The following is a 260,556-nucleotide window of genomic DNA, read 5'->3' as shown; positions in this document are numbered from 1 at the left end:
CCTACCTACATGAGTTATTTACAAGCATCATGGCCATACGCTGTGTAGAGAAATGCAGACTCCATTGTGTAATGCAATTTCATGGAGGATGATGTGGAAAGAATCAGATGACCTATAATGTCTCGTGCCTAACGAGATTTTGTTGTTGAATATTTTTGGATTATAGCCCCCATTTGAGCGTTTTCAAAATCGACAATGATGTGCGTCAGCCTACATGCGAGATACATGAGAGATCTTCTATTTTCTCAAGGTATTTTCCATCTCTCTTTTATTCTACTTTCCGTTGCGTTTATTCTGACCAGTGAAGGGTTTTAAGGATGTTTGTGTGAAAATATTTGTGTCCTCTCAACTCGTTCATTAAGTTCTTCAGTGAATTAAAGGTTGGAGAAACATCTCAGCAGGTCTAGCTGTAAAAACATATTCAAAACGTCACTTGTTTTTGTAAAATTTCTGAAAACAGCACTTTCTGTGATAAATATGAGCGAGTTCAAACTGTAAAACTGCAGTTCTGTTTTGTCAGTAATCTTAATTTCTTCACATCATACCAGATTTTATTTTGAGCGAGTGAGTTTGAAACTATGGCGTTCAGCCAAATGATCTCCCGTGCAAAAATCGATGCAACAGCTTTATGGATATTTTGGAAACTGTAACTGAAATTTTATGAGGCTTCACAATACACCCAAATGTTTATTTTTATGTGTGAAAATGATTACAATTTGTACCCTATTAGAATACTAGTATATAAGTGGAACAAAATCACAGCTGCTGTTGCATGTGTCCTATTTGATTTTTTTTTCTTTTTAGGGATGTCTTCTGAAATCTGGGAATCTCATTTAGAATATGATCAACAGTTTCTTCTTCTTCCTCGACTGGAATCATCGGTCGGCCTTGGTCCAGTTTTCCCAAAGTGAGGACCGGGACCACCAGGGGTCCTTGAGAGGGTTTGATGGGGTCCCCAGCAAAATGAGGAATATTTTATTTTTACTGTTTCATTCACTATAAGTTAGAATGATAAGACAATGTTGTAAGTGCACACCTACAATAGAAACAGTTATGCAACTCTAAATTAAATTAAATCTAACAGCATTTTGTCAGACTGGGGTCACAGGGACAAAATCTCATAAAATGGGGTCTAGGCGCATGTAGCCTACTGTATTTTGGGAAAAAAGTTAGGGAACCCCTGCGTTTTAGTTCAGCACTAAAGCCTGGTGAACACGTGAAGCTGCCTGTAACTGAGTAAAATTAGAGTAGGCCTATATTGCTGTGAATTTTGGGCTAGATAGGTCTTATGAGAGCGCGGATTTAGGGCGTGTATGAATTCTGCCCCATGGCAAATGGACCCATGTAATTAAGCACTATTTTATTTCACAGTATCATTGTGATAGATACCAATCTGGGAGTTTTAATCCCTTGTTAAACTCTCGGTAACCCCTCTCTTCTCTTCTCCCCTCTCTTCTCCCCGTCTCTCCCCCATCTTCCCCCAGGCAGCTGTCATTTTCTCCGCCGCTCTGCCCACTTTACAGAGGAATCCTCTGTTTCCATCTAATGTTATGATTCCCTTTAGTCTCTTGACAGTTTTATTTATTTCAAAACACTCGCCCTATTGTCCCGCAGCCCCACTGATGTAATGGCAGGCCTATTTAGATGACGGTGGAAGATGAAGAACGAAGGACTTCAATTGCAAACTAACGAGATAAGGATTGGAGCTGCATTGACCATTGATGTGATGTGTTTTCAGGGCGCATTTGAGCTCCCTTTTCTCTAGCCTATGTAAATTGGTCGTGAAACTGAATAAAGCAGCATAAAATGATTCATTTATCCTCGCAGATCTATCGCCATACTAAGCAACGTGAATTGTTTGAAAGTTGTCTTTTTTGCCCCTCTGCCAAACAGACCCATTTCCCTCAGAAGAAGTCCATATGGCTGGATAAACCTACTTTCTACCAGACAGGCGACGATGAGGCCGAAAAAAGGCGACACGGTGCCATGAATGACTGTCATTAGAGGTGCTATGTTTGCTTTACAGGCTCGTGAGAACAACATTAACAATGTTAAAACTCAGGGGGATCCTGACACCCTGGTGCGACCTCACGCCCGTATTTCACGGAGCAGTCTGCCCGCCTGGATGAGGTGCTGAAAGTAAAATTAACTCTCTGGCAATTTAGGAATTACGCAATTCCCAGAAGTCTCAAGGACTTTTTCATTCATGCATCAAAAATTAGTCAAGCGTAGTACACACATCCTCTCTACACATTAACTTCATCTAGGCCGACATCCAAATCACTTTAACTCATCCACCTTTTTAGGCTGAGAATGTGACAATAACAGTGGTTGACTATGTCATACCTTTTTATTTAGGTCCAGGCCTACCCCCAACATCTTTACCTACATGCTGTGGGCGTCAGAAGATTTTTTTTTTGTTTATTTCACAGAGCCAAACAGAGGAAGAAAGGTTAACTCAGAAAGCCATATTGTGCCTGCCTGCACTCGAAATTAAATACATTTCCACGTTGAATATCGAGAGGAGAGCTATAAATTTGAGCATAGACATTAAATATCCCCACACTGCGGAAGTGACCCGTCGAAAAGGTCATTATGATCAGCCTATTATTATTATTATTATAGGCCATTAGATGCCAAATCGGAATATCAATATCAGAACACCAAGCGGCCTCTCTGGTTCACCAGCAGCTCTGTGGAGAAGGATGGATGGGAAACAGAGTCTGTCTTGACTCACCAAACGCTGTAATTTAAGACAGTTCAATACATTCATGATTCAAAAGGTTTTCATGCACTTTATGATGTGAGAGGAGAGAGAGACAATCTTATTATTGCAAATGAGAGATGATGATGTGCAAATAGGGGGGGGGGGGGGGGGGGGGGGGGGGTAGAAAGTATTCAGCTGTATATGCTTAGACGACGGATGGGGACACAGGCCCAGGCTGTGGAACAATCTAACGGCTGGGAAATTATGGGATATTGGAAAATAGGCAGGACCGCTTGGACTGTGCAGGACAATGGGGTCCAACAATGACTCTGGTCAAAGTGGCTTTACTCGTAAGTGAGGAATTAGTGAAAAGTAGTGAGGGCTACTGGTGGAGGAATAGCCTACCTATAGGCCATTAGCCTATAAGATTATACCTCCAGCTTCAGTGGCGGGACAGGACACACTGCTGTAAGGAGCTTAGCTGGGAAATTCACGTAACTCTGTCTGAGCTTCACTGCAGCAACAACAATCATTTGGAGATAAGAAATATTGAAGTGGAGAATATTCACCATGGATCACTATCACCTGAATGTCAGATATCAAAGCATAGTTATTATAAGCTTTTTTTTTTAGCTAGGCTATTAAGTAGGCTAGCCTACTGCAAATATGTCACAATAGCCTATTTTATAAGCTATAGGCCTATTGGCTATTAACGAGCCACTAAAACAAAAATGTATCAGTTTAACAAACTAGGCTGGCCAAGCCTGAAACATTTGGCCTATTTTGAACCTTTGGTTGTCTACTTTTTTTTCCTTCTCGTTCTACTTGCGCAAAAATATTTCTCGCCAGTTTACAAAGTGATTTCAATAAAAGTTGTGAAATGCGGGTCAGTAGGCTAATTCACCTTCCAGTTCAAATTGTGGGTCTGTCCCTCAATAAGGTAGGCAACACCTGTCAGGGAGAAACTGTGACGGATCGCAACAAATCAAGCACTAAATTGCGTGTGAAAACGGCGCGCTCCAAATGAACCGACCGTCGGCCCGTCGGAAACGGTGTCACAACTTGTACGCAATCTAATCAAAGTGGAGCTGTCGCTGGAGGTGAATGGAAACAAGCCATCTCCTTGACAAGTGTTTCCATACAGTCGATGGGTGCAATGCCATCAAAACACAGGATCAGTCATCCATGTGGTTTTTTGGGGGGAAGATGGGTGACACCCTCTTTTGCAGGAAGCCACACCTCGCCCTTCATTTCCCTGCGTCCTCCTCCGGCTGCTCGGCCAATGGCTGCAGCGCACGGCCCGCTCCGCAGCCTCAGTTGGATAAAACCTGGCTCGGTATTGGCAGCGGGTACTATACATCTCCTCCTGCCTGTGCCGAAACAACACCAGCCCAGCCTCATCACACACAGCCTGGACACAGACGACATTATCCCCAGTAGTGCTCATTCCCTTTGGATAATATCAGAATATATCAGCCTGGGACATTTTCTTCATCATTAAAAGGTAGGCCCGATTCATTCCGCTCATGTTTGTAAAATAGCCGCCCCGATTTGAACGGGGAAGCGTGAAGCCTGGCTGCTGGCAAATACGAGCGACTGTTCCGAAATCTGAAATTGAATCTACTCATGGGATAGCATTTAGCGAAACTGGCAAATATCTCGAGCATTACTGATCCGCAATCCTTTCATCATAGCGAACTGCAAAATGTGAGAGCAGAGGGTGGTCCCAAATGATCGACAGCCACTCTGCAAGGGCCACGAGACAGTATAGACTTAATACAACTTGTTGTTTTGCTTTGGTAATCTACTGAAAGGTGGGATTGAATAAGACTAGTTAATTGTAATAACCAGGATGGTAAGGCGCAGATTTCATTTCCAGATGAAGGGAAAGTTTTTTGAAGAACAAGAGTAATCATCCAGAATCTCCTTCTTGACTATAAAATGCTGCACGTCATATAGTCTGAACTAACATTGATTATTAAGTTATGTTGAATTTGCATGAGTGAATCGGAGGGTACAGATAAATAATAAGGATGGACTATTTTAATTTCCATAGCTTACTATAGCTTTCCATGCAGTGCAACACAAGAAAGAAAATGAACGCGAGGTGCTTGGGCCCGCGGTTTCATGGAGAAGTTTGTAGGCCACAGTCTTTCTGTTAAATGTTTCTAAACATCTTTACCAATCTTCTATCTCTGCCTTTCTGTGATTACATTCTGTGAAATAACATTGATTAGAGACAAACCGATATAGCCTACAAAGATATAAAGATAATCCAGAACTGATTTACAGACAGACGAGTCTCACCAAAAGGTTATCATCATGTCTAAACCTTTTCTCATCCCTTTTGCATAGACACTGTGCGAGTGTCCAGTAGCCTATAACTGTATCAATACATTATCAATATTATAGAACAGGATTTAATAGCCTACATGCACATTTAGAATAAAACAGAACTAAGACGAAACAGAATAGCTATAGTTAATAATAATATAATAATAGTTAAAGCAACCTGAGCAGGAACTTGAAATTACAAAAGCCACCTACAAAAAGAAAATGTAAGACTGTAAATGTGAAAGTTGCTTGTTTATACAAAGTTAACGAGTGAAATCCTCATTAAAGAATCTCAGTCTGTAGACAGGAACGGTGCTGTGTGTCTGCAGCTATCCTGAGGCTCACTGCTGACCAAGAACTGTAAAGGTCTAAATCCTGCATTAATAAATAAAATAAAAAATCCTGGTAATCAAAGATATTTTCATGTTAACCCGTAAAGAAGGTACAATTAATAAGCATTAATAACAGGTACAATTAATAATAGTTATAATACTACTACAGTAAAACCTCTCCCTTCTTCGGAGGTGAGACACACACACTAAACATTATCATATAAAAATAGCCTACAGACTAAAATGTTGTAGTTATGTTTGAAGTAAGTCTCCTAAAATCAGACGACAAAGGAATTTCCAACATTAGGCCTAGTGATTTGTTCCAAATTAGTTGGAAATCTATAATATTTTAGATTATAGGCCTATGCTACACATTTTGGGGGTTGCAACCAGGGTCATTCTATCTCACACCTAAAGATAAAGCATTTTACATTTTTTTTGCGTACTATGGCTGTTTTCATTTATGTAGGTTATATTATCAATGATTTAGAAGTCTCTTAAAACTTTCAACATTTAGGCGTTAGCAGAACTGAGAACTTAAACACAATTTGCAATTGCAAACTGACCGTCATGATATAAAAAAGAGTTCAAATCATATCTGAGGTTACAACTTTAAATAACTTCCCACCTTTTCAAATGTACTCGTGAGTGCCAGTTAAGTGAATTCATGTTAATTTACAAAAGTAAATTTAAAGTTAATAAAGTTGGCAGTGCACAGGGTGCTTTATTATTTATTTTTCCTCACTCTCTGAATTATTTGGCAACACAGAATCTGAACAGTTTAATTCTCATTAGCTGTATCTGAACCAGACTTAAGTCTGTGAAAGGTGAGCTGGGGTCAACCCACCAAAACTGCACCTTATCTTGTTAAAGCATCTTGTCTGCAGTCATCTAATGCTGCGACAGGACAGGATTAAACACTTTTTAAAGTAAAGTCCACTAATTATTTGGTTACGTCTAAAGTGCCATCTAGCAGTGAATTTAGTCACATCGACAAGTTCAACAGCGAAACCTGACATGTTTTAGAAAAGACAGTTTGCAGTTTAACAAAACAGTTCCAGAAAGAAAAGTAGCTAAAGTAGCGATAATAACCTTAACGTGCGTGTTTTCCACCTTGGGGCCTGTCAGTCAGACTTCAGTAATTACTCTGATGCTGGCACTATATAGAAAAGTAGCCTATATGTTTTTCTATATTATTTCTCTTTATTTCTCTTATTTTCTTTATTCTGGACTGAAAAGCTCTTGTTGGTAGTGTGGGCCTCATGAAGCTGACAGCAGAGAAACATTTCATCCCAGAGAGTAAAGAGGTGTGCAGGGCAGAGCAGCTGGAGCCTGTCAACAAGGCACATACATATGGGCAATACCAACTGGCAATTACCACATTTACTGTCACTTGGCGTGTTTTATTTAAGAGTTAACATCCTAATTATTTGTCATATGTCTAAAGTCCATCACAGTTTTTCTAATGTGTAATCTATTCAACAAATTAAATATATTGCTGGCAGTGACTTGATATCTTTATTCTGACAATGAAGGTTTCTTTAAAAATAGATCCTCTATTCCTCTCCGTAGTGCCTTGAACTGACGTTGGTTGTTCTCATGAAGGATATTTGATATCTAGCCTACATTTAGCTTGTACAATTAAAGGTCCATCTTATCTTAACTGCACTACAGGTGAATCAATCAGTAATAATTAACAGTGAACAGTAAGCTCCAACTTCAGGCACTCTTCATCATTTACACCAAAACTACTTCACATCATAGGACAACATTCTCCTCCATTTCGCTGTTCAATAGCCAAAATAAATTAGACCGGTTGAAAACTGGAAGATGATTAATGAGACCAGTCAGTCCTAATTAGCTACCTCTGGACGGGTTTAAAATTTGCGTGGATGGAGGGGAGTTTCATTGGAGAGCAAGATCATTCACACTCTGCCCTACAGGCAAAAAGTAGGCCTGGACATGTCCAATAGGCTGAATAACGTTAATTATTAAATTGTAGTACGCTATTTTTACTCCAGCAAATCACATAGGGGCAGTATTTGCATGTAGTTGCCCATGCAGTTTCACAGAGATGCATGCAGGACCCAGTTTTACTGTTAATGTCCCAGAACATCTTCATCAGTCTGTCCCGCCGCGGCCTCCCGGTGACTGCTGCCTGTCATATGGCAGCGGCTATAAGGGCAAAACGACACTCGGAGACAAATCAATGCCATCACGAGGTTATCATCCTCATCATATATCTCAGATTCATCACTGCATCTCTCAGTGGAGCGGCATGGAGACGCGGAGGATGCAGACTCTCTCTCTCTCTCTCTCTCTCTCTCTCTCTCTCTCTCTCTCTCTCTCTCTCTCTCTCTCTCTCTCTCTTTCTCTCTCTCTCTCCATGCCGCACAGCTCAGACGCTCCACATGCAGTATGACAGCCCACCGCTCTCATATCAACATTGTAATCATAATGTTAAACTCTTGCAGCGTTTAACCGGCGGTGCACTCAGGAACACACTCATGCCAGACGAGGCAGGACGTGGAGTAAAAACACTTTAACTGGGGACAGCGTGGAGGACCCGCGTACATTTGGCCGGCAGACCCAGGACCAAAACCTCAGGGAAATGTCCAACAGTACGGGAAGAGGTAAATAAACGGGACTGTTGCTTGTCCTTTATAGACTGGAGAGAGAGAGAAACGTGTGTTGACTAAACAATTCATCTGTCACTGACCTTAAAATATTCAGCATTTGCCTTTGCTCAACAACAGGATGAGAAAATAAGTTAGTAGACTATATTATAGACTAGGCCTACAGGTGTTTTTTGAGATCTCTGCACGTTTCTCGCCCCTACTCAAACTTAGACGAGCCAGGCTTGTGATCTGCCTTCATACTAAACGCTAAAACACAACTGTGAAACAAATAAGTGCAATGCATGTGAGGCGCGTCTCGTCTGCTCGTTGTAATTTCTGAAGGAGGAGTTGTTTTTTCCCCTCTTGTGCAGGATATCGGGGAAGTTAATTGGACGGCACTTCAGGCTGTCAGATATAAATTTGGAGCGATCCTTGGTCACTGCCGCTTCAATCGGGTCAATGATGGAGCGGCAGGGGGCTGAGTGGTTTGGCTTGTTTATGTTTCAGATGGTCATGAATTATGACTTCCTCACTTCGCCTCTGCTCCGTCATTTGTTTTTGTTTTTTTTGTTTTTTGTTTTTTTGTATGTTGGCTGCTCACTGGACGCCTTAGTTAAAACTGGCTTTTAGATAGATAGCCTCTCACTTTACAAGAAACTAGCCTACGTGGTGGCCTTTGGCCTAGGCTGCATATTATTCGAGTTCAAATTCACTTCTAGACACATTTAGAATAGTTAAATAATGGTTACTTAAGTAATAGTTTCTTAAATAATGCCAAAAGATGCGAATTATTGACAGACTGATAGCCTAATTTCATATGGATTACCTATAATTTTCTCAATGCCTATTCTATAGACAAAAAACAAAGGAGATTGATCTTCTTTTTGAACTTGACTCTGTTGAGACACGATGTTCTTTAATGTAGTAAGTGCTTTGGTCTGTTGAATTGGTCATGCTGCCAAAGTAAAATGGACTATTTTACTATGAAATCTTTTTTTAATATAGAAAATAGAATCTCACAGATGAATAGAAATTTTGGGCCTTCTCTGATATAAATAGCCTATATCTATCTATCTATATATCTATCTATATATCTATGCTGTGTGTGTGTGTGTGTGTGTGTGTGTGTGTGTGTGTGTGTGTGTTTGTCGCGTAGTGCATTAAAGCGTTGCTTTTCTGTGTGCGCGCGCGTGTGTGTGCGTGTGCGTGTTCATCCCCCTGGGGTTGCTCCGCTTTAATATCCTGCAGGTTGATGAAGCTTGGCGGGGAGATTTTTTTACACACTCCGCTGGCAGCGTTAATAGCGGCTCCCCTCCCCGGCCCCGTCCGGCCGCCGTTTGATGTGGAAATGAAAGCTGGGAAAAGGGCTGAGAAAAGAGACTCAATGGGTTAAATTAAAAGCAGTAGTATTCTTGCAGAGTCACTGGTGCAGCCCGGAGAAAAGACAGCGGAGCCTCCTGACAAAATGCAGTGACCCCCCTCCCAGTTGGAGGCTATGTCCAAAATGTTTACCGGGAAAAGTCGGTTTTTGATTGTGTTAGTAATTAAAGGCCTATTGCAGGAACCGACTGTGAGAGATCTGACAGGACTTGATGTAGGTTAATGTCTAAATACTTCCCCGCTTCCAATGTGCAAAAAACTAGAAGTAGGCCTACTACAGTGTATAGGCCTATAATTAAAAAAAAAAAACAGCCTCTGTTGAGAGAGCGAAACAGACCCATTTGCCAAATGACATGTTCACTATAGGCCTACTTTCTGAAAAGAAGATCATGTTAGTCACACCTTCAGTTTCACTGCAGCCCACTGTGTCACATTTATAACTGTGCAAACTTTCTTTTAGAGCGAGAATAAGTCTGTGGGGATACCACAATAATTAGCCTCTGTCCTTTATAAGCCAACAAAAACATAATTTATCAAATCACTAATTTTTTGGTGTTTAAGTAAAGCCATATAGTCGCATGTTAAACCGATAGCAGGCCCTTTCTACCGACCACTCAAATGCCGAATATTTGTGAAATCCGAATCATTTCTATAATATTCGAATGCATTGAAAAGTTCAGGCCCAAATAAAAAAAAAGTATGAAAGTTTTAACTCTATGCGAGGAATGACTGCCTTCTGTGTCCCATAGGAAACCAGGAAGGAGTGATGTACTAAATGTGGAAGACTTGCGCTGAGCTGTCTAGACCAGACGCTGTCAAAACTCTAGCTAGATCCAACTTAATTGGTCAGTTCCCCTTTATCTCTCTTTAAAAATATATATACAGTATCTACACTGAAATATGCATGTGACAGTCAGTCGTTTCTGTTTCCTATACAACCTGCCAGCCTGGTCATTGCAGTCAAGGCCTATTTCTCAACGTGTTGCAATTATCCTTCTGCTGTGTCTTGAGGTTTTTCTTAAATATTATAGAGGTCAGGAAAAATACACAACATAACCTTCAGGCAATTACAGTATTAGAGATAAATGTTGCAGATATTCAGGCAGCCTACATACCTTTAGGGAAAATAAAACAGATAGCCTCAATACACTCACATTGATCCAGTAATGTTTTTTCTTTTTGTTTGCAAGGAGGAAAAATGTTTAGGCTACTATATGTAACACTCTGTATCATTTTCCAAAGTTATTTGCTAGTTCCCCTTTTATTATCAATTATAGTGTTAAATTATTTTGTCATATGTCAGTTAGCAACTAAGATATATGTTTTACATGGACAAAAATGATGTGTTTGTGAGTGTGTGTCCACACACCTACGAATGCGTTGTGTGTGTGTATCTGTGTATAATCTGTGTGTGCATGCTTACCCACTGCCAATGTGTGCATGTGTGTATGTGTGTGTATGTGTGTGTAGCCTGTGTGTGTGTGTGTGTGTGTACTGTATATTGGTGGTGCGGTGAGGCTGGTATGGCATGGGGCTCCGGTTCCATGACATTTATGTGTGTTCATCCCCCCTCCTCCCCCAGGTCATGGGGGTCTTAACCAACTAGGTGGAATGTTTGTTAATGGCCGTCCACTCCCGGAGGTGATCCGGCAGCGCATCGTGGACATGGCCCACCAGGGGGTCCGGCCCTGTGACATCTCCCGGCAGCTCCGCGTCAGCCACGGCTGTGTCAGCAAGATCCTGGGACGGTAAGCGCACCCACAAGCTCCTTTCACAACTTCCTCTTACTATTAATGAACTTCCAGTACTTTATTTGAACTCTGAAGGCCTGTTTACTTATCAGGAACTCTTTGATGACGCAGTGTAGGCCTTTGTCTGATGGCCAGAGTAGAAACCCTCATTGGATATTAGGATACTTGATCTTAGTCTGAGACACCAAACCCACTTGGCTAGTTCCCTCAAATCAACAACACACAATCATACTTTCTCTTATCACAATAAAAAAAATCAGGCGACTCCTCCCTCGTTCGGCGATCACGTCACACCTTCCCTCCTCTCTTCTGTCCCCAGCTACTACGAGACGGGCAGCATCAAGCCTGGTGTGATCGGGGGCTCCAAGCCCAAGGTGGCCACCCCGAAGGTGGTGGAGAAGATAGCAGAGTACAAGAGGCAGAACCCCACCATGTTCGCCTGGGAAATCAGGGACCGGCTGCTGGCAGAGGGAGTCTGTGACAGCGACACCGTCCCCAGTGTCAGCTCCATCAACAGGTAACAAAAAGTGGCTGTCGCTTTGGAGTTTGTGTGGGGTTTTTTTAATACAGAATAAAGGGATGTAGTTGGTGATAGGTTGAATTTCAGCATCATTAATAACAAGCATATTATATTTATATAACTAAATCTCCAAGATGGTGAAGAATCATGAGTATAAGTATACATATGCCACTGTGGTTCAGCAGTCTCAAATATTGAGTTTAATTTTCACAATGAACAAACCATTCTTTATGTAAGTTATATAAGACTTTTTGCTTATCAGTTATCCAATTTACCAACACATAGATCTGATGTAATGATTCCTTGTGCTGTTTAGGGTGAGCGCCTATGTAGATAACTGGCTTTTTGGATGTTAGAGGAAAGGGGGAAGAATGAAGGAGGGTATGTCAGCGTGGTTATCAAAGCTGCACATTCCCATCAAAAGTGTTTAATTGAATTTGGCCCACAACACCCCCAGAGGGCTCAACACTAACTTCTAGTATCCCAGAACCCCCCTCTCCACACCTTCTCTCAACACTGATAGGCTCTGCTCATCTATGCTGATATTGCAGCAACACTTGGGCTTTCACTCATCCCACAGCAGCTCACCTAATGATATCTGGCTTTGTTATCATTGTCAGCAGCAATAATTACATTTAAAATAATCAAACTAGGTGCTTAATTATTATTCACACAGCCTTGTTCTCCTGGTTTCAGAATAATTCGAACCAAGGTCCAGCAGCCATTCAATCTGCCTCTGGATGGAAAAGGCCTGAGTCCAGGACACACTCTCAGTAAGTCTCTACCATTCATACACACACACACACACACACACACACACCCACCCCCCATATCACCCAGCATTATCATCTGATGATGAAGGATTAAGGTTACAGACTACGCTCAATGTCTCATAAGATTAAGCATGTGGCTTTATGGTAACATGGTAACAATAATACTGGGATGTAATGGTAACATTTCCACTCTCCACTTCTCTCTCTCTCTCTCTCTCTCTCTCTCAGTCCCCAGTTCGGCAGTCACCCCTCCTGAGTCGCCCCAGTCGGACTCTCTGGGCTCCACCTACTCCATCAGTGGCTTGCTGGGGATCCCCCAGCCCAGCGCCGAGGGCAAGAGGAGCCACGATGACAGTAAGAATTAGATCAACTGAATGAGCCACGGCAGATACACACAACTTTGTTTTTTTATTGTGGCACAGGGAGCCAAGCCCCTCTGATATATATCTATGTTAAAGAGGAACAGTGGATATTACACTGTTCCCCTTGATCAACAGAGGCAACCGCTTAATTAAAATGATAATAATACATTTTATTTGTATAGTGCTTTTCAAGATACTCAAAGACACTTTACATGAAATATGAGTATAAATAAAACCAGTGTACAGATACATAGTGAATAAAAAACTATTCTAAAACCAACTACGTAAAACCAACTGTATGTAAACAAACAAAAACAAGCGATAAGTAAAAAAACATTAAAAGGCCTCCCTCCTCCTCTCCGTCTCTTAGGTGACCAGGAGAGTTGTCGGCACAGCGTGGACTCCCAGGGCAGCGGGGGCGTCCCGAGGAAGCAGATGAGAGTGGATCACTTCCCCGCAGGCGCCCAGCACTTGGACTGTGGTTTTGACCGTCACCACTACCCCCCCGACTCCTTCAGCTCAGCCTCCAGCAGCAAGACTGAGCAGGTAGGAGCTCACGCAGCCCAGTGACAAGGGAAAAACATAATCCCTGCAAGGTGGTACAGGCTCCCTACATTGGTTTGTGTGAGGAAAAAGAAGTATCTATCGTTTAATGCACAGTTTTTCCACTCAAGAAGTCTCCATACGGCATAAATACTTAAAAACTGCTCTAATGAGGACATAATTATCTCCGGATCTTCATTACTTGGTCTTGTTTTCTTGTTCTCTTGTAATTTCAGAAACACATAATAAGAAAACTAACATTCTCCCTTTGTTTGTTGAACTGTGTTACGCACACACACACACACACACACACACACACATTCAAATCTTTTATTTAGTTCCACGTGGAAACAGTAGCTTTCCAGAGATGTAATAATTATAATAAGGACACGGAACAACGCCTGGACCTCAGCGTGGAAAACCTAGCAACATCACACAACAAGAAAACAAACGGTGTTAAGGGTACAAAAAACAGCGACTTCTCCATAAACGCTGACTGCCAGTAATTGCTGACAGAGAACAAAACCTCGCCAACTGCTTTGCCCTGCTGGACCCCCTGTACCGAATATGAACACTAATAGCTGACAACTGTACCCAAGCTGTGAGACCGAGGCCGCAAGAGGCTGGTACTCTAAACTGTAGTCAAAAGTACAACCAACCTCCAAAACACACATTTCTTTCTTCTCTTCATTAACAACATGAACATCCGGTGTATTAGTTATGTGGGGAAATATGTCAGAATCACCACTGCATAGATCAAACATAGATTTTATCACAGAAGATGGTAAATAGATTGAGACACACACACACACACACACATTTGCTCCTTCTCTCACACACGCCCTCTTTACAGACAAATCCGCAAATAGCTAATCCCTGTGCATCGTCCCACAGACTTTGTACCCGCTGTCGCTCATCAATGGCAGCCTAGAGGAGGCCAAGACCAGCCTCTCAACATCCAGCTCAGCCATTGGACGGAATCTGACGGCGCACCAGGGCTACACCATGGTGGCTGGTAAGTCTCTTAATGTTAAATTGGTGCCCTCTGACCCCCCACCAGAGCCCAAAGTTGAAGTGGACAGCAGCTCAGCAACATGCTGACTCTTTTCCATCAGCATCTTCTGGACTGTTGCATAACTGTGAACCGCGTCCTGAAGCCGGTCTACTGCCCATTCACTCTTCATTTTGTTGACATTCAATCAGCTTTGAGTCTTTTTTTTGTCATGTGTTTCATCAGTTAAATCCCATTTCTTTTCATTTCCTCACCTGCCCGCTCCTTCCTATTGGCTAGAGCCCCTACCGCTCTGTCTAAAACAGGAAATGTCCCCAGAAGTGACCAGCACAAGCCCCTCCCCAAACATGGCCGCGTCCAACTTTGCCTTTGTGGAGCTGCAGGCGCTGCAGAGACCCGTTTCTGTCAGTAGTAGCTGCAACAGCTCCAACCATTTCCCCAATGCCTTCAACTCATTCTCCCATCATGCACCAGTGTATGGCCAGTTCAGCAGTCAGTCTCTCATCTCAGGTAATGGAGGCATCCATCTCACTCATTCACTAACATGCCCACATGTGGGATTCAAGGGTTTCTGACATATATTGCAAATCACTCCACCATTCACATTTATAGCACATTCAAACTACTGTATTTGCTTCAGATGCACAGAATCACTCAGATTTGTGTTTGATTTAAGGAGAATTGAGTTTCAGAGTTTCATCTTAGTTCCATCTTTCAGCATGAGTCATTCTCTTGCCTCTTGCCAATGTCTTTTCCCTCCTGCACAATTAAACCTGAAATCAGAAAATTTTATAGCTCTGACAATGTAGAATAGAAAGTTAACCTTCCATTCTGCTGGCATTGAAAATGTGTATGTGTGTGTGTGTTTTAGGGCGTGACATGGTGAGCTCCACTCTGCCAGGCTACCCGCCTCACATCCCCTCCACTGGCCAGACCAACTACTCCTCCTCTGCCATCACTGGCATGGTAGCAGGTAAAAAGACACTTTTCAGTTTATTTTCACCCAAATATGACCCCACAGTACATCGTGTTGAATGGAGAATGATGGATAAAATCAGGCAACAACAGAGCCCAAAAAGGAATGAGTAAGACCAGAAGAGGGAGAGATGAAGGGAGTGACAGAGGGAGAGAGAGGGAGAGAGAGAGAGAGAGAGAGAGAGGGAGAGAGCGAGAGAGGGAGAGAGGGAGAGAGAGAAAGAGAGAGAGAAGGAGAGAGGGAGAGAGGGCTGGGATGGAGGTTTGTAGATTAACAGGGAGACAGGCTGAGTTAATGAGTAGCCTTGCTAGGGTGGTGAACTGTGTGTGTGTGTGTGTGTGTGTGTGTGTGTGCGCGCATGTGTGCATGTGCACATGGGCCCAGGGGGTACAGGGAACAGGCTGGGGGTTCCGCCCTGCTGCCCACACCCCCACGCAGACACCTCTGACCACACATTGCCATGGGAACCGGGAGGCCCACGGGAGAGATGAGGGGGGGCACGAGGGGTAGAGGGATGGGGGGGGGGGGGGGGGGGGGGGGGTTAAGGCCTGGGTATGAAGGGAGGAGAGGAGGTCTTTGTGGTGAGTGTGTGTATGTGTGTGTATGTGCATGCACACTGTGCACACCTGTGTGGGTCTCAGTGTGTGCCTCCTGCTTGGGTGTCTATGTCAGCATGCCTGCATACTGTCGGAGTGTGTGTGTGTGTGTGTGTGTGTGTGTGTGTGTGTGTGTGTGTGTGCGTGTGTGTGTATGTGTGTGTGTGGTGTGATGCGCCTTTTTTATTTGAAGTCTGCCCTTCGAAGCGCGAAATGAGAGGGTCTGATTTATTATTTTTCTGGTGGGCTCGCTGTGAGGAAGCGTTGATACACAATTACTCAGTGAAAGGGGGGTTAGGACAGGGGGAGCCCAGGGATTCATTCCAGCCAACATAATTACCAATTAGATATTGGAATGTTTAAAAAAAAAAAAGGAAAAAGAAGAAAGAAGAGTGCCAGAAAGGCTAAAGCAGGAAGTGCGGGATGGAGGAGAGGAGAGGAGAGGAGAGGAGAGAGAAACTGAAAAATCCAAGGGGCTGAAGAGAGGAGAGGAGAGGGGAGGAGAGGAGAGGAGAGGAGAGGAGAGAGAAACTGAAAGATCCGAGGGGCCGAAGAGAGGATGAAGAGGCCGGCCACAGGCACGCACCGCTGGGCCGGGGGATTTCACCCTCAGCCATCCACCTGCACTGCAGATTAATGGTTTACAGGCTGCACTAACTGTTGGTGAATTATGAGCTAAGACGGAGCAACAAACAACCAAACTCTGAAGACTTCCTGGACAACGGCTATGTCTTTAAAACAAACGCTGTCTTTGTTGTATCGCTGTGTTTCATCTAGATGTGCGACTCGGTGTTGGCTTGATGTGTGATGAAATGTTTTGTTTGTGGTGCAGGTGCAGACTACTCCGGTCAGTCCTACACTCATTCCCCCTACACCTCCTACAGTGAAGCCTGGAGGTTCACCAACTCCAGCATACTGGGTGAGTAAGGCAGGCTGACACAGTGGCAGCAGAGGCGTGTGGTAGGTGTTTGTTCACTGCTTACACCTTATGAAGTCGACACCATGCCTCTCTATTCATTGAGCTTTTATTATTGTAGTGTGACCTGCACAATAAAAGACAAATGGCTTAGACTGACATACCAAAATGAAGATTTTTGGGAGTATCTGCATGAACTTGAGAATTTAGAATAGTCTTTTCTACCGACCTTTCTACAAAAAGTATTGTTGTTGTGACAAGAATTTAAATGAAAGAATAAGAATAGATCAGATGGACAAGGGCACAAGTTAGTCAGAAGTGTGTCAGCTTCAGGGAGTTGATTTTTTTTTTTTTTTAACTAAAATTAAAAATGTGTAAACTATGAGCTCCAGTTGTTGATCTCCATAATTCAAACAGCCATCAGTATTTAAACAAAAAGGCTAGGCTTTTTGAAAAACTCTTATATTTAGACAAAGTGGTATAACTCTTTGTTCTTATCTACATTAGAATTATGTATATTAGCCTAAAAGGCAGCTAAGCTCCATTTCCCAAATAAAAAGGTGAGTGAACTGAGTTTAGGTTTACCCTCCACTACATCCCTTAATGTGGTCAGAATAGTAAAGTCCTGTATTACTATTATTATTATTTCTTCCACATGTAGAAGTCATGTTAGGGGGTTTAAGAGTATCAGTCCATTCACAGGACAAACAATCTAAGCTGTTCAGATTTCCAGCTCCGCCATCTGCTGTCACATGGTGTAAGATGGATGAAGCGGGTCTCATCCACCATCAACACCTTCGAACCCCCCAGTGACGAAGGCTCTCCTCTGTGTCTCCCCCTGCAGGTTCGCCCTATTACTACGGCTCCGCCTCCCGCACGGCTCCCCCCTCCGCTGCTGCCTACGACCACCTCTAGTCCCGGCTGCGGGGACACGCTGCTCCGACCCGGGCCAAGAGACGAAGCAGGGACTCCAGAACAATGCACCAGTTGTCGCTTCCGACTATGGACCAAGGCGTGACAGTCGAAATTGGATGTAGCCTATACTTGAGACTCTGGCGATGAACCAGCAACACGTTTGCATCTCCTCATGGACCCCCACACCTCCTTAACTAACATGTTATTTATTTGTCATTACCGATGCCATTGCCCAGGGAAACTCTGACTCATGCACGTTTACACATTGCTAACAGTGAACTCATCCCAGGGGCTGTTTCCAGAGACAACGCCTGAGGTCTCACACAGTGCATATTGTCAGTGTAGCTGTTATGCTGTTCTGCCAAAGACTTTTCTTTCTGGCACATCTGCAACCTGACACTACTGGTCCAATGTGAACTGACTGGTGATATGCAACTTCTTTATATTGAACTATGCCTGCTTTTGTTTACAATGCTCTTTTTTATTTTAAATATTATTATTATTAATTCTGTCCCTCCATCACAAAAACCCCTTCTTAATCTATGTCTGCTTGCAAATTAATTTTTGTGTCTTGTTTTCACTGTATAAATTCAGATGACAGTTTAAAAGCTTTTACTGTAGTGAGCATAGAAAATCCACTGACTGACAACTGTAGTTAAGTGTGACACATCAAATCACAATTACAACAAAATGGCCACATACACCCCTCAAAGACAATTAATGTATCTATCTAGCAATATGTATATATTGTAAATGATGAATTACTCATGGGGAAGTGATGCAATTTTATTCTCAGAATGACTGAGGGAGGGGGAAGGTGATTTGGCTCCTGAAAACAACAACAAGGCTTGAAAGACATTTGTTCTGCTTCAAATAAATTTAGAGTTTGTTGTCATGCTGATGTTCTGATGTTTGGTAAGAACTGTGACTATTTTTTCTTATACTGTTATTAATATTATTGCAGATGTAAATAATGAATTTCTAAAGAATTATTTTAATTAAAGCATGACAAATTTATTGTTTTCATTGTTGTCTTTTTTTAAGGATGTCTCCGAATTGAAAGGGTTTCATAAACTGAGCCATAAACTAGCCTAATAATAAACGAATAGTGTAAATTGTAATTAATTCCTATATCAATAGATGTGTAATAGGCAACATATATTTTGACATGTTAATATGAGCAGAAAAGCACGATTGATAATATGAAACATCTCACGCAAGTCAGTTGAAGTGGCTTGCTAATCTGAAATTTTGAGTATCCCTTCTTCTCTCAAATTCTCCCTAATTGTCTGAAATTTATATTCATTTCTGCAGTTTCTGTCTCAACAAATTTCCCACATGCGTGACAGATAGGCCTACATCTTTCAAATGGCCCGGTTGGCCAGACTAAAGTGAATGTAGGCCTATGTTATTATTATTGTTATTATTATCATCATTATTATTATTATTATTATTAGACTATATTCTTGGAGTCAGCTGCGTAAACATGTAATGTTGCATATTTTGTGCAACTCAGCAATTTAAGAGGACGAAAGCAATGATCCTGAAAACACGCGCATCTGTTTAATTTCTTTTTTTATTTTCTGCATCATGTAGTTTTATTTGCAATTATTTCGCCCCTCTTTGCGGCCTCATTATTATACCGCGTTAACGAGGCCACGGTTCGGCGGTGCCACGGCCCACCTGGTCCCACCGAGCAGGGGAGCCGTGATGGATAGGCCGGGCGCTCGTGACCGACTCAGCGCCTCGGAAACCTGCAGCATGAAACCGGCTGTAGCACTGAGGCTTTACACATCAGCTGGGCTACTCACTGCATGATCACTGTAGGCCTACTTATGGCTATGAATTAATATAGCAGTAGGCCTAATGGTCGCAGTAATATAGTGTGTGTATTAGGCTATTATATATTTACATTATTATATAGCATCTACCTTTATTGTTGTATTTATTATATCATATATACACTCACCGGGCACTTTATTAGGAACACGATGTTCCTAATAACGTGCTCTAATACTGGATAGGTATCAGCTAACAAAGTGACATCCGCCTCCAGGTTGGACGTGTTGCATTCTGAGATGCTTTTCTGCTCACCACAGTTGTAAAGAGGTTATCTGAGTTACTGTTGCCTTTCTGTCAGCTAGAACCAGTCTGGCCATTCTCCTCTGACCTCTGTCATCAACAAGGCGTTTCCGTCCGCAGAACCACCGCTCACTGGATGTTTTTTGTTTTTCGCACCATTCTGTGTAAACTCTAGAGACTGTTGTGCTTGAAAATCCCAGGAGATCAGCAGTTTCAGAAATACTCAAACCTGCCCGTATGACACCAACAGCCACGCCACGGTCAAAGTCACTGAGATCACATTTTCTCCCCATTCTGATGTTTGATGTGAACATTACCTGAAGCTGCTGACCTGTATCTGCATGATCTTATGCATTGCACTGCTGCCATATGATTGGCTGACTGGATAATTGCATGAGTAAGCAGGTGTACAGGTGTTCCTAATAAAGTGCTCGGTGAGTGTAGTTTTATATGACTAAATAAATATAGCTTCACATTGTAGGCTTAGATATAGCTATATAGTTATATAGGCAAATAGCCTATAGCCTATTGAATATTCAAGAAAGGTACCAAGGCAACTTTTGTTTGTGATGATAAAAAAAAAGCTTTTTTTCACTGGCCAGTCCATTTCGAAATTGTTAAAAATCCAACATGTTTCTTTTTTGTATAAGATTTTTTATTTTATGTATGTTTATGTACTTTTTTTTTTTTTTTTTGTTACATTTTTTGAAATGTACCCACATTTACCAATGTAGACATGAAAAGAGAAAAACTTTTGAGTCCAACATCACTGTGTGTGCACTTGAATTTTTGGTGAGTTTCATTCTCCATGTGGAGATTGGTTTTCGTCTCATTAGACCACTGTAACCGCCGTAGTAATTTTCAGTTAGCAAAGTTCTGTGTGGTTCATGGCCTAATTCATTACTAAAGAAAACTTCAAACCTAATCACATAATTCCTGAATCAAATGACACGAAGGCTATTGTCTGACTTCTGAGAAAATCACTTAAAGTCCTCTATATCAGTGATAGGATGCAATCAGAGCTGATGAAGATTAGTCGTGACATCTCTCTGTTTACAGTAGCACTCTCTTTCTTTCTCTCCGTCCCTCCAAGCCTTCACCCCCTCACATTTCACTGTCTCACCTCTTCCCACCCCTCTTTTTCACAAACACCTTTGTATCCAGTGCCCTCTCTCGCAGCCACACTACTGTATGCATTGTGTAGTTTAGCCCCGTAAACTTTAAACAATAGCTGCACTTTGCTCCATTGTAGTTCAAGTGGATTGGCCCGCTCCAGACAGCCCATCAACTGACTGGACACTCATTTTTTTCCACTTCCCTGCTCAGGCATGCAGAAACACACATCCATATACATTCATATAAACGCATCCACAGAGGAGCTTTTAAGTTGACACGCCCTGTGTTGTGCTTTTTTAACAGAGGCAAGATGTGGCAGTCCTTTCTACGCATCAAATTCACATTCCTCAGCCAGCTGATGGCCAGCCAGAGGCAGAGTAATGGCAGCAACTAACAGTCCCACTGCCAAAAGAATAAAAAACAACAACATTATACTGCTACAAACAGCCACAACAGGAATAATTCCTTCTCTCTCTCTCTCTCTCTCTCTCTCTCTCTCTCTCTCTCTCTCTCCCTCTCTCCCTCTCCCTCTCCCTCTCCCTCTCCCTCTCTCTCTCGCCTCGCTCTGGGCAACTGTGGGCCTATTAGCGAGGAGGTTTTGGGCCACAGCGCTCCTAGTAATGAGCCCGACAGCACAATACAGGCACCCGGCTGGAACAGCTGAGGGGAGACAAAGCCAGCAGGATGGGGAGAGGCGCAAAGAGGACTTGGAGTTACTACATTTAACACATACACATACTAACACTGCGCCTGTGAGTGTGTGTGTGTGTGTGTGTGTGTGTGTGTGCGCACGCGCATGGACATATATACAGGTGTGTCTGGTATGTTTTCGACCTGTGTGTAACATGTGTAAGTAAAAGATGTGTGTGTATTGTTGTGTGTTTGTTAGTGTGTGTGTGTGTGGATGAGAAAAGAGTGAAAGAGAAAGGAAGTCGGTCTGTCTGTCTGTCTGTCTGTCTGTCTGTCTGTGTGTGTGTGTGTGTGTATGTGTGTGTGTGTGTGTGTGTGTGTGTGTGTGTGTGTGTGTGTGCCTTTGGACGAGGGGCATGTGTCCCATTACCATTATGGGGACAAACTCAAAGACAGAATGGGGGCCCCTGGAGAAATTGCTGCCAAAAAGGCAGCAGAGGAGTGTGTGGCAATCAGTGGAATGACGGGTCGGGGTTGTCCTACGCCAGTCATCTGGAAAGTTCTCCACTTATCTCTGGGCCCGAGACATCGGCCAACCAATTCAGCCCGGCAAATAAGTATTGTGCGGGCTGACAGAATTTGTCTGTCCAAATGAGCCTCAGAATGCTGTTGTTTTAAATTGTGAATGGCAGCGCTGCGAGGTTGCACCGAGGCTCCCATGTCTGCCCTGGCACTTAAGCAAGTTCAGGCTTTTGTGGCCCGGGAGAAAAGCACTCAACCCAGATTGTGTGAGTGAACACAGCACCTTGTTCATTAATTGTTTTGGAAGAAGCATGGGTGATTATTTTGAACCCTGTTTGGTCTTTTTACATAAAGCCGTCCCCTTTCTTTCGGATCCCCCACTAAATGTGAACAAGCATTTCGGAGCGAGATCCTTTTTCTGCCACAACATTTTCACAGCGATCCTGTACAATGGAGTCCATGTCGTTACGAGTTTCTCGTTCTCCTTTGGCCTCATGAGCTTTGAGTCTGATTAAATGTTCTTATGTGAGACGCTACAGTCGCAAACGCCTGGGAACACTTGAGTGGACTCCAAAATGACAACACCTTCCTCAAATTTCAAGAAGCAATCTAATCTCCCCACCTTTAACCATAATGGACCTGAAACAAATGTGCCAGTCAAACAGAGCAAAGTGGTCAAACAGAGAGTGTTTCTGTGTAGAAACAGGGGGGAACACAGGTGCCTGTGTCGGCCGGCCTATTAAACAACACACAGGCCCTGGAGGCAGGAAGCCACTATTGACTGGGAGACATCAAGAAAAACGCACCTTTCAAAGCACACAACTTCCGGACACACACACACACACACACACACCACTATATACACCAACATGGATAAAATCTGCCTGGTATCAGGTACTGCCCTGAGGGAGAGGGTTGACCTCTAGAGGCCGGTGACAGAAGGAGTCAAACACACAGCTGACAAACAGGTCATTCACCATCAAATAAACTGTTTCTATAATACTGTTTTTATCCCTGAGTTACATACTGTAGACTGAAGATTACCGATTAGAGAAAGAATACATACAGTTAGATTAACAACTGGACATTTGGATTCAAACATTGGAGTTAAAACTCTGATTCCAATGGCAGTTCAAAGCGCGGTTTAAGATTAAAAAGATAAGATGAAAGAGATTACTTCACAAACATTCTTGCTCTGCTTGGCCTAAAAGACCATTGCATTGCATTAACCCATGGCGCACTGCCTTTAAGGTCTGGTCCAGTATCATTATGTTTGTCTATAAGTCCTGCATCTTAAAAGCCACAGCGTCCCTGCCTGGGGAGTGTTGTCGGAGCTGGGAGTATGTGGAAGCTAGGGGAGAGGGCAAAGATAGGTCATGCGTTGAAATGCCCTTAAGCAAGGCACTTGCCTTAACTCTTCCGACGAGAGGCTCCTTTGGTACAAAAGCTGACATTTGTAAAGGGTATTAAGGGACGGCTATGAAATCTAAAGAGTTATTCATGTTTGGACTGGGTCTGCTTGGCAAGTAAAATGAACATGTCTGGGTTTGAAGTCTGGCCATGAGAAAAGCAACACTAATGAGTGCAATCTAAAGGGAGGGAAGGATATGCACATCTCAATTTCATTGTTTTTCTTCTTGTTTGTTTCGTACTGAGTTAGATCAGAGCAAGAATATCTCGTCCCTAGATTGAAAAGCAATCCAAATATGTTGACTGTCTTTGGTTCCTTGCTGTTACAGTGTTAGTTTTGCAGTTGAAGGGTAAGAAAGTATGCTGGAGACTCTCTCTCTCTGGCACAAGTGGACACAGAGAAAGAGAGGGAGAGAGTAAGAGAGAGTGGACACAAAGAGGGGAACAGAGTGCGAGTGGAAAAGAAAACTCCTGAAAGGATTGCCGAGAGATTTCAAGGGCTCTGGACAGAGAAAGCCACATCACAACACCAGCAGTCAAGAGCAAAGCCACTGACAGAGGACAGAGAAAGAGAAAAAAAAAAGAGGAGGGGGAGTAAACCAGAGGGAGAGGAGGAAAAAAAAAAGGTTATTGAATGGAGAGAGAGGGAGAAATCAAGTGTTAGTGCAGATAAGAGATAAAAAGTAACAAGTAGAGCGTGCGAGGCGTCAGCAGCAGATGGAGAATGTGTGTCAGGAGGGACATTGAGGGCAGAGGCAGACAGACAGGAAAAAGAAACCGCAGGGGCAAATGTGCACGCGTGTCTACAGTAGAGTTTATGTTTATTAGCAGTTGTTTGCATGTGTTTGTGGCTTATGTGTACAGATCTTTATTAGAACCGCTGTGAGTGTTGAGCAGTGTTCAAAACAACGTAATGCTTGTGTGCGAGTATCACAGTGTGAAGGGAGGAGAAAGGAGAAAAAAGAAGAGAGCTGGGCAGCGGTGACCTTATGTGTCGGGGTCTTGTTTGGAGGCCGGCTGCCAGGGTGAAGGCAAAGCTAAAAAAAAAAAAAAAAAAAAAAAAAAAAAGCACGCTGGACAAGCCCCTAATGATCACAACTCGAGCTCTTGCCTTTTTAATTACCCAACCAGGCCTGACTGAGTTGCACAAAGCTCTCCAGCCCCCAGAATGGAGTGGCGCGGCTGGAACAAAAACAGGCCAATTCCTTGGGAAGGATGCCCTCTGAACCTGGTAGCTAATGCAGCCCCTGCTGCTACAGCCGGTCATTGTGTTGGAGTGGAGGAGAGGGATGGCACTCCAAAACAAGGCCACCACCACTGATGTCATGGTCCACAGGCCATGTGAGAAGAGCTTTGGTCAAGAGCTCTCCTGTGACGCCAGCACCAGACCAGCATCAACGGCCATTTGTGCCTTTAACACGTAGATGAGAAGAAAACAAAGCGGCCCAGTAAGAGACGATGTATTATTAAAACATTTAATCTCCATCTGAAAAACAAGAGGCGCCGATGTCTCTTACTGTACCGTTTAGTCACAGACCCGAGAACATTTAGGTTAGCCGAGATGGCGTCACCCTCCGACATGTCAGGCTGCCCCACCCAAGGTGCTGTAACGCCCCGAGGCGCCTGTCACTCATGTGGCCCATCAGTCAGCCCCATCTACAGGATCTGACTTTATCTTAATGAGCTGCTGTTTTTCCGCCGAATGAATGGAGACTGCTTCCATTCAAAGTACAAGAAAATAAGCATCATCACATCCCATCAGCCCGGGAGTTTTTCCCGATGTGGACCCAAGTCTTAGAGAATCTATAAGCCAGAGAGGGAACTGCAGGTCTTAAGAAATCTCCTCTTGTCCACTGCCTTGATCCCACGCAGACACACAGCCACCCAGACGGGATGGTGTGACCCCGTCTGTATTGTCTGTGCCCTTCATTGCGTTTCCTATTGTCACATCAGATTCCTGCGTGTAATGCCGGACAGGGACATTAAGGAGGAATGTGTGTGTTTCTGAGGGTGTGTGTGTGTGTGTGTGCGCGCATGCGTGTGTGTGTTTGGGGGGGGGGGTCGCTTAATTCCACACATCCTGCTCTTATTGTCAACCACCCCATGCCGACCGCTGCTCAACATGTCAGGCTGAAAGAGAACAAAATGGGGCCCGTGCCACTGGGAGAGATCACACACACACACACGCACACACACACACACACACACACACACACACACACACACACACACAGTCCTCCTGGTCTGGTCCACCTAAAGCACTGAGGCTTATCATTTTACAGCCGCCGTAACATACGTAATGAAGATTCAACATTATTCGGTTTTGTAATTGAAGTGGCAGTTTATCTATAATATATGAAGAGATTCATTCTAAAATTCAGACATGCAGTATTTGGAAAAAGCACCAACAAACTGATACTTTTTAAAGGAGAGTAGCGTGTGGTTAACAAAATGATGAAACACTGTTACAGACTGGATCTTCTAGGGGAGATGGGATGTTGGACGACGGTGTTGTGATCAGTATTGTACACTCACTTTCTTCTTGAGCTCACAGGAGGCGTTTCATGGCTCTGTGTGCAACACTGAGGATTTCACAGCAAAGAAAATGATTTTGGGAGGAGAAACTAAAATATCTGATAACGTTTAGATTTTGATTAACACTTACAGTAAATTCCTGTGGGTTTAAATTCCTTCAAACTTAAACATGCTAAAACAGTTAGCTATGTAATGGCTGCTAGGGATGATGATAGTAGTAACACTTTCCTCAGAGTGTGTTCAACACAGTCAACTATTATTCTCACACACACACACACACACACACACACACACACACACAAACAGTGTTTTACTATGTTGAGATGTTAACAGAAGAGATTTTAGATTTGTGCTGAAAATGTAAGTTTAGGTTTAAGTTAGAAAATGTGATATTTAGGCCTATGTTTATAAAACTGATTTAGAGCAGAAATATAACAAATATTACACAAGGTCCATTTTAAGTTTAAAGTTCAAGAAAAAAAACAACTAGCACTTTCATTTATTTTCTTGAAAATTGCAGTTTATTTAAACATTCTTCCATTAAAATTCTTGTACAAATTTCACAGCTTGGGCAAATTTTCTTTACATCCACTGCCGGTTACTGTGACACATCTCACCCCAGGAACGGCGTAGGCTGTAACAGTTTAACTCTTTATATTTGACATATTTGTCACTTCAAAAAGTCTAAAGGACTATTATTTGACAAATAGGGGTAGCTTGCATCAAGGTTTGAGAGATCTAGTATAAACAACCGCTGAGTTATAGATGCTGAAACAAAAAGTGTTACAACCATCCCCAGTCTTCCTATATTGAATAATGAACCTAGACAATATATTTTTTCCAAAACAGATATATAGCATTTTGAAAATGAACCCTTCATATGTAAAATATAGCTGTAACAGTGACATCAACATCACAGATGCTCACATAAATCAAATCATTTTATACACTATTCATAAAAGAACAAAAGTGCAATTAAGATTATTTAAAATACACCAGTTTAACAGCAAATGTCTGATAGTGCATCTTGTACCATACGTTCACTCAGAGTTGTCCTGTACTACAGCACCCTCTTGTGGTTGAAATTTGACAAGGCGTATTTTTGCCCAAAGGCCAACACAAGCAAATAAAAGCAAAACTATTCCTAGTACTACTGCAGAGCCAAGTTATCAAAACAAAGCAAGACAATTTAGGTCCAGATATTTTGAGTCACTCAACACAGAATATGAATCAGTTTCTGACTTATCCTGAGAGAGTTAAGGTTCGGGATTCCTTGAGGTTCTTTTTTGTAAAAGTGCAAATGACGAAAATGCAGAAAAGCTGTCTCTAAAAGAAATAACAACAGCAAACTTGCCGAGGCAGATTTAAAATGTGAAGTTGGTGTTTCTCCCTCCCCTCAATGAATACCCTAATTATTTCAGTTCGTATTCATCAAAGCTGTAAAAACTAAAACGACTGAAGACTGCAGTTCCCACAGTGCACAGCAGAAACGTGCCGACCTCTATTTCCCGCAAACTGGTCATATTATCACTAAATCACCTTTCAGATTTCTTTATTCCATCGAGGGATGATGGTCCTGCGATAAGTCCGTCTTTCTGAGATGTTGCGTTTGACTTTGATCACAGTTGGAGGAGCCATCTCCAGCTCCAGAGAAGGGCTGGAGTGGGACTTCTGCAGCCCCCCTCCCTCCTCTTCCATCTCGTCCACAGAGTCTGTATGCATGGCTTTGTCAAACAGATTCAGTTCAGCGGCGCCCAACACGGTGTCATCTGTCTTGTTTAAACTCTTCCAGGCCTCCAGCACCCGGATGTAGACCTCATAGCGACATGTCTGTGGGGTTTGGACAGGAGAAACACAACTTATGAACAACTTAGACTAGTTAGATCGCCCCTTCAACACCTCTCTCTCGCCTACACACACACACACACACACACACATACACTCTAAGCCATGACACCTCGCTACCTCGTGCTGCAGGTACTCTGCTCTGACCCGGTGCTCCTCCAGCTCCTTGGCCTTGGCCCGTCGGCCCTCTGGCAGACTCTCATGCAGGTAGGCCAGGTCCGCCTGGAAGGACTCCAGCATGCCTGCATGGGACTGCAGCTGACGCTCCTGGACAGAGAGAAGCATATACGGACACATAGGACTCAATGGATGTATTGATGATAAATATTTTTGTTTACAGTACAGACAAGTATCCTGACAAATGTGTCTTAGCTGCTATTAAGTATCAGCACTTTACTTTAAGATTTGTTTTCAGGTTTTGTACGCAAAAGGGGAAACAGGAGAGAGGGGGGATGTCAAAAAGGCATGAGCTACATTCAAACTTATAACACTGCTACATGGCATGAACAGAGGTTCATGCCATGTACCAACAAGTGACCAGAATGCCAATAATATTTCATCTTTGGAACAGAAAATGTAGCAATAAAATAGTAGCTATATATAAATGAAATAAGTCCAACAGAAAGTTTGTGGTGTACTGTATGACTTGGTTTGATAAAATCCCCTGGGAATGGATGTGGTTCCAGCTAGTGAAATTTTCAACTGATGGTAATGTATTGAAGCACTGGGCCAAAACATCCAAAATATGAAAAATACATTCACTCATAGTCTAAACTGGCTTACACTATCAAATCATCAGGTTTGTAATGAGCTAGACAAATTCTAAATATGACTAAATAAAGAAAAATTGTAATTGCAATCAGTGCAACCGAGAAAGAAGTATAGGAGTGTGTACCAGTGTGTGTGCAGACTGCGAGGCGGGGAGAATGGGTCTGAAGAACCTCCTCTGGGAGCCGACAGCAGCCGGGAAGGGAGGCGAGGAGTGAAGAGCCGAAACCAGGTTGATACGGTCGATCCATGAACACATCTCTAGTTTGGACCTGAGGGGAGAGCAAACAGAGCTCTGAACAACTTGTATATATCTTGTATATATCTTTTTTTTTTACTTGTTGGGACTCCACAGCACACACACATTCCAGCTGAGGTGAGACTTACGATGCCTGAAAGAGGAAGACTCTCCAGTCGGCAGTCTGCAAACGGAAGACATGTGGTTTTTTGGTGTAGTCGGCCGCCTCCTCAGCCAGGGAGTGGTGCACGCTCACCACCTCCTCTGTGCTCTGACACTCCTTCCTATAGTCATCCTGACACACACACACACACACAGAAGAGGGAGAAGTGTTGAAATGTATCTATTTGGAAGGCATACAAATAGGTATTTATATAAAAGGGAGAAAGATTAAGAAAAATGATGTTGAATAATGTTGAGAATACTAAAAAAAAAAGTTACTGACCTTCTGTAAGTAGAGCACCATTCCCCGCAGTACTCCATAGAAAGTCTTCCAGCTCCTCTTCCCCCAAGGAGCTGCCGCACAGGTACATTAAGCAGGTATATGAAGGTTAGAGAATAACAGCAGTGACATGAAAGTCCTCCAAGATAAAGGCTACTTAGTCCTGATACAACCAAAAATCATTACTATTCAAGCAATATATGATTAAAATGCCGGATCCACTCATTGTTGTATTCAATGGGAGGTGAAGCTGCCTCCTCTATTGACAATATATCCATAAAGAATCTCAATCATTTATTGAAGTTGAAAAGTTTATGCAATTTCCATTTCATCACTATTATCTAATTAACTGATAGGGACAGGATAACTAGTGCAATAATAATATAAAAAAGTGTATAGTTCTTATGAGAGTGAATATTATCAACCATGTTACCTAACAAACACTTTACAGGAGAATGTGTGCTCATATTCAATATAACAGCTAACAGTCTCGGTCCAAAATCTCTATCAACTACAGTAAACGTATGCTTGTGTCAACCCTCTCTGAAACCCTGTCATCCCTTTCCTTTACACAAAACAATATATTCAAACCATTAAATGGTGGAATATCTCGATACCTGATTACCTGCCCCACCTGTCTTGTATTCTTATTTTGCCAAACTGTGGTCAACTGGGGAGTCAATATTGGACATGACAGCAGGGATTCTCTGTAAATGGCCAAATGTTTATGAAATATCTTCCACAAGAAAATTAAGTTAATGACTTTTCCCTTTTAAGATGAATCTTTGGGTAAAATCACAATGTTGTTGAGGCTATAGGATATAATGAAGATATAATTCTCTCCTCTAGCCATTACTAACTGCCTACTGCTAAAATGAATATCTTGCATGATAGGAAATGTAATAAAGGTAAACATCAGACATCAGGAAAACCCAATCCACCAATAGCTTCAAAAGCAAGTAAAAAACAAAACCGGACAGGTCATCCATCCATCTCATTTATTTAATATAATACACTCTCATGATCTATGAAGAAAACAAACATCACACAGTATGTGTCTCACTCACTGCGTTTGCCGTCAATGTCAGCATGGACCTTGCGCTGGAGGAACCCCTGCTTGACAACGACAGCCTTCCTGTCGTGGGGAACGTCCTGGAAGGGGTTGCTCTTGGAGCGCAGAGATGCATCCTCTTTACCATTTTCCTCCGGCATCATCAGCTCCTTCTCGTCACTTCAAGCATGCAAAGGCAAATAAAGAGGACGGCGTATGTGAGAGATATGATCAAGGAAGTATTCTTGAGGCAGAACAGATGACAAATAAAGTGTCATTTCAAGGGACTACCCCAATAGGGAAAGTGAGTTTACTGGCAGTTAGATCGGTCAACTTACACAGCCCACTCCAGCGGCTCAGTCTTAATGGAGGTGTAGAAACTCTGAAAGGCAGACAGAGAGGGAAAGGTTAAATGATTTACACCAACATAGGTTCGACTTTGCTCAAACTACCAAAGGTTTTTTTCTGGAATGATAATCAATAAAAACATTACTTTCAAGAGATCCTTGCTGAAGTTCTCTCCTTCATTCATCCCATCCAGGTTGGACACAAAGTTGGAGGTCGACATGGCTTTTCCCACATTCTGTGAACCCACACAGTATATTTGATTGACATAATGTTACACGGAGCTCACAGCACTACTTCAAATTTCCACAACACAGCTTAAATGCCAAACTTTTTGCCCTTTGTAAGTGATAAATGTTTCAACGCCCACCTGTCCATGCAAATCCGTGTTGAGAAGCATCAAAGCGCATGTAAGAGTCAGCACTGCCCCTGAGGATATATACACAAAGTGGGAAAATGACACACATGCAGCTGTCACCTTTGACTGCTCACCGCTACATCTCTGAACAGGAGTCAGTATCAAGTTAACACTACGAATGCGGCTGAGCGACCAAGGCTCACCTGCGGAGGAGAAGGAGTCGGGGTTGCACTGATGGAAGCGGCAGGAGAATTGCTGCAGCACCCGCTCTCTCTCCTGCGTCTCTCCTATCAGTACCACCACTTTCAGGAAAGACCTGAATTCGGGCAAAAACAGAAGGAAACAAAAAGATGAACAGAAGTTTCATCACACAAGAGATGACGATGCACACAATCAATCGGTCACTCCGCCTCCACAATCCTCACCTCACAGCCTGATCCAGAGTCTGTCCAGTGAAGTCAAAGAACTTGAGGTATTCCTCTCCCACTGCACGACTGAAGTCATTACTATATAGATAAAAAAAATCCATTCGTTATCAATATTATCATGACTATCTTTCTCAGTAATTACATCTAAGAGTTTAAGGAACTGCACACTGAATGGTATAGTATACATTTGTACATACTGTACATTTTTTAACTGTACACATGCTGTTTTTCAGCAGTGCCATGCCTCACATTCACACAGTTACACACAATCGCACCTGGGAGCTGCCAACAGTAGAAGACAGTGATTGTCTTCTACTGAGCAGCTGCACTGGAGCAGTTTTGGGGTCTGGTGCCCACCATCACCGTCCAAATATAAAGATGAAGGAAGATAAAAAAAGATGTGGCTCATGTAAAATATGTCCTTACTCTTTGTCTATGTGTTTGACCACATCTATGGGTTGGATCCCATCCAACTTATGGAGCCTTTCAGCCAAGCGACAGGCCATCTCTCTGTCCACCCCACCTCCGTTCATATGAATCTCCGTTGTCTCAGCGGGCTGTTCTCCATTGGCCACCACAGTCTGTAAAGATCCATCCTCTGCACGCTCTACCTGTTCGGTCTGATGTGAGCTGTCGGCCTGCTTCTCCACCTGAGTTACCCCAGCCTCTGCTGTCGGCTGTAGGACGTCGGTCCCAGGAGACAGCTGCTCTGTTATCTCTGACTGATCTGTCTGACCGGGTTCCACAGGCTGACAAGAGCACGGTGATGGTGTTGGAGACAGGCTGGTCATTTGCAATGAATGCTCATTCTGCTCTGCTGGCTCCATCTGCTGCGGCTGCTCTGCCACTCCAGTTTGTTCTGCCTCAACACATACTATTTGCTCCGACTGCGTACACTGCGCTGGCCGCTCTGCCTTTTCTGGCTGTGTTGACCGTTCTGTCAGCTCAATGTGTGGTGATTGGTCCAGATGTTGTGGCTGTCCTGACCGGTCGGGATCCTCAAAGTGTTCCATCTCTTCCTGGAGTGAATGTTGGGTCTGCTCTGATTTTTCAGTCTCGTCTAGCTGCTTTGACTCAGACTGTTGCAGCTGCATTGACGGTTGTTTTGTCTGCTCTTGTTTGTTTTCAGAGTTTTCTGTCCCCTCTGCATTCTCTTCTTCCTGTATCAGAGGCTCTTCGTTGTCTTCTGGCTGTTTAGGGACCTCTGACTGTTCAGGCTGCGCCGTCTCATCGGCATCTTCACATATTGTTGGCTCTTCAGTCTGACTTGTTGGCTCTGTGGGGAGCTGTTCTAGTAATTCTGAGTGACACCTTTCCTGCATCTGCTCTGACTGCTGTAAATTAATCAGCTGATCTGGCTTTACTGTTGGTCCAGTGGGGTCGATTTGAAGTGGCTCGCCAACAAGCTCCCTAAAAAGTACAGATGAAATACGCAATGTAGTTCATATGACAAAATACACATGAATAACATGGCATAATTAACATGATGCAATAATTTATAGTTACAGCAGTGCTTACTTCCTTCTAGCTGTAAGTCAATTGTTCCCATTTTTTGAGTGACATCCATAATACTCACATATCACTTGGACAACTGATTTCAATGGTTTTTGCCTCTTCGCACTCTTCATTACAGGACACATCTGTCCCAGTCGGCTCCTCATCTGCCTCGCCTCCTTCCTCATCCTCCTCTTCCATCTCAACACCATTCATTGACAGAGAGCTAGGCTCGTTCTCCGAGTCTGTCTGTCCAGTCAGCAGAACGCCTGGCTCCTCCTGTTCCTCTTCCAATCTTAAGTCTACAGCGCTCTCCCCGTCCGCCCCATCTTCTTGAATCTCCTCAGGACAACAGAGTGACTCCACGGCTTCAACTGCATCTTCCGTCACTGCCTGTCCCTTCTCTTCCTCTGAATCTTCCCCCAGTGGGATTTCTGCAAGATAGTTTGGAAACAAGTGAACCTTATAGTCTTGAACTTTAACTCGCTCAAATTAAGGAAATGTGAGTCAATAAGATGTTGGAGCTAAGCAACCATAAGTATACATCTTGCGACAGTCCACTAGAGTTAAACCGCCTACAGAATGTGGATGAATGTGCAGAAATAAACTAAGCTGCAGTGGGCGGCTGATGGACAAACACTTGTCCTTTGCACACCTAATTCTGAAGTATTTGTCTATGGTTTCTATGTGTAACACTCACCGTTACTGCCTTCTAACGCCGCTTGTGCTGGATCATCCTTTTCCTGTGCTGTCTGTTCTTCCACATCTGCAGAGTCACATGGCTGGAGATTGCAACACAGGCCACCAGTCAGGAACATATGTTGTGTGAGCAAACTTGTGATTGCCAGTGGGTTCATCAGTTCACAGCCGCACTCTTAAGTCTCATATGACCATTATTATGTCTGCTATGTCCCTCCCACCTCTGCAATCTACTACAAAAACCTAAACACATGCAGCTATAGAGATAAACATAGAGGCGGCGAGGCCAAATTTAAGGCTATACTCACCGGAGAAAGGGTTAGTAATACAGGATCTCACACACAGTCACATCCTGGCTAGACAGCGTTGAGAACATCATACCTTCGTTCTGTGTCTCTTCACATACGTACCTCAGAGACGTTTCCCCTCCACTCTACATTCGGGATCGGAGGCATCTGTGAATCAAGCCCATCTTGTTTCTCCGTGTCCTCCTGTAAGAAAAGCTCAGCGTCTATGTGACTGGCGTCTAGACTAGTCACTCCACCAGAGTCCAGCTCATTGGCCAAGCTGCTGTCAGTCATGGGCGAAGGCGTCTCTGAGGAGGGATCAGGCACGTCCCACTGCACTGTGGCACAGGAAAGGGGAGCAGCAGTGCAGGTCACCGGCCATACTATTTGCTCCCACAGGTTTTCTGCCTCCTCCGCAGTCAGTAGTCCTTTTGGGGGAGGACTGAGCTGTTCTGTCCTGTGTGTCTCGTTCCTCTGCGCCTCTGTCTCCTCCCACGCAATGTCCTCCTGCTGTCCATTGAGATGCTGGTGGTCTGCAGAGGACCATGAGTCTCGCTGAGGTTGCTGATGATCTCTAATATCTGGTAGAGAGAAGCACAAGCTTTCCTCCGCCATTAGCTTCTCCTTCAGTCCGTCCTGTGGTCAGGATGCTAGGGGGTTCGGTGGAAGGCGCTGTAGCTGTAAATGTTGTGTAACTATGAAGTGTCCTCTACTGTACGAACGCTAACCATCTTGTAATGAGGTCACACAACTGCTGTCATGGGGCAGCCCTGAAGTGTGTCACGACCTCCGGTGCGGCCCAACCTATAAACAAAGGTCTGTGAGGAGAGAAAACATTCATTTTAAAAAAAAGAATTAAAAAAAGAAAGAGTAACAGTGCTATTTATATAGCAATAAAATTATTTCACCATGCCTCCACCCTAAAGCAACCAGAAAAATTCTTCCCTCCACTTCCAGGGTCTGACACATGTGTTTGTAAAGGATTAGGCTAATGCCAAGTAAAACTAAACAAACAATATTGTTTTACTGGACTGGTTCTTCGTGAACAGCTTCCAAAGTTACATCAATGCCTCATATAAAAAGAAACATATTTGAGGAACCTAATGGAGGGGCATCCGATTAGCATGATACCATGATACACAAAAAACTCTAACTATATAATATCTAATAACTCTACTATATTTGGTAGAAGAGTAAAAATTTTGATTCAGATTTGGACTATCAACACAATAGCTATGTATTTATGATCTGTGACAAAGAGTAAATTCAAAAACCACTGAGGAGAACATCAAACAGTCAAGTAACACATACCTATCCAAGCTAAAACTGAGATAAATACAGTCTTAACTGTCCTGGCATAAGAAATATCCTACGCACACTCACCGCTTGTATATCAACATAATCCGACTAAGATTCTTTGGGAGGAATACCTGTCTTTTTTTTTTTAGCTCCAACTCACTTGTCAAATCTTTTGGCGTGGCATTGCGGATGTGCAGTGCAATGACTTATACCAAAATGTTTCAAAAGCACATTTGTACTTCCTGACCACAGAAACAGAAAATCAGCCGAGCAAGTGAGCATGAGAGAGTGAGAGAGAGAGAGAGAGAGAGAGAGAGAGAGTGAGAGAGCGACAGTGTGTGTGTGTGTGTGTGTGTGAGAGAGAGAGAGAGTGAGAGAGAGAAAGAGACAGGGAGGAGGTGTACGGTAAAGATTAAGAGAACAGAGAGGCAGAGGGTGGGGTTTGGGGGTGTTTTCGGTGACCAGTTTAACTGTCTGTGTTTATCATAACATCATACTGTACTGCAAGTTATTATGGGTAATGCATTGGACAAAAATGGCATTTATTTAAGTCGTCAACCAAAACATCAAAAGCGTCTCTCAGCAATACAAAGGCAACATCAACCAAACTGTCATCCATATTTGATTCCTTGACTTGGCTCTCAAAGCTCTACACTGTGTATTGTTAAACACAGTTTAAATGATTTCACACTTTCCACATTTCTCTCTTATTCTCTTCCGTTTTCTGCCTACTTTAAGATCTCGCCCTAGTCTATCCATCTCTTTCTCTCTCTCTTTTTCTCTCTCTTCTATCGCTGTCTCTATCTTCATTATTCTGTTCACGTCATGTAACCAACATCCGGGACAGGTCTTGACCACATTTCCTGTGTGGGTGCTCACTTCTCAGTTCCTGTCAGGGTGCAACAAGAGCTACATGTAAGGCCAATGAAGAGACTCATAGATCAACAAAGGGCATCGCCTGCAAACTAATCCTACTGCAAACTAATCCTGCTGCCGAGCCGCGCTTACAAAGTGGAGTGATTGAGATTGAGAACACAGAACTAAATCGATGCATTAACTTTAAAAATAGTGTAGCCTCAATTGAATGTTTCTGAATGATAAACTGTCAGTTTAATAATAAACTGAACTTTCTGTTTCAGTAAGGAACTGGGTGTAATTTTGTCCATTCCAAGTTTATATTTTCAGTTTCAACGGTATTGATAGGAATCTCTCAATGCTCTTTGAAAGTGAGGAATTCACTGTTTGACATAATAACACCGACGATCTTCTGTGTTTGATGTGATCTTTGGCAGTGTTGTTGATGATAAAAACTTTAGAAAAGATGTTCAGATATGACTGCAGATATTTATACAACTTTTAACAGCACTTTTTCAACGTCATCAAAGAGAGAATGAGAATAAATGAAGTCAGCTGATACATGGGTGTGAGACAATTATAATACCTACAATTTAAACGCCTTGTGAAAATATGCCGCAGACTACCCTCTCAGTGGAGAATGGCTCTAGAAGTCACATGTGGGGCATGGGAACATCACACAGCACATCACAGGCCTGGAGAGACGGGTGACAAAATATTACACAGATCCCTCAGTGTCAGGCCAGGCAGCAGGATGACACAAACAAACACAAAACAACGAGAGAATACGAAATAAAGAGACAGCCTGACAATACGAGGGATGATGAAAGATGAAATACGCATGACTAACTTATGAGTGTATTTGTTTTTATAAGTTATGAAATTTGCCTGAAAAGAGAAGATAAACACTGCCTAGTATCATTACCATGGGTAGAGAACTAAACATTACTACTATCAAACCTCAAACAACAGTGTAATATTCATAAGGAGTAAATCTTTAGACTTTGAAGCAAGACTTACCCCCTCTAGGCTCTTAAAGGCAACATCATATGATCAGTCGGCTTGTGAGGCTTTAAGTCAAGCCTTGTGGGAGGGAAAAGCACAACAGTCTGCTATGCAAGGGTTGTAGCGCTGTCAATGAGCGTAGCCCTCACAGAGACGTTCACACGCGCACACACACACACACACATGCACAAACACACACACACACACACACACACACACAGACACACTGTTATCCCTCAGCTGATTGTCTCTGTGGCTGCTGCACTCACAATAAACACGTCTCACAGCCACGCTCTTTGAGTCAGTAAGCCTTTTAGCCTGTGGTGTCACACAAGTTGCATGCAAGTCACAAGTCACAAGCGCTAGTCGGGACCCGGCCCTCCTCCTTTGTGCCCCCTGTCCATTTTGGATAGATCACGCTCAGACTTCCGCCTCCTCCTTCTGTTCTGCTCCCCCTCTAAACGGATATGCCTGGAGAAGCCAGAGGAAACTTAAGAGGAGGGATAGAAGGAGAAAGCTGCAAGTGGCAACAAAGAGGAAGAAAAGGCACATTGTGATTGGCAGACGACTCCCGAGCTCAGAGACACCTGAGAGGCCCCAGGCCACGCCCCCTGGCCTGAAGGCATGCAGGCACACACACACATACAGGTCAGGCCAGGGGAGTGGCCCAACTTCATTCCTGCAACTGACACCAGGAATGATGTGGTAGAACCAGAAGGCATCCTAATTAAATTTCTACTAGGGCCAGGCCAAGGGCCCATGGGGTGTTTCTCTTTCTGTTAGCCTACTGGCTAGGTCTCTGACATCATGCAGGAAGGCCTGGTTAATACAAATCTGTGTTGCACACAAACATGAAACTGATGTTATTTCAAGGCTTGTTTAAAAGTAATAGGTTACATTCTTATGTTTGTAAACTTGCTTTTATGCAATGTCTTTTATCCTGTTATCTTTCGATTGTGCTGTTGTTACCCTCTTCTTATTTTTTATCTTATGATTTAATTGTTTTGGATTATTTCATGAGTAAGATATTTCCCTGTACTTGATTGTTAAAGCACTTTTAAATTATGTTTTAAAAAAGTGATAGAAATTATTATTATTAGCATTATTATTATTAGCATTATTGCTGTTGTTGCATGTGTGCTTGTTACTGTTATTAGTAATAGTAGTACTAGTAGTAAAGGTAGTAGTAGTAGCAGCAGTAGAAGTAGTAGTAGTAGAAGTAGCTAGCAGCAGTAGTAGTAGGCTAGTAGTAGTAGTAGTAGTAGTAGTAGTAGTAGTAGTAGTAGTAGTAACAGTAGTAGTAGTAGTAGTAGCAGCAGTGGTAGCAATAGCACTGCAGTAGTAATATTAGCAGTAGTAGTAGTAACGTTAGCAGCGGTCAGGTAGCGGTAGTAGCAGTAGTAGTAACGTTAGTAGTAATAGCAGTAGTACTATGCTAGTAGCAGTAATAGTAGCAGTAGTTGTACCAGTAGTAGCAGTAGAAGTAGGAGTAGTAGTAGCTAGTAGCATTAGTAGTAGTAGTTGTAGTAGTACTAGAAGCTGTAGTAATAGTAGTAGTAGCAGAAGTAATCTAATTGTAGTTGTACCAGTAGTAGCAGTAGAAGTAGCAATAGTAGTAGGCTAGCATTAGTAGTATTAGTAGTAGTGGTAGTAGCCTACTACAGTGCTGTTTTCCTTGTTGTCTTCCTTATTTTCACCAGCATCATTATCACTGTTATTATTTATGTGTGGTGTGTCCGTTAACATGGATTACCTCGACTGTTACCCGTCTGGTGCAGCTATCTACTCCAAACCGGTAGGGGCGGTAGAGATGCTGCCCCGGTCTCGAGGCAGCAAAACAAAACCAGCTTCCCGTCGTCACTTTACTGCGACTGGCTCCGCTTTGTTTGTTCCGCACACGGCAGCAGTACCGCACACACCCACTTTACGAGATAGTTTTATTTGTGTATAAACTGCCCCGTAAGTTATTTCCAGCGACTACCGGTTGGTCAAACATGGCCAAGTCGAAGGATCTGAAAATCTTCTTGGAGTCATCACTGAATGAGATTTTCAAAGCGACCGTGAACGACATACTGGATTCTGTGGACCGGACCTTGTCTGAGTATCAGGGCAAAATACAGAGGATTGAGTCTGAAAACGAAGACCTTAGACGGATACTGTATGCACAGAAGAGCACGGAGTCTGATGTTAGAGGTATGGTGGCCGACAGACGGATTGTTATGCAGGAATACTGTGTTTATTAACCCTGGCTGGGCAGCGTAGCTTCATACTGTCACTGACCTTTTGTTCATGCGCTGTCAGAAAACAGTTATGTTATGAAGCTCTTCCTGCAGTGTGTGTGTGTGTGTGTGTGTGTGTGTGTGTGTGTGTGTGTTAGTCATTCAATTTAATATTTTTACACCCAGGTTATTTTTGGTTTTGAAACACCTTCTAGCTCCCAACCCCAGTGGTGGTTTTCGACCTTTTAATACTGTAGGATCTAGGGTTAGCTTAGACAACAAAAGTTTACTCAGATGGGTTTTCCCTGGGACAAAAGCTGGTGGGTCTCTGGTTTTAAGTGCAAAGCTCTTGGCATCTTTGACATGAAAACGTTTGCAACCCCTTAGTTAGGCTAATGTCTTAAAGGTGCATTAAGTAAGATTTTTACTGTCCCACAGAGCAAAGTGACCACAATTTATCTGCGGTGGGGGTTTGATAGGATTGTTGATCAATACTAATGCTGAGATATTCTAGTTTTCAAAAACTCACTTTCAGCCTCCTTATTCTCAGTCAAAATCAAAATGTCAACAAATGACAAAGCAGCACTATCTTGCATTGTAGCACATCACCTCTTCACTAGATGTTTCTAAGACCTGATCGTGTTATTGAAATGTCTTGGTTGCTGATAGGTCAATAAAAGTCATAGATTATTAATAATTATAATTACTTAATGCCCCTTCAAGCATCCCCAGGTTAAATCTTCACAAGCCTAATGGCCATCTAGGTCACTGAGTCTGTCCAAACTGTTTTATTGCTGTCACAAGATCAATCTATTGTTTCTTCAATTAAGTCTTTCACAGATAATTAAGTATTTTAGCTGAGTTATTATAGTGTAGGATATATATATCAATAAATCACAGTCTGAACTATTTTGTTTATAATTTTGTCATTGCATTTTCACAGACAAAAGTGAACAAGATGCTGCTCAAAAGAAATCGCCTTCAGAATGGACTCCTCCTCCCGTCACCTCGACCCAGAGCTCGTTCAAAATGTCCATCCGCAGCAGTGACAAGAAGAGCTCCAGGAGGAAGCATAAAGACAAGATGAGGGAGAGCAGAGGATCCGCTTCCTTTTTGCTGCAAGCCAGTCACATGGTAGAAGAACCATGTATGAACACATCAGAGGCTAGTGTGTCCAACCAAACCTTGTTATCCATTAAGACAGAACCCGGCCTGGATGACGGCTGTGCTATTGACCTCTCCAAGCCTTCGTCCCTTCTCAACCTAACAGTCAGGCCAATAAAGTCTGAGAGCACAGAGGTCAGTTATGACAGTCATGATGCGTATACAGCTCTGCAGCCGTCTCCCGGCCCGGAGCAGGACTCCAGAGGCAGCGACAGCGAAGTTAGAGTCACCATTGTTTCTGACAGCTACATGGAGGCCAGTGAGGACGAGGACAGGCAGTTCGTCAAACCGGAGGACGAGGAGCCGAATGGGAGGCTGCAGTATGGTGATGAGGACGGCTTCTCTAAGGTGGGGTTCTCCTCTGAGGAGCATTTGCTGAGCTATTACCCCGAGTCAGAGATGGATCCTGCCGGAATGAGCGGAGAGGTTTTCATGCCAGAAGAAGTAAAGCGTGGGGAAAATAATTCAGCTGCTGATCCAGCAGATTTTTTGGAGACCCGTGACAACTTTTTGCGCTGTCCCATGTGTCCCAAGACATTTAGCCGAGCAACCTCACTCAATATCCACATCAAGACCCACAGCGGCGAGAAGGCCCACAGCTGCAGCTACTGTGGCAAGCGCTTCGGACGGGCCGACCTCCTGAAGTCTCACAAGCGGACCCACACAGGGGAAAGGCCCTACAGCTGCAATATCTGCAGCAAGACTTACGCCCATCCCAGTCAGCTCAGGATACACAAACGTGTCCACACTGGAGAGAGGCCCTACTCCTGCCCTTACTGCGGGAAGCGCTTCAATGAGCACAACCAGCTCAAAGTCCACTTACGAACTCACACAGGAGAGAGGCCTTATAGTTGCAAAGAGTGTGGCAAAACTTTCAGCAACGCAGGCAACCTGCGCATACATGAGAGGATCCACACTGGTGAGAAGCCATACTGCTGCGCTCAGTGCGGGAAAAGGTTCAACGGTCTGGGCGACCTCAAAACACATTATAGGATTCACACTGGGGAGAGGCCCTACAGCTGCGAGCTGTGTAAGAAGACCTTCAGCCAGGCCGGACACCTCACCATACACATGCGGATGCACACAGGAGAAAGGCCATACAGCTGTAATGAGTGTGGGAAGAAATTCACAGTGGCCAGCAGCCTAAAGCTTCACCTGAGGACTCACACAGGGGAGAAGGAATACATCTGCTCCTACTGCAGCAAGAGCTTCAGCAGGTCAGGCCACCTGAAGAGACACGAGCTTGTCCACACCAAAGAGAAGGTCTTCCTTTGCAGCCAGTGTGGCAAGACCTACACTGACCAGTCCTCTCTTAAAAAGCACCTAAAGATGCATGCTGCCAAGGAGCAGAAGGCTCATAGTGAGGGAAACGCCAGCGAGGCTCAAGTGCAGGCCAACGCAGCCGAGCCGCTTGATTCTGAGCCGCCTTCTGCCACTGATAAACACGAGAACCAAATTCTAGATGACTAATCTAAAAGCTGAGAATTAATAGTGCTGTATATGATATTTGTGGTACAGTGCAATACACTGTTGTCTAATCTTTGCTGTGATTTAGTAGGTATATAATATTCAGCAATACTGTATGACGAATGATTCTCTTTGATTGGTAAATGGTTATTATTCTCCTTGTAGTCTGCATTCAAACTTCATTCCCTTACTTTGTACAATTCTCAAAATAATGTTACAAGCAAAAGCTGTGATGTTATTGTCAAATTGGAGTTGCATATATTACCAAAGTGTCTGTTTTATGTTTTGGAAGTGCTGTATGGGAAAAAAAAATGCTTGAATGAATTGTTAGTGAGACCGTTTGGCAGGTTGGCTAGTGTTTAGAGAGAATGTCCTGAAACTGGAGGACGCAGGTTCGAGCCCCTGTGTCAACAAGCATCCGCCCTGCTGAAGTGTCCTTGAGCAAGACACTCAGTCCCTGCTAGCTCCAGAGGTGCTGTTCCCTGACCTCTGACCTCCCTGTGAAGGAGGGCAAGAGAAAAGAGATCAAGGAGCTCAATTAAGATTAACATTATTAGTGAAATGAAGGTGCTTCTGTTCACATTTATACACTTTGTAGCCACTGGTTAAAAAATGTGAGCTACGTCATTGATTCTAGATGCAAATCATTAATATTATGCTGTACATAGCTTTAACTATACAGTCAGCAGATCTATTGAACTGACAAGAATGTATTTGTATAGTAATGCTAGAGTGTGGTACAGCGATGTTGGATACAGATTGAACTGCTTTCAATAATAAATCAATAATTGTTTTGCAAGCCATACTGATCTTAAAGAATGTTGAGCTTCTAGAGCCTTTGTCTTAGACTGTGCGTTGTACTACCAGGAAACGTCTTCTACTATGAATTATGTATAACTGACACAAGTAGGAGTATGTTTATGACGATAGGGCTACTGTTTGTCGTGGCAACTGATTAATATACCTACCTAGCAATGTATTTTAAACTGACTATTTGCTACTAGGAATATATCGTGGAGTTTTACTTTTGTGTGCTTCATGTCTAAATTAAAAAGATCAGCAGAAGTTGTTTTTTTAAACGTCTTATTTACTCATCATATTTGCCATTTATACCTGAAAACGGAAGGAAATACTCAACAAAAATTCTTAGTAGTTTATATTTTCACTGAATACACACACAGAGTACATATTGTTTTAAATGTTACACAGTCATGGCTCCCAGAAGAGCTGATACCACACAGTATGCAAATACTGTAAGTGCATGTGCATATTGTATCTTTCTAATAATCAACATCTGTCAACTTCTGATCTAGCAAGAACATAACTCGTTCTTTATTTCACATCAGCAATGCAAATTGATACATTTTACAACACATGAATAATATATGATCACACTTCAGACAGCAAACAAAGAAGCCAACATTTCGCCCTGCTCCATCTGAGTCGTGCCACTCTTGGTCAGCCTAGCGGCAGAGGCCGAAACTCTGCGGTAGCTTCTCCTTGGACAGGTAAAGCACAGGCTGAATGCTGCTGCTGAAGTCCATCAAGCCAAACGCAAGATAGTGAATATAGCAACGAAACACATCATCAGAGAAGTAGTGCTGGAAGGGGAACAGTGCTACAGGTGGGAAGTAGTTGAAGACTATGATGGCCAAGATGATGAGGACCATCTTGAAGGCTCTCTTCTTGACCGGGTGCATCTCGTCTCTGCCCGGGCCGGACTGCCTGAGCGCCCAGAGGATCGCGATGTTGCAGAACAACATGAAGGTGAATGCGGCGAGGATCATGACCGTGAAGGCCAGCTCGAACTTGACAATGTTGCCCACGCACTTGGCGGCGGCATAGGCCAGCGTGACCAGCCACACCACGGTGGCGAGGACGGCCCGGTGGCGGCGGTCCTTGAGCTCGGTGAAGGTGATGGGGTGGAGCACGGCCATGTAGCGGTCCAGGCAGATGCAGGAGAGGAAGAGCGGCGAGGAGTCCTTGATGCCGTAGAAGAAGCGCAGGACGTACCAGGTGCTGCTGGTGGTCAGGTAGACGATGTTGGCCAGCTCCAGCGGAGGGATGAGGCAGAAAAAGACATCTAGTACCGCCAGGTGCAGGATGAAGATATCTGAGGTGGAAGAGTCGCCCTTGTTCTTATGGATGAGCCACAGCACCATGATGTTGGCCGGGATGCCCAGGAACATGTTGATGAACTGCAGGCACAGGTAGCAGATGATGATAGCAGGCATGTCTTTGCAGCCCTCATACACCGTCAGGTCTCCCTGGCTGTTATTGATGGGTCTTTGAGAGATGAGGAGTACGGAGGAGTTGATGTAGGAAACTTCCATGAAGGCGGGAAAGGGGAGGACACCAGCCAGCTGAACGACAGGGATCTGCCGGATAGAGTACATGACATATTCAGCTATTAGAGACACACTGTAGGTAGATAAAACACCAAACTGCTCACATGGAAAGATGCTAGTTGAAGGAAGCAGAATTGTCAGACATCACTGATTTTGTGAAATTTGGTCAACTAAAATTCTCTATGAATCATAAATATCCTCTCAGCTGTTGCAAAACACTGTCCAAAGAGAGGGGGGGAAAAAAAGTCTAAGGCACTCTCTTGGAAAATTTTGGCTAATTCATAGCATAAGAAAAAGATAGAAGATAGAAAGATAGAAAATAGGCAGGCAGGAGTGAGAGTGAGTTGCTATGGTTACAGGGACGCTCTGTGTCTGTCGCTCTTAAACTTTCTCACGATTCCCAATAATACGTTTTTTAGGTTAGTATGCCTATGCAAAATCGTGAATGTAAGCACCTCAATGCTGAAATCTAGTAATATAACATAATTTTACATTTAACATTATACAGGGTTGCTGTTTCTTGACTTAAGCCAAGAGGTTAGATGGTGTAGAAATGCAGGAAATTTGTTTTAAATTACTATTTTTTTCTTTAATGTTTGTCTAATGTGTTTTACTCTACTTGATGCTGCGGTTAACTGATGCTGTGGTCATTCCTAAGCAAGTGTTAACTACATTCAGAGTGACCCAGACAAATGGGCTCAGCAAGACGATTTTGAAGTATTCCAAAAGTAATCCAAAGTATTTAGAATACGTTACTTAACTTTAGTAATCTAATGGAATACGTTACAAATTACATTTTAGGGCATGTATTCAGTAATCTGTAGTAGAATATGTTTTAAAAGTAACCCTCCCAACACTGTGCATATGTAGAATGGCAAATTATTTACTCTAAGTGAAATATCTTACCTTTTATCGGTATTTGGTTTTCTAATGCACCTCTGTCAGACTGGCATTGTAGACACCTATCCCATTTTATTGCCAGGCGCACGTACATAGTGTGAGCCACACAAGGATGTGCCTGTATGCTGAGCGTCACACTACAATAGGGCTCTGAGAATGGTTTGCAAATGTGCCTGTAATATATTTCCACCATGTAAACAAGCTGCACATCCCACTATCTCTGTATCCAAGGGTGATATGTATATGTGCAACCAGAGTCTTGTAGTAGAGATCTGCAATATCTAATAAAGTCAGTGGTACTGGAACATTGCCATTCTGTTTCCCCCGCCCACAATGAAATACAACTCATTGTGCAGAGTAGATATCTGAATATTTATCGAACAACTGTTTCCATTTGAATGGAGAAGTCAGAAGTTACCCTTTTATGCAAAATGACTCGTACCTGTTCAATAGGATAATGCAGCGCCTTCTGTTTCAGTGACTGGTGTCCCTGCTCCCCGCGTAATCCTTGTGACTCCTGTGTACTTCTGTCCCAGTGTGAGCAAATACTGAGCCCTCACCTCAAAATGAGGGATGGAAAACAGCCCTTCAAGATGACCCAACACTTCAGGGATCCCGCTCCATCCAATCACAATGTCGAGACAAGGGTGTGGAACCTGGAAGATCTCCCCCTGGATGCCACGATGCCTTGCTTGGCCCCACTTATAACACAGTACATTCATCGCAGATTTAAACAAAAATAATAATATAATTGCAAAACTGTGAGTGGTTTGGCAAACGGAGGTGTAAAAGTGGAGTTGGAAAAGGCGTTTAACTGTGAAGACAGAGTGGGGAGAGTGAGGAGTCTAATGGGTTTGTCTGGAGGACATGTTGTGGCAAGCCGTTATCCATTCACACCGATTGGCAATGATGCAATAAACCATTGGTGCCTGACGGAAAATCGGTAGTAAACAACTGATGCAACAGTCCAGAAAATCACTTCTGAAATTCAGTGTAACAGTGTGTAATCTGTTACATGAGGCTGACACATTTCGACGTGTCATGCCTGCCGGTGGTGCGTACGTTAACGTGTGCAGAGCAAAGACTACAATCTCTATTGCTCAAACACTATGGGTCACTTAATGCCGTGATTCACAGTTATGCACTTTATAGTATTTCCTGGCTGTCTTTATGCTCAGGTGGATAGGAAGTGTGTGTGTGTGTGTACACTGTGCTGTTTTTTCAAGGGCCACAGCCATGTTTTATTACACAATTAAGAGACTCAGAGAAAAGGCCACTGTGCAGATCAGACCGTTCTACAGATTGTGAGTTAAGACTCTATTCTACATACTGTATTTAATATTATATATACTTATAACAGTAAAGGCCTATTGGGTTTTTACCGTAGTGACACAAGCTATCACAACACAGATTGCATTCCCAAGGGATGTTTTCATCGCTCCTCATTTATTCACTGGTATACTATAAGCGGCAAAGTTTAAATACTAATTGTGGTATTATAGTGGGCTGTTTCGTGTCTGTTTCACTCTATTTGAACAGCTTGGCAGCCATCTGTTGAAACTCGACCAGGGTTTGTTTACCTTTGTGTGACTGTCTCTGAAGCTGTTTATACTGGTGTCAGATTCACAGAAGTCGTGTCTCGCTCATAGAAGGGAAGGTTCTCAGACGTCTGCCAGATTCTGCATCAGGGGCACCAACACACACCACAACTGACACAACACACCGCTGCTTTTGTCATGCAGCTTAATAGGCCTTTTGTTCAGGGACGATTCAAGCTTCTTGAAATGTTAACATTTTTATTGATCTATAATGATGTCTTCCTTAATGGCATACTGCTTTTCCTGCCAGTAAAGAGCTGGAAAGGCACAGTGACAAGAAATGTGATAAAATTGTGTTTTTTAGTAATTTTGTTTTGTTGAATCAGATACTGTACAGATCAGCACTGCACTGCACTATAAGTATAGTGTGGCAATTACAACAGATACAAGGTTGAGATGTGCTTTACTCTTTACTCATGCTTACAGCTCCAATAGTGATGGGTACAAAGGAAATGAAGTGAAGGTTGTTGAAAAGCTGTGCTGAACCTTGCTCCCATCCTCAGCGTCCCATGGCTCAATAAAAAACACTGAAACCGGTTCCAGTACAAGCACATTACTGACCCTCTGAACACTGTCTATCAATGCCGCTGGGGGGGGGGGGGTTAAATCTTGTTCAGCTAGTTTGTTTATATTGATAATTCATGTAACTCTACCATGTTGTAGACTAGGCAGTAAACCTTTATATTGATACTGCTGTTCCTGTGTAGATTTACTGTGTTTGGATGAGCAGCTGGATGCAAAATGCAGTCTGCCTCAACATCATTTGCATCCTCTGCAGACTTTACTGATTAGGGGGAATTGAGCCTTGAAGAGAAGACTGCTGAAGCTGAAGATATAGAATTGCAAATCTCACGCTAAATAATATGATGAAAAACTTGTTACCAGCATGCCACACAGTAAATAATATACAGATACTATACAACTGATGATTTAGGCTAATTTGTAGAATGAAAGTTCATATTCTTAAGTATGACATCTCTGCCTCTCGAGTTTTCAGCTGCACACATTCGTGATTCACTGCACCAATTCTCCAGGCGGGTTTCTATGAGCGCTGCAGGCCAAGTAAGATTATAGTCCTTGTTAAAATATACCAGACCTAATCACATCTGAGGGGGACGAGTAAATCTGCTGGCTGCATTACATCATACCATTCGGTCTATCAGGGGACATTTCCTTAACTTGTGACAGGGAGTCACAGCTGAACTGAGCATGAAGCAGCATTCTGGAAATTCACTGATCTGCTGTGTGGATTCGTTGGTGTTTTTTCTACGGCCCTTTAACAGAAACACATAGGGACAAAAAACAAATGGCAAACACTTGCACACAACCAGTCACCTTGCTCGGTGCTGCCATGCCCAGAATGTGTTTTATCAGTGAAGTTGTACTATTAATAAGCAGGAAAAGAAAACAACTGTGAATGTGCCAGTCGGTCATCTTGTCTTGTTCGACTATAAGTCTTCTTTTGCTTAAACCTGACGTATCATACATCTGCACCACAATTATTCACCTATAAAACATGCCTTTTTTATTGTGTGTGTGTGTGTTTAAATCTTTTTATTGTTATTGTTTTTATTTTTTCTCAAATCATTCATGTTTTTGACAAAACAAGGATGAAGGATTAAATAGTTTATCCACTTTTTAATAGGAAGCTGTCGGTACCACATGGAAGGATGAGGAAAAATTGAGTAAATCATGGAATGTACAAATTGAGAAATGCAGAAAAAATATGTAATGTCAATTTGATTAATACTTTACGCATTGATTTGGCTTTAAACAATTTAAACAGCCTACTTACCCTGATACGATGCAATACATGGTAAAGGTCACAAGATAAAAACACACAGCAACGGAGCAATACAGATGGAGTCTCATACGACCACTTTAGCACCATTTGGTCATATTTTTTTTATTTTACAGTTCACTGGAAGCTGGAATACTCTTGATAGAAAGCAGAGGGGAAAGGGTTGCACTCACAAATAATGTAGTTTGAGCAGCAAGAGACATACAATCAAACAAGCGGGAAACAGACATCAACAGTATATACTGTAGCTACGTTATGTGCAGACATCCCAGCAGTACCATACAGTTCCATTACAAAACTACATATTTCTTTTCTACTGCCACTCACTAACTAAATATTCCTCTTGTAAACTTGTGGATGTCTAAGTGTTTTTTACAATACGGTACAGAAACCATCCACTTCCAGCCTGTTGCTGCTTTAGAGAGACACTTGTGAGGACCAAAGGGCACCAACTTCTGTGGTAACGTTTAATCTTCAGGTTTCAAACAGAAATCTCTTCAGAATAGCGATTATTTAGAACTGAAAAATATGAACCATGCTATGACGAAGGCTTCATGAGTAAAAAAAAAAAAAAAAAAAAAAAAGCATCCACTGTAAAGACGGGATGTGGCACTAGATAGCCAGTCTAGTGTTTTGTTTTTTGTTTTTTTGTGACGTGACATGACATCAGAGGTCTGTCAACCGAAGATCCCACTCTGCAGCACTTCAGTCTGAGCCTTCCCAGTCCGGTCCGGTCCAGTGGTGCCGTGACCCTGAGCTGGGGATCAACTGGGCTCCAACACATTCACCATGTGCACCATCCTCCTCAAGTCTCTTCCACGTGCAAACTTCTCTCATCCATCTCCTCCACTACATCTCATCGGCTTCTAGGCTGCTCTCCCATCAGTTTTTTTTTTCAGTGTTTGAAACAATTGTCTCAAAGTTCAGGCAAAGGTTATGACATCAAACATGCTGCTATACTAATAAAAACACTGTTCTACTCACTTGTACAGGTGACATCCTATAGCTAGATCCTCTGTCTCACAGTGTTTGAAATAAAACACTCTACAAACCGCCAAGTGTCCCACTGTCAGGAAAACAGATATTATTAATATCAATCAGTTACATTACTTCTAAAACACGCAAGTGGGGAAATATTGAAAGACATGGGCTGAATGTAGGCGATTGGGGTCAAAGCACCTGAAATAAAGACTAATAAAAACATGATTGATAGGTCACAGCAAGCAGGTGCAGTTGGTGATTTACTTTCTTATTCAACAATACGAATGTGCCATATAATTCCAATGGAAATCACTCCACCCACCGTCTTTGTACAATAGTTTTTGGGAGACAAAGGTCTAGGTCAAAGTCCATGTTTTCCTGTTGCCTACACAGTGCAGGGTCGGGAGTGAAAATACTCTTCTGGGAGTGTTAAAGTCTGGTTTCATTCTTGAGATCCAGCAGATGCCGTTATCCTTCAAGTAATGAAGCGAGGAGATCTCAGCAGCTTCTCAGCAGCTTCTCGGTAGTGTTAGTGGTAGTTCCAGGCTTTCAGCTTGGTGGGAGTGTAGGCGGCATCGGTAGGAAAGGGGGGAGGCAACAACTAACAGGATCTTGGATCCCAGGGCAGCTGGACCCGGACTTGGAGTGTTCACTTCTAGGCGGTGCATGTTTTGTTTTGGGGTGGAGTGGTTACATATTGCAGTCTGGGGTCTTACGATGGAGCGGCTAAAGGTGCTAAAGTGGTCAGTCGGGTAAACAAGGGTCCTGCCGCGCTGAGCTTGTCAGACAGGATCGCTTCAGTCTTATTAAAAGTTTGCTCCAGATGAGACTGGAGACCAGCGCAGGTACTATATAAATCGACATCAAATCGCGATGTAATGTTTGTATCACATTTTGTTGGTGATGGTTGTAACGCGGTTGAATAGCGGCCATTTCACAGCTGAAACATGGTGATATTATGGTGTCGTGTCTAGCAGAACTAGATGAAGGTGGAGTCCATGGTGCTGGCGTCTTGCGTGCTGCGGGCCCGAGCCTCAAACAGCTGTTTTATCAAGGCCGACTTCTCTTGCTCCAGCTGCGTGATCCGCTCGCTCTTCTCTGTCACCTCCTTGATGAAAAAGAAGACGAGAGGAGAGATGGAGTGGGTTAAATGCACACTGCCAAAGGTGGAGTTCACTGGAAGCAAAAGTACTTTGATGCAACTTCAAAAAAAAATGTCAGTAATGAAGTGTAAGCTATTAGTGACTTATATATATATACTGTATAGACTGTATTGCATGTGATTTACCTGTGTGAGGAGACGGTTCTGGTCCTTCAGTCTCTGGATGGCTTGTGGCGGAGCTGGAGGCTGGGAGCTGGAGGAGACAGCTGTCGTCTGAGCACCAGAGGAAGGGAACGACTGCTGAGAGAGAAGAGGAACCACTGTTCAAGGAAAAGTCCACCTTCAGATACTCTTACACTGTTAGATATCATCAATCTGTGATGTTCAGTACATTCAAGGAGTTACTTTGTGATGAAGTGTTGTCATTTACTCTTTTGCTGGACCCACTTTCCCTCAACGTGCCTCGTCTACTTCTACTTCAGCTAGTTATTTCCTGCATTTCCCAGAATGCCTTTCAACCGCCCCCAGAGAACATGCCTGGACTTGTTGCGTTCAGCTGTGGGTTCTGAGGGACTGACACCAAAACCTGACGATTACAGTTGATGTTTTAAATGGCTAAACTTTTTTCTCCTATCACACTCCATTGTAGCTGCGTTGGAAATGACGTCATGTTGTCTAGGTTGGACAGTTATCCAGTAATAAGAAAAACAGAAATGGGCCCAGAAATGCAAAGTACATCACCAACAGCTGTATTCTAACAGTGTTAAAGTGTTTTGTTTTTTTATTTTAAAACTGCTCGTTATGGATTTCACTCTTAAAGGAAACTGTTTCTTAAATTCCTGGAATCCAAATTTTCCTGTAAATTCCTCTTCTTATCATTGGACAGCGAGGAACGCTTGACAAAGTTTGATCACCTCGACCATTACGTGTTATTAGACCCATCACGGGTAAAACTACCCTATGTGGAGCCTACAGTCTGTAACACTCACCATCCCAGTGCAGGAAATGAGGTCATTAAGGCAGCGGTTGACTTCCTGCAGTTTGGGAATTAGAACATTCATGCGACTCTGGTTGGCTTCTGTGAAGAAATCCTGGCAGGCGAGAAAGATACAAAGACATATGAAATTCAAGAAAGTTGTTCAAGACCTGAAAAGTATTATGAGAAGGAGGTGAGGGGTGATGAAGGTTTGGTGAAAAAGGGGTACATTTAAATGCTGTTTCGTTGGGAAGTGTTTTTAAATTGATAAATATTCATATTCAGTCAATTCATAGATCACTGAGAATGTTCAGATTTCAGTTATTAGCAATTAAGGAAGTATTTGTCTGTTCAAAACCAGTGCAGAAGAAAAAGTCAATGAAAATCTCCAGTGAATATCCACTTTCAAGAATTAGTGGTTTCAATAAATCCCATGATAAATCCCACTTCCACTAGTTTCACCCGGGTCCAGTCTACAGTGTACTGACCGTGCAGTGGGTGCTCTGGCCGACCTGCCGCTGTCTCTCTGTGACATTGTGGATTTGGCCCTGGTACCAGTCCCTGGCCCGCTCCACCACCTCCAGGCCCGCCAGCAGGGAGTCCTTCTCCTGCTCCAGCTCCTTCATTTGCTTCAACTGGGTGAGTTGAGAAGGAGGGAATTGAGTCAGGAGAATATGTGGGAGGAGAGTGAAAAGGGGGATAGGAAAAGGGAGAAAGAGGAAGAGGAAAGAGGAAAGAAGAAAAGAAAGAAAAACTTGATTAACAACTACAACGGACCGGCCTGAAGTCCATTCCTGTATGATCACTTTACATACCAGACATCATAAAAACAAACTTGATTTATGTATTTTCCATGCCATCACTAACAAAGCCTGCTGATCTCTGCCAAGATCAAATGAAACCATGTATTCTGGTTCTGCCAGTACTTTGCATGGTAGACAAACTCCAATCTTTTCACATGGGCATCTGCGGCAACCTCTTTTGTGCTGGTGGAGACAATGGCGCCATACCAATTGTGCCTGACTCTCACCCCATCCTGAACAGAGACAATGTTTAGAGGAGCAATCAGTCCAGTGTCATGGCAACCGCGCAGCAACCTAAGAATGGGGTAAACAAGCGGACCCACTTCAGTCATGGCCACCCTAGTGTGTGTGTGTTTATGTGTGTGTGTGTGTGTGTGAAAGAGAGAGAGAGAGAGAGAGAAGAGAGAGAGAAATGTATGACAGAAAGTGTGTGTGTGTTTCTGTGTGTGTGTGAAAGAGAGAGAGAGAGAGAGAGAGAGAGAGAGAGAGAGAGAGAGAGAGAGAGAGAGAGAGAGAGAGAGAAACCAGAGAGAGAGATGTGTGACAGAAAGTGTGTGTGTGTGTGTGTGTGTGTGTGTGTGTGTGTGTGTGTGTGTGTGTGTGTGTGTGTGCATCCCAGCCAGCCTGCATTGAGTTGTGCTGACCAGGCTGTCCGTGCGGCACCCTGCCACAGCCCAGGCCCCACCGCTGGCATTCAGCCACCTGGTGTGTCATCTTTCTCTCCACCCATCCCTCCATCCTCCCGTTCCCCCTGCCTCTAAATACATTCCACAGCTCGCCAAAACACAGTCATACACAGCGATACATGTCCCAACAGCATTACATGACACGGGGCAGTGTGTTACCGAAGTATACCGATCCCGGACAAGGGGTCGCAGGAACCAAACTCAAACCTGTTAATGCATATTTAACAGATTTACGGCCCTTTCACACACAGAATGAAGAGGGGATGAGAGAGAAAGAGAGAGAGAGAGCACACACAGGAAGCGAGGGAGGGGGTGGAGGGGGGGTCCGTGCCTAGAATGAAGCATGACCCAGTGTCAGGCTGGAGGATTGTGTGGTGGGCCGCAGCAAAGGCAAATCGGCTATTTTAAAGGGGAGCAGAGGGGGAAAATCCACACAAGGGAGAACAAGGGAGGGAACGGAACAGTAAATGATAAATTTATGGAAAGTAAAGTTATGGAAATGTGTGCGTGTGCGGTGTCCTTGTCCCAGCTGGCTGAATGAACCCACACCATGAATACACACACACAAAACAGAACAATAACATGACACCGCTTAGCTAAAAACACAAAGACCAATATAATGGCCTTTCAACCTTAATCTACAAAGCAACACCAAACGGCACGCTCCGCACCTTGAAGTCCTCCAATAACACAAGCAGTTACCAACAAGTTAGAGCCAATAAACAAGGAGCTACGTCCCTAAAACCAGCACAGATACAGAGTGGATAGTGTCCTATCCAACATGAACTTGATGACATGTGTTTATCTCACCTTTTTCTCTTCAATCTCAAAGTTATATACTGAAACAACCTGATGCACATCTGCTCAAACACACTCCAACACAAACCGTCTCAGAGAGCAAATTTAACTAACTGCCAGTAATCTCATGTCCATGCCATCCTCTCCCACCTCTTCCCTCTCTCGCTCTCTCTCTCTCTCTCTCTCCCCCTCTCCCTCCCTCCCTCCTCCCCCTTCTATCGCTCTCTTCTGTTTTGCTATCCTACTCACCCAGAGGAAAAACTGCAGGGCCTTGCTGCTGTAGAGGCTGCTGCTGAGGGGGATGAAGACAGTAGTGTAGGCGGCCCAGACAGCTGTCCAGGCCGGGCCGGGCCGGCCGAGCGAGTCCCCTGCTTCCACCAGGCCCCTGGGCCCAACCCGGCTCACTACCATCAGGGCAGCAGCAGGCCAAGTCGGCCAGGGGGTGGGAGGGACAGAGGGGGAGGGGGGGAGGAGAGGGGCAGGGAGGGAGGGAGGGAGGGAGGGAGGGTGAAGGAGGGGAGTCAGTCAGGCAGCCTCTCCAAGAAACAGAAAGAGGAGAGAAAGAAAGAGGTCAAGGAAGAAAGACAGAGACGGCAACAGAAATAGGGACAGAAAGACAGAGAAAAGGCAAAGCCAGAGAGAATGGGAAATGGTGAGGCAGGGGGAGAGACAGAGAGTGAGGGAGAGGGCGAGAAGGGAGGCATGAGCACAGGACTGGAGAGTAGGAGGGGCAGAGAGAGGGAGGGGGCAGGGAGCGGAGGGGTGGGAGGGGAATGTGGGGGCCAATAGAAAGTGAAACAGAGGGCAGCCTGCACTAGGCAGACCATCGTTCTGGTATTTTCACGTTTCCATTATTTACTTTTCTACATAAATAAAATGTTTATTGATAGGAAAAGGCACAAGCCCTGAAATATCCAACCAGACTAAAGATCGTCAGAGTCTTAGTCTTAAAAAAAACTCTGTCTGTCTGAAGGTCTGCAATAGTGATCCTCTGCTCTCTCACCCAACTCAAGAAGCAACAACTAAAAAAAAAAAAAAGGTACTAATTGAAAAATCACGCTAAAGTTTAATGACATAACCTCGGGTCTCATATAAAGGCAGTAAACACAAACTTGTGGGAGTTATCAGAATTAATTAATTAACACTGACTATGTTTAAGGTCTTATTCGGGTTTAGTTGTTTACATGGACCTTTGATTCCTTGTGATTAAATCTCCCTGTTGCCATAACTAAACAAATTAACAGAATATTCCTGTCCACCTGCAGTGTCCCATCCACAGATGGGACGGTCTGCCAGCAAAAAAGTGTAAAAAGGTGCGACTGCCAGCTACACTCTTTGACTCAGCAGTAGGTTACTTCCAACACAGGGGAAGGAAATGATGATCACAATAGTTAGAGTCATAGTAATAGTAAGTTCTGCTTGTCAGCAGGTTTTTGTTGACATCAAAATGCCCATAATGTTGTGGGAGTGAATTTGCGAAGACAGCGTAAACGAAAAGTGAAAGGAGTAAGATGTTTCCATGCCACAGTAACCTGTTTAGTATGGGAGTAAGCCAGGCATCTTAACTAGGTTTCTCTCATAATCAGAGTATGAGCTGGACCCGGTTGTTCTAACACAGTTATGATGTTTACATGTCGACCCCGGTTAGTTGAACAACCGGGTTAAGAACAGAATTCTCCGTCTATGTAAACGTTGTGATTGACATATAGCCATGTTTCTCACAAAGGCAGGAATGAGGCTAAAGCACAGGCACGAAACACACTGTGCATAGACTCTCTTTTCGTTAGTGTGTGCGTGGTGTGTGTGTGTGTGTGCACATGTGTACCAACCATTCCGTAGTCCACGCCATTGGATATGGTGTGCCGCCTCTGCTCATCCCGACTCCGCCCGTGCCGCCTGGAGCCGCCAGTAAATCCTGTAGCTGATTCACTCTGAGATCTTGGTAAACCTGATTCCACAACACCTAGACAAAGGAGAGAGCAGAGACATTTCAAATCAGTTTCAGCACAACAGTGGAGTCAGGAATGCAGCCGGTAATTACTGGTTTTACGCATCCCAAGTTTAAATGGGAACCTGCTGAGAATAATGTATGTTAACATTGTAGGAAAATATGTACATTGTGCAATCCTTTTTTGAATACATCATATAGTCTGACTCACTCTATTCAGTTTGTTTAAAAGATACTCAAATGTTGTTAATGAAAAACATTGAACAACTGGTAAGCAGTAGGATAAAAACAGGTCATGGAGAGTGAAAAAAATAAATAAAAATATGTATATGTTCTTTTGAACAGCACAGATGACACTCAAACCTTCCTGTATATGGCAAAAAGAGGAGCTTGATTGCTCTGACAACTTTATTTGCCCTTAGGGGACAAATAAAGTTGAAACCTGAACTTGAACAATTAGTGATGTTGATGTGATGAAGGCATGGGTCACATAAACACCGTCATCTAATTATGTGGCCTCACTTAAAGCTATATTTTGAATATTATTGTTATGATTAAGACATGTGGATGCAACATTAGTTGCATTACTGGAGGTGTTGTTTGGACATGTAAACACCATACTCCAGGTATGTCCATCTGTTTTTCACAAGCTCAGACACTTGATGTGTTTTTTGTTAGATAGTTTTCATTTACATCCAGCCTTTATGCCTGAAGTCTCAACACCGGATTGGGTTACATAATAGCAACAGATATACCTGCTGCAATATAACTGAAAGGTAAAACAGGAGGGAAATGATTGATGCTTGTCTCCTATAGAAGATAAAGAAAAATGAGGGAGAAATGCAAAGTGTAGGAGCAGGTGGTGAGGAAGAGAACTTAAGAGGAATATGAAAAGAAGAAGTTCTAAGAAGCACAGCTGGTGAACTAGGAAACTGTTAGAACAAAAAACATTTCCTCATGTGCAAGCCCAGGACACAAACCCAGGAGGCCAAATGCAACGTCCAGGCTAAAACCATAGCGGTCCAAGCCGAGACCCAAGCCACTAGATCACTAGACTGGCAGTATATACAAATACTCAAGACTACCGATTCTCTCCCCACTTCTGCCTCCTCTGCCTGTGTTTGTTGTGTCCAGGACATTTCTGGGCAGTAACCTTCGTCTGGTTAATAGAACAGAGAGCAGAAAGAGAGAGAGTACCCAGAGGAAGGAGAGTGAAGGGATTCAGACAGTGAAGAGATGAAACTCTTAAGAAGACAATGATAAAATACGTCTAAAATAAAAAAAAATAACCTAACCTCACCTGACCTAAAACACATAAAACCCAACCTAACTTAACCCATACCTCACCTTACATAACATAAAACAAACAACATACTGTAAAACATAACCTAACCACATAACATAACATAAATAATTACAGCAATGACACACAGAACCACATCAGTCAGGTCTTCCAGGCTCCTCTTCCACACAACTGTCCTCCAGACCCCAACTCGACCCCCTTGACTCTCTCGGACCACACCATGCTTTTATCCTCCAGACCCCAATTCAAGCTCCAGGCCTCACATCATGCTGCCTGCCTCCCTTTCTCCATTTCAAGACGCCTCCCTGCACCCACACCAGGCTGCCATCAGACTATCCTCCAGCTCTACTTTAAGCTGTGTCTCTGGGTCAACACCAAGCTGCCATCCAGACTGTCCTCCAGCTCTGCTTCCAGCTGCCTCTTTGAACAAACACTGGGATTCCTTCCAGGCTCCACTGCAGCCAGCCTCTGTGGGATCGTACCTAACTGTCTTCAAAACCCCACCACCGGATGTCTACATCCAGTTGTCCTCTAGGCCCAAAGTAAGCTGCCCACTGGGTAAATTTATGTTGATCAGCCTACTATGCAGGATATTACTGCTTAAAACATTTTTAAATGACCACACTTTATTACCACTTCACTAGACTGGCAATATATACAAATACTCATGACTACCGATTCTCTCTCCCCTTCTGCATCCTCTGCCTGTGTTTGTTGTGCTCAGGACATTTCGGGGCGGTAACCTTCGTCTGTGTTGGCAGGTGTGGTACGTTCAAGACAACTGGGAAACTTCCCACTTGGAATTTCCTTCTTCCCTCCTCAGAGCGTTAAAGTGGTTGAGGTAGGAACAATATGGACGCCTGAAAGAACGTTTCGTTTGTTTGGCTGCTTTCAGAGCAGCAAAAGCAATGGAATAGCTGTTGTACATCGCTCACAAAAAGCACATGAAGAGGAGGTGGGACGGTGCGTGGAGGCAGCCACAATTTGACTGTACACACACAGGCAAAACAGCATGTAGCGTGGGGGGGAGGCCTGCATAGTGTGCCTTTAAAAGATGTCTACATGGTCATAGACGTCTAGGCTAAAATGAGGCTACATATGGTTTAAAAGTGAAAGTTTATTAGACATCTACATCTTAGACTACATCTTTTGGGCTACAAAAATAAAGCATCATTTTGTACATATTCTCTTCTGGTGCATATTTTTGATAATTACAGCTGTTTACGCATTGTTTAAATATGTAATAATGTATTTTCTACTTGGTCTAAAACTGGGTTTTACATTGCCAAAAAGATCCTGAGCTATATGAGAGCTAAAGCATAGATGTGTATTACTCTGCCTCTTACAGCCAACATCAGGCTGCCTTCCAGCCCCGTGTCAGGCTGTTTCCCTGGATGCCTTCAGGACTGTCCTCAGGGCCCCAGTACAAAATGAAAAATGAAAAAAGTGAAAAGAAAAATGTCTTGTGTTTGCATGGGTTATTGGAAAAATAAATGTACCAAAGAAACGTGAACTCCTCCTGATTTTTACACCCTAACAAAGTTTGATCAAGTGCTTCTAAATCAGCGCCTGAACTAGCAAATGTAAATGTAATTTTATTTGGGTAAATGTTTAAATGTCTGTAAACATACACTGAAAAAGAACACCAGTGAGAGACAGAAATGAGAGACAATGTATTACTTTGACCTGATAATGCATACATTTGGTTTGCCGATGTATACCACAGGAGGGAGCCGTATTCAGCAAATATTTCTGGTATCAGCAAAGCAAGATTGCATTGCATGGTGCACACTGAAAACATGAGGACAAATGATGTAAAAACAGTAATATTTTAAAAATACAGAGGAGACCAAAAAAAAAAAATTTTAATCATCTAGTAAATAATTTCTGTCAGTGCTTTCATCAAAACTTCCTTGTTAATGTGCAACCAAATATGGTTCCTGGAGGCGTGGGAGGGTTCGTGCTGCAGGACAACTCCCTCAGAGAAAAGAAAGATGAGAGAAAAGAAGAAAAGAAAGATGGCTGTGGAGCAAATCCATCAGCAGGAGGAAGTAGCAAGCTGTGCCAAGGCCGTCTCTCAGGCAAAACAGGGTCAGGGGAAGAACTGGGAAGGTGTGAAGAAGAAGAAACTTGGCTGGAGTGGGGTGTGGATTCATTACAGGTGGAACCTACTGTATGATGTGAGGATCTTTTTCCCCAAAATCTCAGTCAATGGGTGGATGAATACCCTGCCTGTCCCTTATGTTCAGACATAGCTATTCGTAGTCCATACTATGTCAGGATGTAAAAATCTGTGCTTTTGTGCATCATTCTTTTTAACAACTGTACTGATGCTCGCCCTGGATTACGGCACAAAGATTTGTTACATCACATTCTGTGTTTTGGTGAATGCTAAATCTCTTTTTTGCCAGTATTGAGAAAATATTCCTCACAGTTCTGACTGCCATTTTCAGGGTTCCCACACCTTTTCACGGATGAAATTATAACACTTTACAAATATCCATGACCAATTTTTAATGAGACTGAATTAAAAAGTAACCAACAATTACACGAACTTTAAGCATTACTTTGTTTTTCACTGTTTTTGTGACATGTGACAGTATTCAAGAAAACAGTAAATAAATAAATAACTTCACAAATAAAATTTCATGACTTTTCCAAAACATTTCTCCCTTTTATCACTTTTCATAACTTCTCCAGGCCTGGAAAAAACTACTTTAGACTGGCTACTTTTTTACAGCTATGTGCATTGCTCCATGTGCAGGTGATCTCATGTAGCTGATCATTACAGACTGATAAGGAATGGGTTCCTCCTATTCAATCCTTGTGAGCATCATGTAACAGAATGATAAGAGAGAGAGCATGACTCGCTGCATGCACTTTAATAAGTAGTACTGGTATCAAAGTCCAACACCTTTCCCAAAAACCAAGAGAGAAATTGAAAGCGAGCAAGAGAGGCCGTGCTTGGTGATGATGTCCAGAGGGGTGAGGAGGATTTCACCGCTGTCGTGCCTCAGTGAGCCCGGGCCTGTCTGCTGTAATCTGGCCTAATCCAGCAGGGTTTGGCTGCATGTGAGAGATTACAGCGTGGACACTGCTCGCCTATCTATCTATCTATCTATCTATCCCAACGAACGCCAGCTCTGTCCTGAGTGCAAGTGATGTAAGTAGTCAAGGCCCCCGGGGGCTGAGAGAGAGAGAGAGAGAGATGGGGAGAGACAGAGAGACAGAGAGACAGCGAGAGAGAGAAAGAGAGAGAGAGGGAGTGAGAGAGAGAGACGGAGAGATGTGTCACACTTATAGCTCCAGACAGGCCTGGCTATAGAGATCAGGCAAACTCTGACAGACTCTTACAGTTGTGTGTGTGTGTGTGTGTGTGTGTGTGTGTGTGTGTGTGTGTGTGTGTGTGTGTGTGCGTGCGTGTGTGACAGAGAGCGAGAGAGAGAGAGAGAGAGAAAAATGAAATGTATGTGTATGCTTGTTTGCGTGAGAGGAAGAAAGAACGAGAGCGAGCCTGTTTGACAGCCTGTACATACTGTATGAACGAGATAATGAGCAGCAACACGGGCATTTCACCCACCTATAGGTGCACCAGGGCGACTCTAACTGAACACCTGGGTGCTCGTAAAACTGTCCGTCATCCCTTCCCCAGCCACAGAGCCACAGCAGGGAAGGCCAGGCTCCTCATCCCTCCACAGACCAGAACCCTCAAGAAAAAACTCTCCAGGAATTTCAGACATGATCTCTGACCTGATCGACAGATAACAACGGCAATTATTCAGTTAGGCGCCCCTCATTTGAGCAGAGGCATTCAAACGGCCTGTTTAAGCTGTGACATAATGCTGATACCCGAGTAGCGTGTTAGCAAAACCCCCAAATGACTCTTCTTGACCCCCGCTGGGATTCTGGCCAGGACTCTCCTTTAAAGTTAACGTTTTTACCTTCCCAAGACAGCAAACACTCGCACGCTTTTACGCCTGTCAGATGACAAATGCTGACACACACTCAGCAGACTGCGTGTGTGTGTGTGTGTGTATGTGTGTGTGTGTGTGAGCAAGCAAGCAAGCACGTGTGTGTACTGCATGGGTTGACGCATGCAGTGTATTTTTAAAATGCACTGCTAATCACAAGATTGCAGGGGATATATCAACACAAATATGCATGTAATTTGTTGATTTTCTTCTGGGAATACAGTCTTGAGTATATTCTGTTTTGTGATCTGACAGGACTGCAGGAGTTAATCAGCCTTTCATGACAAGACTCCTAAATGCTAAGTGGCCCCACTTCTGACTCATAATCTTACACACTGTTTGAGTGTCGAGTCAGGAGTTTCTCTTTATTTCAAGTCAGGTTCTCTTGTAATCCTTTAAGCCTTTTGACAACAACAGGAGCAAATCAACAAAGAGTCACAAACAAATAGAGCAGTTTGAGAGGACTGTGGTAAGTGGGATGGAAGCAGCTGTTTCATTAGGACTGACAGGGGTGTGCACGAGAGAGAGAGAGAGAGAGAGAGAGAGTCTGTTTGCAGTAGCTCAGGTGAGAGATGGTAACATTGGTATCAGGGCTCTGACAGTTTTAACCGTTTTAATGGGGACAGATAGTGACATATGAGTATTCCCTGAACTCACTGAACTGCATCTGCGCGCGCGCGCGCACACACACACACACACCAAAATCTATCTACAAGTGGCTCTGCGCCTATGAACAGCAAGGTCCTGAAATCCTATGCTAAATATCTTTGATTTTATTTATTTATGAGTATTATTTTTTAATGTTTTGGACAAACTTACTCGGTCTTTGGAGCTGCGGAGACTCCAGCGCGAGAGACTCAATGGTCCTCACCCGGCTCTGCTGTGGCACGGCTTGTTTGGCCACATGGACCGGGTCTGTCCGGTAACACCCGCCCTCCGGGACGCCGGGGACCCTCTCCAAACTCCGTCCGGACCTCTCGAAGCCCGCATTGTATCGCGATGGTCCGCACGCGGGGTACCCGCTCCCCTCCTCGGGCCTGGCCCGGCTCTGCAGGGAGGACGCCCGGTGCTGGGCGGTGTTGGTCACGTTGCTCGGCCCCAGCGGGCGGACTTTGTTTTCGACCCGCGTCCCGACGCTGCAGGTGGAGAGCGGGGCGGGTTTCTGCGGCGGGAGGTGCTGCTTCGCGTGCGGCTGTGCCTGCTGCGGGTGCACGGCAGCCTGGGCCTTGAAGTGATGGCTGTTCTCCGGGTTGAGCATCGAGTACCGCAGCCCCGCGACAAACCGCTCAAAGGTGAGGCAGCCATGCGGCGGGGCGACCCGCCTCAGGCAGCCCAGCACCCCGCCGGGCAGGTCCCGGGTGTCTGCGCCCTGCCAGCGGCTCTCGATCTCCGAGATGTGGACGAAGCCCCGTCCGCCGTCATCCAAAATGTCAAAGAGGGTCCTCAGACTGTGCAGAAACGCTTTGGGCAGGCCATCTGTTGAATACTCCGTCTCTTTGGGCTGCATTTTGACAGTTTTGCCCTGGAAGACTTCTTTTCTTGCGCCAATTCTACCATAAATTGCCGGTGGCCCGTTCAGTTTGCAGCCCTGGTCAGTCGCTATCAAAGCCATGAAGTTATCAATAATTTCCACTGAATGGCGATAAACTAAATCACACCAATACAACTTGGCTACCGCGTTCACATAAACCTACCTAGAATATCCAGAATAACCGAAACGAATACTTGCTTTTTGAATGGAAAAAACACGTATCCTTATGAAGATTTTGAAGATTTCCCCCCAAATCTTTCGTAGATTGTATCGTTTTCAGTGTCTACTTTCTCGCCGAAACTCTCTAACCCAGTTCTGCAGCTCTGCAATCCATGTACTTTCTTTTTTTTTTTTTTTTTTTTGTCAGGACCGCCCTTCAAATATCTGCGTGTGTGAGTCCTGGGACCCTGCCATTGGCCGCGGCGAGCAGCAGCTCAGCGCCCATTGGTGCAGGCCCGAGGAAGGCACCAGTTTGAGTTGTGCTTTTGTTATTACTAATGCCGAGACGTTATTCACCCTGAGATCCATACAGCCTGATATTAGACCCTCCACACAGCCAGGGTGTAGTGGTAAAGAAAGGTGTGGAAAAATACAAGCAACCCATTACCAATACAAACAAAAAGCAATTATATTTTCAGAAAAGCATTACTTTATGATTTTGTTTCCTTTAAAGACCCCTATCTTTATGAATCTGTTTGATATGAAGGGTTTAATTCCAGAACACTATAGCCTATCAATTTTGGTGGGGAAAAAAATGTTACATGAAATTGGCAGGCAATATTTGAAAAATGTCCTCAAAAAATGAAATATTTTATAAGCAATTGTCTTAACTCCTATGATGACTCCTAACTTCAATAGTAAAGACTGTGTTTAACTTTCATTCCAGCAGTCAATATGGGAGAGTAGGTGTCATGTTTTTTTTAAACTCATCATATTACTTGCTACAGTGAATACCAAGAATTTCTCCTAAAGACACGCCAGGCTGAAAGGTTCAGGTGGCTTCACCCTCCACTCCGCCCCTGCACACAAGTCGCAACTTGAATCTTAACTTCCACAGAGTCAAAATATCACAACAATTTCTGGCACTTCAGGGACACTTCTTTTCTTTTCTTTTCTGCTTCCCTTTCCTTTGCGGTGAGTCACGTCCAGAGAGAGAAACATTCAGCTCCTCGGCCCAGTTTGTCTCAAACGCTCTCTAATGTGCCCAGACTCGAATACTCGTCCCATTGCCATCCACAGAAACCTTATCAGTGATTAATGGTGAAGTTATTTAGTGTCACTGTCACAAAGATCTTTCTGTGATTCATTGCCTGCCTAACCGGTATTATTCAGTCATTTCTCCTGTCAGAATGGCTATTATATCACATGTTCTCACTTTAAATTCATCAAATGCTCTATATATATATATTTTTTTTACATTATTACAAAAGAGGCAGAAAGATGACACACACAATCAATTAATCCCCTCACAGGAAAAACATACATAGGGTTTCTCATCTCTCCCCCTTCCAATAACAATCAATCACATACCAGCTGTTATTGATAACACATTAATTTAATTGACTTACAGTGGGCCAGAGGGCATAATTCAATGGATTTGTTGCAGTGAAACACCCGATAACATGGAGTCAGAATATAGATTTAACCCAGGAGTTGCTTTGTTTTTTCCAATGGGGCTGGATTATCTATGTTGGAAACTGTATGTGTTTTTTGATTTCATGCATTGTGAGCCACTGTGGTTATATCACTGAGACAAAGTGGTGGAAAAGAGAAGGAAAGAAGAGCAAGGAGAAAGAAAGACAGAAATAAAGAAGGGGAGAGAGAGATAAAGATAGAGATGAAGAGCGAGAGAGAGAGAGAGGCTGTCCAGTAGGAGCTCAGCTCAGTCTGATCAGTAGACTCACAGGGTCAGACAACTGAGCGCTCAATCCCCCTCTTCTTCTCCTCTCTCGCTCTCTGTCTCTTGCTGTCACGCACATACACTGCTGCTGCACAAACCGACACACACACACACACACACACTCTGCACGAAGATGCTGTGCAGGGTTTTAAACCGTGTGTGCAAAGACCGGTCTGCACTGTTTGTTTTAGAAATATACCGAGCCTCAACTATACTGGCTGGGCAATCCTCTTGTTTAACACACACACACACACACACACACACATAAACACACAGTCCTTTGCCTCTTTATTTGCTCTCTGTTTCTCAGTCTGTCATTTTAGCAATATCACTGTGCATGTGACGGAGGATTTGAGAGCTGATTCAATACATTAGGGGTTTTTCTTTTTCTTTTTTGGAGGGGGGGGGGGGCTTCAAACCCTTCAAATCTTGGAGGTGTTAAATCAGATCTGAGTTACAGTGGGAGGACGAGAGCAAGCGAGAGTGGGGGTGGATTCAGACTGCATAGAGATGTAGAGAGAGAAAAAGAGAGAGAGAAAAAAAACATTAAATCAAAGCCAAAGTCCTCCCTTATTCAGAATGGCTTTACTATGAGCATCTCCCATCTCAAACGTTTTCTGTTTTTTTCCTCAAGCATTGCACGCTCATTTTCCCCCTGCTGCCGGTGCTCCCAGCTCCCATTATTACTGGATTTTCTTTGGGTCGTTCGCCGTGAATCTACAGCCTGGACTTTGGTCGTTTTGTGCACTCAAGGTGTTACACCATGCTTGAAAGAGTCTATTGTTTCAACTGCCTGCACTGGAGCAGAATGTTAATAACACATTATTATACAGTAGTGAAAGAGAAACTAGTTCAGCTATGCAAATTGCAGTCACAGTGTAGCTTAGAAAAAGCACAATATAATCATAATCTCATTTTGCCTTTTTGAACATGGGTTTTACCACCAGAGAAATAAGATTGTCAGTGACTGCTGCACTTTATTGTTCAAACGACTGCAGCCTTGTTTCGCTATATTTTTTATAGTGCGGGTTAGGGATTTATTTTAGTTCCACATCTACCCTCTCTTGGTCCTATAGTCTCAGCTGTACTGCAGAAGACAGCTCCAACAGGCTACAGGGTTTATTATTTGGATGCTTTACTATGATGAAGCCACCACTTCAAAACAGGAGCTCTATACATGGTTGTGTTTTGGAAGGAAATTAAGTTAAAAGTTGATTAAAACTTTGCATTTCCTGTAGCAGTGGTGGCTGTGCTCTTGCTCTAGTGGCCCACTGCTGCTGAATGAATGTAGGGGGAACAGTGAGTAGTGTACAGTGTTATCAAATGGAGATTGACATCTTTCTTTAGGATATCTATGGAGTCAATCATGTAGTTGATAATTTATCTCAACTACTGGGCAGTGTTCTTGGAGTATTTTGTTGTTGTTTTTTTTATAAATGCCAAGCTTCATAGTAAATGATAACGCACTATGCCAGTTGTGACAAATTTAAAGCATAAATGTCAGCGTTAATTCTACGATGCCTCAAGCAACTTTACCTTTACTGGTATACTGTATATGCACATAGTGATTGTCCCTGGTGTCTGACTCTTGTTCTGGGTCAGCAGATGGATTGTCATTTTTAGTTTTCTTGGAAGATGAGCATTAAAGCTCTTTTGTAAAAGACAGAACAGAGCTGTGTATTTGAGATCTGTGCGGATTAATAATCTTTTATATATAGACATAAGAGGCGCAGCGGACAGAGCCAAGAGGGAGTCTCAGACTGGAAGTCCACCAGGCAGCAACGGACCTTGGCACCCAGTGGATTATCACTTTACGTTGCCACACCATCCTACTCAAGTGTGAAAGACACTGCCAACACACAGCGGACATATGACAGTCTGCTCCCAAGTAATCCTGCGAGCTGTTTGCATCCCGGCCCGTTTTTAATCTGAGCAGACCAAGTGCCTGTTTAGGAACCTCCAGACCTTCAACATAAACCTAACATCCACTTGTTTCATTTAGTTGGAAGATTATGAGTGGTACACAAACAGTACCATCCAGTCTTTTCAGAATGGCGAAGAAAAGCTTTTCCCAGACAAATTGTCACATCTACTCTCTTTGAGCCAAGTACAAATCGTTTTTCTATGTAGAGACAGGATTATGAGTCATATAGTATAACCCCTAAACAAGTTATTCTGGTATACAAAGTTTTATGAGTCAAAAATCTACCTCTGCTTCCCACCAGATGGACAGAATTCACAGCAGTAGTGTGTAGTGGGTGGAGGTAGGCTTTTACTTAGCTACAGTGCCTGAATGTGTCAACTAAAACATCTTCCTGTCCTCTGACATTAGTGAGCATTCAGATTTGTTTGAGGTTGACTGACGAATACATTTGAAGCTTGAATGTCATCCAAGTTAATCAAAAATAACAACATTCATACAAATATGACGTGCAATCTCTGTTTAGTCAAATTGGCCAGATCCGGACCAAGCGGATGGATTTGGACTGGTTTAGTTACACCTACGGGCAGAGTAGGGTCGCATTTGTTTTTAGATCTTAACAAAGCAAAACAATTAATTGAAGTATTGCAGGATGGAGGTAGATCTAAGGTCACCCTTTGGGCGAGGCCTTTAGAATTAGAGAAACACTTTGGTCTCATCCCTCTCTGTCATTCTCTCCCCTCTCAATTATTGCCTTATTCCCCCTCATTTCAATAATAACTTCTTCAGGAGCAATTGTAGACAAATATCCAATTAGCATTTGCTTCTATTTTTCCCCTCCCATCTTTCATCTTTACAGCTTTTGTTCAATTTGTCAACACTTCTAAATTAGCATTAGCATCTAATCCCATGCAATTCATTGTGCTTTGCAAAGCACTCACAGATGCAAAAGTGATATAAACCCAGACAGGATTAATGTTTGTTAATCTTTAGATAACACAGGGATCAGTGGAGCATTACAGAACTGGATAAGACAGAGTGAATAAACACTCAGTGGCTGAAGGCAAAAAGTTAAATAATTTCAAGAGGATGACACTGCTGCGCTCAGCATTTTATTAAATGGCTAAGAATGTTAATTAAAGAGGATGTTCTCTGCAAAAGAATTGGATTTCTGGAGCAGAGGGCATAACACAACTAAATATATGTCTAATTGAAGTCACAATTCTGAAACCAAAACACAAAGTGTTTGTGCGATGCACTGATACATAATGTAATGGTCCTTTATTGGCTTGTTCTACCCATGAGGGTACAAGAACATGAACAGCTCTGCAGATCCCATGAGGTATGGAGCGGCCACTAGTGGCGAACCTTCACATTACAGAATAAATTCTGCAGCATGTCCTGCCAACAAACACATCAAAATAATGCTGGATCACAGGCTTAACATCTGACTCCCCCTGAACACCAAAACAAATTCCTGACCTCCAATTGAGAAAATGTGTCAGTTTATCCACACTTAAATGCTGTTATGAAATCCAAAAGAACCACAGATTCATAAATACTAACACTTCCTTCATGTGGCATACTGAAAAAATAAAATTAGGCCCTATGTGTAAGATTTTTACTTTCTGTAGTAGCAATCCTTTAGAACTGGGATGCAATTAATTATGTACCATCTCAACTCCAGCTCTCTCTCCATGCATAGCACCATCGTTCATCAAGTAAGTCAATGTGAAAAAGATCCACTGTCGGTCCAAACACATTGGATAAAAGCTTATCTCATCTCCTGCATGGCAAAGCATCCAGTGAGACATGATGAAAATAAAACTATGCTGCTCTACAAAGCTAAACAGCAGCAACTGCTTTTTGTGTTTGTGTGTGTGTGTTTTTGAAAGGTCAAGATTTAGATTTCATTTTAACAAAAATGTAAAACAATATAATTTATGTAGTTCTGAATCTGTACCAAGAATACTTTTGTCAGGACAGGATATGATGAAGATGAAGATAATGAAGCCATTTCTCTCACTTTCACTTTGTCTTGCTCTCCTGCAGTTGCTGCTCTTTAGCTTTGCAGGGCAATATGCTTTCCAACAAGATACATATTATGAAAAGGTGTAGTTGTATAAATAAATGACCGTATTTACAGAACTGTAATTGTGTGTGTGTGTGTGTGTGTGTCTTTAATGTCTCAAAGCACTGTCATTCCATCACATCGCCATATGTCGTCTTCTTAGGTCCTACTGGTTCCTCCGGCTTGGGCACTGAAAGACAGACAGAGAGAAAGATAACAAAAATACCAGAGTTCGCAAATCGTCTTCATTTCATTCCCTGTGACTAAAGAACCAGCGCCAGTTCAGATAAATCTGGTGAGAATCACACGACACAGACGGCCCAGGACTGAAACTGTGCAGCCCTGTCGCTTCACTTTCCTAAACATGATCTGAAAAAATAATACTGCCATTACAATTTCCATATTTCCAAATTTTCAAGCTTGAGAGGAAAGGTCACTGCCATCTACTCACCCTGTGGTGGCGATCTGTCTGGGACTTTGCCCGTTTCTATCAGCAGCCACAAGTCTGAGCACTTCTGTGATTCCCAGCGTGTCACTGCATAACTCCCCACTGACGAGGCCACTGAGAGGAGAGGAGAGGAGAGGAGAGGAGGAGGAGAGGAGAGGAGAAAGGAGAGAAGCGATGGGAGAAAAAGGCAAGTCAAGTGAACTTTATTTATGAAGCACTTTAAACACAAAACAAGTTTTTACAAAGTTCTTTATCTAACATACAAGAGAACAGACAGGGCACAAATTACACGTATAGACAGACAGACCAGAAAACTAAAAAGAAATCAAACCCAAAGAGTAAAAGTAGGTTTTTAATGGAGTCTTAAAGATCTCAGTGGATTCAGCTGTCCTGACATTATATGGAAGACTATTCCACAATTTAGGCAAAAGCAAAAGCTACAGCAAAAGCTTGGTCGTTATAGGACAGATAAGAGATCATCAGTGGACCTAAGGGATCTAGATGTACAATATGGGCACTGAATTTCAGAGATATATAGCGGGACAAGACCATTTAAGGTTTTGTAAACAAATAGTATGTTTTTAAATTTAATTCTGTAACTGACAGGGAGCCAGAGCAGCGATGCTAATACAGGTGTAATATGGTCCTCTTTGATCTAGGTAAGAGCCTGGCTGCAGCACTCTGCACCAGTTGGAGACGACACAGAGAAGCTTGACTAACACCAAAATACAGAAAGTTGCAGGAATCAAGACAGGATGAGGTGAAAGCATGAACGACTCTTTCTAGATCATCTGAATATGACAGAAAGGACCTGAGCTTGGATATGATGTTGAGTTGGAAAAGGATGGATTTCTCTGACTAACACTGAGATTTTAAGATGAGACCTGGGTTGTGGTTAATAATGATTTAATATTAATAATAATAATTAGTGATGGTGGTGCCACATAAAAGAATCTCTGTTTAATTCTCATTTAGCTGAAGCAAGTTGAGTGACATCCAGCATTTAATATCTTTAATGCATTGTAGGAGATTAGTTACAAAAAGGCAAGGAAAGACAAAACAGTGACATCTCCGTTATATCTTATACAGCAAATAATTGCCACTGGTTTATTAGTTACCATTTAAAGCCTATATTTCTCACCGATTGAAATGAGCAGGTTCCACTGAAGGGGATAAGGCAACTTCCTCTGGAGAGCCTTTTGAAAGGCAAACAATCCAGCAGCACCTAGAGGTGACATGGGATACATGGGGCACATCAGGAAGGCAACAATATACTGAAAGATTCATAACAGCAATGTGATATGACAATGTATTATTATAACTAGCATAAAGGTAACAATAATCACTGTGGGGACGGTTAAGTTTTCATGAAATTGTATTTTCCAATGTGTGTGTCTGGCAGTGAGCAACATACATATCACTTACCAAATATAAAGCTCCCAGTCCCTTTCATGAAGGCATGAGACTGACAGGCAGCATATCTCTCCAAACCCTGAGAGAGAAAAACAGAACAGCCATCATGACATGATAGATTCTGCTAAATACTTTGGATGCCACTTTCAGTTGCAGTCCAAAGCTGGCAGTGTTTGCAGCACTTAATCATTAGTTCATATGTCAGTCACTGTCCTCCAGTCGAGGGGATCCAGACAGAGCCAGGTGTGAGAAGGTGAAAGTCAAAACTCACCGGGTGTTTCGCTGCCAGCGCATCGTCCACTTTAGTGAGCCCGATATTGACCATGTTGTCGGCTGCGGTGAAGCTGGAGGATAACCTCTTGAAGTATCAGCTACGGGACGACGTTACATCTCATGCGGTCGTTGTATTTTGTATGGATAACTGTTGTTATGCAACTTCCGTGTTACACGCCGACAAATGCACGAAGAGAACTTGACAGAAAACACGACAGTAGTTTGTGAAAACACCGGCGACGCCGCGTGGAGTGGAGGTGGCGTCGCAGCTTCCCAACCTGGCAGAGTCTGCTGGGCTAATGCTGCAGGTGTGAAATCAGTGCGCCACCCTCAATGTAAACACATTTTTCTCACTGTGAAATGTTTATTGTCTTGACTTTTGTTATAAAGCCAGAAAGGAAGCGCCAGACGTGCGTGTTTTCAAACGCACCATTCTTTTTGTAAGGCCAAATGCGCACTCAAGACATCCAGTGGAAAAACATTAAGGTGAAATCATCTGTTCAACTTGTGTACTCAGTGACTTGGGTATGACTGTGTAACATGCAACTCAGATAAATAAATGTGTTGCTGTCAGAAAAGGACAAGGTTGCCTGGACAAAAGTAATTAGTCCAGTAAACAAATGAACAAGTGAAAACTCTGTACATAAAGTCATCATAGTAACCTGTCTCTGTCTCCGTTACATTCCATGTTTTGTCTGCCAGACAGATGGACTTCAGGCTGACAGGAGGGTTCACCCCGGTGGCCTGGTGACCCTCCTGCTGACCTCTGACCTCAGAGGGAGGGGGGGAGCTGCTGAGGAGGCTGAGGACTGACAGACAGACTCTGACCTACAAGTAACAACATAATGTCTAGAATTACCAACCAAACCCCGTAGAGTTAAACATACTAAGAGAATCGGTTGTTCCCTCAGTACTGTGAACATCTGCACAATTTTACACAAGTGATTAATGTACACCGTAACGTTCACATAATTCATGTCCACAACACATAGTCTGCAGTCAGATTAAAATGACTAAATTTCATGAGATCAGATTGCCCCACTGCAGACACTGACAGCCGGTACAGAGTCTCTGGGACAGACCACCCATGATGTTCCTCAGGACGGGACTGTACAAGGGGAGCTGCTGCCACCAAATGGCAACATAAACACACCACCAGATGAGGAAAAATGGAAACATTCAGCTGACTTTTCCAAGAGAATGTCCTCACCCCATATCTGTGGGAGTAACCAGCCACCTCCCTTCTCTGGACTGCGGGTGCGCTTTGGGCTTCTCCTGACGGTGCAGCCCATTCAAGTTGTTCAATCACATGCAGCTTCTGGAGGACCAGACCTTGTTTCTCCCCTTCTGATTCTCTCATCAGTAGGATAGAATAGTTAGTTGCTGGGACTGGTGTCCCCATTGGAGGAAGAATGGACTGAGTGACAACTGCTGTCCAGAGTTCAGGACAGAGGATGACAAAGCCATGTTGCACTGCGGTCCAGAAGACTAGAAAGAGTAGAAATTAATGTTTAAGTGACTCAGATGGATAGAGAACAGGCCATTGCAAAGGCCCTCAAGCCGCTGATGCAAACGTGTTCTCAGTCATTACAAAGTCAGTAATTGTGTTCCTGTACAGATGTAAAATAAGCATTTTTTTTTATGTTATTACAGCAGCATTATTGCACACTCAGATTGTGTTATTGCAGCTATATTTGACCTGCACTGGAGTTCCAGATCATTCTCAGATGTGTACTTCTCCCATGAAACCATGCAGTCTGATTGTCGACGAGCGACTCATCGTTCCTAGCCAATCATGGGAGAGCAGGAGAGAGCGTGGAATAAAAAGGAAAATTGAGGAAAAAAAACAAGTCAGTCCTAATGTTCTTATGAATGCAATTTGTTCAGTGAAATACCACGAGAAACTTGAATTGCCTTTCCAGGAATTTGCGCTCTCTCACTTGTAGCACTCCAGCAGGTCAGCTGATAAAAAAAATACTTTCACTGCCTTGTAACTGGGTGAGAAGAAACATCCAGGACTGAGGCAGAAGCATTATCAAAGTTTCATATTTCTGCTGATCCCCAATGAAACAGTATATTTATCAGAATATAAAGCAGATAAAGAGATGCTATGTTTACAGGACACTGAAAGTTTATGAGCCCGCTGCATCATGCAAAGCCACATTCCTCACCTTAGTTCATTGCAAAAGGAAAATAGTGACATCAGAGCCTGTGTTATTGGTAAATGTCTCAACAGTAACACCATAATGAATGGACTGGCGGTTCAAAATCATCAAGCAGATTCTAGCAGATATCTGTGGGCTGTTTTCGCTCGGTACAGCCAGGCTCACATCTATAGAGGGAATCGTTAGAAAGTTATTTAGACATCTTGGGAACAAAATGCGAGCTGTGTGCGTCTCGCCAGCTGGTAAGTCTCGGCGACTGGCAGAGTGAGGGCCCTTCACTCCCACACAGACAGCCGACTGCAAACAGCGCCTTCAGGAGAGGGTCTATATCCACAACATGAAAAAGACCAATTACGGCGTGCCACAGCATGTTTTGACACTTAACTCTTCTGCGCTGTCTGGTATTCTCTAAAGAAACAACACCTGTTCTCTTTGATACATGAGCTAACAAAGTAATGCCACTGATACCTCTGTCTCCCTGCTGTGAAAAGTGTGTGTGTGTGTGTGTGTGTGTGAGTGTGTGTGTGTCCAAGGTTTTGTCACTCAGGCTTTGCTCTATGCTCTGACCTACACAGTTGTGTTCCTGGCATTGCACCAGCTTGGTCGGGACGGTGAGGGCAGACAGGTGGCACAGCGGACCTTGGCAAGCCTCCTCACACCGGGACAGCTGTGCCCAAAATCAGGGCGGCTAACTTGGCCGGCTCCCCCGGTCCCCTGTCCCCTGTCCCCTGTCCCATGTCAGCTGACCGCAACCTGGCTGAATGCAGTGCGGCTTCAAGGGAGGCACCTGAGCCATCCGGGGTACTGACCTAGGAGACAGGGGGGTGGGACAAGTAACACGGTGGTTTCAGTCTGAAAAGACAGCCAATAGCAAATTTTAGAAGTTAAAAGACATTTGATTATGAGTTAAGGTCAAATGCTTGATTTTAGTTCTGCTTCTTATGTACTGTTGTATCCATACATATGTATTTCATTCACACGTTTGTATATTTGGGCTTGTCCTTCATCTTTTGATATGTAAGGATCATTGTTTACTGTACGAATGTGATTTCTCTTATTAATATTTCTGCTTGCCTTTCATGCTGTGGCCCATGACAAAGTGGTCCTAATTTTTGTTTTGATTGGATCCTGGTTTTAAACTAACTTTGTGCATATGTTTTGGATGTATATTGTGTTTTAGTGGAACCCCGGGAAGAATAGCTGACACCCTTGTGTGCAGCTATTGGGGTTCCTAATCAATAAACAAATAGCCACACATAGCATTATACACACACAGACATGCATGCACACACACACACCTACAGACCCCCAAATCCAATCCTCATCCGTCTCATCATCACACCTGCCAACAATGTTTTTCCTGGGCTTTGCCTTTATTTTAACCCCTGGCTCCCACTGTGCTCGGTTCTTGTCATTTGTTTGACAATCTTTCATATTTCATAATATTTTGATTGTTGTTGTCAAGTGTTGCAGCAGTCGTTCGGAGCGGTGAGTTATGCGTCACATCATGGTCCTTTTCTGCATTAAAAGGCGGGAGCGATATGGGCTATCAAAGTAGATACAAGAAGTAGGAAACATTGCCAGATGAATTATATACCTCTGTAAATTTAGGCTGAAGACAAGCTCTTAAAAGCATCATAACATCAACAGCATCTGAAAGAAGCAATTTGTTTGATTTATTGCCTGAAAATGAGACAATCGTCTACCTCTATTTTCTGTTATTCACCTTTTATTTTTTTGTGCTTCTTTGTTGATCATTTTATTGAGGTGGGATTTTTTTTTACCTGTCATACAATGCAAACTAAGTGCACCTGTATTATAAACTATGAACCAGGGAACCACATATAAAACACAATTAGGGAGGATTTCCAGTGTAGAAACTGACATTCAGTATCCAAACACAAAAGTAATATGTTGCCTTCAAGTGTGCCTCGTAAGTTCCAACTTTCCTCTGAATATAAATAATTTATTGATTTCTCCCTTAAAAGACCCATTTGTCACATAACTATATAACTCAGTTTGATCCTCCTCTATATGTTGAGCATTATAACTTCTTCATAAAGACAAATTTACATCTGTCTAAAACGCTGGGTAAGATAGTCTTTCATCCCAAAACACTGATCAGACCTACACACGTGGTCTTCAACCATGTGCCATGGAGTGCCGACAGTCTGCAGGATTTCACTCCAACCAAACAACAAACCAGCTGATTTCTCTAATTAGCATGCCTTCAACCAGAGAGGAGGGAACTAATCAGTGAAATCAGCTGGTGTAGTGTTTAGGTAGAATGAAAACCTGCAGACTCCACCTTCGATAGCCCAAAACTGGACTCCACTAACCTACTCTACCCCGAACGTCCTAGATACACTTCGGGGCGCTCGCTACACTGGCATTCATCCTATTTGACTGAAGCCCAAACTCAACAGCCTGCAAGAGGCCTTCCCTCCGAAACTGAAACATTATTTACAGGCCTAGATACATGAACTGAGATACATGATCATTATTTTCATGCGAGTCTTTGAGATTGGGCATGGGAGGCTGCAGTCCTAAAACACATGCTTAATAATCCTCTAGGATGGAAAACCATTGGTTCAACATTATTTCTGAATCAAGTCAATATGCAGTTGATGAAATACGCAGATTCCATCATGCTCTATTCACAGGTGTAACATTAGCATCCCAACTCCCACAGATGAAGTTTGTTTTATTTATTTTATCATTTTACATTGAAAAGAAACGGTCAGTTATCCCCAACTGTACTTCCATTCACATACTGTAGCTCTTTATTTCTAGGTGATTAATGCTTATATTCTTACAAAACAAAAAAATTTCAGACACAATCTGTACACTCCCTCCAAATCACACCCTCTCCCTTCATCCCCTCTATGACAAAGATGCTAACATGGGAGCCAAATTTTAGTGCACAGTGTTGAAAACCTGTTCACATACATACAAAATAAACAATCAACAAGTCGCATGTACGTCTGTGAGTTACATGCTTATATGTGAGTGTCTGGACTCATCACCTAAGACACAAGAGGACACATTGAGCAGGTGTGCATTGTAGGTAATACAGAGAAGGCAGGCGATTGGGGATAAAGTTGACACAGAACAGTTTTACTTGACGGACCATCGTGTAGTAGAAAACAAAAACAGGAATTGGTACCAAGCCATTCATTAAAAACAGTCTCCTAAATAAAATTAACCAAGGTGTGTTATGGGGGGGGATTTCAAGTTTTTTACTCCAGGACGTCCCTTACACGGGAGCATTTAGTGATGTTGTGCTGTGTTGTTCTGGAAAATCTGGAAGGGCAAGTCATCTCACTGAGATGAACAGAGAGGGGGACTCATTCATTCAAAGATCAGGAGATTTCACCACAGGAAAAGGAACAGCGCCTTAAGTGACCGGGCTGAAATCCACAACACCTGCCCCGCTCCAGCCCAAAAAAGTGATATCAAGGTCCCATATTATTCACTTTTCATAAGTTTGTCTTTAAAAAAAAAAAAATCACTGTGTTGAAGGACAAAAATGTGTTTCACAATCAAATAATGTGTTTTAAATAAATATAGCTCCATTCATAGAATTTCTTCAAAAATAACCCATAGAGCAAATTCTCACACAAGAAACAGAGCACTACACCCCGGACCCCCCCCACGCACAAACTACAAATGCCAGAAGCCTGTTGGAGAGATGGGTGTCGATTCAAATCCAGCAAACTGTGACTGACTGGAGGGATTTAAACCAGTGTTGGGAGAAGTGCCAAACACCACCATGACCAGTTAGTTTTTATATATTAATTGGACATGTATTTGAAACAGCATGGAAAACAGGGTCCCTTGGGCTAATTCAAAATTTTACCATGTTTTTCTTTAACAGTCAAAACCAGCCTGATCAGATCGATTTCAAAACCATGGGTCAAGGAAACTCTTCTAGAAGAAAAAAAAAAAAGCTTAAAGCCTTTATTTGGCAGCTATTTTATTATAGAACAAGTGAAAATCTTTTTTCTCTCCCCACTGATTCCCAATTTAAATATTTATTAATTTGTGAAATTTAAAATTCATATAATATGGCCCCTTTAAAAGAGAAAAGACACACCCATAACCCACTTTGACCATTTCAATGTCCTTCAGTCCTTATTGGCAGCACATACACAAACGTACACAAGCATACACACGTGCACACATTCACTCACACACACACACACACACACACACTCAATACTGGTAGTGTGATTCAATCAGTGAAATCTATCTGATGCATGTTGTGGTTGGTTGCAGGGGAGCATGACGGACAGGGAGGTGGCGAAGGTGTAGATGACCATGACGATGGCAGCCATGTGCACCAGAGAGGTCAGAAAGGGAGCGATACAGTGAAAAGGTCCATGTCCCATTGTACCAGCTGAACGACGGGTACTGTAGCCCCTGGGTCCCCGTTTGCACAGACGTCATCATACCCAGCTGCTGGGTGGAGGAAAAAGTGGATGACGACAACTGTCCGTTTTCGACTGTGGTCCAAAGAAGCTTGTCCGGTTTATCGGCGGGACAACTTTTCCCCCTCACATACAAAACCATAGCAGCAGGTGGAGCTCGAGGGTCTTCCTCCTCGAGAAAAATAAAAACAAACAAACAAAAAATAATAATAATTACCCCACCCCCCACCCCCCCACCCCATCATCCAAATCCACATGGAAAGCAAGCTATGGAGAATTACCAGTTCTGGGAAGTGGTAGTTGTCTTTTTGCTTTATTCTCCTTCCCCTCCTCCATCTCCTCACCCCTAGCACTCATCAACCAATCAAGCAACCAACATTGTCCTCTATCGTTAGTCTCTTGTCAGCAATTATTTTTCCATTTTGCACTTTGTCCCCGCTCCCCTCCCCCGAGTCTAACCCTGCCCCCCTTCTCCCTCCTCCTCTCCCCATTGAGGATGAGGGGCAGATCATCGTTCGGGCTCCGACTCCAGGGCCAGCACCCGCTTGCGCTCGCGACACTGCTTCTTGTGGGCCGGCCAGTCCCTCTGCTGGCACTGGGAGCCGCAGTAGCGCGCCACCTGGCAGCGCCCGCAGATGTTGAACTCTCGCAGCTGTGGACAGACAAGGAACAAGATCATCTTTGGCTCTGAGCACCTACATGTCAAAAGTAGGAGCATGCACGTAAAAATGAGAAGTAGCCAAGATCATTTTCATCCTCTCATAGCTCTATACCATAGCTTTTCATCTCCCACTTTAAAATTCAAATAAATGAACAAACACATCTCCACTTAGACAGGGGCGGAGTCAGTTTAATCATACAAATTTAAATGATAGGAATGCCAGTTGTAGTACATACCCTCCTCTCAATGAGTGAACAAGGAGGGTAGTGACACTCGTAGTAGGTGCAGGAGCACTCCTCCTCCTCCACCAGCTCCCCGTTAGCATTGTAGTAGCGCGTGCGGCTCAGCTCCAGATACTGCTCCTCCACCGGGTCAGCTGGCACCTGCTGGATGGCCAGCCAGTATAGAGACTGCTCTCTGGAAGAAGTGCAATATGGGAGGAAATATTGGGTGTGTGAAAACACATCTCAACAGTCCTGTGCAGATGCAAGAAATGTCAGGTTTGAGCTTTTATTTTGAGCTTTGTGTTCATTATGTATAAGCAGTGAGAAAAAACAGTGTACATTGGACTTAACATGACAAGTCACAGGATGACTTGAAGATCCAAGTTTCCTCTTCCCTTAACCCACACCATCCTCCCTCCCTCCAATCCTTCTTTCCTCTGCTGAGGATTTCCAACTAGTTAAGGCAAAGCACATGTATTTATATAGGATTTACAATACATTGTTGCCAAATAAATCATTAAATCCCCACAGAACATTTAAACTTTCCATGTTTGCATTTCAAGTTGTACCTAATTTTCTTGTTTGGAACACAAAAGGCTAATTCTTAACTTTACCTTGTTACTCACAATATGCTTAACTCCAAACACATCACACAACTGTACACTGTGTGTGTATGTGTGTGTGTGTGACTGACGTGACGCAGTGACGCCAGGGAGAAGAGTGTGTTCTGCACAGATCTCTGCAGAACAGGAGGAGTTGCATTGTAGCTGAGGCTCATAGCAGTATAATGATACAGAGGACAAACTAGACTCTTTATCAAAAGTGTAGCTACACTTTTTGTCTCTTCTTTCTCACTATGTTGCCATGCGCTTCAGCTACAAGGAAACTGCTGCCGTGCCATAAAGAAAACAGAACAGACTGATTTTCCCAAGTTTACTACACCTCACAGTAATTCACACACAGCAGACTAGGGAGGAATGGAGAACAAAACAATTAAATCGTTCACCAAAAAATGTTATTTGTTATATACTTTTAACAAGAGCAAGGAAAAAACTGTAAATCGATAACACACATATTGGTACTGGAAACACTGGTTCCTCAATGGAAGCTGGTGTTGGTTCCCAGCCTTAATGACAACTTGTGTAAAACCGCCAAGTATTTTTAGTACATTACTCCAGAATTAATAAAAACATGTACTGGACCAGAACATCTGAATGCAAGGTCCAACATTTTACAATCAGAACAGTCACTAAATCCAAGCTGGCAACAGATTTTGTTTTTAGCCAAGCAAGTGGCACATTCGGTGTCGCCAGATGGTAGTATAACAGCCAATTAATGTTGCAGTAGCATGTTATCTAATGCTAACCTCATTATCTTATAATAGAGTGAGGGACTTTAGCCACTTGAGATACTGAGCCCCCACCCACTAAAGTAATCTGCCAACCTGTGGGAAACACTGCCATCTATTTGACCACAGTTCTCTGATGCAGAGACATGTCTTTCAGAGCGGCATGGTCTGATAACATCCTGGCCAGTCGCAAGACGTCACCAAATGTAATCTGGATGATGGGACAAATAAATCTACTCTGTATTAGGGATGCATGATTATGGCAAAAATTATAATCCCAATTATTTTACTAAATATTGTGATTTCACATATTTCAGCAGCAGCTAATACACATTGTTTCCACTCTTACTGTCTTGCTCTTATTGTGGTCCTTATTTACAAAATTCAAACAATTCATAATTACCACTTTATGATTTAGGTGCGCAGCTACAACCCAAAGGTAAACTTTGCACAGAATTTGTACTTGTTTGTGGTCATCTGGTTTAAGACCAAAGTATCTTCAAAACGACAGACGATGATCCACTTACAGGAAGGAAAAGATTAAGTTCCTAAAAGTGGATTCAGACTCAGTAGAAGTCTGAAGTCTTTTTTAACAAGTAAGAAATAACATCTTGAAAAAACAGGGTGTCATCAGTGTTTGGTCTATGCTATCACTAATGTGCTGAACAACAGTCCAAGGCTGAGTCTATCTACTAGACTGTCTTTAGCAACAGTGGCTCCATGGAAAGGAATCTACTTGCTAAACAGCACCTCTAAAACATGATAATAAAAAGATAAGAATGTCTACAGAGGCTAGCTATCCAAATTGACCAAACAGGAGGACTTTCAGCAATCTTGTCTCATGTGTCACTAGTCAAGCAGCCAGCAGAAAAAGGAAGAGTCGTCCAATTCAGACGATGTCTACAGATATTATAGTAGCTCAAGTATAGCTGCGGTCGTACCTCTGCTTGCTGGAAATCTCCTCCGGCTTGGGGCTCCAGCCTACTGGCACCAGTCGCAGGTTGTCTAGCCGGTTGTCCACTGTCACAGAGTTTATGTGGATGACTTGAAAACTGGGGGCAATGCCTCCTCTGTGCTTCTCCCTATAAAAAGACACATGTTTTCAAATTACCTGCATGTCAGCCACACTGCCACAATCACTAATTTCACAAATAAAACAACATAGGAAAACAGGAAACAAACAAAGGAGAGAGCCATGTTCAAATCCAGGCACATGGACAGGCTCCAAGCACACTGCCGGGTTTCCTATATAATGTTAATATTTAGTAAATTAGCAGCCACCCATGTACATTTTTGTTTTAGATTTATTTTGGGTGTTGTGGTGCGCAAAGCTGGAATTCAAAACTGGTGTGCAAAGCTGGTATTCAGACTTGGCCTTTCATGTCAATGTTGTTAAAAAATAAATAATGTTTTCTAGCATTGAAAGTTTGTTAATGAACAACACTGACCATAATTCATTGCACCTATCTGGGTTTCCGTTATCTGGTAATTACCGGTTTTTTACCAGGAAAATCTGTTGAAGTCCGACATTTCAGCGAAATCTACCCCGAGTGGGCCAAACTGGCCAAGGTAGCCTGCTTGATCCCCGTCTCCAGTGTGCCAGCAGAGAGAGGGTTCTCTCTGCAAACCGGATCAAAACAGCGCAGCGAAGTCGCCTTGAGGAGGACAAGGTCACAAGGCTTATGCGCATTGCAAGTTGTGGAGAGACACTTGGCACCTTTGATTTTAAGTCGGCATCTGCACGCTTCACTGCTGCGAAAAAATGTAAGTAAAATTATATGAGCCAGCAATAGGTTATGGTTTTTTGTTTATTTTCAAAGAGTTTTTATTTATCTTAGAAAAGGCCTATAGCGAACGGAAATTATTTGATTTCAAGTCGGCAGCAGCACGGCGCAATTAAAATGTTATGAGCCAGATAGGCCTAGGCCTACATGTAATTTTTTGTTTGCAAATAGTTTTTATTCTGTTTTATTTTATCTGAGAATATGTAGGCCTAAAGCTGAAGGAAGTTCTTTGTATTTACGTGTTGCCCCAACAAACATAGGCTAGCGTAATATTTATTTATTTATTTTTAAAATAGCGTTATGCACGTGAGTCTATTGACGGGACTTATTACCTCCGCCAAGGAGGTTATGTTTTCGGTGCCGTTTGTTTGTTTGTTTGTCTGTTAGCAGGATTACAGAAAAACTGCTGGCCCGATTTTCATGAAACTTCGTGGAAGGGTGTAACATGGGCCAAGGAAGAACCCATTAAATGTTGGAGCGGATCCGGATCCGACTCACGAACAAGCAATAATAGCACGAACCTTGGCGGAGGTCTGCGCTCTCCGAGTGCCCTTCTAGTTTTATTTGGAATATAATGTATAAGCAAAAGTAGTAGTAATTTTCAATAAAAAAATATTATAAATCTACATGCCTTGATGATGTCGTTCTTTATATAGACTGCCTATCAATTGTTTTTAAGCTCAATAAATACAGATAATATTTGACCGGAATTTCTCCCATTTGTCCGGGACATTGAAATCTTCCAGGAAACCTGGACAGGCACCAATTTTATGGCTGTCTGAATGGAGAGACAAAGTTTGAAATGTAGGAAACACGATATGTTGAGGGACCGCTTTGTAATTAGCTGTATGATGCACTTGCTTCTTTAAACCAGCGATAATCAGACAGGAGTATAATAATCAGCTAATGTTGCAGTATCAAGTTAGCTAATGCTAGCCACAATAGCTTAATCAAGAGTTGGAGAATTTAGCGTCTGAAAAAAATTAGATACTGGGCTCTCAAAATGCCAAGTAAACTGCCAACTGCACTGGTCTACTGAACTCTCCCCATGATACTACACCAATATGATGCTTTATTGATCACTATAGGGAAATGCTCTCTTCCACATGGAGGTCAGAGGTCAGGCTCAGCGACAGCGCAGCACCTCTGGCACTGGTAGGGATTCAGTGTGTCACTCAAGGACTAGCGATGCACTGATCAGGTTTTCTGGAGCCGAATCTTGCTCATTTTTAACAGTGTGATTGGTTGATCACTGATTGAAGTGATGTATTTTACCCAGACTTTCTATCAACAATGGCACATCATGTAAACCTGCACAGCAAGCATACATAGCATACATACAGCTCTGTGTTTAACAGATTGTTCTTATGACTGCATGACACAGCTGGCCTATCCCTGTGTAAATAAATCATAGGCTTTATCCAAACATAGTAATTACATGCCTAGGTCAGACTGCAAGACTGCTCAAGTCTTGCCCAACTAGGGCAGTTCAGACTAAACGCTGCTCGGAAGCTGTTCACACAACATAATGGGACAAAGATGGGCGTCACACATGAAGACGAGGGATCACACACTACACAATTCTGTCTTTCAAATACGTTTTGGCTAACCTTTCATCCAGAACAGTTCACTGTAAATAAAATCACAAAACAGCTGTTCTATTGTTTCCTGCTCCACGGTACAGAAGCTACAATTTACATTTATATTACAAATGTATTTTGAAGTGACATTATTACAAGGATAATGCTGATGAGGAATTTTGGACAAGACTTCTTTCACTTAATTTGTAATTACATACTTATATGGACTGATCCACTTTATATAACGTTTATTCCTTCAACTTATCTAGAGTGGAGCAAGTGGAGTTTGGAATCTTGCTGATATGAAGTATGTACGCGAGTGGGTTGTTGTTGATTTCTCTTCCGGTTCACTCTCTTTTTATTCCCCCTGTATCTTAACTCCCATTGGCTGTTGCCAGTGTCACTCTCATATTTCAGTTTTGGTAAGTCTTGTACAGCTACAAATCAAACGTTTGAAACAATCGTGTCAGGCCAAACGTCCAGAGTCGGCAGTCTTCAGTCCTTTCACACTAGGGACGTAACAGTTTGAGATTTTGATGGTACGATTATAGTGGGAGGAAAAATCACGGTTCCACGATTATAATACGGCAATATATTTTTACAGCACTAAGGACGAGGAAAAATAAAGTATTTTATAACTAAAGTTTTTAATATACTTTGCACAAGAATTGTTTTGGTCCTGCAAATCATACACTATGTTGAAAACACTTTAAATATGGTGGGAAAAGTATTCTACCTTTTAGAACAGACAGTAACTGCCTTTTGAAAACAAAAAAATAATGGTTTAGTCTTAGTGTAAAGGTTAGTGTTTTTCATCTAGCCTATACTTGGAAACCATTTTATCAATACGGATGAGAATGAGCAAACAGGGAGAAAATGACCAAACGACTTCTTCCAACTCAGTCCCATAACGACTAGAAGAAACGCTGGAATATTTCAACTTCGCTTGGACTAGATTACAGCCGTTTGAGAGCTTTTCAAAACGCAAAGTAATTGATGGATGCTCCAATACTCCTGTTCCAACTTTGTTGATGTTGACTTGTGTATTTGAAAGCCCAGCTCTTAACAGCTTTCACACTACTTTGTTGATTATAAGTGACAATTTTATATTTTATCCCCTTTAGAAAAAGAAAAAGAAGCCCACACACTGTCTCAACACATATTTTATCCCCTACCAGCTTTACGTTTCATTAAGCATCTTGTCACCAAGCTTAACACGTTTCAACTTTCTTTTATTAACTTGACTTAATTATTCAAGGTTGGACGCTGAACAGGAAGATGCTGTAGTGTTTGACCCTTTGGCTGCCACTTTTTGTCAGCATGTTTTCAAATTAGATATCAACTCCCTGGTAATTTTTGAGGTATCCAAAATACTCCCACACTGTTTTTTCGTGGATATAAGGCTGGGATGTTGTCTCCTCTCTGTTAGCTAATGTAACAACGTGATTCACTCTGGTGAGAAGTTTTGACAGGCGCAGTCTCATGCGAACATGAGGCTGCATTCAAAAGCACAGAACTGTTTAGACAGATACCGCAGCTTCCAAAATGCTTACGGTTAGAAAGCCGTGGCGTTTTTAAGCACAGTTAATCGTGACAACGGTTGATCGCAGCATCCCCAGTTCACATTACTGTCAGGCTTGATTCAAATCGGGCTTAGAATCAGCATTAAAATAGTCTAGTCTGACCTAGGCTTTAGTGTGTGCTTGATGACTGAGGTGCTTACTAACCTACAGCCATTGGTAGTGCATGAAATGTTTTCCATTGCAGCAGCACAAGCGCTGCCTTCTGTCCAATATATTGAACTGGTTCTATTCTATGATCCTAGGCTGTGAAATTCAAAATAAAGTCAGAAATTAACTGTCAGTGTCAGATGGACGACATGCCTACGCTACTGACGATCTGCTGACTGGCGCAAATTGGTTACAGCATGTTCAACCGCTTTCCTGATCCAGCAACTGAACCTGTTTTTTTTTTGCTGTTGTTGTTTTTTTGAAACGGTGATCGGTTGATCACCAATGACCTATTCAGAACGTTTATCGGCTGATTATGATCAGTTGCCGATCAACTGGTGCCTCCCTGTCAAGGACACTTCAGCAGTGCAGACGCTTGCCAAAACGGGGGCTTGAACCCAGGTCCCTCCAACAGAAGGGCGATCTCCTTCTTCACCATGCCACCCTTACACCCAATATACAGAGCAAATGACTCACCAGAGCAGCTCATGCAGCGGCCTTCCTGCCCAGCGGCCTTTGCCAATGTCGAAAGCGTAGGCAAAGATCTTGGCCCCATTGCCGTCTGCATCTACCTCCATGCGCGCCTGGAAATGGAATAGTGAAATTGTTTAATGTAAGCTCTCATCACTGTACTGTAAATCAGAAAAGTGATCACAGTCAAGCTTGTAATCAACAGGATAAACATGTTTCTCATGTCAGTAAGTACTAAATCTGTGCTCTTCTCAACACAAACATACTAAGGACATATTTTTCAGGTGAATCATAGTGGTTTACCTCAAAGGCATAGTTTTCCACCAGCGGTATGTCCTGTTCATCGATCAGTGTGTATTTTGTCTGAAACAAAACAACGCACAGGTTTAATGTCATGATTTCAATACCTAAAACTGTAACAACCACAACTACTAGAACAGCTACCTTTTCACGTATTGCTTTGCTATATCAACATGAGGAGACCCATATCATTGAAGTTTATAAGTCAAGAGGAAAGAAAAACAGAACAATTCCTGTTTGGTATGTGTGGAACAACAACAAAAGTTATCAAAACCTTACAATCTAGCTTGATTCTCAGCCCAAACAGCTTCAAGATGTCACTGTGATCCCTTTGTATTTACTTAATCTTTAATCCCAACATGGACGATATAAAGCATTCGCCGGAGTCAATATAAAGCTTTAGCATTAAATCCTCACAACATACCAAGTGGCAAAATGCAGCTGCTCAAAACAGTTTCTAAAATGATGCCAGCCTCCTTCGAGATATAAAACAACGTGAAGAAAAGTCACCCAAAGCCTTGTTTTCGTCTTCAAAATCAAGTCCCAACCATAGAATACTACATTTTTAGTCCACCATTGACCCTGCTGGAAAAGTGTGGCTGCAAATGAACCTGTGGCACAAGCCTGCTTTACCATGGGAACGTGCACAACTCAGACATTTCTGGTTCGAACAGACTCAAGCAGTTGAACAAAACTGGTTATCCCAACAGTGGCATGTTCAGATGAGCGATAAACGTGTATGTTCAAACATCACTCTTATTTTGCGGTCTGCTAGAGGCAACATAGGTGCAAACTTTTGAGTGGATAGTTAACATTTTCATGTCACCAATGAGAAGGAAATCACTTCAGAACAAGAAGTTTTTGACCAGCAAGACCAGCCGTGTCAAGATTTCATCTCCGGTTTTACACTGTCCACATTCAGACTTGAGTTGCAAGTTAATATGAATGCATAACAGTGGCATCTTATGGACTGCCTGGGTTCCCTCTCAGTAGGTAGGAATTAAAGATGCATATGAGGAGACACCAAGACAGTGGCCGTCTGAGGACATGAACCACCCTGGCATGATACAACGCAGCATGGGCGGTGCTGTGCTCATACCAACAAGCAATGTGACACTGAATTTCGTATTGACAGCAACACAAATGTTTGCATATGGGAACAGTGTGAGATGGTATACATGTGTTACATGTCTGTTGTGTATTGCCCAGGAGCAGTGTCACTCAGCAGGTGGGCAGCTGATTCACCACGGCTCGGTCTTCACGTCGCTGTGACATGAGCAGGAGCGTTTTTTACAACATTCAACAATACTGTAACGCCGGGCCTGTATGTGGGGTCAATTACGTAACTTTAGCCAAAATCACGTTTGAGAAGACGGAACAAATGTTCAGCCATAGCTGTCAAGCAGTCCTGTCATGCCAGTGCTTTGTCGCGTTGCACAAAAGACTCTGGATGGAGCATGGCAATGGCTTCCTCATTAGCCGATACTTCACACATAGCAAGCCGTCTAGTACCTTCACAACACAGCTAGCGTGGCACTGCTAACTTTACACCAAGTGCCCAAATGTTAAGTTACCAACCGTCGTAAAAAAAACAACAAAAAAAACAAATCAAAGCAACGGCGCACTATTTCGTCTTCTCTACTTCTACACTGTCCGACACGGGTAACGATAATATAAAGACGCTGTTTGCGTTACGTTAAGTTACTACTTCAACGCTTAACGTTAGCCGCTAATGTAACCTGCTACTAGCTAGCGTTAGCTTCACGGCGTATGTGACTGTGTGTGTGGTGGAGGTGCAGAAAACCAGTCCGACTCAGCACGGCGAGCCACTCTCTCGGGTCGCGTAGCCTCTTAAAAACACAGCTAGAAATGTGTAACGTTAAACAATCACCGCACCAACGGCGACTATTAACCATTAACCCCCCCCGCTGCCACCGACTACCTCCGTGAACCGTTTTTAAGCGCTTTTGTGATCCCCGCGGGCCCTCCCCTTGTCGCACATGGCAGCCCTCGGATCCAGCTCACCTTCCCGGCCACACGGCCAAGTCGAACAATCCCGAGCTTGAAATCCGACATTGGGAGGGCGGGTGGTTACAGAGCGAGACGTACGATCCACCTAAGCGATATTCAAGTTTAAAACTCGTCGGGGCGGCCCCTCAGCCCCGGTGTAATGCCAGTTTGGGTTAATAGGTTCAGTATTTGCCCGATTCTGGTTCTCTCCAGTAGCAATCAAACCTCCGTGACACACCGCTGGCGTAGGAAAGCCGACCAAGATTTAGGGGGCGGGACAAACGAGCTAAATATTGTCAACCAATAGCAACGAAGCTCCTAAAATGTGTTGTCCAACCGCAAATAGTTTTACATGTATGCGTTCTAATACGGGGCGTCCGATCATATTGTCCAATCGAAAACGACTATTTCGGTTAAGGGCCGCCTGTTTTAGTCATTACGCCATCACATCCTCGTGACTGCTTCCTGTATAGCGCAGTAATCGTCCAAGTCATTTTCGCGCGAAATGTTTGATGGCTGGGCGGGATTATCACTGTACACAGACCAGACGTAATCCACTGACTCTGGTGCCAATCACTCCAATTCAGTGGGCTTTACAGTTTTTCACAACTGTTTACACACTAAAATTGGAACTTCGGACACAATTACTGAAACCTGAAACTCATGTATCAAATCCCTAAACCAAGTCTGCAAAACTACAAGCACATTTTCTGCTTTTCACTCAGTTTGCAATTCTCTATCACACTTTTTGCAAAACACTACACACAATAATGTGTAGTTTTCTCTCATTATCTACATTAGGCACAACATTAAAAAACTAAAATCACATGCCATCCCAAATGCTTAAATTCATTTACCAATTGGCAACATCCACTCATCACACATATAAACGCTAATATCTGAATTGTTCACTCAGAAATCAGAGCTTTAGCATTATAAAAAAAAAAGGCCATAGGTGAGCTCTCTTGTTTTTGAGAACAATGTTGCAGTGAGAGCTAGAGGAAGTGACAGTAAGAGGAGGAAGAGGAGGTTAGGGACAAAGAGGACAAGGAGAACAGTTATCTCAGATGAGATCCGGGTCACTTTGGTTCACCATGTGGTCCACATGGGTTGAGCATGAGGGAAGCTGGGCAGAGAGTCCAGACCAACCTGAGCTTCACTGCTGCTTCCATCATCTAGATATTCAGAAATTAAAACAGGCAAGTAGCCTAATCTCTACACCATGCTACTGTTCTTTATACTGTAGTATACTGTAGTAGTAGTAGTAGTAGTAGTAGTCCTACACATCAGTAGGCCTGTGCTACTCAGTGATGGTTGGCCAATGTTACAGTAATGTGTCATTTCATATTGAAAAATAGAAATATTCTTGTACCATGACCAATCACATCATGTTTTTAGATCTTCTGCAGAACTGAGAGACGACCAGTCTGTGTGAACGACTTTTTTTTTTTTATCCTACTGCATTGTGTTTTGTATGTAGAACACTTCACATGTCCAACACATTCAAGTGTTGAAAGAAAGTATATTTGTGATTGAAATAAAGTATTTTATATTACTCTATAAGCCTACAAAAAAAATATTGTGTTACCCACGTTTAGGTCTCAGCTGTTTGGTTTCTCTCAACTGACCATTTTACTGTAATAGCCCTTGAAGTAAAACATGAATCCCTCCACCCTCACCTTATACATCAAGTATTCATATTGTGTGACTATAGTATACTATATACAGTATATTGTGTTTGAAGGGCTTTATATTGCTTTAAAGTACTTACTGTAATTTGTCCCCAGGTAAAACAAACCAAAATAAAGAAATATTTAGGTTAACACATCAGAACACCAGCAAGTAACACATAGCAGCTAGTCAATAATGGAAAAAAAATAAAAATAAAAACACCAATAAAAAGTAAATTAGTCACCAAAATAATCTGTCAAAGAGTTGTGACAGGACCTCATTGGCAGAAAATCTTCACCTAGCGGTCATTTTTAAATCTTCAGGTGAGACAGAGAAATGGTATACACACACACACACACACACACACACACACGCACTCCAGCTCCACTATCAGAGATCTCACAGGAACTGTCTGACACGACTACTAAATAATATAATACAGTAATATACTGTAATATTTCCATGACTACTACAGGTTTACTTCCCAGTGTGTGTGTGTGTGTGTGCATCTTATGTTAAGGCCTTAAAGCAAGGGAATGTTTTTTAAAATGGAAAAATTGGATGGGAAAGTTCCTTCAGTCAAAACAAAGAGAAAGAAAATATCTGTAAAACTTTTATATTTTCTCAGGTTTAATTGTGTTTCAGGTCATTTTGACACCAAACAACACTGTTGTATACAAAGCGTGTACAGGGCCTTGAAAACATATCATCATGTCACATTTTATTTTTACCAGTTTTCTCTATGAAATTGGGAAATGCCACTAAGTATCAAGCTGAACAAATAATGCTAAATGTTGAATGGGGTCAAACTGACCTCAAAACGTAATAATAACAAAAAAATTCTAAGAAAAATGAGTTACAGAAACTGTTCAAAATGAGTGCATTCACTTCTCAATATGGTTTCGTTATGACGCAATAAACAGGGTTTTAAAAGGGGTGATGGTTTTGGTTTGAGTCATGAAGTATATTTTGGTATGCCTCTCTTATATCCTCTGATGCATGTTTCTATTCAATTCAATTCAATACAATTCAATACAAAACTTAAATGTAAGGAAAACTGGATTTGCAGGAGTATACAAAAACACACACAATAAAACACACAGAAAACAACAAAAAAATAACAAAGATATAACATAGAAATCACCACAACAAGTCATATGGACAAACATCTGTTTACAAGACCAAGGAGTCAAGAGCTCAAAAGAATAAACTTTGATTAAAAGTTGCTCATCAGTGCAAAAGTTCTAGTAAAGGCATAAGGTACTGCATCATTACATGTGCAAATGAACCAATGTAACTGTAGTGTACCATGATTATTTCACGCATGCTCTTCTCTGGGCAATGGAGAAAGGGGCGGCTGCTTCTCTGATTGGCTCATTGCAGGCTTGCATGACGTATTGCTACATTTGGAGATTTTACCTTTTTGAAGATTGACTCTGGCGTCTAACTGACACTGTCACTATAATTTGTTTGCTTCTTTAGGTTACTCTTAAAATTGGTACTTAAAACAGTCAAAATATGATTCTGATTTAAGTGTCCAAGGGTCAAGGAGTGTAGTTTCCTCAATATGTCAGATGTAGGCCATCTCACTCCTTTGTTTGTCTGTTAGCTATAAAGCAGCTAGCTTCTGTCACCCTTTTTTTTGTTTTGTTTTGGGGTTTTTTTACAGTCAAGTATTGTCAGTTTTGCTGATGTCCTCCAGTCCAGGAAGATTTTTCCATTCCAGTTGTTTTGTCTCATAGAAATTTGAACCGCATTTCATTCCTCTCCATTCAAGGCAATGCACCACAGGTGAAAATGGCAATTATGGCTTTATTGGTCTATATGTTGCTTCTATTACTGTATAGCTTCATAAAATATAGGCTACAGAGCAATCATAGTTCATTTCTATTCTATTCTATTTCTATTCTAATTTCTATTACTTGTATGGCCACCAAATATCACATAATGCTTCCTAACAGAAATAGCTGGCAATTGAGAGAGGCTTTGTAATATTTTGTTATTTCTATTTTATGGGATATTTTACATTAAAAAATTAGCAAAAAAATAGCAAAATTATTACACAATTACACATGAATGAATGAATGCATCTTTATTTGTCCATTAGGACATTTGTTCTGTACAATCATCGGTGGCAAACATAGTATTTTGTAAATATTTAATTGAAAAAAAAGCAAAATTTTCCCTTCCTTCCTCTGTAAATTACTATTTAATTATTCATCAGAATGAAATTAATTAGCATTAAATAGCATGCAGAGAAAAAAATCGAAATAAGAGTCAGACTAAAAACATGATGTGATTGGTCATGGTACAAGAATATTTCTATTTTTCAATATGAAATGACACATTACTGTAACATTGGCCAACCAATATAATAATAATATTATTAACAATAATAATAATACAAAAAATAATAACAATAATACATTTTATTTCTATGCAGATTTTCAGAAACAGAGCTTTCAAAGCATTTTACAGAGCAAAAAAAAGACAAATCAGTCAATAATAAATTAGTCAATAATAGAACAAAGAATTAAGAAACAAACAGTTTTTACAAAAAGCAATTTTATAAAATGGGTTTTAAGAAAAGATTTAAATGAGTGAACAGAGTTAGCTAGTAAGGCTAGGCTCCCTGGGCAGGTTGTTCACAGTATAGAAGCTCTAATGCAAAACTCTCAGTCCTCAGTCCTTCGGTCTAAGATGTGGAGCAGACAGGAGGGCTGACCGAGCACCTCAGGGTGCTGTCTGACTTGTTGGGAGTTAAAAGTTATGTAATGCAGTGAGGGGCAAAATCATGCTGTGTTTTAAAAGTAATCTGTAAAATCTTAAAATTGATTGTAAAACTAACAGGCAAACAGTGCAGGGAGGCTATAATTGAGGTGATATGATGTCAGTGCTTTGTCACACTCACTCTGAGAAGAGCGACGTCTCTGACGCTCCTTTCCCCCTCACCTGAATGTGACCTCAATTTCTTTTTACTGCTGCTTTGAACAGCAGTGTTGGTCAATTCCTGCTCCAAATCCCCCTGCAACAAACTGCCCTTCTCCAGTCCTATGCCCCTTTTGCACAGCAGTCTTGATACCTCAGACCCCTCCAATAGACAACACTCCCTGCCCCACCTGTCTAACAGTCTTCAGAGACCACTACATGCGACCCTGCACCTGTTATCATCACCAGTGAGGAAGTACAGCAGCAAAACTTCATGAAAGCTGCAGGGCCTGATAAAGTCTCATCTGGAGCCTCAGACACTGTACTGACCTGCTGCTCCAGGGTTCACCAGCATCTTCAGTCACTCCCTATCCACATGCAAAGTCCTCACCTGAACACAGTCAAAAGTGTGGAGAACAGGATGGCTTCTGATGGAACGGGACGGCTCATCACCCTCTGGAGATCAGTGGCTCAACTGTCTTCTCAGCTGAGTTGTTCAAGTTCCTAAGATGCACTGTCACCAACCAACACCTCAAATGACCTGAGAACATATTTTGATTACTGTAATTCGGATAAGCCCTAAAAAGAATGACTGAGGAAAACCAATGTTTATAACAGTTTTGAACAGGGTCTATTCTGACTCCATGTCCCCAACCGCCCTGATATAGGAGAAGCTCATTTGGAGGCGAGTGTTGAAATCATTCTCCACCAGGCGTTCCCAGCAGATCTTTGCTGTGTGTTTGGGCTTACTAGGCCTGTCTGTCAGCCTCCCCCTCCATCTGATCCAACTCACCACTAGATGGTGATCAGTTGACAGCTCAACCCCTCTCTTCACGAGTGTCCAGAATATACTGTATGACCTAAGGTCTGAAGAAGGCTCCCAACAACATTGTTCTCAGGGTCACTGAGGTTCACAAACCCCTCCACCATGACAAAGTTGCAAATCCTATTCTATGTCAATAATGACAGAGGATCGTCAAATTATGAATATGACATTATGCACTGGGTATGCATAACAGCTTTGATTGTTATGAGGCCTATTGCGGGCTTGGACTACATTAGTGGGCCACTTCATCAATAGCAAGCTACTTCATTGAGGAAGAGGAAGAATGGACGGAAGTCAGATAAAGAATGGTAGTCATAAACTATCAGGTGATAAATAAGCAGTTATGGGTGAAGTAGATATTTGGTTTCAGTACTGATGTATCTAAGTCTGACATTATTGTTATTATTATAAAACACAAAGAGGGGATCACACGTCAATAACAGTGCTTCTTTGGTGGTATGGCATTTCAAGTAAAAGAATATGAGAGGTTTTAAGTGTGGAAGAATTGGGCATGTATCTATGGCATGCCGTGGCCAGCACAGACGTGCCCAGTGTGGGGGTGATCATGGGGTCACAGACTGTCTGTTCCTAAGTGCTGCAATTATGGTGGGGAACATACGGCGTCTTTCCAGGGATGTGAATTCCATATTCGAGCATGACAGGTGCAAAAACTTCAGGAATGTATCTGATATTGAAGCTTTGAAGCAGGTAGAGGGGGGTAGTGGCCAGAGAAGCTTGACAGGTGTGAATAGGCGCTGTGATCCCATCTGGCTTGCTCATGAATAAGAACGAATCCTTTCACAAAAAAGGGACCATGCCTGTAAAAGCTGTACAGAGAGATATTGTAACAGTTTCTGCATCAGAATGTCCCTAAAAACATTATAGGACCCAAGGAATTTCTTGACCATTCACTCTTTACTGGGTATGATGGTGTCTGGAATACTTGGGATGATTTTTTACTACAAACACAGAACAACACACCAACGAATTACACAGCAATTCACAGAGTAATCAAATAAACCCAGGTAAAAAAAAAAAAATAGGTTTCCACTTAGAAAAATGAATGCATCCCACTTCTCAAGTGTTACGTTTACACAATCATCATTGAGCAACCACTGATGATTGCCATTTTCTTTATTTCAGTAATTTAAAAGTCAGTGTCAGAAACAAGTCCTTGTGTGATTGTACCCTGGTGGAATATGTGATGTAAGTGTTTGGAAATAGCAATAAAGCATATAGAAAGTTAAGAAAATTGATCTTGTGAATGTATATTTCCCTTTGAATGAATTAAGGGATAAGGGAAGCTGCACCTGGGAGACATGGTCTATATTATGAGGTATTTAAACATCTGAATAATATTGTGTTGGAAGAGATTTTTTAATGCAATATGGGAGGAGGGTAAGTTGCCTTAACCCTCGGTGTGGTGTTCGGGTCAAAATGACCCATTTAAAATTTTTACTAAAAGAACAATTATACAAGTAATTATTTTTTACCCGGAAACTCGATGGCCTTGGCTTATTTTCTGTGCACAGCATGTGAACTCATTTTCATTGAGTATACCTGCACATTTATGTCCTTGATCTGATGTTCGGGTCAATTTGACCTGAGAGTAAAGAAAGGGTGGAAATTGTGGCCAAGAAAGGGTAAATATAAAACAAACAAGGTGACTTCACTTCTTGTCACACTACCTTCATCTAAAATATGTTGTTGTTCTTTCTACTTATTTAGTTGACACAATTCAACCAATTGCAAGTACAGTATTGAACAGAATTGTTAGGGTTCTGTTCCACAACCTTTTACCAAAAAAGATGACTGCCACAAAGTCAAAGAACAATCCTAATGTTTTCTTCAGGTCAAGATGCAGACCAGGTAACTGATGTCTTGACATGCCAACACTTTCTTTCTTCCTTGACAGTTTTCTAAGAAGTATAGAAAGGAGATGTCTCTTGTCCAACTCAATACAAATTTCTACTTTGAAATTCACTGTAACTCCAAACTCTAATGTGCAATCTAAACATCATTGTCTTCCAAGGATGACTGCAGTGGGAAGGAGCAACAGAATAAACAGAGGAACTTGGCTGAAATCTTGTCATCTCCAATCCAGCTTTCTGTAAACCGTGAGACCTTCTTTTTTATTGTCTGCTTTACCTTTTGTCAACATTAGCTCACAATATAAGTCTTTACTTTGTAATTTGTCTGTGAACTTTGTGTTTTTGAGAATTTACCAAACAATGTTGATGATAATTGGGGTTTTTTTTTAGACTAACAGAAGGTCTTTTCCATTAATCCTTCTCCTGAAACATGCCTTGTGTTTTGATAATGGATTCCCTTCCCAGACCTAACACTGTGAAAACTTTGCAGGAGTAAGATGTGATTTAGCACCTTTATTTCTGTCAAATAAAATGCTCATTATAGGATTAGTTTATGGGGATTGTGAAATTTTCCTGTTTCAATAAAGAACTCTTCCTCAAGTGCGTTTTTTGGTTTGTTTGTTTTTTTTACACATATTCGCATGTTCTCATTGGAGCTAATCCTGTGCAGGCATCCTCACAGACGCACACACAGGTGCTGCAAGCACTGACAAACATTATAATAATAATGATACTAGTAATTACGTATGGCTATTTGATAAGGTTTATGACTATATATAAATAGTCACTACGACATGTTATGAAAGTATGGTGCAGAATATGATTATTTTGTTATCTAGAAGCCATGTGGACTCAGTTCTGTAAATTTATATCTGAAACGTATTCATCTGGTTATAGTCTTGAAACTCAGAATGAGGTTGGGTCAAAAAACTTGGAAGAGATACCAGAGACAACAATATAACGGCAACACATGTAGTACAACTTTGCAATGTCTTGACCCACAAATGACTTTTTTTTATTTTTTTATTTTTTGCACCAGAGTTATGATACTTCCTCGGCAGGAAAACTTCCATGACTTAACAGGAGGACTGTGGAAAGCTTCTGCGGTAAGGTTACTTTACTCCTTGGACAAGAATACAATTTAACAAATGGTCTTTGATTTCACTTCAAGCTGAAAAGTGATGGGGATAGAAAAGGATACAACACATGTATATTACTAATAGTAGCAAATATACCTGATATTTAAATGTTGTTTTTTGGGTTTTTTTGTTGTTGTTGTTGTTGTTGTTTTACCAGAGATCACACCCATTTACTCCATTCTTTTGAATTTCTCCCAGTTATCCTCTTAAAGATCCTCCTCAGAGTTTCCAGGAACCTATTAACCTAAAAGATTTGTTTCCAGTGGACAAAATGAAGTGCAACAAGGTAGAAAGAAGGACATCATTCATACTGAACCTCAAAAACCAACAGGAAATGGAGAAGTACTTGAGTTGGAGCAGATTATTGCATGATACTGACTCTGTTTGATTTTGTAGCTGTTGCTATGTTTACGACTTTGGGGGGAAAAACAAGTTTGAATTTTTCAGGTAATTTGTAGTGTTTCACATTTGATATCAACTTGCATGAATTGCAACTTGCAATTCATTCACATTGGCGTTTTGCTCAGGCTTTACAGATAATATTTGCCAAATAAAATCCACCTTTTCAGATTTATAGCTCAAGTCTTTTGTTATTAGGATTTTGTTATCTAACCAGATGAAATGGGCAGGAATAGAAGCTATTTTCCTATAAAGCAGAAGGGCAACAGAACATAAAATTAATTTTCTTTATTAATAATTTTTGTCCAATTTCTCCCACAACACATGCTAGATTCTGTGCCCTGGTGTGCCACTGAAGTTTCCTCTTCCTATAGTTGTTTTGTGTAACAGCAGTCAAACAATTCTGATAATTTAACATTATTGTCGGGTTATTTAGTAATTTTACTAATTTATTGTGTTTGTTTCTGATATCATTTTATAACAAGAACATGATCTTTGGGATGGTATTACACCTAAATCCAAATTTTGATGCTATGCTAATGCTATCTGGGTAAGAGATTCCCCAGTCCTGTAGCTTTCCTCACAATGTGGTACAGTCTATTTGCACTGGTTTTCAAATCCTACAGAGCTTTTCCTTTCAGATCTTCTACACTTATTTAGACTTTATGTCACAGTGTAACTTTAAAAGGATTCTCCAGTCCCTATGGAATTACTATGGACTATGGCTTATTTTCAGCCATATCACCTTCTGTAATGTATATTTGATCAGTCGAGAGGTGATTCCTTCTGGAGGCAAGAGCTTTTCTGTCCAGACCCGTCAGACTGTTGCTAAACTGAGCTGTCTGTGGGGTGTGGCTCCACCTCAGATCCCCTCGCATATTAATATGGTGAAATGGAATATTTCTCAGACTCACCCAGACTGGAACATTTAATTATGCTCTTTCACAATTTTCTCATAATCCCAGGGAACAAAACAACCACAAGAAACAATAAATGAATAAACTTTATTTCACATTCTTCAATTGCAAAATTACAAAGCACCTCAGTTAGGAAAGTAAAAAATAAAACATAAAGGTGAGTAAAACTAGTAAAAAAAAAAAGGTCTATGAATGTGAAATGGCAATAAGAACTACAACAACATATAATTGGAAATAATTACAAAATGCAGCAATTAAACACAATTAACTGAAAGAAAGTCTCCAAAGGTTTGTTCTAAGAAGTGATTTAAAAGACTCTGATTTAAGCCTGGTTTCCATGGGCTAGTCATTCCAAACAAATGCTTTGATTTTTAAACTAGATTTTGGAATGGCTCGTAGAAACGTGCCTACTAGATCCAGCTAAAAGTAATCAATGAAATCTTAAAATGACTTCTCAAAAGACAGTTGCCATAAAAAGGCTCAAACTGGGGTGATGTAATGTATCTTGGTTGAGGTTAAAAGCCTTCCTGTTGCAAGACAACAGACTGCTTTGTGACTCATATGAGCACAAGAAATTGCCAATTGACAAGATGAGGGGAAAACATGTAGATAGGTCTTTGCAGGATGAAAGCCAAACAAGAGAAATTCAGCTTTATTGTCACTGAGCTAGATAACATTCAGAAGAATTTATCTTCTGTTTCATATCACTGTGAAGCAAACTGTGGTTTCACTCATACTTTGCATGGTAAGAGAGCTTCAGTATTCCAACCACAGGATATTATGTACAACTCCTTTCTTTCTTTCTTTAGGTCTCTCCTATATATTGTAAGCTGATTAAAGTTAACCTGGTGATGCTCGTCCTGCTCACCAGTTGATGAGTTAACTCTTAACATTTCACTCAGTACCTAAAATGCATTGATCTCTGTGAGGGTACAGTCTGTGCAGCTGTTTCTAGAATCAGACTCAGACTTCATCTTTACTTCAAATAAGCTGGAGAAGACGCTTAACTGCTGCACTCTATACAGCCTGATTCAAAAGTAGCTATATATATTTCTACACTGTATATATTATTATTAATACTCACTATATTTTTAAATATTTCTCTTATTTCCAGGTAGGCCTACACTTTAGGCCATGGCTAGAAATTTGATGATTGAGTGGGTAAATAAAAATGACAAATTGCTGTATACAGTTTTGTTTTATTATTATTATTGTTATTATTGTGCCTTTTATTAAAATTGTATACTGGAATGAATGAATGAATGAATGAATACAACTGAAAACTGGGCCTTAGGCTATATGTTATGGTGTCATTTTTATAACCCCTATTATTGGTAATTCAATATATCAGTGAGTGAGTGAATGTAATTGGAAACTAGTATTTAAAAGCACCCATTGTCCGGATGGCACTACATTTTTTTTTTTTTTTTTTTTTGAGGTGGGGGTTTCTTCTTGTTTAATTTGCACTTTTTCCCCCCATCCATTTTTCTTTTTTGTTTGTTTGTGTGTTGTTGGCTTGTTGTTGTTGTTGTTGTTTGTCTCTGTCTGTTTTGTAATCATGGTTGTATTGTGGCTATATTGGTTGTGTGTTGTATTTTGTATACTTGTGTACAAAGCAAGACAACTTTGATCATAAAAAATAATTTGAATAGCCTACCTACAGTTGAAACTGAGCGCAGATGACGACATGACTTCAAAGCACACGGCAGTTATGGCTGACGCCCATATCAAACAATGGAAAGCCAGTGGACCAAAAACTTTGTCACTGCAGGTTACAGCTGCTGATCTTGCTTTTCAGCCCTGACCTCTAGTGTCCGTGTCACTTCCGCGTTCAGCTCACCTGTTACCAGTTACACCTGTGTTACAGCGCGGTAGGTGCGACTCCGGCTCTCTCGATACACCTGTTGCGTTTTTATCACTGCGCTCTAACTTTACTGTGACTTTGCGCCATGACCGAAGAACTACAGACGTGTGATTTAACATGTAGCAGGTCAGACGACCCGGACACCGGAGAGGAGACCACCAACACTCTGAAAAACAGGGATATGGACTGCGATCAACCCATTTTCTCCGTGTTGAACGGCAGTTTGCAGCAGAGCGCAGCCCAGCCGGGAGACACCTCGGCGGGGTCTGGCGCGGCTGTCGGGGCCACATCACCGGCCGCCACCTCCGACACCGAGTCGGGGATATTTTCCGGTGAATCTGAACTGTGTGTGGAGCATGAGTCTGAGCTGGACTGGTTCTGCACGTCCGAGCAGAAACTCATCTGCTCCCACTGCGCCATCGTGGGCTCCTGCCACGGACACGCCGTGACTCCGCTGGCCGCTAGAGTCACCGCAGTCCGGGTGAGTTAGCTGCGTTACACTCAAATTATTTAGTTTATATCGCCATAATAAAGGCATCAACTGCCTCGTGGTTTTTACTGTCTTGACTGAGCTGTGCCATAATACTGGTAGTTTTAAAGTTTGGGGGATTTACTTGGGCAGGTGCAAGGTAAACAATGCTTCCCCTTCACTCAAGAGTACCTGGGGGGTTGGAAATAGCCTAGGGAATAGTTAATAGTTAATAGGCAATAGTTAGGTAGGTTACTTCCACTCAAGTAGAATCCTACCTGAGAACTTTTTTATTTTTTTTATTTTAATTTATTGTATTTTATGAGTAGCCTATCAATGTTTTAGGGAAGTATTTTATGAGTATCAATGTTTTAGGGAAGTTTATCATCATTTTACCTCATCCACTGCATCTCATAGCAGCTTTCACTTTCTATTTATAACACATGCAGTTAGTAGTTTCTGTTAAGAGAGATTTTGCATGCAAACATTTAAAAGAAATTGTGCATTTTATTATTTTGAGACTGTCATTGTATTGAGCAAGGTAGCAATTATAAATCGACAACCACAGGATTTGCCTGGAAAATGTGTGGAAATTGTATTCCAGTGTGTGAACGGCTTATTTGTTTAGGTGTGTGCTTCATATATCTAATACTTTCTTGGGTGTGCCACATTTTGCAAGTACCACAGAGGTTTTCCATGATAATTCCTCACCTTGGCATTTGGGAAGACAGGATTTTCAAGTTGCATTTCAAGCTGGTGGTGCTGTGATGTCATGATGTGTCAGGAATCACAGTGTGTGTCCTCTCAACAGAATCAGCTGGTGGATGTGTGTGAGAAAATGCAGCTGCAGGCCCTGAGGATCGAACGCTTTATCAACCAGACTCTGACAGCCAAAGAGCGAATGCTGCAGGTGAGAAGTTTCCCCCGACTCCCACTCAGCCGCAGTGTGAATTCAAAACACATGTGCTGTTTGGACACGTTGGTTTTCATATGTGAACTTAGGAAATTTCCCAACAGCCATGTGAAAATGACATTGCCACCAGTGAATTGTCTCTTTGCATGTGAAAATGTGAAACAGATAATGCCATATGTCATGGCCGGTGAGAACATGAAATAAAATGTTCACATGTGGAAAAAAACACCTTTCAACTATGAATTTAAGTTTCCACATCTGAAGTAAAAACTGTCATGTGATACAACATGAAAAAAATGCAATCCATCCACACAAATCAACATACCTACTGTACATGCTGCCTGTATCTAATTTCATAGGTGAATGTTGAAGGGCTGGTTTCACAAAACTTGGTAAACCGGTGTAATTCACCTGTCTTTTGCACAATTCTCTTGCACCATACTGATTACAGTAACTGATGACTGATGGATGATCTTTTTACCTGAAGCTACAAAATCCTTAAAATTAGGCACTTTCCAATTGTAAAGGCATGAGCAAGAGAAACAAAGAACTAGTATTAGAGTATTTGAGACTGCTATGCTTCAGTGTCCTCAGTAGTGAAGTATTCATTAATCCACTTGTTTTTTTTTGACAAAAGCAATGTTGCATGAAAAGCACCGCATCTGCAACTTGTCTGACAAAAATGGTGTCTGTTGGGGAAGACTCAGAGATTTAAAAAGTTGCCTGTTTAACAAAGGTGTATCTTTTTATTTACTTTCTTGGAATATATACATCAGGATAAGAAATTCTTTTTTTTTTCCACAGGGCATTTTTTGCCCCCTTGATCTGATTTTTAGGGGCATGTTGGTCCTTTTCAGGGTCAATTTTATTGAGCTGTGAAATAAAACATTTACATTGCATATTAGCAAGTGGACACCCAATTTGTACCACTAAGATTTGTTTTATTTTAAATCATAACATCACATGAACAGAATAACAATCAGACATGTTCTACTGCTTCAGGGTGGTATTCTATTAAGACTTGCATGACTCACCTATGGTGGCCCACAGGGGACAGTAGTCTCATTCACGTGTGAATAAATGAAAACTCAATGACACTAATGTTAACAAGGAGAAATGCTTTTGCATTTGCCCTCCTAATTATTGGGGGCATTTTTGCCCCCTAATTTTTCACTTTATGAGCATTTTATGAACTTACAAGGGCATTTTTGTTAATTTCTGACCCTGATATAAATTTATATATGGCAATGTAAATTTTTTTATGCCAGATTTGAAAGCATGTCTGATCATATATTTTCAGTCTCAATGTGGTTTACATCTAGAAAACTTTATCTTTAACTGTCATGTTGTTGCCCATAATAATGATGATGTAGTAATAATGATATAATATTTATCCATTATCCCATTGAATTCAGTACCAATCAGTTTTCCTGTGGACATCTGCTCCTACACCACATGTCCTGTAGTGTTTCTTGACCTCGCTCCTCTCTGTGTCTGTGCAGGCGGCGGCGAGCGGCGCCAGGGAGCAGGTGCTCGCCCAGGTCAGCGCAGTGCGGGAAGCCCTGGAGGAGGAGGAGCAGCGCCTCCTGGAGGAGGTGCAGACGGAGGAGGAGAGGGTGGAGCAGTGTCTCCTCACCCAGAGAGCCCACTGGAGCCAGGCCTTGACAAGTCTCACGCAGACACGCTCCCGCCTGGTTCACACCCTCACGCATACAGTGGACGCACAGCTGGCGGTGAGAAAGGGAGAAACGGGGATGTTTGGCACCGAGGGGGGCGGAGTCAAGAGATGAATGGGGATCATTGTGGGAAGATAATTGGAGAATAGTGGGGACTGTGCTCAAATAGCGGTATTTGGATAATGGTCATGATGATAAACTGCAGTAATGCCCAAGGTAGTAATCATTTGCTTCCTGTCCCGACTTTCAGACTGCTGTCCAGGAAATCGCTGAGAGGTAATCTTTCATCATATGACATGCTTCTGACTATCATAAACTTATTTGCTTAGTCTCGTGGTCAGGACGTCCCAGAGAAGTAATCTGTCTTCCCTTCTCTCTCCCTCTCTCTCCCTCACTCTCTCTGTGTGTGTGTGTGTGTGTGTGTGTGTGTGTGTCAGGGTGGAGGATGCGGAGGGGGTGGGTGAGCCCTGTGACACAGACCAGCTGAACCTGAACCCAGGCTGCAGTGACAGCAAACTGCTAAGAGGCCTGTGGGCCAGCGCCGTCCTGCTGGGGCCAAACGGTTCGTTTTTTCAAAATTATTTTAAGTCATCCTGGTACTTGCTGCAGTCAGTGTATTTCCTACACACATGCAGTGAGAGGAAAAGTATTCAAATCCTTTACTTAAGTAAAAGCAGTACTATAATGGAAAAATACTTCATTAAAAGTAAAAGTTCTGCATTCTAAAGTTTACTTAAGTAAAATATATCAGTATTAGCAGTAAAAGTACTCATTCTGAAGAATGGTCCCTTTCAGAGTGTTAAATTGTTGATGCATTAATCTTTAAGAAGTATTTTAATGTTGTATGTCTAATTACTTCATATACTGTTGGCTAGGTTAAACAATGCAACATATTTTTTGAGCTTATTGTATATTTTGCATGTAAAACCATATTCTGCAAAGTAACTAGTAACTACAGCCTTCAGATAAATGCAGTGGAGTAAAAAGGACAATATTTCCCTCTGAAATGTAGTGGAGTAAAAGTATAAAAATGGAAATACTCAAGTGCCAGTACCTCAAAATTGTACCCAGGTACAGTAGTTGAGTATATGTACTTAGTTAGTACTTAGTTAGTTAGTTTCTACCACTGCACACATGAAATACTTTAACAGAAAACATACAATGTTGTTACGTACATTGATGATAATTAGGGCAGCAGGATACCGCATACACACTGTCAGTTTTTGGGAGTCACTACTGTATTTATGAATGAGAGTGAGTGTCATTATGTATTAGGTACACATTAGAGCAGAGTGACTAGACTGTGTATGTACGGGCAAAAAAAAGAGGGAGTCTCTTCACTCCCTCGATCTTGCGATGGCTGTAAATAATATCTGTAACCATAGTAACATTTATGCTTCAAACTAATATGGCTGCTGCCGTTGTTTAGACATTTCCAGGCATCAATTTTATCTGTCAAGTTTTGATAAACCACCACCAACAGTGACGTTGTATTTTCTTTCTGACTGAAAACAAACTGAAGCCTTTAAGCGACATACTGTCGGCAACATTTGGTACTATTTTTTCTATCCTCTTCTGCCTAAATACTTAAATATTAGTACTTTTTTCTCTTGCTGCGGCCACAACAGCCCTCTACTATCCGCCATTTTTTCAAATGAACAATGATATGTCACTTAACCAGTTGTCCATTGCAGTTCCGGTACACACTACTTGAACTAACCAAATCCACACTCAAATTCAGGAGTCAATACCTGAATCTTTCTGGTAGTGAGTGTGGTTGTAGAATGCGGCTTTGTTTTTTTGGGGCTTTTCTGCTTTATGAGACTTAGTAGAGATACAGACCGGCAGAGAGAGGGAATGGCATGCAGCAAAGGGAGCGGGCCGGGATTCAAACCTGTGCCACTGTGATCAGAACTTAGTTTTAATGGTACACACCCTGCCTGTTGAGCCACCGGGGCGCACCCCCAACAACGTATTTAGCTGCAGTGTGTATTTGGCTTAACGGTCTTTGAGCTTACCAGCTCAGCGGCAGTATGCTGTAGCTGACCTCTGACCTCCCTGTACGGGCGGGGGGTCTGTAACGTTACATCAGACAACGGACTGCATTACACTAAAGAATTCTCAAGATGCTGTAAAACATGCAACGTCTGCCTATGGTAATTTGCAACATTTGTTTGATTTGTAACATCCAGTCCATCCTCTTCCCTCTTCCCTCAGCATACGGTTCAGCCAATTTGAAGTTTGACGAGCGCACAGCGAGCCCTCTCCTCTCCCTCTCCGAGGACCTTTGCACTCTGACCTTCCTCCCCAAGAAAGCCCGCCAGTCCCAGTCCCCGCTCTACGACCCGGCACGCTTCGACTGCTGGCCCAACGCACTGGGTTTGCTGCGTCTGTCCTCCGGCACCCACAGCTGGGTGATGGACGTGGGCCAGAGCGGGGCCTTCAAGGTAGGGGTTTGCTACGCGACCGTGGAGCGCAAAGGCTCCGGGAACGAGGCGCGGCTGGGCTACAACAGCCAGTCCTGGGTGCTGTCTCACTACGACGGAGACTTCTGCTTCTGCCACGCAGGGAAGACCACGCCCCTCCGGGTGGTGAGGAGGCCCAAGAGCATCGGCCTGCTGCTGGACTGGCCCAGCCGGACGCTGGTGTTCTACGAGCCGGACTCCAGTGCCGTGCTGCACTCTGTCACGCATCCCTTCAACGCCCCGCTGCTGCCGGCGTACGCCGTGGCCGACCGCAGCATCACCATACTGCACTGATGTGCCGCTGTTTATCTGACTGACTGAAACCCTGAGTGACAAGAGGTCACAAGTCACAAGAGGTTTTGGGAAACACAAACAATTTATCTAAATGTAAATATGATCAGCAGCTCAAAGACTTAATTCCTCCATCTGTGCAATAATGAAAACTCCAGTTTTGGCAAGGAAACCATTTTTATTTATTCTGTATACTTGATCCTGAGGACTAGATTTTTTGTTACTGTGTTTTTAATGATTTAATAGATTCCTTTATGTTGATCAAATTATACAGTGGTTATGTTATAACTAATTACATTTACTGACATTGATTTGTTTCTATGAAGTTTGCTATTTGTTTTTAATACAATGAATGAATGTTTTTTGTTATCAGTTTGATCAATGTAATGAAGATTTCCAGAGTGTTACTGTCTAAAAAAGATATTAATTATACTGGTTGAGCCAGTGCTGCTTCAATTATAATGTGGCAAAGAGACGTGCTACTTACATTTTCTGAGAGATAACTTTGTATGAATGTTATATATTCAGTAAACCTGTGAAAACATGTGAACTTCTTATTAACTGACTCTGCAGTAGAACTTTCCATGACTATACAAAGTGTTTGTTTCCTTTATCCTGACTAACATTTACTCAGCTCAGGGGCTTTGAATTTGCCCTCTTTCACTGCAGCAAGGTATTTTTTATTTTTTTGTACCCATGACAGCTTGTATACATTCCTTGTTGAAATTCCAGTTGGTCAGTAGGGACAAAGCATGTTGACAAAGCCAGTGTAACTGTAAAATAATAGATAATGGTCTTTCTTATAGTTGGGCATGTTCAGAACAATATTGTGTTCAACTTTGTAAGAAGCTTGCCTCCTTTTGCAGATTTTCCACTATGAAATGTCCTTGTGTGGTATATAGGGAATGAGAGTCAGCCTTAAAAAAACACCTTTGGATTTGACAAAGTAGGTCAGGTTTGTGACGTGAAGGTCATGATATTAACTGTAAACAACAATGCTTCCAATTTAGTAGACTGCAGCAGACTTATGACTGAAAAGGAGAAGCCAACGTCACTGATACCTATCAGCAGTTTAGGCAGAAAACCATTGGAGGGCAGCAATGTCAAACTAAGACTTCACAACCAAGATCATAAGCATGATGTCACACGCAGGCTATCGTTCAATGTTTTATCAACATGATACACTTGATTTGATGATATACAATCACAGCAAGTTTATACCTTTTGTTTATAAACTCTATAGATTCCATGATAGGTCGAACGCAATAGCAGAACGTCTATTAAACTGATATAAAACTGTCATCCCAGGACCATGGACAGCTACAGTTCATGGCTGCAATAGCACAACGTGACAATCCACCCTAAAACTGAATTGATGTATGATAGGCTGTTAAACCGATGCTTGTGAGCGTGAATAACTCCCACTCACTTATAGTTATAAGCCAAAGGACACAGGCTTCAAGCTGCAACATCAGTAAGAGACAGAACCTGTTGATAGTCTAAAATACTTTTAGGCACGCAGCTGACACACTTCACCCAGAGCAACTAACAATGAGTGCAGATCACCAAATTTGCAAGCAACTAACAGAAAGGAGTGCCGAGGAGCCACAGCACCCGGAAACATAATCCTGTGACCATGGGACGATCATTTAAGAGAGAGGTGCAAGGAAGATAAATAAATTAGGAGTTTCTCCATGGATAATGAATAGTGACTTCACTGATTCATGATAGTTTGGGCTTTTACATCTAAACAAGCTTAATATCATTTCAGCACTAATGGCTATGAACCATAAAATACACTGTATCTGTGGAATCACCCAGGATGCTCCAGTCTGTCTCCTGTTTGTTGTAGATTTGACTCATGTTAATAGCTTTAGGAGTGACACGTTTACAAATCATGACCTAACTGTCGAAGGTCACGGGGATTGTATGAATTCTGTGATTTTTCCCTTTAAGGAAGCAGTTGACATCCTTTGTGAAATGCATTTCCTTGTATTTGTCAAGGCAAATTGTTTGAGGTGTTGCAAACAGGATATGTCCTGCATGCAAGAACAACCTGCCGGTTACATTACAGTTTAGGCATTTTGATGACATCATATCCACAGCAGATAACACTAAGTACACTAACAGAATAACTGGAATTCCTGAATCCCATAACCACAAGAAGGAAATGAACAACTCTGAGGGACAATATGCTTTAAAAAAAAAAAAGCTTTTTATTCCTTTCTTTTGGAGTAAAACACATCAGCACCTAGGGAATGTTCAGCAGAATTGAACAGATATTGTTTTGAATATAATCAATATATATATTGAATATAAATCTGGCATTTACAGCACAGGGAACTCGCTTACCTCACTCAATGTCTCCCTGGCTAGCAAATACTGACACATTTTAAATGAGCGTATTTGATCTTGGTTTTATAATTCTGTTGCTTTAAACTGGGAATACATGTCTATATCCCTATGATTTTTCACATATAATTGTCACATTCATAATACAATATAAGTACAATGATGAAAGTTATCTTGAAATATTGTATCAAAAGCCAATAGTGATTATAGTGAGCATTTTACAAAAACTTTCCTCTAAATGTGTTACGTGACAGTTCTGTGTTTGAATGGCTGTAGCAATAAAAGGAAAGGCTTAACAACCTTATTTTTCACCCGTAAAATAAATAAGACACAGAAAAAGATCTAGGTCAGATTTTTTGAAAAAACACAACTGTTGGCCTGTTCATACTTCTTGAGAAAGGCTTCTCCATGGTAGCGGTACCCTTGCAACTATTTAGAAGTAGGAAAGCACTCAGAAATCTCTATTTTTTAAGTTTAATAAATGATGACGAACAAAACATTTTCGACCCTGTGGCCTTCATCAGTGTCTCATACATTTTTATGAATGAAACATTACAGTTAGTTGAGATAAAATCAAAGGATGTTGGCACTGATCTTGATGTGAAATTGCTCATCTCATAAACCTGAGATGTAATCAGCATATCAAAAGTAGAGTTTGACTGTATTGTGAGTCACAGGATGTAATAAAAGGTTACACATTCATTGCCTCGACCAGATAACAGACAAGACTCTATTATTTTTTTTATCCGTGATACTGATTACAATGTCTCCACAACAGACGGTGACTAAACTTTACCTGACTTTACCAGACTTTACCAGACTTTGTGCTGTCTGGTGGTATAAAAACTCCCTAACATTTCTATGGTTGAAATGACTCACATCAAAACAATTCAAAGCAGTCAAAGCAGACTTTGTACAAGAAGGGAGATGGATTTTGGGGGGTCAGCAGGGATCAATCAGGGACAAACCAAGTACCGGTCTCTCTCTCTCTTTTGAAATCCCCCCTCATTCTGCTTCCTCAGCAGTGAACACAATCCTTCTCTCCTCCTTCGTGGAGTAAGCTTGACACATCAAACATCTCTGGTTTCTCGGCTATTCCAAGTCCTTTGTCAAGTCGTTCCTGAGTCATGAATCTTATTTGGGCTCTTCCTCAGGTGTTCCTTTGGTTAGTGGCACTGAGAACAATGGGAGGCGGCTCGATGTTCAGCTCTTGTCTCAGGTCCTCCAGGTTCTGCTCCCATCGCCTCTCGTAGAAGACGTTGAGGACGCAGCGGGCCTGGCGACCGGTCTGCAGAGCCCAGGGACCCAGGGATGTCAATAGCGACTGCAGACGACTGGGAAAAAGGTGATATGGGATAGGAAACTGTCAGCAGGACACAACTATGAAGAGGAAACTGTCAGCAGGACACAACTATGAAGAGGAAACTGTCAGCAGGACATGACCAGTCTTTTATTGTTTCAAATCAGCGGGCCAAAACCCAGTTCCCCAAAAAAACAGTCAAGTTGATTTATGAAGAATTAATGATTTACAGACAGAAAAAAAACACAGTTCTCAAAAAACAGTTCCTGGCATTGACATGCATACACTGAGGGAAAATACGTCTGAGGATGTATTTCTTCACATCTGGGGAATACACAAAGTTTTTTCAACCAACAGAATCTAAACAGAAACCAGGTCATACGCCTGTGTTATTCATTATGCAGGTTGTGGACTGACTTCTACTCAAGCCCACATGCAGTTAAGAGTTCAACTGACAAGTCATGAGTTGTTAATGGGTCTGGTTATCAAGTGTTTAAAGATTAACTTTAACTACACAAATCAATGGCAAGGTTTTCCTTTCCGTTCCTTATTTGCCTGCTAATTTGAATTTTCTATTGAGACCTGATCAGAAGACCGGATACAACCCTAATTTGTGTGGTGTACTTTTGCTCTTAGAGGTTTCAGTGACAAGGACAAAATTCTTAGTAATTCATAATTGAATTTGTCTGGTAAGGTGGCAGTGGTTGCTTTCAAGATGGTTCAAATAAAGCAACTTCTTGCCACAGGAGACCAGTTCTATCACAAGACCTAACATCACCAACACTATCAGGTTCATCATGCGTAACCTGTGCACAGTGCTGTCTAACCAAAGGGAATTTTCACTACTAAAAAGGCAGATGATCAACAGCTGGGCCCAATTGTTCAGAAGTAATCTGATCGGATTGGATCAAATCTTCAAAATGGGTTGTTCAAAAGAAAAAAAGGATTCTGAAATCGGATTAGATCACGTAATCCAGTCTTGGTTTTGATCTGGATCAAACCTTCAGTATGTGTTGTTCAAAACTTTTTAGTAGGATTGGGATACCTTTGATCCAAAAAATCAGGATTATACTGATCCCAGCAGAAGGGTGGATTCAGGGTGGATTTCAGGGAAAAAAAATGTAATAAAACTTTAAAATTGGTCAAATAATACAACATTTGTATCATGTAGTATATATACATTTATTTATATTTTGCACTTGATTTGTTTAACTGTTACAGTGATAAAGTAGATAAAGTAGACATTAGGCTACCTATTAAGCCTTTCAGTACAGTAAAATTTTGTCCCCATAAAATAATCCCCCAAACAGCTGTCAATATCAAACAAAAATAATATATTTAATTTTAACTGTAACTTATCACTGTATATTAATTACAATGACACAATCATCAGAGATGAACCAGTCAAAAGTAGTTTCTAACAATTGCATCCCCTCAAAAAGTTGGTCTCTCCACAAATGAAGAAGAACTCTGAACGTTGATTATTTTGTTAAGTATTGGACATTTAGCCTTTTTATGATTTAAAACACGTGTTCAAAATATTCATAATGTATTTGTGAATAATATATATTTGTTTGTTTATATTTATTTGTTGTGGGTCAGATGAGGGGTCTGACTGTTTAAAAGAAATTGAAAATGGAAGGGGATGTTTGTATTGTTTTATTGTGCTGTTTTCTGTCTCTTCAAATAAAAACACTTAAAGTGACCCCACACTGGCTATTCTACCTGTTGTTCTTTATATAGCTAGTAGCCTACATTGTGATACGTAGTCTCATTTAGAGCACTGGTAATCCGGATTTGGTAATCTTGAAAAGTTTGTATCTGGATCAGGGTGATCCAATCCAATGTTGCTTTGAAAAACCAGCACAAAAGTAAGATGGATTACCTGATCCTGGATAGCAAAACATGGGATTTCCAAATCCGGATCATTCTGATCCAGATTAAACATTTTGAACAACTGGGCCCTGGGCCCTGGAGATCCATGAAATGTGACGGTTGTGAGGCCTGACTCTGAGGCAACAAGAACAATGACTGATAATATAATGTCAAGAAAAAAACAAAAAAAATTAAAGATACACCATAGAGAATAAAGAGGTATTTCAACTTGTTCTAAGGCCAACATTTCCAGACGTGGTATAAATCTTTCGAGATATAGTCATTACTGTATAACACTATTTTAGCAAAATGTTACTTGTTATAGTGATTTCCCCAATAACAGCCATGCAAATATAGATTCAAGATGTAATCAGATGCTCAAAAAGTTTTGGTACATGGACAGACTGAGTTAAAAACAAATTTGGTAGGTAGTCACATTCAAGTAGACAATCTGGTAACATAAAAAGGTTTGAAATATGAGCAGAGAATGCAAATGTGACAAATAACCTTTATTCTGGTTGATTTATGACTAGCCAAATAAAAAAAAAATAACTTGTGTAAAATATTCATGAGCAATTGTGAAACATTAGAAATTGAGAATGAAGAAACGGAAAGCTTAGTTCCTTTATGCTAACCAGGGCTTTTTTATGGTTTTCCAAAAACCTGAAATCCTTATTACAACAACGAAACTGTAAAAATAAAGTATTATGTTTTATCAACTTAAAACTGGAAACTGAATTTGCTGACTACACAAGTACTAACTCTAAGTAAGTGATCAATAATGGCTGTCCTAAGCGAAAGTGTCATCGTGAGAAAAAAGACGTGAGAAGAGGTGACGCATCAAGAAATGTACTGCACCTTGTATTAAGGCGAAGCGGCCCCAAGGCGGCTCCGAGAACGCACATGGGCAGTCCGGTTTGAGCGGCTTCGAACCACTTCACTGCCACCTCACCTGACAGCAAGAGAAACAGACACAGATCACTCAGAACGAAAGAACAAGAACATACAAGAAGACAGATATCTGTAAAGTCTGTCTAAACATAACTTCAAGGTGAAACCCTTAAGCAATATGTGCCGTTTCTGTCCGTTGTTACGTCAAAGTTTCATGATTAGTCAATTCAGTGTGAGAGAGAGAACCAGTTCAGCTACTGCAATGTTGTCAGTGTATTGCAGAAAGCTCACATCTACAAATTTCAGACAGGTGGAAAGCAGAGAGGGAGAAAAAGCAGAGGAGACACAGCGGAGTGAGTAAGTTCAGGAGGGATTCAACATCTGGCTCCACAGGTGGCAGACTTAACCACTCAGCTATCTCTGGGCATCACTTCTGCCTTTTTTTTTTTACTCAAGTTAACAGATGTCATTTTGTCTGCCATGCTTATTTCTTGTTTCATTACACTTAGCCAAGCACTGTAAAATAACAGAAAATTCAACTTTTTGTAGATGGCAGGTTTCTGCAGGACACTGATGGTCTGAAATGGCAAATATCACATTCTGTGAAGCCGGACTCACCGAGCATGTTAGTGGGCATGCCAAGTAAGGTGTGCAACAAGTCGTGGACCTCTCTGTATCTCTGCATGACGTATGCCAGCTCCTCATTGTCCACAAACTTCACATCTGCCCTCGAGTCAGGGGTCACTTGCTGAGAGAAAAATAATGAAGAAACAGAAAGTGAACACTAAAGTGAAAATGAAAGAAAAAGATAAATAGGTATAAATAGGTAAAAAGAAGGACAGTTGCATAGAGTTTGTTTTTCCTAATGAAACTGGTGCCAACAAATGAAAAACAATGACCAAAACATTTTCTTTGTATGGAGTTGTGCGAACCCCACCCCCAACTCACATTGTCCTCCAGAAAGCGGAGGTACTCTCTCCCAAAAGAGCCATCCGGCAGTGAAGCCATCCTGTTCAGATCTAGAGTAGATAACCGGATCCTGGGCCTTTCTCTGTGATAACCAGTAAATAACAAATAGGCAAAATCAAATCACCGGACCTCCATTCACAAACGAGGCATGAAAATAATAATTTAAAAGTACATACACCAGATTTTGCGCGACAGTGGTAAAGTGACTAACGTTAGGATTGTGTAGCCCTCGGGGTCGTTTCTCATCCTGTCCCTCAGATTTAGCAAGGCTAGGTGTCCTGTCGTCTCTCCAAGCACAGCAACCATGTCTGTACAGAGAACACACATTCACAAGGAATTAAATGGTGTTAAAAGTATAATAAAGAGTTTTGCCAAGGTGTGGCCTCTAGTCGCTGCTTAATCTACAAGCCGGTAAAAATTTCTTACCTCATAAAAAATTGCAAATTCCATTTTCAACATTGTCAAAATTGTCACACTGTTTATACACTGTTTATTTCATGACTTGTCAAAGTTGTACAGTCCTTCTCAGAATATAGCTTGTGAAATTCCTAAAACGAACTTGGTTGGTTTGCAGGCCAAGTATTGGACAATCAATGAAAAGCTTTAGGATACTGAAACCTTCAGTACAACCCGCCTGATACTGTGCTGCATGTGCTGGAAAAACTTTTTACTCTCTGTATCAGTGACCTGTTTTTCCCTACTGTCCTTTTTCCCCAACCCGACTTTTTTCCCCTTTTAAAATTAGTGGCTGAAAATGTCATGGTATATCTTTAAGACAGCTGCTGACTCCAGTCGTAAAAACTAAATAACAGATCCACCCCCTGAAAGTTGCAGGGTAGCAGGCATACTAAGCAGTTTTTCAAGCCTTTAATAACGCCAGCTTGAGAATGACTAAGCTTGTCTAATGAAAGAGTACGCGAGAAACGATAATCTACCCCGCTTGGTATCAATTTACTGAGAAATGAAACGTAAAACTATTCAGAAACTTTCCAGTTCCTGAAAACTGAATCATGGATACCAACAGCTACAGACTTGTTGATAACAAGCCTTGCAGGTTTCAACAGTATTGGTTATAGACTGCCTGAATTTTAGTTTTAATCAGAATAATGGCTATAGGTCTACAAGACAGCTGAATGCCATAAAACAGAAATATGCCAAAAAATGTTGCACCTTGCAACATTGTTGCATGATCTTTTTATTCATACACATCCTACAACATTTTGGGCTTAATTCTTAAAACATAAAGTCGGCGATGAAAGTTTTGGTATTATATAATGAACATTAAAAGGAGGAGGAGCCCCGGGAATAACTGGAGAATGACCATGTCAGCCATGTGCCGATGTGTCTCACCGTGTCTGTAGGGGTTCTGCAGCGCGGCCACACCTGACCCGACAGCCAGCAAGGCTTTCTGTACGGGGTTGGTGCGGATGTGTCCGGGGTACAGCCTGTCATAGTGGCTGTCTGGAGACTCGCTGCTGCTGTGCTGCTGGCGGACACACACTGCTGAGGGAGAGGAGGAACAGCATGAGAAACATTTACACTGCTGAACCGAAGCCATCGGAGCTGCACCCCACCTATCTGGGTGTCTCTCAGTAAATGATAAAAAATTGTGCAACAGATGTCCATAGATTAGGCCTGGTCTGGAATAACCCAATTAAGTGACAAACTCACTCACATTACATACGATATGCCGACCCCGGACTGTCCAGACTGTCCAGACTGCAGACTCATTCACTGCTCTGTGCAACAACCCAGATTAGAGCAACAGCCTCTGTTTAACCATTACAACGCCAACTGACAGAAAACTGAAAATCAAACACACCAACCATCCGCTGCTCTGTGGGTTAGGCCTTATTTCTTAGAATGTGACAAGTGATGGGGGTGGGGGTAGTAGGGAGTTGAGGAGCCTGACTGCCTGGGGGAAAAAAGTCTTGTGGATCTGGCCCGGATGCTGCAGAACCTTTTTCCCCTGCGGCAGCGGGGTGAACAGTCCGTGGGAGAGGTGGGAGGGGTCTGTCATTATTATGCAGGTGGCCCTACTTGTGCAGCGATTGTGGTAGATGTCTTGGATGGAAGGGAGAGGGCGCCCGATGATTTTTTTCTGCAGTTCTCACTATCCTCTGCAGGATCTTGTGGTCAGAGGCGTTGCAATTTCCAAAACAGACAGTAATAAGACAGGCAGACAGACATGTTTCAGTTCTAATCACCTCACAGCTGGTGAGGACGCTCTCGATGGTGCCTCTGTAGAACATAGTGAGGATTTTTGCTTTCCTCAAGTGTTGCAGGCAGTGGAGAAGCTGCTGTGCTGTCTCGGCTGTAGAGGTGGTGTTGAGTGAGCAGTGTGACCAGAGTGTTATTGACTGTCTCCACAGCAGAGCCATTGATGAGCAGCGGGGAGCGGTCAGCGCGGGCTCTCCCGAAGTCGGCGATTATCTCCTTGGTTTTGTCCACGTTGAGGGACAGGTTGTTGTTCACACACCAGGTCGCCAGCTGCTCCACCTCCTCTCTGTATGCAGACTGTTGGAAAATGCAGCCCACAACCACCGTGTCATCAGCAAACTTGAAAATGTGGTTTGAGTTGTGCTTGGCTGAACAGTCGTGTGTCATCAGCATTCTCACATAGGTGTTTTTGTGTTCCAGGGGGGACGGGGCAATGTGACGAGCAGAAGATACGGCGTCGTGTGGACCTGTTAGGACGATATGCAAACTGGTAGGGGTCCATTGAGCTGGAAAGTCCGGATTTCAACTGGCTCATGACTAGCCACCGGTCATTCACACTGTAGACTTCTTCGGCACTGGGATGATGGTGGTGGTCTTGAAGCAGGCTGGAACGACCGCGTGGCTCGGGGAGATGTTGAAGATATCTGTGAGGACGTCCGTTAGCTGGTCAGCGCATTCTCTGAGCACGCGGCCGGGTACGTTGTCAGGCCCAGCGGCTTTACGTGGATTAATGCTGGAAAGTATTCTTCTCTTTCTTGACGTCGGCAGTGGGCAGGCAGAGTGTTTGTTCACCGGGGAGAGGGGTGGACTTCATCGCAGGCACGTTGTTCTGTGCATCAAACCCGTGCGTAGAAGTCATTCAGCATATTCGGGAGATTGGCATCACCGTCACAGGCACGTCGAGCAGGCGGTGATAGACTGGACGCCCTGCCATATGCGCCGGGTGTATTTGGTGTCCAGAAAGCGTTCTTTTTTCTGTGTATGTGCGTGCTTTGCATCCCTGATGGCACGGGGCAGGTTGGCCCTCGCTGTTCTAAACGCTGCTTTATCGCCGGATTTGAAGGCAGCATTTCGGCATTTCAGCAGCGCAAGGACCTCAGTAGTCATCCATAGTTTCTGGTTAGCATGGTCAGTGATGTCATCTATGCACTTGCTGGTGCATCCAGTCACAGATGCAGCGTATTCTTCCAGGTTGGTGTGCTGGTCATAGGTGGCAGCCTCATTAAACATGATCCAGTCTGTGCAGTCTTGCAGTGTTGAGGTAGCTCCCTCCGGCCGGACTTTGGTCTGCTTCAGTGCCCGTTTGGTACGTTTTTGTAGAAGACTGTATGCTGGCATTAGCATAACAGAGATGTGGTCAGAGTCTCCCGGATCGCGGATGTTTGTGTAGACTAGGTCCAGTATGTTTTCTCCTCTGGTTGCAAAATTCACATGTTGGTAGAATTTAGAGAGAACAGACTTGAGATTTGCATGATTAAAGTCCCCAGCGATAATAACAAAGGCATCAGGGTGATCAGTTTGTAGTCCACTATGGCTTCGAAGAGTTCATGCAGAGCCTCCTTGGCAGATTGCAGGGTTAATAGAAAACACTCCATTCAATGTGCCATCTAGGTACCCAGATTAAAACACAAATTGCAGTCTAGGTTGCTTTGATATTTGTTATATAGATCTGATACAGGGCGATACATATTCAATAAACTTTGATTATTCACATCATATATGCATGACAAGCCAACAACCTTTAGCTGTTCGATCAGATGTTTGTAATTTCAATTTGTGAATCAGCATTTCTGAATGGATGAGGTCAGGTGAATGGGTGAATCCAATGTGACAACAAAAAGTACACCTGATACTTGCTATATAAACCTGAGATTACAATAAAAACTCAATAGCTTATTGATTATGATTGTCTTCTCTGTACATTAAGTCAACAATCTTTTGACTTGATAAACAAAAGCCAATAAAAATCAATAAATTATTGATGTGGGTTGTCATATATTGCACCCTGGGACCAAGACTGGGACAGATTGTATGTATGTATGAGAGAGGAAGAGGTCAGAGTGAAACTTCACACACTATTTAATTTGTGTTAAGTGTTTCTGGTATTTATGAGAATTTTTGATATTTTTCTGGCCAAAAACAACTTAAATTTGAAACGCGCTAATTCTCTTCAGTTATTGCTTACACATGAAGTTATTAGAAGGATTGACCGACCGGGAGCCTAATTCCTAAGAGGCCTGCTCCTGAATGTGTCAAAATATCTCAGATTTGGATGATCAGATAAATCTGGGCAATCTGGGTTGGATTATTGTTATTAATAAATTTGTCACTGAATGGGATTATTACTACAATTTCAGCAACATGGGGTTGGTAAACCCAACCAAGACCATATCAATGGCCATCTTTCGCACATTTTCTATCATTTAATGAGATACACCAGATAGATGTGGTGGCTGCACTGTGTGTGTTGTGTAGTGCTGGTCTGGTTACTGTGCCACACTGTAACAATTTTAGGAGGGACGATGTGAACCTTGCTATATATAGCAAAACAAGGCAAGATGCCACCTCCCCCTTTCATGTTTTGGAACCCAGGCTCAGGGCAAGATACTGGTAATCTCTAGGGGAAGTCTAGGGGAAGTTACCTCAAAACAGTCATTTAACGTTAAGTGATTAGTTAGCCCATAATACAGCATTACTGTAAAATGGGCTAAATATATATTTCAAGAGAAAGGGACATTTAAACCATTAATAATTTACCAGTATTACATGATATATAACTCTTCATGATGGTAAGTCGTGGTTGATTACACTTTACAAAGAATATTTTCATGTGTAGGCGATAATGTGCACTAGCATTTCTATGGTTAGAAAACTGTGCATTAAATCGAGAGGTAGAAAGGGGATAGATTCCTTGTTTGAAGTGTCTTCCCAAGATTTGTTCTCGTAAGACGAGAGTATTTGGTTAGTAATTAATACAAATGGATGATGTGAAAATATGTGATTCTTCATACATGCCACCTCTGACTTTGGTAACGTTACGTAGCTTAACGTAGCATGCCGTCAACATGCAGTCATTGCTATTGTTGCTAGGAACCTCTCCGACCAAAGAAACTGTTAAAATAACTATCTGTGGTTATGGAGTAGTAGTGTCGTTTCCCTCTTAGGTACTGCAGTACACTCATATCTAAATGCATACCTTTCGAGGTCAACACGCTGTGTCGGGAGCCCCACTTCAGAGAGCGTACGCTGCATCGCCGAAACATAATGAAGTATGAGCATGATCTGCGCATGCGCTGCGGATTCAGGGCTTAGTTGCGGTTAGGTCTTCTCTCCGGAGCAGTCCGAGGGAGCGGGGTTTGATCCGTTTCACAGGGCACACTTTGAGACTCCGCTCTCCCATCATACTTTGTCTTTAAAACTTATGTGCACGTAGTAAAAAAAAAAATGTAAACATTGCTCGAGGTTGAGTTGTCCTTGTCCCAGCGTTACCAGGCAAACGGCTACCTTTTATGTGTTTTCGTACATTTTGTCTCCGGTTGCAACCAAGAGTTCAAGGTTAGTTGAGCTGGTTTTATTTTTTTTACTCACCAGATGATCAAGTCGTTAGTACCACAAAACCTCAAGCGCTGGCTAGCGTTAGCTGGCTAAAGTAACCGTGACAGTTGTATTTTGAGCGCGTTTAGCTACACACCGTGGAAGGGAAGTTTGAGTCTAATGTGTGTGACTCCACGGCTGCTCACCCTGTCTTTATATCGCTGCTGACGTGGGTGTGTCACGTCTCCGGGTGGGGCAGCTAAAATACTGGGTGGTGGTGTTGAGTTTAAGTAACGTTAGTGAGCAAAAACTTCATTTGGAAACTGGGTGAGTAACGTTAGTGTTCAGGTTTGTGGTGTTCAGAAACTGGGAACCTAGACTTGAAGAGTATTGAGCAATATGGCGAACCTAAGGGCGGGCGGGCACGCAGGGGAGAACAGGCTACACAGACAGGCAGACAGCCACTTTTCACAGCTGCTACAGACTTAACTCTTTAAACAGCAGCAGATATGTGACCAACGTTGTGATAGTTATATATTTATTTATTTATTTTTAGAAAAACAATGGTTGTGTTGACAGTATAGACAGGTCTAAACTTTTTTTAAAAGCCTTGCTTTGAGTGAAAAGGCTACTAGTTGATGGCTCTAGTTGTATATTTTACAAAGACGGTTTTAAACTCTGGTCACACTGCTCAAAGCTTTGAAACGGTTTTTTTTATACTGCTGAACTGCAGTGCTCACTAGTTATGATGTTGGGGTTTTATTTTTTGGCAGTTTTCATGTTATTTCGTGATCTTTCATCCAATGTAGCATACATTGCTTTTTGCTGTTTTCAGTCACAGTTACCATGATCCAAGTCTGATTCTGTTGGATATCTGTATATTATTTTGCCTCACTTTAATAGCACTGACAGGATGGTGAAGTATGGCAAAGAGAGGCCATTCATTCACTCAGCATATGGTTTCTAGAATATTACAGCTTATTTGATGTTTGTTTTCTCTGTGTTTTTAATTGCTACCCTCAAGACTTCCATGGTTACACAACAGCAAGAGTAATACGTGTTACATGAGTGTAGTAACACACTTGTTAAGGCTTGTCTCTCCATTCACACTTTATTCTTTGTCTAGATATTGCCTTCTAGTCTTGTACAACTTGTGATTTATCATGTGGTCTTTTCTAGTTCCATTTTATGGATTGGATCTGGTTCCATGTTTAAATGGCATGTGGTCTAGTTTGGCCAACTGAATTTTGCTGAATTGCTATTTTTCTGCAATAGGTTTCCTGTGTCTTTGACCTCACAGCAAAGCACTTTTGGTCATCTGTGAGCTTACTTTTGTGTTCATAGTTTGTTGATGGACAGGTAGGCCTATTTGCTGTTCAGAGAGATAGGCCTACTAAAGGTTTATATAAAGGAGGGACATTGGAGTTTCTAAAAGGTTTATGGTATGCACAGCACTTGACTGAATTAACAAGTCATGCCTTGTGGCTTCTGTTATCAGAAATAAGATTGAAATGAAAAGAAAGTGAGAAATGACTGAACAAGATAGCTCTTGATACTGAAAGTGTCACCATAACTGCATCATTACAAACACACATTTTTGTCATACCATTTATTTATTTATCTGCCAAATGATTTCATTGAATTGTAATGACATGAAAGGAAAGACAGCTCTGAATAACACTTGTGAGTAGACTAATTTATTAAGCCTCATATTGAATAATAACAAAATAATATATAATCATTATTCTAGACTATTCAATGTTGGGATACATCAATAACACTTTTCACTGTTTATGTAATTCCTAGTAGAATTAAACTCAAAGATTTGGAAAAGCAATACATAAATCATGCATAAACCAATGTAGTCTACGTCACAAATGATAATACGTCAATAATAAGAGAGTAAGAGTTTGCCTAAATAGACTGAATCAAAAACACATTTCTTTGCAATGGAAGTCTCTGTTTTATCATCACATTTGAGATAATTTAATACCAGTAACACCATCTCTTTTTACAGTGGAGAAAAAGAACATAATTTATTCAATTAAAATATAGAAATGATTGTCATAGATTGTCATGACTTTCTTTTTAAAGTTTGATTGGCTTTTGTATGGTGACTACTACTAATGGTTATTAATGCATCACTGGCCATGTGTTTGCCTGGAATAAGCTGCAAGTCATGATAAGCATGAGAGATTTTATAAGTGCTCTTCCTGTAAGTCTTCTGGTCATGAGATTTTCATTAGAATTTATTTTGTGAAAGCCAGACTGATAGTGGGAGTTGGGGATGTGCTCCTGTTTGGTGTTTCAGTGTTCATGCTTCTGCTGTAATGAATTTGTGGTTCAGGGCAGCCTAACCTTTTGACTGGTCCTGTTTCATTACCATTCAAGTTTTGACCCATCAGCCACTGATAGTCTCACTTCCCTCTATAGAAGTACTAGGAGAATCCTCTCTGAGAGTAGGCCTAAATGGTTTAAAGGAATAGTTCACCCCAAGATGAAAATTCAGTCATTATCTGCTCACCTTCATGTCAACTGAAATTCCATTCAAGTTGGTAGGACCACCAAACACACAGCGACTTAGTGCCCATAGTTTCATCTCAACCTTCTCCCAAACAATTGAAGTTAATGACTATTTTTTTTACAGCTCCAAGAAAAAGCATAACATGTCCATCAGATTTGTACAAACAGCTTGTGCAGCATAATCCAAGTGTTTTGTAGCCAAAAGGTTGCACTGTAGGTCTAAAAGTCAAATATTTAATATTTGTCATTATCTCATATACCGTACATGGAGGCGAGTAGATAATGACTAAATTTTCATTTTGGGGGTGAACTGTTCCTTTAAGATATGATTGTAATTGGTCTTCTTTGTCAGTCTCTTTTATTTTACCAGTTGAGCAAATGAATAGCTGGAGACAGCACTGCTCAAAGCAATTTGCATTGTGGAACATTGTACAACATGTTCTCCTAGATAAACGAGTTCCCTTTGTGAGCCGGTGCTTGGCCTTCGCATGGCTGCATTGTAATTCCAGTAAATTTGTTTGGATTCTTTGCATGGTTTCCCAACTCACTCTCTTAAACTATGTTAACACATATGCATGCACACATAGCCTACACTGTTTTCTGTTGACATGCATGAAACTATAGCCAATATGGCTGTATGATCAGCAGTCAACAGCTGCTTGCACACATAGCCTACATGCACTACTGCAGAATGATTTGTTATAGAAGTGCAGAGGCTATGTCAGGTACACTATGGAATCAAGTTAGTTCAACTGATGCTGTTGTCTGGATGTACTGAAAACAATAATACAGAGAAAAATGACAGATAACCGTTATTTTTTAGATTGCATGAAAAAAGGCAAGCATTTGGTTACATCTTCTGTCGCACAAAATTGAGCTTTTAAAAACTGTCTGCAACCGGTCCATTCTCTGGTTGCCCGATTCTATTGTTGACCTACAAACATCATCAAACTGCAATGATTAGCCACAATACTAGTGTAATTATTGGCTGAAAGGGTTCATGAATAATAAATAGCTGGCTCCCGTGTCCGCGTGACTCATTTACTGCACTTGCTGGTAGCAACCTTGTCAACTGCCCCTTCACCCCGTGCATTTTAATACAACTAGCTACAGTTAAAATATAATTATGGTTATTTTCAACCTGGGCCTTATTTTCCTAGTTTTTGCCATCACGACGTTTGATTGTGTTCAAGATTTAATTGCTTACTTCACTGTAGTGCTTTATGTAGCTTCAGTTCGCCGGGAGTGCTGCCCTCAATACACACACAGTGCAAAAAAAAAGAGATTAAAACACATCCTTTCAACACAATAACACTCACACTGCAGCTACACATATCTTTAAATAGTTGTGATTGAACAATACGGTCCATGTTAAAAATAACTGTAATTATCCTTTAATTAATAAAATAAAACCAGGATTAAAAAAAAATCATGGCTCACAGAGTCTTTGATACTTCCATACTCAGTAAATCACCACGTCGTAAAAAGGTTTTGTTGCGACTTGAAATCACATCAGTGATTGATGTCATAAGACGTACAGAAATTATTCATGAGATACTGGACAAAAACTTGCTTCCTATCAAAAACAAAACTTATTATCAAGTTTGCATCGACAGGAAATACTACCTGGGGCGTATTATACATGTCAGTAAATTCAATCTGCCAGTGGAGGTTTCTGTCATTCACAAGACACTTTTTGCAAATTCTCCATAGAACCCATTTTTTAGGCTTGCTTTTAATGATGTTATGGGTTGAATTCTTTGCCTTTTTGTTGTATTGTTTCTTTTATACACATTTTGTTGTTTAAACCATGTTTAAATAAGTGCTATAAAATACAATTAAATGAATTCCGTCTGGTCTCTCTGCGAGAGATGATGGTAATACCATGTTTGACCACTAGGGGGCAAAGATGCATTTACATTTAATGCAATTACTGCATTTATCACATGCTTATATTTTTTATTTACTGATATAATTCAGTATTGTACTGACGCCCTGAAAGGCAAGAGAAAAACATTTGGGTGGATCCAAAGAAGTACGTTTCATCTAATTGTTCTTTTTCTCCTGTGTATTTAACAGGATTATTTATCAGGTTTCTTTGTCTAAGTTCTACCAATTTTTTGTCTCCTACTGTTATCTCAATATATTGACTTAATGAGCGAGCTAACAGATTCGGGTTTTTTGTCCTGATGCCGTTTGAGCCATTAATGTTTTCAGCCACAAGAGGGCTGGCACACACCACTGTTGAGTGTTCGAAACAAGCCCAGACGCATTTTGTTTCACCGTTAGTTTATGAATTTTACACCTTGCACTCATCCAGCCTTGTTTCGTGTCTGACCTTCGCAGCCTCTTTACGCAAGGGAGATGCTGATCCATACACTATGTTTCATAATTTCAGTGTTGACCTACTACTCCACAATACTACAATATATTAATGTAGCAAGAGGAGAAAAAAATTTGGTGAAATGTAGTTATTTTGATTCACCGAGAGAATCACATTTTTGCATTTCAGGGCTTTGGCCGATGTACTGTTGTGCTGTCTGTTTCTGTTGCACAAGGGTCTTAGAAGTTTGTGTTTTTGTTCATGTATTGGTTTTTCATATGGCTATTAACACATTTTATGTGTGGTATGTGTTCACAGGGTGCAGCACCAGAGTTTGATGGAGAGGAATGGCCCGCATCTCGTTGGACTGCGCAGACTCCCTACCAGGGATCCCCCTCAGCGTGCTGTCGGTGCCCATGGAGAATAAATACAAATGTCAGCAGTGTCTCCAGGTCCTGAGGAAGCCTGTCCAGGCACAGTGTGGCCACCGCTTCTGTGTACACTGCTTCAAACAGCTCACCAGGTAGACTGGAGGTCCTCAAACCATCTAAAGCAGTGTGCACTGCATACCTGACTCCTTCCCCTAATGCTTCCCCTCTTACTGGGCATGCTCAGACCTACCCAGCTCTCATTAAATGGCAGCATCTTCCAGCATCCTCCTGTGCCCAGTCTGTGGTGGTGTTGTTTGCTTGCTTGGCTCCCATCAGCACACCCTGTGCACTTACCTCTGCTGATCTCTGATGGTTGCTGCAGCCCAGATATCGATCACCTAATGCAGCATCAGCCTTCACATGACTGGATCCTATTCCTGAACTCGGTGAATCACCAGGATCTGTCCATGCTGATTCATTCTAAAGATGTCCATAGTTTTGTTTCAGCTTCTTTTCCCATCTCACATTCAGCCTCTTTTATTGTAATGACTGATGCATTGGTTGTTTGTTAATACATAAATGCATTTGGGAATTTATTATTAACACACTGGTGTATCGGTTAATACTGCCATTTAAACCACCTGGGATTTCTTCACCAATTGGGACTTTCCTCTAAATGTTTCTCTTTTTTTGTCGTTTTTGGACTATACAGAAAAGTTAATACATGGAAAATAGCCTAATATTATAATTATTGGTTTTGTTTTGTTTTTATTATTTTTATACTTTGCCCAGATGAAAATAAGTACATGTCAGATTTATTTTCTATTAACGCATGAAGAAGAATGAGAGTGAAATGCTGAAAGAGAAACATTTCAACATTTCAAACGTTTCTGATGGATGGATGCTACTGTCTTTTCTTAAAAGGGAGTTAGATACAGTGAAAGATACAGAGAGAGATTAGAGATGGATACAATTAAGAGAAAAAGCACAGTGCAGAAAAAGCATGAACTCGAAACCATAGCCGGTCTCAAAAACAGTACATGGTTCCTTCATTAGCAGACTGGTTCTCCAAAACTCTTCTAGGCTTCAGTTTTTAGAAGAAAATTGAATGGATGCCTAACATTACAAACTTCTAAAAATAACAGTGTTATGGTTATAGGATTTCCTTGTCATATGTGGAACTAACTCAGGTTTAAAAAAGAAATAGTCAAGACAGTCAAGATTTATTTATAGTACAGGGTTCTTATGCAAGGCTGGAAAGTCTGGAAATGCATGGGAAGTGAAGTTAACACTTTCCAGGGCTTGAAAAGTCTGGAAATTACATAAAAAGTCTTGAAAAATGTCATTGTTGTGAAAAAAAACCTTCAGCAGTAGAGGGATATGGCCTAGTTGACAGTCACACAGCCCAGCCACAGTCAGCACAGATCATACTGAACACCAACCAAAATCTTCAAGTCCATTTAAGAAAATAAGGTCTGGAAAAGGTCTGGAGTTTTTAAATGGAGAATGTGTAGGGCATGTGTATAGAGAGGTGATTCAACAAGGCACATTTCTTCGCAAGCTAAAATTGTGCAACAGGCTTCTAATCTGTTAAGTGTTTGAAATGCGTAGTAAAGGCCACACCTTTTTGAATTGCATTGCACAGGGTATTGCTCAAGCTACACTCATAATTCAGTTGAACTGCAGTTTGTTTGTGGTTGCTTACTTGGCATGATGCTTATCAACACAACAGCACCCAACTGTTGACAGAAAACTGTCGATCTTTATAGGGGTAGAGGCCACAAGTGGAAGCCGTCATTTGGCGGAATTTTGTATGCCATAGATCAGCATCTCCACCATTTTGTATGTAGTCCAAAATCTCTATGTAAAATATGAATGGGCTTTTTGGAAAATTACATCACCTTTGTGAATTTGTTCTTTTAGTTACTTTTAATATAGCTTTTTGCTAACAAAATGATAATCATAGGGGAAAGCGGACTACAATAGCAGTGATGATCAACTTCCTCTACCTCTCATCACATTTTTCGTTGCCAGACCTTGATCTCCTGACTGTGTTGTTCATTCAAATTATTACAATTTTCATAGCGTTCCACTGAACAGTTATTTGTACGATTAATTATGATTAATTAATAGTAAATACAACAATTGTATTGTATTTAACTTATCATGTCAAACCACCAGATAGCTAGCCTACTGTTGTAGTCCTTTTCCCCAAACGATTAATATTTTGCTAGCAGCAATCAATATAAAAAGTAATTGAAGTACACAAATTCACAAAGCTGATGTTACTTGATGTATTTTATTTCATGGAACAAAACCTAGTATAGCTAGTGAGCCTCTGTGTAGCACATAGTTTATTTTTGGCGTTACTTGCAAATCCCATTCACATTTTCTATAGCAATTTTGGACTACACACTGAATGGCGGAAATGCTTTACAGCCTAAAAAATTACGTCAGACTTCAATTCTCTATTGATCAAGGCATTTATCTTTATTGGCATTTATATTAATTTAACCCTTTCTTTAACCAGTCATTAATTTGTCTTTAACCTTGCATAACCTGAAACATTTAATCACCACTGTAATTCCCTATACCTTATTGAAAGCAGCAGTGTTTGTATGGCACTACAAACTTCTCTTGTTCTTGTGCTGCCTAGCAATTAGAGTGCCATTACATTGATTCATGACATCTGTGTACCTCAGCTCTGATCCATGGTGGTTAGCAGATGCTCCAGTAATGGATCAGGTGAGGATAACTGTGGACTGACTGCTGACTAGCTGGCCTCCAGTATGTTTTTTGTACTGTAAAATTACAAGCTTGTCTTGTTTTGTCAGTTCTGGCCCAAAGCCTTGTGACGCCTGCCACCAGGAGGAGATATATGAGGAGCCAATATCCATTCTAAATAGCAATGAGGTAAGTTGTGAAATATTCAATGATCAGCCAACAGTGTTATTCTATGACTCATCCTCTTCCAACTGATGAACACCCGCCACACATGCCCTTAACACACGCACAGCTGCTTCCCCGGGTAAAACTTATGTCAACAATAGTGAAGCTATTATTTCCGTTATTTCCTTGGCTGGGAAAAGGCAGTGTTGTATTCAATCAAGGAAATTCACAAAACAACAACTCAGGCCCCCCCCCCGCCTCCTTCCTTAGGAGAAAAGACATACCCAACTGGAGTTTCCTCACCACAGCCACACAATCCCACCCACTGTGTCTGCTTGCCTTTTATAATAATTAGTGGCTTCATGATCTGACTGTACTCTTTGTGCTTCCCCCTCTGTCAGGCGTTTCCAGACAATGCTGCAGGACGGGAAATAGCCAGTCTGCCCGCCAGGTGTCTGAACCAGGGCTGCAGCTGGACAGGCTCAATCAAAGAGTATGAGGTATAGTATAAAGTTCAACTTTTTTGTTGTTGTGGCAGTGTTATTGTAATATAATCCCTCGTCCCACATAAAAACTTGTACAGGTGCCAAGTTACTAGTTTACTCCACTCCAGTAATGTCTCATATTTCTTATTCTTTCTAAAACCTCAGTGCCCACTTACCCCAACCACTGCATTTTCTGCATTTTTAGATGTTTGTTCATGTTGGCTGAATTTCCCTTCAGCCTTCAGCATGTGAGTTTGCACTGCATTGCATTTGTACAATGCGCTAGTGTTTGTTGCGTGACCTGAGCCAATAGCAACGAAGTTACGTGTACAGGAAGTGAAACTTGACACACAGCCTGGAAAGTCCCAACCATACCCAGCCCCGAGGCCCACATCTCGTTTATCAACCGAGTGGGAAAGTACCACGAGGTGAACAGTCATGCAGATTAACTAGATTACTGGGGGAAGGGTAGGAAGCAGTCAGAGTAATGATAAAAAGGTTAGCTGGTTTCAAACTAAAACTGGAACAGGCAGTTTTGTAGGAGGAACTTTGTCCCTCATTTAATTACAAAAGTGTGCTTTGTACAGAGAAAAAATAAAAAAGTCCAGTCAAAAACATTTACAAATATCCCAGCTCTCTTTTCTAGCATGTTGGTGGTCTAATGAATGTCAGATATATTGTTTGATTTCCACTATCAGTGTCTCAGAGTGGGGAAATGAAGCCTAGTAATAGTTGATGAGGAGGGATGACTGGCCGGTGCTAATTCTGTGAAAAGGGTGTTTGTTGCACTCTGAGTTTGTGGTGTGTATGAAGCCTAATAGCAACCTTCGCTAAAACAAGGGTGTTAACAGGAACCGAGTTAAAGGCAATGACACTAGGCTGATGCTTTGAATATTTTTTACATGTTTGCAAATGTGGTGCTGACTAGATTAGTCTGCGGTTTTAAACCTGCTGTCTTTAAAGAAAGGCAGTTGTGACAGGTTTTTGTGACCATGGTATTGGTAAAAGAAGTGTGGTAGAGGTTTATATACGTTTGCGATTTTGAAGACAGTAAGTGTTTGTGTCTGTATGATTCAGCCATGTTATCTGTGAACTATCATGTGTAGGCTGCTATGTTAGTCATTGTTGACTGGAAAGATTTGGGATATTTCTTGCTACTCATACACGCCCCTGTGTTTTCCAAAACAGGAAAAATAGACTCAACACAATGTCGATGAGTGTTTTGGTTAGGGCGGGGGTTTGTCTTCTCGATCTCGGAAATCGTTTATAGTTAATTTAGTTCGAGAATTGCCGGTTTAACTTTACTTGTCTGTAAAGTGAGCAACAGTCAAACAAAAAACATGCTAACCTACCTGTGATTCTTGCTCTGTGGCTCCACTTCAGGCTGTTGAGAATTAATGAAATGAAAGTGTCTTCCTCTTCCTGGTCAGTGAACCCCAGCCCACTGAACCCATTCACCCGCCTGCATCATTCTTCATAACTTCCTATTCAAAATGATTACCTTTTATGGCTATGCACCATCAATACACATTTTTACAAGAATATCCAACACTCTCATAGAGTGCTCTTGATTTCAATGTATTTTCTTACTTTTCATTTATTTACTTTGTGTGTCTATACCGTATTTCTCCTTGTTGAGTTTTCTTGCCATTTAGTTGCTGTTATTCAAATACTTTCCAAATAGCTTGGTGTGATTTGTTTGTTTGTTTTGAGGTCAGATGTTTTTATAAGCCCTATAGCTTCTTTTTTTGCTCAATCTCTCTGTGTTTTGACATTTTTATATGTGCAAATGAATAAGCTGTAAATTCTCAGAATATTTGTTTCCTCATTCTCCTGAATGGGTTACAGGACATTTCATCGGAATTACACATCATAGATTGTAATCGCAGCTGTAACTTAATCTCAATCTTCTTTTTTTTCACATACATTTTTTTTTTTTTTTGTCTTTTTTTCATGTTTTAACCTACTCACAACCCCCATCACATCACAGGTGTACATATAGTGCAGAGTGGTGAACAGTTCAACCATTTTCATTCAGGCTGAAAACTATTCAGTTTTTCACAAGAAAAAAAACAAAATTTCAGAAAGATCAGAAAGAAAAAAAATAGACATGATAGTGAATTTGTATAGTAGACATGTTCTACAGTATAGACTGGCTTGAATGCTAAATATTGATCAGTTACGCTTAGTGGAAAGAACATTTGGGTATACAACCTTGTTTTCATTGATCAAATGAGGTTGGTGTGTTGTTAGCTGTCATTTGGAAGTTTGTGCACACTGGAGAGAAATTAAATGTCCATTATCAAGTGACAGTTTGCTTTTCCCACACTGCAGCAGCCAACACATTCTGTGCCACACCTCTAAAACTCAAACAGGCGTATGGGTGTATGTGCAAGACATTAAAACCGCTTTAACCGTGGTAAACAAGGGTGTATCAGCTACACATAATGAGTGACAAAGGGTCAGGTTGTATATCATTTACCAATCAGCCCTATTGCCTTTTTAGTAACATGGTTTTTCATCTAACCTCCATATTCAAAGCTAGCACAGCTTTGATGCTTTGCACTTAAAAAGGCTGTAATAACAAAAACACTCCCTTGACATTCTCTTTGACAGTGACAATGAATACCAGAGATACCTGCTGTATTGCATGAGAAGGACAGACACAGTAAGAAGGCGGGAGAAATGATCTATCTGTCTGTCATTCTTTTATTTTTTTAGGCTCAGCATGAAGGTCGCTGTGAATATGAACGGGTACAGTGTGAAGCCTGCAACAACTTTGTCCTTCGTACAGAGAAGGACAGGCATACTGAAAGAGAGTGTGAAGCAAGAACGTTGAACTGCAAATACTGCAAATCTACCTTCAACTACAAAGACATCAAGGTGAGCAATAGGGTTTATCTAGAGCAGTGGGGTCCAACTGTGTGCCAAGGAGGGCCAAGAGTCTGCAGGTTTTCACTCCAACCAAAGAATATATCTGGTGATTTCACCGATTAGCACCTTCAGGCAGACTGGACACCACTGATCCAGAGTAAAACAGGTGTCTGTTGTGTTATACTGCATATAATGGACACAAAATAAGGTTCTCATACTCCCACTTGGTGTATTTTAGGCCCATGATGAGATCTGCCAGAAGTTTCCCTTGCAATGTAAGGACTGTGGAAAGAAGAAGATCCCAAGAGAAAAGGTTTGTGCTCTTACTGAAACAAAGAAATAATTAAGAATTAAATTATGTGGACTGAAGTTGCTCTATATATATATATCTAGTTGGACTGGTAATGCAAGCAGTTTCTTCTCCTAACAAGGGCTCATTGTTTCTTTGTTACACTCTCAAGGGCATGAGGTAATGGCTAGACTAGGGACAAATTTCATGGTCATTTATGGTCTATTTGATAGTTTCTTTCTGACTAAGAAGCCTGCAATGTACTTTCACTTTCACGTTTGGAGTGATACACAACACCCTCAGGGGCTGGCCCACATCCTGACCTTTCCTTTTCCATTCTACCTTCAGTTCAGTGACCACAGCAGGTCCTGTGCAAAGTCAAAGAGTGCATGTCCTTTCAGTGAAGTGGGCTGTAAAGCTGTGGTAAGTACAATAGTCTAATCACTTCATCATGTGCAATCTTCTTACAATCTGATATAAGTCTTGCACACACGTCTTATACATTCCCAAGTAATATTTCATTTTGGTATAAACCATCAATATTAGCTGTCCTGCTAATTAACATGTCATGTAATTTGCCAGATTTAGTTTTCTTCTGGGTGTTCAAAACTGTATTTCTAAAACACACCTCAATAAGCTATTATTTCTTTGTTGTGGGATGCATTTTCCAAGATATTATTTTACCATTTTGCAAATAAAGTAACTCGGTAAAGAGTCGAACAAAAAACAAATGCTTTTTTGCTGAGGTAAACAGATGGACACACCTTTGCTGTCCTCAAAAGGATCACCACCTAGCATTAGAGCAGGGCAAATGTTCATCATTGAACAAATCATTAAACATGTTATTAGTAGTGAAATTCAATAATTTATTGACAAGCTCCATTGTAATTCTTCCATGCCCTCTCAGATAGAGAATGGGAAGCATAGCGACCATGAGCAGAGTAGCACTATGGAGCACTTGCGCCTGCTGCTGCCCATGGTGCTGTCTATGGCTCGGATGCGTACAGAGGCGGCGGGCCCTGGGGAGTGGCAGGAGGACTCTGGTCTGGGCCTCTACAGGGCTCCTGAGGAGGGAGTAACCATGGGAGCCGGAGCTGCAGCCTCCCCGCAATCCCTCGACTTGGACAAAAAGGTGGGTCTCAGTGGATCGGATGCACTTTGTTGGACATGATAGTAGTTTGTTTATTGATGATGTCGTGCTGACAGAACTGGCTACCTCCGTGTTGATAGTGCTAGTAAATCAGATTTTTAACCACTGGTGTATAGGGCTTTTGAATGAAACAAAACTCAACACAAAGGAAGGACCTAAATGCAGTACGTGTTTGGTGCCATTTCATGACAGGTGAACGCATTGGAGAACATTGTGTGCGTCCTGAACCGGGAGGTGGAGCGGAGTTCGGTCACATTGGAGGCTTTCTCACATCAACATCGTCTAGACCAGGACAAGATTGAGAACCTCAGTAATAAGGTGCGGCAACTAGAGAGGACTGTGACAATGAGAGACTTGCAGCTGGCTGAGACCGAACAGCTACTGCGAGAGCTCCAGTTCTGTACCTACGATGGCATATTTGTCTGGAAAATCGCAGACTTCTCACGCCGCAGACAGGACGCCGTGGCTGGTCGAACGCCCGCCATGTTCTCACCAGGTGAGATCAACGATGGATTGCAGGGGGGGGGTCATATAATCACCATCCATTGTCCATTTGAAAGGACTATACTTGGCATATCAAGCTCAGTTGAAAGGCTGTTTTTGAATTTGAATGAGCGACGATCATGTAGCATGTAGTTTGCTAGATTTAATCTCTTTCCATTCTCTTTATAGTCTGGTATATAGCCGAGGGAATTTCCACAGACTCATGTTGTCCTTGAGGGAGTTAACGTTCACTCCTATTCTCATGTGACTCCATTTTTAGACTCTGTTTACAGTCAGGGTTTGTTTATCTGGTTTTCCCCTCTTTTCCTTCACAGCGTTCTACTCCAGCAAGTATGGCTACAAAATGTGCCTACGGCTGTATTTGAATGGGGATGGGACGGGTCGAGGAACACACCTTTCACTCTTCTTCGTGGTGATGAGGGGCAAGTGCGATGCTCTGCTCAAGTGGCCGTTCAGTCAGAAGGTAGGTGTTATGAATGATCACACTTCTTCCTTACATCCCTCTCACTCCATCCATTTTTATCCACAACCACCTCAGTAATGGAACAAAGCAAGCCAGTCTTTTCCTCTCTGTAAGCGCTCCTCTGCTGCGTCTCTCCAGGTGACTCTGATGCTCCTGGATCAGAACAACAGGGAGCACATCATTGATGCCTTCCGTCCTGATGTCAGCTCCACCTCCTTTCAGCGGCCAATCAGTGAGATGAACATTGCCAGCGGCTGCCCGCTCTTCTGTCCACTGGCAAAACTGGCCGGCAAAAGCTCCTATCTGAGAGATGATACAATCTTCATTAAGGCCATCGTAGACCTTACGGGCTTATAGTGTGTAGGCTGTGGAAGAATCTACACCAAAATGCTCAAAAAACATAAGTGATTAATAATAATAAAGTTATCAATTATATATCTACATATAATGGATATATATATATATATATATATATATAGAATTAAATACAAGTAATTTATGTATAAGACTATGTGATATTATATCTATACTATATGCAGTGAATGTCATTAAGATGTTTTTGAAAGAACAACGAGAAAGTCAAGGGGTGAACAAAATAACAAACGCCAAATTAAAGGATTTTGAAGGCGAATATTGAATGCCAATTAAAAGTATGTCAGCTTTAAAATAGTTCTGACAATCACTTTTATATGTGCATTTGTTCCAAGGAGGCCCAATAATTGGTGCCAGAATTACATATGCATCATTTACAAAAACTGCTAAAATATTTAATCTGGTAAGGCCAAGCCTGGTAATGCCAGACGCCGACAAACTGCATCGTCAAAGAGGAACAGTGGTTGCAAGTCTCAACAAAAACTGTACATAATAAGCTTCATAAAGCTGGCATTATGGCAGGGCTGCCATTTGGAAAGTGCTTACAGCCAAGACTAAGGCCCAAAGAGGCATAACCTTGTATAAGGAGCACAAAGCCCGAGCAATGGAAAAAAAAGTAATATGACCTGATGGTCTTCACCTCTTTCCTTGAATGGATTTATATTTGCGGAAAGCCAAAGGATGCCTTCAACCCGTCATGTCTGTTGCCAACTGTTAAAACATGGTGGTGGATAACAGCCAAGGAATATGAGGCCGTTTTACAGGACCAGGTGCAGCCTGTGGTGCAAACACTGTTATCTCATGATTTTCCCATATTCCAAGATGGCAATGCCTCCATAAACACTACTAAACAAACTCCACAGTGGATTGATGAACACCAGGATCAAGTCAAATACTTTCTATGGCCAACCCCAACCTACCGGATCTAAACATCATTGCACTTTTGTGGGAAGTCCTGATTTCCACCTCATACGTCAAAGAGCTGGAGGCTTATTCTTCTTGGAGAATGGTCCAGTATCCCACTGCACAATTAATACAGTGCTTGTATGACAGCTTTCCAAGGAGGATTGGAGCTTGAAGCTGTGCTGGAGGTAAAGAGTAGCCCTGCTCCTTATTAGGTACTTCAGATTCATATATTTTTAGGTGTTTCTGTTATTTTGTCCATCCCCTATATTTAAGACTTGCTTTTTGGCAATACCTGGTTCACAGGATGTTGTCAGAACATGACTTAAAGCACTCCAAAAGAGCCTGATGACAAGAGCATCCTCTGGGTTTATGAACATTATGAGCAAATGTCATATATGACTTTGATTATTAGTGGATAATGGAATAATCTGTAAACCTGATGTGACACTCAACATTCTTGGCATATTATAAGGACATCTGAATAGTACTAATTATTTGACATTTATTTATTATTTATTATTAATATTATACTTAAATATACTTAATATTATACAAATTATATACCTTGTTATATGTAGATCATTCATTAGCAGTATTTTGGTTGATGCATAACACGCTTCTTTACACATCTTTAAACGCATCTTTACTGTGCTTGATTAGCAGTAATTTTTGTGGAGTGGGAAGCTAATGAATTTTTGTTTTTACAGGAGGGCATAGTATGGGGGCTATGGTGTGCCAGCATCTCAAATAGGATAATCCAGCATCAAATATAGATATTTAAATGCACTTAAATTCTTGAGGAAAAATATTGAAATGAGCACAAATAAATTTTGTTCACAAATCACATCTGTAATCCATTTGTTTTATTTATTTTTTAATATTTTGTTATTTTTATGCTTTGAATTGAAATATTTAACTGTTTATATGATGTTTTTTTATTTTATTCAATATTAACACATATATTCATATATCTATTTTCCAATGCTCCTATTTAGTATTTTTCTGCTGCAGTGTGTGATAAGGAGGTATGTCAATCAAACAGCATTCGGTTCACAGACAAAGTAATCCAGCAGCATAGATCAGAAAGGCGATCTGGGTTCAGTGGGTGTGCCTGCTGTTGCACAGTGCAGCGGGTTTTTCCGAGCGACCGCCAGATAACTGCAACATATAGAGGCAGCAAGATCCATATCAGGTATGCTGCAGGAGGCTGCCGACCTGTTCAACAACACCTGGCAAATCTCCTCTGAAATCTCTGATCCTGTGCAAAATATTGATGAGAAGAATATGCCATTCCCCCATTCCATCCCCCGAAGAGCGAGATTCTTGCACAATGTGACCAAATGACTCACAGGCTACGTTGAAATCAATAGGTGTCAACCCTGTACCACACACATGGCAACATTTTTGAGAAAAACGTGCCCAGGCAGAAGATCCACTATGAACAGAGATGTCTGGGTTATGAATCCTGTATGACTCTGCAGAGCTTTTTTATCTGTTGCCTAAGTTCTGGCAGCTAGGTGAAAGTTTGTTTTTTTGCTTGTGCAGTGGTAGTAGCAGTAGGTAAATAGATTAATGAATAAATATGTGCATGATTTAATAAAATAGCCTAAACAGACACATAAATATTTCAAGGATAAAAATAAGAAAATATTCTTAACAAATTACAAATTAAAATAAAACAATAAATGGATTAAAGCTGGGATTTGAGAGCAAAATAATAAATAAAAAATGAATTCTTTACGTACAGAGAATAATGTGTATATATAATTTATTCGTGTCCATTTAATTATGTCTTCACACAAATATAAGTGTATTTATTTAAATATCTATATTTGATGCTGGATTATCCTATTTGAGATGCTGGCACACCAAGGCTCCATAACTACAGAGATACACAGACAAAAGGACTAAATCAGGGCTTTTGTGTAGTTTAGCAGCTCTACAGCAGTGAAGACGCTGACCAAGTTGTTTTCATCCTCATTGTTGGTAATCGGTCTGTCACCACTGCAAGATGGAGCTGCCCATACACATAATCAGTTTAGGTCAATATATAGGTGTATACTAATCTTGGGTTATCTATATAAGATTATTTTAACTGTGAATTATAACTAGACTCAACTGTATTTATTCCTGTTTATAGATGGGATTATATGGGATGGGATCATGTTTATTTTTCAATATTCATAAAGTGGTTAATATTTCTTATATTACATATATTCGGCTACTATTATCACATTACATTAGTGCTACAGACGCAATATATTCTTGGATAATAGACACCATTTATTTTGGATAATATCCTGCTGTATGTTGAAATGACATTTAAATCACCTTTGGGTTCATAGGATAGTCACAAAGTACAGTATTTTCTATTTATTTTATTTTATTTTCTCTTAATCATAAATAACGTTTTTTACTGTCTTCATAATGTGAATATAGTCCAAAACAATTTTTCTGAAGTGCTATTTGGTAAATAATAAATACATTTTCTTTGCTGTCTAAACGTTCCTTTGATTGTACATAACTGCAGTTCTTTCAGATGGTCATGAATATTTTTTTCCACAGGGTAAAATCCTTAATTTAATCTGAGCTTCCAAAATTCTAATTTCAATGGATATCAAAAGAAATCAAAGTGACCCTTACACAGTTAACTCAAAGCTGGCAGAATGTAGTGCAGAGGCTAGTGTTGAATAAAAATAAACAGACCAGACATTTTAGAACAACTTGCTTTTACAACTCCACTCTGAACACAAAATGACGATGCATGAGGAGAACCGCTTTGCAGTAAATCATGTAAGAGCAGAACTGTGTTAAAAGATGGGGATTACAGATTAGGACAAAATGCAGTATAAAAACAATTGTGTTTGAGCCCATTTTGGCTGTTTTTTTTTGTTTTTTTGTAAATAATAGACATTGCATCATTTACAGACCTAAAGGATTTGTGCTGTTAAAGAGTAACTAAACCCCAAACCCAAATCTGTGGTGAAGCCTGACATCTAATAGTGAAAAGTAGGGTACTGAACTGGCCTTCTGCTATTTGCTCACCACCTGTTGTACTCTATAGAAGGTGACGTCACCTGGCACAAAGACCAGCCAATAGCAGAAGGCCAGTTCAGTACCCTACTTTTTACCATTAGGTGTCAGGCTTCACCAAAGATTTGGGTGGGGTTTAATTACTCGTTAATTACAGAAACTCATCCCAATGCTGCATACAAAGGGAGGTAGGGCCATATAAACACCCAAGTTTCTCTAATGCAATGTGCCAGGTTAGTTCCACTGAGTCATTATGACAAGTCGACTTGCCAGGCCAGGTATGAGTTGCATATATCTGGTAAAATCTGTACTACCCCATTTTGCTCATCTCAGATCACTGCTATTACATGGTATGATAAGGAAATGCTCATGACGCAATTCAAACCACAGGTTAACTAAGAGATGGGGCAAAATGAAATTGAGTGATTTGATGAATCAACGCAAGGGGCCCACACCTTAGGGAGACCATATAATCTGTAGTTCCCCTATATCTCCTGACAGCTCATGATGAATTATCTGAAATGGAGAAATATGGTTTGCCTCCATGTTACATGCTGCCATCCCTGCAACTCACTACACAAAACACCCATGTAATAGGTTATCCAAATATTTAAACAAGAAGGAAAACATTGTGAAAGCATTTATACAAACATAGGTGTACCTGTACACGCAGATGGAAAATAGTGTGACTAATTGACCATATGTCACCAGCTCTTCCTTCAGTAATAAAATCACTTGGTGTCCGAAAAGTCTCTTCATAACCCTGATCAAACTGTGAGAGTAGCGAACTGAGAAAAATGACTACAAATTTATATCTGTCCCGCTAAAATTATAGTATGTATATTAGGGATAAATTATTGTTTAATGAAATTTACTGGAATAATTGTGTCTATATGAAATCTAAACCCTTATCATGACCGTTACAACAAACAAAATATAGTTACTGTATAATTGGGTGATTCTCTGAAATGGGTGCCTTTTTTTTTTTTAAATGAAATAATAAAAAACACCTAAATTCTTTTAAACCCATTAAAATATGGATGCAAGGGTCTTCTAGGTGAGGTTTCATTACAATACAATGATTTTTGCATATTCACATTGATTATCAATACATTTTCATTGAGAATTTAGTATATGATTTTTGTGTGGAAGTACATTAGTTAAGTTGCTATGCCTCAGTTTGTGTTCATCCTGTTCATGCCATTGCATTTTTCCTCTATAAAAACAGTTGACTAATACAAGGGACATCATTATTGGGGAAATCATATAAAAGTCTCTTGCTGCAAACATGCTGCAAACAGAAGCAGTAATCTTGCACATCCATATATCAGTTTTTGATCAGGTTGGGTTTGTTGTAATAAAAGGATGGTAAAAGTAAACAACAGTTTTGCTAAATTTTAAAAATGTCTTATTCAACAGATGCCATGTGGTGAAATGTCTATTGCTAGGTAGGCACTTACACTCAACGAGCACTTTATTAGGAACACCTGTACACCTGCTTATTCATGCAATTATCCATTTAGCCAATCATGTGGCAGCAGTGCAATGCATAAGATCATGCAGATACAGGTCAGCAGCTTCAGGTAATGTTCACATCAAACATCAGAATGGGGAAAAAATTTGATCTCAGTGACTTTGACCGTGGCAGATGGGCAGGTTTGAGTATTTCTGAAACTGCTGATCTCCTGGGATTTTCACACCCAACAGTCTCTAGAGTTTACACAGAATGGTGCAAAAAACAAAAAAACATCCAGTGAGCGGCAGTTCTGCGGACGGAAACGCCTTGTTGATGACAGAGGTCAGAGGAGAATGACCAGACTGGTTTTAGCTGACAGAAAGGCTTCAGTAACTCAGATAACCTCTTTACAACACATCCAACCTGGAGGCGGATGTCACTAGCCGGTTGACATTGAGCTGAAAGCTGATACCTACCCAGTATTAGTAAGGTGTTCCTAATAAAGTGCTCGGTGAGTGTATGTCCATTATGAAGGATACATACTGTAAGCATATGTTCTGAAACAATGTTCATATGATATCTTATAAAAACGGATGCACCCTTGAATCGTTACTACCATTTGATTTGTACTATACCTACACATGGCCAGCTGCATAACCTGTGGTAAAACAACTAGTTAAGGTTAGGTTTAGGGTTAAGATCATTGTTAAGGTTAGACAACTAAAACTAAAGTTTTGGTCATGGTTAAAAAAGAAAAACTTGGGGCGTCCTGTGTTTGTGACATTCATGGACAGGGTATCAAGGCACACCCGAGGTCTGGAGATTGTCTGGTTCAGCAACATTAGGGTGGCCCCTCTGCTGTTTGCAGATGATGTCATCCTTCTGTTGTGCGCTTTAATATACTTCACTGTACGTAGGGTTAGAGTTAGTAGTAGCAGGTACTTTGTTCCAGGAGAAGGGACTGATTATGCTATTGGTTTCTTCCAAGCATGAGCAGACTGTTTTCATTTCAGGCATTGTGAGATATATAGTACATATCTTAAGGGGAAACAACAAAAAAGGAAACCTCTCCTAATGTTCTCCATTCATTAGTTCAAAATCTCTCTCTCTTTCAAATATTTTTTATTGAGCCAAAGAATCTTATACATACAGTATATTATTGTAATTAGTTCAAATTCAGTTGTTTTTAACTTAAGTAATCAAAATGTTATGCACATAACTTTTTGTGTCATAAGTCAAGATTTATCCTCTATGGAATGAGCCAAGTTTGCTGCCAAGTCTATAGCATTAGTTTGTGACTTAAAGAACTGTACAGAAGTTTATCGGGGTTTACTTCTCAGAGGAATATCTGAGACTATAACTATCAGACAAGAAAGTTATAAATCAGATTCTTGGCTCTCAGAATAATGGTTACAACCCAAAACATAAGCAAATATTTTCCATCTTGGTAATGCTTCTGTTTATCTAAAATATTGTTCTTTTTCATTTTTGATTTTCTTCCTTTGAGCTGGTTCCTTGCTTCTGCTTTATGATACACTTTGTTTTGTTTGTCCTTTAGGGCACGATACTTTGTATGAGCACTGTCCTTTTTGTTGCATGCTAAAGAAAGTTTGTCTTGTTCCATGGTTCAAGTTTAAGTATTCAATTACTTAACTGTTGATATCATGTACAAATAACCATATTTGACAGGATAAATGTACAAAATAGACACACCTACCCATATCAATCATGTATTTACATTTCTGCTTGTCTATTTAGAGGCCATGTGCTTAATCTCAAGCTTTTGGCTAAAAGGCAACTAAAATGGAACCAGTGCAACACAAAACACAAACGGACGTTTCACGCATGTTGCATATGTGCTGCTGGTGCGACATGACCGGTATACGCTTTATGTGGTAAGTATGAGTGACACTAGGGAGCCAATAAGGAGAGGCTAAGACCGAGACAGCATGTTCATATCTTTTTACTTGACTTGTGTTGCCGAGTTTAAAAGAAGGTTACATTTCTAAATGTGGACTTGGGGCAGCCAGAGAGTAATGCATTGCAGTAGTCGATTCTGGAGGAGATAGGGTTAAGGTTAGTGTAAAGAGTATAGAGTATAGAGGAGGAAATGATTCATCCTTCAGATATTTTGGTGGTGGGTGTGAGCCGCAAAGAATGAGCAAGTGAATTCCGATTATTACAGTTTGAGTATCTGCCAATACAGAGTACAGAGCCGATATTTTTGTAATTAACTGAAGTGATTATTTTTCAGCACCACACGTTGTAAAGTAAAGCTCAAATCAAATTAATTAAATACATTTATAAATGGCTGGGAAATTGACTGAACAACCTGTAGCCGATATGATACCTCAAATTCAACCAGATGGGCTGATTCTGATACTCGATATCGGATTGGTACAGCCCTAATTAGTCCTGTAGGTCTTTCATCATTATGCTAGCAGTTGTCCACTGACATGTAAACACAATGTTTCATGAAGGGAGTGAGCTAAAAGACAAGAGTCCAGAGTTGTCCAAAGTATAACGATTTAAGCTTTTACAAAATGTTTTTGTAAAGAAACTGACAAAGGGCGTCACATTGAGATAAAAAGTAATGAGAAAATGGTCAGACAGAGCTGGACACTCACAAGAGATGTTTATGTGTTTACTATCAACAACCTTTGATAAAAACATGCACTTGCAAGCTGCACAAAAAAAAGTTTTTTTTAGCTGAAAAGATCATCATCTAAATCTTATTTAGACCTTTGATCTTCCAAGGGCATGCTTTTTATTTATGGGGAGTATAAAAAAATAGCAGAGGACAGGAAAGGTGATCAAAAAAAGGGAGCTACAGTTAAGAAGGTTGTCAAGGGCCCCCAGGGGCAAACTCAGGGGCACATGAGTTATTCAACACACTCCAAAACAAGTCTGGAAGCCATTTGTTCAATATCAGGCAAAAGAATATCTAGTCAAGAGCTGAAAAAAAAATTCAGCTGACGAGTAACTAATTCATAGTTTTCTCTGAAAACTTGATATGCAAATACACTTCTGAAATCCAGGCAGTTCACTTTGGCCAGTTGATGAGATGACCCACAATCCATACAGTGTTTTTCATCCAGGATTTAACCAAGAGCCAACCTGCTTCAAAAGAAATCTGTCTACACTGGAGTACTGAACCCTGTGCTGGATTACTGGCAAGCAAAAACCAGGAAGTCTCCGAGTGCACTTCTGAAGTGATGACCCCAGTACAGAGGGAATGTTTTCCTGTTTTGCACAGAGCTGGAGAACAGGCTTCAAGGTGATGACATGAATTATTTTTTTTATTTTTTTTGAGGCCAGCCCTTGAGCAGTGGCACTGAACAGCTTTGGACATCACAGTTGCACACAAACTTTTCAAGGCCCTCTTAGAATCAATCAACAGGTTGTTCTTTGTTGACAATGAAACAGTGGAGATGATGATTTGTACTCTCATATTCAGAAAGAAATGTTGACCAGGCTTCTGGATGGACAGAGGTAGTAGAAATAAAATTTCATTTGATTTTATAAAACTCAAACAATATGCCACATACTATATAAGAGAAACTTTTACTGCTTTCCATGACAGGCTCCTTCCATTTATTATTTTGATAAAATTATCATCTCAAGGAAATTCAAAATTTAAACTGAAGTTTGTTGAACTTTTTCTCTTTATCTCACTTTTTCAGTTTTCAGGTGGACCTTGTTATGACTTGGATCATTTTGGTTACCATTCTGTATGAGCTTCTCAGTGTAGAGTGCAGAGTGCTGGTTATTCTTATAAATTAATACAATTCAGAGATGTCCTGTTTCTCATATTATGATATCAAAAGGTTGGGTGGCATTTTTGTAACTCAAAACCTTAACCAAAGTTGAAATTTTGTCTGTTGATGTTTTTCCTTGTTTGCTCAAAATAAATGTTTAAGACAATCGTTTACCATCTGTTCCTTGAACAGTACTACAGCTTTAATAAAACCATGAATTTATTGAATTTATTTATTGAATGTTATAGCATTAACTTTAAAATGTTGTTAGTGAATTTAAGAGTAAATATGTCCATGCAATATTGTGGGAAAAACAAATCCTCTTGAAAACTAAACATGCCTTCTATCAGATGTAGAGAGAAAAACAAAAACTTAAAAAAAATGGCAAAGCCCAGAAGGCATCCATTTCTCAGAATCACCCAGATATCCCAGTGTGCCTTTCCATAAATTAAATTACTACCTTCTGATACAACAGTGAACAGCAGCTACTAATGAATGAACCAATGAATAGTTTCAATTTGTATCTAATTTGCAGATGGAGAGTATGTACTCTTTGCAATCGTAACAGTAAATACATTTTTTTTTTTTAGCTTAAACAATGTAGGCCCAGTAACAATAGAGTATCAATTAGCTAGCTAACCTGGATAACAAGCCCCCCCACCCCCACCCCACCCCAAGTTGATTGTTGATCAATAGCTTATGGTTAAGAAATCAAACCATTCAGTGTCAGTCCACCTAAAATTGAAAGTGTTAACAATTATTATTCTTCCATTTTCAGTTCAGTAGTTACTCTTCAGCTTAACTGTTCCTCAATGACTATTCAACATGAAATTACTCAATAATTGATCTATTATTTCTGGGGCACCTAAACAATGGGACATCTTGGAAAACCAAGGCGATGACAGTAAATGCAGCTAAATGTTTTCCTCCCTTCCTATGGTCATTATAATTCTGATGCTCTGAAAATCTGGTTTTTAGATGAGATAGTGTCATGTTTATACACAAGATAGACAACTTGCAATATATATTCAATATTTAGAAAAAAAACTTGACTGCACGTTGCCTTTGTTGGGCAGGATATGACAACCATGATCATGAGGTGCCATCCCTCCAACACATTTACATTACACCTAAAGTCCAGAGGGTCTGTGTTCATAATCCTGTCTGACCTTCATCTTGGGGGAAACGCTCCTTGTCCGGGCCCCGTTTAGGCGCAACATTACAAAATAAATACAGATAGAACCTTCTTGTGGAGAACAAGTCTGGATGTCTGTACATTTAGGTGTCGGTTGTATCTTCTATCTGGGTTGAGAACATTTCATATCACCCAAGCTTAATAGTAACAGAGAGTCTATGGTGATTTCTGTTAATTGTTGTTGCAATAGCGCTCCCTTGTGTCTAACCCTGAGTCACATCACATCCAGCGTCCTGTTAGCTGAAGACACCAAGCACTGCTGTGGGTCATAACAATGTGAGCTCGAGCCAAACCACATACTGTAGCACACTGTACATATACTTGGAGTGTATATTCACACCAAAGAGGTCAAATTGTCCCCTTCCTTCTCCCTCCCTCTAAGTATTTTCCAACCTGACTCAAGGTTTTCCATTGACACTGTTGGCTGACGTGGCGTTCCTGTTGCGGCCCAGCCAGGAGGACAGGAGGTTGCGGGGCCTCGGTGGCCGGGCGGGGGTCTGTGCCAAGCGGACCATGCGTGGTGAACGCCACACCTTGATGGTGGAATCGTCGCTGGCAGAGAGCAGCAGCTCCTGGTCAGCGGGGCTGAAGGCCACCGAGTTGACCACGTCGTCGTGTGCCAGACGTGCTAGGCAGATGTTGTAGTGGCGGTCCCAGATGTAGCCATGCTTGTCCTCCGCTCCACTAAAGCAGGAAATAAGTTAGTTAGTTATTCACTTTGACATCATTTCAAACTTATCAAAGCATTCTCCGTCTTCAGTCTTTGTTATTCGCTGTCTTTCTGAGGTCCAAATCTGATCTTTGCTTTGTGTTGTGCCTTACAGTGCCTCTCAGCTGTTCTGCTTTCATAAAACAGTGTTAACACACCATTGTAACAAATTGTAACACAAATATTCAATAAATATTGTATTTTTTATCAATGGATAATTAAATATTATTCTTCCACAAAGCAATATTCAACAAATACAGTTCTTGAACGGTAGCTAAACAAAATGGTTGCTAAGCTTCACTAAAGTACTGGTGTGAGTAGTGATTTTCCAGTGAGCACATTAATATTTAAATGAAGTATTATGCAGTCACAGGTCTGTATTTATGCAGTATTTTGCAATGGCTTCAAACCTGACTCAGAAACCTGATAACTATTGCATCTCACATTGTCTTATTTGGTATTTATGTATAGTGAAGTGGAATATACACACTTCTTTTTTTTAAGGTTAAAAAGGGATAATTCCTACATCCTAACAAGCAAGTTCAGTTGTTTTGAGTCATTTGGAATGCACTGTATTTATCCTTTTCGTTGAGCCTCTCTGCTCTGTCAATAAGCAGCCTTGGAAACTCCCTACCACTCTCAAACAATACTATCAGGCTGGGTAATCAATGCAAGCTACAAGGAAAGTACTCTAAATTTTGGCTTTTGACTAATCTGCCAGCCTCTTCTGCGGATAACTGATGGCTCATTTTTATTCTAAAATTATTTTTGACTGGTAAAATTGGGTTGGTTCATTTTGGAATGTATCAGCTAATGTGGCCAGTGGATGAAAAAGTTAGCTTTCTGCTCTGAATACATTTACATGTTGTAGTTTCTTCATGACCATGTCCACCATACATAGGAGACATCATGTCAGTGTCTCACATTAATTTTTTGTTTCTAGTTTTGTCTTTTTTTTGGTGAAACTAACAACTAACAATTGGTCCCAGGTGTAGAAAATGTTTCACAACCCCTGAATGAAACCTCACCTTTAATAATGCAAATGTAAAATACTTCATGTCTATGAGAAAAATACAATAGTTTCGGAAAAGTGACTTAGTGCAGGACACTGACGATCAGTAACCCACCTGGCAACAAAGTCTCTGCTGACGTCTAGGAAGATAAAGAAGCACTCGTCGTTGGGTGTGAAGGCTCGATGGGCGCGCAGGCTCCTTCTCTCTTCCCTCAGGCTCTTCAGGTCGATGACATGCAGGTCGATCTCCTCAGCAATGGGGGGCGGGGACATGGGGTCAGAGATCACGCATCCTGCTGGCCAAGCCCGGCTGTTCACATAAAGGTACCTGATGAATGAATGGCAAGGAGTAAAGTTAGAGTCATACAGGTGTACAGAAATCTGAAAAACTGATAAATGGTGTTGCATTAGCACCTAGCACTGCAAGTGGATATCCTACATTTTTTACTGAGCCAGTATCAAGGTCTAATTTTTAGATGTTCTTTTTTTGGCTGGACCGCAACAGCGGGGCCAGCCCTATAAACGTGAATGTCTGTCACTCACTGACTGACTGACTGAGTGATGAAGTTACACCATTGGTCGGCCGTGGCACGTGGCACACCCATACACGGTCCAGCCATATACTAGGTTTTGACCTAGTCTTGTTTGTTATGCTGTTGTTTGCTACATTAAAAGATACTGTATTCATTATCATCTGCCTCCTCAGCCACTCACCTATGGTCTGGAGAAAGGCCCATACCGATGATGTGACCGTGGATGTCAATCACATGGTCCAACGAATCAAAGAACTCCTCTGAACTCCGCTCCTCCCCGAGGACAGGCCCACATGTGGTCATCTGGTCAGGCATGATCCGCTTAATACCTGGAGAGCAGAAAGAGAGGATACCGCATGAGAGGAGATGTCTGACATCCTTGAGTGGAATTCTTCTGGTACAAAATTTCAGAAATGAATGGATTCATTGCTTTGGCTGTATTGCAGCAGTGTGGAAGCCACTGTACCTATCTGGTGAGGGGAGTAAGTAAGGCTGCCAGTGGTGAAGAGCAGGTAAGTCTTGTCCTCTCCCTCCCCGGGGGCAGAGGAGCCGATGAGGCTGGGGTCGGGGGCCTTCGTGTGGGCTCTGCCCATCATCCGGGCTACCTTGGCCTCAATCTCCAGCTCCTGGGCCCCGACACTCTGACGACCCTGGCGGCAGAGGGAAGCAGAGACAGGGTGAGGAAGTACAAGATCAAGTGTTCAGGAGAAAAATGGAATAAAATGCCTGAGGAGTTATACCTTCAGTTCATGATTGCAATCCACTTCAGTCTATTTCATATACTGCATGGACATAGGGGCGGCTTTATCAGCAGTTGAATTATGTCAAGCTTTATTGCTCACCTGTATAACATGCTCCAGACCTGAGACGGTGGGCTGGGGGAGGCGAGAAGTGGAGAGGCCATGTAGCCTCATTTCCTTCTGACGCTCCTCATCCTGCTCTTCCTCCTCTTCTTCCTCACTGTCAGTGGTACCCAGGTCAAAGAGAAGGGGCTGGTGCTGCTGTCCCCCCTGGCTTTGGGCCTGGGCCTGGGCCCGGGCCTGCGACTGAGCCTCATAGTCCAGCAGCAAGTCTGGGTTGTCATGACGCCTACAGTGGGCCACCATCACTGTGCGGATGGTACTGGCATTGATGTTCTGGATCTTGAAAAGGCGCTTGACAACATTTACATTCTCTGATTCAATATCCTAGAGGAGAAACGAAGAAGAGGAGAAAGGATATGCTGGTGAATGTGGAAATTAATGTGACTGAATAATGTTTTTGAATTTTATTTTAACCATTATTCATTCAAGGAAAGCAACACCCTGCTTCACATTCACACACTCACACCTGGGAGCTGCGCAAACATTGAATCACATATACATTTTTGTAAAGAAATTTAACATATAAATAATTGTAGACTGAAAAGTGTGGTCTTCCTTTGAATGTGCTATCTAGCCAATTCCCATCAGATCAAAAAGGCTGACTTACAAGAGCCTTTTAAGTCAGTAATTGAGAAATCTAACAAACCTAATTGTGTTGCCTGAGTTAATTATTTCAATTCGAAAGTCAATGCAGAAGTTCTATATAGAAACATTTCAGATTTTAAGTTGACATTGGCAAAACTGTAAGCTAAAAATGCCAAGATACAAACTCTGCAAGCAGCAACTGTCTTACAAACAAACATCTTTAAGACTTATATGCAAGTAAAATAAGTTAGTACGTAAAACTCTATTTATATATTATAGCATCTTTCTCAACTGTGTTTACAAAGTCCTTCACAATGTGATAATAGAAAAATTTAAAACAGTAAAATACGTAAGCATGGATAGCTAGACACGTACACACAGTATAATAGTAAAACAAGGACAAGAATAAAGTACAAGAAATACAACATCAGGCACAGCCCCAGGCAAGAGAATAAAATCAGTCTTAAGGTGCTTATGTGCTTGAGGAAAGTAAACAGTAAACAAAGCATTGCAATAGTCCAGGTGTGATGACACAAGAGCATAATTTTCTCTGTGTCTTGAAAAGATAGAGCAGGCCCCATTTTTTTCCAAAATAGACCCAAATCCTTAGATGTAGACTTAACATTGAATGCCAATGGACCAAGAAATTTCTGCATTTTCCGAGAAATATTTTTATGGGCAAGGACTTCAGTTTTGTCAGAGTTCAGTTGGAAGACACTGAGAATCTGCTGAAATCATTACTGTACGTTTAACAGAATGATAAAGTTGAGTGTCACCAGCATAACAATGAAAATAAATATTAAACTGATGTATTGTTCCCTAAACGGTTGCATAGTGAGAACAATATAGGTCCAAGAATGGATCCCTGAGGCACCCCATACGTAATCAAGGAAAATGATGAACACAGGTAAGAAGAAAATTAGTCAAGAGCAGTCCCAGGTATAACAACCCAATGCCTAAGCCTGTTTATCAAAACACCATGATCAGCTGTGTCAAAGGCAGCACTAAGATCCAGCAGCACCATAATGGAGTATACACCAGAATCAGCATGCAATAAAATGTCAGTTGTAACTCTTACAAGAGCAGTTTCTGTACTATGTTACTGTTTGCTGCCTGCCTGTAAGAGTTCCTTCCTTGCTTTTTCAAGAATTTTGGAAACAAAGGGCAGTTTGGAAATTGGGTCTGTAGTTAATGTAGAGCGATGACTCAAGGTTAGGTTTTTTAAGAAGAGGCTGGACACTAGCCAGCTTGAAATAGGGTCCATACATGAGAGGGGGGCATAATCTTAGATTGATGTGGGAGAACTGAGGCATGCTCTTCAGATCTCTAAAAACAGAAGAGAACTTTGCAGCAGATTTATCATTAAAGATACAAGAGCAAATGGTGCACTTTCGGTTAACAACAGATGTTTGGAAAACAGTATAAAAAATGACACGTGTGATATGACACATTAATATCCTCCCAACAGAGAGAGTTTAGACTTAAACCCATAGTAAAAATTAAATCAAGGGTGTGGCCATGGTTATGGGTGGGGCCAGAGAGAGAGAGGGTAGGCTAGGCTATTTAGGTTAGGTAGGACTGTTATGTCTTTTTCGTCTTTCCAACATGCTATTTTGTGTCTTGTGCTTTGTTTTTGCTTTTTTGTGTTTTATTTTGCTGCATGCTGTGTTACAGCTGTGCTGGATTGTTGATTCATTAGATCTAGTTAGGCTCATTCTCTGTAAATTACTTTGAGACATGCTTGTGATCAAAGGTTATAAATGAACTTGAACTTAGAGGCATTTTGAGGAGTAGAGGCATTTTGAGGACAAGCACAACATAAGGTAAAAATTCTTTCAATTCTGTTAAAAAAACAACCATTTGGTCTTAGAGGGTAATAAACTATAGAAATTATCAACAGTGACAGCACAACAGTTGAGGTGATTCTTAAAAACCACCGCATGGCCCCCACATCAACCACTAAGCCTTGGGATATTTAACAAATTTATTTAATGAACACAGGTTCAGGGAGCAAGCTGCAGTCCCCAGGCCTTGATGATTATAGACAGCGGCGGCACATACATTTTGTATAAAGCAAAACACAAACAGCAGGAAAAAAATAATAATAGCATTTAAATATGATATTGTTTTTCTATTGAAACTGGGGAATGAGGAAAGCAATGGTGGCATGTGATAGAAAGAATTGAAAGACCCCATGAAGAAAACAAGCATGAAATTCGTGATGAGCCGAGACCAGCTTGGCATTTGGGGAAACCAGTATGCATGAAAAAAAAGGTAGTGCTTAATTAATTCACTCTGGATCTCTGGTGTGGTGAACCTATGCTTTACCAACCGAGCTAAAATCAAAGTGATGCAGCAACCAGGCTCATAGTGTCCCACAATGGCACATAAGCAGTAAAGTTTTTTGAAAATGTTGGGACCGACCAACCAGACACAGTGACTTAAAGGAGCACTTCACCATTTTTTAACCTTATCTCCATATATTGGTCCTCACTAACACATGCTATGAGACGGCACCATGGCTGTCTACTCCCTCTGTGTCTCGGAGACGGGCTGTAAAATTCCGATGATGTCATCGGCGGAGATTTCCAAATCGTAGAAACTACAACCGCTCTCTTCCTGGTCACAGTCGGACTGCCTGCCGCCTGAGGCGGAGACGAGAATCCAGGAAGAGAGCGGCTGTAGTTTCTACAAATTGGAAAGTGATTTTTGGGACTTCCCACAGCCCGTCTCCGAGACACAGAGCGAGTAGACAGACATAGTGCCGTCTCATAGCATGTATTAGTGAGGACCAATATATGGAGATATGGTTAAAAAATGGCGAAGTGTTCCTTTAAACTAGCTGCTGGTCACCGCTAAAAATGTCACATTTAAGTTGTTCTGAGATGTTCCTAACCATAATGTACTCCAATGAAATGATGTAGGCCAAAAGAAATTCCTCCTGTAAGTGCTCAATCTGCATTTGAGAACGTAACACTTGATTGAAGTTTGCGGTGCTGCATTGGGTCTCACCTGGAAGGCTTTATTGAGCCAGAGCACAGAGCAGGACGTCATGTTGCCTATCCAATGCAGGTTCCCAGAGATCAAGTGGGTCTCATTCAGCCAGCAGCCAAACACGTCATAGGGCTTGTTCCTTACCCGCGACAAGAGCGTGTAATTGTCTGTAGTGTGGCATGGTACAGGGAGGGTGGGAGAGATGGAAACACACACATAGAGATGAAACACAAATACACACACAAACAAACACTTTGTTGAACATTTACAGTAGGTTTAAATAATTATTTTTACACCTGTTCAAGAATGCTACACTGACATCACACAGGTGGATACTAGCATGGCTGACTCAACCTCAGTCTGTGCTGGTGACCAAAACTTACACCGCACTATTAAGTACTCCTTTTGTGGAATTCTTGATGTCACACTTAGTGCAGCATGTGTTGTGAAATGTGCTTTTATAAATGAGAAGTAAGAACAACAAAGCAAAGCAGTGATATAACTGTTATTACGATGGTCTAATGTGGGTGTCTCTGAGCCACATGTACATGATGTTTTTCCATGTATCTCATTCTCATGCATATCACCTTATTCATCAGTCTCCACACACAACTGTATCACACATCACTTACTTTGTATTCAACAAATCATATGATAATGTGCCAAACTGGAATATTCAAGAATATGAAATGCTTAGTTGTTCTTCGCTGTATTATCATGTTGATAAAGCTGATCAAATAAAACATATTAATGGTATTGTTGTGGGAATAAACTTGAATCCCTTAAATATTAATAATGATAGAGCGAGATTCTAAGATAAGATTTCTGCGAATGTAAGGCAATGTAAGGCATCCCACACTGCATGAAAAAGAATTTCAATAGAAAACAAACAATGATTTTGTGATTGTATATTAAAGCTAGATGGATGCACCATTTTTAATAAGCCTGCTTGTATTTCCTTCTTGTGGTGTTTTATTTTGTTGGTTTTGTTACAGTTTAATTCATAGAGGCACACATACCATCATGTTCATCAAATCTTAACATTTAACACTTGACTGAAAAAAATACAACCACTGATAATGTAACAATTTGGAAAAATATTTCCTATTTAATCTAATACCACGTGAGTCAAAATCCAGATAACTCACCGATTTAATCACATTATGAGGGAAATACAGTCAGGGAGACAGAAAAGGGAAGAGAGCGTACAGAGAAGTTAAACCTGTATGTATGAGTGTGTGAGCAAGCGTGTACATGCGGTGTTTCCGGTGTTACAACTCCCCAACTGTCCACATATCATGATATAAATCTTCAACTGAGAGCCATTCTTAAACTGCAACACCTACTGGAACCTTGGATTGGCCCAGGACGCGAACCTGCATCTCAGATCCAAGTCAAGTTTATTTGTCTAGCCCTTAATCACTGTTAAAGTCTCAAAGGGCTTCACAACGCCCACATTATGAAAACAATTAATGAAAACGACACCGCCCAACCTTAACCACTCAACTGATAACAAGGAAAAACTCCCATGAAAACCAAAAACTCCCGTGAAAACCGGAATAACATCATCTTAAAACAATCTATCTAAAAAACATTTTTTAAATTACAGGTAACATGAGAGCTCTTGTGTGCTTATGTGGTTCCTACCCAGGCTGATGACGGCGATTTCCCCAGAGCAGGAGTGGTGCGGGCCCAGGTAGACACCGGACACTAGCAGCAGGCTGTCGTCTGCATTGAACTGAGAGAACTGGGTGTAGCCCCAGTTGAACTGCCGCATGCTGGAGCTGTGCACCAAGGAGATAGTACCATCCGGCCGCTCCGTGTCCCACAGCTGATCGCCACAGGCCAGCAGACAGAGGGGTGGAGAGGAGTGAGTGATAAGGGGGATGATAGTTGTTTGTGACTGAGCATACATGGATTCAGACGAAACAATGATTTGAAAACTACCTGACAACCAACAAATAAATAATAAATAAGTTTGGCTCAGTGGAATCTGTCAAAATACACCATGAAGGGTCAGAGGATTTTATTACAACACTACAGTGGCTGACTTCCCTAATTAGGCTAGTTCCCTCTCCTCTGACTGAAGGTGTGCTAATTAGTGTGGCTGTAATGAAAACCTGCAGATTCTTGGTCCTCCACAGCACATGGTTGAAAACCACTTCCCTGGGCGAGTTAATCCCTACCTTGACAGTGCAGTCTTTGGAGCAGGAGGAGAAACGGTGACCCCTGTGGGAGAAAGCCAGGTGGAGGACTTGGTCATGGTGCTCTCTCAAGGTCTGAACCTCCACACAGGGGATACAGTCAAACAGACGCTTGAACTCCCTACACCATGACACGGCCGCTGCACAAAGACAGATTGGGAGTCATTATTGCATCAATGTTGAACTTGGCCTAGACATCTATAGACAAAGCAGTTAAGCAGTGTGACAATGTGGTTTTCTTGCAATAAATAATTGTATAACATATTACTGAATTTCTGATTTGAAATGGCTATGAATTCCTCAGTGAAATAAATGACTGAGATGTGCACCTGGGTGGCGGGGTACGGAGCGGGGGATGCGGTAGTAGCTGTAGAACAGCTCCCTCCACAGGAACTCATCTCTGGACACAGCCAGCCACTGTCTGCAGGTCAGACCAGCTCTCAACACCGCATCATGGGGTAGACGCAGGAAGATCTCCAACACCAGGCTGTCCGGCAGAGCTCGGCAACACTCCATTCTAACATCCTGGTCAGCATGCACACCAACAGTTAGGTGGATATAGTGCTATGTCAAAGCCAATTTAAAGTAACTGCAGCACTGTAGGAAAGATACTTCAAATGAGATAAGAGCTAGAGCAACACCACATTCCTTGCCACAGATGTTGGTCATTAAATGTTACATTTAAGATATTGCATACAGAGAAAACACACTCCAGCTCAAGAAACATTGTATGACATAGAAGAAAATCTATGACTAAGATCCTGACGTGCATGAATTATGTCAGTATCTAATATCTTTCTGGCCCTGTGCATCCATAAATAACCTGACACCCCACTCCTAATGGGTCTAATTTGAGACTGACAGCTGAGAGTTTCAGGACTGGTGTGTTACAGTGAATGGCTGCACCACTGCAGTCATGTACAGCCTGGTCACTCTGGGCTCCCCGTCCTGCTGGCAGCTTAGAAAGATATGCATCCTGATGTCATTGTGCATGCCACTGCATCCACAACTACACATTAGCCGAATAACGCTATATAAAGTAGATACACGCGCTTAATTCTATCTGGCTGGAGAACATCTCAATAGCAGTGTAAAGGCGTTAGCTGACTAACCAGCCGCTGTGGGAAACGTCTTGTGAAAACTTCTCTTTCTGTTGAAGGCAGTAGGCTACAGTCACTGACAAAGCCACATTGGCATGGCATTTTCTGACTTTCAAACTAACACACAGCAACAACAACCATATCGAGCTGTTACGTTAACTGTCATTTTAAAAGGTTCTACTCTAGCCAAATGTATACACTGATTGCTTGTTGAGTCTAACGTCGTGTAAACATGACAAAATATGACAATTTCGTCGTTGTGCGTTAAACTCCCATTGTGTTTAACTACACTACCAGCACAACCTCTGACCCGCCTACTGACCTATCTGGCAAAAACATAAGTAACGACAACTGGCTGTTAGCTAACGATAAGCTAGTTAATTAGCTAGTCGCTGCAAGCTAGGTGACAGCTTGGCTAGCTAGTGATGTCTAGCAAGCTAAGCTAACTTGTTAGTAAGCTAGCTAACTGACATTCGTCTCCAACTTTGACATTTGACGACACTTCATCCTGACAACTACTTTTCTTAATGCTTTTAATTGCTTTAGTTAATCAGCTTTGCTAGGCAGAAACCTGTTAACATAAAATGTGACCAACCTGCTAGATCAAAGTATGTTGGAGAGAAAATCAGACGGCTAGCTAGCGTTATGGGCTAGCCACCGAAAAATGACAACAATCCTCCCCCAACAGTGAAGCGACCAGACCCTACAAGCAGATGCCAGGAACATCGCTCAAGGCCAACTCAATCAATGTGATATGCTCTCATAACCCTGCTCATAAGTTTTGCAGATAGTATTTTTTTTTTCTCATTATGACAAGATCTTTTCTTGTTATTATAAGAAAGGGATCTTGAAATATCAATATATTTTCTAATTATTATGAGACCTTTTCTCCTGATTATGATTAAATGATCACAAGGTTGAAGTTACTTATTTGTAGCTTTTTATTCCTGAGTTAGAGGGGAAACCTCAATCCGTTTAACCCCCATAACTACTTAAGAGCAGTAGTCGATTTGAGGAGGGATGCCAGGGGATGCCATCGTCCTTGAAATAAAAATTGTCAAAAACCATCCCCCTTGTAACACTGCCATCCCCCTTTCATCCTTCTTTATGGCACAAAGATATCATTTAATCAAGAAATGTGTACGCCACTTATTATTGATATTTAAACATTTTAGAGAATATAGCACATCTGGAGTTTTCAGCAAATCCGAGGGCGGGGGGTCACACGCACCTGCATTGATACGGATGCATTTTTTTTTGGTTGATGGCACAACAAAACCTGCAACGTGGCTATGACACCTTGAGGATATTATTTTGGCTATTATAAATGGGCTGATGGGCAGGTAGGTCTGCGGGACTTCTTCAAAAAGAAGAAAACTACAGGTGTGAGAAACGTCAGGAGTCATACTGATTATTTTCTATAATTTAGCCTATACTTTTTGAAGCGGGGACAGATTAGATAGCTAGATGATATATTAACACCAAAATTGTATTAATGACCACAAAAAAACCCATTAGGCCATACATTAGGCTACATTTCATCCTCAACTGGATGTTTCCAGGCAACAAAATGAACGGGAAGTCAAGATTAACCTAGTTTGAATTTTGTTGTTCAAGTGGCAGGTAGTCACCGTCAAAGGGAGGAAGCCCTTTGTGTGGTTCTCAGGAAAGCCAAAATCAAATTTGACTAAGGATCATGGGACTTAGAGCACAAAGGCGTGTACTCTAGTATGTGCTGAATTTTGTGCAGTGGCTCATAATATGATTTCTGCTTTGGGTGGTAATCTATGCTGGTAAAGGAAACTTTACTAACTTTACTCATAGTAAGGAGAAAAGATCTCATAATAACTGGGAAAAAAAATCTCAATATTATGAGATCTTTTTCTCATGATAAGGAGAAAATAACTCATTATTTTGAAAGAAAGACCTTGTTGGTGCTGGTTACACTGATTGATTTGATTGCAAAGTGATTTTGGTGAAAAAACACAAAGTTCAAAAATGCTAGCCTAGCATCTCTAATTGAATGCTCAATTATTTAAAAAAAAATCTCCAATGCATTATCTCCTTACTTACAATCTCATTTCAACTCTCATCTTAACATTGAAATGAAAGACATTATACAGCCTATCTGTGTGTGAAAAGTTTAATGCTGAGAATTAATTATTATTTTGTTAATCAATTTGTTCTTCAAGTAAATAAAAAAATGACAAATATATACATCATAGTCTTCCACACTGATTGATCATTTCATTTTTTTTTCATCTATTACTGAATTTATATAAATAATATGTTAAGGACCCTTGCTTAGGCAATACCTCACTGTGTTTTAATGCTTATAGTTGCATTAAAATGAATTGAAGATGCAAAAGAAAAGAACAGTTTAAAGAATCACTAATAGTAACAGTAATACTAGGCTATATTTCCTGGACCGACATGGTGAGTCTCAGCTCATCCACTGATATCTGGAGGCGGGTCTCCCTGTCGCTGGCTTGTGTCAGTGCATCTTTACATCGTTACATCATAACACTGACTACATGGAAACAGCTGGACTAACCCCTAAAAAAAACCTTTAAGTGGAACTATGCTGTGACTGATATTCTCTGGTAAGTAGCCTAACAGTATTAAAACATTTTTTGCATACAAGTTTGTATAGCAAGTTTTTAAACAGGTTATGTAAACAAATGGTTAGCTTAACCCATATAAACTCTATTTTTTTCTGTAGACAGCTATATTTAGAAGAGCTTTGTCCCCTCTGCTATTGAGGCACTGAACAAACTGCAACGCTGAATGTTATGTGTATTATATGTATATGTGTATTTATGTATCTATGTATTTATGTGAGGCAAGGCTGTGGAAACAAATTTTCCTTTGAGGGACAATAAAGTATTGTATTGTATTGTATTTGTTTTTTCACTGTGTTGAAAAACAAATACTATAATGATCATAAGGTTTTCATGAAATACGGATTCAAAACTTATTGTAGGATGATGCTGAAAACGGAACGCTTTAAACCTGATAGGGGTGGAATCATGTTACCTGTCACAACAGCTTGGCAGAAAAGACTAGAGGGCAGCATGGCTTCTACTACATACAGATAAAAGAGGATCTCCTGTCTGTTTCAAACTCTCTTCCCTCAGGACTGTTCACTGTAGCCGACTGGATAGTCGCTTGTTGTGGCCCCTCAAAGAAGGAGCGGTCAGCAACAGGATGACTAAACCAGCACAAAGGTACGCCGCATTATTCCAAATGGTTCAGGTTTTAAAATGCTGATCTACAGAGTTATGCTGTTGCTTGAACTTTCTTGTTTTCCCCCATTGTGCAGGTGAAAAAGTATGGACAGTCTCTAGTGAAGAAACACCATCCAGTCAAAATGTTTCCAAGCTTTTCTAATTCCACCCCGGCAGAGTGGACAGAGGAGCTGCCCGACCCTCTCCACCTTACCTCCATGAATACATGAGGATGTTGTTTACTTGCAGCATCTTGATCTCTGTTTTGCCTCTATAATGTGATGCTCTTTTGTACTTGTGATAATGATGACCTGTCTGAAAACTTCTTCTGGGAATGTGGATAATGTCTGACAACCGACAAGTGCAGCAGATGAATTGCAATGAATTGATAATAGCTCTTATAATTCGGCTTAGATCTGTGTACCATTTATTGATTACAGAAACATTCATATGGTGAAAATTCAATGAGGCTTCAATTACAGCTGAAGCATGTTAATCATATTAATCATATAAATGGCTTTTAAGATCATGTAATTATTGAGTCATAAATGTGTCCTTTCACTGTTTCTCTGTGTTTGCCTCTCAACACTGAATCAGTCCTGATGGCTCTGAAATACAGGCAAAAAGTGCATTGTTATACATTGTTATACATAATCAATATTAATCATGCAACAACTACATAAATATAGGCATGCATGGGGGGGCGTATATTGCATTTTCTCCCTTGAAACAGTATGTACCTGCCACCTTAAAAAATACTCACCAGAAATTAGTTTTTTAAAAGCAGATTCCCAAACATTTCTTCCCATGGTGCATCATGCCCCTGCACCCTGCTAGCATTTCTGGGGAGATTTGGACCCTTTCAAAGAGTTTTTTTTTACTGCATTTCTGCTTTATTAGACAGTTCACAGTGAAAAGAAACAGAAAAGAGGGGAGAGAGGGGGAGATGACAAGCAGCAACGGATGCAGGCCAGATTCACACCAAAGACGTTGCATTAATATGGCAGCAGGCACCTCAACCAACTGACCAGAACTGCCCAAAAATTGTCCTAATAGAGAACTTCACCCCTGACCCGTTCACAGTCTGAGCAGTCCACTAGTTAAAACAATCCAACACATAATTACTTGGCCTAAATGTAATTATTTCAAATACAAATCTTTACATTATGTCAAATAATGAAAAAAATGTGGGTGTTCTGGTGGCTTAGCGTTCGAATCTGATCCATGACCTTTTTCACATGCCATTCCTCTCTCTCTCTCTCTCTCTCTCTCTCTCTCTCTCCCAATATGTCCTGTCTCTATCTACTTTGAAATGTCAAAGGTGAAAATGCCCCCCCAAAAAATAATCTTATTAAAAAAAATATTACATTAATACTGAAAATCAATCAACTTTAAATAACACTTGTTGAGTGTGATCACATACTGTACATAGCACACATCTCCGAATTTGTCGCCACTACCACACAACTCCTTGCCGCTGAGATTTCATGGGAGCGCAAACTATCAGCAGTGACAGCAACTAATTCTTCTCTCAAGTTACAAGTAGTCACATGGTGTCCAGCCCCCATGAATCGCAGTCTTTAGCACGTTTTGAATTTGCATGGCGATTGTTTAACTGAAACTCGGGAGGAAGACATCCATACACTGCAATCCTCAGCCACCCACTGATACCAGCCGCAGCTGCCCGCGATAATTGCTCACTCACCTGATCCCTATCCCTCTGACCACCTGTCCAGCAGTATATAAGCTCCAACAAACCGACATGCCCCCAGGCCACGACTCCAGGACATTCAAGTGATGTCCTGCCTCATGAATGGGATCCCGCGAGGAGTGTGAATTACCATGAATGTTCTATTAGAATTATAAGAGCTGAGGCAGTCTAGTGCTGTGTCTGAAATGCCAACCCAATGTTTAGAGGCAGTCAAGTAGAATTTCCTTTTCCACTGAGATCTAAAAGAACGAAAATTACACTGTCTCTAACATCACTTGTCAAAACACGGTCATTTGTGACCTTCAGGAGAGCAGTCTAACGCCAGTGTGGAATTTCTCAAATATGTTATTAAAATACAAATAAATACATCAGTTTGGAGAAAATGGGTTTCTCGAGAACTTCAGATGAAAAGGTAAATTTGGAAATAGGTGTGTAATTATTTAAAATTGTGGGATTCAAATTGGGTTTCCTGAGTAAGGACTGAACCACCACATGCTTAGTTTGATTGGAGCAATATCAAGCGGGCAGGTGGAAGGCTTCATGTCTACACCAGGAGTACAAGAGAGATGGGCTCAAAACAGCTCCATGCCGCAGAATTATTTGGGGTAATAGACAGGTCCTGGACAAGGGGTGAAATGTGACCCTATATATTCCACCTATTATGGTGAAAATCACACTGCACTAGAAAGGCCTTCTTGAGGGTAACTAGGGGAGGAGGCAGCAACGGAAAGAATAACTTTGAAAAGGACCTGGTAGTTCTTCTGGTAGTTCTTAGAGATCATGTCGGAAACAGGTCACTCTTGCATCTTTAACTGCCTATTGATAAAACTGTATAAAGTCTTGTTACTTGTTAGCTTTCCATTTATGCTTAGACTTAAGGTATTGCCTCTTTAGTAGTATACACATGTAGACCTGGGGTTTAGATTATTTGACCGCGTGTTGCTGAAAAGATGAACTAATCCCCTTGTACTTTGTAGGAGAACATCAGAGGCAGTAATAATCCAGGGTGATGCCAGAAAAGAAAACTTCCTTGTAGAGCGAGAGTGAGCCACAATACATTGATTAGAGGTTAGTAAGAGGGAGCAGTTGAACAGTAAAGTATTAACGGGCCTTATGGTCAGATACACAAAAGTCCAACATTGTACAAGATAAACCCATGGGAGAACACCAAGTCAAGGATGTGCCTTAAAATATTCTGTAAGATTCATAATCTCAGAAGCAAGTAAGTTATTTTTATCATAATAATAACTATCAGAAAGGCTTCTCATTAGAAATATAACATCAAATCACTAAGCCAAAGTGAAGCTTTAGGAGGTATACTGGACTTCCACTCCAATAGCATTCTTACATCAGGGACGGGCAACCATATGTTACAGAGGGCTGAGAGTCTGCAGATTTTCATTCCAACCAAACACTACAGCAGGGGATTTCACTGATTAGTTCCCCCTCTCTGGTTGAAGGTGTGCCGATCAGTGAATTCAGCTGCTGAAGTGTTTGGTTGGAATGAAAACCTGAATAATCTCGCACATCCATGGCGCATGGTTGTCCCTACCTGTTCTGCATGCTAATAGTGAGGCAAAGACAGTGAGATTTGTTTGTGAGTTTCTTTCCTAACCCAATGGCTGAAGACTGTTTGGTACACCAGGACTCAGGCATGATGGCTTTTCTTGACAAACCACAAACTACAGACATTAGTCAGGTTCATGAAGCATGTGGAAGGGGAAGGGAGATATGGAGGTCTGGTGCATCAGGGAGAGGGAGAGCGCGGGGACCAAACTTCTGTCAGCCACCAGGATGGTTGCAGATGACCCTCAGCTGCACTCAGTGACACACAGACTCGGGCCTTTATGTGACTCTGCTCCCCTTCCCCTGGCAGCCTAGTGTGGTGGTCACTGGCCTTGGTCCTGAATCCGCATGGGTGGAGGGGGCAGCCTCCGCCACTGTCCCAGGTGCTGCTCCGCTGCCGATGCAGTTCCCTGGGGAGAGCTGTGGGTCCTATATGTCCCACTGTCCTAGTGGTGAGGAGTCATAATCCTGCCATCACTGTCTATATCAACAGCTTCAGAGATTGTTTTGAAGATGCAGTAGCAGACCAGTAATCACTTAATAGGGGACAGGACCAGGACTTCTGAGTTCTGCTGGGGCACTGGGCCACCTGCCATGGCTTTTCCACACTGGGTCATATTGTGGACAGCCTGACTTTAGATAAGTAAATGCAATGCAACACTTTGAATTGATTAACACTAAGCCATGCGGAAGGAGTGATCCCACTGACTCACACACCCAGGTTTTCTCTGATATTTCCCCCTGATCTTGGTGCTTTGTATGAGAAGGTTTGACAAGAGCCCAAACAAAGTGACGTGGCTTAAAGTAATGGAATAAACTAGAACAGGGCAGGTCGTATTTTTAAGAAGGTCACTGAAGTTTGCAGAATTTCCATCAATATAAAGGTAGTTGTATTTAGTAAGGACCAAACTCTGCCATGGAGAAAAAGTACAGTATATTCTTGCCAGGTTAAAGAGTTGTTTATTATAAATGGGGCCTTGGCTTGAAAAAGTTGTAGTTATGACCATGAATGAATGCAATGTAACGTAGTGTAGGGTTGGACAGTAGGCGATGATGTCACCTCATCTTCTTTGTACACCATGTCTCTCAAAAAATGAAAGCGTAATCCAGCAAAAGATCACAGTTTATTAAGTCATTATATGGTTGTATTGATATGTGGTGTATTTATTCTTTAGGAAATGATTACCTCAGTTAGTTGGTGAGTTTTGCTATAAATCCAGTATTGGACAATTTAAAATCTGTCTTGTTTCTGCTCATGTCATGTAATCAATTTCTGTTTGTCCTCTATTTGCCTCGCTTCAGCTCCTAATATCGGCAAATGTCAAAGAAGGTAATCTTCCAGGGAGAATGTTGTGACATTCACTTTTTTGCCGGCCTGGATAAACATCTGCACCAGAAACGTGTTATGTTGCTAATTGTGCCATTTCTTCCTGAGTATTTTTTTTTTTCTAATACAGGTATTGCTGTCAATAATGAACATATCTAATGTTCTGATGCTTTGATTTTTTTAAATGTTTTTTTTTTTGCATGATATGCTACATCATTCAATAGAATTGTTTTTATTTTGTATGCTACAGGGGATTATGAGATTTTGAGAGTTTTGTACATTGAGACTATTAAAAAATAGGCAAAGCAATCATAAAATACTGTAATATATCTGGCCTTGCTGTTTACTCCAATAAATGAAGGAGGAATAAAATGATGGAAGCTAGGTTTTCTAATCACATATGGGGAAAATAAAAGCAGAAGGGGGTATTCCCACTGGTGCAAATATACTCTCTCTCTCTCTCTCTCTCTTTCTCTCTCTCACACACACACACACAAACACACACTGCATGTGTGTGTATGATTGTGTGCCTTTGTGTAGGTCTGTGTATAGGCACATGAGTATGTCTTGTGTAATCATATTGCTAACATTAAAATAATTTGAAAAGAGAACAAAAACTGTAAAAAAAAAAAAAAAAAAAAAAAAAAAAGAATAGCTATGGGAAAATTACAATAGGCAACCCTTGATATATTGTGTCTATTTGATGAACACCAGTGGAAATCTCCTTATTAAAAAAAAAATCACTATAATATTCCTACAGGTGTGGCGCTCAATAATAAATAGCCTATGCCTATAGGTTCTTATATATTTATCTAAAAATTAGATTAAGGTGGTTCTTTTTTCATAAGGGTGAGAGACAGAGTAGCCTGTTGTTATAGCATGCATTGGAGTGTTACTCTGTTAAAAATCTCTTGAGTTTTCCAAATGTACTCAATTACGCATTTTTCCACTGATACGCGTGTATGCTTTATGTTTATATGCGTATGTGGGTCAACAAGGCTCTAATGAAGTTGTGTTAAACTCGTAACATGCTGTTAGGAAATGTATCACCGCCTGATGTCAGCATCGAGCCATCCTGTTTTCAATTTAACGGGAAAGTGACGTCAGATGTCAACATCTCGTTCGACGCAAACTTCTCCGTTGCAGCCAATCAGATTTGAGTCAGACAGACTCGGTAAAGATGGCGTCGGCGAGACCCACAGAGGAGAGGACTGGATGCTCTACCGTTATTAAAAACAAACATTGCTGGGTTAGATATCGTAAGAATTGATACAGCAACGAGAGCGAAGGTTAATCGTCCGTCACAGGACGCTGTTTTTCGCGCCGTATGATTTAGTTGCAGCCCTCGTAGAGCTTTTGTTTTCGGCCAAACAGTCCGTGCCTTGGACAGCTCATCAGCTTCAAGTTGGCAAGCGAATGTTAGCCTGGTTAGCTTTTTAGCTCCATCGGCTACTTGGACCTTTTCGGCATTCATGGATTGATAGCTTGACCAGTGTCAACATTGGACTGCATATCCTCAGCTAAAGTGTTTTTTACACGACCAGCCGCTCATGAGCCACACGGATTAAAATCACTCTGTTTTGGGAATAAGGGCCACTGATCTGGCATTGCGACACTGTTTTGAGTGTCGAGTTGGAGTGACTGGCCGTCATGTATTTTCTAACTGGCTGGCCCCGGAGGCTACTTTGTCCGCTGAGAAGTGAAGAGGAGCCCTTTCACATCCAGCCCAGCTCCCAGAGGTTTTACTTCGCCGTGTTGTCGGAGACCCAGCTCAGCATCTGGTTCAGTCGGGTAAGCAGCTGCAGCGCTGGTCTGGTCAGCGATGCTAATTAACTGTCCGAAAAACAATGCGTGGTACTTGTAATGTGCAAACGTGAGTATGTTGCACACAGTTGCGCTAAACATGCTGCACTTCTGCTGTCGCGTCTGTTGGTTTTTAAATGCGTTTTACTGCTGCCTCCGCGATTATGCATCCATAAAGCTAATAAAACATAGTATAGGTGTTTCTAACCGTTGCGGTGCAGCGGTCAGTAGCTTGAAGATATTCGGATAGTAACTTTACATTTTAACAAACTGTGCCGCCTACAGCTATTCTGTGCATGACAGGCGACATTGTTATGCATTGTAGCTATTTGAGTATCCGTATACGTGTGAGTTTTCACAAAGGCATAGCGTTACGTTGCATTTGAAAGGCTTTTCATGTACGTCATTCCTCTCCTGTACTCATCATTCATAACAAAGGCCTGGACTCTCATTCCCTCAGCCTCGGTGCCTGGAGTCTACCTGATGAATGCTTTGTAAGACCCCCGCTAGGAAAGACAGGGGGCAGTTTACACACATCCACCACTAGTAAGGTCAACCATTGTCTCAGGCACTTAACCATGCCATTGCTGCTATTTTTAACAAGTGCCTCAAATCCAGCTTATCAAGTTCAAAGTTTCATTTACTATTGCACAGGGTGTATTATATCGTGACAACCACTCAGCCTTAATCTAGGGGCTTCCAGCCTCTTCTATCAGGTTATTGATTTAGGTAAACAATCTTGCCAGTCCAAAATTTAAAACCCCCTTTTTTTCTTTTTCTGCTCCAAGATTGTATAAGTCCAAAGCGTAATTTCATAGTGAAACCAAAAGGCAAAAGTCCAAAAGCCATTGCTGGATCGTTCTCATTTCAGTGTGATATTACTACAGGGTGAAGAATTTTTCTTGACTCTTTACATGAGATCTTGACCCCAAGGCCGGGAAAGCCTACTTTGATCAGTGGTATGGTATCAAAGTCATAGTGGCAACTGAGATTACAGCCACAGTGAGTACTGTGCTATGGTGTGAGTTAGGAAACGGCCCTCAGTTGTATATAGGCTACTCCCTAATTTGTTTGAATCGTCCATATTATGCAGTTCCTATACGGTTATCAAGCACATTGTTTATGGTAGTCTGTGTTCCACACAGCTTGTATATTGTTAAACTGCAACAACAATGGTTCAGGGTCACTGTTTACTTTCCTACGCCCACACAGGAAGAGACCGTGTTTTGCTTCCCCTCTTTCATCCTTGAGAACCTTGCCTGCCTGCCTGTGAGTATCAACAAGCGGGCCAGGAAAAGGTCCCTCTCAGGAATGTCGATTGGAGCAGCTCCTTCCTCTTGACATGCACCTTCACATCTGTTAGATCCATTATGTCGGCCCAGTTCACCGTCCAGCCCCACTCCAAACGCAGGGATGTAGGGGAGGGTGTACCCACCTACACTCAGTTCACCCACCTTTTTATTTGCCGAATACAGTTCACCCACCTTTTTTAGGGTGACATGTCTTCAGCAGATAAATTCACACATCATAGTAAGAGGGATCAAACTGATGTAAGTTATATGAAGACAGTCTTTTAAGGAAACAGAGTGTATTTTTCAGAAAATAGAACTGATTTTTGTTCACATTGGTGGATGTTAGCCTCATGATTACCTGCAGGCACTGATTCAACATTTGAAAAGGGTTGATGAGTATTTGCAAGGAAATCACAATAGCTCTACTTTGTCTCAGCATATACAGTAGGCTAGGCTAAGTAGAATATTATGCCTATTACTTTAGAGGGTTGGTTTGGGATTTTTGACAGTAGTTCTTTTAAATTGCTCTTCCCTATTGCTGCTATAACACCCCTAGTGGCTGCCACAAACAATGTGTGTTGCATAGTTGCTGGAGCTTCCAGTTAGACATTCGGTAGGAAGCAAAAATAAATACTGTGGCTCTGACTTGGGCTGCGAAACCATTCTCCACACAAGCATCACACTCCACACAAAGAATTGCAACTATGCGTGAATACAGGGATTAGAGTTACTGTGTTCAAATATCTCATAACAATGTGTAAGCTTGTTAAATGCATCGTTTTTTCTGCATAAACGGCATGATTTAACACCTTTATCTGACTGAAAAGTGAAAATGAAAGAAAAGCAGGTGATACACAACCACACATCATTCATTGTTTCTCTGCATTTACCATTTTAGAAGTTGCATGATTGCAGGGCTACTGTTAATTTAATTAATGTCAATGTAGATTAATAGAAATGGGAAAAACAAGCCTTTGCAAAACTGCTGTTTTGGAATATTCAACATGGCAGTTTTCAACAATTAAACATCAACAGAAACAGCGTTCTGTTTATGTTTTACCTCATTTGTGTGTCAGTCTTTGTATCTATCTATCTGTCTGTCTGTGTGTCTTTCTTATTTATTCATTTTTGCACTTTCTTGAAAATGATTTGTGGAGTTATCTCTGTAGGCAAACACATTAGCCAGAAATGTAAACAAAAATAGGATTTTTTTTTGCAGATGATTTTTGGCATATAAGCAGATACACATTTTTTTTGTTATAAAAGCCTCTTGACATGGATATTTGGGAGTGCTTTTTTTTGCAACATGTAGAAGTGTATCCTGAAATCTTAGAAAATGTGTTGGATCATGTTATTCTCAGTCTTAATAACACAGCATAACATGATGATGGTATCAGCACAGATACCAGCCTACTGTCCACTCCTGGCTACTTGTGTCCTGCATGTTTCTCCCCTCACTTCATTAACGCCTCGGCAAATTGCTCAGGTCACTGAGTGTGATTGTAATTCTGCCACTTCTTCTTCCCGCGTTTTTGCCCCTGTTGCCCTGTCGTGTTTATCAGCCATCATTTTCCCCCCAGGTCTGTCCTCTATAATCCCATCTCTCCTCGGTCAGTCCAGCCCTAGCCGGGCTAGTTCAGTCGAGGCGCTACCACTAATCCGTGTAACACAGCAGCTTAGCCTTGTAGTCGCTCTGTTCTGTCACCCTGCCACCCTGACACAGCTGTGTGGGTGGGGTGGTAAACTGCTCGGGATGTCTAGGAACAGAGGGACAGAGTGTGTTGGTGTGCAAGCTCCGTGTGCACTGTGTGTGTGTGTGTGTGTGTGTGCATGACCCACAGTGGGGTCAGTGTGTGAGAAATAGAGTGTGTATGTGTGTATGTGTGCATGTTTGCATGTATGTGTGTGTGTAATCCTTAACGCTCCCTTGGGATTTCTTCAGTTACACTGACTGACTGAATGTAATTGTGGCAGAGCATGGGAAATGGAGATGGGGGGGGGGAATTACACAGGCTCAAGTCACTGTGTCCTTGCAAGTCATCTCGGTTTGAGCTCGGTTGAAATGCTGTTGTGTAGCCTGCTGGTTGTTTATTTAGGATGTTGTCTTCATGCAAGCTCAGGCTGCACAGGTGATGAAATCCTTCGGGGCCAGTCTTTTCTGTATGCTTGTCTGCCTCTATGTCTGTCTGTCAGGCTGTCCTCCTGCCTGCCTGCAGGGCTCGGTGATACACTGAGTTTTCCAGTTTAAGGAGCAAAATCAAAAGTTACTGTCACATTAGATTTTACAGAGTCCTAACAATAAAAACATTATTAAGCATTATTTCCTAATTATTTCACTAGCTCCTCACATTTAATGCTGATTCTGTAAGTGTGATGTGTAACAGATGTATTGAAATGCCTGATCCAAAGTCACTTAACAACTATCAGTGAGAACTGTTTTGAAATTTGAAAGATGAACCTGAGAAAGCTCATTTACAGGAGAGTGTGTCTCACCCCTGGCAGCCTGACTTGAATTTGGCTCTCGAAGGTAAACCGAAACAACATGAACTCGGTGAAACTAATGCTTTGCCATTTGTTAATAAAATACTGTGGTAACTGGTAACACAGCAAATTTATCCATGCACCTTACTCCACTCAGGTGTTTCCCAACAGTAAAATCTGACAGAACTGAGACGGTTCGCCAGTGTGTGTGTTTACATTTGCCTCACGTTCAGCTCACTAGAGCACAAAGAGTGCTGTGCAGTTTCAGTTTGTGTTTACATGTTATTACAAGTTATTTTATTGCACTACAGCACACAAGAGTGTCCACTGTTTACATTTAATCTGCCTGATAATGAGGAATATAAATATTAAAATCAGCTTTTGGCTCAATTGTTAATCATATCAACAATGCAGATAATCATATGTCATAATACTAAAAGATGAACTCTACTTGTTTGTACCAGTTCACTGCAAATATTACTAGTGATGCACAGATATATCGGTTGAATATCAGAAATGGACAATTTTTGCATTGTTGACTACAATCGGCTCATCGACCGATAAAATTAAATCCACCGATGGCAGTGGCCGATACTCATTAACGTATATTGCGTCACTAATCTGTTCCAAAGACGAAGAACAGCCTATCAGCATGAGGTAACAATACTAGCTGCGGTTACATGAGACATTTTTTTTCATTCTGAATGAAATCATTCCGAAGGAAGATTGCCAGATTATTTTGGCAGGGCACAAATGGGTCAATACGAAACAAAATATCGGCAGGCTATCGGTATCGGCTGATTGTGGTGTTTGAAAAATCGGTATCAGCCCAAAATTTCCATATCGGTGCATCCCTAAATATTACTATATAATATCAATAGTACGAAGTATCAAACTGTAGAAATAACATCATATCATGGCCCACAGCACTGAAATCGAATCATATAGAAATTTTAATAGCAAATGTGAGCAAAACAGTCACAATGAAACAAAACAGTTAACATGTTTAATTTGAATTACACTGATAATCTGTGTTCTGTTATGATTTCAACTGTCTTTGTTTTGATCATGATACCACACCATTATTTCCCAGAATATGGAAAATAATGATTCACACAGTCCAGTAAACAAGTCAAGTCAAGCAGAAAGCCTGTAGGTCAAGCAGCAGTCGATGACAGTGTGTGACAAGGAAACAACAAAAAAATCAGCCAAATACCCTCTAGACCTGTGGGACATACCACAAGAAAAGTGTCTCTTAAAAGTGTCTCTTAAAGATCGCAGTGCCTCACGTATGAAAATGTCAGACTTTTGAAGTCAGGACCCTTTGGCAGTGTTGTCATTGGCATGGTAGCCTATATGTTTGAGCTTGAACTGAAAAAAAATGATGAAGGTGGTCCCAATCATGCAGTGCCACATTCAGCCTTTCTTATTGGTTAGCTTGGTCACAGCAGATTATTGTAGCATTTCCTTCTGCCCAGGCATAACCAGACATTGTTGAAGAAGTAATGGTGTATAACATGCTTCTAGTTCATTTCCTTCCCTCTATGTCCCCTTGTTCCCTCTTTCTCTCTCCCTTCCCTCTTTCAATTTCAGTTCAATGGGTGCTTTATTGGTATGACATAGAGATTCTATACATTGCCATCGCAATGTACTGTATAGCTATATACTGTACAGTGGTCTTCATTCAGTGATTCTGCTTATTTCCCAGTATGTGAGACAGCATTTAACAAATTCTCCACCTAATGTTGCACATTGAATCTCTTTCTGTCTCACTCTGTCTGTCTCACACTCTCAGATTTCCTCACTTTATGTGACCAAACTCAGGGCATGTTCATGACAGAAAGTAGAAAAGTAGGAAGAGTGTCCTAGAGTTCATCTTGCGTAGCATCACTGAGCTGCCACAACGCTGACCTGCTAAATTCATTAGTCGTGTTTGAGGTTAGATCCCCAGCATCGTTTAGATCCAAATTTAATCATATAAACTGCTTATGGAATACCTGAAGGGGTTGTCTGATTATCATCTGTGATAACTCCTAACAAAGAGAGACACTGTTTCTTTCTCTTTCAGCCCACTGAGCTAGTTTCTCCAGTGCACAGTTTTCATTGCCATTATAAAGTTTTAATTCTAGGAAAGTGACACTGAAGGCTGACTTGCTCTCATGTTACAACGATTGGGTACGAGGTCTGATGTAGCCTAGCTTGAGTTACATGAGATGATGTCCTGCTTTTGTTACCTGAGTATAGCGAGTAAGTCTACAATGTCCTAGTTTTCATGTAATATCAAGGCCTGCTACATATTCCATTGAAAACAGGATGACTTAAAGAGTTGGAAGGACTAGCATGCAGTTTAGATCATTTGGATTACATCCTTCTACTTCATGTGTAAATTTGCTTTTCCTTCCCTGTCTGGGAGAAGTAAATCATCTGAATCTAAAAATGTTACCGGACAAACAAACAAAACATATTCTTACCAGTTTCAGTAGCTTTGCTGCTTGTCATGAAATAACACAAATCAGAGGCCAGACAACTCGGGAGAATTCCTCTGCAGCATAGCTTCTTGCAAGCTCTAAGATCTGAAATATCAGACACACTCTTATTCTGGTTTCTTGTTCTATTGGTTAATTTAACTGTGTTAACTTTTTAACTTTAACCCTGTAGCCCAGACCGAAGCAATAGATTAACTGTACATGCTTGTGTGCAATTTTAAGGTTGATTAGCCGTGTTTCAGCTTAAAAATATTTTTTTAGTCTCCCTCTGCCTCTACTTAATGATAAAGACAGATTTTTTTTCACACAGTACTCCAGTGTCGAGTAATAATTGCATGTAACTTACTACTTCACCCTCCACCCTAAAACACTTTAACAATGTTGAAAATCAGCTATTGGTGAAGTAACTTGCATTTCGGGGGCAGTTTGGTTGGGTGTATGTTTTTTTATTTCCGTAGTTAACTGGCCAAATGTAGACGATGTGACGTCATGTCGAGATATTTCCAACGCAGAGTTAAATATCAGATTTTTTTTCAGCTATCCAAAACATCAATGCAATGACAGCTATCATTATGGCTGTTGCTCTCTCCGCCTATCTGTGAAAACTGGAGTAAAGTTAGCTTGGAGTAAAGTTAGCTTGATATTGGCTATTTGGTGGATATTAATTTTTCACCAAAAGCACACGTGAATATATTTGTGATTACTGGAAGATGGAAAACAAATTAAAACCAATGGTTTCAGTATTCAAGAAAATATTTTTCTACTGTATGATCATATTAAAATTTTAATAGCTTGTTTCCCATATGAACTGGAGATCGCATAAGATATTTTCTCAAATACTAATAAGTGGTTGTAAATTATTCTTCCTTTTCCAATAGTCACAAATATATTCATTACTTTGTTTTTACTTGCTTGCTTTACATGTTATTGAAGCAGGAAAAACGAATATCCACAGACTATCAAATGTCAAGGTAACTTTACTCCGGTCACAACACACATACTGCTCACAGGTAAATGGAGCAAGTTCAAGCCTGTTCTCTGGCAATTGTTGAAAGGCATTCTGGGAAATGTAGGAAATCACCAACTGAAGTAGAAGCAGACAAGGCAGGTTGAGGGAAAGGGGATACAACAAAAAGATAAAGCACAACACTTGATCACAAAACAGCTCCTGGAATACACTGAACGTCACAGATTGATGATACATAACACTGTAAGAGTATCTGAGGCTAGGATTTTCCTTTCAAACACAGTGGGTTTCATTTCAGAATGAAATGCTGAGGACAGATTAGGCTATAAAAAAAACATGAAACTCACTTACAAATGAACACAATGTTGAAAATACATGAGCCATGCCACTGCCTTTTTATTTAAAGTCTGCCAGTGGGGTTTTCTTCACTGCCTATATGTAACTAATAACTATCATTATGAGACTTGTCTTGGAGGGAATGCTCAGCAAGAAATAGTGTAGCCACAGTTTTTGTTTTGACATTGCTACTGTACTGATTTTTCATGGACTGCTTTTGCATTCATAAGAAATGCTGACTATTTTGGCTGTTTTTCCCCATACAGAGGCAAAATATCAGCTTCCCAACATGCTATAATTGATGGATTCCCCCGCCAAGTTTGAAAGTATCCCACATTTGGAGCAAGGTTGGGTGTTAAATTCATGCCCAGTAATAATCTGTCCTATTAAAGGTAGGGATTTTGACTGTCTCAGAGCATGCGGTGACCGTAATGTATCTGTGGGGTGTTTGATAGGGTTGTTGATCAATGTCAAAATGACTCACTGGCCTGTACTTTGTTTTGGAACAAACCCCTTTCGCATTTCAACTGCTCAAAGATGGAGAATGGTGCAACTGTGCAACACATTTTGTTCTCAAGCTAAAAAGCAAACGACAAAGCAGTGTTATTGTGCGTTGTGACATATACCTCAATATACATTTCTGATGGCTCTCTGCTCTAATTAGCAAGCTTTCTTTTACTATTGTGAACATGTAACTTCATCATATTTGTCAGTTACAGGCTACTGTAAACTGTGCCAGAGACCAGCTGATGTTGGTGCAGTTCCTTGGTCGTCAGTAGACTTGTTTGGCTGCAGTTAAACATAGTTATTGTTTCTGGTGGACAGGAGCAGACAACAGATGCAGGCTGGAAGTAGATTAAGTTCAACGTTGTGTTAGGGGATTGGAATGAACTGATGGGGTGATGATTGTTTCTGTGATCCAGACAAATGTCTGCCTTAGTGATTCAGGGGTAGAGGCAAATTCAGGCCACTGGCCACTGTCTGAGTGTGTGTGTGTGTGTGTGTGTACGCCTGCCTGTCTGCCTGCCTGTCTGCCTGCCTGTCTGTCTGCCTGCCTGCCTGCCTGCCTGCTTGTCTATCTCAGGGAACAAACTGTAGCGTGAACGCTCAGGGAGAAGATATGAATGTGCAGATTTAACCACATCAGTGGCTAACAGACTACCTGTTTGCCACTCAACCATTTTCCCCATATACTCTAAATTGTAGCTTTGCCACAGCATTGCACAAAAATTCCTGTCTCATTTCTTCATTACATGTTTTTTGTTTTCTGGTGTAACTACTACAAGTTATATGTAGCAAGTCAACATGGTTAGAATTAGCTGTTTAGCAGCAGCTAGGTAACACAGCCATTTCATTCTTTCAGAAGAGTGTTTTATTTGTACAGCTTGTTTGCCAGAGAGCCAACATTAGTGGCAATGAAATGATTAGCAACAGGTTTCTCATTCAGTCCACTAGCTGGCAAATAATGACTGTCATAAATGTTAACATGCTTTCCAGCACTTCTGTTTCCTCATGTTTTTCTATTATTTATCCCAGTCTTCTGCTGTACTTCCTCGGTGTCATTTATTGTGTTAATCTCCTCTATTTCAGAATAAGTCTCATTGTTAGCTAGTTTATATTATTTAGTGTTAGCTAGTGTATTATTTGCAGTAGTTGTTTGAACTGGTGAGTTCACATCATGCTTTTCACGCTGTTCAGGATTAAATGTAGGGTTCATGTGGGCTAAGGAGATAGGTATAAAATGTTGCAGAACTTGCTGTATCAATTAGTGGTCTGCGTCCAGCCCTAAAAAACATACATAAAAAAAGAAGGATTTTTTTTTTTATTAAAAATTAATATTTCTACAGCATTTCCCCTAAATCCTAAATACCCAAATTGAGTGATTTTGTTTGATTTTTGCAGAATGGTCAACATAGCTCCCTGTGACTCTCCTGTGTGGAATTTGGCCCTGATTCAGCTGAACAGATGATGTGTCACTGGTAGTGTGTTGCTGCGTCCAGAGTTTGTCTGTGTTTGTTTACTCTTGGATTGCCTCACCAGTCTCAATGTCAGAGCAATTAAAGGGGCTTTGCACTCCAAAATAAAAAAAAAATTGTCTGTTGTTTTCCTGGCCCCGATGGCCTGACATCAGTCCAAGAACCATTCCATCAAGTCTCAATTTTGGCTTTTCGGTTTATATTGAATCGACAGGAACGATGTAGCCAAGCCAAGCCTCTCAACACAAATTGTAAATTCAGATTCAAAAGTAATACGGGACCATAATTGGACTTCTTTGCAAAATCTCTGAACTGGTATGAAGAAAACATATTGATTCATAGAGAGGAAAATGTTAAATGGAGCCCATTCAGCAACACTGTAGCTCTGTAACACCGCTGATCCAATTTCTTCAGATGTGAGAAACAGAAGGAACTGGGGATGTCTGATGCTAAATCAGCATTGGCAAATGTAGCCACTTTTCTCTGCTTCCTTTTTGTCTCACAAGTGAGCTGGATTATTGAAGAGGTTATTATTATATTTCACCAGACACACAGACCCAAACCTCTTGTTTGGATGCAACTTCACACTAGTTGTGGGTGATATAGCCTGAATTTCATATCACAGCATTTTCTTTTAATTTTTATTTCCACACCTGGTGATGACAGTCGCACGACAAAGTTTGCAGATGATGGTTTTCTGTAGTTTTCTGTTTTTATAACCTAACCATGATGGAGGATGCCCCCTTTTCTTAGACAATCTCTTCTTTATCTTTCTTTCATTTGGTCAGAGATGAGGAGGTGCGCCCGTTTCACTTTCACTTCCCTCAAGCCTCACGTCTCTGCTTACATAAACTCCCATGGGTGCTGTTTGTAAAGCAGCCCTACCCACGCATTTTCAGCAATTTTGCGACTAATGACAAACTCCTTGACATTAAATCTGTAGAACGTAAATGCATTTGCACGGCTAATGTTCAACCAAAGATAGTTTGCTTCCTACCTTTGTGGCTTATTCAGTAGAAACAGTATTGGCAAATCTAAAGCCTAGCACAGATTTTTACTGGTGTATCGTTTCTACCGGTACACCGGTTTCTACCAGCCCACCACAACTTCACATGGTGTTTACATGTGATGGAAAGTACTCTTGTATACTCTTGTGTATATGTGACTGAAATGGAGTCTCCATTAAACCATATGACCTCCATATTGCCATATAAAGAGTTTTTCCCAACATGTTATTATATGTTATTGCTCTACATAGATGTCTGTAAACTGCAATATATTTAAAATCTGCATCTCCTTTCCCACATCCCTTTCCCCCACCCACAGCCCAGTGTTTTGATAGTCAGCTATATTGAGTCGGCAAAGGCGGCGGCCCAGTTTGGCTTCTACCAGAAGGCAGAATGGAAACCAGACGACTCCATGATAGCTGTGGCGGTGAGTACACCACTCCTTCATCTCTCCTTCATCTCTCCCACTGTCACTTCTTTACTCTGACTTTATGACACACATATTTTGTCATCATCACACACACACATACACACACACACACACACATACCCTTTTACACCTGGCATTAACGTGTCTTGGGTAATCGGATCCCAAACCACCTCCAGAGGTGCTCAGGAACGCAGTGTGACCTCATTGCACAAAAGTGTTAATGCAGCTATGTTTTTAATTAACATACAGTAACTATGTAGGCTATGCAATAATCAAATATTGTTATAGGTCCCCAGTAGTCAGAGCTCTAAGGTCATATAGTCAGTCATTTCGTAATGTTTAGGCTGTTAGGTCTACAGTAAGCTGTATGGCTGCACTGAGCACCACCGTGCCTCCAATGCGCTTGTTGTCTTGAAATGTTCCGGGACCTTTTCCCTCCAGACCGACTCACAGGAACACCGACCACTTGGTGTTCCGGGACCTCATCATGTACAAATTAAGCACTGCCATAGTTGTTTCAAAGCGTAAACATCCAGGCAGGAAGTGATGTAGGCGGTTGTGTGAATTTTGCATGAGAAAATGCAGTCGGATCGAAATGTGGACAATGCAGACACATATTAATGATGAATGGAAATGTAATTTGGCTAAATCACATTCTGATACAATCCGGATACGAGAGGCAAGCTATACCAGGTGTAAAGGGGTCTCTCTCTCTCTCTCTCTCTCTCTGTCTCTCTGTCTCTCTGTCTCTCTGTCTCTCTGTCTCTCAGTCTCTCTGTGTCTCTCTCTCTCTCCCCTCACTCTTTCTCCCCTCTGTCTTATCTGTTATCTGTTTGGTTTTCTCTCTGCCCCCTGGACCAGGCCTGCCTGGGAATCAGCTCTCACCGTTTTGTTTCTACTTTGTTTTCTTTCTTGATTTGGTGTTGCACAGTTTGACTCGGTGGCTAGAAAATGCTTCAAGAATTGATTACTGGCAGTAGGACTCTATCAGGATCTTTCTTTATTTTTTTAAGGGCAGTGGGTGGTCCACCCACCCTTTTAGTGTTTCATATTTATTTAAACAGTTGGAAACCATGTAGGAGACACAGGAGACAAAGTTCTGGTGGGATTCGTTCCTAGGCCAGCAGGGACACACGTGTGGGTCCAAAGGTGGCGGACTTAACCACTGGACATATTACTATAAATTTAAATTATAAAAGTCCTGAAAGAGCACAGATTTAGATGTTGATGATCTATAAGGTGGTACAGCCGACTTGTCATAGTTAATCAGAGTACTGGTAAGCACACATTGAAGAGGTCAGGAAAAGACTTGGAAGCTGTACTACTGTGTACTACTATTGGGGATAAGTAATAAATTTGCTAATATGAAATTGCATCATAGGCCATAAGTTTTTCAATTTTGTACAAACACTTGTGGAATGCACTTTTTTTTTTTGATGGAGTCTACACTCCAAGAACATTTAATACCTCCAAAAGTACAGTAATAACATTCTTTGGTGTGTCTCATCACTGCCATTAAGAATTATGTTAGGTAGAGTTGGGAAGCGAAACCCGCTTGTTGCTCCAATGTTTCCAGAACGATGCGTGCGAGTTTCTGTGAGGATTAGTGATCACAGGGGAGCAGAGTGTGTTCAGTTCTCCGGCACAGGAGCAGCTTCACTTGTAGCTGAAGCGTGCAGCAGTAGAACGAGCGTGACAAATGTCGAAAGTGTGGCTACGCTTCCATAAAGAGCCTAGTTTGTCCTCTTTATCGCTTCGCTGCTATTGTGCTTCAGATACAAGAAAGCTAGAGAGCTGAACTGAACACACTCTGCTCTGTAAACTCACTACATCTGTTACAGTGTGCAGTTGTGTGATGTGTGTACAGTTTTAGATGCTGGACTCATTTTGGAGTCAAAATAGAGTATTGTGAGAAGTACAATAATGAAACAGTATGGTAGGAACAGTTGATAATCTTTTATTCATTGTAATTTGGGATTGGTAACAGAACTTCAATTGATTCAGTTACAGATTTAGTATTTTTAGGGTGCTACAAAAGGCCTATAAAGGTAATATATAAGAAAGGAGATAAAGAAATCATTAAGGAATCGGATCGTTTAGAAAGAATTCAACTTTAATAAAATTGTATCAGTTCCCAATCTTTACTGTATAAATCAACAGGGGTCACCTTTCACTAGAGATGCACCGATCGATCGGCCGGTGACCGGAATCGGCCGGTTTTCAGCTGATCGGCTATGACCGGTGACCGGCCGATCAGTCTCATATATCCGATTCTGTGCCGGTCAAATTTAAGACAACAGTAAAAACTCCGCTGTAATTAAGCAATATTACACGAGAGGGTGTGCGTTACCGTGATGCTTACGGACCTCGGCGCAAGCGCCTCGGTCCTGACCGCATCACTGTCGTGCCAATAATGACGGTAACGCACACCCTCGGGTGTAATATTGCGATTATACAACAGTTACCAACAAAATAAAAGATACAAACAAAATGTATTCATATCGTGGGGCAATTCGCTCTCAAAATAAAAAACGTTTTGCTAGTGTTATCTCCGTTTCCCTGGAAATACATGAGGTCTGACTAATAACTGGAAAACAATCAGTCACGTCAGTAGACTCCTATGTAATGGAACCTAGTTTACTACTCCAGCAAGTAGGCGGAGCCTTAGTAACGACCTAGCAACAGAGACGATTTCTAGTCCCTGTTGAGTCAGCCAGCCAACTTGAGCTAATGCTTTCTAGAGATCGCGGGATTTCCCAAACTGAATAAATACCACACATATAAACACAAAACTGCCTTGCTAGCTCAATCTTGTTGTAACTAAGATATCTGCTGAAAAAAATAATTTTTCCATGGACAGATTTAGCTACTATCTCCGCGAACTTCACATGTATTTTTAAGCTAGTAGCGCCGTGTCACCGACTCACCGGCACAGCTGATGGAGGATGCAGAGCGTCTGGTAACATCAAGGCTGAACAGAGTTAGCGTAGCGTTATATTTAAATATATTGTATGATAATATGGCGGAGTAATATATAGTGATGAGCACGGCTAGGTGTGCTGTCATGCTGATTTGATCACGTTCTAAATGTCTAGTTGATCAATCAGATCGCTCGGTCGGAACTACCTGTTGTATAGTCCATAATAGTAATAGTCCGTGTGTTGTTATATAGATCTGTTGCACCTGTTTTATTTCGGGAAAGTATTAAGTGGGATATACTGCAATTCATTTTCATTTGGATTTTATTTGTTCAAAAAAGCTCTGTCCAGTAACCTGGAGCACTTTTTTATTTTGAGATTTGTTTGAGTGAGAGTGAGAGAAGGTCCTGTAACCTGGTGCAGTTTTGGAGAAAATGTAAGTTATTAATAGTCAATGTTTTATTATGAACATACAATTGAATTTTAATTTTCAATTAAAGAAAAGTTACAAAAATGTTTGTGTGTGCTGTCAATTATAGTTCTTAGAAAGAAAATCGGAATCGGCCAAAATCGGAATCGGCAGGTCAGACTTTTAAAAAATCGGAAATCGGAATCGGCCAAGAAAATTGCGATCGGTGCATCTCTACCTTTCACACTGGTGTTTAACTTTTTGAGATGATGACGTTTGAATGCCTCAGTTAAATACAGTCTGTGGTCTTTGCCTGTTCTCAGACTTTGTCCCTGCTGACCACCGTACACTCTCTCTCTGACCGTGAGTCAATCAAATCAAAGCAAAACAATGCCTCTGTATCAAACTGTTGGCTGTTGATTGGCTGCCTGTTATGCTGGCTCTGCACAAAGTGGTAGTGTTTTTTTACTTTTGCAAACTTTTCCTCCCGTTCCTCCACTGCCTGGGTGTTAAAGTCGTGGTTTGGGAGAACAAAAAGCCCCGCATAGCCCCGCATAGCCCCGCATAGCCCCGCGTAGCCCCGCATAGCCCCGCATAGCCCCGCGTAGCCCCTCCCTCCACTAACCACCTAGCCAGTAGGAATCGGTGTGCAGATGATTAACAACTCGGCGTGAAGCTCTCCTGCTCTAGTTTGCCTTAATTGGTCAGATGCCTGAGCCACAAAATTTACTTTGAGCAGTGGTGTTATCAATATTGCTGAGATTTTTATGTATTATCTTACTCATTTATTTTCACCCAACGAGGGGATTATTTTTGCTGAAATCTGAGAAAATGTCAATTTAGTAAACTCACCTACAGTAGCTGAAACTAGCCTAACGTCACTTAATGGTTAATATCAAAATGTGAAACATTGTAACTTCAACAGAGACAACAATCCTGTTTTACTTCATGATGACTTACAAACATGATTCATTGTATAAGTGAGTAGTAGCTTAATTTGATTAATTGTATAATCCAAGTGTATAAATACATGTCAGGTAGCTTATCTGTTTTTTCTTGCTAGTGGAAAAAGTTTCAGCCTGAAGGCAAAACTACTTACCTAGTAGGCTTAACTGTACAAATTGGTGATGTGTAACTCGGCGTCTGTGACCCTTGTCCTTGAACTCTGACCTCATTCTTACAGGTCAGGCCCTAGGCCCGGTGGGTGTTTTCTATACTGGGGAGGGATTAAAGGATCTAGCTACCTCAGCTATTCTCAGAAAGATGGGGATGGACTCTTTTAGAAAAGTATGCATTTTGTAAATGAAAACAAACTCGCGCGTGTGGTGAGATGGGGCGGAAAAAGGAGGAAAAGACACTACAGCTACTACATCTCATATTTTTTAAATAAGCATGAATTAATAACCCCAGGGTCTTCCTTCATGTCATTATAGCTGTGCCTTAGGTAAACTCTTAAGCAGAATACACAGAGATAAATGTTTGGGATATAAGCCTTCACAAGATTGTATTCAACAGGTCCTTACATCCACTGTCACGCCTCTTGAGTAAAGTCTTTCATAACAGTTGTAATTCATAATAATAACATACAATAAAATATTAAATTTTTAGTTTAGTGTAGTGTAAAATAACTGCTATTCTTATTTTAGCTAAAATGGCTAGATGTAGGTAAAAAATAATAATATTTTAGAAGGCCTAAAGCCGTGTGTTAGTGAGCCAGTGTGTTACCCAACAGGCAGACCTTGTCACTGGCTGACATCCTGACAGGAACAGGCACTTTAGTACAAGGTTGTGGATTAACACGCTTAATTGGGACAAATATAAAGCCCTTTGGCTCTGCCTTCCCACATCCTTCCCTTCTTTACACTTGTCTGATTTTCATGTGGATCACAGTGAATATTGTAACAGCAGATATGATTTGAAAATCTGCAGCAAGATCAAGAGGAGGAAAAGCAATATATTTCTCCAGTGGCGATGCCCTTCCATACTTGCCTTATCTAAGCTGTTTTTCAAAAACATGCAACTGCTTATGCTATGGACACGCTACAAAACTTTCAGTCTGATTTGTCCAGCCCAATTGAATTGTTACATCAGGCTGTATCTGTACTGACTGGGTGGGTTTGGGGAATACAGGACTGTCAGGTAGGGGTGAGCTGAAATAAAGTCACTCATGGAAAGATGTCAGCATAAGATGTCTTATAAGTAATGTTTATTTGAAAAAATATTTTTCATTACCTATAGTCTCTACTCCTGAGTAGCCATTTAAGGACAGAATAAGCAAAAGGATCTAAGTAAAAGCTGTCATATCCAGATTGTGAAAATAATCCTTGTGCCCTCAATCTCCATGCCTTTATTTCAGGACAGTGCAGGCAGAAAATGAACATACCTACATTAATTTGAAGGGTAAAATGCCACTATTCACGTAGCCTATATTGGCAAATTTACTGACCTTGCATGCCCAGCTTTTACAACAGAGCTACCACAGAAGCTCATATTCAAGCCAGGAAAAACCCTGCAATATTTGCAGATGATATTAGTGCCCCAGTAGCGGTCGGAAAGAAACAGCAGCTTCTGATGGCTTCAGGCAGGAGCCACAGTTGATTATGTTGTTGTTGTTGTTGGTTGCGTGTCACTCAGCTGACCCGCACTCTCACCACTGTACAGAGAAACATGAACCGTTGTTTCCATCTGCTGTGGCCATGACAATGGCAGCTAGTCTTCAACAGGTACAGCAGTGGTGCGGGGGTTGATTTCAGGTCGTGTGTGTCTGCATGTCTGTCTGTGTCTGATTGGACCACTGAGAAAGAGTATGTGTGAAAGATGAACTGAGGAAGAGAGCGAGAGAGGAATTAAGTTGAGACTGTCTGTCTGCCTGACTGTTTCCATCTCATTTGCCTCCCCGGGGCAGCAGAGTACATCATCACGCAGCGGCTTATTGGGATGTTGTTATTTATTTGCGGGTGGAATGTTAAGTGCCCTTATCAGCTATAATCCCTGGTAACGAGCCTGTCTGTGTTGAACTAATGTCTTGGTATGCACTCCGAGTTTAGAGTACAAACAGACAGATGCAGCATCTGCTATGTTAAACTGTGTTCAGGCAGACAAAGAAATCTGAAAGTAGGGAACTGATTATACAGTATTTCCTCAGATCAACCTGTTATTTTCTCACCTCTAACCACAAGTCAAGAACATGAATGCTCTGCAGTTAAGATGACTGAGAGAAGGAAGTGTCTGGTTGAGTAATCTCACATAAGGCAAGTGGCCCAGTCAGCATATGACTCAATCAACCTCCACAAGACATGTGATCAAGAACAACAACCGCCAATACCCAGACCAGAAGCAGACAGCATCAAAACGAACCACACGCGCACAAATGATTCATTCATATGCGAGTCTAATGTAGGCTACTGCTGTGTGTGTGTGCGTGCGTGTGTGTGTGTGTGTGTGTGTGTGTGTGTGTGTGTGTGTGTTGGCGCACACGTGTGAATCGTCTGGGATCTAAAGCATGTTTGCAGTTGAACATTTCCAAGTTTATTAACATACATTTTTATGTGGGATGCATCATTATAACCACTTTACATTTCATCATGTCACAGACTGAGACTCATATGGCTATCGCTAGCTAAATTTAGGTTACATTCCAGTGTGTAGACCAGACCTACCTATCTAGTGTAGGAGTTAGTGGCTTGAATAACACTTGGCATGATGCTACTGCACCGTCATCCACATCATATTACAAGACCAGGATTTTTCCTCGTTCAAATGTTTGTGCACGGCAGCTACAGCTGTAGTCTGCTGTTTCAGCTTTGCACAGAGAACAAAGCACCATATTATTTGGTTTCTCTTTATAGCTTTTCCATTCTTTGGATGATCTGGCTCAGAGTTTTTGGGAATTCTCATACATTTGGAGGGTCGGCATGTTGCTGCACACGTTTAGAACAAAACAACAAATTTGTGATGTAATTGGTGACATATAGGCTATATATTTTACTTCACTTTTCATCTAATAGGCCTACATCAAGTCCAGTTAATCCTACATTTCGTGGCCCAGGAAATACTATCAAGGACAGGAGCTGCTGTACAGAAGTCAGCGTGGGAGAAGGCAGAGATTGTTTCTCCCAAAACATCACTGTTTGTCCTTTGGGTGATTGTGCTTACACATCAGGTGCTGATAGGAGTCACCACAACACACACAGGTCTGCTTTCAGCAAGGTACAGTTAATCCTGTGGAGTGTTCAGAGCAGGAATGCATTTGGATAACCTAACAACAATAACATAACCCTAACCCAAGAGAGGGAAGTATAGGAACTACATTTATGCTCTGGTCAGAAATGCGCTTAAAAGTTCATATAATGCCCCCAGAAATTGGGATTTAGGGGTGTGGGGGTGTAGGGGCCGTGGAAAAAGCAAAGGATAGAAATTGGAAAAGTACACTTAAGTGGGCATTGCAGTTCTTGCATTCATGGTGTCCTCCAAATAAGTTCATGTTAACAAAAAAGCACTCCAGAGGAAAAAAAGCAAATTTCCTACAGCGGAAGCCATGCCTCCCTTAGAGCAGCTGTTGTGATTCATTTAAAGTAGTTAATGCATAACCTTGTTTATTCAAAACCTCAAACTGACCAGTCTGCTGTCCAACAAGAATAATGAACAGAAATGTGGCAAAATGAAAGTATATGATCAAAGAAACAGCAGAAGACAGAGGTTTCTGTGTATAAATGAGTATATGAGCCGTTTTCCCACAGGGGTCATTAAAATCTTGTGTCGGGTAAAAGAAATGCAGTTCATAACTCCCTGTACTCAAACATTTAGCTTAAAAAAGGCAAGGGGCCAAGACGGGAGAACATCTCTTTAAAATATTGGCATGATGACCTGTCTCACTGTCCCCCTCTCTCTCTCTCTCTCTCTCTCTCTCTCTCTCTCTCTCTCTCTCTCTCTCTCTCGCTCTCTCGCTCTCTCTCTATCTCTCTATCTCTCTCCCTCTCCCTCTATCTCTCTCTCTCAGTCCCTCCCTCCATCTCTACCTCTTACAGTGAGGCCAAAGTACACATGAATGAATGCTGTGAATGTGTCTGGGAAAGCAATAACTCAAGCCCAGTCCTGGGCCCAACCAGCCAAACACAACAGGGAGCAGGTGCGGGAGTTAAAAATACCAGAGCTCTCTCTCTCTCTCTCTCTCTCTCTCTCTCTCTCTCTCTCTCTCTCTCTCTCTCTCTCTCTCTCTCTCTCTCTCTCTCTCTCTCTCTCTCTCTCTCTCTCTCTCTCTCTCCCTCTCTCTCTCACTTCCTGGGCTCTGGCTTGGTTCTGGTTCCTCACCGGTGAAAAATGTATTGAAATGTCATGTGGGGGAACCTGGATGCAGTGTGTGTGTGTGTGTGTGTGTGTGTGTGTGTGTGTGTGTGTGTGTGTGTGTGTGTGTGCTCTCACAGTTCATGTGCGTGTGGCAAAAAATGTTTATTTCTCATTCACACAATATCTGTCATTCCCAGCAGAAAGCCCTATTCCATGCAAACATTATTGCATAAGTCGTAGGCCGCATGTGGCCGCAGCTGTAACTGTAACGAAGCTTTCATACTCACATAATCCTTCAGTCCCTGACGATTAACTCAACTTTGATACTCTCATTTAATCATCTTTCATTTGCCCCATGGGAGGGTTTGCCTGTTTTTTTTTTGTCTTTTTTATTTGTCAGCCTATTTTTCATTGTGGTTTTTCTGTTTTTATTTTTTCTAGCCCCCCCCCCCCCACAAGCCAGGTCTTACAGCTTTTTCACGGTGAGAAAGCTGACATCCCCAGGGATCAGTTTTCAAACAAATTAAATCCTGCTGGAGAACAAGTAGAGACTGTCTTCTTCAGCTATCTTTGTTGAGTCTCGACAAGTAGCAAGTCAGAATCAAACAGGAAATGTATTGGCAGCAGCTTGGTTAAATTTTAGGTAACTGAAGATGTAAGCACCTGTTTCACTGTTTTTTGTTTCACTTTGTGTTCCACAACATGCAGTGGAGGCCAAGTCATACTGAGGTCTGTTGACTAGCAGCTTTTAACCGCCTGTAACTAGGTCTCTTGTTACTCAGTTTTTTATTGAATAATTTTCTGAAATTGTTATGAGTTTATGATTAAGCGGTTTTAGCTGCATAAACCTCTTGGAAAGCTGTTAGTTTCTCACCTGAAAATGAAATTGAGCCTATAGCCCCTGGACAGAAAGAAACAAGCATTCTGAAGTTTACCTAGCGTTGCTGTACACGAAGTATGCACCAATCACGTTATTTGTCAATCCTGATTACCAATTACCAAAACTTTCAATACAGCACTGTGTTTATCAGACTGTCCTTATGCTTGCACGACATTGCTTGCCTTACTATGTGTAAATGAATTTGTTTTTATAGAAAGGTAGTTATTACATGTTAGTGGTGCTTGATGACGCAATGTTTTCTCACCTCTTGCCACTGGTATCTCATGGAAAATGTTTTTATTGAGGTAGCGTAGACGACGCCTTCTGTCCTGCTCATTGAACTGTTGTTAATCACTTTGCAACAGACGGGCCCATTCTCTATTGAAAAATAAAAAGCCGTATTCAATTACTGTCAAAAGGCACATGAGCAAAGGCTAAATAATGAATGGCCTATAATGTGATCGGGCAGTTGAGAACGCGCTCTGCTAATCACCGATGACCCATTTAGAACATGTATTGGCCAATTATGATCAGTGGCCTATTGATCGCTGCATCCCTACTGTACGCTGCACTAATAAGAGAAATATGCGCCCACTCAGCGTCCTGTCAGTAATAATCAGCTATGGTTCACAGTGTTGAAACAAGTTTGCATTTTGCCTTTGCCGATTTATTTTCAGTGAAAGGTCTGTGTGTTTGCATTCACACCACACAAAGAAAATCACACAGTTTGGGTATTTCCACTCAGTAACCTCTTAAACACACACACACACACACACACACATGCACGCTCAGGGAAAAAACAGCTGACTCAAGCTGCTATGTCTTAGGATCCAGATAGAATTTACATTCCAGAGGCATAGCATTAGACAGATAGCTGAGACTGACCACTTCTCTCCCTCCCAACTCCCACCTTCCCTAGTAGCAAACAGGCTCCAAGTATTCCTCCTCACCTCAAGCGGCCTCTCCAGACATTTTGCAGAGACCTGCAGTTAAAAAAATGCCCTTGGAATTCAGTCTTGATTCTCTGTTCTTCTGAGGGAAAAAGTTAAACTTTTCAAGTCCAATGTCTGCATACAAATATTCATGAACGTCTAGCAGGCTAGTTTGTTTTTTTCTCTGAGAAGCCCTAGCAAACCTTTCTCACCCTTGGTAGTATTTTAGTATAATTGCAGGCTGCAGAGACTTGGAGACGGGGACTGCGGCACAGTAAAGGCCGTATTTGCCCAGGCAGTAGTCTTCACTACAACTACCAGCTGTTTACCAGATGTTTGGCTGCTCACACACCCTCCAGACCTAGGGGCTAATGTAATCACCCTCCTAAACCATGGCTAGCTCTATCTTTAGCTGTGTGTGTGTGTGTGTTTGTGTGTGTGTGAGAGAGAGAGAGAGAAAGGAGGAGAGAGAGGGGGAGAGATGAGGAGAGACAGAGTTGTTTGTGTGGCAGGAGGTTAGAAAGGATGGAGTTCTTCAAACAGGGGAAATACTTTTCACCATTTAATTCTTTTTCTGTGTGTCTTGGTTTCTGTCCGAGGCCAGAGTGTTCCCTCTCTGTTTTTAGACTCTCACTCAGCAGCTCTCCGGGAATAAAAAATGAGAACTTCATGCGCAGTACAATCAAAATTGCTATCAAGTACATTTATAATTTTACTTGATGCAGACCATAATTAGGTGTATATATAAGTATAAGTAATTAGCTAGCTGATGTAAAAATAAGCATAAAAAGTAAAAAGGATAAGGTAAGAAGCAAAAGTGAGTGTACCAGGGTGTTGTCTGGCTTTTGATAGTGAATGGTAACATCAGTAATTGTGTAGGATTCACTGGGGGTTGGTAGGGTGGAAGACGGTTCAAGATCTCAAAAAAACCCTCCTACCAGTTTCCACGGTAGTTTTAAAAAGTTTTAAAATCCACATTTTCTGCAGCATTTCAAGGATTTTGTGGACAAATGCGCACCTTATGTGGATATATTCTCACACACACACACACACACACAGATACATACAGATCTGATGTTATGTCTTGTTGGAGAGACTAACTGTTCCCCTCACAGGTAGTGTAGAAATAGTTACTTCTAATCAATTCTAATACATTTTCTGAAATTATGTTTTTTGCTTCTGTGTGTTTTTGTAGTATTGTATTATCAATTTTCCCAAAAGATATAAATAAGGCATCTACATTTGGGTATTTTACATCTTTTGAATACCTTGCTTTTACTTTGAAATGTACTCTTCGAGTTTTATTTCTGATTGTATATAGACCACCTGAACAGTCCAACAATTTCTTTGACGAATTTGGTGAACTACTGTCCAAAATCTCCACAGATTTTGATTGTCTGGCTATATCGGTTGACTTCAATATTCATGTTGATAATCCAAATGATAATCATGCTAGAGAGCTGACTAGTACGTTAGAGGCTTTTGGTCTCAGCATGTGTCAGGGCCCACCCACAATCGGGGGCATACCTTGGACTTGATTATCACTAGGGGTCTCTATATACCTAAAACTACTATTGATGCTGCCATATCTGATCATTTCTGTGTTTTCTTTGATGTGTCCATAAATCTGTTAAAAAACGCTACATCATTGATAATACTGCTGCAGCCTTTTCTCTGTGGCCTTACGCTAAATCATCTGTATGTAGATGTAACAGGCATTATTATCTTTATTTATTTCTTTTATGTTCGTTTTACCTATTTTATCTTCATCTTTCTTTCTTTTCTTTCTTTTTTATGTCATTTTAAATAGTTGTGGTCTGTGTATGTATTTTTTCAGTTTTATGTGAAGCACATTGTATTGTGTATGTATGAAATGTGCTATATATATAAAGTTTGCCTTGCCTTGCCTTACTGTACCTACCTACTTACCAACTAGGATGGATAAATAGAGCATGGCCAGATAGTGATGACAAGTTTGTGAGTGATTCATCAATGAGTCTGTTGCCTCCTCCCCCACACCTAGAATGAACTCTCTAGAAGAATAGACGGATGGTAATGATGGAGAGATAGACCAGACGTCTTTAGTCTTTTCATGTTTCAGTCAGGACTGCCTGACAGCAGAGTGCCTCCTAACCACATCCAGTAAGACAGTGCAGTTGATGCCTATCTCACCTCTGCATACCAACACTGCATGCAGGCTTTATCAACATCTATGATTAGTTGTGTTCAGTTGTGAATCATGCATGTATTTCTGACTAATATCAGAAGTGCATGTAACCCCTTCAGAGAACCACTACAGATATCCACAACCCCATGTGTGTGGCCTATGCAAAGCTGTTTAAACGCGCAAAACACAGAGGGTTAAACTGGCCATCACCCTGTCTACAACTTTCTGCTGACTTGCCACTTTCTCTGCAGAACCCATAGTCTTTCATCCTACATGCAAGCCTGAACAAGCTCTTTTTTTCTTTTCTTTCCTTGTTTGTGTTTTTACAGTAATGCCTCAATCCTTTGATGTTGCTTTAGGTCAAAGTGGAAATGGTTAGTCTAAATATTATAGAAGGGCCAACTGACAAATGGAAGGAGGTGTTACACAAGAGGAGTAGAGGTCCTGTCTTGAGTCGGATAATTATCACAAGATCTACTATGCGCCCGTCCTGTACCAGTTATTATCTCCTATGGAATTTGGATTGAAAGGAGATCTGCACCCTGCCGGCTGTGAGAGAGTCCTGCAGACGTGGGACGCATCTCAATTGTGGCTTCCATCCCTTTATCTCCCAGTTCCTTTTTATCCACAGATTTTTCAATGATGTGACAAGACAAGGTGAAGTAAACTTAATCATAGCGCCATGAAAGGATGAATGGGCCTGTGAATGCTTTCATGTATCTAGAGCTATCAAACCACAGATGAAAGGGGAGAGATGTTGAGAGAGAGAGACACTTAAGACTGCTGAAGTTCATCCCAGGTTGCCAAATAGTGTTCACACCCCTCCCCCGCTTCTCTTTTATGCTTTAATGAGATTCCCTGCCTACCGCAAACGACATGCCTTTGAAGGTACAGTAGCTGGCTAGTCACACTCACATTTCCTTTCTGCGCCCCCCCTCCCCCCTCTTCCTCTGGGAATAAAGCCATGTGGGAAGAATATGTGGTTTCTGTGGGAAGGTCCTGGCATTCACACAGTTGAAGATTTAGCTTTGACAGGACTTTTAAGTTTGTGATGTGTCAGATCTCCTTCCCATGTTGTTGTGAAGAGCATTAATTGTAATTGCTTATGTGTAACATATTTCTAAAATATATGTAGTTGGCTTCATTTCTCTCAGCACATTGGACCTTTTCCAATTTGGGGCTTATGAATGACTTCCAATAGCCTTATATATAGTTGTTTTTTTACCCCAATATTGTAGGTTTGAAAATAAATATATATCAAACATGGATTTTTATTTGTAAATGTAGACATCAACTAGAATCCCTTCCCTTGCACTCCGAAGTTGGCATTCAGTTGAATTCCTAAGTTCATACTTTTAATGCTTCCTATTGCTACTCTGCCATCCCAGATTCTGGTCTGCATCCTGTCAGCTCCACTGTACAGAGGCTCTGCAGTAGGGATTAGTCACACATTGCCAGTGAATCTTGTAACAGTTTCAAATGCTCAACCTCTGATCAATCACAGTGCTTGAAGCTCAGTAACAACACACACATTCTCCCTTTTCTTCCCTCTGTCTCTTTATCTTAAAAAGCACATTGTTTTATCTTATGTGTACACATTTGCATAATTGCATTGTTTATTTATTTTGTGCAAACAAAAACTACATGTAACTACATATAACTTGAGTGTGCTGAATACAGTTTTCCAGCTTTTTGTTGTGAAGGATTATGACCCAAATGTCCTGTGTGTGTGTGTGTGTATGTGTGTGTGTGTGTGTGTGCAGTATCTGCATGTGTGTGAAAGGGATTCCCTGTACCAGTTCCATGTAAAATGATAGATAATGGGAGGCAGGACATGTGTAGCCTATAGTGTAGATCACAACAGTTTCAATACTACTACTTCAGATATGCAAAATACTTTCATATTTCTACTGCAGGAGAATGTCAGGCTGCAATAACTAGGCCACTGTAGAGAGACTGTGCCCTGCTGTGATCATCTGTACTATATATAGTCCTAACGTGAATATGATGAACTGGCTCTTTTTGTAGATATGTATCTCTCTGCAATGAGCTTATACAGCAACCTGAAGTCAATGTTATAGTGAAACGGTGTCCTGCGTCCAATAATACCACTGTCTTCAGAATCAGAATCAGAATCAGAAATACTTTATTGATCCCCGAGGGGAAATTGGGTTACATTGCAGCTGCTCACATTGTAGAAGTGAATATATACAAGCGTAGAGAAATTATAAGAAATTATAAGAAAAATAGAAATACGAAAGTAAGAAATATGTAAAATATGTGCATTATACTACAATATATAACAATGAGAATAAAAATAATAATAATAATATAGAAATAAGAGAAATAAGAATTCTGTACAATATTTCATTTACACTGTAAATTCAACTCTTTAAATGTCACGGGAAACAATGAACAACAATTTTTGCCAGCAGTTATGATCCACAGTGTTTCATTTGTTGTATTTTTGTTCCTTATAGCCCAATATTTTATCTACACTCATTTTCTTAATTATCCTTTGGAAAGCCTCATCCCTGTAGAAGGAAATATTGCCCATCTTTGCTGCCTTAATGTGTTGCCCTTGTCTCATTCCCCTTCCCCATAATGCCGATCGACTGTTTCTTAAGAGATCTGAAATGTATGACAATCACGTACATTTCAAGGATAGAGTATTTCAATCCAAATTGTTTGTTTGATCAGGAAAGCAGTTGGCTTCCCACAGCATGAAAACTAGTTGAGCTTAAGTCATCAGATCAGCTGCACAGTCAGCCTTTTGTGTTATCTCATTCATCTTTACCCTGGCAGCAGCAGCTGTCGTAAAAAAAAAAAAAGACCTTATTAATATATCATAAACTTGGACATCCAGGTGTGTCATGCATATAACTGATGTGAGACCCAGATAATTTATTGTCAATTTAAAAGACGCATGCAGGAAACCACATTTAAGAGGGTGAGGTTGGTCTCACAGATTAATTGCATGTTTATGGATTGTTAGAGTGTGTGATTTAGATAAGGAAAGACTTATGGAGAGTCTGTTCTACTGCAGAATATGGGAATTTGACCTATTACGGTGCCAGCTTAATGAAGTCATCCACCATATTTGGGAATGTATGGCAGAAGGATGGCTGTTATATGCCGCCCCGGTCACTTATCTCCCTCTGGAGCGTCTCGGTGGCTTGGAAAGCGAGAGCAGACGGCACCTGGACATGTGGAGCGACAGGCTGGGACCTTTTTGTTCTGCTCAGTTGTGTCTGCAGGGTGTTGGAGAAATCCAGGAGGATTGCCCTTGGTAGTCTTCATCGCTCTCAGATGGCTGCACGGTCCCTAAAGACACGCTCTCCTCTCAAGGCCGCGCTAATAACAGCAAATGTGCCATTGTCGGGTTTGGCTGCACGCTTGTGGGTATTTATAACGTAATTAATCACCTTTATCAGTCAGCAACTTCATATAGCTTTGTTATTACGGGTATTATCAGTAGCATAGGCTTACAAATGCATTCATACACATTTTGTTGTTAATATGAGGTCTGTAACTACTCAGTGACTTTGCACAAAGACTATAACTTTCTAAGTAGAAATCTCTTCAGTGTAGATTTTGATCATACCAAAGAACAAATTCAGATTCATTCAAATTCATTCAATATCTGAGCAACAATCTTTGCTCCCAACTTTTCAAAATTATTTAAATTTGGCCTGTTCCGCTAATTGTACAGTTCTTCTTCTAGGTTTGATATATCTGTGTGCATGGGTGTGTACGTGTGTGTGTGTGTAAGAGAGAGAGTGCTGAAAGTGAGCTCCACTGTGACAGTCATGTCCTAAAGCAGTTGACTCATGTCTTTCAACAGTAAAAAGCATGTGTTTGGAGAGGGTTAAAAGAACAGTTAACACCAAAATGAAGTCAATATCAGTCGAAACAATTGAAGTGACGGGGCTGGTTGTTTAGATTTCCAAAATGGGGCATAAAATCACCATCAAATTTCTCTAACAGAACTGCTCCTTTAAAGCTTTTAACATTTTGCCACATCTCTTACTTGATTCTTGGAAATGGCCACAATACCATTTAACTTCCACTGGTGTAGAAGAGCCTGAAATGATACCAATTCATCAAAATGACTCCGTAAATAATGCTTTCAACCCCTACATGGATTTGAAGCGTATCTTTTCAAAACAAGATCCGCACCATTTGAAGAACCCAATGCCCTTTTATCCTGGAATATTTTTCAAACTTTTTTTCAAGCTCTCTTCACCTTGTCTGAAACGACAAAAACATTTGTGGCACAATCTTCTGAATTGCTGACACTTGACATTTCTTTGTCTTTTTTTTAAATACATCTTAAGCGTGTTGTAATGTCTTGATTGGTCTTTCCATGAGTGCGGAGCTCCAAGGCTGCTGATGGGTTTAGCAGGCCGGCGTTTGGCTCGCTCTCCTCTCTCTGGCTGTTGCTGCTCTTTTCTAGCCAAGCTTCCTGTTGCTCCGTCCAGCATGCCAGTCGCAGCTCCACTCTCCTTGGCTTCGCTTTCTTTCTGGTTTGGGTCCTGGCGCTACGTTGGCCTGCCTGCCACCAGCGGCACTGCCACCACACTGGAAATGTCAAGGGTTATTCCAGGCCGCTGCCACCAGCTATTGGCAAGGATCCCATACAATGAAGCCTAACTGGACGTTACACCGTAGAGTTAATAGCAGAACCGTGGTTTGTATGTTGAATAACTTTGGTTCTCGGTTGATCTGTAGTGCAAAAGAAGGCTTTTAATGTGCAGCCGTTGTGATACCATAACACGTTATTACTGACAGTGGAGTCTAGATCAAGTGTTGTCTCATCTTTCAGTCCTCAGGCTCAGTTTCAGCAGTTTCCGTGACAGCGCTTTGTGTTTGCTGGTGCGTGCGTGTGTGTGTGTATTTGGGATTTCCACAAAGTATATGGGCTACAGATCTTCATTGTGCTAATCTTTTATTTAATCAGGTAGTCTCATTGAGATCAACATCCCTTTCTAAGAGAGAACCGAGAAGAAAAAACATTCATAAAATTGACAAAGAAAATATGCAAACAACTCAGTCACACATTCCAGCGGTCGGCAACATACAGAGGGGACATGCATGATAAAAAACCATCACAAACACTGTAGAAAAGAGATAATCGTTGAGTTGGACAATAAATTTTGCAGTCTCTTCCATTGATAAGGTGCACTGTGCACAGTACCAGAAAGCAGTTTAAATGTATGTGTGGGGTATTTAACACTAACCAGTCCTGTGATCCATTATAAATGGATTTAAAAGTCAGAGATGTGAGGTACAGCAGTAGCTTCAGATGTAGAGCCCCATGGATAAATATAGTACAGTGCATTTCCCTTCTTGTCATTAAAGACCTGCCAACTTTTTGACTCACAATGGTGAGTGTGAAATTTGTTTCTTGTAATAAAATGCAAGGCACTGTAACAAACTGCAGTCAGTTGCTTTAAAGTAGAAAGGACAGCATGCAAATACCAAATGTCTCCTGCTTTGTGGCTGCACAGAAATCATTTTTGTCCTCAGTTTTTTGGACACGGTGTCCCACATGGGTCTTGCATGATAATCTATTATCTAGCCATATTCCAAGGTATTTTTATGATTGTACAAGTTCAATGTGGGTACCATTTAGTATATGGATACCAAGATTAGTAGAAGTGGGAGTAGGAGTCAAAGTGAATATCAGAAATTAGGTTTTTATGTTTTTTTGTGATGAGAGATAACTAGAGAGCATCAGAGGCAGCCTGGTAATCGAGCCTGGAGCGTAGCATGTGGCATACAAGATGCTATCATCAGCGTAAAAATGGACATTACGATGCTTATCAGGTGATAGTCTGAAGAGAAGTCGCTCATGACTGTTGAGGACTAGAGAGTTCCTTTGCCAGGTCATTACCAGGGTTTATCTAATTTTCAGGAGTGGTATGGCAATGCTTCCTTTGCACAAGAATGTTTTGTTAACCATGGGACTGACTATGTTGCAGATATTAGTCTTCAGAGGGTTCGCTCAGGAGATATTGCTAGCAAAAAAAGTGAGTCACAAATGAAAGTATTTTCATTGTGGGAATTTACCTCCAGGTAACCAACAATGATTAGAAGGTCCTACTCTATCATAAAAATCTAGGTGGCTGGTGATCTTTGCATTGTAGGTGCTACTGAGGCAAGTGGATAAAAAATAGTTTCCTGCTCTGGGTATCATCTTTTATTTATAATGCAGCGGGCCTTGGAAACTGTTGATTAAGCTAATGGTAGCCATCAGTGACAAGAGAGGGGACCTGTCTGAGTCTGCCTGGATGAAACAAGACACCATCACCACAAACACTCACCTATCCATCAGCAGTGCACCACACTCTGCCATTAGCACACTGAGTATCACTCTCCATCTATCTTTCCGTCCATCTGAGATGGCTATATTAGGTACAATACAATACAATGTTTTCATTTACCCATAAACTCTCTCTCTCTTCCTCTCCCTCACTGCATTTCTCTCTTGTTCTCTGAAATGGCAGTACTGGGTGACCATGCAGTTTTGTTGATGTTATTTTACCAATAAATCCTTGTTTCTTTTTTAATTTGCATTCCCTCTCTCTTACAATTACTCACTCTCTCTCTCTCTCTCTCTCTCTCTCTCTCTCTCTCTCTCTCTCTCTCTCTCTCTCTCTCTCTCCCTCTCTGCAAAGGTAATATTTGAAGAGTTATTTTGTGTTCTCCTCTCTCTGTCACTGTCTTTCCATCCCCCTCCCTCTCTCTCTCTCTCTCTCTCTCTCTCTCTCTCTGATAATAAAATATTGAGTGAACAAACATATGATGTGTTTTTTTAATGGTAATCCTGTCTTTCTGTCTTCAGGCTGCCAAAGGCTACATCCTCTTGTTTGATGTCCTGGGAGGAGGGGATGACAAGTACCTCTATGAGCCAGTCTACCCAAAGTAAGACGCACACAAAGACACACACACACACACACACACACACACACAAAGGAGGGTAAACACTTGGATCAAAAGTGAGCAGGAGAGGTGAAGCTGTAGCTCAATGTAGAGCACAGAGGCTACAGCGTTCAAAAGGCATTTGTGTCTTACCTTTACCACTGGCTCTGAGGTGTGTGTGTGTGTGTGTGTGTGTGTGTGTGTGTGTGTGTGTGTGTGTGTGAAAATGGACCTGACTATATGACTCACACAAGCAGTATAACCTCGAGCTGAGGTGAGGCTAGACTACATAATCACACAGTGATCAAAGGATGACGAGAAAGAGAGAGTCTGACTCAACGTGGATGTTAGGTTTCTCCATACAATCACGCAAAGATCTTGCTTTGCACTAGAACTAGTTAGATAAACAATTAGGCCGAATGCTGCGCCTGACGCAGCCATTAGTATGCATGTATGTATGCCTTGTGGGCGATGTGTCTGTGTGGTGTGAGCGATTCTAAAGCACTTGGCTAATCCTCAAAAAAGATACTTTAAAATTTTGAATTTTAGCCTGTTAATTTCAGTTTGTGTCACACGCACATTTTCTCACATAATATGACAAATACCCAGGGATGAAAAATAACAGGCTGAACTTGAAAATGTGAAGGTGTTTCTTTACCTATTGCTTGAGTTTCCCTCCTCTCCAAGCCTTGGGCGTGCACTCATTCTCATGTGAAAACCATACCCGCAGAGGGAGAGTTCTGCATAAGATATGATGTGTACTGTGTAATGCTATCAGATCAGTGTCATGGCCTGCAATAAAGTTGCTTAACCCACCTACACTTATCTAGCTACTAGCTGATGTATATGCTCTGAAAAAGGAAAAAGGCATGTCTGCACACAGCCACCTCATGTTGAACACAAGCTTTGTATATTGCAAGCCACCATATTGTGTGTGTGTGTGTGTGTGTGTGTGTGTGTGTGTGTGTGTGTTGCGCATTCCTAGACAACATAGCAGCAGAGGTGGGGCAAGTCTGGGCTTATAGAGTGAACCTTTTGCAGCCTATGAGTTGAAAAAATAAAACTACTTTCTACAAACATAGCCACCAGATTATACTGTATATTGTAGATTTCAGTACTTTTCCCCTTTCATTAATAAAACTGACCCATGGATTTGTGTGTGTGTGTGTGTGTGTGCACAGAGGGAGTCCTCGTGTGAAGGTGACCCCGGGTTATAAGGAGGAGCAATGTGCCCCAGCTCTCTCTCTGGAGATGAAGAAGCCTGTGGATCTGGAGGCTCCCATCACCAGGTAGACACTCTGTCTGTCTCTCTGTTTGTCTGTTTCTCTCTCTGTTTGTCGGTCTCTCTTGTGTCTGTCTGCCTCTCCCTAGACACTCACCGTCACTCTCGGACTTGTATGCATAATCACGCACATGCACAGACAGATGCACATAGCTTTTGACTTACCAAAAGCTACACTCGCTGTGTATCTCTTAATACAAGTATTTTTTGAATCGTGGACATCGCCATGAATTGTGTTTGTTTTTTCTACCCTCTCCTGGTGTAGAGCTTCACCACTGTGTATGTTTTTATGTGCATGGATTTCCTCCCCTTCTCAAATCACTAATTTGAGGTTTTGCAAATTACACACAAGCAAGCTGCCTCACATTTAAGTCTCTGAAAACTGCACAACTCAAAACAAAATCTGTGTGATTTTAACATATGGGCTTGCAATTTAATACCCATTGGAACATTGCTATTGATTTATAGGTTTTGTGCGTTACAAATCTTACGCCTTGCTCTGAGCACTGAGCTCATCACTCTACATCTACACCCAGTCTACATCTGGTTTGCTTTTGTTCTCACAGTTGGCCAGTAGAAATTCAAGGAATTTCCATTGTAGTTGTGGCTGTTAGCAGTGACCCGCTCTTGGTATTTGTTAAGGGTGTTTGTCCCAGAGTAAATGGCTTGAACAATCCTTCTCCTCCTCTCGTGGAAAGCCGGTATTGGGGGTGAGAGATGGCTGGGGTGCAATGAGCAGCCAAGCTCTGCCATTCTGCTCAGTTACAGATAAAGGGGAGAGCAGAGAGGAAAAACATGATTCTGCAGAGATAGAGGGGGTGACGAAAGAAGTGAGTGTTAGACAGATAATTAGGGATTGATGTAAGGATTTAGTGTTGATTGCTTGAAGGAAGGAAGGAATGTTTTCGCTGGAGCGCTAGCTAGATGTGAGGAGTGTTGACCAGAGTTCAGTTGATTACAGTCAGCCCCATACACATTGTGTTGTGGTCCTGACAGCAGACATCAACACAGGACAGTGTTTATTCAGACAATATCAAAATATTTTGGACCAGAATTTAATGTCACCATGTCTTTAAGCTTTAAGTGCTGCTGTGAGATTTATTTTATCCTATCAACTCCACTGACAGAGGTAAACATTAGGACTTGCTTGTCGTCTTCACCCCATCACTACACTTACTTCACATTCTTAAAGAGATACCTGTATTTTTGTCTGTTGTATTTCACAGTCAGCTATGGAAAATGATAATAGGATAACGTTTTTTATATTTGTCCCATGGCTCTCCTTTAACAGGCTTGTTATCATTATTACCATTGCAGCTAGTGGTATCTATTAGTTTGAATGAGGAATGCTAACAATGCTAACATGCCACTTCCAGAAACTTGTCCCCAAATTGCAGTAAGCCTGTTGAAGAAAAATAATCGTAAAATTCAAATGTCAAGGTCTCCTCATGGCCAAGGAACAACACAGCGGCCTGGAAGGGTCAGGGTTAGAGCCAGCATTTGCTGCTCCTTTTTCTTTTTTTTTTATCATGGTTTCTGTCTCTGTTCCTGATTTCAATTCTTTTTCGGCTGACTCTTATTCTATCTTTTTTCCTTCCCTAATATCAACGCTACATCGTCCAGCTCAACTTCTTTATTTGCTGAGTGACAAGAGCTGTTTCCACTCTCTTTGTCTGTCATTTGTTCATCTTGTCCTCCTCATCTCTGTCTTTCTCTTTCTTGTTTTCACTGTCTGTCACGTCTCCCCCACTGTCTCTTCGGTTGACAAAGATTATTGGGTAGTCATTTGAATGTGAATGCTCTGTTGGTGTAGTGCAGGCACAGCTTGATTGTGGAGGAGACGAGTGGGTGACTCCTGCTGTTAAAGGATAAGGCCGGTATTTTTTAATGCATTGCTTACCGTCAACAAATCCTATGAAAATAACAAAATCAACAATGCGTTTGCTCTACTCCTGTTACTTTCTGACTTCCCACGTACTGTTTGGCTCCAATTGTAAGCTAAAAACCTTGAAATACAGCTCACAAAGACATAGTTTCATTTTTAACAATCGCTAACTGTTACCATGAAAAGTCAGACTGTTGTAGTTATTACCAAATCAAATTCAATCATTGCTGATTTTGTTATTTTGATAGGATTTGTTGACGGTAAGCAATGCATTAAAAAACACCGGCCTTATCCTTTAAACTGCTGTAAGTGGCTCCACAGTGAAGGACCACTCTGCTTTCTACAGCCTCTACTTCCCTTAATTTCTCTCCTTTCCTCCTGCTGCTTTCCTCCTCTTGGTGTCCCACTGTGCCATCGTCAGTCCTAGACCTCCCATGCCCCTTACTCTGTTGAAGACAATGCACTGCTTTATGGCTCCTGGACACACACACATACGCACACACACGCACACACGCACACACACACACACATGCACACAGTGTTGTTTGTTCCCTCATGTATTTGAAGACAGCGAGATACTTGGCACCGGCGGCTACATGGCCTCATCACAGCTGGCCAGCAAAACTTTGAGGCGTCACTCAGAAGACACAGCTGGATGATGACTAGTCCTCTGTTTTCTAACACTCTGCTGTTGTTATCTTGCTCCCACACTTCCTACCTGCCTTCCCCCTGTCACCTCTCACCCACTCTGTTTTACTATCTCCTCCTCTCTTTCTGTCTCTCTTTTTGATCTCTATTCCCCTTTTTTCTGTCTGTCTCTCCTCCCTTTCTCTGCCCCTTCTCTCTCTCTCTCTCTCTCTCTCTCTCTCTCTCCCTCTCCCATCAGTCTGCAGTCCCTCCAGGAGGACTTACTGGTGTGTACGGCAGACGGCTACCTCCATGTACTGCACTGGGACGGCCTAGGCAGCAACGGACGCAAGGCCATCAGCCTCACTACAATCCCCTTCTCACTGGACCTGCAGTCTGCTAGAGGTTGGCACATACAAAAGAGTGGACTCACACACATTAACACACACACACAGATACAGACACAGAAGAAGACAGCAGGCCTGATTCCACTTCGCAGTGTAAATAGAAACTGCACTTCAGTTGCTAATGGGAGAGAATTAATTCTAAATCATTTCTCAATAGGTGAATAACCTTGGCATGCCCAAGGCTTTTTACTGGTTGTGTTCTTTCGAAAATCCACAGCTTCAATTGAAAGTGAATTGCGCCTACCTTGAGAACACACATGCACACGCACACGCACACACACACACACACACAGAGGTGCATGCTAATATACACAGGCAGCCACCTACACACACATAAAAACACCCTTTTTCTCATCACATTACCATATTTAGGTTGCATTGTTCCTCCTCCATTGCTGTTGCTTAGCTTGTTTTGTATTCCCTCTACAGTCTTCAATATCTAATATCTGATTACCTCTCCATAAGATGGAATACTTCTAACCTGTGTGTGTGTGTGTGTGTGTGTGTGTGTGTGTGTGTGTGTGTGTGTGTGTGTGTGTGTGTGTGTGTGTGTGTGTGTGTGTGTGTGTGTGTGTGTGTGTGTGTGTGTGTGTGTGTGTGTGTGTGTGTGTGTGTGTGTGTGTGTGTGTGTGTGTGTGTGTGTGTAGGTGGTCCGTCCCTGGATCTGGAGGGAGTGTATATCAGGTGTATGGAGTACTGTGTGACCCTGGACGGCTTTGCTGTGGTGCTGAGTGATGGACGCCTCGGCTTCATCACACCGCTCAGCAACACCATCACCGCAGATGTAAGGGCGCTTACAGACACACACACACATTCACTGCTGATGTGAGGACACACACACACACACACATAAAATATCTTATAAAAGAACAAATACACAGGATTACAACTGATGTAAGGATATACAGTATATACACACACACAAATACGCGCAAAGCACAGTACTTTACAGTATATAAAAGGCATTTTTTGTCTTTTTTTTTTATTTATCTTTTATTTAATCAGGTAGTCTCATTGGGATCGAGATGTCTTCTTCAAGAGAGACCTGAGAACAAAAAACATTCATAAAATTGCCAAAGAAAATACACAATACAATCCAGTCACTCATTCCAGCAGTCAAACAGTCAGCAACATAGATTATAAAACATGAAAAACATAATTAATAAACTCCATTATACAAGGCAGTTACAAACCTCATCGGAAATCGCTTTAAAATCATTGAAGGCATTCTAATTTCAAAGAGCTCTGCAGTCTCTTTCCATTTATAAAGTGCGTAGAACCAGACACGGTCTGGCCAAGATCAGATTCAACACTAACCAGTCCTGTCATCTGGTACTGCACCATAATTACTGCAATTAAAAGACAGTGGAGAAGTGAAGCACGGGGGTAGGTTCAGAAGTAGAGCCTTATAGATAAATATAATACAGTGCATTTCCCTTGTTGTTGTTGGACTGGCAGTGTTTTTTCCTGCATGGGGAAATTTTTGGCAGCCACCAAAGCCTTTTCATTTAGTGCCAAAGTGAAAAAAAAACAAGGAACTGAAAAACGAACTAAAAAAAACAAAACATTACCTTGAATCTTTTGAATTTTGGTACAATGTGGCCATCTGACCAGCAGAGGGCATTACCTCAAACTCAGTATATGACTCGGTAGTTCGATAAAGCCTAGGTCAGACTACAAAGCTGTTCCAATGTTGCCCTACGAGGGCAGTTCTGCCTAAACGACTGGCCTGCCTGCTGTCCCGTTAGGAAGCTGTTCACACTAGGCGTCGGGACAAAGATGGCCGTCACTCACATGAAGATGAGGGATCACACACCACTTGATGTTGTCATTCCAAAACATTTCAAGTTCACTGTAAATAAAATCACAAAATAGCCATTTTATTGTACTATCTACGTGGGTGGCGGTGGTTGTTACACGTGATTTCTCTTCAGGTTCATTCTGTTTCTTCCTCCTTGACCTAAAATCCCATTGGCTACCGCCAGTGTCACTCTCAGGTTTCTGTCTTGGTCTTGAGTCTTGGACTGCTTCACAGCAGACGAGCCTGACCAGACTCAGCCCGACAAAATCAAACATTTTGGAAAAAAATTGCGTCAGGACAAGCAACCAGAGTTGGCTGTCTTGAGTCCGTTAAGCTTTATACTATAGGATCATCTGCAGACCGTCGGGCCAGAAGTCAGACCCTGGTCCGGCCTGAATCCGGGTGTTTACAGGTCCTGAAAAGGGCTTAACACTAGAAAGGCTGTGAGCTGACAAAACTGGACATTGAGATTTTAAATGTAGATATCTTAAACACTGGAAATCCAATGGTCTCATCCTTCCATGACTTTTTTCAAATGTTTGGGCTTTTAAGACCTGTGTCTTAAAAACCTAACTTGGAGAGTAAAGATGGAGTTTTTTGCAATTTTCTCTCTACAAAATAACCTCATTTACTCCAGAACAAGGGGCTATCATTTATTCATTGGGTCATTAGATTGCGGTGGATACTGTAACGCTGATCGGTGTATTAGTGTCTTCGCTTGTCTTGAATTTGATTAGCAGTATTCAAAGCCAGTTCAATTTTAGAGGGCTTAAAAATATTGCAGTTTCTTGTTGCACTGTTTAGTGACAAATCGGCCCAGTCATGCAGGTTAGGTCAAATTTTATTTTTTTCATTTTCATTTTGGTGGTGACATTGGTCTTGTATTTCATTGTAAGTGGCATTAAAAAGATCTTAGATTTACCTCAAAGACAACCTGAAATTGGTACTGCTAATCCCATTAATATGCAAATTGATTCTCAAATTTTGCCCAGACAGAAAGGTTTTGAAATGGGACCATAGGTGTTTACGTCATTGACATCACCACCTTTCTGTAAAGGAAAAGCTTGTGCTGGTTTCCATACTGACAGAATGTCACCAGATATAAGTGTTAAATTAAAAATGAAGCAGTCCAGTGATAATGTGGGCGCTAAGCTGCAGAAGACTTGGATCAAGATTATCCTCTCCTGCAGACTCTTACATTTAGGCTTATATCCTGAATTGCCCCTACGGGATCAATAAAGTGCAATCTTATCTTATCTTGTCTTATTAAAGCTTAGTAAACTTAAGTGTATGTGACATGTTTAGAGGAGACCTTAATGTCAAGACTGATAACGGTTCACATCATACACACATTCAGTAATGTGTATTTTCTAATGGTTTCTAATGGTATGTGTGTGTGTGTGTTTGTGTGTGTGTGTCCAGCAGCTGCAGGGCGTCTGGGCAGCAGATGTGACTGATGGCACCTGTGTGGCTGTCAACAACAAGTACAGACTGATGGCCTTTGGCTGTGCCAGGTACGTGTGTGTGTGTGTGCAACTTTCTGCCTGCGTCTCTTTCGATATATCTTTACAATACACTGTTGGGAAGACAATCTTTGTGTGTGTTTGTCTGCGTGTGTGTGTGATAGAGATTGATTGGTGTTCATGCGGTGTGTGTGTCTAGTGTGAGAATCTGTCAGTCTGTGTTTGCCCAGGCTACCTAGTGTGTGCTTGTCAAGAACTCCTCATGGGTCGTGCAATCTGCCAGTTTGGCAGGACTTTCTCTTCCTCTCTTCGCTCCTCGCTCCCACTCTCAATCTTTATCGACATGTTTCACTTTCTTCATGTGCCTTTCTGTACACACACACACACACACACACACACACACACACACACACACACACACACACACACACACACACACACACACAGTGATGCAGTTTTCCCTGTGATCACTGGTTATGTTATAAACATTAATTATACAACAGTAAGTCAAGTAATTTGATTGGACAGGAGGAATTCAGTGAGTGCTGATATACAGTATAACAGCACCGGACCGTTTCACTATATGTATCCCTCCGCTGTACATGTGTTCTAATATAAACAGTTTCTGTGTTGCTTGGCAACACTTGGTAGTGGAATCCTGAGGGAACTGTTTTTGTTGGTGGAGACGAATAAAAGACAAAAATCATAATCGGTTGTCTCAAATTAAATAGCTTTGTTTGTTGAAGTGGTGTATAAAAGCAATATCACACTCGACTTCATGCTGTTACACTGTATATCAGCACTCCCTCTCGTGTGATTCTGCTTAACTGTGCAGGCAATAAAGGAAGGTAGAGCCAATAATCCATCTGTCTAGCTGTACAGGGAAAAACAGAAAGCTGACCAGTCAAAACTCCTTTTAAAACACATTTCCATATATCAGCATTGGTTCCTTTGGCATAGACTGTGATGATTTTATCACCTGAAAGAGCAAGATAGTAATATGACAGTAGGCAGAGATTGCAGCAAGTAGAATTAAGCGATCAATTCCTATAATCACACACAGACAGGCAACACAGACAATGAGCTGAGCCTTGTTGAGCGGTGTTGTTGGTATGGAGGTATGCAACATGTCAGTAATTGGTATGTGCATGTGTGTGTGTGCTTGCGTACGTGGAGTCAGCTATACAGACATGCAGGCATCAGTACACACCACATAGAAACATACCTTGGAGGAAGGCTATTGCAGTGACAAATTATAGCCTTGGGCCACAGTAACCTGTGCCAAGGCAGCATTCTGATGCTTTACGCAGCCCTTTTATCATATTATGTGTTTTTCTTTGCCTTGTAATCCAACAGTCGAAAGGTCATGACTGTTTGTGTGTGTGTGTGTTTTCTTTCTTCCAGTGGCTCAGTGCTGGTGTACATGATAGACACCACTACAGGATCCATGCAGCTCTCCCACAAACTGGAGCTCACCCCAAAACACTACCCAGGTATTACCCATGAGACTGGTTGCTCTCTCTCTCTCTCTCTCTCTCTCTCTCTCTCTCTCTCTCTCTCTCTCTCTCTCTCTCTCTCTCTCTCTCTCTCTCTCTCTCTCTCTCTCTCTCTCTCTCTCTCTTTCTTCTCTCTCTTCTGCTCTCTGTCCATCTCACTCTCTCGTACAACTAAACATACACACATTACGCACATTACTCCTTAGTGTAACTCCCATAGCTTAAAGTGCATGCGTGTTTCCCCTCAGTTCACCTCCATTGCATTCACTTCCCCATAATGGGATCTGATACCGCAGCTCCCCCTAGTGGGTGATGCGACATGCTGGGCCACCAATATCCAAAAACTGAAACTGGTGGTTGTTCTGTTGTCTGCTAAATGAAGATCTTAGTGTTAAGATGCCGGGGAAGAACCTGCCATGGTTAGTGATGGACACGCTGGTGTGTACATCAAAGGAATACACACACAGGAAGATTATTTTGACATTTAGCTGATGCTCATATTCAGAACATCTACAATAAATGCATTTTTTTTAAATAGGGCTGAACTCCATTAGTTATTCTTTGTCTTTCTCTCAAAATTCTTTGTGAACTGAATAACACTATATTTGAGTTTTACAGAATCTCAACATATTTCCATATGTAATCTGGGCATCTTGCATACAATTCACTGGATATTTATCCATAGATAAGGAAATTCAGGAGAAATAGGCAGAAAGTGCAAAGATACACAACTCATTTTCACCAACAGTACAGCAATAAATAAGGCTATTATGAACTCTATTAAATGTTTTTCTGAATTCTCCTCCTGTTCAGACATCTATAACAAGACAGGCGCGGTCAAGCTGATCTGCTGGTCACCAGACTACAGCGTTGCCATGGTTACATGGGAGTGTGGTGGCCTGTCGCTGTGGAGTGTCTTTGGAGCGCACCTTATCTGCACTCTGGGAGAGGACTTCGCGTGGGTGGACACACACACACACACACACACACACACACACACACACACACACACACACACACACACACACACACACATTACACCTCATTTCATTCAAATGTATATTAATGTTAGTCTTTCTTCTTTTTTCCTGTCTGTTTTTCCCTCAGGTATCGTTCTGATGGTACCAAGAAGGACCCCATTAAAATCAGCTCTATGGTGAGTCCGTTTATTTAACACCATCCACCATTAAAGCTGTGCTTATGTGTTTTCCATGGTCTTCCTCATTACCTCTTTCTAATGTGTAATATTAGTAATAATAAAAAAAAATGTGACTTGAATAGCATTTTACAGAAATGTTACAAAGAGTAAAGTACAGCGTCATGACAGCAGACAGAGCCAAATGCGAGCCAAAGTGTCTCAAAGTGTTTATTTGAAACGTGTCCCACAGCAGGAGTTAAAATAATTAGATCACTCAGATAGTGACTTGTATTCATTCAATCAGTTTCTTTTCAAACTTTAGAAACCAGTATTCATGAAAAGACTCTTGTACCCAGTCAACGAGGAGATAATTGATCTTGCATGCTGTACCATAAGCAAACAAATTGGAACATTTTTTGAATTGATAGACTTAAAGGTCAATTGAATTCTATCCCTGTTATCAAGAAAAGTGACCCGTGCTGATATGTATTCAGAGTAGGACTTCTAATCTACATCAGTGTTTTATTTCTGATAGCACCTGTTAAGCTAATACTGGGAATTTGACTCAGTCATTCGACGTCAACACTCAAACAGACTTGATAAAGACAGGCGTGATGTGGGAAACAGCTCTCCCAACCTGACATCCTTAATAAATATCTGTTGGGGTCTCATTTAACAATATCCCTGTATGTGCTGAGCTTTGAAAGATGCTGAAATCCTAACCAAAACTCTATTTGCAAATAAAACATTCATACAAAATGTTTTAAGGCTCAGTACTTTGTATATGGCACATTTTATTGTGTATATTTAAAATGGTTAAAATGGCAGATTTTTTTTCTTTTTGTAGGAAAATGTTCTGTATAACATGCTTTGAAATGTCTAGTCGTTGTGTCTGTAGTGAAACTCACGTGTCCCCTCTGCAGAGCTGGGGAGCGGAGGGCTACCACTTGTGGGTGATCCCCTCCAAACAGGAGAGGAGGAGACAGGAGGAGCAGCAGGAGCAGCAGGAGGGGGAGACGATGGCACCTCCTCGCTCCTCACTGCAGGCTGGCATACTGCAGTTCCACTTCATCAAGAGCGCCCTCACTGTTAACCCCTGCACGGTGAGAGGAAAGCCGGAGATGCACCACGCATGTGTACTGTGAAAAACTCGCATCTCCAAAACGTCAGCTTTCAGGAGCTGAGAAAAGCAGCCTTGTTATTAGCTTGACCACAGTGTGTTTTTGAGTTTATCCAGTGGGGATTTTAAAGGGTTTTTATAAGCCAAATGATGGGAACATTTTCTCAACACATAGAGGAGCATGTAATCCTTCATTTAAGGTGAAACCATCAAATTTCAGAAGATTCAGAGACATTCTCCAACATGCGGAGACTTATGACCGCTGTGTGTGAGACACGGCCTTCTTAGGTTTTTCAGCTTTAATAATGGAGAGTCCTGGTGGCTCAATTGGCCAAGGAGCTTACCATGTAACTGCATCACTGCATGTCATCCCTCTCTCTCTTTACCAATCTTTCTTGTCTATGTCAACTGTCAGAGACAAATGCTATAAAACAATCTTTGGAAAAAAAAAAAAAGAACACATTAAATAATGATTCTCCCACTGGCAAAGTGTCATATCTCTAGCATCTACCATCTCAAAGAAATATGAGCAAGTAAATGTGGGTGTTAGAGCAAAAAATTTAACTTACTATGAGCACATGCATGTACACACACACACACACACACACACACACACACACACACACACACTAAATACCAGCACACACCAGGTATTAAACATTCATTCTGTGTTTGCCTCTCTCCTCTATGCAGAGTAACCAAGAGCAGGTGCTACTCCATGGTGAAGACCGCCTCTACCTGACCTGTGGTGACCCCACACAGGTCCACAACGCCTCCGACACACACAACACGCACCCTCACACACACATCCACCCACGGGACAGCAGCCCGCTGCACCATCCCCCCAGCCCCAACTCCTCTCTCTCTCAGGGACTCAGCACTTTACTGGACACAAGCACTGGCACGTGGTCCAGGTGAGGACGCAGCAGCAAATCTGGTAGCATCAACCAGGCAGTTTGATTAATTCTGTGCCTGTAGTTTGCCTTTTGGGAATGAACTTAATTATGTACTGTGTGACAGTACATAATACTGAACTGTATGGTTTTCTCATGGCATTTTTCTTTTCCTCCAGATTCACAGCACATACCTAGAGAGCAACTGGCCTATACGGGTAAGTGTGTGCTTGTGTGAGTGTGTGTGTGTGTGTGTGTGTCAGACCTTGGTCAAAAGGTATTTGAAAGTAATTAATATAACCTGCTTGGAGTACCAGATGGGTGGGATTTCTGTGTCGCAGCAGATCAGATCAGATCAAGTGTCAGGAAAGTTGTCAATCACATAAACGTGTATTAAATTGACTTTCAAGTTCTGTCCATAGACTGTAAAAAAGAGAAAAAAAAAAACCTTCTGTCAAATACTTTCCTGTGATTATTCTGAAATTTCTGGGCCTGAATATATTGTTTATGTCTCAGAAACACAGGCATCTGGTACTGCAATGTTTAAAACAAACACATTATTTGCAGTTATCGTTCCACCCAGGGCCGGTGTGTGCACACAGACTGTAAATGTTGCAAATGTTGCATGTTTACAAGGTAAACCTATTATCTGTGACCACAAGTGTGTTTGTATATAAGCGGGATTGTCCATACAGCAGGTGTGCAAGCGGTGTATCAATAAAAAAAATCAATAGACTTTGTCAATATGACTATAAGAGGACTTTACAAATACTGACCCTGTTTGTTTTGCTATTGTGTGTGTGTGTGTGTGTTTTCTTGTGTGTGTGTGTGTGTCTCTTTATTTTATGTCAACACTAATAAAATTATCATCCTGTTTGCCTTATCGTTGTGTGTGTGTGTGTGTGTGTGTGTGTGTGTGTGTGTGTGTGTGTGTGCGCGTGTGCGTGTGTGTCGACAGTTTGCAGCCATAGACACAGCAGGCCAGTGCATGGCAGTAGCAGGGAGGCGGGGCTTTGCACACTACTCCTTATACACCAGGAAATGGAAGCTGTTTGGAAATATCACTCAGGTATGTGACGCTGCAGAACGGAGGCTGAATATCAAGTAAAACACACACTTAAGCCCTCTCCACACTGCATTAGTATTACTAGAGGAGGTCTGGTGGTATTTTGTTAGTGATTTTCTCCGACTAGCCAGGTAAAAATTCCAGCTGAAATGACCTACTGTATGTTGAGTTAATTCTGATGTTCTGGAGTAATTTAAATCCCATCCGGATCGACATGTTGGTGCTTCAACCAATTATTGATTTGCGCGCCCAGCTTCTGGATTACAAGAGTCATACAGCCAGTGGCAGAGTACAGCAGCATCACTCTTTAGATCAGATTAGATGATTATTGACCCCATGGGGAAATTTGATCGTGGCAGCAGCTGACGTAATAGGATTCAGCAGGGGAAAAAGACAAATTAAATATAAGCACACAAATGGAATATAAAATAATCAACAAATGGAAGAGATAGTGCATTAAAGCACAGTTTGGTGGCAAGAAAAATAGAGAAAATAGTGGAAAAGAGTGCAGGAGCTGCTGCGTCTGGTGTTACAATGATACAGAGCCACTTAAAGAGAGTTTTTCCACATTTGGCACATTCACACAGGCGGGTTCCTGCCTTACCACGGTCCTCCAGTAAAATATTTTACTATCCAGATGAGTGACTAAAATTGCCAATGTGCGCGGGCAAAATCAAATTACTGACCTCCCCCGGTAATGCTAATGCCGTCCGGAGAGGGCTGTAGTCTGTATTTCTAGAATTCACGGTCAAAGTGGCTGTTATATTTTAGGAGAGTTGTTAGGTTTTCAAAATTGTTCCAACATTTTTGGATGAGATACAGTGACCGGTTTCTACGCAGTGCCCTGTGTTTTTGTGCACCAGTGGGTAACCGTTATGTGAATGTGTGTGTGTTTGCGTCTCTGCAGGAGCAGAACATGACGGTGACAGGAGGTCTGGCTTGGTGGAATGACTTTGTGGTCGTGGCCTGTTACAATTTCATAGACCAGCAAGAGGAGGTGAGACTGTGACACGTCACACGCACTTATACTATTTGCCTCATCATTGCTACACATCGTTCCCTTTCTCTTTCTCTCTTTCAGGCATTAGTTAAATGTGCGATTTCTATGTAACATTTCCCTCCCTCTCCCTTTCTCTCTCTCTCTCTCTCTCTCTTTCTCTCTCCCTCTCCCTCTCCCTCCCTCCCTCCCTCCAGATGCGGCTGTACCTGCGGTCGTCCAACCTGGACAATGCTTTTGCCTCGGTCACCAAGCTGCACTCGGACACGCTGCTGCTCAACGTCTTCAGAGACATGGTCATCCTGTTCAGAGCCGACTGCTCCATCTGCCTCTATAGCATAGAGAAGAGGAACGACGGGTGGGCTGCCTTCTACACACACACACACACACACACACACACACCTGCAGCTAGGGCTGGGCGATAAGTCAATATTATCGTTTATCGTCTTTCAGTGGAATCATATTTTGGGGATTTTGGAATATCGTGACACAGATTTCTGCTGTCTAAATTGATGATAAATAGCAAATTTTATTTAAGAAAATGAGATATGAAACATTTTAAGGAATATTATTTCTGTTTTGTTTGGCATCACACCTAACCATTAATTTCAATGGGATGAACATTAATTTGATTACTTATGCGGTTTTGCATGCGTGAGCCATATTGTGATATATTTCGATATAAAAAAAAAAGTCTTTATGATTATTGTGATATTGATTTTCAACCACATCGTTGCCGCTGTCTTTTTGTCCACCTTGTTAGTTGTTACTTGTGAACTATTTGTTTTTCACTGCTTCTGCTGACACTATGCCTGATGGCCTTTAACTTTAAACCTAAACCTAGCCTCCAAACCTGTGATGGCCAATTTTCAAAGTGAGGATTGGCCAAAATTCTTCACCTCAAAGATCCAAAATCTGAGTTCAGTATAGTAATACATGTGTGTGCATGCACACAGACCACAGTCGCATGACCACACACTCATGCTAACTGCTTAGAGCCGACTGTGTGTTTAAACTGTTTTTTTGCACAATTTCTCCCATTCACACACTCAGGAGCACCAGGGAAATCCTTGGCAGCAGTAGCCTTCAGTAGTATTACTCAGCAGCTTTTCCCTTGGGAAAAGAGGCTTTGAGGAAAATAGACCTAATACCCATCACATGACAGAGTTGGGCCTCAGCTTTACGTCTAGTCGTGACTAGTGTGCGTTTGTAATGAACAGTGTTCAGACAGCCTCAAAGCTTTGGAACATGGTAGAAATCTTAATGATTTTTGCTTGAATATTTGTAGCGACATAATCTTTTACTTGAGTGATATTCCAGTCAAGTACTCTAACTCAACTTTAACTCAAGTTGCAGTGCACCTACCTGGGTAAAATATTTCAGGACTCTACTACCTCTGGTAATTTCATTTTCAATGTTTCAGAACAGTGTGAACACAAATGCGTATTGCTTAAGAGGTTCAAAGTAAATGAGATTCTCCTTCTTCGCGGTCAAATATTGTCAGCTCTCATGCTAACAGCTTTTTGAAAGATTTCAGATTGAAAGTAATTCTCCTGGGGCGCCCCGGTGGCTCACCGAGTAGGGCGCGTACCATAAGGCTCAGTCCTTCCTGCAGCGACCCGGGTTCGAATCCGGCCCGTGGTCCTTTGCTGCATGTCCTCCCCTCGCTCTCTCTCCCATACCTTCCTATATCTCTCAAATAAAGCATAAAATGCCAAAAATAAATCTTAAAAAAAAAAAAAGAAAGTAATTCTCCAACTCCTTGTCTCAATTTTTTCTTTCTTTCTTCTGCTTTTGTTTCAAACTCTCACTTATATAAGTGTGCTTGTACTTGATTTTCCAGTCCAAACCCGTCAGCCAGTGTGGAGTTGCTCCAGGAAGTGTCCATGTCTCGTTACATCCCTCACCCCGCCCTCGTCGTGTCTGTCACGCTCACTTCTGTGCGCACCGAGACTGGCATCACATTCAAAGCCCCGCAGCAGGTAACGCAGGGACACAATCTGACACACACACACACAAGGACTGAAATTTGTGTCCCTTTATTGATATTAAACTATCTGTGGGATTGTGTGTCCATGTGTGTCCCTCTCAGGCCTGCATGGCAGAGAGCATCATGTTGAACCTGGCTGGCCAGCTGATCATGCTGCAGAGGGATCGTTCAGGACCGCAGGTACGAGAGAAGGAGACACCAGCCAACCACAAGAAGCTGGTGAGTCCAAACACCTCGCTTGGAATGACAGGCTTTTCATTTTCCCACCAATCTCACCTTGATTCAGGAATTACATGTCAGCAAATAGATGTTACAAGTGTTAGAAATCTTTTTTTTTTTTTTCACTTCTGTCACGTTTTTTTTATAGTCTCACCTGTCTCTGGCTTGAACATTGGTTTAGCAGTACTTTGTAGGACGTATTTCATTTTAGAATCCATAAATAAACCTATTTCATAAGTTCTATTTAGTCCACATAAGTAGGATTTAATGTGGCTTCTAGTAATCTCATTGTGTTGTGCAGTACTTCCTCAGTTTAAAAAATAAGGAATGTTAACATCACTAGCTGCTAATGTTGGCCTACTGAACTGAACCAGTGGTGCATTCAGAGTTAAATAGTTGGTGACTGTCAGTTTAAATAGTTATATCAATAGGCTGATGTTGGCCTGATGACATTTTACAACTATGAACTGATGAACTGGCTCATCCATAGCTCACCACTGGCTGATGTGAAAGCCAGTGATAGCTAAGTGATAACCAGAGATCAGCACTTGATGTGATGTTTTGTGAGTAATGATACATGCACTGCTAGCAACTTCAGTCTTAATACATCTTGATACATCGTATCTTCAGTCATAAGTAGTCTCGCTCAAATCTTAAACAGAGAAGCAGGATGTTAAGTAGCAAGAAACTTTCATTTGCAGTTGGTAAGAAATATAAAAGATGGAACAAAAACTGAATGGTGTTCTAGGTCTTTATTAATGCTTCCGTCTCCCTGTCTTTCTCTCTCCCCCAGCTACCGTTTTGTCCTCCGGTAGTGCTGGCCCAGTGTGTGGAGAACGTGTGGACCACCTGTCGCTCCAACAGGAAGAAGCGCCACCTGCTGGAGGCTCTGTGGTTATCCTGCGGTGAGGCGGGCATGAAGGTCTGGCTGCCCCTGTTCCCGCGGGACCATCGCAAGCCCCACTCCTTCCTGTCCAGACGCATCATGCTGCCCTTCCACATCAACATCTACCCGCTCGCTGTGCTGTTTGAGGACGCCCTGGTGCTGGGGGCCACCAACGAGACGGTGCTGTACGACGGGCTGCAGGGAGCCTCCGAGCCACTGGAGGCGCTGTTCCCCTACTGCACCGTGGAGAGGACCTCCCAGATCTACCTCCACCACATCCTGAGGCAGCTGCTGGTCCGCAACCTGGGTGAACAGGTGAGTGGAGGATCGGATCTCGTCAGCAGAAAGAGGAAATATAATAAACGTACACACACTGAGTCAGTCCTTTCCTCTTCTTTGTTCTGCCTCTCCCCCAGGCGTTGCTGCTGGCCCAGTCCTGCGCCTCCCTCCCTTACTTCCCCCACGTCATGGAGCTGATGGTGCACGTGGTGCTGGAGGAAGAGGCCACATCGCGGGAGCCCATTCCCGACCCGCTGCTGCCCACCGTGGCCAAGTTCATCACCGAGTTCCCCCTCTTCCTCCAGACCATCGTTCACTGTGCCAGGAAGACGGAGTACGCCCTGTGGAACTACCTGTTTGCAGCCGTGGGGAACCCCAAGGATCTGTTCGAGGAGTGTCTCATGGCTCAGGATCTGGACACAGCGGCCTCGTATCTGATCATACTGCAGGTACTGATTGGTTGCTGTGATCAGACAGACACAGTCACACTCTACATGCACCTATTCAGTGAGGTTTACAGCAAGCTTTGCAGGGATTATCAAACATTTTCAGCCTGGGACCTAAATATAAAAATAGCCTTACTCTGGAACCCAGTCTAGTTCATATATAGTAGAATTCTTTTGATATAATGATCTATAGAAACGAAAGCTGTATGGAACGTTATTATATTACAAAATGCTAAGACAGTCTCCTTCTCTTCTTTCTTCCCCCCCTCCCTGTCTAGAACATGGAGGTGCCAGCAGTGAGCCGCCAGCACGCCACTCTGCTCTTCAACACGGCGCTGGAGCAGGGCAAGTGGGACCTCTGCCGGCACATGATCCGATTCCTCAAGGCCATTGGCTCTGGGGAGATGGAGACCCCGCCCCCAACACCCACCACTCAGGTGAAGATCTTCAGGTCTTTCCTTTCCTTGCCACTTTTCTTTGACTTTGGCAGCAGACATCAGTCAAGGAAAAGTTACATAACAGTCTGATTTACGTACAGTAAAGCACACACATGCTCTAAAGTTTAATAACACACTTCAGCAGAAACCACCAACGGTTACAGATGACGCACAGAAACAGGTTATTGATGTGATTGGCAATTTGTTGTGACTTGTCAGCTGTACGTGAGCTAGACTGTTGCATAAACACAAACCTAGTTTAACTCTGTCTCTGTTCTCAGGAACCCAGCTCAACCGGAGGTTTTGAGTTCTTCAGAAACCGCAGCATCAGCTTGTCTCAGTCAGCAGATGCCATCGCTACGGGCAAGTTCAACCTGCAGAAGACCTTCAGCATGCCCAGTGGACCCTCCGCTAAAGGGTATGGACACACACATATGCACACACACACTGAGGTACTAGGAGTATGAAAATCTGTGCAAATCATAAGTTTGTGGGTATATTGTTAAACAGATCAGCAGAAGTGTTTCTGCTCCTGGGTATTCGCATGTACAGTATATACTGTATATTCCATGTTACATATACAAGCTGTATATATATTCCACATCTGTGTTGGACCTGCACACTTCACTTTGAATATGTCCTTAGCTGAAGACTTTGCTGCTGCGCTGTCTGAGTTGATAACACAGGCTCTATTGTAAGGATTAGTGCCTCATTCAAGTGAAGATAAAGCTGTTCTGATTTATTTGATATCAGTTTTTTTTACCAGCTGTCTGTGCTGAACCTACGCAAACAAGCCTAAAGTAGACCGACTAAACTCTTGTACTGAGAGGAACTAAACTGATGTGATGACTCTTCCTCCCACTTTCTCTTGTACAAGTGCCAATGAACCCAGGCCTGATGGTCATTATCTCAATTCATTTCACAATGATATATTGTGAGGTTAATTATGATATATTGCTCAACCTCTCTTTCCCTCTGCATGAGGTCTGGCTGTGATGCGACTCCTCTGTCATACATAAATAATATCTCTCTCTTCTCCTCTCCCTCTCCCAGCCAGCAGGTCATGCTGTGCCACATTTCCTCTGCTACATTTAAATAACAGCACATTTTCTTTCTCTCTCCCCTCGCTCTTCCTCTCTCTGTCCATTCCAGTCGGGACGTGGAGTGTGCGGAGAACATGTACATTGACATGATGCTGTGGCGTCACGCCCGCCACCTCCTGGAGCAGGTGCGCCTTCGGGACCTGGGCTGCTTCTCTGCCCAGCTGGGCTTCGAGCTCATCGGCTGGCTGTGCCGCGAGCGAAACCGCGTGGCCCGCGTTGAGGACTTCGTTATGGCGCTGAAGAGGCTCCACAAGGACTTCCTCTGGCCCTTCCCTGTCATTCCTGTTGGCAGCCTCAGCTCACCGCTGAGGAACGGACGCTGTCGCACAGGTGAGTGACGCAGGATCCAGGGAGGAGAGGAGCGCTCTGGGAAACTGACGCACTGAAGGTTGAGGAGTCTGTTTTCACAGCAGTTTTTTAAATGCTTCTCTTGACTTTTTGTTTGTTTCAAATGTATGTCTCAAAACATGGCACTTTGGACGTGAAGTTAGGCTGATTACTGACTCAAGGGATATCGCAAAAGACAAACACGATAATTTCAGTGTGTTTGTATTTTACATAATCTAGGGCTTTATCTCATTACATCACGATTTCTTTTGCTGTCCTTCCAAGTGCTGAGCACACGGCTGTTGAAGTCCCAATCGGCCGACAGCCTGTTGAACAGCGACATGGACACAGCGCCCCCTCAGGCGGCTCCCAGGAACCACACCTGGCTGGACGGCCTGGGGCCGAGGGCCAAAGACATGGACTCTGCCACCTCCACTCACTCCAACCTCCACACACCGCAGACACACGACGCTTTCCTCTCACCGCTCACCAACAAAGGTAGTGACACCTGAATACTTCTCTCTGTCATACCCACTAACCTCAAAAGGTTTATCAGCCCCTTTCATCTACCTTTTGATCTCTGTCATGAACTCAACTGAACTCGCTTTTTTCCTCCAATATCCTCCCTCATAACACATCGTATCTTCTTCTTCATCTTCCTCACCTTTCTTTTCCTTTCCTCTCCTCTCAGTGGAGGAGTACAGTATTGGCTCGGCCACGGACCTGACGGAGACGAGCTCGGTGGTGGACGGCGACTGGACCATGGTGGACGAGAACTCCTCCACTCTGAGCCTGAGCCAGGCTGAGCTGGAGCACATCTCCATGGAGCTCGCCAACAAGGGCCCGCACAAGTCCCAGGTGCAGCTCAGGTGAGTCGCCGACACCAAAGTCCAGCACACAATGACCACATCCGTTTACCATTGTGGAGATCATAAGTGTTGGGGATGATTGTGTGCTTCGATGTGAAACCGAAGTCGGTGTTTGATAAACTAAGGCTCACTGTGCGCCCCCGTGTCGTTCAGGTACCTCCTCCATGTCTTCATGGAGGCCGGCTGTCTGGAGTGGTGCGTGGTGATCGGTTTGATCCTGCGGGAGGCCAGCGTCATCAAGCAGGTGATCGGCTTTCTGGACAGCCCCGAGGTTCCCCCGGAGACTGTGCAGAGCGTCCGCAGCGGCTTATTGGCTGTTGACTCGTGGGCCTCCACTGATTGGTGGGTTCAGCACACACACTCTGCAGATGTGTATTTATTCCTCCCCTCTGTCTCTGGTTCATTCCTATCCATTAACCTTTGTCGTTATAACTAGGGTTGGTGCAGGTGTTGGAAACCGTTAAAGCTAGATGTTGTTCATGTTGTGTTTTTATGGTCAGAATATGCTTAATTTTTTTATTTTACTCTTTTATTTTAAGTGCTGGAACATCTCATTCTCAGTCTTTTTAAAGGTTTAGGCAATTTCAGTATGGGACAATGATATTGTGGTGAAGAACTGATATCCAGTAGCATCACGCTAACCTTTTCCTCTCCTCTGTGTCTCCTCTTTCCGCAGCCTGGGATACAAACCCTTCCTGAACCTGATCCGGCCACAGCTGCAGCAGCTGATGGAGTCGGCGGCTGAGCAGGTGCAGCCCGAGGCCTTCCAGCCCACCAGCCAGAGCTCCAAGCTGGGCGGCCCCGAGGGGCTGGGGGGTCCCACCTCGCCCCGGGCGGAGGACAGCAGAGGAGTCACAGCTCCACTGGGCCTGGCCCTGCCCTCCCTAGAGCCGCCCGGAGGATTTTCCAGACCCCCCTCTGAGGACTGCCCTCCCGAGCAGACAGAGGAGCAGGGGGAGGAGGAGGGGGCCTATGACTGCACCCTGTCCTGAACCTCGAGCCCCTCAATCTGACCTGTGAACTTTGGATTCCCAAGGGAAAGGAGAAAGGGAGGAGGACGCAGCAGCAGCAGTGGCTGACTGGAAATAGACTGTATTTGTGTGTGTGTGTTTGGGTGTGTGAGTGTATGTGTGTGTGTACACAGAAAGTACCTCTCCTGCGGGTTCTTACTTCAATCAGTGTTATCCGCTCTTCAGATTCCCCCTTTAGCGGCCTGTGTAGACTGGAGCCACTGTGGACTCTGAACCACCAACAGCAGAGCGGCAGACGCCCGACTGGGACAAACAACCGGGGAAACGGACCAGTGCGACAGTTCCTTCTTCTAGCAGGTGTCGTTTTACCGAAATGTGCCGTTAGAGAGAAGCCTACCTGTGTCTGCACCATGAGCGTTTCCACTCTTGGTCGTGGCGGATTGTAGTTTGCGAGTTTGGAACCTGCGGACTCGCGCAGGAAAGCACCCAGCTTTTTATTCCAAGACAGATGTTTTGTATGAAACTTTTCCTTGGCGCTCATTCAAGTGCAACTGGAGACCTTGAGATTTTTCTTTTCTTTTTTTTTTCCACTGTCCAGACAAAAAGCTCTATTGTATCCTCCGGTTGGTGCAAACAGCGCAAGGATCAGTTCAGTAACGAGACCTTTTTGGTGTATCTGGTCGTGGCATCATGCTAAACTGCTCAGCATATTGCAGAACAAAGCTCTAGTCATCAACCATTTACGAGATGCACTGAAGTGTGTGTCTGAGCCTGTGTGTGCGGTTGTGTTTGTGTGCACAAGAGGTGTTTCATACTTTCATACCTCATATGATTTTAAAATATTTTGTGATACCTTTTTCCGATAATGTAATGATGTACCAGATAGCATTATTATTATTTTTCTACCAATTATACCTTGTTCCCTTTGAGTCCCCCCTTAAAAACCGATCATGGTATGAATTATATGTAATATTTTGAGAAACGATAACCGTAAGATTTCTAAGAAAAATCCACTATAGCGAGTATAGACCAGTTTCTGACCACTGAGCAGGACCTCTGTTTGTGCGTGTTGCATGCAGCTGATAAGGGTTCAACAAGTCCGGGGGTTTTTCACAAAGTGTCTGAGGGAAGTCTGAGCCAGTATCAGCCATCCGCTGCTCTTCTCCATGTGGTCTGCTTTTAAATCAGCAAGCGAAACAGATGAGAGATGAGCATTTAGCCTTCCTGAGGCGTGTTGTGAGCACAAGACCCGAAACCGTGCCGACGAAGGCCGGATTCTTGGCCGGTCGAGGCGAGATGGTCTCAGTGCAATAAAGGGGGTTTCGGGAAAACCAAATCATATTATAAACGCTTTATCCACCTCATACACTCTTACACACACATGCTTGGGGGGTTTTCTGGTTATCAGTTGGTCTCTGTCCCGGAGATCCAAAGGGTTTTTCTCCATAGTCAGCGAGGGAAATCATTGATCTTGTATTATTGAAGCCATCCTATTCAATAGATAACTCCTCCCTTTGCAGTAGGAATATCATTTGATGCACGCGTGAGTCAGTATCGTTTTATTCAGAGTGAGGATGAGGTGGATTTTGTTGTTGTCTGTTGAGTGCGGAAGACTTAATGTGACCCAGAATGTCCCTGGTTTTATGATAAGGACTTACGTTTCCCTCGGAGGGTACGGCAACATGCATATCAACACATTGAATCGCTCGAGACTGATGACAATGACGACTAAGGATTTCTCCATGATGTGTGTCTGTGTGTGGAACTTGAATGTGTATGCCACATTGTATTGAGTATGTTAGTATGTTTTGGTGACTACGCTCACATGGAATTGAGATTTTATTGTATTAGTCATCATTATTACTATTATTTATTGGTATTATAGCTGAGTGATAATTGCTAAATTGATATCTTGAGGTGTGCTCAGTTTGTTTTTATGTTGGAAAAAAAAAAACTTTCCCCTTGTAGTTAATCAAGTCCTATATTGGCTCTCTACCACAAAGCACTAAAAAGGCTTATCACAAATATGTCAGTATTATATTGTGCAATGTATTGAAATGTTACTCAGCTTTATTTTTTGTTTTGTTTTATCTTGCTCGATTTTTCACTTTTCCTTTTCCCCCCCATCTATTTCCTGTCACTTTTCATGATAGACCAAATTATATTTTTAGCTTAATTTTTGCTCTCTTGTTGGTGCGTACATGTGTTGGGTGTGGTATCTATTGGTTCAGTTTAAATTTTGATTCTCATATGAATCCTATGTTATAGATCGACTGTATTGTTAGAACACTCATTAGTTATGAAAAGGGCAAAATGACTACACGGCACAGCGTTGCTGTCGCTCATGTACGGTCGTGACTTAATTGATCATGTTGCACCCTAGTTCCAGTAGGCGTTGGTTTCCTGCCCGTCTCCACGTCAACAAGCCTACTACTACACTAGGCTGCTCTGCTGTAAGGTTTACTTCACTTGAATCGGTAACTTGGTGAACCAAAGACTTTCGTTCAGAGGCCTTCTGTTTTAACTGGTCGCTCAGACCGAGCGCTCGAGTCGTTATGCAGAGGTAGAACATAACCTCGCCCTCCGACCCCCTCATCACAAACACAACAATTGATGCTCAAAACAAATATTGACATCATACAAGACAATTTCCTACGGAAATGAATATTGCAGAGTTTTTAGGTTTCCGTCTGTGTGGACGAGGAGCAGCTTGCTGGGTGTTTCTCCTCAGGAGCGGTACTTTCACTCAGAGGGCCTCTGGTCTCAGAGGCGGAGAGCGCTCCTTCCCTCCTGTGTACAGTTTAAAGTTTAAAGTATTGCCTGTTTCCTCACTCAGAACAAACATTACTTCTGGGTCAGGGAAGGCGGACATCCTCAATGCAGTGTAAAGATACTCTCTTGTACAATTACCTTTTCTACTCATGTTTGGTTTTCTACTTCATTTTTTTTTCTTGTACATAAAGACCAATAAATTATTTTTAAAAACAGTGCTGGCTGGTTTTGCTTCATTGAGTACAGCTGATTCTTCATTAAACCAGAAATTGTGTGAAAATTTGCATTTTTTTTGCATAAAGAATAATGGAGGATAACACAACCAACAACATTAATGTAGTAAGCACTTTTATTGCTGTACAAGTGCTAATTTAATTCAAGCTTTTTGCATAATGTAAAATCATCCCATCCATTCAATAGGAGATGGATACCCTGTTAGAGCAACAGATTACCAAATTAATTCCAATAATCCCAACAGTCATGTCAATCACTTCATTCCAACTAACAGATAAATACGCAATAAAAAGCAGAACTCAGCAGTTCAAAGGAAAAATAGTCTATAATTGTTAAATTATAGTTAAGTTATTTTAAAGTGTCAAAAAAATCAAACGGAAAAGAAAAATACTTTTTGAAGAATAGAATGATCTGTCTTGTTTTATAAAAACTTAAATTCAACTTCCAGGACAAACACTGAAACATAAGAGTTATAGAAAAAGGCATGGGTGAAAGTTGAAGATGTTTTAGACAAAGACACAGTTCAGGTAACAAGAGAACAACATCCTAAACGGATTAAAAAACAAAGAATAAAGAAAAAAAAATGAGATACTCGTTCAACAACAGGCATTAAGACATTTTTGTATTTTTGTAGACATTTGTATCCCAAAATATAATTCACTTTAACAGTGTACTTGTCAAGCTGATATGCAAGTAGGTGTGGATTATTTAATTATTTTTTTTAATTTCATGACCAAAACGTTAAATGTGATGATAGAACCATGGATAAAGCTAATTCCAAGTGCGAGTTTGCATCAAGTTGAACACAAACGACATACTGCGCAGTGCTTGGTCGATCTGTCAGTCTGAATCGAGTTAATATCAATACGCCAAAGTAACTTTAAAGTAGAGTTTGTTTCTCTAAGCTGAGTCCTCTAGCAGCAGGGTAAAATCGCTCGACACAAAAGCCTTTTAAAACAGTGAGAGTGCACCAACAGCATTACATGAGCTACTTCACAGCGTTAACAGCAAGCTTCGCCCTCTTCCTCCCCCTCCTCCTCCTCCTCCTCCTCCTCCTCCCCCTCTCCCACAGCAGCTTCCTTTCTTTTACAGCAGTTTTCTTTCCGCCTCTCTTTGCTTTTAAAAGCAGCCAGACCCCTCCCCCGATTCGACAACTACCATCCCATTTTAATAACGTAATAAATAAACACTTGACAAAAAAAACAAGCAAAGTGTCTAATTTCCGTCGCACCTTGGAATGTCGCTGACTCGTAAGAAACTCTGGTCTCTGAATTGAGGAAAACGGTGAAATCTGAACAGTTGGTGCACAGCAAAGACAGCCGAGTACACAATGTGTTCACTGCAAAACAAAAACAACAACTGCTATTGTGGTGGTTATAAATAAAAAAAAGGCAAGCTTGAGATGAATTCAATTTACCAGATATGGTGCTGAGAGGGGTTTACCAAACTCATCTGCTGTGTTGCCTTTCCTCCACTCAAAATTAACATGGAAATCAAAACACTATTAGAACTGATTTTTAGAAAAATAACTGATTTATATTTGTTAATAAAGCTTTTGCGCGCTAGACACTCTGCATAACATCAGTTTAAGTTCTTTCAATAAAACCGTTTTAGATCCATCTTAGTCATTTACAGTGGCGACCCCCTTTGGTAGCTTCTGTCTCTCTGAACAGCACACACACACACACGCACGCACGCACACACACGCACACACACTGCAGGTCCTGCTCAGACACTCGGCTCCAGATAAACCTCTCGTCAGACGTGAAGTCCGTCCATACAGATTACCTTTTGTGCTGTAATGCTTTTTCAGAAGCCCTGATCACTTTTTACTCTCTAAAATGGAAAGACTGATTTCTCCCTGTGCAGAAACTTTTGTAAAGATTGGGGCCTTTCAGGTTTCCGAGGACAGTTGTGCTGACCGGACCCGTTAACAGTGAAGTTCAATAACGTCGGCTCCTTTGTGAGCCAGTTGGGGGGGGAAACCACATCAGTTCATCCTCCGTTCACAACCCCAGTTAATTAAATATCCATGAGCTACTGATGGACAACAACAACAAAAATGCAGCGAAAAGCCGGCTCACACCTCTCAGCTAGTCGATCACAGTGCGACACACACCTGGCATGAAACAAGGGAAGAGGAAAAACCCCTTCAGTCCTTTTCCTTGTGGTTCCTTTAGTGTTTAGCTGTGTCATTGCAACCGTAACGTCTGTTACAGAGGAAGCAGAAGGGAATAAGATATGATTCAATATGTTAAAAAGAGGAAGAAAAATCACTAAATGAGAAGTTAGCAAAACCTCTACACAAGCCACAAATCAGGCAAGAGCATCTGATTAAAAAGGCAATACAGTTTAAATTTTTTTTTTTTTTTTTTAAATCTTATAATTGGAGTGATTTTTAGTGATTTTAACAGTAGCTGGTATAGGCATAAAGCACATTCATTGGTTTTATATTTTGATTTTGGAAGGGACACATGGAGGCCGGGCGTGTCTCACACTGCGGTCAGCTGACTCGATCGCCTGGCTTGTAAGGCTTCGTCACTCCGAACGGGTCGCTTTAAAAATCAGCAGTTGCTTCAAGCACAGCGGTAGTTTTCTGTGTTTTTGCTCCTCAGGTGTTACACATCATGCATATAGGAAAGAGTACAGTGGAATGATCCGCTTTCAAATAGCAAGAGCTGTTGAAGGCTGTGGCAAATTTGAAGTCTAAATCTTCCAAAAGACAACAATTTACATAAAAATGCTGTACAGTGCGGCACTTGATAGCATTAAGACCACTGAGACGTTTTGTGTCCGGAACAGTAAACATTTATGCATCTTAGGAAGCAGGACTGTAAGGCCTCCTTCAGGTCAGCGCTCCTCCGTTTGTGTGGCTGAAGCCAAACTGACAAAATGAAATCACAAGGACACATCACTAGGATCCTGGAAGAGATTCCTACTGAATAAACCGATACAGGACGACAACTCCTGCTCAGCTGATCTGACTTCGTCTCAGAACTAGATACCACAAAACCATCAACCGCTCAAGTTTTACCCGCCTCACTCCCTCTCTGACCGTGTGATCCTGCAGCAGTAGTCAACATGCCGGGATGAGCGACACACAGTGTGACACAAACCTTTTGTTTCTAAACATAGATTTCATTTGTGTGCGTCTCCCACATCCGGGACTGAAGGCAAAGAGACGGGGGAACGGCTTCCTGGTTCTTTCGTGGCACAGTTATGCCAGTTATCAGCCAAACAGGACGGGGCTGCAAACAGCTAGCACAACTGTTGAGATAAATGTATTTTACTGTAACTACCTCAAAACAAATCTACTGTGTTAGTAGAAAAGGGAGCTGGCCTGCAGACAAACATGACGATGCTGCTTCATAACCCATCAAAAGACCCTTGGCTAAATAGTAGAAACCAATCAAAAGCTCTTCCCACAAACTACATGAACATCCAGCAGCTAACTTTGGATTAACAACGTCATCAAAATGCCAGTCAGGTGCCATTCATGCAGACACAGGCCTAATTTGAAAAACTCTGGATCAAGTTATTTCTGGAAATTACTAACTTGGATGAACCATTTCTCTCTAGATATATGTCACGATCTACATTTAAGTCACCTAGTATCCATCAACCACAGTTAGTGTATGGCTAAACCTTCCCAACAGTAACATTCAAACCTATCTTTACAACCCCAGTAACCGTTGTTAGCACTGTGTCCGACACTAGCTTTGGACAGTGGCGGTGGGAGTGGTGACAGTAAGAGTGACACGGTGGTCGATGGGTTAGCCCGTGTACAACAGATAGATATAAAACAGGTCATTTCTAACTGGCTTGTGGCTGTGATACCGATGGCCCTAGATAGAGAAGCGCGGTGCACCATGAGTGTGAAATGCCAGAAAATACATTATATTAGAACTGAGCCTGGCTTCCACAGTAACACGCACTACAAGAAATGATGATGAGGAAGAAACGAGTGTGCTATGAGCTGTCTCCGGCTGCACCGATAAATAGTTTTGCATTCTTGGATACATTAGAACATAAGTGAGAAAAGAAAATTGAAATGGACAGACTGTGCTCCAACACAGGATTTAAAAATTAAGAACAAGAGTTCTTACTAATTTGACCGTACTGGCACTCGTCCCTGGGCTGAAGAATTTGCTAGAAGGTTCTCAGCTGAGAGGCGAATACAGGCACACACCGGCCATCCAGACACCTGCAGGGAACGGCTGACTCACCTGATACTTTCTGATCTTAATTCTCGCATTACTTTTTTAATCATTCTTAACTATTTCACAGTCTGTCTACAGCCGACAGCCAAATGTGAAAAATATGCTGAATTCGACATGGCTAAAATACATATGTGTATTTCCTCTACACTTAGAAAATAAAAGCCAAAATCCAGCCTTTTATAGGGTGAATAATATAAGGGTTTGCATATATATGTGACGATTTTAACATTTATTTATGACAACATATGAAAGATTTCATTCCAAAAGTTAGATATAAATATCTATCTACACTTGGTTTGCCATTTGCTAACAATATCCAGTTTTTGGGGGGATTTTTAATTTTCAGTGTGTAACTATTAGAATAAAAACAAGGTCCAATTAACCTGTCTTGGCCAATTACAAAAAAGATATTCATTAGTGCAGCTGGAGACGACTCGTAGCACAGGTAAGAACTCAAGTTTAAAACGAAGTAAAACCGTTATTACAGTGACAGCAAATCTAAATAATTTCCACATGAAACAGAACGAGTTGAGTGAAATTGACACAGTTTATGTGAGCGCAAGAGTTGCATTGCTAGTTGACACATTCCCACCCAATCACCTTCTCTGTCTTAAGAATGGACCAGGCGAGGGATAAGTCACAGGACCTTTTCACCACCTCGAGTCCACGTTACACCCCCCCCCGGCGACTCCTGGCCTCCTCAAGCTTTAAAAAGACCACTCCAACCCAAAATCATTTATGTTACTTCCAGGTTTCTACACGTTTACCTGAAGATGCCAGGCATTTGCATTTGTCGGAAGATTTAAGACCTTAGAAAAGTATTCCCATCCACGCGAAATCATAATATTTTGAGTAGGACTGTTCCTTTAAAGGATGTCTTGACATTTTGATTTTGATTCAACAGGCACTTGTCACATTACAGCAAAAGAGTTTCCGCATCTGCACGGCAGGTTCCCTGACAGTTACCCTAAAAGCAGATTGTTAGCATTCCACGCTGAAATCCATGGTTACACCCAAGGGTTTTAGTGAGGAATGATAATGAGCCATTTCACGGTTAACTGATTAGCCAATACAAAAACCTATCTGCCCATAATATAACAAGTGCGTGTTGAAGAAAAATGACTAAAATTCAAAGTGTCAAAGTTTCCCACTAAGCTTGGGAGACGGGTGAAGTGAAAGCAGCTCTTTTTTCCCTGTGAGATTTAGTAGCTTCACTGGAGCTTAAACCCTCCACAAGCCCAAATAGATCCATCAGTTCACCACTACATCTACAGTGCAGACAGTGGTAGTGGTGTCATCTCTTTTGCAGTAGAAGCTAGTGACACAGCTATTCTGAGAACGCCTCCTGTCCGAGTGGTGGCCGATAAAGAGAGCGCAAGGGAGGTAGACATGCAAATGTCATTCATACAAAAAGAGTCAGCAAGAGTGTTAGCATGAGAGTAAGAGAAGGTAAGAAAGGGGGAGGGAGTTAGCGAGAGAGAGAGAGAGAGAGAGAGAGAGAGAGAGAGAGAGAGAGAGAGACAATGGGGAAGGGAGTGAAATCGAGTGAGTAAAGCAAGAGCAGACAGACTGAGGGACAGTAAAAAAAAAAAAACAGACCCTTCACCCCCTTGTTTCACCAACCCAGGAGTGACCGTAGGGCTTGTGGTGCCAGTGCATTGGTCAGTGAGTTAGTCCGTCTGTAAGTTCTACGTACGGTAGGTAAGCTTACTTCTGGCATGTCTCAGCGTGTCTTCCTGCTTGGTTAGCTACTAAGCCTACTGACACAGTGATGGGGGTCTCTCAGGCAGGCTGAAAGGGAGTGTGTGCATGTCCCATTCTGTATGTGTGTGTGTGTGTGTGTGTGTGTGTGTGTGTGTGTGCGCGTTTGTGTCAGAGTGAAAAGGCGGCAGGGCCCATCTGCTGATCCTCAGTATTGTTCCTTGAAATCTCTTCTCTCTGTTTTGGGCCGCTGCAGCCGGTAGCTCTCCTCAGTATCAGCCTCTGTGGTTTGTGGCTTCCTCAGTATCGGTACATGTCGTAGGTGCTGACCCAGGAAGAGGGAAAAGCCCACGGGGGAAACCTGCGGAGGATATCCTCCAGCTGAGCAGTCCTCTGGTCTGGCCCAAAGAAATAGTGAGAGGAGATGGCTACCGAGATCATCCCCTCCGGACCTGAAGGGTCTGGGTCCCTGGGAGGCTGAAACAGAGAGAGAGAGAAGGAAAGAAACACCATCAACATGTGTCAGTAAACACAACTCAGTACGTGAACACACATGTGCAACACCAGAGGGAATGTGTGTTCAAACACAGTCCAACTCATAAAGACGGGTATAAACTTGGCCTGAAGATCAGAGCCAAGCTCTGGCAGTAACTAATCTGTAGACATCACTGGCTGAGGCCCCAAGGTGCCGTTTCACATGATGTCCAGAAATCCCAGGAATGAAAAGAATGACTGAAAAAAAACTTAAAGTCCAAACTCCTGTTAGACGTTTGATAGTCTGATAGTCTGTGAGAGATTTACACATAATTCTAAGCCAGGACAGCAGTCTTGTAAGGCCCATTCACATCTAGAACGATATCCATAAAGATAACTATAAACTATAAAGACACATTGTTGCTCAAGCATTCAAACTACGATGTCGTTTCATTTTGGCCCACGAGTTTTCAGACCAAAATAGAGGATAATTACTTTACTGACTTGCTTTTACTTTACTCGCTCTCTAAAGTCACTAAATGACATAGTGGCAGGATTGGGGTTTGTGAATTGCTGCTAAGGAGAGACGAGCTGTGAGACTCAAATGCTGTTTTTAGTTTAAATATTTCTGCAGAGGGGATGGCCTTTGTCAAACAGTGCCGAGGTTCCTCTGGACTTCTGTGATAGGTTCCTCATCAAATGAAGCCAACACTGCAGTGAACTACCGAATTCTCCACCCCCTTCTTTCTTAGAACTTTATTCTGATGGGTTGAAAATGTTTTAGTGTTGTCTCCGCATCCCAAAAAAAAAAAAAAAGTTACAGTTATCTTTTTGGATGTTTCTGTAGTTATCGTTGCAGTGGGAACACAGACATTCGATTTACTTGGAACGATTTAAATTGTTTTGTAGTTATAGTTATCTTTAGTTATCCTTCTAGATGTGAATGGGCCTCAAGAATATGCTACAATAAAAAAAAAAAAAAAGTAAGGTTAGACAGTTATATTAAATCTACACTATTATTGGAGAATATTTCCCAGTATTTTTAATTGATAGACTTAGTTTGTCAAATTTACCATCGGAAAATATTTCCATTATACGTTCTCTACAAAACCAAGGGTGAAGGCTGAAGGGTCATATTGGGAAACATTTATCTTTTCACAGTAGGCAAATACACCTGCTCCAAAATAAGAATTTGTTTAAATAATTTACATAACAAAACACATCAACACACAACAGCACAGGGATATGAAATGTTGATAAGTAGAAGGCGGTACCTGTATTTCAAACCAGAAGGTCCATGTGGGGGCGTCAAGGCCATGGGAATAGAAGATAAAATATTCTCCACTCAGGTCAAACTGGGGCGTCCCGTCCCCGAAGGACCAGGTGGAGAGGCTCGCCCCTCGGTGAGGCATCAGATACAGGGACATGTGGCTGGGGCCTGCAAGGGACAGGACAGGACATCAACACATAGTACACACACGCAAACATGCACACATACACACACAACCAACCAACCAAGTTAACTGATCCATACATAAGAGAAATGGGAAAATGTGTGCATTACAGTATTGGCAGAGTTTAAATTTGCAAGCATGGCTGTAATGTATGGTTACTGAACCGCTCAGCACTGGGAACCCAAATCTTAAATGTATTCAATTCTATACATTTTCAAAATGCACTACAGTTGTAAATGGCTTGATATAAAATACTCTGCTTCACTGTGTAGTACCTGCAAGTCCTAGCAAGACAATTTTAATTTAGATCCCTGCTGATTGGGCAACATATACAGAAGCTCTCCTGACCTTTGACATGGAAGGTCATCTTGACCGTTCCCCAGCTAGTCTCCTCTCTGGACAGCAGGCTGAACTCCACAGGAGAGCTGGGAGACACTTCTGGAGCCGGGAGGTACCAGTTCTTCCTACGAATACACACACCAAAACACTCATGAATGTACTGGACAGTGCAAGTTATGAAAGGACACACCCTGTATACAAAACATATACAAAATAATACATTTGTTAAATTATGCCCTCTTTATTAGTCTAGACTCTGGAGTGATAAAGAGCATAAAAACAAAGCTGCGAAGTGTACTAGAAGGCTGTGCTACTGACTTGCTGAGGAACTTGACTGGCAGGAACCAGGGGAAACCGCAGAAGGGTCGGTCCTCACGGCAGCGGGTGCGAACGTCGTCGTTGATCTCGGGGATGTGGGGCGTGACGTACTGCATGCCGGTGTAGTCGAAGCTGTTGATCCACAGGCCCGAGTCCCGGCTCTCCACCTGGCCCTGGAGGTTGTGGAAGGTCCGCGTCGTGTGCTGCAGGGGGGCGGACGAGGCAACGACTTAGGGAGACGGAGCTAACAGTGTGACAGTTCAGGAGATGAAAGTAGGGCTGCAACTAACGATTATTTTCATTGTCGATTAATCTGTTGATTATTTTCTCAATTAATCGATTAGTTGTTTGGTCTATAAAATGTCAGAAAATGGTGAAAAATGTTGATCAGTGTTTCCCAAAGCCCAAGATGACGTCCTCAAATGTCTTGTTTTGTCCACAACCCAAAAATATTCAGTTTACTGTCATAGAGGAGTAAAGAAACCAGAAAATATTCACATTTAAGAAGCTGGAATCAGAGAATTTTGACTTATTTTTCTTAAAAAATTACTCAAACCGATTAATCGATTATCAAAATAGTTGGCGATTAATTTAATAGTTGACAACTAAGCGATTCATCGTTAGTGCATGTCTGTGTGTGAGGACTGACATAACCACAGCGTTGAGTTCCAAAGTTTCTCACAAGTACAGTAAAATGTGAAAATTTGCACTTGTAATCACACACTCTCGAGGGTAAGAGCTTATTAGGGTTACAGTTTGGTTTAAACTTCTATTGGCAGCATCTGTTGTGGTTGTGTGTGTGTGTGTGTGTGTGTGTGTGTGTGTGTGCAGTCAGTTTCAGAAATGGAATACATAAGTTCTCTAATAAAGGCAGCGAATCAGGCTGCCTTTATGCCCCAATGCGTAGGAGAACACATTAAAAGGCAATACCATGTGGGGATTTATATAACTATGCTTCAGTGCATGACTAAATATCTAGAATGAATGCATGTGTGTATGTGTGTGTGTGTGTGTGCATGATGCAACTCGGGACCTGCAGGAAGACTCGCTTTGGCCGTGGGCTGTCTGCACTGCCTGAGTAAGGGAACACGAGGCCACAGGACACCAACAGGAACATGATGGTGAAGACGGAGCCCAAGCCAGCCAGGATCCACTTAGTACTCCTTACCAAGTAGATGAAATGGAGCTGACAGAGAAAGAAAGAGAGAAACATGTCATTGGAAAAAAGCACACAGCCATTTGATTGGAAATGATCACCGATATGAGAAAGAGATCTGATTTTGTCCATTGCTGTCTAAATGACTGATAATGAGTTTTTCCAGTAAGTAACTCCTCTGAAACAGATTAGCTTGTGCAGCTCTGTGACTTAAGAGAGAGCATTTCATTGATTCTGATTCAATCACAATGCTATTATTACTCAAACTGAGTGCAGCTTTCAATACGGTCGACCATAATGTACTCTTAAATTACTCTATATTAGTATTTGAGGATTGGTGCTCTCATGGTCTAGGTGCCATCTACTAGAAAGAAAGCAACGCATCTTCCACAACAATAAGACCTAAGAGTTATTGTAATGTGGACATTGGTGTTCCTCCATCTACACGCTGCCGCTCGGTGAAATTATCCATAAATTTTGGCATTTTATTGTTATGCTGACGACACTCAACTCTATAAACCCGCCAAACCAAAAGACCACTTCTATTTCCTAAACCTGTCAAACGTTGGATGACAGAGATGTTGATTACTGAACCAGCTAGACATCAGTTTGGGTATCAGTTTGAGAACACTGCTCTAAATGTTTATAATTGTGTGATTTCCCAGAGTGCTGCTATGAAAAATCTTGGCGTTACATTCGATGCTACTCTCTCATTCTGCATCGAACATCAAGGATGCTACTAAAATGGCGTTTTACCATCTTCACAAAATTGCTAAACTTCGACCCATTCTAATAACAGCAACACAGAAACCTTAGTACATGCATTTTGTATTGCAAAGACTTGATTACTACAACATCCCGTTCTCCAGTCTACCAAAGGCTACATTTAAAATCTTCAGCTCGTACAAGATGATGCTGCCAGAATCTTGACCACAAAATTTGACCACACAACACCTGTCCTGTCCTAGCATACACTGGCTCACAATTCATGCCAGATGTGATTTCAAGGTGCTTCTTCTAACATGTAAAATATTACATGAGATAGCACCGTCCATTTTAGCAGATCTGATTGCACCATATAAACCGCCATGCGCCCACTAAGAGCAAGACGCTGGCTACCTATTTATCCCATCGGTCAAAAAGAAAACTGCCGGTAGCAGAGCTTTTTCTTAACCTGCTCCCTTTCTTTGGAACAGTCTCCCACTTGCGATTAGAGGGGCAAGCTCTAAAACTTTGGTCATCCCTAGCTTCGCACAATTACTGGGAGTGACTCAGTCTCTTCTTAGACTAAGGTTAGACCAGTTAGCTAGCACCAGCTCAGGTTCCTGCCGATGGGAATTTAGTTTGCCTGTCCTGTTTTCCCAGTCTCTGTGCACCTGTTCAGTCATGTTGGCCATGTCTGTTTGTGTGAGTGAGTGAATGAGTTCATCTACTCTGTTCCAGGATCCCTCTCTGAGTAGCCCTACATAAGGTTTCTTGGGAGTTTTTCCTTGTCCTCAGTTGAGGGTCTACGGTTGGGGGCTGTTTTCATATATTGTTTTCATAATGTGGATGTTGTGAAGTCCTTGTACACTGTAACATTTATTAAGGGCTGTACAAATTGCCTTGACTTGTTCAGGACATACTTGGTAATTGCCTCCACTCACCTAACTTATACACAATACACACATTTCACTTGTTAATGACAGAAACCTCTGGTGAGAGCTCAGAAGTGGAAATCCTTATTTATTTTCCATTGTTGTAGTTGTAAATGCACGAATACTCACAAAGAAGGAGGAGAGGAAGATGGTTGCCAGGGTGACCAGGGACGCCAGCACCACTTCAGGAGGTATTTCGGTGCCGCTGCGGCCCAGGATAGGCGTGAAAATCTCAAACACCACCCAGATGAGGAACATGAAGTGGACATAGGGCAATGCCAGGCCCAACAGGTAGAGCACACTGTACTTCACCGACGCTCCTGGAGAGGGTGGAGGTGAGAAAGACTGTGCTCGTGTTCAGAAGGTTCATTCACTGGGGAAATTCCCCAAAAAACGACCACCATTGGTTTTACTTAATAGCCTGCAGTAGTGTTTCTAGCAGGGGAAGAATTTCATAATCAAGTATACAACAACTTCTACTACTATTAATAACAGTAACAGTTATAGTTATGTGCCATGGTTGCTGGGATGAAGATTAATTTAATTTGGGGGTCATTCAGATTCTGTTGCTCCCGATAGCTCTAATCTCTCCAAAGCACTTTTCACCCAAGCAAGCAAACACTGGGCAAAAAGATATTGGTTCCTTTGAAGGTTAAACAGTGCATTGAGTGCAAATGGAGCTTGCAAACAGCTTAAATGCACCAGCACATTTGTTACTCTTTAGCCAGAAGTAGTTTTATACTTAAACTTAATCCTTTATACTCAGCAGCTAGAATATTAACCGATGCCAAAAGAAGGCACCATATATAATCAATTTTCACATCTCTACATAGGTTATCAGTCAGATTTCTAAATAATAAAAAAAAAAATTGTATGTTTAACACGTGGCTAGGTCCAGGCCCTAGCTACATTGTTTCCTATGAGTCAGGATGCAGCCTGAGACCCTTTGGTGGGGACTTTCTGACTGTCCCAGTCATCACAATCCCTCTCCAGCCCATCAAACAGTGTTTGTGGACAGTAAGATCTGGCATTAGCTATTAGCTGGGAGTTAACTTTAGTCTACCACCAGCAATTAGCTAGCGAGCTACCTAACTTCTACTAGCATACTGAGCAAAGCCAGTTTCCTAAACAAAAGAGCCATCAATAAGATCATCTCACCATACTGACTTACAGCTGCTCTTATTGGTAAGAAGCTTTTGAGAAACAGGTTTGGGAACAAGACAACCTTCTCTATTGTTTGTTGTTTTTGTACTAATTAATACTAAGAAGAGCAAATTTGTCCTAGGGAAAATTTGTCCTAGGGCATAGCATTTACATTTGACATGCATACATACATGCATGCACACATAGCATTTTCAGCATTTTTACTCAGTGCAGTCTTAGTTGCAGCTGATAAATAAGCATATACAGGTTGAGTGTGTACCTCTGTGCTTGAACTCCTTGGCCAGCAGCAGTTTAGTGGCTAGGGGGAAGGCCACCATCAGCATGGGCACATAGGCCGAGCACAGGCCCTGCTGGGTCAGCCACACCAGGCTGCAGCACCACAGCAGCAAGCTCACGTCAAAGTAGAGTTCTCCCAGCTCCACCAGACGGACACCCTGAATGGAAAACACACAGAACAGCCCAACACAGGGAATGAGCATGCGCAATTACATTCTTTCATTCCATCACATCTGTTGTTGTTTTATTCGCCATCCTTCTCCTCTTCCCATACTGCACTCTTCCATTCCTTTCCTTCAACACATCATGGCAACATCTTTTTTGGGGGATCAAGTCCACTGTCTTTCCTTCCCTACATTTTCTCCTTTCCAATGTTTCCCCCACACAGAGGAAATTTCTTGCGCCACCGCTATGAGATCATGAGATTTGCAAAGAGGCAAATGGCCCATTAGTTCATAGAAGATTATTTGAACCCACATTACTAATCTGTAGGCCCAATTACACAATTCCTCCATCCTAGGATCAGCAGAACATTGGTCTCTTGAAAGCCGTTGTTCATATCAGGATATGAAAGTGAATGACAGCTGGGTTCACACTGCCCAGGTTGAGCATCAACTCCTGCTGACAGGATGTGTTACACTGACTCATTCAGGTATAATCTGACAGCAGAGACGTTGAAAACCGCAGTGCTGTTTATAGCCTACATAAGCATGTACCTTACACCGCAACTGTGAGATGTAGTGAGATAATGATTCTTAACTCAGTTGCATGTTGGATGCTCCACACTAATGGAACTTGTATGGGCCACGCAAACAGCAGGCAATCAGCTGGGACGCGACATCGGCTGAGGCAAAGTCACAAAGCAGTTTGCCCAAAACAGCCTGCTAGAGGGAGAAATAGCAGTAACCAGGCTCTCTGATCTCTCTGGCTGGCAGGTTACTGTCACTGATTGGGGCGATGAGAAACAAAGTATTCATCACTTTCATTTGAATTAATATTCTTTACATTCCTTTTCATTGGTTTCATATGAAGTGATCTGTTTGTTTGTTTTTGTATTGACACCCTAAACAAATACAGATAACACTAAAATACATTTAGTACAAAGGTGTGTGGGTGTATGTGTGTGTGGGTGGGTGGGTACACCTGAGAACCGAATGGACCACTAGACAAACAAAAATATTAACATGAGCCGGAAAATACACACAACACATGATTTTCTTTATTTGCTATATTATTGTAATGACTGTATAACTGCCAAAAATTAGCTGGACAAAACTCTACCCAAATTAATCAATTTGACACAAACGTATAGTGACAAACTTAAAGGTCTAAGTTCCTCAACACAAAACAAAAAGAACACAGAAAAAAGAAAAGGGATAGAGGAGCGGCTGTTTCAGCTCAATGCTCGATAGAGAGCAAACACATTGTCCATTAAGGTAAAACTTCCTCGTTAGATGAAAAAATTGACTACAGGGGAGTCACTTTGACTTCCTCATTCTTCCTAATACGCAAATCAACCTATCTCATTACCCATCAGCCACCGACTACAGTCCCAACCCCCAACAACGAACGTCCCAAAGCACCCAGAGTTCACAGGCCGAGCGATGCACAGACGTATCAGTCAGTATATGCAGAACCAACCAAAACTACCATAATCTATAACCCCTCCCTTACAAAAATGATACAATAAAAAAAAAAAATCATTACACATGCCATCTGACCAGCAAAATAGAAGTGATTAGACAAGTCGCCATAACCACTATAGAAAACAGCTCAAATTCAGATCCTCTCTCATGCAAACGATTTTAAGTCAAATATCAAAAATGCTTCTCTTTGCAATAACTTCGTATGTAATAATCTTTACTTCATCTGAAGTTTGTTTGATGCACCTGCAACAACACTGAGCCATCACAGCGCAGCGATATTCAGTAAAGCAACAGTGGAAAGCAGAAAGTGGCTATGCTGTTTTCCATTCTTCCATCCATTTAAACTGCTTCTTTAGAATTTAAATCTGTTGGAATTTGAGGATGCCAGAAATTTCTCATGTATGTGAAGTGTGTGGTGGCGGCTATTATTAGGTGTGTAAAAGTCACTGCCTTGCTGTTCATGCATGTAGCCTAACCTTTGAGATGCAACAGTTTAATTAAGGAACAGCAGTTCAGCGCTAACAATGAGCCTGTTTCATAGTTGTTGCCCTTTATAACCTGTTAATTACAGTGTGCCCTAAACTGAGAGGTACTGCCTCAGCCACACTCTAAAAACATGCATGGTAAATAATATTCCTGCCTATTTTTATTATAGTATCACTGCAAGTAAGGATGTACTGTAAACCATCACCAAGTCATGACTCACTGATATGAATAAAAACTAAACAGGAACACCAAATTCAGCGATGACTTTTCACCTCAAGACCTGTGCTTCGTACTGTCCTCAGGACTTTTCACCAGGGCTATAACTGTGAACTGAAACTTACACTAAAATGCAGTGTGGGAAAAACAAACACTTTCATGAAATGAAAGGAAAATAAAAATGAAATGGAGTTAAACAAAAAAAAAAAAAAAGCCAAAAAATAGTGTCTATTGCAAGGAGAATTAGAGCACCTGATTCCTTATGTTACTGTAGACTAATAGAGGGGCTTGTCGCAATATTTCATTACCAAGCACAACATTCCACAGGCGCACAAGGCAACGTATTGTCTGATTAAAATGGGCAACACCCAGATCTCAGCTCGACTCGGAGGCACTCGCCCAGCTCTCCTCTCTCTCGCATTGCTTTTCGGTCTAATGATTTTTCAACCAACTGTTATGTAGTTCTCCCCCTACACACACACACGGCGCCAAAGCTTGAACATACCCACACAAGCATGCACACTCGCCCACACATAATAAAATCTACACAGAAGCGTATGTACTCGCATCTCTGCTCGCGTGCACACAAAGAACTCCCAGTGTCCACAGCCAGCTCTGAAGAGGCTGGAAGATATATATATATATATATATATATATATATCATATATAGATCATTATTTCATGCTAGTTCTTCTCTGTCTCTTTCTCCGTCTCTCTCGTAGGCCATGAGGCTCAGATCATTATCGTTACCCGCCTCAGATGACTCCTGCTCATTGTGGCTCGACCAGAACACCAAATTATCAACGGCTGCGTGAACCAAGCAATGTGTAGAAATGTTGGTGTGAGGATTCTCATTCCGGCATTATTCTTTTTTTTCCTTTAATGATCTATGTCTGTTCTGTCAAAAGAAACTTGCCACTCGTATTTTGACTCTTTGGTTCAATGAGAAAATAGCATTTAGAGCTAGGCCGCAGATATACTCTGGTGTTTCAATAAAGATTTTCTTTCAGTGGAGATGAAGCCCCATTTAGTCTGGGACAAAGATTAGCCTGTGTCCAGCCTGGAGCTGGGCCACGACAAGGTAGAGTTCAGAACGCTGTCATGTGGGGTTCGGTGCAGTTCAGCATGAAACCAAAACTAACTCAGTCTTAATAGTTTCAACCTTAAGTATAAGCTTTTTTGAAAGATTATTTTTATGGTATTTCTGCTTTTTTTTTTAGAAACTACAGTTCAGAAAGACAAGAAAGAGGAAAGAGAGAGGGGGATGACGTGACCAAGGTCTCAGTCCGGGTTCAAACTCAGGACGTTGAGGTTATATGGTACGTGCCTTAGACTGCTGAGCCACCAGGACGCCCAAAAATAACCTTTGATAATTAGCCTATAACATCTACTGAAAATGAAAATACACTAAAAGACTACATCAGCTGAATTGCAATGGCTAAACATCAACTCCTAAAATGTATTGAACATATGCTACCAGTCTTCATTAGGGGGGTTTGTTGAGACAAGCAATGATAAGCAAAGAGAAGAGGGAATGTACAGTCCACACCCTGATATTAACACGCAGAAATGCTAACATTTGATTAAATAACTGGCAAACCAGGAAAAGCTCCTGCAGCTACCATCAACAAGACACACATACAGATCGCTGAATGTGCGCTATGCTGCAAATGTTTCTTGGGTGAATGTGTGTGTACAGGCACACATGCGTGTGTGTATCAGATGACTAACTATGTGACACCTCCCTTCAGTTCTATCCACTGATATCACACACACACAAACACACGTACACACACACACACACACACACACACACACACAAAAAGAGCTGCTGTTCTGTAATCACCATGGAGGAAGAGGAAGTCACAGCTTTCTCCTCTCTGAACTTAGTGCCCTTAAATCTGAGCTCAGTTTAAGTCGTCATGAGATATTAGACTCACAGAAACAATCCAGCTTCCTGTATGCCTCATGCAGCACACAAAGAGGTAATGAGGAAAGGAGTGAATACTCGTTTTATCATACAGAAGCCTCACAAAATCCATACTCTCACTTGACAGTAAAGGCTGTATAAATGTGACGAGATACTGAACAAGAATACTGAACAAGGAGCATCATTCAAGATACTGATCTAGCTCATGCTGGTCAACATTCTTTTAGCTTCAACACAGTATATCATTCCAACACTCACCCTTGGCCTGGATTTACACATATTCACATCATCTGCACCTTCAACTTTACAGTACAACTGTATTTTAAAAGGACTGAAATGTTCGAAAGCAGTGCATAATATGGTTTCCACTACAGGGTGAACCAAGGCCAGCCACGGTTTGCTCATCATTTAAGATATTCAATTTTCTCCAAAATGAAGACTGTGGTCTTGCAACCTATACAGATGATTTGTGACCAGATCTTACAGTTCAAATTAAATAAACAGCTGATAAGCACCATCTATTCAAACAAATGTGCATAAAACAAGGTGCAACATACGCCGTTTGATTCCTCTAAAGTAACCCTTTTGCTGGGTACACAGCGACTTATGTGATTTATGAAATTCCCTGTCAACTGTCTGGAATACACCTCACTTTCAGCTTTACTAGTCGGTGCAATGATTTTGCTAAAACAATACCATTTTACAGTGCTATGGGCAATTCTCCTCAAAGTCCCTCCACTAATCCTGTGGTTGAGGCTTTTACCCATTATTTGTACATGCACACCCACACCATCTGCCCTTTTAGCTTTACAGTCCAAAGTTCAAAGAGGCCTTCCATTCAAACCCCCACCACTCACCCCGTAGTACAGGTTCTTGGCCAGTGTGTGGACGAGAATCATCTTGCCCGTGGCAGCGGCCCCATAAAGGCAGATGGAGGAGTAGAAGTGGTTGTACCAAAACATCGAGCGGCCCAGCAGAGTGACCAGCAGGGCCACAATCAGCACCGACAGCAGGGTGACGAACCAGCTCAGCACCGCTACCCCTGTGGCGCAGGCCAGCTCTCGCACATAGCGCCCACCTGGGACAGATGGAGACAGATGAATGAACACACACACACACACACACACACACACAAACACACTACATTAGCTTTAAGGACACTGTCAAACTCTTCTCCAGAACAAATACATGAATTGGCCCCAAAAATCTTAATCTTACATTTTTCAAGAATACAATAAGAAAATACTTAAGTACCTCCCAAAGGGGAAAACACAACATACAAGTTCACCACAGCACATGGTGACCTACCGCCGTTGCCAGGCAGCGAGGCCTTTTTGGCCAGGTAGAGGAAGGTGGCTGCAGCCACCACGTAGTTGAGGATGGTGCCGACGCGGGCTGGGTACGCCACCACTACCACCCCTAACAGGTCAAAAAATACCATGTTGCCATGACGATACGCTGAGGAATCGGCCAACTTCTCCGACATCACCAGGTACTTCAGCACCGCCAGGATGTTGTCGCCTATAAACAGGAAGTGAGGTCAGAGGTGAAAAGGTTAAAAGCAGAAAGTGAATAGTATAGTAATATTGCAGGGGAGTGATGTATTCTGGTGATCAGACGTATTGATCTTGGCAGTATTTTGAGTATACATAGACTGGACAGCCAGAGGGTACAAAGGTATGATCCTCACTTGTAACCAACAACAACGTAAAAGGAACCAGGACAGAACAGAATATGATGTGTATTAGTGGAGTGGAGAAAATACACACCGAAAGGACTAGAAATATTATGTGGATGCAAGTCACATTAGTCAAGTTGGACAATTTACTGTTGGGGCAAAAATAGGGTTTGACCACTGGGATCAAAGGAAGGAAGGAAATAGCCAATAAATTTACTCTGTTGTGGTTAAAAAGCTGATGCATCTGAATGAATAGAATAAAATAGAATAAAACCTAGTTATGGGTCAACATGACCCACTGACCAGCTACAACAGGCTACAGTGAGGCAGTGGTCTCTGGCACTCTGACACCGCCACCTGAACTGCATTTTCTGCAGCAATTAAACCATGTGCAAGGAAACACCATGTCAATAATTAAACAAATGAGATACAGACTGGTAAGCAAAGGCCTACTATTGTGTACTGGCTTTTGGTTTGAGATTCGGAAATTTCATTTGGTTTAATTGGTGCTTCTATATACAGTCACACACCCGTTATACACACAGTAAATATGGGACATGTACAGGAACTCACATTGTCAAACTTGCCATGGAATTGGCTACAATCATGATCTTGAATGTAGGAACACAAGGCTTGGAGTCTAGCTAAATGAAGGATCAGAGAGGGGTCACTGTATAAGTTTCTCTGGCCCGAGGCTTCACATTTGCTACTGTGCAGTTCCTCCAAGCTGCGTGTCTTTTATCTGTGTGGCGTGCTGCTGCCTACATATCGACACAGTTGACAGCACACACACACACACACACGCAAGCACAAACACACAGGCTAGACAAAGCTCCATTGTTCTCCTGACTGCCAGGCTCACTGTGGTCAGAGTGTAAACATAACCTAGTGTACTACATTCAGTCGTTTATCTAGGATTTACTGCTTTGTGCCTTACTACATGGCTCCGCTTTGTGATTTACCTAATCCTTTCCTTTCTGAGTTGAACCACGAAAGAACAAAATGATCATAAGACAAATAAAAAATAAAAAAAACACATCATTTTAATCCAGATTAACATTTGTCAATAACAGGTTATGTTGGCATGCCCTCGTTTCTATATCTACATAATATTATCTTTAAAAATAGATACCGATCCAAGCTACGTTTGATTGTAGCTACAGTGCATCTGCAGTAGAACAATGCTAGCTTAGCAGCCTGCCACAAAGCAGATGCTGAACTATGATGAAGTGGGGAGACTGTAAATAGCCGTGTTAGGCCAAGCCTGCTGTGTTCATCACAATAACACAGACCTTAACAGAGCAGACCCACTCCACTTGCCCTGTACTGCAACAACTCTCCACCTTACCACGGCATTCTGTTTTCTTCTTCACAGAGTAAAAACAGCCTCTACTTCTTTCTGAAATCTCTCTCTGTCTTTCTCTAATAATTCATGCCTTTCTCAGTGGGTTTCCAAAGAGGAGGAGGGGGGTTGGTGTTGGGTGTCCAGTTCAGTCCATAATGTGTCTGAGGTAGCTGCTGAGGGAGACAAGACAGAGACTATTGTCTCACGTTTTTAGTGCTGACTGACTGGACTCTCTGCTAAGTCAAAGCAAAACAAATCAGCAACAAACAACATAAGTTAAATGAGGACAAGTGCAGCAGTAAAAGTCTGTGGTTGGTGTGTGTGCGTGTGTGTGTGTGTGTATCCCTCTGTTCTCAGAGTGCTGACCAGTCTGAAATTGGGCAGTGGAAGGAAAAGGAGAAATGCAGTGTGTCTGTTTGTGTTTGCACATGCACAAGTGTCTGACAGAAAATTCAGCCCCTCCTCCTTTACAGCGCTGGCAGGTGGTCCCGCTACACCGACCTAGTGCTGCAGTGACCGCTCTCACCTTGACAGACAGACTGACACACCCACCAACTACCAGCTGCTTAATCTATCTGCAATGACTGTTGCTATCGCTGGTGCTCACTGGAAGAACATCAAGACACATTCATATGCCAGATATATATGGGATTTGAAAACTGATCTTTCAAAAAGTCATTTTTTGTCATTCCTGTGCACATAAAATGCAGACAATGCCAAGCTGAGCACATCTAGGTACAGGTGTATGTGTGGGTGTGTGTGTACCAGCTCTCTGTATCGAGTCCGTCAGGATCCTGTCGGCGGTGTCATACTTGGTATGGTAGATGAAACCGTTCTCAATGAAAGCCAGATCGATCCCTGTGCAAACAGGGAAGAAGTACACAGAGAAGGAGATAGACAGATAAATAGCAAAAGAGAAAGAAAAAGACAAAAGAGAAAAACAAAAACAAAAAAGGGAGAAAAGGAAAGAGATAATATGTCAACCTCAAAGCCAAAGTCTATGCTTTGTAGATCTATCAGGCACTTGTATTATGTTGGACTTGGACAGAGACTGTTACTGTCACAGTCCCAGAGACTTTGTTGGGCAGTACCTGGGATGTTACCAAAGTCCCTGTAGATGCGGAAGTCAGTGTCAGAGGGGATGATGCCACTCTGAAAGACCTCCTGTCCCACCACAGAGGCGAAGGGGTGTTTGGCAGCATGGACATAGGCCTGGACAAGCCATGGGTTCTCTGGACCTGGTGGGACATTTTACACTTTACCAAGTCTTTGTCAGATAGTAAGAAGAATCATTCCATGGTCACAGGAGTATTGTCAGGGCACGATGTCTCCGACTCTTTGCTACTGGCTGTATTCAAATATTGCACTCCTTGTAAGTCACTATTGATAAGTGCATCAGCTAAATGCCTAAAATGGCAATGAAATGGAAACCTCAGTGAACCATAAATCAGATTGTCAGCAATAGTAGCAGCTAGCCACAAGCTAAATGGCTGGAACAAGGGCAGAACTGAATAGTGATTCCTAGGACTTTGACAGTGTCTCAACTTCAAACTGTCCATCTCCATAACAGGGTATGGGTGTAAAATGTATTTGCAAGCTTTCCCAAGTCCCAAATGCATGTTAGAGCATATAAACTTCTATGAAAGGAGAACAAAATACTGACAGGCTACACATACAGCATACCCAACAGAAATACACAGGGCACACCTGTGGGGAAGCACACTAAAAAACACACTACTTCCCACAAACAAGACTGGTTTGCCAATCAGCAGCCAAACAGCACACACACACAAACATACACACACGGTATGGTACCTGTCTGGAATACGACCTCCTTGCCCCCAACCCCAGCAGCCTCCAAGTTGATGAAGGCTCGCACCTGTTTGGCCCAGGGATGCTGGGTAATAAAACCGTGACTGGCCTGATGGAGGGTTGGAGAGAAAAAGAGGGAGAGAGAGCGTGATAGAAAGAGAGAGACAGAGTGCAAGAGAGAGAGAGAGAGTAAGAAACAAACAAACAAACAAACAAACACGAAAGCAAGGAAAAGGAAGATATAAGAATTGGAACTGACAATGCAAAGTGGTGTGGAGAGAGTTAAACAGCCATATAAAAGTCCACAGCGTCTCTCTCTCTCTATTTTACCTGCAAGACATTTTCCTCAGCCCCGTTAAAGAGGAAGACTACTCCGTGGTGAAGAGGAGTAGACAGGTTGGCTAGAGAATGAAGTACCTCCAGCATCACTGCACAGCTCACTGCATCGTCACTGGCACCTAGGACAGGGGAACATGTGTGTCAAGGTACTAAAAACCCTTTCATTACAGAACCATGTGAGCTCCTAGCTGCCTTTGCTGGGCTTGGCCTACCTTCTGAGCTCACATGGAGCTATAGATACAAAGTCGTGTTGACAAACATGTGATCGTGCACCCACATTAACAGTTTATCTTCACTCATGTAACACGCTACACCCAACTGTCCTGACCCAATGGCAGATTTTGAGATAAGGAAACATGCAGCTGACAACTCTGATGTACACTTTGATAATACAAATTCACAAATACACAAGAATGAAGTGAGTAGTAGTGAGTTCCACCTGAAAGCTGAAAGGAAAAAGAGAATAACTGACAGAAATTGAGAGAATGAAAGAAAAGAGCGAGCAGTGGAGGAGGCATGTGACGCAGTCAGATCAGACAGGCTAGTGGTGAGGAACACAGTTTACGAGTGAATAAGAAGAAAAGAAGAAAAAAAAACCACCCAAAGATCAGAGAGGGAAGCTGAGACAGAGGGAGAGAATCATGTGCTTCGGCTTTTTTGGATTGGACAAGTGTTAGCAGTGGGGGTGGAGGCTTGTTCACTGGAGGCCTGGGTACCATTCATTCTGCTGTCACTGCCACTTATTGTCGGAGACAGATTAATCTTTGTCCCCCCCCAAAACAAACCGCTGTGAGAGTTCAGAAAATGTGATGCACAGATGCATGAATTACAAATCAAAGTATGAAAAGATCACCTGTGCACACTATAGCTTTAAGATGGAAAAAGTAAAAACAGATACTTTCTGGAGTCAATTTTCAATTTATGTAGTGAGCACCACTATCCAACCACATTCACGCATACATGCATGTGCACACAAACCTCTTCAATAATGTGTCCAAGACAATGCATTGCCTCTTTTTTTCTTTTCATTGTCTAAGTAAGTGTTTTGAATTCCTCCAAATCTGAGCACAGGGTTGGTAGGCAGTGGTGTATGTGTGCTTTCCTGTTCCACACCTCTGGGATCAATTTCCTAGCTGGTGCAGCTGCATGTGTGTGTGTGTGTGTGTGTGTGTGTGTGTGTGTGTGTGTGCATGTGTACTCAGAGAACTTTTCTCTGCAAGGGACTCTAGGGTGTGGAGACCAGAGACCTGTGAAAAATTCCTGAATTAAAACCAGACAAAAATGTGATGACTGAATACAGCAATGTGCTACCTATCATCAAAAAACGATGTTATTACTGTACAATCTAGATGTGATCCCTTTATCCCTCTAAGCAACTTCCAGTTTAAAGCAAAATGTGGTGGTTTGTGGTTGGGTACAGGGAGTGCTCTAGACCACTCTTTTCTAGATTTGCTTGCTTGAGCCGTTAACTATGATACACTGAACAAATGTGTGGTCTACCCTACTGTACTGCATTAAATGTGACACAAATATGAGGGGCTTTTGTAGCAAACACCTGAGGACTTGTATGTTGCAATTTCCACTCATAGAAAATATTCATACATCTGTGTCCTAAAATTTGAATTCACAGAAAAGTGATTTTTAGACCTGTGGCTTCAAGAAACTGCAAAAGAGGGGCAAAAACAGCCCTACAGGGATTGTGTGGCCAATCAGAAAAAACGTTTACAGCCACCACTTCCTGTTTGGTGCTGGCAATCTAAAAACAGTTTTCATCATACAAACATCTCATCATCATTGTATAGATGTCTTCCTCCTTATGGTTCCCAGTGTTTTATCACCAAGTATTTATCATAAGATATTCATATTGATTAGGTAAACATTGGTAGGCAACTAGATACAATACGTTTGATTCTCTTGGAGAGAACTCCTCGCCAACCTCCATTTTAAAATCTGGCAAATTTAATGTTGCCTTGTCAGCAAAAGATACATAGGTCATAGAACATCACTTAAGACATTTTACATATTGCTAGAGCAACTGGAAAATGTGGCATACAAGTGAAAAAACAATGTATTGGATATAAATCAATGTACCTGTAGATAGATTGGAATTTTAGCCAGTGAGGAAAGAAGTATGTTCTCGTACCTGGACTGTTGGCCACTGTGTCAAAGTGACAGTTGGCCAGCATCAGATGCTGCGCCCCAGCCTTGGGCTCTAGCTTGACAGCAATGTTGGTGACATGGTCATAGAAACTGGTGAAGCCCCCCAGAAAGTCAATGGAGAAGGAGCCCGTAGGACGCTGTACATCCACTGTAAGCCGGTGGGGGCCCGCTGCACTTTCTACCCTGATGTGCTCAATCTGCTCCAGTAAGTAGTCCACCGTCAGTATTTCATTCTCCTGGCTGCCCACTGGCCGCGGGCCCACGCTGGTTATGCGTTCCAAGTGCCGCCTAGGTTGTGTGTGGAGCAAGGTTGGAAAAGTGACAGATCGAGAAGGAAAGAGAGAGAGGCAGAGACAACATTATGGTCCTGTTAAACTACCAAAAGAGGCCTTAAAATAAGCAGCATGCTTTTTCAATCACAACATAGAACACATCTTCTTATACTAATTTCTCTGCAGTTCCATGTTACTATCATTTCACTGCTTCAGACAGTGAATCATCATTAAATAAAACACACATTAAGTCGCTCCAATGAATATTCCCACATTATGTGAATGCAGCATAAAGCCTCTTTCACCAAGAGAGGCGGTGTCATAGAAATGGGACACAGAAAAGGCAGGGAAAGCAAGACATCAAAGAAATAAACACTAGTCTCAAATCGATGCATTTGAAAACAACCACCTGGCCCCGATTGCTTGAATCGGTGATATCTATAGACCTGGTGTATCTGACTCCAATCAGATGATCATAAAATTTAAATCCTGGTATCTACAGAATGAATGATGGGCAAGACACAAAAATAGTGTGGAGAGACAGTGAGAGACATCAATGAAGAAAGGGTGAATATGTGTGTGTGTGAACGAAATAACCCAAATATGGAGGGGGCAGGCACCGACAGCCTTATACTATGCCACTAATTCACTTTTCATCACATTTTTTAAATATATGGCTGCTTAATAAAAAGTTCTATTAAGTATTTAATCCCAAATTGTTGCCAAAACCTTTTTTTGTCTTGCCTAAGCCTACTTCCTCCCATCACCATTGCCTCAAGGCCGACATTTCATTGGATGCAAAGGAGGCCTTTGACTGTGCTGAATGAGATGACCTCTTCTTTACGCTGGGGAAGTTTGGCTTTGGTCCCAACTTTATCTCATGGATCAAGCTCTATGCATCACCTATGGCTTCTGTTCTTACCAATAATCAGTCATCAGATCAGTTTAATCTGTACAGAGGCATGATACAGGGGTGTCCTTTAAGCCCCCTCTTATTCGCCATTGCTATAGAACCTCTTGCCAGAGTTTTGCAGCAGAACGAGAAAATAGAGAAAATTGTATGGGGAAACTAGACTTGTAAGGTTTCACTCTATGCTGATGTCCTCCTCTTCATTACAAGTCCTGAGACTGCACTCCCTAACACTGTCTCACTTTTGTTTATTTCTGAATATGAACTTATTTTACCTTGAATTCTTTCCCCTGACCCTTTGAGAATTTAAATTTACCACAATCCCACTTCTTCCACCATTTATAGGTACCAAATTGAACACATTTCCAGATTTTCCATCATCGCCACCCAAACCAAACTTGGATCCCATCTTCTCTTTGCTCTTGCATTCATGCCTAAGGAAAATTATCATATCATATAACTACATCACCTCTATAAGTATACCTCCTTTAACTATTGGAAAGCAACACTGGAAAACAAGCTAGGTTTTGATATTCTGAATGATATTTGGAACAATGCCCTAGAGTGTGTACACTCATCTATTTCTGCGTGACAGTCTCATCCAGTTCTGATGCATTACAAAAGTGCATTGGTTACACTTTTCTAAAGCACTGGCACAGGCACAAACCCCTTATTTGATAGATGTAAAACTACGCCGGCAACATTACATCACATTTTCGGAGGGTGCACCAAAATGGAACGGTTCTGGGCTACATTTTCCAAGATTTTCAACAGACCTAACACGCCTTGCCCTCTTAATGACATCTTTGGGGTCACCAGAGAATATATCCACAAACTCACATCAATGCAAGGCTCCAACATTTTCCTCTCTATTGGTGGTTGATATTATTGAACTCGAAGAAGGGTGTTTCACCCACCCTTAATTAGGGATATCATGTTCATCTCAAACTAGAAAAGATCAGAGATACAGTTAACTGTACCCTACAGAACCTAACATCAACCTACAAGATTTAGGATCATTTTGTTGATGTAAAACAGTTAGATGGACTATCCCGACTGATTTTTATTTCTTTTACTTTTTCTTTTTGTTCTTAATCTTTGTCTTCTCTTTTGTTTTTTTGTATTTGTACTATTATAACAATATATTACTTTGTTTATTCATAACCTATGGTTTTATCAAGCCTCAGATTCTGTGCACTGAATGTCATACTGCCTCGCTCTTATTGTGTTCAGACATACTTTCACTACAAGCTGAATTTTGATCACAACTGAATCTGATATCAGTGAAGGAATATCACAAAAACTAACATAGTAACAAGTAGGCTACATCAAGTACATATGACACAGGGACTTTGACACAAGTTGACAGTGCAACACATGCAAAAGGCAAGATTATAAAATCAGTCTACATATACAGTCAGTATTCTATGATAATGTGCATCTGGGCAGGACGACAAAACATGTTTGCAGCTTATATTCAGTAAAGCAGTTTGAAAAGCAACAACTAACCTCTGAAAACTTTGTAACATGGACATAATTCCTAAGGCTAAAATGACATAGTACCAACATCATAAGTATTGCATGATTATGTAAACAATGCTGGGTAGCAAATAATAATTACTAAATACAATAGACTAAACAGTAACAATAAGCATTACTGTCAACTACATGGAGGGGCTGCCAGAGCCAAGAGACTATGTGGGTGTATCATGGACGAGTCTTAGGAGGGTTGGTTAAGTAGGGTGACAGCTTTTTGAAAGCAGCTCTTGAGGTGACGCGTGGTCTTGGACTTCAGTGACTGGTAGGTCCGGTCTCCCAGGGGAAAGTTTTCTGGAGCAGGTGGTTGCCCATGCAGGGTCTGTGGCAGCCCTTCCTGTCCCTTTTTTCACACTGGCATTATGACCAATCACCCACTCTGTGGTGGGACAATACATTGTACCTTCTTGGAAAACAGACAGAGAACCAGACTGTGATGGAGGGTGTTAGGATTCTTTTGATTACTGACTGGTAAAAGTGGACCAGGACTGGTTGTGTAACAGTTAACTTTCTCAGCTACTGCAAGAATAAATTCGTTAATTGGTATTTCTTGATTAAGCAGGAGAGGCTCACATCCCAGTAGAAGGTGTCTGTGAGGGTGGATCCTCAGACCTTGGAAGTTCCCAGTGGAGTCATTCAGGGAGTGATCAGTAGATTGGTTCCTTCAGGAATCAATCCACATCTCCAGTAGATTGGTTCCTTCAGGAATCAATCCACATCTCCAGAGTTTTGAGTGTGTTCTGCTACAGGTTGTTGGCAGCACAGCATGATGCAAGACTGTCCATACATGGACTCATTATTCTTAGTGATGAGGAAGATTGTAGTGCTGCTGGTGATATAAGTCATATCCACACCTACACCTATTATGCTGTAGCTTCAGTATGGCATCAAACCATTATCACAGTGATGAAAATGAGTAATTTACTATGATGGGCCATCCATAAATCTTTAAAAACACTCACTAACCTAAAATATTATGAATGTAACCCTCTGCAGTACTTTCCAACTCCTACCTTTGGAGAACTTCAATTCAAAAGCAAAACTCACATTTAGTAAAACCTCATTTGAGTGTCACACACACTGAGTTTCCAGATATGGGGAAATCACGTGAAAATGTATGGGTGTGATTAGGAAGCTTGTCTTTCACAACTGACGTCCTACAATAGCTTCCACACCACTATAGTGTCTTTACCTGCATGTTAGAGGAGCTGCCCTACAGCTATGAGAGCGGTACATTATCTTAACATCATTATCATGACAATATTTCACTGTGGACATGGTAATGATCTCTCTCTCTCAGGGTATCTGCAGGTTTCAGAAAGCCAAATGTAAGACATTTTTATTCTACCTGGAATTGAATAGTATGAAAGAAAGAAAGAAAGAAAGATGGCAAAAGAGACACTCAATGAAAGATCTGAACTGGGCCTATTATTACCGTATTAGAAAATTGATAATTAATTGTCATGGCACTGTCTGGACAGGAAAACCAATTGTGTTTAGTAAAGCAGATATGACGAGTGGTCATGCAGTTCAAAACCTGTCATTGCATGGTGAAAAAATTATAATCTATTAGCTGTATTTACGACCTTTGAATACTTTGTTTTTTCTCCAGACTTTTTCCAGATTGAACCAGATTTATACCATGTCTCTATTATGGAATTTAAAAAAATCTCTCTATGCAAAGTAGCTAATGTCAGAGCTCAGACGAAGTAGGAGGAGAATGATAACTATGTATATATTGAAGAATATATGCATAGTCACAACAGGGAACATCGGTGCAGCAGATGTGTGGTTCTTACTCGCTGGTTGCACAAGAAGACTGTTTCCAATACAAAATAATGAACACAGGTTTAGGGGGGGAGATATGTGTCGGTATCCTGAAACAACAAAGCGGTGCTATATGATATTGAAGACTTTGAACTGTTGCTTTCTTTCGGGTGATTTACAACCGTCTATACGGCATTGCTGTGCCGTTTATATTCAAGTCTGGATTTGCAAAAGAATAATCAAAGCCACGATTCTGACTTTAGGAGCTCAGAGCCGTAATCCCTGCTGATAACAAAGCATGCCCGACTTACTTATGAATAAAATACTGTAGCCGTCTCTCCTCTCCTGCCCCAACTTCTAACCGTTACACACCTTAAACACCTGACTGAAACAAGTTACCTCGGCGGCGGAGGGGAGGGGACACCCGGTAGTCGTTTCTAGGCGGGTCTGTTAGGCTACCGGACTGGAGGAAAGGTTATAGGGCTCTCCGGTGAGACGGTTAGCAGAGACATGTAAAATATATGGAAGTGGGGATCCGTTAGTTAAGCGGACACAAACTCACCTGGCCCTCACTGCGTTGAACTCGCCAGTCGACTTTCCAATGACGAGCTGCTGTAACGACAAATGCACGAGTCCCCATAGCACCAAAATAAATACAAACACCAAGGAAGCTGCCGCCGCTTCCCGCAGCAGGTACAGGCTCACTTCGGGCTTCTTCTTCGGGTCACTGCTGTAGCCGTTGTTCCCGCACTGGACCCGGGGGTCGTCGTTGCCTTGCGATACGTTATTTTCTGTCCCAAAGGCTTTTATTCTCCTGATAGTGGTGTCGCTCTCCATCTTTGCCAGTGGTACATCAGCTGCAAGCGTCGCTCAGGCGTCGCTTTTCAGAGCAACCCGACGGAGCGCGCTGAGGGACAAACTTGTCTCGCGTTCAGGAAGCGGACGGCTGCGGTGCGGGCAATAAAAAAGCGAAACGTCAGCGTGCCTATGAGAAAACTGTACAAAACATTGTGTCACCACCCCTTTGGCTGGTTTAAGTAACAAACTAAAAATAAATACTTTACTTATTATTTAATTAAAAGTTAATAAGCAGTGGGTCGATTTGATCAGTGACACTTAAGCATATATTGGCTAGGTAAAGAGTAGTTGAGTTGTACACGCCACTGCTTTAAGACTTTCCAATGTTTGCTATTCCTGAGAAAGCGTTGAGACCCAAAGGCCATTACCTTTAACCTAGAAATAGGCTACAGAAAAATGTAGCTTCCGGATCCTAATGATGTAACTGACTCGGATTCCAGTTCCCCAAAGTTAACTGACTCTCATAATAGGCCTATCTCATTTTCAAAGCAATCAAGCCCATATATTCTGCACTCTGTACCAATTCTTGCTTCAAAGAAGTGTAGGCCTAAGTGTCAGCATATTCTTCAAAGTAGGCCAATGCACTTTAAATCACTTTATAGACGTTTAACTCTAAAATAAGATCAAACCTCAAGTTACACTCACTACAAACGATGACAAAACATCTCTGTGCTCTGATATCAAAGCCCCTTGGAGAGCTTGTTAGTGTGACTGGAGGGGAAATGGGACATGTGATAAGGGATGTAAGGGATACTGACTGTGGATAGGTGAAAGGTGGTTCAAATGATTAAATATCGTTCAAATCAACTATTTAAATTGTTAACAACACACACCTCAAAGTGCATGTCTAGAACAATTGGGTGCCAAGTGGGAACAGAAGATCAAGTAAGAAAAGGATGAAAAACATCTGAAATACTCAAGAAGCAGCACAATTATTCAAGCAGCAAGTGACCTTTTGAGCAACAATTGCTGTTAAAGAACTGTAACAGACAAGGGTTTTTTTTCCCTTCCCCTGCTGTTTTAACTGATCACAGACTTTATCACTGATCCATAGCATCCTGCTTCCATTTTATTTTTCTGGATGTATTTTATTCTTCCATTGTCCTACCATAAGAACTACTATTTTTGTGGTTTTATTTTGTTTAACTTTTATATAATTTATTGCTATGTCTCTCCTTCATTCTTTTAATATTGCTGCATTGTTGTAAAGTGTACTGAGACACCCTGGTGTGATATTGCACTTGAAACTTTGATTGACTTGATTTGACTGATAATAAAAACAGTTTTTATCCAATAAAATATGAATAGCAACCATTTAATTTTAATTCATAGGTGAAAGAGATGCCTACTGATTGACAGCTCTTAGTAGTCGTTACATCAGCGTGTTTTTTTAAATCAGAATATCAACATTTGGAGGAACAAACTCTTATGAGATGGTCATGATATTACTGGGATTTGAGTTCAGTTTCTGAGGTTTCCTGAAAAAACCCAGGAGGCATATCTTCATTCATTCAATCATTCATTCATTCATTCATTCATTCTTTCTTTTTTGAAAGAAAAAAATCTTCGTCTGATTTCCTATTGTTTTAATGTCTAATATTACACTGTCCCAAGTGTAATTAGCCTATAGAGATAGCAAGGAATTATATTTAGAAATAGAAGAATTTGTTTTGGCTACAGTGTGGTATAGCCTTAAGGTCACAGACATTACCATATGAAAAACAAATCACATATGCCTAGGACTATACTCCAGAATATGTTCAAAGAAGTGTTTAAACTTTAAAAAAAATATATATTTGTACTAGTAGATGACATTCACTGGAAATACAGCCTATTTTTGGAAGTAGCCTGTACATTTTCTTCCAGTGGGCTGATGACAACATATGGGCCTACTTGCTCGGCCCAAATATAGGCTATTTTGAATGGTCATCATCCATGTCACCTGCATGAACACTTTTTAAATCATTTCTGACCTTTTTTTTTTTATTATTATATCATATGGGGTTAACAGCTAGTTCACAAACTGTCTGCAAAACAATATAACTGAGATCATGAACACGATGCATGGCAACTCGCGATGTGGAAAGTGATTTTTTTCATCAATAAGCCTCTGACACTGGTGGTGTGTGTTTATATGTTGATAGTGTTATTGTCCCGTGTTGCTTCTTGTGTAGCCTGCTGCTTTGTCGCCACCCTGTGGAGTTACGGTGGGTGAAGCAGGCAGCACCCAATTATACTGACTGGCCTCTCTCTGTTGACCTAGGCTACCTGTTTATAGACTTGGGTAAATCTGTAAAGCTGTAGTAAGCGCTCACTCCCATCTGTTGCTTTACTTTTTACTTTTGAGAGTTTTGAGTATTGTTCCAAATTGTCCAAGTCTAAATTTCACACCCAATTTAGGCAATTCTTCAAGATGTTTTAAGCCTATTTCACTGAGCTGAGGATGCAGATTTCAAAAGTTTCTCAAAACATCTTTGCCAAAATGAAGGCTCTTAAATCCAACCCATTAACACAGGCTACAAGAACTAATAGCCCACCCTGTAGAGAGTCTGTTAACATTTTAAATGGAATTGATAGTGAATTCACTCACATTAAACCCACCCCCAACAACCTGGCAAATTAGTCAGTTAAATCACTTCGGTGGTCATTTTTAAAACCGGGATGAAGTTTGGCAGTAAGACGGCCTTCAGTGGGCATACTGAAAGCGTTTCTGCCCGTCTCTTTGTTGGAAGTTTTCTCTGTCCTTGGTACTTTTCCATTAACGCCCCCGTGTAGCTACACTGCCGTTGGCCTAGCCAACATTACGTAGCGCTTGTTTTCTCGGCTCGGCTCCGGCTTGGTACGGTCTAAAGGGGACACGCCGAAAGTACACGTCGTGTTTGACAGGAAAATGAATTGTGTGATACGCGTATTTTAATAATGGCGTTCATGTCTCTACTCGAGGTTTCTATCCCCGTGTTATTGTGGTCACGGTTCAGGGACAGACGCGATGTTGGGTGAATGTTACGGTACATGTCCTTTACGAGTATCTTATCTAGACACGGATGCTTCTAGCCAGCGTTAGCTCGTTAGCAGAGCCGTGAAGCTAGCCACAATCTCATTCCCAGGTTCTGCTGTGAAAATGTATTTCCCTTTCAAAATAAAAGCCGCGCACCTCTGAAGTCAAGCCTCCAAGGAAGGAGTGCAGGAATGTTGCACTAATGTCCAAACAACGCGCAAACCTAATATAGCAGTGAAAGTGCTAAATATGGAGTTAATGACTTTGGTGGTCTAGTTTAAAGTTTACCTATAGAACGGGTTTACATTGTCTCATTAATCACAGTTTTCAGACCAAGTCTGCAGAACCAGGACTTACTGCTGTGTTAATACATTACATGTTGTTGGCAGAGCAGACTGCAGGCTCTTGACTCACACACCCAAAATGCCTATCCTAAATGAGGAAGGAATAAGCTGCAGTAAAAAGGCTGTGAGATTGCATGTATCTGTTATGAGTGGAGGATTCCCATGTGCAATTTGCATGAATTGTGGTATCATTGGCATTGTGGCCATGCAACAAAAAATATGACCATTCCAAATAAGGCTTAACATATAAAACCACCGCATTACAGTGTTTCAGAGCATGGTGGTCTGGTTAAAAAACACAAACAGTCGATGATTTGCTGCCTAAATAATAGCTTTGATCCATAGAATAATGGCTATGCAACATCAGTCTTAGGTGCTATGTGTATCATTTTTAAACATCAATATCATTGATGGTTATAATCAGATGATAGCCACAGCCAATGAGCTGTGTATATGGTAAAGCACCATATTGGTAGGAAACGCATGGGACATCGTGGGAATACTATGTATAATTTGCTATAACCAAATGAGACCATCGTGGAGACAGTTGGCAGCCTCTCTCTCATGCCAGTGGTATTGTTACTGGATAGTGTTTCTCAAAATTAAGAGCACATTTCCCATAAACCCTGTGGTTAACACCATATTGTAATCATTTTGCTACAAAACACTTGGATTATGCTGCTCAAGATGTTTGGAGAAATATGACAGACATTTTATGCTTTTTTTGGAGCTGTAAAAATGTCCCTGTTAACTTCAATAGTTTGGGAGAAGTCTGAGATGGAACCCCAGGGATTAACTCGCTGTGTGTTTGGTGGTCCTACAAACTTGAATGGGGTTTCAACTGACATGAGGTAAGTCGATAACTGAATTTTCATTTTGGGCTGAACTATTCCTGAACAGTCTTTTGTTTAATCTGTGTCACCCTTTTCCATGGTGGCCTGGTTCAGGAATCTGAGCATGAAAACAAAAAAATGTTAATAACACTGTTAAGGAGGCTGGTAAAATCACTGGCACTCAGCTGACCACCTTCAGTGATATACATATATAGCCTACTCTGCAGACCACAGAGCATCTACCATCATCATTCTGGACTACATGGATCATCGTCTCCACAGGGAATTTGAACTTTTCCCTTCAGGCCGTAGGTTTAGGCAACCTTTGGCTAAGATCAATAGACTTAAAAGCTCCTTCAATCCTAGTGCAATAAATATGCTAAATCTGCATAATCAGTCTCTCCCCTCTTCACAATGTTAGAAAATGTTTCCTTGTTGTATTTACTATCTATATAGGCTATTGTCTTATGTATTCCTGTTTTTATTGTCTCTTGCTGTAAGCTGAATATTCAGTCAGAAAATATTTTCCAAGGTGTTGCCTTAACATTTACTGGAAACCACATTTGTGCCGAGTGATTCACCACACCAGTAGGCCAAAACAATCTGTCAGTCACTGGAGATTTGTATCCCAACAAATAATTTTGTCAAACTTGCTATCACAGTTTTTGTTATTTTATTGTTGTGATTAACTTATTATAAAATTGAAATGTTGTAAGGCAATTAACCCTAACCCCAAAAAGAGAATTATCCTCCTAGCTCTCCGAGTTTTATTTCGAAGTTCCAGTACGAAGGCTAACCGGAAGTGTATTGCTCTCACTGTGCGCAGCTTGACACTGCTCTAATCTACCCAGCTACCGAGACGCGGACGGATCATTCCCCAGCCGACCATAGCAGAGAGCAGTCAGCCCGTCGTGTCTCTATCCGAGGCCGGATGGTAAAATCCAACCTCCAGCGGATCCTAAACAGTCATTGCTTTGCTCGCGAAAAAGAAGGAAAACACCAGTCTCTTACTACCATGGCGGACTTAAGTAGTAGTATCTGTGACATGATTGGCAAGTAAGTGAACGATGAAAAAATATCCAAGCTAGCTAACGCGTTAACGCTAGCTTTGCTAACTGAGGTGTGGGGGATGGGGAGCTGAAGCTAAGCTAGCGCCAGTTAGCTAGCAGCTACGGAAGAGCTGAAGCAGAAGAACGCACGAACGCATTTAACTGTTGTGTTGATGGTCGGTCATTTCTGTCGACTTATTAAACCATACTCTCTTCGGTTTTAACTTTTTCGACAGGCTCAGATATACGTAAAACATTTCTCCTCTAAAATTGACGATCTGGCTGGACTGTAAACTTCCACTGGCCCGTGAGATGAGTCGCGTAACATTAGCATCGGACATTGTCGGAGAACAGCATTTAACTGCGTCAGCTAGCTAACATTTCAGTTGTTTTAATCGTCTTCACGAGACACACAGCTGACACAAAGACATTGGTTTAATCAGACGGCTAGGTTGTGTGTCGGTCTAATGTACTGGATTTCGCAAACTAAAAACAGACATGTGATTCATCTCAAACCTCATTTTAGAAGGATTTTCTCCGGGATCTTATTATCGCTAGTCCATTTAAAGACCCAGCTGACTTCCCTTACGCAGCAAAATTGTCAACGCCAGCTAACGCCAGTCCTCTCTGGAAAAAAAACTAGCCACTTAACGTTAATGATAACAACTATACGGCACAAAGTATAGTAAAGTATAGCCCCGGGGAACGCTTTGGTCTGTGTACAACGCCTAACCAATCTTCCAGACCATCACCACGTAAAACAACGCCATTTAACGGCTGGCTGTACTGCGACGGTTATCCTAAATTTAAGCTAGTTTAGGTAGGCGACGACCGTGTTACCGTTTTATCATCTTAACGCCAGCAGATGCTCTCGATCATCAGATGTAGATTTGGTTTAGGCCGTGGCCCACACCCATCTGTTGGGTGGCCCCGCGCACGTTGTCAGGTGCTGTTTGTGCACGTTTTGTAGTACAGCAGTTACTAATGGCTGCCACGGCCTGCTGGTGTTTACTCCGACCAGGGACCGGTTTATACATGGTGAAAGCAGTTAACTATCTCGCAGGACAGGGGAAACCAGCAGGGCTCGTGGTATTCAAGGGCCGACTTGTTCCATATTTCTCTCGTGAGCTTCCCGGTTTCAGGTTCCTATTTACTGCCACGGGCCTCGTGACATCAGATGTCACCGCCGGGTAGAAAAGATGCCCGTGTCGTCGCTGTACGGACCCATTGTAAACGGAGATGTCGAGGAAGATGGGCTGATAGGGTCCTATGGCAGGGATGGGCACCCATGGGTGGCGGAGGGCCGAGAATCTGCAGGTTTTCATTCCAGCCAAACACTACAGCAGCTGATTTCTGTGATCCACACAACCTCACCAGTGAAATCAGCTGCTGTAGTGTTTGGTTGGAATGAAAACCTGCAGACTCTATGCCCTCCGTCACCCATGGGTGCCCATCCCTAACATAAGGCAAACAACCACCAATAAAAACAATAATGAATTCGAATTGAATTGCCCTCCATTACATCCCTGAGTGTAACAATAAAATAAATATAATACATGATATATGTATTTAACGTTTTCTTTATTTTGGTGATGTTAGGGCTTGACTGTGGTAACGTTAGCCAAAGGTAAAATACATAAAAAAACATTTAAACAAATGGGTTTAACAGCACAGGCCATGAAAATAAGATAAGATAGCACTTTATTAATCCCCTTGGGGAAACACTTCTGATGTCAATGTGTCTAGTCAAAAATTGAATTAGGTGATCTATTATACAGGTAATTTGAGGCAAGGATAGGTATTAAATGTAGAATTGAAGAAGTGAAATTCTCTGTGGCTTTGTGCCTTTTGGAGCAAATATTTCTGATCTGTTGCCCACCACCACATCCTCTACGGGTAAAATCCTCTGTTACACCTCAGTAAATACAGTCAATGTCGCTGTTTCTGGAGAAAGGGTAAATAATTAGAAAATGCTGCCAGGCCATTTGCTGTAACACAAATGGTGTAACTTGTTGTGTAGGCCTATTGAGTAGTAAATGGTACTGAGTGGGATCGAGTTTACAACTTGAAAATGCTGTTTGGTTTGCAGTATTGAATATCTTCACATTTTACTGCAGATAACCCAAGAACAGAAACAAAGCCAGGAAACATTTTGCTCCCTGAGATGATAATTTTGTGAGTGGACATTGTGCCACAGGCAGCTCTACTATAATGAATAAACGTTGTTATGGCAGAGATCAGAAGTGTTTTTGCTGTTTACCCGTCCTTGTGATTTAAATGATGAACAGTAAACAACACCGAGGCGACTTTGTCCTATAAAACAGTGGACTGGAAGTCCGGAAAACAGGGCTGCAGCGCACTCTGCTGTGCAAACAAGACATCACAGCACCACGCTCTCACTGAAAATACAACTGGCAACAATAAAATACAGTTTACTTGCAACAATAAAGCGCAACGTAACTGAAGAATGGTCATTCACATTTCTGGACAAATGAAGCCTGCCAAAAGGATGCGCATATAAACAGTTAGCATAACCAATATTAAAAACAGATTGGGTTGTCAAAACCACAAAGAATATTTTTTGTGTCAAAACTCAATTCAAATGTCAGAGCTACACAACTTCTGAACAAATTAGCATGAGCAACCTAGTAACACCATTCTTCTACAGTGCTTACAGTGATTACCCAAAATTCCTGTACAACTTTGGTAACATCTGTCGGACGCTCCCTCTTTTTGACAGTAGTCACATGGTAGATGTGGCTTTAGTTTCACACGCCACACGGTTGTTCGGCCGACCTCACATAGGTGTCAGGTGAACTGTAAGCTAACGATGCTAATGGTACAGTAACACAACACCAGTCTAAGCATGATATGCACCTAAACCCCGTGTTTCCATTGTAAATTATGAAAGTATTTGCCATCGTCTCAGAGGTTTGGTCAGGTCTTGGATGGTCACAGTTTTGATCGTCCCTACTTTTGACGTTCATGACCTTTCATGCTGAATCCACAGCTACGTTCTGCTAATTTCATGCCAAAGTAGTCAGTTTAAGACTTTTCATACCTGAATGGCTATGCCCAGCTTTTTGCAAAGGAACTGTAATTAATTTGTTTGTGCGCATTGTGTGATAGAGATAGATGAGAAGATCGTAGCTAGTTTAACATTTTTTGTTTTTATGGCGCAACTGAAAATGTAAGCACACTTTATGGACGGTACAAGCTAGCAAACATAATCCCAAACGAGTGAGCAGATGCAGCATTTTATTGCACTGCATACCACACAGACAAAACAAGTTGTGTATTCCTTTAAAGAACACACAAATTGTTATGCGGGAAATCTCTTTTTTGACCCACTAATTTTTGACAAATTGACCTGCATATTTTTTTTGCTGTATGACACTATGTATCCCAGTTGACTGCCAGTGGGAGCAAAGACGAGTCACGGTCGTGTTTTAATGTCCGTCTCTCTCTCCCCCTCCCAGCCTGTCCCTGCACTGTAGTAGTACCCGCGGCCCGGGGCCTCTGTGGTGCTCCTGATGCCCCTCTCCCACCCCTGAAGATCCCAGGTGGGCGAGGGAATGGTACATGGGATCACACTCCTTCAGCTCGGCCGCTCTACTCGGTGAGTCTGCAAACACGCACGCACGCACACACACACACACACACACGCATTGCCTGTTTGTTGTGATTTAGCCAGAAGAGCTGCAGTACAGAAACGGAAACAAGAGCAGGATGTCGTTTCAGGTAGTTTTAATCAAAAGGAGGAAAGTTGTATCACCAGCAGGCTTCAAAATGAGGAACTTCTCCTGCTTTGCTGTAACCACACTTCCTGTCATATGACCCAGTGTCATAGTTGTTAATTTACACAGCAGAGGAAGGCACACAAGAGCGACCGTGTTTGATTCATTCATCAGAGTTCAGCCTTGACATTCTACTTTTGACAATGATATAATGTCACTGCAGTATCATCAGACCCCCGGGTTTCTTTCAAATTCCAAAACATTTATTGAGTCTGTAGGTCGCTCCACTCGACGAGAAACAGGCAATGCACGGCAAGTCAAGCTAATTTATTTATATAGCCCTTCATCACAAGCATGTCTTAAAGGACATCAACAGAGCAAAATGGTGCAGAACAGTATGCAACAAAATAAAACACAACAACAGCATGTGTCTTTCCTCTCTCTCTCCACTTATATCTGTATAAAAAAGGTAAAATGGCCAAAAAAAAAAATCTTTAAAAAGAAAACAACTAAACTATTATTTTCAAAACGCATTATTTGTCTGTTTTTCCAGGACAGGAAGTTGACCGTGACGGAGGAGCCAGCAGGGAATGGTCGCCCCGGGATACTCCACTTCCAAAGCCGTCCCACTGTTACCAAGGCGATACAGTGGGACGCCGTGCTGAGCAGCAGCGCGCTCTATGTGGAGATACCGCTTGACCCGCTTCCCGAAGGCAGCAAAGAGAGGTGAGAGTGGTGGGACAGACGCTGAGGGCGACTGGAGCCTTGTGAAACCGTAGCTAGTAAAGGCAATATCATAACGATAAATATATAATGGTAACAATAAAATTTGACTTGTATACGAGTTTTTGAAACCGTGTTACAAAGTGTTTACAAACAAGAAGTAAATGCCAAGAAGAGGCACAGAAAAAATGCCACATATGACTTAAAAATGGTGTTGCAGAAGAATAAAACAGGCAATTACAATGAGAATAAAACAAGTAAAAAGAGAATTATGTAAGAGTCGGTCTGGAAATCTGTTTTTAAAACCTCTGAGACAAAGCGACGAGCCAGACAAATTGGAGCCTTGAAAACATTCAGTAAAATCTTTTCAGTGTTATTTGAATTTTACTTGCATGTATGTGCCTGAGATTCAGTAAACGTCCCAGTGTGTTTAGGTGTTCGTTTTCCCTTTTCAAACCGAAGCCCCCTTCTGCTCTCCCCTGCAGCTTCGCGGCTCTCCTGGAGTATGCTGAAGAACATCTGAAAGTTGTTAGCGTGTTTGTCTGCTTTTACAAGAACAGAGATGATCGTGGTACGTGCTAACAGCCCTGTTTTCCCCACACTCTTACAGGCCAACACTTTTTTCATTCCAAACACCCAGACAGCTTTGATAACTTTATAAGTGAAGGAAAATGTCATGTTTGGCTCGTGTGTTGTGGCTCGTTCTGCACCTAAACGTCTCCATGTCTCCTCCCTTGACCTTACAGCTAAACTGGTGCGTACGTTCAGTTTCCTGGGCTTTGAGATTGTGAAACCGGGCCATGCCCTCGTCCCGCCTCGACCCGACGTTTTCTTCATGGCCTACAATTTCGACAGGGACTCCTCTGATGAGGAGTAGCTCTCCGGACAACCCCGCTCTTCTCCTCCCTTTTCCCTCCCCGATTCTATTCATCCATCCCTCCATCCCATCCCAGCTCACCCATACTCCACCTCCTCTGTTGAACCCTCGGTTGTTGTGACCCATCCACAAACATCCACTCCCCCTCCCCCCCTCCCCCCCCCATGCTTTTTGTGTTCCAGGGAATAGTTTAGATGTGCATTTTCCTATTTCACCTGTCTATCTCTATGTATCTTTATTATACTGTTTTCATTTAAGATTAATTGGTATTTTTTTGTCACTTAAGAAAGAGGGAACCTTTGTTTTTGGACGTATGATGAGCATATTGCAATTTTCATAGCTATCAATCAAGGTCTTGTATTATTTTACATTCTTGACTTGTATTTTGTTGATATTTCTTTCAATGATAGACTTAAGGAGGAGGATTCTTCATTTCTTGAATGTACAACAAAAAGGTCATCAGGTTTACGCTCGGGTACTCCAGCTTTCATTTGATTGGCTAAAGATAGACATCAAATTTGTCCCATGTTTTTTTCTGTCCAATTCGAGTTACAGACGTGTTTCAATGGGACCAGTTTTATTCTATAGCACTAATGTCCTCTTAAAAGTATTAAGATTTTGCGAAATGTGTTGCTTTTTAGCAACAACCCCAATAATTGGTACTTCATAGCTGGATAGAAATCCCTTTAGACTAGCAAGGTGAGGCAGAGTGCAAAGACGAATGCTGTTGCATGTGACTTCAATTTCAAGTTTAAGATGCTATCGAGTGTGTTGGTACAAAGTGAAAGGAAAGTGAATAATCCAAAGTGCTTTTGCTTCTTTCTGTCATGTATACCTGACGTAGTATTTTGTTTTGGAGGATGAAAAAAAATTGCTGTGGTGTTCTGATTGGATTTTTTTTTTTGGACTAGCATTCCTTTTTAACTTTTAAGTTTGTTGTTCACCTGCATAGTGGTACCTGTTGTGCTTCTGTGATAATAAAACAAAAAATCCTTTGTCTTTTATCAGTATTTACTTATACTCACCCACTCATTTCAGAACTGCACCAATACATTCACATCCAAAGTGTCTTTACCTGGGAGTAAAATCCTTTTATAGTCTGAAATGAAAATATCAAATCTGGACTGGATTGATTCTCTGTTCCTGTGTAAAGCCTGGGTTACAGTTTTTTTTCCCGTTTTAGCCACTTGCAGCGCGTCAGTATTCAACTGCACATTAACTGGAGTTGCTGATTTAAAGCAGGCATACTAAACAATAGACCAGTGTTTGTACATGTTATAAACTGAGGTAGGTTTAATTGCGTGGGTTTTTATTAGCTACCATTAAACTCCAGTGTGTATTGTAATCACTTGACATGAGTGCTGACCCTCTGGTTTATGACGGTGTAAAGATGATGCATCTCCACCGCTCAGTTTGAACACCGAAGAGAATCAGGTCAGTTACAAAAGAGCAGGTAGAAATCCACAGCAGGTGGTGTGGCTCCGCTCCACCAGGAGGCTCCAGAGCAACACATCACCAGCCAGCAGCTGATGGTACAGTTGCATTTGCAACATGCACTAGTGCAAGATGTGCAGTTATGTAAACCAGTATATTTGATAGACAAGCCTACTGAACAAAGAATTCAGTTTGTGTTTTACAAATCTCATTAAGGCTGACTTTAATTTTTTTTATCTTTTTATTTTTGGGATAATGAGGCCAGGTGGAATAATCTCAGGCCTCATACATTCTCACCGTATTCCAATTAGATATTGATGATATAGTCTATATATCATTTATATACTCGCCATACACAAGTGGAAGCAAGAAATGAACCGTGTGCTTGAGGAAGAACAGGCAAGGAAATGTTTCAGCTGCTGTAACTCTGTTATTGAATTGTCACCCTTGACATTTTGCTGACATGAGATGAATTTTAGTTGAATATAATCCTGAAATCTCAATTATGACTCGAATATTCTCATAGATTTACCACTGTGCCTGTTTTTAAATGGCAACATTGCAGTGGAAGTACTTGTCATGCCACAGCCTGAGTTACTACTCTTCACCTGAGAAACTTCACCAGCTGGTTCAACAGCACTCAGCTTTTTGTCTGAAGTGTACTTGATGTAGTGTGTGTAATGAATACAGCTGTGCCTCATATCTTACAGGCAGTGGGGCACTGGGACATGTTAACGCTGTGGTGACGAAAGGCACCAAATACAAGTATAGATCCCAACGGTTCAGTTGGTACCATCAAGTTTTGATTGGTGAACTAAAATCTGAAATTTAACTTCTTCTGAACATTAGCATAGTGCAGACCTAGGCTACCTCATTTGAAAAGTAATTTTTTTTGCTGATTGAAACATCCATTGAAAGATCCATTTTTTGAACCTCTAATACAATGGAGAGTTTTATTGTCACATGACTAACTAACATCTAAATTTTGTTTCACAGGTTTTTCCACTTCGCCAAGAATAACATTCTGGGACCACTGGATAACTTTTTTTTTGGGGAGTTTTTTTTAAAGATATTGAATAGTAGCACAAAATATCAGCCATCAGCAGCTTCAGTCTAAAACGTAATGCAAACACAACCTGCTGTTAATAGACACTGTAAATCCATTTGAGACTGAAAAATGTCCGCTGCATGTAATTTCACGTAAGATCTCAACATCATCATTCATTAGAAACTCGTAAAACACGATGAAAGGAAGGAAGCACTGCTGTTTTCTGGAATCAAAATATTTAATAGGTACATATCAAGTATTATTATGACATGTATAAAATTTCAGATCACAATATGAAGCGATGAAACTCCTCAGGCTGGCGTACGCTGCAAAGGTTCGAGGTCGCCACATAAAAA

The 260,556-nt window shown here is 41.8% G+C and overlaps 14 protein-coding genes across 25 annotated transcripts; 6 read left to right on the top strand and 8 right to left on the bottom strand.

Moving 5' to 3' along the window:
- The first annotated feature begins 7,984 nt into the window (after positions 1–7,984).
- Positions 7,985–17,735, top strand: pax8 (paired box 8). Of its 3 annotated transcripts, XM_071522340.1 has the most exons (12): positions 7,985–8,006; positions 10,954–11,119; positions 11,442–11,639; positions 12,339–12,415; positions 12,644–12,769; positions 13,148–13,323; positions 13,374–13,376; positions 14,215–14,335; positions 14,612–14,842; positions 15,204–15,305; positions 16,737–16,823; positions 17,665–17,735. In XM_071522340.1, exons 1-12 carry the CDS (start codon positions 7,985–7,987, stop codon positions 17,733–17,735), a joined length of 1,380 nt encoding a protein of 459 aa, XP_071378441.1. The 3 variants fall into 3 exon arrangements, with proteins under 3 accessions (XP_071378441.1, XP_071378440.1, XP_071378439.1); XM_071522339.1 differs by lacking the exon at positions 13,374–13,376 and having other exon boundaries at positions 14,215–14,349; positions 14,614–14,842; XM_071522338.1 differs by lacking the exons at positions 7,985–8,006; positions 13,374–13,376 and adding an exon at positions 10,147–10,216 and having other exon boundaries at positions 14,215–14,349; positions 14,614–14,842.
- An 8,788-nt stretch (positions 17,736–26,523) lies between these two features.
- Positions 26,524–37,298, bottom strand: LOC139646339 (PH and SEC7 domain-containing protein 4-like). Of its 3 annotated transcripts, XM_071522351.1 has the most exons (17): positions 37,160–37,298; positions 36,730–36,834; positions 34,109–34,803; positions 33,700–33,781; positions 33,082–33,433; positions 31,932–32,915; positions 31,503–31,583; positions 31,281–31,393; positions 31,090–31,148; positions 30,868–30,957; positions 30,713–30,756; positions 30,391–30,554; positions 29,327–29,397; positions 29,031–29,176; positions 28,771–28,915; positions 27,996–28,142; positions 26,524–27,860 (listed from the first exon to the last, which is right to left on the bottom strand). In XM_071522351.1, exons 3-17 carry the CDS (start codon positions 34,598–34,600, stop codon positions 27,573–27,575), a joined length of 3,258 nt encoding a protein of 1,085 aa, XP_071378452.1. In that variant the 5' UTR covers positions 34,601–34,803; positions 36,730–36,834; positions 37,160–37,298; the 3' UTR covers positions 26,524–27,572. The 3 variants fall into 3 exon arrangements, with proteins under 3 accessions (XP_071378452.1, XP_071378451.1, XP_071378453.1); XM_071522350.1 differs by lacking the exons at positions 36,730–36,834; positions 37,160–37,298 and adding an exon at positions 35,369–35,494; XM_071522352.1 differs by lacking the exons at positions 36,730–36,834; positions 37,160–37,298 and adding an exon at positions 35,445–35,465.
- Positions 37,299–39,078: 1,780 nt separating this feature from the next.
- LOC139646332 (zinc finger protein ZFP2) lies at positions 39,079–43,007 on the top strand. Its single transcript, XM_071522343.1, has 2 exons — positions 39,079–39,337; positions 40,307–43,007. The coding sequence occupies exons 1-2, from the start codon at positions 39,139–39,141 to the stop codon at positions 41,995–41,997; spliced, it is 1,890 nt and encodes a 629-aa protein (XP_071378444.1). The 5' UTR covers positions 39,079–39,138; the 3' UTR covers positions 41,998–43,007.
- A 432-nt stretch (positions 43,008–43,439) lies between these two features.
- On the bottom strand, positions 43,440–44,327 carry hcar2 (hydroxycarboxylic acid receptor 2-). The gene has a single exon (XM_071522344.1). The coding sequence runs from the start codon at positions 44,325–44,327 to the stop codon at positions 43,458–43,460; it is 870 nt and encodes a 289-aa protein (XP_071378445.1). The 3' UTR covers positions 43,440–43,457.
- Positions 44,328–48,567: 4,240 nt separating this feature from the next.
- sapcd2 (suppressor APC domain containing 2) lies at positions 48,568–62,979 on the bottom strand. Of its 2 annotated transcripts, none has more exons than XM_071522354.1 (6): positions 62,029–62,979; positions 55,817–55,950; positions 52,189–52,335; positions 51,714–51,815; positions 50,911–51,024; positions 48,568–50,730 (listed from the first exon to the last, which is right to left on the bottom strand). In XM_071522354.1, the coding sequence occupies exons 1-6, from the start codon at positions 62,819–62,821 to the stop codon at positions 50,602–50,604; spliced, it is 1,419 nt and encodes a 472-aa protein (XP_071378455.1). In that variant the 5' UTR covers positions 62,822–62,979; the 3' UTR covers positions 48,568–50,601. The 2 variants fall into 2 exon arrangements, with proteins under 2 accessions (XP_071378455.1, XP_071378456.1); XM_071522355.1 differs by having other exon boundaries at positions 50,911–51,021.
- Positions 62,980–67,663: 4,684 nt separating this feature from the next.
- On the bottom strand, positions 67,664–70,930 carry tmem141 (transmembrane protein 141). Its single transcript, XM_071522358.1, has 5 exons — positions 70,765–70,930; positions 70,506–70,572; positions 70,222–70,305; positions 69,084–69,194; positions 67,664–68,822 (listed from the first exon to the last, which is right to left on the bottom strand). The coding sequence occupies exons 1-5, from the start codon at positions 70,816–70,818 to the stop codon at positions 68,761–68,763; spliced, it is 378 nt and encodes a 125-aa protein (XP_071378459.1). The 5' UTR covers positions 70,819–70,930; the 3' UTR covers positions 67,664–68,760.
- Positions 70,931–77,747: 6,817 nt separating this feature from the next.
- On the bottom strand, positions 77,748–87,695 carry zmynd19 (zinc finger, MYND-type containing 19). 2 transcript variants are annotated; one of them, XM_071522367.1, is made up of 7 exons: positions 87,485–87,496; positions 85,884–85,935; positions 85,463–85,522; positions 85,166–85,272; positions 80,536–80,676; positions 78,259–78,439; positions 77,748–78,013 (listed from the first exon to the last, which is right to left on the bottom strand). In XM_071522367.1, the coding sequence occupies exons 4-7, from the start codon at positions 85,264–85,266 to the stop codon at positions 77,870–77,872; spliced, it is 567 nt and encodes a 188-aa protein (XP_071378468.1). In that variant the 5' UTR covers positions 85,267–85,272; positions 85,463–85,522; positions 85,884–85,935; positions 87,485–87,496; the 3' UTR covers positions 77,748–77,869. The 2 variants fall into 2 exon arrangements, with proteins under 2 accessions (XP_071378468.1, XP_071378467.1); XM_071522366.1 differs by lacking the exon at positions 85,884–85,935 and having other exon boundaries at positions 77,750–78,013; positions 87,485–87,695.
- An 11,386-nt stretch (positions 87,696–99,081) lies between these two features.
- On the top strand, positions 99,082–105,429 carry bspry (B-box and SPRY domain containing). The gene is made up of 6 exons (XM_071522356.1): positions 99,082–99,565; positions 100,365–100,463; positions 101,969–102,199; positions 102,393–102,418; positions 102,580–102,704; positions 104,360–105,429. The coding sequence occupies exons 1-6, from the start codon at positions 99,170–99,172 to the stop codon at positions 104,899–104,901; spliced, it is 1,419 nt and encodes a 472-aa protein (XP_071378457.1). The 5' UTR covers positions 99,082–99,169; the 3' UTR covers positions 104,902–105,429.
- A 1,662-nt stretch (positions 105,430–107,091) lies between these two features.
- On the bottom strand, positions 107,092–118,215 carry coq4 (coenzyme Q4 homolog (S. cerevisiae)). 4 transcript variants are annotated; one of them, XM_071522373.1, is made up of 7 exons: positions 118,094–118,215; positions 113,636–113,788; positions 112,497–112,593; positions 112,265–112,367; positions 111,935–112,064; positions 111,284–111,377; positions 107,092–108,584 (listed from the first exon to the last, which is right to left on the bottom strand). In XM_071522373.1, the coding sequence occupies exons 3-7, from the start codon at positions 112,589–112,591 to the stop codon at positions 108,401–108,403; spliced, it is 606 nt and encodes a 201-aa protein (XP_071378474.1). In that variant the 5' UTR covers positions 112,592–112,593; positions 113,636–113,788; positions 118,094–118,215; the 3' UTR covers positions 107,092–108,400. The 4 variants fall into 4 exon arrangements, with proteins under 4 accessions (XP_071378474.1, XP_071378472.1, XP_071378473.1 ...); XM_071522371.1 differs by lacking the exon at positions 118,094–118,215 and adding an exon at positions 117,702–117,832; XM_071522372.1 differs by lacking the exon at positions 118,094–118,215 and adding an exon at positions 117,702–117,806 and having other exon boundaries at positions 113,636–113,785.
- traf2b (Tnf receptor-associated factor 2b) lies at positions 117,276–134,032 on the top strand. Of its 3 annotated transcripts, none has more exons than XM_071522370.1 (11): positions 117,276–117,294; positions 123,204–123,408; positions 126,091–126,169; positions 126,547–126,645; positions 129,352–129,513; positions 129,743–129,817; positions 130,142–130,216; positions 130,701–130,925; positions 131,136–131,439; positions 131,762–131,910; positions 132,049–134,032. In XM_071522370.1, the coding sequence occupies exons 2-11, from the start codon at positions 123,233–123,235 to the stop codon at positions 132,265–132,267; spliced, it is 1,563 nt and encodes a 520-aa protein (XP_071378471.1). In that variant the 5' UTR covers positions 117,276–117,294; positions 123,204–123,232; the 3' UTR covers positions 132,268–134,032. The 3 variants fall into 3 exon arrangements, with proteins under 3 accessions (XP_071378471.1, XP_071378469.1, XP_071378470.1); XM_071522368.1 differs by lacking the exon at positions 117,276–117,294 and adding an exon at positions 117,972–118,060; XM_071522369.1 differs by lacking the exon at positions 117,276–117,294 and adding an exon at positions 118,277–118,366.
- A 4,937-nt stretch (positions 134,033–138,969) lies between these two features.
- Positions 138,970–153,282, bottom strand: fbxw5 (F-box and WD repeat domain containing 5). The gene is made up of 10 exons (XM_071522345.1): positions 153,226–153,282; positions 151,860–152,055; positions 151,513–151,670; positions 150,974–151,157; positions 149,345–149,493; positions 145,727–146,071; positions 145,351–145,534; positions 145,066–145,213; positions 144,467–144,679; positions 138,970–143,314 (listed from the first exon to the last, which is right to left on the bottom strand). The coding sequence occupies exons 2-10, from the start codon at positions 152,044–152,046 to the stop codon at positions 143,029–143,031; spliced, it is 1,854 nt and encodes a 617-aa protein (XP_071378446.1). The 5' UTR covers positions 152,047–152,055; positions 153,226–153,282; the 3' UTR covers positions 138,970–143,028.
- An 8,353-nt stretch (positions 153,283–161,635) lies between these two features.
- ric1 (RIC1 homolog, RAB6A GEF complex partner 1) lies at positions 161,636–217,444 on the top strand. Its single transcript, XM_071522335.1, is given in 28 exon segments — positions 161,636–162,252; positions 173,129–173,236; positions 192,679–192,758; positions 193,937–194,044; positions 196,809–196,954; positions 197,604–197,740; positions 200,180–200,271; positions 201,625–201,713; positions 202,530–202,674; positions 202,824–202,872; positions 203,778–203,957; positions 204,668–204,857; positions 204,860–204,888; positions 205,047–205,085; positions 205,826–205,936; positions 206,841–206,930; positions 207,128–207,288; positions 208,774–208,912; positions 209,023–209,139; positions 209,933–210,340; positions 210,442–210,753; positions 211,029–211,187; positions 211,469–211,605; positions 212,340–212,620; positions 212,903–213,115; positions 213,309–213,486; positions 213,640–213,828; positions 214,163–217,444. Coding segments are annotated over 28 exon segments (4,344 nt in total). The 5' UTR covers positions 161,636–162,111; the 3' UTR covers positions 214,479–217,444.
- Positions 217,445–218,542: 1,098 nt separating this feature from the next.
- Positions 218,543–247,136, bottom strand: LOC139646328 (endoplasmic reticulum metallopeptidase 1). The gene is made up of 15 exons (XM_071522336.1): positions 246,862–247,136; positions 241,798–242,102; positions 239,646–239,773; positions 239,319–239,424; positions 238,595–238,741; positions 238,269–238,361; positions 235,789–236,001; positions 235,338–235,558; positions 230,186–230,360; positions 228,892–229,082; positions 227,003–227,155; positions 225,970–226,172; positions 225,661–225,776; positions 225,133–225,296; positions 218,543–223,861 (listed from the first exon to the last, which is right to left on the bottom strand). Exons 1-15 carry the CDS (start codon positions 247,134–247,136, stop codon positions 223,685–223,687), a joined length of 2,667 nt encoding a protein of 888 aa, XP_071378437.1. The 3' UTR covers positions 218,543–223,684.
- A 5,081-nt stretch (positions 247,137–252,217) lies between these two features.
- oaz1b (ornithine decarboxylase antizyme 1b) lies at positions 252,218–258,717 on the top strand. The gene is given in 6 exon segments (XM_071522349.1): positions 252,218–252,388; positions 255,861–255,912; positions 255,914–256,000; positions 256,672–256,844; positions 257,327–257,412; positions 257,588–258,717. Coding segments are annotated over 6 exon segments (654 nt in total). The 5' UTR covers positions 252,218–252,263; the 3' UTR covers positions 257,719–258,717.
- The last annotated feature ends 1,839 nt before the right edge of the window (positions 258,718–260,556 follow it).

This window comes from Centroberyx affinis, unplaced genomic scaffold (assembly GCF_046629955.1).
Source record: "Centroberyx affinis isolate AG114_WGS23_722 - 3 ecotype Tasmania unplaced genomic scaffold, CSIRO-AGI_Caff_v1 ptg000977l_1, whole genome shotgun sequence".
Taxonomy (NCBI): domain Eukaryota; kingdom Metazoa; phylum Chordata; class Actinopteri; order Beryciformes; family Berycidae; genus Centroberyx; species Centroberyx affinis.
Note: the sequence above shows the minus strand (reverse complement) of the source record. Positions and strands in the feature narration are given on the sequence as shown.

What these genes read in the sequence shown, in the direction of transcription:
- bspry (XM_071522356.1), top strand. Translation starts at nt 99,170, where the DNA reads ATGACCGAAGAACTACAGACGTGTGATTTAACATGTAGCAGGTCAGAC. An exon ending in CTAGAGTCACCGCAGTCCGG is followed by an intron (nt 99,566 to 100,364) that starts GTGAGTTAGCTG and finishes TCCTCTCAACAG; the next exon opens with AATCAGCTGGTGGATGTGTG. An exon ending in CAGTGGACGCACAGCTGGCG is followed by an intron (nt 102,200 to 102,392) that starts GTGAGAAAGGGA and finishes CCCGACTTTCAG; the next exon opens with ACTGCTGTCCAGGAAATCGC.
- tmem141 (XM_071522358.1), bottom strand. Translation starts at nt 70,818, where the DNA reads ATGGTCAATATCGGGCTCACTAAAGTGGACGATGCGCTGGCAGCGAAA. An exon ending in CGCTGGCAGCGAAACACCCG is followed by an intron (nt 70,573 to 70,764) that starts GTGAGTTTTGAC and finishes TTTCTCTCTCAG; the next exon opens with GGTTTGGAGAGATATGCTGC. An exon ending in AGACAGATCGCCACCACAGG is followed by an intron (nt 68,823 to 69,083) that starts GTGAGTAGATGG and finishes TCTGTCTTTCAG; the next exon opens with TGCCCAAGCCGGAGGAACCA.
- sapcd2 (XM_071522354.1), bottom strand. Translation starts at nt 62,821, where the DNA reads ATGGCTTTGATAGCGACTGACCAGGGCTGCAAACTGAACGGGCCACCG. An exon ending in TCCGCAGCTCCAAAGACCGA is followed by an intron (nt 55,951 to 62,028) that starts GTAAGTTTGTCC and finishes TCCTTTGTCTAG; the next exon opens with GTGTTGTGGAATCAGGTTTA. An exon ending in TCATTTCCTGCACTGGGATG is followed by an intron (nt 51,025 to 51,713) that starts GTGAGTGTTACA and finishes CTTCTCTCTCAG; the next exon opens with CAGTCGTTCCCTTCCTCTGG.
- LOC139646328 (XM_071522336.1), bottom strand. Translation starts at nt 247,136, where the DNA reads ATGGAGAGCGACACCACTATCAGGAGAATAAAAGCCTTTGGGACAGAA. An exon ending in CACAGTGGCCAACAGTCCAG is followed by an intron (nt 239,774 to 241,797) that starts GTACGAGAACAT and finishes CCCCTGTCCTAG; the next exon opens with GTGCCAGTGACGATGCAGTG. An exon ending in CCAGTCAAGTTCCTCAGCAA is followed by an intron (nt 225,777 to 225,969) that starts GTCAGTAGCACA and finishes GTGTATTCGTAG; the next exon opens with GAAGAACTGGTACCTCCCGG.
- coq4 (XM_071522371.1), bottom strand. Translation starts at nt 117,795, where the DNA reads ATGCGCAGATCATGCTCATACTTCATTATGTTTCGGCGATGCAGCGTA. An exon ending in TCCGCTTTCTGGAGGACAAT is followed by an intron (nt 112,065 to 112,264) that starts GTGAGTTGGGGG and finishes TTTTTCTCTCAG; the next exon opens with CAAGTGACCCCTGACTCGAG. An exon ending in CCGCTTCGCCTTAATACAAG is followed by an intron (nt 108,585 to 111,283) that starts GTGCAGTACATT and finishes CCTTTTTCCCAG; the next exon opens with TCGTCTGCAGTCGCTATTGA.
- LOC139646339 (XM_071522351.1), bottom strand. Translation starts at nt 34,600, where the DNA reads ATGGCGGAGGAAAGCTTGTGCTTCTCTCTACCAGATATTAGAGATCAT. An exon ending in ATCAGTTGTCCAAGTGATAT is followed by an intron (nt 32,916 to 33,081) that starts GTGAGTATTATG and finishes TGTACTTTTTAG; the next exon opens with GGAGCTTGTTGGCGAGCCAC. An exon ending in ACTCTGGATCAGGCTGTGAG is followed by an intron (nt 31,394 to 31,502) that starts GTGAGGATTGTG and finishes GCCCGAATTCAG; the next exon opens with GTCTTTCCTGAAAGTGGTGG.
- pax8 (XM_071522338.1), top strand. Translation starts at nt 10,147, where the DNA reads ATGTGGAAGACTTGCGCTGAGCTGTCTAGACCAGACGCTGTCAAAACT. An exon ending in TGGCTGGTAAGTCTCTTAAT is followed by an intron (nt 14,350 to 14,613) that starts GTTAAATTGGTG and finishes TATTGGCTAGAG; the next exon opens with CCCCTACCGCTCTGTCTAAA. An exon ending in CAGTCAGTCTCTCATCTCAG is followed by an intron (nt 14,843 to 15,203) that starts GTAATGGAGGCA and finishes TGTGTGTTTTAG; the next exon opens with GGCGTGACATGGTGAGCTCC.
- fbxw5 (XM_071522345.1), bottom strand. Translation starts at nt 152,046, where the DNA reads ATGGAGTGTTGCCGAGCTCTGCCGGACAGCCTGGTGTTGGAGATCTTC. An exon ending in GTCTGGAGCATGTTATACAG is followed by an intron (nt 145,535 to 145,726) that starts GTGAGCAATAAA and finishes CTCTGCCGCCAG; the next exon opens with GGTCGTCAGAGTGTCGGGGC. An exon ending in AGCAGAGACTTTGTTGCCAG is followed by an intron (nt 143,315 to 144,466) that starts GTGGGTTACTGA and finishes TTCCTGCTTTAG; the next exon opens with TGGAGCGGAGGACAAGCATG.
- hcar2 (XM_071522344.1), bottom strand. Translation starts at nt 44,327, where the DNA reads ATGGAAGTTTCCTACATCAACTCCTCCGTACTCCTCATCTCTCAAAGA.
- LOC139646332 (XM_071522343.1), top strand. Translation starts at nt 39,139, where the DNA reads ATGGCCAAGTCGAAGGATCTGAAAATCTTCTTGGAGTCATCACTGAAT. An exon ending in CACGGAGTCTGATGTTAGAG is followed by an intron (nt 39,338 to 40,306) that starts GTATGGTGGCCG and finishes GCATTTTCACAG; the next exon opens with ACAAAAGTGAACAAGATGCT.
- traf2b (XM_071522370.1), top strand. Translation starts at nt 123,233, where the DNA reads ATGGCCCGCATCTCGTTGGACTGCGCAGACTCCCTACCAGGGATCCCC. An exon ending in CCATTCTAAATAGCAATGAG is followed by an intron (nt 126,170 to 126,546) that starts GTAAGTTGTGAA and finishes CCCCTCTGTCAG; the next exon opens with GCGTTTCCAGACAATGCTGC. An exon ending in AGAAGATCCCAAGAGAAAAG is followed by an intron (nt 129,818 to 130,141) that starts GTTTGTGCTCTT and finishes TTCTACCTTCAG; the next exon opens with TTCAGTGACCACAGCAGGTC.
- zmynd19 (XM_071522366.1), bottom strand. Translation starts at nt 87,535, where the DNA reads ATGTCGGATTTCAAGCTCGGGATTGTTCGACTTGGCCGTGTGGCCGGG. An exon ending in GAGATTTCCAGCAAGCAGAG is followed by an intron (nt 78,440 to 80,535) that starts GTACGACCGCAG and finishes CACTTCTTCCAG; the next exon opens with AGAGCAGTCTCTATACTGGC. An exon ending in GTTCACTCATTGAGAGGAGG is followed by an intron (nt 78,014 to 78,258) that starts GTATGTACTACA and finishes GTCTGTCCACAG; the next exon opens with CTGCGAGAGTTCAACATCTG.